We start from the raw sequence: 207,289 nt of genomic DNA on the forward strand, positions 1-207,289 counted from the left end.
AGGCAGTGCGGGCCGAGGCTGCGCACGCGCACACACACACACACACACATACACACACACACACACACACACACACACACACACAGGAGGTCAGCGCACGGCGGTGAGCCCTGGGGAAGCTCCCTCCTCACCCCGGAGCCCGGGCCCGGGGCCCGCCGGACAGATGCGGCGTCTGGCGGGCAGATGGGTGTTCTGGTTGACCTTGGTGGTGAAGTGAAGCCCCTGGGAACCCCGGGTTCGTGGAAGTGGTCTTCTGTTGGACCCCCAACATGGCCAGCCTCTGTGCTGTTTCTTCCTCTGGCTCCAAAAGAGCCAAAAAAGAAAAAAAGAAAAAAAAGAAAAGAAAAAAGGAAAAACAAAAGCAATGCTCTGGTTTGCCTATGAGAACAGAGAAGTTTTAATTCTACAAACTCACATAAAGAAGGTAGGCGCGGCCCTGGCCAGTTGGCTCAGTGGTGGAGCGTCGGCCTGGCGTGCAGAGGTCCCGGGTTCGATTTCCGGCCAGGGCACACAGGAGAGGCAGCCATCTGCTTCCCCACCCCCCCCCTCCTTCCTCTCTGTCTCTCTCTTCCCCTCCCGCAGCCGAGGCTCCACTGGGGCAAAGATGGCCCGGGTGCTGGGGATGGCTCCTCGGCCTCTGCCCCAGGCGCTGGAGTGGCTCTGGCCACGTCAGAGCGACGCCCCGGAGGGGCAGAGCATCGCCCCCTGGTGGGCAGAGTGTTGCCCCCTGGTGGGCGTGCCGGGTGGATCCCGATCGGGCACATGCGGGAGTCTGTCTGACTGTCTCTCCCCATTTCCGGCTTCGGAAACAAAAAAAAAGAAGAAGAAAAAAAAAAAAAAGAAGGTAAGCGCTCCTTTGGCCCTTGCGACCGGGCAACGCCGGAGGCAGCTTCAAGTCCGTCCCAAACCGTGGGTGACAGCTCGCTTCCATCAGCCAGTCGGCAGCGGTCACAGTCCGGGAATCACAGCACCTCAGCCGGGGCCGCCCGGGCCCTAACCCTACCGACCCTCTGTTATGTCCTCCCAGGCCCAACGCCACACTTGCTGCAACTCTGAGCCAGGCCAGCAGCTCGCTTCGCTTGGGGGACGAGAACAGGGTCCGTCCCTCACCGCTGTGGCTCTCTCCCCGGCGTCAGGAGCAATAACGTCAGCCTTTTGTCTCTGAAGTGGCACCCCCTCGCCCCAAAGCAAAGACCCTCTGGACATGCCACGTCCCTCTCTGGGTCCCCTCTTGTCCCCACCCTGGCCTCAGGACTCCACACCGCCCCCCCGCCCGTTCAGAACAGCCCTCGGGACGGACATCTCTGATGCCATCTGGAACTGGGAACTGCTTTCGGTCAGGAGGGTCGGTACAGGTTCCCAATGGGCCACATTGATAGGAACAGAAACCTTGTACCTTTACAGGTGAGGACACGGAGGCACGGGGACATTCAGTGACTCACCGTGGGTCACACACCCCCAATACATCAGACGCCAACGTTCTGAACCCGGGGTCTATGCCTTTCAGCTCCACGCTTCTTTCACAACTGCGTGAGTCGTAGGCGGATCCATCCAGTCGTTCGGCTGTCATTGTCTTCTTCCCTGTGCCGGGCACGGCCGGCGGCCCTGGAGATACTACGGGGCCCAGGAGAGATGACCACGCCGTCCCCAGAGAGCTCACATCCCTGCGGGAGCGGCTGCAGCAGTGAACGCACTGTACCTGCGGGACCCCGCCCGCCCCACAGAGGCCCCGTGGGAGCTGGCCCCAGAGAGCTCACGTCCCTGCGGGAGCGGCTGCAGGAGTGAACACACTGTACCTGCGGGACCCCGCCCGCCCCACAGAGGCCCCGTGGGAGCTGGCCCCAGAGAGCTCACATCCCTGCGGGAGCGGCTGCAGCAGTGAACACACTGTACCTGCGGGACCCCGCCCGCCCCACAGAGGCCCCGTGGGAGCTGGCCCCAGAGAGCTCACGTCCCTGCGGGAGCGGCTGCAGCAGTGAACGCACTGTACCTGCGGGACCCCGCCCGCCCCACAGAGGCTCCTCCCCAGAGGGGCCCGGGCTGGACCTCTAGGCTAGGACCCCTCTTCTAAGTACCCGTGCCCCAGGAAGTCGGCAGCAGGACTGAACCCGCTACGCCGGGGAAATCGAGGCGTGGAGAACCGCTGTGATGTGCCCGGGGTCCGAGGCCGAGCTGACTCATGAACGCAAGCTCACGGTTTCCCCTCCTCCTGCCGGAGACAAAGGCTCCAACGAGGACTCCACTCGGGGCTTCTGGGCCTGTGGCCCGTGGACTCAGGGAGGGCCAGGGTTACAGCAACAGGCTGGCCGCTCCCTGCCAGCGACCTGGTGGTCACAATGAGGGAGTGACAAGCTGTCCCCCTGGCCGCTGGCACCTTCCCTAACTCCACAAGCCTGAGCAAAGGGCCCCCTGAGGACGGGGGCGGGAGACACACCTTCTCAGCCCTGGGGGCACCTGGGAGGCCTCGGGAACTCACCCCTTTGCCCACAACGCTGCAAGCCAAGCAGGCATTGGTCTCTGTCCTGTTACCCCAAGGGTCATGCATGGGTCCCCGGAAGGCCTGACCTCTGTGTCCCTTGGTCAGCAGAGCTGATGGGAAGAGGGTCGAGTTTCCAAGGTCATTTGGGGAACAGCTGGGCACAGCTGTGTCCTGAGGACACTGCCCCAGCCCCGCCTGGAACACAGGGTCAGACGCCATTCTCAGCACGGGCCCCGCTCCAGGAGGCCAGGCCAGGGGACGGCGTGTCCTGGGGCCTGGCTGGCCCCTGTCCCGGCCTCACACAGCAGTCCCCTGCCCCCATCCGCTCCTTCGAGGGGGAGGACAGCTCCAGCCCCAAAGCAGAGGAATGCGCAAGCCTCTCTGGAGGCTGCCCCAGCCGGGTGCCTTCCGTGGGCAGGGCCGTGTGCCACCCCCTCCGAGGGCAGGGGTGCCGCCAAAGAGGGCTTGGGGCATGTGGTTACCTCACCCCCTCAGGAGCCCCCACCGAGACCCGAGGACATGGCGGAACCTGTCCCCCGAATCCTGCACGGGAGCCACTGCGGTCTGAGATATCCCCCGGCTGAGAACTGTGGCTCGGCCTCCCTCGCCTGTGCCCAGCGGGATGCTCGGGGCCAAGTGGCTGTTCACCCTCAGCTCCAAGTCCAGCTTCAAAACTTCTGGTGGCTTCGTGCCACCTGCCGGTCAACCTGCATGGCTCCCAGCAGGCTGGCCTCACCTGCTCACCAAGTCCTGTCCCCGTGAGGTTGCAGACGCCACCCCCAGCACATGCGTGATGTGTGTGTGTGTGTGTGTGTGTGCGCGTGCACGCACATGTGCGTGTTTGGGGTGTAGGGGTGTGTGTGCATCTTAGGGGTTTGGAGTATATGTGTGTGTTTGGAGGAATGGGTTTGTATGTGTTTAGGGGGTAGGGGGTGTGTGGGTATCTTTGGGGGAGGGGTGTCCTGCAGCACCCACACGTGCACCTCCCTGCCTGACAGAGTGCCCGCCAGGGCTCCGTGCACCTGACTCAGTTTCCCCTCCTGCCCCCAGCACTCCGGTCAGCTGCCACCCCATCAGCGGGGGATGGACACAGAGCTTTCTGATGCTTTTAGTAACTTTTAGTTCACTTTTCACTGCCTGAGCAACACACAGGCCACAATCTAGATTTGTTCAAAACAACCATTTAACTTTTTCAAAAAACGACCCGGTCATTCATGCGTGTTGTCAAGAAATTCAAACATGCGGACGAACAAGAAGCCCATTGACATCCCCCAAAGTCACGGGCTTGTCCTCTGCAGGCGGACGCTGGGCCCCAGGGACACCCTCACTCCACGTGTGGACTCAGTCCTCAGACAGCCCCTGAGGGGTGCTAGCAGCACCCCGCATTACAGCTGAGGGACCGGAGGTGCAGAGAGGTCAGCAGCGTGCCCAAGGCCGAGGTCAGTGACGGGGCAGGACCCGGACAGGGGCGGTGGGCTCCCCGGTGTGCACACTCACGTCCACCACTCGCTCAGCTGGACCGGGACTCTTTCACAACCTCCCTGTCCCACCTGCCGTCTCTCTCAGACACCTTCCTAGGAAAGAGGCGCTGTGTCCTTTCTCGTCTGTCACCTCCCGGACCACCGGGCCAGTCCCGGCCGAGACAGGGTGGACGGGAGCTCCGGGAGGGGGCCCCGTGCGGGAGGGCTGCGCGCCCAGCCCGTGGCCTGGCCCCAGGAACCCTTCCCGGAGGCCAGGCCGGCCGCCCCGCCCCAGCCGGCTGGCGGAGTCGAGGATTTCAGCTCCCGACGGAGCAGGGGCCAAGTCTGCTGCAGCTCAGCGTCCCAGAGGCCAGGGGCCTGTTCCAGGTCTACGCGCCGGCAGCCCAGGCCAGCCGGCTCGGGGTGGGGGGGAAGGGGAGCGTCGGGAGGCCCCGAACGGTGAGGGTGCTGCCCTCGGCTTCAGGCAGATACCGCGGAGAGTTCTAAGCACACAGGACCTCCTTCCCTCCTCCCTGGGAGCGCCGTGAGGAAACTGAAGCATGAGACACTTAGGGTAGATCAGAGGAGGCACTGAGCCCTTGAACTGTGGACCCCTGAGAGTCTCACGTATCGAACAGCCTCCTCATGTCACAAGGGTGACAGAGGGCTCTCCGACCCTCAGAGGGGCGGGGCTCCCCAGCCATCACCTGGGAGCTGCCTGGACGGGGGTGTGGGGCTGGGGGTGCCCCCCGTGAGCCGCTCATTCCAAGAGTTTCCGGGAATGTTTTCAAAGCCAGAGCATGTCTGAACTGAAGCCCACCCGCCCGGCCTTTCGGGGGCCAGACCCCCAAACGTCAAGTCCTAGACTCAGATGCCTTCAGTCTGGACTTGGACCAAGGACAGGGGACAATAGCCACAGCTGGAAGGGACAGTCTGGGGAAGGGCCCGAGGGGCCCTCAGCTTTGACTCTGCTGAGAGTCTGGTGGGAAGGGAAGAAGTCCAAGCAGCAGACAGTGCTCCCTGCCCCGGATGACTCAGGGTGCAGCTGGCGGGGCCTCCGTGAGCCCCAGCCTCACCCGCAGACGGGAGCGGAGCCCGGCAGTCACCGGCGCTGGACACATACGTGCACACGCGGGCCCCTGTGCTTCGGAGCCAAAAGACAGTGCGGGGGCCTTGGGGCCACAGCCAGGGGGCCGTCCCCGGACCAGCCACGTCCCCGCAGCCCCCTGAGGCCCCACAGCCTTGGCCCCTGAGACACACTGGGGCCCGCCCCCTCCCGGGTCAGGCAGGGCCACCAGACGTCCACCCGGGAGAGGCGGGGCACCACTGGGGCGGCTGCATTCGCGAGGCAAGCGCGTTTCTCCTGCCCAGGCCGTATGTTCGCATAGGCGGCCACTCCCAGGACCCCAGATGTCGGCGGCCGTATGACCTGGTGAGCGGAAGGGGAGAAAGGCCAGGCAGCCGTGGCGTGTGGGCCACTGGCCTGATGGACGCAGGCAAGGCCCAGGGAGGCCCGAGCCCGGTGGCTCTATGTCCTTGCCCAGACACGGGATACCCAGCCGTCCAGCCCACTCCAACCCCACCCACAGCCAGGCCTGCCCCTGCGGATAGGGACACCGTGAGCGTCCCAAACTGAGAGTTGTCCTCTCCCATCTGTCTGAAACATTCCCCACTCTGCTCCCGAGCCGTCCACACCCTCCACTGCGTCCAAGCCCCCCCCCAAACACACACACACGCACACACAGCCAGTCCCTTTAAGGATAGCAGGGACCTGGTACCCATCTTGAGGGACCAAGAAAGCAAATCCCACTCCTTATCGGCAAGAAGGAGCCAGGTTTTTTGGAAGAGCCACTTCCTCGGGCAGCAAATCTGTCCCATGACACCTCCTCACAGTCACTCAGCAGAGGACAGCCCGAGAGACCCCGGGCCTCCACTGGCCTCCGGGGCGTGCAGTTGCTGCGGGCCATGCCCCTCCGACGGGCATTCCGCCGTGTTCCAAGACAGCGCCTCGGAGGCCGGGGGCAGGCGAGGGTGGGCACCCATCCGTTCCTTCCCCTGAAACTGCAGCTGTAATTCAAAGCACACGGGGCCGCCCAGGGCGATGGGACCCGCCGAAAGCCAGGCCCAGGCCATGGCGACACAAGGACGTGAGACAGACCCCCCCACACACACTCTGGGCACACAGGTGGCCTCTGCCAATGTCACCTCACACCCAGGCCAGCCCTGACCCCGCTCCACAAGCTGACTGCCCCCCTTGAGGCCGTGCTCAGTCCCTCGCTCCACCACACACACACGGGCGGTGAAGCCCCAGCCCCGAGCTGCTCTCAGCTCAGGGGGACACAGGAGGCAGGCTGGGTCGGTCGCCCGTGCACACATCCACCCAGCCCGGGCCCGCCCAGCGGTCTTGTGGCACTGGTCTCCTCCACCAGACCCACAGCTCCCTGGGGACGGGGACGGGTCTGGTCACCGAACACCAAGTACACTTGGGAAGCACTGGCCCATCGGACAAGCCCATGAAGCTGGAACAAAGGTCGCTGGCGACCAAGCCAGACTGCCCATCAGGAAGTGGGGTCACTTTGTTAAAGTGTCTGTGGACACACACAGCCATACACACATGCGCACACACACATGCTCACCGGCAGGACACGCAGGTGCGTACCTGCAGGCATCTATGTGCACACAGGGGTGTCCAAGCACGTGTGTGGAGGGGGCTTGGCCTGCCGGGGCACCTGCCGGTGGGAAACAGTGTCGGCACGAGCTCTGCAGGACGGGGCCTCATGCGGAGATGGTGGGGTGCTGCGACCCTCCCCCGAAGGCAGCGCCCTGACACGCCCTTCCGGAGGCTGCCCTGCGGGGCACTAAGACAAGCAGACGGGAGGTCGGAAACGAACAACCCCCCACCGCAGTGGCACGGCCCTCCAGGTTCCTCCTGGCACAGGGTTAGGAGCCGCCCAGGCTCTGGGCAGCAGGGTCCTAGCACCTGCAACCGGTGGCTGAGGCTGCCGGACTGATCGCCTTCCCACCCCCGTCTGCCCACGGCCCGCAGACACTCCCGAGGGCTGTGGGAGGAGACAGAGGGTGGCTGGACCTGGGCAAGGCCCGGCAGGCCGAATGCAGGCGCCCGGTGGGAGCGAGAGCGCTCAGCCCCCTGTCCGCCGACGCGGCTGACCCTGAGGTGGCCCTCTCCCGCCCAGGACCCCAGGACGGGGCTGTGGCTCCCAGCCCAGGACCCCAGGACGGGGCTGTGGCTCCCAGCCCAGGACCCCAGGACGGGGCTGTGGCTCCCAGCACAGGGCCAAGGTGTGACTCCCAGGCCACCAGGGTGCGAGCAATCACAAGGAGACGGCCAGCCGTAGTCTGAGCGCACCCTTGGGTGTGAGGGGAGACCCTGGGGCGGCCCCGGCCTGCTCCTCCTCACCCCCCACCCCGGCCTGGCCTCGATGGAACAGGGCGAATCCTTCTCGGCGGGCAAGGTGACGGCCCACAGACAGGAGCAGAGCCTGGCACGGTCCCCACTCAGCCACCTCCCAGGAGTGGGGCGTCGGCAAGTTGCAGAACGGTCCTGCGCCTCCGTCTCCTCCTCTGTGAAAAGGAGAGAGTAGTCCCACCGTGTTCCAAGGACCGAGGGAGTGAGTCCCAGTGTCTGCACACAGACTGGTGCTCGGGAAGGACCAGTGACGACAACCACGACTGGCCCCCCCTCCCTTGGCCCCCATCTCCCCTCCCTCTCACCAGGAACCCCAAAGACCTCCCGGGGGGCCTGGCCACAGTGGGTTCCTGGGGTGCCCTCCAGTCTCCCGGTGGAACATTTTTGACATACTCTTAACCTGCAGCAAAACAAGATGAAAATTCAGTAACTGCTTTTGGCGGGGAGTCCACAGGCCAGCATAGGGGTTGGGAAAGGGGGGCAAATTTTATAACCAAGGGGAGCTTTCCCGGCCACCTGCAGCCCTGGGGTGCCTGTGTGGCCCGTCTGCATGCGGGGCCACAGTGGTCTGGCCTGACCCTGCCGCTGGCTGGCCGGGACAGAGCGATGCTGGCTCATGAGCTGCAAGTCAGGAAGTGTCCGGCCATCTGAAAAAATGTAGTCACACTTGAGCAAGACAAGCAGCTGCTGTGCTACTTAGCGGCCCACAAATAGTTGGCCGGGTCCTGGGAGAGGGTGTGGGCTGAGGCCGTGAAAGGCAGACACACCAGGCTGGCCGGGCAGCGGGGCCTCTGCTGGCCGGGGGCGCTCACCCCGCCCCAGGCCTGGCCGGTCCCAACCATGGGGGATGAACCCCAGGGTGGTCAGAGCCCGGAGTCACCGCACGTCTGGCCAGGCGCAGACCTGGGTCTCGTCCTTCCCGGCACAAAGGCCAGTGAGGGGAAGGGACTCATATCCCCTGACCGGTCACACCCTGCGTCCACAGCCTAGGCAGCCCCCTGACCGGCTCACACCCTGCGTCCACAGCCTAGGCGGCCCCTTGACTGGCTCACACCCTGCGTCCACAGCCTAGGCGGCCCCCTGACCGGCTCACACCCTGCGTCCACAGCCTAGGCAGCCCCCTGACCGGCTCACACCCTGCGTCCACAGCCTAGGCGGCCCCCTGACCGGCTCACACCCTGCGTCCACAGCCTAGGCGGCCCCCTGACCGGCTCACACCCTGCGTCCACAGCCTAGGCGGCCCCCTGACCGGCTCACACCCTGCGTCCACAGCCTAGGCGGCCCCCTGACCGGCTCACACCCTGCGTCCACAGCCTAGGCGGCCCCCTGACCGGCTCACACCCTGCGTCCACAGCCTAGGCGGCCCCCTGACCGGCTCACACCCTGCGTCCACAGCCTAGGCGGCCCCCTGACCGGCTCACACCCTGCGTCCACAGCCTAGGCGGCCCCCTGACCGGCTCACACCCTGCGTCCACAGCCTAGGCGGCCCCCTGACCGGCTCACACCCTGCATCCACAGCCTAGGCAGCGACTCGCTCCCCTTCACGCCTCAGGTCTTGGTCCACCAAACAAGGGTGAAAGGAGAGAGTTAAGGTCACAAGTGCCCATCCAGGACATCAGGCGTCCAGCTCGAGGCTCCAAGTGCATGTGCCCACACAGACCCGCTGCTCAGCTCTCCTCGTCAAACAGATAACCCCAGGTTAACTGGCTGCCCTGCAGGGGCCGCAGCAGAGGGTGGATGGGGTTAACGCCGGGCCCCGAGGTGGGGCCAATGGTCAGAGAGGGGACGGGTCAGCCTCAGCCTGGTCTTTTCCTGTCCCCTCTCTGTACCCTAAGTGAGATGTACCTGAGACACATGGGTTGGTTGAAACTCCTCAAAGGTCCCCAGAAGCATTGCATGGGGGCGTGTAGCCAGGTCTTTGGTGCGAAGGAGGAGAGAGGGGTCCCTCCGGGGCCCAGCTCCTCGCCATGAGAAGGGAGGCGTCCCCTCTGGGCCTCTGTGTGTGCCTCTCCCTGTCTGCACACAGCCCTGTGCTGGACTGCCGTCCTCGCCGTACAGATGATGTGGGTGGGGCTGGCACATGCCCATGGTATGCGCATGGTTCCCAGTGGCACTTGAGCTCAGGTGGGTGCTCTGCTCCCCGAGACCCAGAGCCACTCTCCTCTCAACAGGGAGCCAGGGCAGGCTGCCCTCCTCACTGCCCCCCATTCTTCTTGTTCTCCTCCTCCTCTTCTGGCCACCCCGCCTTCTCTGAGCCAACAGTGCCCTCTCACAAGAGGCATCCCTGCAGCCACAGGGTCCAGACTGCAGGCCCCAGGGGTCAACTGCCTGTGTTCCTGAGAGAGGGCGGTGAGGAGGGTGCCCACCCACATGCCAGCCCCTGACGGTCTCCAGGCCCCTGAGTCCCAGTGGAGAGGGTGGGTGCCCTGTGTCGGTCAGAAGTGCACGAGGCTGCAGCACACAGAAAACCAGCTCGCACAACAAGGCGTCCCGGCTCCAGGACCTCACCAAAGAGCGAGTTGCTACTGCACCCCTGCCTGCCGGCCTGAGCCCAGGTTCTCGCCTCCTGGTTGCAAGAAGGCTGCTGCACCCCAAGCAACACACTGTGTTCCAGGCAGGAAGAAGAGGGTAGGACCCAACACCTCTCTAATCAGGAAGTGTGGCTTTCCCCGGACACTCCCCGTCTACACCCCCCGGCCAGAACTGGCTCACTTGGCCACCTAGCCGCAAGGGTGGTTCAGGATCTCTGTTTTCAGTTAGGCACGTTGCCAGCCCAAACAAAACAAGGGGCCATCTCAGAGAGGGAGCAGGAAGGAACGGAGACAGCAGTGTCACCCCACCGCCAACAAACCAACGAGGGAAGGAGGCTCAGGCAGTGTGTCCCCTCTGAGCTGTCTCCCACGCCTGCCCTCGTGAACGGCAGGAAAGGCCCCCTCCCCTCCTCTGAAGGAGAAGCTTGCCTGACCCCTCTGTGGGCCACTTCAGCCTGACCTGGCAAACCCCTACCAGCCCACGACCCTGCGGGCCGGCGGGAAGGGTGCCGGTTCCCCTCCACCCCAGTCTCCTAGGGAGGCCCCACGGGTGAAACACAGAAGTACACGTGTGCCTGACCAAGCGGTGGCGCAGTGGCTGGAGCGTCGGACTGTCCAGACTGTCCTGAGAGGGGCCTGCAGGACCCAGGGGTCAACTGCTTGTGTCCCTGAGGCAGTGCGGTGAGGAGGGTGCCCACCCACGTGCCAGCCCCTGACGGTAGGGAGGCGTCACAGTGACTCCACAGGCACAGGGAGTCCACAGGGTCCTGCTGGGACGCGGAGGACCCAGGTTCGAGACCCCGAGGTCGCCAGCTTGAGCGCGGGCTCATCTGGTTTGAGCAAAGCTCACCAGCTTGGACCCAAGGTCGCTGGCTCCAGCAAGGGGTCACTCGGTCTGCTGAAGGCCCCCCCCCATCAAGGCATATATGAGAAAGCAATCAATGAACAACTAAGGAGCCGCAACAAAGAACTGATGCTTCTCGTCTCTCTCCCTTCCTGTCTATCTGTCCCTATCTGTCCTTCTCTCTGCCTCTGCCACAAAATAAATAAATAAATAAAATTAAAAAGAAGAAGTACACGTGTGTGCAACACCTATATGCATATACACGTCGATGTACACGCAGGTGTGCATGTGTACAGAGGTGCACGTACACATACACACGCACAAAGTTGCACATGCAACAGAAACATACACACACAGATGCACATACACATATATACAGACACCCGCATGTACCATGTGGCACACCCATGTGTGCATGATCATAATGTGTGTCCACATGCATGTGTGTGCACGCACACAGGCAACACACTAGCAAGCTGCCTGCTCCCGGCCTCTCCTCGCCAACCAGTCTGAGGAGCCGTCCGCCAGCCCCACGCCAGGACTCTCTGGGCTCGCCCACCCCAGGCCCCAGCCCCGTCCTGTCACCCTTTGCGACTGCAACCGACCAAGCTAAAGCACATATTTTCCTAACCTCAGGCATCTGGCTGCCCCAGTGCCCCCCGGGAGAGGCGGGAGATGAGGCAGGAAAAACCCCAAGGTGGAACCACAATGTTTATAAGACGGGTCACTGAATTACTCAGAACAATATTTTTCTTGCGGTGCAATTCCTTCCTGGACGGGCGCGCGCCGCCTGCGCTGCAGCAGGGCGGGGCCGGATGCTGGAACCGCAGCGAAGGCCACACGGCGTTTTCCCGAGGACTGGGCAGAAGCGCAAACAAGCCACTCCCCGCCCGCGCCCACCTGCGTTCCTCATTAGCTCTGGGCCAGCCTGCAGCGCGGGGGCCTCTGGGAACGTCCAAGGGGCTTCTCCCTGCCCTGCTCCTCCGCTCACCTAGGCTCCCCTGGGCGCCCCAGGCTGGAAGCACCCCTGAGCGGGGCGGGGTAGGAGCCTAGACTCGCTGGACTCAGAGGGGAGGAGCCGAAGATTCTGTTCTGTCTCTGGTCGGGCTCTGAACAAGTGTGAAGAGGAACGTGGGTCCTGGGACCCCCAGAGGCCTCCGGCCCAGCCCACCCTGGGGAAATCCATCAGTCTGTTTCCTGGGTCACAAAGGCCACCCTCCACCTCAGAGGTTGGGTCTCATGGTCTCCTTCAGACAAGATGCATGGGGGGGAAGGGCAAAAGTGCAGGTGTGGAGAGCTGGGGGTCAACAGAGCTGGGGGTGGGTCCCCGTGTGCTGCCCACAGCCTCTTCCTGTCCCACAGGGAGGGGGGGATGCCCCTGCTCCCCCGCCAGAGGCCGTGGGTGCCACGCGGGGCTGCCGGCTTCCACCCTGAGCCCTGAGCTTGGGGCTGGGCCTGCGGGAGAGGAAAGAGGGGCCCGGGGGGGGGGCAGTCTCAGAGTGACTCAGGGGAATCAGCTCCCGGGGGCTCCCTGTCCCCTCTCCCCACCGCAGGTCTGGAGCATAGGAGGGATAAGTATTTGTTCGACGAGAACCAGCAGGGTCTAGGGCTCCGGACCCAGCCTGGAGGACTCCATGTCCCTCCCACCCTCAGAAGTTTGTGTCTTCCTTTGTCACAGTCCCAGGACGGGCCACTGCGGGCAGCACGGCCCCGATGGCCTGCGCAGTGACCACCTCCCACCCCCACGCAGGCCCTCTCTCCCACCCCCTCCACCTCCTTCCTGATGATCTTTTTGGTGAGGGGATTACAGATATAGATATGGAGGGGGAAAAGATAAATAGCAAATGGTATTTCTGGGGCTTGTGCTTATTATCCACAATCTCAATTTTTTACACTTAAAAAAATAAAACAGCTTTCCCTTCCTCTGCCTGATGGAAACCCCAAGGGAAATATCACAGCAGGTGGTGTGATTCTAGCTTCAGCCACCAGGTGGCAGCCAAGACCAGTGCATGCCCCCTGAAATTGAGGGGCGCTTCCTCCAAGGGTTTCTGGGTCCCAGGAAGAGGGAGAGAGCCCCGCACATAAGGAGTGTCTGCTGCATAGGTGACCCCAATGGTCAGCCCTCTCAGCAATGGCCAAACATAGGTATTGCCATCCTCACGTGATGACTAGAGAAACCAAGGCCCAGAATGGAGAAGGGCCTTTGTCCACCATCAATCACACAGCCCAGTGCATTTCCTGGGCTGGACCTCTGACTTCCCAACACTTGAACTCAGTTCACAAATGCCCACTGGTCACCTGGCTTTACTTGCGACACCCAGCATGAGTGGATTTCAGTCTGATCTGTCTGAGCGCTTCCAGGCCGGGTGCCTCTTAGCCTCCCCCGCAGAGGCCCCGCCGGGCGTGAGTGAGGCTTCTGCAGAGACCGGAGCTTGTCTGGGCCCCTGCCCTCCAGCAGAGGGTCTTGGGGACCTCCTGAGGTCCTGCTGGGGTTGCTGTGAGTGCTGGCCACTGGGTTTAGCCGAGGATGTGGTGGGGAGGCCAGCCCCTACCTTCTGCCTGCCCCCACCCTCAGTGCCCGCTCCCACCGTGCCAGGCCCAGCCCAAGAACACCCCAACCCCCTTTCCAGGAACTCACGTTAGCCGGGCCCTTGGAGGGGCCCGTCCCACACCAGCCAGGCTGAGAGCAGCAGGAACACCAGAAGCAGGGCTGCAGCCAGGGTCACAGAGGGCACCAGGTCCGAGTCCTCAGGGCCAGGGATGGCATCATGTGGAGCATGGTGGGGGACGGCCGGAGGGACGGACAGCTGGACATCACAGGCTTTCTCCCCCAGGGGCCCTGGCCGGCCCATCTGTAGGACGGAGGAGGTGAGGGACAGGACTTGCTCTGGGAAGTGGATGGCCTCACCGTCCACCCCTCTGCCTGCCCTCCCTTGAAGGGACGCCCTCTAGACATAGCAGGAGCAAGTGGCCACGTGGGCAGCAACTCCTTGAGCCTCAGTGTTCTCTAAAACGGGACGGTGTAGGATGTAGGTCACGGTGGAGGGGTGGGGAAGAAGCTGGTCCCTGGGTCCCTGGCATCCCCTCCCTCCCACCTCCTCACCTCCTCCTTCCAGAGACCTTTACCCAGGTGCCAGGGGGGGCCGGAATGCAGCCCTTCCAGTTTCTGGGGCACGCAGAGCCACAAACTAGTCTGGAGGGACCTCTGTCACAGAGCAGGAGGAGCTACTTCAAAGCTGCCCATTGCCCTCTGCCCGTGCGGAAGCCTGAGGGGTGGGCACCAGCTGACATCAATCTTACAGCAGAGAAAAGTGCAGCTCAGAGAACAGACTGGCTCACTGCGGGACCCCCCAGAGGGGTCATGGCAGCCTCAGGCCCCTCCTCGGGCTCCCCCTTTGTCCAAGGGCAGAATTTGGACCGAGTTACCTTTTTTTTTTTTTTTGGTGGCGGAGACAGAGAGAGAGTCAGAGAGAGGAACAGACAAACAGGAAGGGAGGGAGACGAGAAACATCAATTCTTCATTGTTCATTGATTGATTTCTCATATGTGCCTTGACCGGGGGGCTACAGCAGACCAAGTAACCCCTTGCTCAAGCCAGCGACCTTGGGCTCAAGCTGGTGAGTCTTGCTCAAACCAGATGAGCCTGCACTCATGCAGGCGACCTCAGGGTTTCGAACCTGGGTCCTTGGTATCCCAGGCGGTCGCTCTATCCACTGCGCCACCGGCTGGTCAGCCTGGACCAGCTCACTCTTTCAGCTCCAATGCCCTGGAGGTAGGCCCGAGGCAGGGTGGTCCCTGCCCAGCCCCTCCCCAACACTGGCAGTCCCACAGGGTGCTTACCTTCAGGCCATGGGGGTCCCTCGTCCTGGGAGGTGGGGGGCTGGCCCAGAGCTGCCACCATCCCCCGGGACAGGCAGCCTTAGTGCATCGGCTAAAGAAGGGAGAGGCTGCAGCTGGGGGCGGGGAAGGAGGGACCCAGCCCCTTTATGGGTGTGTCCAGGGCAGACAGGGGAACCCATTCCCCCAGGCCCAGGAAGCTAAGTGTCCGCACCGGCAGACCAGCAATTTCTGCTCCTCCAAGAGAGACTTCCTGCATGAGAGGCTAAAGAAGTGAGGTGGGTTCTGAATTCAAGTTGGTAAGGGACTTCTGACATCCCCTGTGTGCCATGCAGTGCCAAGCACAGGTGGGGGGAGGGGAGGAGCAACACACCCCAGGCCTACCAGAGGCCAGGTTCCCAGCAGCCCTTCTGAGCAGACCCAGGTGATGGTGCTTGGGAGAGAAGGCACCAGCCCTCCAATGGGAGGGTTAAAAGAGGCCCCAGAACCACAGAAACGATCCTTGCTGAAGGAAATTATCCTTTAAGGACCAAGACGTTCTCTGCGTTGCTACTTTTAAGAGCACACATGTTTGCAACAGTCTTTACGCCCTGACAGAAGATCCGTGAGCAAGTCCAGGTTCATCTGCTTAAGAGCCTTCAAGAGCTGTTAAGACGGGGTTATGTACACAGTCAGAGCACCTCTTACTCTTTCAGCCGAAAACTGGAAATAACCCAACTGCCCATCAGAGGGTGGGTAGACCCTGTGGCGGCAGCACACTGCCTCCTCCACAGTGATGAGAGGGGACGGGACCCCTGGAAATGACACGGATGAATCTCATGGCCATGCCAAGTGCGAGAAGCCAGACGAAAGAGCACTCTCTCCGTGGTCCTCCTTCCCTGAAAACCTAGGAAGGACAAACCCACCCTAAGGTCAGAAAGATCAGCAGTGGTTTCCTGGAGACTGGGTGGGGGGTGATGGGTTGGGCTCAAAAGAACCTTCTATGTGAATGGAATGTTCTGTGTTTTGATGGGGGGCAGGGGTCTCGGTTATACAACTGTCTACACTCAACAACCGATATGCACTTAAAACGCACTCACATTACTAAAGATTACATTCTTTGTAAAGCTGATTTGAGGAGAACACAAGTGAACTGGGAGCAGGGGAAAGAGCCATGAACAAAAGTGTGATTTCATTTAGACCAGGTTCAAGAGCAGGAGACTCTCACCCATAAAGACAGAGTGGTGGGGCTCAGGGGGGGGTGGGTATGACTGCAGAGGGACATTCGGACTTTCTAGGGTGATCAGAAGCTTCTGGTTTGGGGAGGCTTGTTTGTTTGTTTCAGAGAAACACTGACTTGTTCCACTTATTTATGCATTCATCGACTAATTCTTGTATGTGCCCTGACAGGGATGGAACCTGCAACCTTGGCGTATCCAGACGACACTCTAACCAACTGAGCCACCCAGCCCGGGTCTGAAGCTTCTGGTTCTTGACCTGGGCAGGAATCACAGGGGTGCACACAGCAGTCTACTGGTCGAGCCGCACATTTTAAGATTTGTGACATCTTCATCTCTAAAATGTGCTCATGAGCCCTGTGCAACATGATCGGTAAGAGTCACCCTTGACTGGGTGTCCCTTAATGACAGAAAATGCTTACAATACCACGCAAAGGGATCACACAACTGTATGCACACAATGGGCAAAAAATGCAAAGCAGGCCTCTGGGGTAAAGGAGGCCTGACTCCAGCTGTGGAGGCTCTCAGGAAATAGCTCTGTTTCCTCTACTGTGTTACTCTAGCTGCATTTCAGGGGTAATAAATAGGAATTCCGAAAATTCGGAAATAACCCCAAAGTTCAACCACAAAGGATCAATTTTAAGATACATGTTGTGGCCCTTCCATTCAGCAGGGTAGGGTGAGTGGGATCCAGCCCTCTCCGAAAAGTCCAAAGAAAGAGCTGAAACTTGTCATTGTGGTGTTTTGTTTTGTTTGAGTATGGTTTTCCAGGGGAATTTTCCATTTCTGCTTTATTTTTGTGTTAAATGTCGTGTTATTACTTATTTACAAAAAAGCCCAAGTTATTGCTGCAGCCGGAAAAGACCAGACACGGGGGGGGGGGGGGGGGGGATACAAGTCTAGCCCGCTGGAGCCGCCACCCCCTCTTCCCTCTGCCTCCACCCCACAGACCCTCGCTGTCCTGCGTGTCTGTCCGCCTGATTTCATGGCGTCTCGGGATGAGAGGGAGCCCGGAGGCGGTGACTCAGGCAACCGAGTGGCAGGGAAGGCGATGGATCAGAGCACAAGGTGGAGCTCATGGTCTTCCTCCGGAGGGAGACACGAGTTCGCTGTGTGACCTTGACGAGTTGCTTCGCCTCTCGGGGCTTGAGTTTCCTGCGGCCCGTAGAAGCTGAGCCCCAGGTCGGGCGCGGTCTGTGCCCTCCGGCTGGTACCTGGCTCGGACCCCAACATGGACACTGAGGAGTCGGCAGGGGCTCTGCCTCCAGGACCCGCGCGAATATCTAGCCATTTCCCTCGGGTGCACTTCCGGCCTTCAGGGACGCACGAGGCGCGGCCGCGCCCCGGGGAAAGCCTGGCCGCCCCGCCCCAGCGCTGCGCCCTGCACCGCGTACTCGAACCCGCGCCCCGGGAAAGCCCGGCCGCCCCGCCCCAGCGCCGCGCGCCGCACCCCGCGTCACGCACCCGAGGCTGCGCCCGGGGAAAGCCTGGCCGCCCCGCCCCAGCGCTGCGCCCTGCACCCTGTACCCGAGCCCGCGCCCCGGGAAAGCCCGGCCGCCCCGCCCCGCCCCAGCGCTGCGCCCTGCACCCCGTACCCGAGCCCGCGCCCCGGGAAAGCCCGGCCGCCCCGCCGCGCCCCGCACCGGGTACCGGAGCCTGCGCAAGGGAAAGCCCGGCTGCGCTCCGCATCCCAGCATCTGCACCCTTCGCGGCCGCCCATTGGCCGGCACCGACTCTGCAGGGCCGCCCCGCAGCCAATCGTGGAAGGGGGGCGGAGCTACAGGATCGGCCGGATGCTCCAAACCGCTGTGGCCAGACGCTGCCCTGGCCCCTCGGTGGCGCAGGTGACAGCCGCGGCCGGCCATGCAGGAACCGCTCCTGGGAGCGGAGGGCCCGGATTATGACACCTTCTCTGAGAGGCCTTCTCCGTCGCCTGAGGAGAGGACGCAAGTCGGGTGAGAGTTGCTGGGCATGGGGGCTGCGGGTGGGGGCTGGGATCCGCCGTGGTCCTCCTTTGATCATCCAGGAGTGACCAGCAAAGGGCTCTCTGGACTCCGCCCCCGTCCCAGAGAGGTTAGTCCTATTTAAGGAGTTTGGTTATGTGTCACCTGCTCCCCACCTTACAGTACCGGGCCCATCCCCCAACTGGCACAGACAGAGAGACTGGGGCCCAGAGAGGGCTAAGGGCTTGCCTTAGGTCACACAGCAAGCTTGGGGTGGCAAAGCTGAGAGCAGAAACCAACCATCCTCTCCTGGAGAAAAGCCTCCTGCACCTGCATCTCAGCTACAGCCATGGGCTGTGGGGACTATACTCAGACTCTGGGGTTTTCCAAGGGAGCTGGCACTTGGAACCTAACTGGCCCTCGACCCAGCCCTCCCCAACCCTGCCCTCTGAGTGGATGACCACTGTACTCGGGACAGGCAGCAGACTGGAGAGGAGGGGCTCAAAGACCCCCTCAATCTCTCTGCCCCGCCCCACCCCCACTGCCCCCAGAGCCCTACAGAACAAGAGGGTGTTCCTGGCTACCTTCGCTGCCGTGCTGGGCAACTTCAGCTTCGGCTATGCCCTGGTCTACACGTCCCCCGTCATCCCGGCCCTGGAGCACTCCTTGGATCCAAACCTGAGTCTGACCAAAACGCAGGCATCCTGGTTCGGGGTAAGGGCCATACTCTGAACTGGGAGGGGCAGGATGGGGCAGGGGCACAGGGACACACGGAGCTCTGTCCCCGCTAGGGACCCACTAAAGCTCAGCCTCACCCTTCCCTGGAGGGCTCATACCCTCCAGGCTGGGGGTGGAGGAGGGGAGTGAGGCCAATGATCTCTGAAATAGAAGGAGGAAGTGAAAGCCGCTGGAGACATGTGGCAAGGAGCCTGCGTCCTTTGAAGTCTGCACCCGGTGGGGTTGAGGGTTCCCCAGACCCACCCCCACATCCATAACTAGGCCGTCACAGCCGAGCTGACACCTCCCGCATGACGGGGGTCCGGGATATCAGGGGCCTATGGAAGGAGGCCCTGGCCGGAGGGCAGATTGGGGGCAGGTGGAGAGGAAGAACAAGGCCTCGTGTGTCCCAGGGTTCTAGAACTACGATCTTAGTGGTGTCAAATTCCCAGTTCCAGCGTATCACCTAATAGCAATGCACACTGGGTGCTGAGCACTTATTATGTGCCAGGTGCATGCTGGGCACTTTACATGGGAGCTGGTTGACTCCAGGGCCGACCCTCTGAGGTGGCGGCTGCTGCTCTCTCAGAAGAAACTGAGGCTTGGACAGACTAAGCGGTGTGCCCAAATCACAGACTGGATCCTACTCATCATACTGTACAGGGAATCCAGGAACCCCAAATCTCAAAACCCCCGGGGGACTTCAAATCACAGAATCCTCCTGTCTGCTCTATTATAATATTAGACATTTAAACGGAACCGTGGTGGCGCGTGGCCTCACTTCCACCCCAGGGCAGGACTCCCTGTTGCGGCGTCCCTAACAAGTACTTGTCCACGTGCCGCTGCACAGCTCCGGCGGCGGGAGGCTCACTACCCTTCGGGGCCCGCAGCCCGCAGCCCGGGCCCCCAGAGCCAGCCGTCTCCAGGCTCTGACGGAGGGTGTGGGATGTGGGCTGCCCAGACATGTCTGCCTTGCCCCCTCCTCTACAGTCTGTGTTCACCTTGGGTGCTGCGGCTGGGGGCCTCAGTGCCATGGTCCTCAACGACCTCCTGGGCCGGAAGCTGAGCATCATGTTCTCGGCTGTACCCTCTGTGGCCGGCTATGCGCTCATGGCAGGTGCCCGCGGCCTCTGGATGCTGCTGCTAGGGAGGACGCTGACCGGCTTCGCTGGAGGGCTCACAGCGGCCTGCATCCCGGTAAGGCCAGGGCTGTCCACCCCGGGTCCCTCCCAGCCTCAGGAGCATGCTGACCGCTGGGAGTTCAGGGCTCCTAGCCTCCCAGGTCCATTGGTCAGTGAGGATATGTTTTCAGGGGACCCTCAGTTCACCCAATCAGGGCAGCTGATTTCAGGGCAATCTGTTCCCGTGTCCCCAGCTGCCCCCCCACTCTGGGCTCCATGCACTTCCTATTCCATCTTCTGAGGTCAGACACGTTTCTCAATTGCAGAAAATCCACATTGAGCAATGGAGGAAAGGGAAGTCCCTGCCTTGCCCCCTCCCTGCACCTATGTCTTACCCACCACACCCCACACCCAGACCGGGACTGGGGCGAGCCCAGCATGGGTGAGGGCTGCTGTCGGGAGCAGAGACCAGAGTTTGGGTGCTCTTGTGCCTCCCAGTTCCAGCCTCCTCTGCCCATTTCAGAAGTGAGTGCTTCTGCCCACTTGACAGTTAGGAAAACTGAGGCCCAAAGGAGGTGATGAGGAGAGTCGTGATCAGGACAAGAAACCCACCAGAAGCCCCCACACCCCTCTTCCCGAGGACCACCAGGGCCACCTCTGCCATCTTGGCCAGGCCCCGCCTTCCCACCAAGGCCGGGGTGTGGGGCGATGTGTCTTGCAGGTGTACGTGTCTGAGATTGCTCCCCCTGGCGTTCGTGGGGCTCTGGGGGCCACACCCCAGCTCATGGCCGTGTTCGGGTCACTGTCCCTCTACGCCCTCGGTAAGACAAGTGCTAAGCAGCTCCTGTGGGCAGGCTAGGGGGTGGCAGGGGGTGAGCAGATGGTGGAAGGGGAAGGAATGTGTCCCAAAATGAGCCCCGGGCTGGGAGGCACGACACCTGGCTTCCTGGCTGTGCATGGGCCACCACGGAGCCGTGTCCCTCCAGGCAATTTCCTGCTCCTCTCTGGTCACCAGGCCCCACTCTACCGGGGCAGGGAGGACTTCTCCTGGGCCAGGAGTCTGCAGACTGTCTTGGACTGCAGAATGCTTCCATCAGCTAGTCTTAGGTCAGAAGCCCACATAGAAAAAGGGATCACGGCCCTGGCCGGTTGGCTCAGCGGTAGAGCGTCGGCCTAGCGTGCGGAGGACCCGGGTTCGATTCCCGGCCAGGGCACATAGGAGAAGCGCCCATTTGCTTCTCCACCCCTCCGCCGCGCCTTCCTCTCTGTCTCTCTCTTCCCCTCCCGCAGCCAAGGCTCCATTGGAGCAAAGATGGCCCGGGCGCTGGGGATGGCTCTGTGGCCTCTGCCCCAGGCGCTAGAGTGGCTCTGGTCGCAACATGGCGACGCCCAGGATAGGCAGAGCATCGCCCCCTGGGGGGCAGAGCACCGCCCCTGGTGGGCGTGCCGGGTGGATCCCGGTCGGGCGCATGCGGGAGTCTGTCTGACTGTCTCTCCCTGTTTCCAGCTTTAGAAAAATGCAAAAAAAAAAAAAAAAAGAAAAAAGAAAAAGGGATCAGAGCGCAGTTGGTTGAGGTGGGGTGGGGGTTTGTTGGTGGAGGCCTGGGGTCCCGCTGGCTCAGGCTGTCACCCCTGCTGTGGCCCCTGAGACCCTCCAAGGACCTGGGCCCTGTGCCAGTGGCCAGTCAGTCCGTGTGGCGCCTCCCATAGGAGGAGGAACTGGGACTAGCCCTAGAGGGCAGGTAAGGTTGCTCAGAGGCCCGGTGGGGGTCTGTGTCCAGCCTAGGCCCCAGCTCCTCACTTCCCCCTCGTCCCCAGGCCTCCTGCTGCCGTGGCGCTGGCTGGCAGTGGCCGGGGAGGGGCCCGTGGTCGTCATGATCCTGCTGCTCACCTTCATGCCCAACTCGCCACGCTTCCTGCTCTCGCGGGGCAGGGACGCAGAGGCCCTGCGGGCACTGGCCTGGCTGCGCGGGGCCGATGCCGACATCCGCTGGGAGTTCCAGCAGATCCAGGACAACGTCCAGAGACAGGTGCGGGAGGGTGGGCGCCCCGCCCCGCGCACACACACACACACGCCTCGGGGGGCCCACAGCTGCGTCCGGCCCGGCCAGTCTCCAGGCCTTTCTGAGCGTCACCTGCTTTTCCTGGAAAGCTGGGAAACCAGTGTTCCCACCTCAGGTGCCGCAGCACCTGACCCAGAGCATGTGCCCTGAGCAGGGGGTGCCCTGGGGACCCAGCGATCCTGACGAGCTGCCGTCGGCCGCGGCCTGCCCCTGACCCGGGAGCCTGGGGCTCGGGCGGGGGGCTCCCGGCCTGTCCCCCCATCTGACTTGTTTCCTGGAGGAAGGAAGGAGTCTCTGCCCAGCTCCGTGCACTCCAGGGCAGGGTGGCATTGGCTGGAGGGGCTGGCCTTGTGTCTCCAGAGCAGCCGCGTGTCGTGGGCCGAGGCCCGGGACCCGCAGATGTGCCGCCCCATCGCCATCGCTGTGCTGATGCGCTTCCTGCAGCAGCTGACGGGCATCACGCCCATCCTCGTCTACCTGCAGCCCATCTTCAACAGCACCGCGGTCCTGCTGGTGAGCGCCTGGCCCCACACCCTGGCTCTCAGTCCCAGCGCCCCTCGGACACTGTCCCTCGCCTCGCACCTGCCCCGTGCCACGTATCGGGCTGCGGTGTGCGGGTGGAGACCGCCAGGCGCTCGGAACTGTTTCTGTGCCGTGCACCTGTTCTCAGAGTGGTGTTTGCAAGGAAAGCTGACATGGTTTCATAGAAATGCAGACCCCTGGGGGGCTGTGGACCCCAGGTTCAGAGCGTCGGCCTCCTTGCCGGAGTCGCTTCTCCTCCAAACCTCAGCTTGCTCCTCTAGGTGGAGATAATAGATGTGTGGCCTCGCTGCCCATCCCGGGTTCAGAGGGAGGTGAGGTTTGAGGATTAGTGACAGCAAGCTCCACCAGTCATGGTCACACCTAGGTTCTCAGCTCAGGGGCAGGCCTGGCAGTTGTGCCCCTACCCAAGAAGCCTTGCAGGCCAGGGCGGGTGACCAGAGAAAGTGCTTGGTACATAGTAGGCGCTCAGTGGCTCAATACTCCAAGGAGCTGTGGCCGTGGCTTGGGGCCTGAGCACCCTGCAGTGCTTTGCGGGGGGTGGAAGGGGTGGGAGGTGGGAGGAGGTAGGGCAGGAACGGCGGGCCAGGTCCCTCAGCTCCAGTGTCTTCTTCCTCCCTGCAGCCCCCCGAGGATGACGCCGCCATTGTGGGGGCCGTGAGGCTCCTGTCGGTGCTGATTGCAGCCCTCACCATGGACCTGGCCGGCCGCAAGGTTCTGCTCTTCGTCTCAGGTGAGTTCCGCCATCCCCTCCGGCAGCTGCCACGTGTTGTGCCAGTCAGGGTGGGTGCCCGGTGGCTGGGAGCTCCCGAGGGCTTGGGTCAGACCAGCCCCGGTGGCCCCTGCTTCTCCAGCACCTGCACGGGGCCTGGCACGCAACCAGCCGGGCTCCTGAGAGGAACAAGCGACTGATACACTGTGGCGTGTGTGACAGAAGCCCAGACACAGCTGGAGTGGGGGCCTGCCGCTCCATGGAAGTGACCAGTCACAGACGGATGTGATGGCAGCCTGGATGGGAACCGGGACACTGAGGGGCTCTGTGGAGGGAACTTCTGAGGAGCAGCTGGCTCAAAGGGTCCTCGCCCCTGGAGGGCCACCTGTCTGTCCACAGCTGCCATCATGTTTGCTGCCAACCTGACTTTGGGGCTGTATGTCCAATTTGGTCCCAAGCCTCTGAGCCCAAACAGCACCGTGAGCTTGGAGAGCACGCCCATGGGGGGCATGGAGCAGCCCCTGGCCACACCCACCAGCTACCTCACCCTGGTGCCCCTGCTGGCCACCATGCTCTTCATCATGGGTAGGTGTCGCAGTGACCCCACGGGCACAGGGAGTCTGGGAGGGTGGCTGGCCGGGGGGGCGGGGCTGTCATGTAAGCGAGGCGCGGGGGACATGGCTGTGTCATGGATGGTCACTGCTATCCTGGTGGTCTGGGATGGTTGGGGAGGTGTCTCTCAGCAGCTCAGGGGAGGCAGAGAGCCCCTCCCAGCCCCCACTGGGCCTGAGCTGCCCCTGCCCCCTCTGGACAGGTTACGCCATGGGCTGGGGGCCCATCACCTGGCTGCTCATGTCTGAGATCCTGCCTCTGCGGGCCAGGGGCGTGGCCTCAGGGCTCTGCGTGCTGGTCAGCTGGCTCACCGCCTTCGCCCTCACCAAGTCCTTCCTGCTGGTGGTGGTGAGTGCCAGGGCTGTGCGGAGGTCTGCTCCCCCATGTCCTCCGAGAGCAGTGCATGCCCCATACAGTGAGGTCACGCAGGCTCCATCATTACCACAAACAGGAGCTGGGGGACTGTTCTGAGAAATCAGCTGACCTCCCAGGCCAGGAAGCCACAGCCACTCAGTCACTGTCTCTGGGCCTTCTGTCTGGGTGGGCAGTCTGGGTCTCAGCAGAGTGCCCTAGAGGCCAACCCACACCTGACGTCCTACACACCACACACACAGCTCCCACGGGGCTCAGCCCACCTCTGGGTTCCAAGCCCAGCGGGCCCTGGAGCTAATGGAATCTCAGAGTCCTAGCTCCCAGGTAGGAGAATCTAATGGGACAGCTCTGGTGCTGCCTCCCCAGGCCGGGCAGGGCTGGGGCCCCCAGAACAGGTGGGACCGCTGGGAGGCCCTGTGTGCACAGCCCGAGCAGCACAGATGGGCGTGGGGCTGGAGGGAGGAGAGCAGGAGCAGGCTCCCAGGCGTGGCGGCAGGCTCCCTGCAGGAGCTCAGAAGGGCTGACAGGGAGATGGGCCCAGGGGCACGGCGAGAGGGGCGCCGACCTGGAGGCTGAGGCCAGAGGGCCAGGCTGGGGCAGGTTCTGAGTGGAGTGCTCCGGGCAGAAAGGAGACCCTAGGCCTGTGGCTGAGGACGGCTGGGGACAGACCTCCAGGGTCTCGAGGCCACCTGAGGCCCCTCCGTCACCGGCTGGCAGCAGTGGGAGCCCCAGGTCTCTGAGGAGGAAAGAGCAAGTGGAGCCCCCCCCAATGCTAGCAGGGCCCAGAAGTTCGCGAGGGGCAGGAGGACCCCGGGTCCCCGTGTGACTGCGCACCCCCTCTCCACCTCCAGAAAGCCTGCGGCCTCCAGGTGCCTTTCTTCTTCTTTGCCGCCATCTGCTTGGTGAACCTGGTGTTCACTGGCTGCTGCGTGCCCGAGACCAAGGGCCGGTCATTGGAGCAGATCGAGTCCTTCTTCCACACCGGGAGGAGGTCCTTCCTGCATTAGGTTGGGGTCCTGCACTGGGAGGGCGAAGCCACTGGCGGCCACTAACCTGCATGGCAAGCCCAGGAGGGAGCAACATACCATCAGCCAGACACAGGACGGGCCAGGGCGTGACGGGCCCCAGAGCGCGTCCTGGCACTGGACAGCCAGCAGCCCTGCCCAGCCTGGGTCCTGGTGCAGGCAGCCCGTGGTGTCGCACATTCATTGGCCAAAACCAGCTGGCAGAGGAAGCAGTGTGTGCTGCAGGAGAGCACGTGGCCCCAGGTCTGGGGACAGGGCCTTCCTGGGAAACCCCACGCGTGGAGGACGCCTCCCCTAGAGGGTGGTGGGCTCGGGCAGCGCAGCGGCTCCCAGAGCAACGGCACCATTGTCCTGTCCTCATGTGGCCACCATCGGGCATCTTGGCTGTGGGAGGGTGGAAATCCACACCTGAGGCCTTGCAGACGCCACGGGCAGTGCTCCAGACTCCCACAGGCCAGGGCACAGGACCCACAAACACTAACTTCCGCACCAGCCCGATGTCTGGGAACAGGGCTCTCGAGCGCTGCCTGAAAACTGTGTGCCCCTATTTATAAAATAAAACACTGGGCTGTGACCCTGCAGAGGAAGTTGTTCTGGTGGGGTGCCCCCCCAGAGCCAGGCTAGACCCCACATTTTCAGTCCTGGTTGCCAGGGCGTGCTGTCCCAGATGGGGACCCTGATTGCCACCCACCCTGTCCACAGTGAGGAGCACGGTGGCCCGACTGGGGTGTCAGCCCTGCCCAGCAGGCTCCTGCTCTTCCAGCCGAGGGACCTCAGGTGAGCTGCTAGAGCACAGCCTTCCCAATGAAAGGGCAGCTAACCCCAGGGCCAGCGGCCCCGCCCAGCCGGTGTGGGGTTGGGCATCGCCACCACTCACTCAAGGCAGAGCTGGCGAGCAAGCGTACAAACCACCACCAGCCTTTATTGCTCAGAAGTCAAGGTGACCACACAGTAACAAGGACCAGGAGAAGACAGAGTCCGGACACGTGAAGATGGGAGTGTGTCCTGGTGGCTCGGCCCCCTCAGCCACCTGGACAGATGTTCCTTTCAAGGCAGGACTCCCCCTGGGAGACAGGGCCCCTGCTCCGGGACTGCTGAGACTCACTGGGAATCTGGGCAAGTGACCTGCGCTCTGGCCTGACGGAGGTTTGGAGGGCCCTGCCCTCCCTGCGTCCGACTCTACGGCCTGCCCAACGTTCACCCAGTTTCCCCCCAGGGTACAGGCGCAACCTTCCCAGACACAGCCAGCCCCTCCACCCCAGCAAGGGAACCCCATTAGCAAGCTGCCTGTGACGAGCAGGAGGGCTGGCAGGAGGGGCCCGAGCCCCTTCCTGGGTAAGAATGAGCTGAGAGGGGCAGCAGGGCCCGCTCCTCCGGGGAGGTAGACAGGTCTTGTTCACGGCACACGTGGGAAAAGACACACCCACACAAACGCACGGGCGCACACACCACCGACCTGGAGAGGCCTGGAGCCCACAGCCCTTTGAAGCCAACCACTGGCCTGAGGAAGGTGGCCCCAGAGGAGCCCTGAAGGCACGTGTCCCAACACACTGGCCACACTGCAGGGCCCTGGGCTCGGCCTGCCACCCTCCCCAGACCAGGAGCTCAGAGCAGGCCCAGCCCGGGGCCGGGAATGAGAAGCAGGAGTGGGCCCCAGATGGAATCTATTCCACACCAGCCAGCCCTTCTGCCCGGTGCTGCCGGGCTCAGCCAGGCCCCGCCAGACACACCTGACAGCCCAGGGCCAGCCTGGCCAGCAGAGCAGCCAGCGGGCTGGGGCGGGAGGAGCACAGACTGGCAGCAGCCTGGGGAAGACGAGGGCACAGGTTCCGGGAGGGCCACCCTCTGGCCCCCACCACAGCCTTGCTCCTCGGTGGTCTGCCGTCGGGCCATGGGAACAGCCCTCAGCCCTCTGCCCAGCTCTCAGAAGGCCGGGGGCGGGCCAGCAGCAGTGCTCCAAGGGGGTCGAGCCCAGCCCCTCCTAGCAGGGCTCAGGCCGCTGCTGCCAGGGCAGGACCAGCCCACACCCTTAGCACCGGGGGGGGGGGACAGAGAGCCAGGGGCCCAGGGCCGCCCAGGGGAAGTGTTCTAAGGCGGTCTGCCCAAGGCTCCAGCTGTCCAGCTGCTGCCATGGCTGCCGTCCCAGGTGTTCTAAGACCAGCGGGGAGCTCTGGGGGCCCCTGCAGAGGACAGAGTGGCTGGGGGCCACGGGCAGTAGCAGACAGCCCTCAGGACGCTGCTCTGCCTGATGACAGGCAGACCGGTGGGCCCAGGTGGACCCACCTGCACGAGGCTCTGTGGCCTGGGGAGCTGAGGAGAATCACTCCGGCCGATGCCCAGGCCTCCCACCTGGAGAGGACCACCGCTGCCAGGGGAAGCTCCTCCCAGGATCTCAGCGGGTCCCTGTGGTTCTGCAGGCTGGGAAAATCTGAAATCCACCTGCGACCTGTCCCTGTGGGGCCAGGAGGGCTGCTGCCTGCTGGCTCCGCTGCAGGTCGTGTGGCTGGGTCCCCCGTAGCTGCCCTGCCCAGCTCCCTGCTGCTGGTCCAGGCGTCAGAGCCCTCGCTGCAGCACCTCTGCACCAGCTCAGAGCAGGAGACACCAGGCCGGGGACAGGGGCAGACAGGCAGGCTCCCAGCGTGGGAGCAGGCGCAGAAAAGCTGATGGGAGCCGGGCCAAGGCCCCTCTTCCAGGCTGTCCCCCAAGGTCAACATTGCAGGCCTCGTCCCTCCTGAACACGCACACATGGGACCCGAGGGGCGAGAGGGTGGGGCGGCCACCCAGACCCACTTCACAGCTCCCCCTCCAGGGTCTCTGCAAGCTTCTCCTCATCCGCCTGCTGCTTCTGCTGCTGGATCCTGGCATAGGAGATTGCGTCACCCCTGCAGAGAAAGCGAAGCCGAGTCACAGCGGGGACAGACCCCAGGCAATGGCCCTGCCGGCCACCACCTGACTCCTGGCCAGGGACCCTGCCGTGGGCCGCAGGCAGAGCCCATTGGGCCTCTGGTTTCCCCAGAGAGCCTCCTGCTAGGCTAGCAAGGACATGTCATCTCTAACAGTGGCACAGGCTGCCTGGGCTGCTGGGCTGCGAGAGGGCAGTGACTGGCAGCAATGCTGGGTCAGGATGGGGAAGGGCTCTCATGAGCTGCGGATGCTGTCCCTGCTATGGGCTGACGGGGCAAGACTGAGCCACCGGGAGATCTCGAGAATTCTGTTCACGTTCCCTACAGCTGAACACCCTTAAGATACTGACGAGTCACTGACACCCTCTGGGCCCCCATTTCCACAAACGGGTACCAGGGGCCACTCTCCACCCATCCTCCCTGACACAGGAGGCAGGGAGTCCAGATCCCCCCTGCGGGCAGGGACTGGCAGACGCACTTTTTGCCCAGAGCGGAGAGTCCGTACAGCACTCCGGTGGCAAAGGCGATGGCGTTGCCCAGCAGGGTGGTCAGCGTCAGTCTGATGACGATGGGGATGACGGCCATCCTGGGGGAGAAGCAGAAGTCAGGGGGCACGCCCACCTGCAGCCCCCGCACCGGCTCACCCTGGTCCCCTTCCCAAGCTGCCGGAACGGGAAGGGTCCCCAAAATCAGCCGGGAGAGATGCACAGTGGGATCCTAAGTCCTCTAGCACCGTGAACCTGTCTGCTGGATTCTGTGCGTTTTCTGGTGAGGGGACCCAAAGCTTCCCTCAGATTTTTTTTTTTTTTTTTTTTATTCATTTTAGAGAGGAGAGAGAGAGAGAGGGAGAGAGAGAGAGAAGAGAGAAGAGAGAGGCAGGGGGGAGGAGCTGGAAGCATCAACTCCCATATGTGCCTTGACCAGGCAAGCCCAGGGTTTCGAACCGGTGACCTCAGCATTTCCAGGTCGACGCTTTATCCACTGCGCCACCACAGGTCAGGCCAGATTTTTTTTTTTTTAATCAATCATTCTTTTTTTTTTTTTTTCTTTTTTCTTTTTTTTTTTTTACAGAGACAGAGAGAGTCAGAGTGAGGGATAGACAGGGACAGACAGACAGGAACGGAGAGATGAGAAGCATCAATCATTAGTTTTTCGTTGTGCATTGTGACACCTTAGCTGTTCACTGATTGCTTTCTCATATGTGCCTTGACCACGGGCCTTCAGCAGACCAAGTAACCCCTTGCTTGAGCCAGCAACCTTGGGTCCAAGCTGGTGAATTTTTGCTCAAACCAGATGAGCCCACACTCAAGCTGGCGACCTCGGGGTCTTGAACCTGGGTCTTCCGCATCCCAGTCTGACGCTCTATCCACTACGCCACCACCTGGTCAGGCCCATCAGATTTTTGTAAGAGTCTGTGACCCTAGTGCAGTGGTAGTCAACCTGGTCCCTACCGCCCACTAGTGGGCGTTCCAGCTTTCATGGTGGGCGGTAGCGGAGCAACCAAAGTATAAGTAAAAAGATAGATTTAACTATAGTAAGTTGTTTTATAAAGATTTATTCTGCCAAACATAGTGAAAATCCGACACAAAGTACTTGGTAAGTAATTATTATTATATGCTTTAACTTGCTGTAACTCTACTTTATAAATTTTATAAAGTAAAGTTACTTCCCTACTTTATAAATCGCCATTACTGTGGAGCTGGACCAGGCTGTAGCGCAATGGATAGAGCGTCGAACTGGGATGCGAAAGACCCAGGTTCGAGACCCTAAGGTCGCCAGCTTGAGCGCGGGCTTATCTGGTTTGAGCAAAAGCTCACCAGCTTGGACCCAAGGTCACTGGCTTGAGCAAGGGGTTACTCATTCTGCTGAAGGCCCGCAGTCAAGGCACATATGAGAAAGCAATCAATTAACAACTAAGGTGTTGCAACGAAAAACTAATAATTGATGCTTCTCATCTCTCTCCCTTCCTGTCTATCTGTCCCTATCTATCCCTCTCTCTGACTCTCTCTCTGTCTCTGTAAAAAAAAATAAAAAAATAAATCACCATTACTGTGGAACCGGTGGGCAGTTAGGAAATTTTACTAACAGAGATACAGAAGTGGGCGGTAGGTATAAAAAGGCTGACTCCCTGCCCCAGAGGGTTAAACAGCACCGAGACGACCGATCGCACCCCCTCGCTGTTTATGAAAACAAAGCTGACCAGAAAACCTCAGGTTGGCTCAGTCCTCCCAAGCTGTGTGACTGTGGGCAAGTTACTGAACTTCTCTGACGCTGTCTCTGTCCCAGGGGTGGGGATCAAAGCTCAGAGGTTTCGAGACTGAGCAAGGTGAAGTCATGCTGAGTAGTTAACATTGTGCCTGGAACAGCGCAGGCACAAATTACATGCTGGCTCCTGTTAGCACAGCAAAACTAGCCATCGCTCAAGGCGGTCCCAAAGATGACACTGTGTAAGACACAGCGAGCCTCTCATCTCTCCACAAGGGTCCCGGTGGGAGCAGCCAACTGGCTCCATCCTCTATCTCAGGGGTCGTGAACCTATGGCTCGCGAGCCAGATATGGCTCTTTTGATGGCTGCATCTGGCTCACACAATATTTAATTAAAAAAATAATAATGTGGGCCCTGGCCGGTTTGCTCAGTGGTAGAGCCTCGGCCTGGCGTGCGGGAGTCCCGGGTTCGATTCCTGGCCAGGGCACACAGGAGAGGCGCCCATCTGCTTCTCCACCCCTCCCCCTCTCCTTCCTCTCTGTCTCTCTCTTCCCCTCCTGCAGCCGAGGCTCCACTGTAGCAAAGTTGGCCCGGGCACTGAGGATGGCTCTATGGCCTCTGCTTCAGGCGCTAGAATGGCTCTGGTTGCAACAGAGAGACGCCCCAGATGGGCAGAGCATCGCCCCCTGGTGGGCATGCTGGGTGGATCCTGGTCAGGCGCATGCGGGAGTCTGTCTGACTGCCTCCCTGTTTCCAACTTCAGAAAAATACAAAAAAATAAAAATAATAATAATAATGTGAAAAATATAAAATATTCTCATGCACTACAATCCATTCATTTCCTACCGCTCATGTTCATGGTTGCAGGTGGCTGGAGCCAATCACAGCTGTCATCTGGGACAACACCAAATTTTTATTGGATAATGCATAACGTACACGGGTCATTGTATGACTTTCACAGAATTACATTTTAAAATATGTGGCGTTCATGGCTCTCTCAGCTAAAAAGGTTCCCGACCCCTATCTATCTGGTCCTAGCTACAGCGTGACGCCACCTGGTGGCAGGTGTCCACTGGGGCTTAAGTATACATATCCATGGGGCTGACCCTGGGTCCCCGGATTTCCAGACCAATGGCAGCAATGAGATTAATCAGGCCACTTCCTGGATGCTGCTCCACCTGCGCCTCCCCCACCCTGGGCATGCTCCGCGCCGGTACAGAGCTCAGACAGCAGCCGGCAGCCCTCTGGCTGCCACAAGGGGGGGGGGGGGGAGTGGGACCTGACCCACCGGACTCTACCAGGATTTCCAATCCAGCTGGACATGTGGTCACGAGGTCCTGCTGTCCAGTTGACCCTTGCACAGCATGGGTTTGAACCACACCGTCTACATGTACACGGACCTTTTCAAATAACTGTGCAGCACTGGAATGTACTTACATTTCATTATCTTACGATTTTACTGTCCCTTCTCTCTAGTCTACTTTACTGTAAGAATACAGTATATAATGCCCATAACATACAAAATATATGTTAACCATCTGTTTATGTGGACAATAAGGCTTCCTTCCAGTCCACGGTAGGCTATTAGTAGTTCAGTTTTTAGGGAGTCAGAAATGATACATGACTGCATGGTGGGTGGCGTCCCTAACCCCTACATTCTTCAAGGCCAATGTCAGTCATAAAATTCCTAAGTAATAAGAGAATAATAGAAATTCCCAAGAAAAAAGAAAGACCACAAGGGGAAAAGCTGTGAAAATAAAATCAAAGGCAATCAACAGGCTGGAAAATATTAGCAGGACACCTAACAGAAGGATTAAGATCTCTTTCATACAGAGTCACATAGGATTTACTAAGGGAAGCACTAAGACCCCAACAGGTAAAAAACTGGGTCATTTTCAGAAAAGAAAATGCCATCAATAAAAACAGGGGAAAATGTTCTACTCTTTAGCTAAGACAGAAAGGTGGACATGGTGCCAGCACTGGAGGTGGGCGGGTGGGAGAAGTCAGACCACCTCCTCTTTGCAAAACAATTTAGTCACCCATTGAAATCTTAACGATCTCACCCTTTGACCTAGCAAAGCCACACCTGGACATATGTCCTAAGGGAATCGCACCAAGCAGGATATTTTAGCATGGGTACGTCATCACAGCTGACTCAGACCAGGTTTACACACACAGAAAACAATGTATCCAGTTAAATATTTCCATGATTACAAGAAACCTTATGAAGTCTTTGTGGTAATAACGAAAATGTCTGTACCATGGGATAAATGGGGGGGGGGGATATAAATTTACTTACAATGGTTATAACTGAGTGAGAAACAGGTTTAACAAAATACCTGAAGACACAGTGAAGAGACACATCAGAACATTAACAGGGGGTGGGGCTACGGGTGACAATCTCCTTCCTATTTTCCAAATTACTTTTAATGACTACATATTACTGCTGGCAGCCATTAAAAACGCACGAAACAGAAAGAAAGAGCAGGGCAAAGGCGAGGGAGACGCGCCGTGTTCTGTGAGCCTGTGGTTTAGACTCAGAGCAGACAGCTCTACAACAGGACGTGCATCTGGGCTCTGGCCAAACTGCTGGGCCTCCAGGAGGGGAGGAAACCTTTGAAACAAGAGCCTCTTACTTACCTCTGCAGAGAACCTAGATAATATTAACTAGTGCAGCTGCCGCTGCCGCCCGGATCCACTGACAACCTCCCAGGGACCAGGAGCTGCGCAAGGAGCTGCTGTGCATGAAACACACTGGGCAGCTCATCTCCTCACTCAGACGGAGCACTACACTGGGCTCGCTGTCAGAGACGGGACACCAGAAGTGTATCTGGGAGGCGGTGTTCTCCGTCTGCCTGGGCTTCTCCCTTTATGGAAGGACGTCTGGACAGCCCACACCTTGGAAGGCTGCAGACACGTGCCACACGGACGCACAAGCATGTGCTTAACAATCCCGGCCAGTGGGCCAGAATCCAGATGCTTCTCATGTTCTCTATGCATGTGTGGCTCGTGTCTGAACCAGTACGACTGAGTGCTGGGTCCCTTCGTGTAGCGGCTACCATGATGCGCACAAAGGTATCCCAGCTGAAACCCCCACTGACCGTGACTGAGGGCATCTGCCCCCTCTCCCCCGAGCCAGTGCCACCGCCACCATCCAGGTACCCACTGAGCAGGCAGGTCTGGAAACCAGCTGGGGCGCCCTGCCCGCAGCCCCTCACCCGCAGTAGAAGACAGCCTTCTGCCAGGAGCGCAGCCGGTCCACCTTCGCTGACACCGTGTTGGCGAACTCGATGAACGGGCAACAGAAGGGCACCTCGCAGAGCAGCAGGATGAAGGCGTTAGTGCTAGAGGGCAAGTGAGAGGGCATGTGGCTGGCCAGCGGGACCTGTGCCAACTCCCCACCACTTCCTGCGCCCACCCCTCACCACTTCCTGCGCCCATCCCCCACCACTTCCTGCGCCCACCCCTCACCACTCCCTGCACCTGCCCCACCACTTCCTGCACCTGCCCCACCACTTCCTGCGCCCACGCCCCACCACTTCCTGCGCCCACTCCTCACCACTTCCTGCGCCCACCCCACCATTTCCTGCGCCCATCCCCCACTTCCTGCGCCCATCCCCCACCACTTCCTGCGCCCACCCCCACTTCCTGCGCCCATCCCCCACCACTTCCTGAGCCCATCCCCCACCACTTCCTGCGCCCATCCTTCACCACTTCCTGCGCCCACCCCTCACCACTTCCTGCGCCCATCCTCCACCACTTCCTGTGTCCACCCCTCACCACTTCCTGTGTCCAGCCCTCACCACTTCCTGCACCCACCCCACCACTTCCTGAGCCCATCCCTCCCCACTTCCTGCGCCCACCCTCACCACTTCCTGCGCCCATCCCCCACTTCCTGCGCCCAGCCCTCACCACTTCCTGCGCCCACCCTCATTTCCTGCGCCCACCCTCATTTCCTGCACCCACCCCTCACCACTTCCTGCGCCCACCCCCACTTCCTGCGCCCACCCCTCACCACTTCCTGCACCGAGCCCACCACTTCTGCACCCACCCCTCACCACTTCCTGCACCGAGCCCACCACTTCTGTGCCCACCCCTCACCACTTCCTGCACCCATCCCACCATTTCTTGCACCCACCCCACTTCCTGCGCCCACCCCTCACCACTTCCTGCACCGAGCCCACCACTTCTGTGCCCACCCCTCACCACTTCCTGCGCCCACCCTCATTTCCTGCACCCACCCCTCACCACTTCCTGCGCCCACCCCCACTTCCTGCGCCCACCCCTCACCACTTCCTGCACCGAGCCCACCACTTCTGCGCCCACCCCTCACCACTTCCTGCACCGAGCCCACCACTTCTGTGCCCACCCCTCACCACTTCCTGCACCCATCCCACCATTTCTTGCACCCACCCCACTTCCTGCGCCCACCCCCACCACTTCATGAGCCTGCCCCATGTCTCCCTAACTGAGCTGCAGGCCCCTGAGGGGAGATCTGGCTCTTCCCTTTACCCGTCCTGTCTCCGGAGGAGGAGGAAGAAGACCCCTGCATCACAGCACGGCTGTGGCCCGCAGCCAGTTGCTCCCGCTGGGTAGCTGTTACCACCAGCACCCCCAGCAGCCAGAGAGCTGTGGCACGTGGACCAGGAGCCGGGGAGGAGGTCAGTCTGTCCTCAACCAGGGGCTGAGGCTGACACAGCCGGCCCTCTGGAAGCCCACGCTTGGGGGGGGGGGGGGCTCAACAAGCCCTCTGTGCAGTCCGTGTCCAGGCAGGGGACAGCTAAGCCAGAGGACAGAGGCTGTTGGCTTCAAACTTCCTGCCCTTCCATCTCCCTCCATGCCCAGGGGAAATTTCCCAGGCTACCCTCATTTGACAGAAACACAGGCTCAGGGTGCCCCAAAAGCCCACCTGTGCCCCCTAAAGCAGGAACTCTCTGCACAACTAGCAATGCCCTCACCCGACCTCCCGCATGGGCAGGTCCCAACTTGACCCTCACCCACATTAGGACAATCCCTTCCCATCCAGGGGTCCAGTGCCTCCGCCTTCAGTCCCGCCTCCACGGTCTAGGACCAGCAGAGGTCCCAATGCTGAACCAGAGCAAGCTCCCCTCCCCCCGGGTCTAAGCAGGGGCTGAGTTCCCAGAAGGCAGGCCCACATCTCATCTATCTCTATGCCCCTCCCAGACCAACCCCCACATGGGCACAGACCTTAGTAGGTGCACAAACACCTCTCCCCCCGGTGGGTGTCAGACGCAGCCAGAGCTGCCCTGGCCAGTTCTCACCCCTCCCTTCCCTTCCTTTTCACCAGGACCCAGCGACCCTGGCAGGAGGCAGGCAAGGAGCTCCTCGAGGCTGTTCTGAAGCCTGATCCCACGCCCACTCTGGTCTGCCCTCTCGGTGGCCAGCACTGCCTGCCCACCCCCAAGCTGGTCTCCCGGCCCCAGCACCTGACTGCAGCCCCACTGGAAACCAGCCTTCCAGCTCAGTCCTCGGCTGGTGCTGACGGGCTTGGGGCTCCCAGAGGCAAGGCCCATGACAGTGGGCTTGCTGGCTGTGGAGTCTGACTCCAGACAATGGGGGAATGTTTGTGGCCTGGGCCCTACACGCAATAAAGGCCTGGGTGGGTATTCCCGGCCCCGGTTCTAATGGGGGTCCGAAAAACTCAACACGGGGGGCATGAAGGAGGTAAGGGTCTGCACGGGAGCCCGAAGTCCACATGCCCCAAAGCCCACCAGGCAGACAGGCGCAGGGCTACTCACATCATCCACACGCCAGCTGCGATGTTCAGAGGGTGGATGGTGACGCAGCTGAAGAGGCCGGAGATGGCGCAAGCTTGAAAGCAAGAGACACAAGCGGGAATCAGCAGATAGGAAGGGACAGGCTGCTGGGAGGCCGGCTGGAGAGACGGCTGTGACCTCAGGGGACCACCTCGCAACACCCGTGCTTGGTTCTTCTCCCAGCACCTACAAGTCCCCTCTCTGCCCTCTGAGACAAGGGAGACCAAACACTACTGCTCCATGTCACAGGTGCGGCACTGGACTCAGAGGTGAGGCCGAGTGCCCTGGCGCCACAGCAAGGGTGCGGCTGCTGTCAGAGCCCGGTGAGGCTGTGCGGGCACTTCACCCTCTCTGTCCCGGGGCTTGGAGGAGCCTGCCCCTGACCCACAACTGTACCAACACCCATCTCACAAGGTGGTTCTGATGAGAGAGAAAGTCCAGGGCAAGTGGCCCCATTCACAGGGCTGGCCACATACGAAGTCCTCGGACTCAGAAAACGTGGCTCGGACTGTGGTTGGGACAAGGGCTGCCCCTCTCAGAACAGGAATCAGGACCGAGGAGACCTGGGTCGCCATTCTAGCTCTTATACACCGGCCGCGCGACCGTGCTGGGCGTGTTCTCTGCACCTGAGGCCTGCTGTCTCCTACACACAGGCAAGCCCACAGTCCAGCCCACCCACCCCTGAAACAGCAGGGGGTCATGTCAGGGAGGGATGCATCCTCTTCCAGCCCTCCCAGTGGCTTCTCCAATGCCCGAAATACGGAGCTTTGCCCACCCCTCCCAACGGCTCCTTACGGGCAGGGTCCACCACTCGCCCGCCCGCTCTACCCACAGCACATAGCCCAGCTGCACCAAGAATGCCAGGGGCGCCTGACCTGTGGTGGCGCAGTGGATAAAGCGTCGACCTGGAAATGCTAAGGTCGCCGGTTCGAAACCCTGGGCTTGCCTGGTCAAGGCACATACGGGAGTTGATGCTTCCAGCTCCTCCCCCCGTCTCTGTCTCTCTCTCCCTCTCTCTCTCCTCTCTAAAATGAATAAATAAAATAAATAAAAATTTAAAAAAATAAAAATAAAAAAAAATAAAAAAAAAAAGAATGCCAGGGGCCTGCCAGGCAGGTCCGGGGAGCTGGCCCAGGCCAGACCAGTGCAGCAATGGGCCCGCTGAGGCAGCAATCAGCCACCAGCTCATTAAACTTTCATGGCTCCCGTGCAGCTGAGCCCTGCCACGGCCTGGAATTCCGCTGCTCTCCAGTGTAACCCTATGCCAACAGCAGGCAGTGGAGGAGGAGCCCAGCAAAGTGAACCCTCGTGTGCTCCCCAAGACCTCCTAAGATGACAGATGTTCCGCCTGCTAAAAAGGCAGTGCTTGTCCTGGGTAGTTCTCATACATACAGTCAGGCAGCCAGGTTCCCGGGGCCACAGACACCAAGTGCCCAGGGACAACAAGGCTCTGCCGGTCAGCGGCACCTGCCTCGCCTGATAGCAACTGACACCGCCCGCTGCTGCGGCTCCACCTGCAGCGCCGACCCTACCACACTGTGCTACCCGCAGCCAGCCATCGGGGAGGGCCAGGTTATAACCAGGGTCCCCTAGCAATCAAGGGCTGCAGAACATCCCCTCAGAGTCAGCGACACTCAAGCCACGTGAGGGAGGTGTGCTGTGCAGCCCGCTCCTCCCGAGGACGGTGAGGACCCAGCGTGATCGCCCCCAGGGCCCCCACCACGGAGGAGGGCAACCCTACCCCACAAGGGACCAGCCAGAAGCGCAACCTGGATTTCATCTCTAAAACTCCTCACGGTCTGCATTCTACACTGTGACAGACTACAGACGACCCTTGAACAACACAGCAATTAGGAGAGCCGACCCCTCGTGTACTCGAAAATCCGAGTATAACATTTGACTCCCCAAAAACTTTACACTTGTCCCTCACTGGGATGGGTTCCAGTACCCCCATGGGTATCAAAATGCACAGATGTCCAAGTCCCTTATATAATATAAAATAGTGTAGTTGGAGCTATGCACCTGTGGATTTCCAACCACGGATTAAAAATACTGTTTTCAATCTGTGACTGGTTGAATCCACAGCTGCGAACCCCAGGGATACAGGCAGCCAAATGCATGTTTACTGAAAATCACCCACGGATAAGTGGACTCGTGCTGTTCAAACCCTGTAGTTCAAGGGTCAACTGCATTTGGTGTTCACATCATTACAACCACCTCCCCCCAAACCTGCAGGTGAAACACATTTCCGGGTAATGCACAGGTTTCTCCTGCAACTTCCTTTGTAGTCCCAACAGCACCAACTCCTGGGGTGGCCAAGGTGCCCCTCTTTGAGAAGCACGGAATTGGATGGGATGCCAGGATTAACCCAGGGGTCAGCGTGGTGAGGGCCAGAGGCCAGTCAGAACCCCTTCCTTTCCCCCCCATTGACCACTGTCACACCCCACAGCACCCCCACGCGCATCCTCCAGGGAAACAGCTAATCTCTATTTATTTGAGGTCAGTCTCTAAGGCCTGACCTCAAGCCCACCAGTCTCTCCTACAAAGTCAAAAAGGTGCTAAACAGCAGAACCAGGGACTTAGGGACCTCTTGTGATTGGAGGGGGGAAGGGCCTGTCCCACCGCTGCTTCTGGCTAAGGGCCTCGCCCTGCACTCCTGAACGTCCTACCGCCACTCACCTGCGGGGAGGGGACTGTGCAGAGGAAGGAGACCAGAAACGCGTTCCTTCCCGCAGATCTGCCCTGACCCCAGCCCTCTGTGCCAGGCGGGCACTGCTCAGATTCTGTGGGACTTCTCGGGCCCGCTGCTGTGCCCGCTGCTCTCCGTATCATCCCCGGCAGGAAGGAGAGCGCAAACCATCCCAGGAGACTTACATGTGTCTTTGGAAGACCCGCCCTCCCATCTTCGTTTGGCCTTCTGTAGCAGAATGTCTTTCTATCTGTGTTTTTGAGGGCTCTGTGCTAAAACAGTCCGACTTCCCCGGCAACCTGAGGTCGGGGCTGGGGAACAGGCGGGGAGATGAAAGGGGCCCGAGGCGCAAGCCCAGCAGCAGCAGCGGGAAGGCAGTCCTCCCTTCCGGGCCGGGCCCGCTCCTGGAAACCTCGCGCCACCTGGCCCGGGACAAACAACCTTCGCCCAAGGGGAAGGCGGCTGCCGCCCTCACCCACGCTCAAGTCAACAGGTGAGGTCTGCAGGCAGAGAGAGGGGCAGTGCCCGGACCGCGCCGGCTCCAGCCTCCCAGCGGGAGCTCCGGTTCCCTCCTGGAATGCCCCAGAGCCGCCAGCTCAGCCCAGCCGGGAAACCCAGGCGCCCAGGAAGCGGGCCGGTAGCCATAGCAACCGCGCGGGCCCGCCCTCCCGCAGACCCTCGCCCAACAGTCCCCGTCCCGGCTGCCGGGGGCGCGCATGCGCAGTGGGCGGCGGGCTCGCCCCCCTCGCCCGGGCAGGGTACTCACAGATGGCCCCCAGAACCCCTGACAGGCGACAGAGCCAGCGGTACCACCACGTCATGCCCTCCTCCTGCGCCGGCGGCTCCGAGTTGACGGACGCCGCCGCTCCCCCGCTAGCGCCGCTCATCGTGTCGCTGTCCCGAGCCGCCCACCGCCCTCACAAAGGGCTCCGGAGCCGGCCTCGTCGGCCAGCGCGCTGCCTTGTGGGAGAGGCGGCCTCTCTTATTAGCATAGGGGGCGGGGCTCACAGGCCCGCGGCGAGTAGCGTCCGAAGGGCTCATGCTTATTAGCATAGGGGGCGGGAGTTCCAGGGCGGTAGTGAGATAAGCCAGTGGGGCTCGCAGTTATTAGCATAGAGGGCGGAGCTCGCAGGTCCTTGGCTAGTTGAGCCAGTGGGCACGCGTTTATTAGCATAGGGGGCTGGTTTTGGCGCTGGACTGCCAGGTAGACAAATCCGCCCAAAGGAACAATGTAGCCTACGGGGCGGACTCCGCAGAGGATGAACAGGTACTCCAGCATCGGGACTCCACGCCTCTCCTCCCTGAATACGAAGAAGACTGTTAGGAGTGGCGAGTTTGATCCAATCAGGGACGGGTCTGGAGCTTGACCGCGGCCAGGGGACGCCCGCTGTGCTGTGAAATGGGTTTTCAAGCCAGATTTAGACAGGTTATGTGAAGAAAACGCCAGTCTGTCCACACGTTCCGTTTATTGACCTCCGACGGGCTGGGGCTGCCTTTCCAAAAGTCTCCCACCCACCCACCCCACCGCGCCCCCTAACGTTTTTGCACGTGGGAGGAGCTGCTAAAGGTGATATTTAAGACTGGAGGGAATTCAAATTGGAAAGCAGGCAGGAGCTGGCCAGGCACCTAACAGATGCCCATATATATATATATATATAATGTCAGGTTCCCTCCTGTCTAAAACGCAGGGAGGCACCCCACTGTGCCCACCGGGCAGCTGAGCAACGTGCATGGAGAGGAACTAGGGCAGGCCACTGTGGTGCTCCTGAGCTCTAGATTGGAGTGTCCAGTACTGGCCCCGCAGGCGGGCACGTGTTTCCAGGAAGCGCTGGCTAAACTCCATCTCAGCCTGGCTGCCCTCTGACTCCCAGTAGAGCACTTGCTGCCCGCGGAACGTCACCGTTTTCAGACTGTGGATGTCCCGGATCTAGGAGGAAAGGGGCAGCCCCGAAGGACCCAGCCACAGATGAGAATTAATTAGCTAGCTTTCATGGAGCCTGTAATATACAAAGCATAACGCACTCAGGGTCACACTTAAGCCTCACACAAGAACCCTATCCGGAAGACACTGTTATCCTCCGGGAAACAGGCTCAGAGAACTCGTTCCACTTATAGGTGGCACAGCCAGGCTGCCAGGGCTGGGACCTGAGCCCAGGTCTGTCCGGTTCCAGAAGCCAGGCTGCCTCCTCCAGAGGAGCTGATACCTTGCAGAGGACAGTTGTCCCAGTACCCACAGAACCTCGTGGGGGAAGGAGTTGGCCCCCTCTTTTGGCAAAGTTATATCAGGCTCTAAAATTAGACTTCAGTCCTGGGTTAACCGGGCTGTCTACACTGGAAAAGGTTCTTTTCTATTTCACTCTCATAGGGAGCTCAACAAACATTTGTTGGTAAATAAATGGAGGAAGCTCTTTTCTCCTGTTCTTTTACTAATTTTGAAGACATTTTTGGTCTGCAGTAAACTCAGGGGGTCCTCTAGCCCAGAACCCCTGGTCCAGTCCTCACAGACAGCTGTCCAAAGTCATAGCAAAGGTTAGCCCATTCCTGTCGCCATCATGGCAACCTCACCGAGATGTAGCTGGCATCAGTCCCCTCAGATCCAGTGCCCATGTCAGTGACCAGGGCGTGGATGGCGATACGGGACCATGGAGCCACATCGATAAAGACGCGGCAGCCCCCCACGTGTCTCCCATCTGGACTCATCAGTGGGCTGGCAATTTCACCCCGGGGTCCAAAGAGCTGCCTGTCACATTCTGCAGGGGAGAGCAGGTAGACAGACTGGGTGTGAGCCATCTCAAGGACAGAGGAGCCCCCAAATGACCACTACTGCCAGAGGCCAGGGCAGCTCACAGCCTGGGAGCAGCGAGGGGGACAGTATGGCACTGTGGTCAAGATCAGGACTCCCAGGCAGAAGCCCCCACTGCACCCCACATCTGCCACCTCCCGCTGTGTGACCCTAGGCAAAGGCTTTAAATGCGCTGAGCTTCAGTTCCCTCCTCTTTAAAGTGAAGGTGACAGCAGCAAACATTGGGCAGGGTAATTCTGGAAAAGTTACATGTGCAAAAGTGCTTAACACTGGACCTGGCAGAAGCACAGGCTCCAACCCACTGAAGCCTCCTCTGCCGGCACCGCCTGGGCCTCCCCTGAGGCAGGTGCCTGAGTGGGGAGTCTGGGAACTGAGGATCACTCAGCACCTGGGCAGCTACACACAGTGGGGCAGGGGAGGCCGTGTCAGGTGTGTACGAAGGAGGAGCTGTCCTACTTCTCACCTGAGGCCCGGGACGGGGGACCAGAAACCCCTGGAACTGGCTGGGGAAGCCGCCTTCGGCCAGCTTGGGCTGTTGGGGAGGGAACGCCCTGAAGCAGCCTAGAGAGCTATCTGAGGACACTGAGTGTGGGACTGTGGGCAAAGCGGGGGCCCCTGGGATGCCATCCTCTGCACGAGGTGTGCGTGTGCACACGTGTGCAAGCAAGTACACACCCTGCTCTGCGGGCGATGAGACAAGAGGACTGCACACAGGAACCGGGCTGGGGGACTATGGCTTAGACAAGGATCCTAAAGGATCTCGAAGGACCAGAGTGCCAGGGCCAGGGTATGGGGCCATGGTGGCCTAAGGGATGGGGTGCGCATGTGGCTGGAATCCCCATCTGCCCATCTTGCTGAAGGGTCCCAGAGAGCAAGGGGCGCAGCACGTATCATGAGACCTCATGCTGGCAACTCATTTTAGACTGACACTAGCCACCGCGGGGTGGTGACGTTGGGGGTGTCCAGGAAGGCGTGGCTTCCACCACTTGGCGGCAGCACCCACCCAGCCCGCCCCGGGGGCGGGGCCTCCGGCGCCTCGCTGTACCTCGGTGGAAAGTTCCTGGGGCAGGCCGGCTGGAATAGCGCAGTGTCACTCCGCCACGCAACCGCGCGCTGCGCTGCCTCACCACCAGCGTGTTGGCTTTGGAACTAAAGGTCATGCCAGCCAGCTTCCTGCACGTCTTCCTCCACGTGAGCCTGCCCCAGAGCAGCAACATCTCCCCTGGGGAGGGGCACTGCAGTGAGGGTCCTGCACCCCCCAGTGGGCTCAGCAGTACAGTGTCCCTGGGGTAGACGGGCTGAGTGCGGGGCCCGACCATCCCCCTTACTGGCTAGGTGACCCTAAGCAACTGGACACGTTACTTAATCTCTCCTAGCCTCAGTTTCCCCATCACACCCAGTCCTGAGATGGCTATAATTCCAAGTTATCATAAAGCATGAGCCTACTAGACTGTCTTGCCCGGAGTGGGCATGCTGGAGTTGTGCCCACAGGCACCTGGCAGGCCCTGGCACTTGCAGCAGGTGCTCACGTGGCCCTAGACATACCGGCACTACAGTTGAGAGAGCTCTGGAGGACGTGGAGGACCACCACCTCGCCCAGGGGCCGCCCGATGGCCACGGCACAGTCAGCCTGCCCGGGGCTTCGCAAGTCAATGGCTCCTGTTGGCTCGAGGTGCTGCCGGCCACAGGGACCTGGACAGAGAGCAGGAGCACAGGTGAGCGGAGCTGCCAGGTGGGGCATTCCAGGCAGGGCAGGGCTGGGGCTTCCCATGCTGGGGAAGGAGGCTGAAGTGGAGAGAGCTGACATCCTCAGGGGCCCAGCCAGAAGCCGCCTTGGGGCGGGGGTGGGGGCTGCAAGGGTCAGATGTCCCCATTCAGGGCACAGAGCCACTTCGCGATGCTCCAGCAAGGGAAGCAGTGTGTAAAGTGGTGTGTGACTGTGGGTCACAGATTGGGATCTGACTCGGACACCTTCGTGTCACCCTCCCTAGATAATAATAAAAGCGAGCTTGCCCTTGGCCAGTGGGGCTCTCCCAAGCCCATCCCTTCAGCCCAGCCACACACATCCCAGGGACCCAAGTGCTGTGGCCACAGACAGCCCCCCGGACATCCCCACAAGGAACTCGTCCTGGGTCTCCAGGTGCAGAAGCCTCTGCCACGCCTCCTACAGCCAGCCAGCTGCCCAGACAGAGGGAGGAAGGAACATACTGGACTCCACAGGGCTTTCCGTGGGCCCCGGCAAGAGCTCCCGAGTCCGGAGAGCTGGGGAAAGGAGGTGGGCCCAGGGCCGGGGCCCTTCCGGGGAAGCAGAGGCAGTGGCTTCCTCATGGGGTGCCAGGCTGGGTGTCTCCTGCCCCGCACAGGGCCCAGCCCAGCAGCCCCGCACCGTCGTTGGCTTGGGCAAGTGCTGGCAGAAGTCAGCAGGCATGGGCCCCTGGGCCGGGGGACCCAGGCAGGTGTCACGGCGGCGCTGGGTGCCAACCCCACAGGAGACGGAGCACTGCCAGAAAGAGGGGACAGAGTTGGGCCGACCTTTCCTGAGGGCGACAAGGACAGGCGACCACAGGCCAGGCACGAGCGGATAGAATCTCTGCACAGCCCTGGAGGTGGGTACCTGTCTCCGTTCTACAGATGAGGAAACTGAGGCTCAGTGAGGTGATCCTGCCTGGGTCACACAGGGACGCGCAGCAGGGACTCAAGCCTAGGTCTCTATCTGTCACCCTCAAGGCCTCTTGGTCTCTCCAAACCCGAGAGCAGGGGTCAGGCGGCAAGGCCTCCTCCTCCTCCTGACAGTTCTGCAGCCCGCCCACCTGCCCTCCTGCCCTGCACTGCCCTCCTCCAAACCCACCTCGCCCGGGCCCAGGTGCCCCTGGTCCTTCTGACCGAGGCCGGCGGTGGTGGCCATCTGCACGGCCTCTTCTCGGCGTGAGCGAGCCCCTGAGGAGGACCCTGCCTATTTCCCGCCATCTTCCTAGTGCCTTGCAAGGTGCTGGGCCCAGATGGCTCTGGCTTGTCCGTGTGGAATTGAGTTATCTGCCCTTCACCTTCCTGTGTCTCCAGACCTCGGGGCCTCCTAAGGCCCGGCTCTCTCCATATGTCTAGGCCTCGCTGTCTTCCATCTCTAGGTGCCTGGACTGCCCCTTCCCCAACAATCCCCAGTTCTCCGTCTCCTTTCAGGGGGTCACAGTGAAACAAAGCTCCCCAGGGTCCCCGTGTTTGAGGTCCCTCAGCTGACACACCCGCAGCCCCAGCCCCAGCCCCAGCGCTCACCTGTGTCCAGGGGCTGACGCGCCACGTGTAAGTGCAGTCGGCAGCGGCACAGGGGATGCTGGCCTGTGGCCGCACCAGAGTGGCACAGGCCGCCTCGCCCACCTCCACGTCTCGGCCTTGGTCCAGCTGCACGCAGGCCACGGAGCGTGTGGCGGTGCCAACGCCACAGCTGGCTGAGCATGGGCCAATGGACGTGACTTTCCACCTGCAGGAAAAGACCCCAGAGAGAGGCTGGGCCTCTCCCCCCCGCCAGGATGGCACCACCCCACTGGGCCCCTCGATGGTCATCCAGGATGTGTTCCAGGGCTCCTGCACAGTACAGGCCTGAACCCCCTCCTGTCTAGTCCCAGCGCTTGCTGGCACGGGAACGGCTCTGCAGGGAAGACACCTCCTGTCCCTTAACCAGGCGCCCCCTTCGTCCCCCCCCTCACACCACCTCCAGTGACAACCACAGAGCGGCTTGCTGGGCCAGGCAACGTGCCTGTGAAATTCCCACGAATCCCGGATCACCTCTGAATGGGACGTGGAAAAGAAACGGGGTACAAAGCCACTGGACGCTCGCACAAGCAAGGAAGTCAACGGACACTTTGGGGGGGGACGGCAAGGGATCGTCCAGCTGCCGATTTAAGACAGCTCGGTCTGGGGATGGGACTAGGAGAGGGGAGCCGGCAGAGCGCGGGGGAAACCTCCCCTGGGCCACACAGACACAGGAACCGAGGACGTGACAACGGAGCCCCTGCGAGAAATTCAGGGAGCACCGCTGGTGACTGGTTTGGGAAAATAAAGTTTGCTCCCGGCTTTGCAACACGATACAGAGAAGCCGGGCGTTATTAAATATGCAGAAGTGAGGGAGGACTGTGGACACGGCGGTGAATGTTTGTCCTCCCCTCCCCGGGGCTCCAGCCCAGTCTCTGAGCCCCCACCCCGCTTCAGCGCTGTTCTGTCCTGTGTCGGCTTCGGCGGTGCTGGGCCCCAGCTGGGCCCACCCAGCTGGGCCCACCCCCAGGCTCCGCTGAATGCTGCCTCCTCCGTGGTGAGGCCCCCCCACCTAGGGCTCCCCCACCCACGCCCCCACGAGAACCAACAGTGCTGTCTGTGTTTTGCTGGATGGGACGGTCACCTCTAGAAATTAGTACAACCTGCCAGGTGGCCCCGTGTCCTAAAGGCTGTCTCCTGTGCCACTGACATCCTGTAACCCCTGTGGCACCTGGCCTCGTCCACCTGCACGTCTCGGCCATGGTCCAGCTGCACGCAGGCCACGGAGCCATCCTGTAACCCCCGTGGCACCTGGCCTCGTCCACCTGCACGTCTCGGCCGTGGTCCGACTGCACGCAGGCCACGGAGCCCTCCTGTAACCCCTGTGGCACCTGGCCTGGTGTCAGCTCACACTGGGAGCTCAGGCCCCCTACTGGATGCCCTAGGGCTGCTGACCTGGGTGGGCAGGGCTCCAGGCTGCAAGCCTCCTGCTGCTCTGGCTGAGGCAGCCCCTGGCACTGGGTGTCCGGCAGGATCTCCTCGTCCTTGTCCTCTCCGTGGGCCCGGGCACAATACAGGATCCTCCGCGCCACCCCTCCCCCGCAGCTCACACTGCAGGCCGCCAGCTTGTACCGCCACCTGGGGTACACCGGAGTCGGGGGGGGGCCCAGAGGATCCAGGGGTGGCCCTCATTTCCCCACACCAGGGGGGGCCTGGAGAGGCTCTCACTCTGGGGGTCACCCTGTATGTCTCCAGCGAGGGACTTAAAGTAATGGACACAGAACATGCAGAAGAACCCATTTTACAGAAGGGGACGAGGAGGGCAAAAAGCAGATGTGTCCAAAAGGTAGCCGGGGAGGGACAGGGCACCCCAGGGGTCCTGCTGAGATGTGTCTCCGATGGGAATCCTGGCTCCACCGCCCCAGGACCTGCCTCCTGCCTCCTTAGCCGCGTTGCACCAGTCCCGCCCCGGGGTCTCCTGCCGGTCTTATTTATCTATCATCCGTGCCCCGTGCCCCCGCATCTGCTCCAGGAAGACAGGATGCCTGTCTTGCTCACTGCTGTGCCCCTGGTGCCAGAACAGCGCCTGGCACAGCAGGTGCTCGGTGAAGAGCAGGCGATGACAAAGTGAACCATCAACCATGTGCACCCACGACCTCCTGGGTCCGTGCCACGCACTACACACGCAGCCCCAGGAAACCCCGGTAGGACCGCCCGCCTGCTTGGGAAGGGGCCCACCTGGCGGGGCAGGGCTCTGGGCTACAGTCCTCCAGGGGGCCGGGCCGCGGCACGGGCCAGCACTTGGAGTGAGGCAGAGGAATGGAGCGTCCGTGGTCCAACCTCACACAGCGCACAGCCAGCGGCACCTGCCCTCCTCCGCAGGTCACTGGGCACGGCGCCAAGGCCCGGGTCTCCCACCTGCAGGGAGGAAAGGCCAGTGCTCTGTAGGAGGCCGCACCCCAGGGTCAGGCACCTTCCTCCCTCAGGGACCCAGGCTGATGCCCCTGCACAGTCCTGCTCCACTCACCAAGCCGGGCACAGAGCAGCCTGGCAGACCTCCTGCCGGCTCCCTGGCTTGCCTGCCAGGCCACACAGCTCTTCCTGGACAGGTGTCCCGAGGGCAGAGTCCATGCACTCGAAACGCAGCTCCATCTGGCCTGCAGGAAAGCAGGAACCCCGTGGTCAGAAGGAGAGCTCAGCCAGGACACAGCTGCCCAGCTCTCTGAAGAGCTCTAAGCAGAGGGTTTGAGTCTTGGCTCTGCCATTTACTGGCTGTGTGACCTTGGACAAATGACCTAACCTCTCTGAGCCTCAGGGATTTTCATATACTGATGCCTAGTTTGCAGGGATATGTATAAAGATTTTTGAAGGGACTGGATAAAGAAGATGGGGCACATATACACCATGGTATACTATTTAGCCAGAAGAAATGATGACATCGGATCACTTACAGCAGAATGGTGGAATTTTGATAACATTATGCCGAGTGAAATAAGTGAATCAGAAAAAAAAAACAAGAACTGCAGGATTCCATACATTGGTGGGACATAAAAACAAGACTAAGAGACATGGACAGGAGTGGGGTGGTTACGGGGGGGGGGGGAGGGGAGGAGGGAGAGGGGGAAGGGGAGGGGTACAAAGAAAACTGGATAGAAGGTGACAGAGGACAATCTCTCTTTGGGTGATGGGTATGCAACAGAACTAAATTATAAGATAACCTGGAAATGTTTTCTTTGAATATATGTACCCTGATTTATTGATGTCACCCCATTAAAATAAATATTTATTTTTAAAAAAGAAAGAAAAAGAAAAAGAAAAGATTTTTGAAGGGGCAATACACTTCTTATCTGGCACACAGTAGGTGCTGACCAAGTGGCAGCGCCATTCTGTAGTGAGAGGTGTGGTGAGAATTACTATATGAACATCTCTCACTGCTTTTTCCACAAACATTATTAGTAGTATCCTCAAAAGAAATCTTCGGTCTTGAGTCTAAATATGCTGAAGTTTTACTGACCAAACGGTTGGGTTTTTGTTTTCCTTTTTTTTTTTTTAACGAGAGAGAAAAAATGAAAAGAAACATCAAGTCATAGTTGCATCACGTTAGTTGTTCATTGATTGCTTCTCATATGTGCCTTGACCTGGGGTCTCCAGCTGAGCCAGCGACCTTTGGGCACAAGCCAGCGACCATGGGGTCATGTCGATGATCCCACACTCAAGCTGGCAACCTTGGGGTTTTGAACCTGGGACCTCTGTGTCCCAGGTTGACACTCTATTCACTGTGCTACCACTGATCAGGCCCAGGTGGTTAGGGTTTTTAAAAAACACTGTGCATCTTAAGATCATTTTGTCTCTGGCTTGGTCACCAGGAACTCAGAGTTAACTTTGGGGCCCATCCCTCTCAGCCTTTCTAGACCTTAAGAAATATGCCCTTGGGGGCCAGCCCTCCCGAGGTTTATGACCTTCCGCTATCTTCCCGCCAATCCTTGAACACATTACACGGCTGCCTGCACTTTGCCCCAGCTCCTCGTATTAACTACGTCATTTTTTTGTGTGGTCTGGGTTTTCTGTAAGCCATCTCAAACGGTTTTTAGAACTGAGCAAAATGTAGGCACATCAGAGTGAGCCCGTGGGGGCTGGTCTTCGGGGGGGGGGTGCTCACCTCTACCACAGGAGACAGAGCACGGCCCCGCCAGGGGAGTCCACACGTGTGCGGCCTGAGCCCCCAGCCTGGCACCGCCCGAGGGGGATGCAGCCTCCTCTCCCAGAGGCCGGGGGTCCAGCTGCAGGGAGCAAGCAGCAACCGGTGGGCCTGGGCATGCCACCTCCAGACGCACCCTGCTCCCCCAGAAGGTCCCAATCTCTTCAGGAGAGAGAAGTGGTCACCAGCACCTGAGAAGGTGCCCCTCCCTGCTGCTCCTCTCCGGGGAGACTTGCTTTCCGTCCTCCACAGATGCCCTCACCACACACCCCACCTGTGCCTCTGCGTGAGCGGTCACCATGGGGCAGGGCTGAGAGCTGGGGCTCAGGGGCCGGGCCTGCGGGCACGCTTGGCCTGCAGTCCCCGCAGCCCCGAGGGGAGAGGGGGGGCCAGCCCTTTGCCTGCAAGCAACCACACCCAGCCTCGAGTCCCTGGAACATTTCTCTGCACAGCTGGGAACGGGCAGCATTCTAACAGGGTCTGGGTCCTCTCGGCCCAGCCGGCCAGCAGGAAGGGCTTCCAGGAGGCCCTGAGCTCTGTATCTGAGTTCATCCTCGGACCAGGGGTCCGGCAGATGGCAGCCCTGCGGGAGGAGAGTCTCACACCGGCCGGGAGGCCAACAGTAACCGGGGTTCCCCATCCTTTCGGCCAGATGAGGACCCAGGGGCCCCGCCACCGCCCTGCCCGCCACTCACATGGCCCCAGCCCGGAGGACATGTCACCTCCGTACAGGGCTCTATGGCAGCTGGCTTCCTGTCTGTGGAGCAGGGCCCAGCAGTCACTGGCGCCCCCGGGCCATCTGCCCCCTGCGCACAAGTCACATTCTGGGCCAGGTCCTCCCACCTGAGGGCACAGGACAGCCATCAGGCCCTGCCTCTGCCCCCAGGCTGTCAGTGCAGCCTGGGCCCTGGCATGGGGTGAACCTGCTCCCCCCACACACACCCTGTATCCAACAACCCACAGGGGGGTCGTCCCACAAAGAAACAAGCTCAGGGCATCTCCCTGAAGGGCCGGACCAACAGCCATGGGCACCACACTTGGCACCCAGGCTGCCGTGACAGGCCCGAGCCCCCTGCTTTCCAGAGGGAACCCCGCCGGGGAAGCACATGGCTCCCCACAACCCAGCAGGTGCACAGAAGCCGGCGTCAGGCACAGTCAGGTCAGCTGGGTCGGGCACAGGAAATCGGCTAGTGTGTGTACCCGCCCTGAGGGGCCGTGGCTGCTGGGACGCCGTGCGGAGAGGGGTTCTGAGGCAGACCAGCCCCCGGCGGGAAGAACGGGGATGGCTACGTTCGCGCGGACATGAGAGAGGGAAGGAGCCCCGAGCCACGTGTGGGCCACCAGCGACCTCGGGCAGCCCACTCCCCCCTGGACGGGCAGCAGACCTCGGGCCCCAGAGAGGGAGGGGACCTGCCCTGGTCACCCAGCCAGTTAGCCGCAAATCAGAAGGATAAGCCTCTGTCGGCTTGGACAGCGAAGGGGCGAGAGGCCCCAGGGAAGTGATGACAGTAATGACAAAGTGACATTTATTGCTTCCCAGAGCAGGGACTTGGGAGGTTCAGAGAGAGAAATGGCCGGTCCAGGGTTTTCTGGATAGTTAAGTAATTCTAAAGCTGGCACTCCTAACTCTGGGCCACCCAGACTGGCGGGGCCTGGCGGGAGGCCTTGGGATAAGGGGTCACTCAGAAGATGTGGGGCTCAGTGCAGGGACAGGCCTCGGCAGGGAGAATCTCCCCCCACCCCCAGTCCGTGCTCACCTGGGGGGGCAGGGCTGGGCACTGCAGGGTTCCACCACAGCTGGCTTCCGTGCCAGCGCTCGGCACCGGGCCGGGGGCAGTGTCCTCAGGCGGTGGCCCTGGGCCTCCACGCAGCGCACCAGCCGCTCCCGCAGGCCTCCCCCACAGGACGCACTGCACGGGCCGAAGTCTCCAGCTGCCCAGCTGGGGGAGACAGGGACAGAGTATCGGGCCCCCCGGGCAGGTCCCCCAGCTGGCTCAGGGAGACGGGGTGGGAGGCAGGCAGATCTGTCCAACGGAGTCGCCTCCCTGTCTGGGCTGGGCCCCCTGTCCCTGCAGGTACCTGGATGCAGCACAGGGAACACCCGGCCCAGCCCTCCAGTCCTCCAGGTGTCCCCAGCCCTGCACCCACCAGCCCTGTCCCTAATGATATGCTTCTACCAACCACACCTGCCCGGGGCCAGGGCCAGGGCCAGCCAGGTGCTTTCCACTGTCACCTCCCCGAGTCTCCACCCAGCCCCCCACCCCCAGCAGGGTGGTCATCTCCATGTTGCAGGGACCACCTGAGCTCAGAGAGAGCGTGTGCTGCCCACAGACTAGGGACATCAGGTGTGGGCGACTGTCACCTGTGTCTGCTGAGTCTCAGTGTCCTCGCCTGTAAAACAGGGGCACTGACAGAACCCGCCTCACGGGGCAGCCCCCAGGACTGAGTGGGAGCACCCACAAGAGACCGCCTGCCCAGCCCAGGGCTCCACAGTCCGGGGGAGAGCCCACAGCCACCACAGACCCCGCCGGGAGCCGCAGGCAGCACTCACTACGGGGGGCACGGCCCGGGGGTGCAGGATTCTGGCCATGGCACGGGCTGCCGGCTCCCTCCACACTGGGCAGCCTCCGCCCACTGGCTCCTGGCCTGGTCCAGACAGCTGTAGGTCACCCATCGCAGCCCTGGGAAGGAAGAGGGAGGCTAGGCCACCTCCACGCAGGGGACACCCCAGGCTTCGGGCAGGCCCCGCCCCGGGCCTCACCTGCCCCACAGCTCACCGAGCAGGACCCCCGCACGGCAGCCCACACCCAGACCTGCTGCAGCTTGGGCCGGAAGTAAGTGAACGTGATGTCTGGGCGGGTGACATTGCCGAACTCATCACCGTAGCGTCTGTACACCTGCATGACACAAACGGCGGGCCCAGGGCCTCGTCCAAGGGCTCCCTGACGGCCGCTGTCACCGCCCCCTTCCCCGGGAGCCTTCACAGTTCACTCCTCCATCCCTCTAGTCTTTTTGCTCAGGAAGCAATCGGTGATGGTAACCGCATGCCAGGGTCTGGGGACAGTGCAGCGAAGGGGACACTGCCCCAGCCTCTAGGAGCACCTGGTGGGGCGTGGGGCGGTGACAGGAATCTTAAAGTGCCTGGCAGGTGCAGGGTGGTAATCCGGAAGGGTATGGGGGGCTCTAGGCGGGCGGGTCAGGAAGGGGGTCCGGAGGCAGGGCTCCACAAGGTCTGTCTGGGGGCTCCCCTCCTCCATCCTTCCTGATTGCCCTCCTAGGCTCCAGTGTTCCCCAAGACCCCTCCTGCCCAGCTGGCCGGAGCCGTGACTCGTCTCAGACCACAGGCCCACGGCCTCCTTCCTGGGGAAGCCCTCTGACCCCTGCACAGGGCTCTCCGTCTCACCACGCCCATGGCGTGGGCTCCCCCCCTCAATGACCGCTGAGTCAGAGAGTGAGTGAGTGAGTGAACAGATGAACAAGGGAGCCCCAGGGGGAGGCCCTCCTGCTCACCTGGACCTCCACATCGTCCCGAGTGGGCCCCGGGATGCGGAGCTCCTCCAGGCGGGGCAGCCGGTCCTCGGTGAGGGTCACTTTGTACTCGACGCGGCCGTCCTCCAGGAGGGAGGGGTAGGTGGTGCTGGGAGAGATGCTGGTGTTCCCAGCCACAACATAGCGCCCTCGGATCCTCACTGCTGTGGGGGGAGCGAGGCCCATCACCGTGGGAGGTGGGCACCACCCCCTCGGACCCTCACTGCTGTGGGGGGAGCGAGGCCCATCACCGTGGGAGGTGGGCACCACCCCCTTGGACCCTCACTGCTGTGGGGGGAGCGAGGCCCATCACCGTGGGAGGTGGGCACCACCCCCTCCCACAGAGGAGGTCTGGGTTTAAGCCTTAAACTTTGAGGAATGGGCTGATGGGATGTCATTTCTAGGGCTGCATCTGTGACTGTCCTCCTCCCCAGGTCCCCATCTCCCAGAAGCAGGTCCTCCTGGTGTCCTGGCTGGGTGGTCTCTGCAGGCACCCCCCCACACACGATGCACACAGGGGGCTGACCACAGAAGGCTCCCTCACAGCAGTGACTCTGTGCCTCTACCCAGAAGCCGGTGAGCACCGCAGACCTGCTTCCCTGTCCAAGGACCCTCCCACCAGCTCTGCAGGCAGGTTCAGGGGCTCAGGGACACCAGGCAGGCACCCCCAACTCTGAACTCAAAGGTCAGGTGTGGGCGTCCCCTGGAAGCAAGGCCCCACGGGGCACTGAGCAGTAAAGAAGTTGGCCTTGCCCTGGCCAGTTGGCTCAGTGGTAGAGCGTTGGCCCGGTGTGTGTTAGTCCCGGGTTTGATTCCCGGCCAGGGCACACAGGAGAAGCTCCCATCTGCTTCTCCACCCCTCCCCCTCTCCTTCCTCTCTGTCTCTCTCTTCCCCTCCAGCAGCCAAGGCTCCACTGGAGCAAAATTGGCCCGGGCACTGAGGATGGCTCCATGGCCTCCACCTCAGGTGCTAGAATGGCTCTGGTTGCAGCAGAGCATCGCCCCAGATGGGCAGAGCATCGCCCCCTAGTGGACATGCTGGGTGGATCCCGGTCAAGCGCATGCGGGAGTCTGTCTGTCTGCCTTCCTGCTTCTCACTTCAGAAAAATACAAAAAAAAAAAAAAAAAGGAAGTTGGTCTTGCCCAGGACTCATTCATCCGCCTTTGTCCTTGGCTTCCGGGAAGGAACCTCCATCAGCCAACAGGAGTGCCTCTGTCCAAGGTGAGGTCTGGCCACACCAGAAAGACCAAACACTTGATGTGATCTAGGGGGGCTCTGGGTCACATGGCATCAGGCAAGCTGGAGACGGAGATCATCCATGCAAGCCATCGATCAAGCAGTCAATCAACCAACCGTGGCCACCTAACGAAGCCCCGAGAGAAACTGGACACTGAGCTTGGGGAGCTCCCTGGGTTGGCAGTACTCCATGTACCATGTCGCACTTCGATACCGGACACCGCGCCCTCTGGGCTCTGCCCTGGGCGTCTTCCTCCTCGGCCGGTTTTGACCCGATTCATTCCCGCTATCGGCCGTAACCCACCGTGAGTATGACCAGTTCTGAGTTCTGGGAGTCCTCCTAGCGGGCTGTCCAAGCTGACGGGGGCCCGGAGAACCCCCGGACTTGGAAGCGAGGGCATCTTGGGGACTGCGCCCTCAACCTTTGAGGTCTGGCTAACTCCGGTGGGCGTCCTCGGGCCTGCTCACCCAGGTGTGTGAAGAGAGGCCTGCGGTTGGCAACGTACACGCTGGTCAGGTTGGGAGGCAGCGTCAGGAAGGTGACGTACTCTAGGAGGAAGCAGGAGGTTGGGCGGCCCAAGGCGCCCGCATCACAGTCAGGGGAGCCAATGGCAGTGGCACAAAAAAAGGGGGGGGCTTCAAAACCGAAAGCTTACAATGTGATGGGGCTGCCTCAGGAAGCAGTGAGTCCCCTGTCACAGGGGGCAATCAAGGCCAGGCTAGAGGGCCACCTGTGAGGACGCCGCCCTGGTGAGGGGGAGGAACCCAATGTTCTCTGGGCTCAGTCTGGGGCTGCCAGAGGGAGGCGGGACCCAAATCCGCCACTAATCCTCTAAGCCCTGACTTTGCAAATGACCTTGCCTCTTTCATAAAGAGATCGGGGTCAAGGGTTTTCTGGGTACATCATCCCCCGTGATGGGATGCCTTGAGCCGGAGAGGAGGGGCCGGCCCACAACAGACTGCCCACTGCCTGCACTGTTGTCCCCATTGCAGTGACAGTGAGCAGCCGTTAGATGTACCACAGTCCCCATGTGACTCCACCACCGAAATCTGAGCCACGTGGGGAGGCTGGCAGCATGGGGGGTGGAGGCTGAGGCTCGCTGGGAGGATCCAGGACTGAGCCAGCGTGTGGACGCCCCACCCCATGCCCAGCCTGGGCAGCCGGGGCTCCTTGGGGGCTGGGGGGCCGGCCCCTACCTCTGGCCCTTCCGGCCGTGAACGAGCCGTTCTGAGGGCTGCACGTGCTGTTGTCCCCTCCACACACCCGGCACGCGTCTGGCACCTGCTGGGAGTCCATCCTGCCGTCACAGCCGAAGGTCTGTGAAATCGGGGAGTGACAGGTGGGACCGGGACACGTGCCATGGGCGGGGCTGGCCCACTGATGCCCACAGCTCGGAGGCTCTCAGATTCACATGACAGATGCTCTGGGCCCACGTTCAGAGCATCCGATGTCCACGCAAGAAGCAAGCGTAAAGGACCTGCCCACCTGCCCGAGGTCACAGCACGGCTCCTCACGCCCGGCTGAGCCCAAGGTCACCCGTGTCCCAGCGTCACCCCGTGCAGACGGTGGCAGCTTCGTGGAGCCAGTGCTCACACTCACCACCACCACACCAGGAGGCCCCTTTACATCTTGGGTCTTTGGGGACAGGCCTCAGGGCCACCGGGGATGGAAAGGCACCCTCTGCCCACACACGCCTACCCTGCAGCTGCCCGACACACACAGGCTCAGGGCCCCGTCCTCCTGAGGGCCACTTGGCACACACCGGGTCCCATCCAGGAAACTGTCCCCACGCCTCACGATGAAGCTCTCACCAATGGCCCGGCACATGTGTCTGCACAGAGCGTCCCCTGGGAAGACAGAAGGAAGGGAACCGCAGTGCAGGGGCGGCAGGGAGTAGGGAGGGCGCTGACCCTGCCGGGCACGATCCAGGTGGGCCGGGCCCCTGCTGGCACCACCCAGGTTCCGCACAGCATTCGGGCAGGGGTTCTGTTTTCCTCCTGAGGCTATAAACGCAGCCAAGACGTAATACGGGCTACTGAGGCCTTCCTGCAGCCCGAGCAGGGAGACACACTCTAGTCTCCGCTGTGCAGGCGGGAAAACCAGGACTCGGAGATCCCCAGCTGCAGGGGCCGAGCCAGGACGAGACCCCGCCCAGCTGGAGCCCCGCTGTCAGCAGCATGGGCTTGAAGGTGGGCTGGCCGGCCCCCGGCTCCCCCTTGCAGCCCCAGGCCCCACCTTGACCGTAGGGCACGGCCGGGCCCCAGCGGTAGAGGGAGATGTTGCCAGGGGAGAGGAGCAGGGGCTGCCCGTCGGTCTCCGCACACTGCTCGGACATGAACTCCAGCTGGGTCTTCTCGCAGGCCTGGCCAGAGAGGGCGGGGGACAGGCACAGAAGAGACCTGGGGTGGGGACTCGAGCAGGGGACCTGGGGTGGGGGTCCCGTGCCACAGGGAGACAGCAGAGAACTCTGCAGCGCGAGGGCTATGAAGCGGGCTCGAGCCTGGCTCCCGGGTGCACCCCAGTTCCCTGCTCTGTAAAGTGGGGGCGACAGCGTCTTTCTCTGCTGGGGCGGGCATTCCAGGAGAGTGTGTGAGGACCCAGGGCAGGGACCACCACCCAGCAGCACACAGGAAAGATGGAGAACACTGCTTTTACACCCAGTGCTGGGACAGGGCGGACGGGCACTCTCCTGGCAGAGACTAGGGCGCCCTGCCACCCTGCCCAGGAAGCAGGCCTACCTGCGTGTTGCACATCTCGGCCTGGAGGTCAGCGCCTACGCACGCGCGCCCCCCAAAGGCAGGTCTGAAAATCCCCAGGAGACACAAGGGGTGAGAGGTGACTCACAGACCCCCAGCCAGGGAAAGTGGAGCCACCACCCTCCCGCTACGTCCCCACCATACCTGGGGTTGCTGCATTGCCGCCTCCTGGTGACCACGCCTCCTCCGCAGGAGCGGGAGCAAGCACTGGAGAGACCCCATGCTGACCAGTGCCCGTGCACCACCCCCAAGGAGGTCAGCTCCGCCAGCGAGCGGCAGTGACCCTTGGAGCACCACTGCAAGAGAGTGACAGCCAATCTCCTGCACCCACGGGCACCATGTAAGGCATCCCAGCTACAGGCTACCCAAATCTCCTGCACCCACGGGCACCATGTAAGGCATCCCAGCTACAGGCTACCCAAATCTCTTGTACCCACGGGCACCCCACACCCACGGGCACCGTGTAAGGTACCCCACCCATAGGCTACCCTTCAAGGCACCCACACTTATGGGTACTGCACACTCATGGGCACCCCACACTCAGGGTACCTGACACCCACAGGGCACCCCACCCCGGAGGTCACAGCCACCGTGTATGCGAGGCAACCTGCCGCCCACGGCTCCTGACCAAGTGACCAAGGACAGCTACAGGGCCCTCTGCCCTGGCTCACTGTGTGCTCCTGCCAGGCTGCAGGTGCCCCGCACAAGCATGTGTGCACATTCACACACACGCGCGTTCACACGCACATTCCACATGTGCACACACGCTCACACACACATGCTCACATGCACATTCCACGTGCACGCACGCTCACACGCACATTCACACGTGCATGCACGCTCATACGCACATTCACACACGCTCACACGCACATTCACACACACGCGCTCACACGCACATTCACACGTGCACGCACGCTCACACGCACATTCACACACGCTCACGCGCACATTCCACACATGCACGCATGCTCACACGCACACTCACACACACACTCACACGCACATTCCACACGTGACACACGCTCACATGCACATTCACACACACGCTCACACGCACATTCCACACGTGCATGCATGCTCACACACACATTCACTCGCTCACACACACATTCACACACACTCACACGCACATTCACACACACACGCTCACACGCACATTCCACACATGCACGCATGCTCACACGCATACTCACACACACACTCACACGCACATTCCACACGTGCACGCACGCTCACACGCACATTCCACACGTGCACGCACGCTCACATGCACATTCACACACACGCTCACACGCACATTCCACACGTGCACGCACGCTCACATGCACATTCACACACACACTCACACGCACATTCCACACGTGCACGCATGCTCACACACACATTCACACGCTCACACGCACATTCACACACACTCACACGCACATTCACACACACACGCTCACATGCACATTCCGCACGTGCATGCACACTCACACGCACATTCACACGTGCACGCATGCTCACATGCACACTCACACACACTCACATGCACATTCACACACACACGCTCACACGCACATTCCGCACATGCATGCACACTCACACGCACATTCACACGTGCACGCACACTCACACGCGCCTCCACCCCCTGTTCAGACCTTGTCCAGGCCGCACTCCGTCCCGTCCAGGAGAGGGACGAGGAGGCGGCTGCAGCTGCCGTGGTCCAGGGGGTCAGTGTGGCAGGACAGCGCCCGGCACACATCCTACGAGGAGAGACAAGGGGCGGGCACTGGGCCAGCAGCGCCTGTCGGGCCGGGTCTGGCCTTCACCGCCCCTCCCAGGCTGCAGGGCACAACGACACAGCCGCACTGCTGTGTGGGCTAGGGGCCAGAGAGGATGAGCGCAGCTGACCTGTCCATCAGGAACAGGGACAGGGGCCCGAATCCCTTTAGGGGCCCATGAAAACGTTCCATGTCTTCTATCAGCAGAAGAAAAAAGAAACTCTTCGATTGAAGAAAATGTTTCAGTTTGTAATATTAATATCCCGTATTTGCCCTGGCCGGTTGGCTCAGCGGTAAAGCGTTGGCCTAGCGTGCGGAGGACCCGGGTTCGATTCCCGGCCAGGGCACACAGGAGAAGCGCCCATTTGCTTCTCCACCCCTCCTCCTCTCCTTCCTCTCTGTCTCTCTCTTCCCCTCCTGCAGCCAAGGCTCCATTGGAGCAAAGATGGCCCGGGCGCTGGGGATGGCTCTATGGCCTCTGCTTCAGGCACTAGAGTGGCTCTGGTCGCAACAGAGCAACATCCCAGATGGGCAGAGCATCGCCCCCTGGTGGGCAGAGCGTCGCCCCTGGTGGGCGTGCCAGGTGGATCCCAGTTGGGCACATGCAGGAGTCTGTCTGACTGTCTCTCCGTTTCCAGCTTCAGAAAAATGCACACACAAAAAAATAAAAATAACCTGTATTTACAATAAGACACATAAAAGTTTATGTTTTATTAAAACACTAAAGTATTCCTTAATATTTCATATGTGGGAAGGGGCCCTCTGAGGCACAAGTACCCCGGGGGGCCCATGACCACCCTGCAGCCCTAGGAGGGCGCGTGTTCCCCTCTCCCCCCACCAGCCTCTCCTTCCTAGGATTCAGTCCGAGGTCATCTCCAGAAAGCCCTCCGGCTGCCACTGGGTTGGAAGCCCTTGGTACCGGCAGGGGCTCGGGGACCCTGGCTCTACCTAATTGGTGGGGCCCAGTCGAACCAAAAATGTTGAGTCCTGACCAAAAAACAAGAATTTTGAGAGCCTACAGGCAGCCTGGGCCAGGGGTGCCCACGGTGCACAGCGGGGCCCAAGCTGGGCGGAGGGGGCTGTTGGGTGTGGACAGAGGGTCTTCCCAGGAGGCACAGTGAGATACCCAGACTCACGAGGTTCTCCCTGGTGAAGGTGCACGCAACGGCGGTGGGGCCGAAGGCCACGCGGCACTGCTCGTCCGCGCCGTAGTACAGACCGGGTTGTGCCTCGTGGGGGCGCCCCGCGGGCCGGGACTGCGGCCCGGGCGGGTCCCAAAGGCAGCGCGCCCGCCCTGCGCTGTGACAAGGCCCCGGCTCAAGTCCCCGGTGGGCACGGGGTGGGGCGGGATGGAAGGGTGGACTTGGGTAGTGGGGGGAGCTCTCAGCCCGTGCTGCCCACCCAGTGGTGTCAGAGAAGAGGGAAGGCGATGGAGGGGCCCCGAGGGGGTGGGGCCGGTGGAGGTGGGACGCAGGGAGGGGAGGGGACACAGGGAGGGGTGGGGCCGGTGGAGGTGGGACGCAGGGAGGGGAGGGGACACAGGGTGGGGTGGGGCCGGTGGAGGTGTGGCGCAGGGATGGGAGGGGCCGGTGGAGGTGGGACGCAGGGAGGGGAGGGGACACAGGGAGGGGTGGGGCCGGTGGAGGTGTGACGCAGGGATGGGAGGGGCCGGTGGAGGTGGGACGCAGGGAGGGGAGGGGACACAGGGAGGGGTGGGGCCGGTGGAGGTGTGACGCAGGAAGGGGAGGGGACGGGAGGTGGGTCAGGGACGGGAACGCTGGGCGCCAAGGGAAGAGTGGGCAGACGATGGGGTGGGATGGAAGAGCAGATGCAGGAGGCCGCGGAGGACGGAGGGATGCGGTTACCTGAGCAGGTGCAGCAGCTGCCTGCGGCTGCAGGTGGACCACGCGAGGCCCCCTGGGGCGGGCGCGGTGCGGTCGGTCCCCATCACGTGGCCGCTGGGTCCGCAAGCGCTGCCCAGCGCCCCATCGTGCTCCAGGCCCAAGCTGCGCGGAAGCGGCGGCGCTGAGCGCAGCCTCGCTGGACCGGTTCCCCGGTCCCTCCTGCCCATCGGCTCATCCCCTCGTCCCACCACCAGCTAACCCGAGGCCGCCCTGCCTCAGTTTCCCGCCCAAGCTGGGCAGGCAAAGTGGCTCTTGGCTTTTTTTTTTTTTTTTTTGGTTGATAAATATAAAAAGGCTTTAGAAATGTGCAGGGCAAACTAATCCATGGTGTTATAAGTCTGGGGAGCGTGGGGTTCCAGGTCCCTGGGGGTACCCCCTCCTCGGGGGCCTAAGATCACTTTCTTGATCTGGGGACCGGCTGGGTCAAATTCACGGGCTGTGTAGTGTGGTAAATAAAATGTCAGAGAAACCGCCCACCTCTGACCACCCTTCCACTCCCCAGTAGAGGCAGCAGTTTCCAAGACCTTCCCTCCGGACAAGAGAGGTGGAGGGATTGGGATGGGGGGTGCGCGGGCGTCAGGTGGGCAAGCAGGGGGCAGGAAAAGCGGGCCTGTGGTGGGTGGAGTGGAGGCAACGGCTCAGGGACATGGAGGAAGGGTTCCCCAGGAGCACCCAGCGTGGCTGAGGGGGTGCAGGGGGTGAGGGGAGGGGGATAAGGCAGCTAGAGAAAAGAGACTCGTTTTTTACTTTACGATTCTCTGTACTATTTCAATTTTACAGCAAGTGGGTGTTGTTTGCATAATTAAATGACTGGAGAACGCTTCACTTTAGGTAAATCACAGTGAAGTAGGAGCAGGATTTGCCCGCAAGGTGCATAATGCCCGTAGCCAGAGAAACTAGAGAACGGCCTAAACACCCACACAGGATTGGTGAAGTCAACTGGCACACAACAACAACAAAATAGTTAAAAGACCTGGGAGAAATGTTTGGTAGAAATATATTGTTGCATTAAAAAGGGTCCGCTGGCCCTGGCTAGTTGGTTCAGTGGTAGAGCATCAGCCCGGTGTGCAGGAGTCCCGGGTTCGATTCCCAGCCAGAACACACAGGAGAAGTGCCCATCTGCTTCTCCCCTCTCCTCCCCCTCTCCTTTCTCTCTGTCTCTCTCTTCCCCTCCCGCAGCCAAGGCTCCATTGGAGCAAAGTTGGCCCGGGTGCTGAGGATGGCTCCATGGCCTCCACCTCAGGCGCTAGAGTGGCTCTGGTTGCAACAGAGCGACGCCCTGAAGGGGCAGAGCATCGCCCCCTGGTGGGCATGCCCATGCCGGGTGGATCCCAGTCGGGTGCATGTGGGAATCTGTCTCTCTGCCTCTCCACTTCTCACTTCAGAAAAAAAATAATAGTAATAATTTTTTTTAAAGGGTCCATTGCCAGCCTCAACCTCCCCTCCTGGGAGCCCAGGTCAGCTCCTTGGCCTGAACCTGGGGGACAGCTTATGGGGCCGCATACCTGTGCCCAATCTCATGGGCTATGGTGACCCCCAGGTCGAAGCCCGTATCTTCAGTGATGAGGCAGCCCCACGAGGAGGAGCAGGCGCCCCCCAGCTGGGTGACCCCCCGCACCTGCCGGTCACCATCAGGCGACTCCAGGTCAAACCTCGGGAAGAGAGAAGAGACGCCCCGGGCAGCACTGAGGTGCCTGCCTGCCCGGAGCCCGGCCTCCTGGGCGGAGAGCAGGCGGGCCGGGGAGCAGCGTGGGGCGGGCCGGCCCTCGCTCAGGGGGCGCGGCTACCTGGTGATGTACAGGACCAGGTCGGCGTGCCCGGGGTCCGTGTCGTCCTGGGGGTTGACAGTCCGGCCCCACTCGCAGACCCTCTGCAGCGATGAGGTGATGTTGGCTGTGACATTTGGAGCATCCTGGGGGGATCAGTGAAAGAGGCCCGCTTACCGGACCCACACGCACCACGCAGGGTGCTGACGGCTACAGGCACCTCAGTCCTCGGGACACCTGGTTACTGTCCATGTTACAGAGAAGGAGGGGCTTGGCAGGGCCGTGTGCGAGCCCGGCTGGGGCCCGGCCCGGTTTGGCTAGCCGGAAGCCCCGTCATCACCCCGAGGCCCTGGGCAGACACGGTTTTGCAGAGACTCTGGCCTTCTGGCTCGGCACCTACCTCGGGCTTCGTCAGGATGACCACCTTCACCAGGTGCACTCGGAACTGAGCGCCCAGGGACGGGTCCCTCAGCAGCTCTGACCCCTGTGGAAGGGCAGGCGGAGAGGTGACACTCGGAACTGAGCGCCCAGGGACGGGTCCCTCAGCAGCTCCGACCCCTGTGGAAGGGCAGGCCGGAGGTGACACGTGGGCGGGGGCAGCCTGCTCCCAGCCGCTGCTGACTGCAGAGGCCACCAGGGGGAGGGCCTGGAGGGCACACTCAGCACGGTAGGGGCGGGGGCGCCCAAGTGGTAGTCCTTGAGATAGACGTGCCCTCACGCTCCCTCCCCACCTCTGCTGCAGCCCAGGGGTGGGGAACAGGGTCTGGGACTGTCAGTCATCAGCTGAGATCAATTCCCTAAGGGCTCCTCAAACCCCCTCAGCCAGAATTCTTTTACACCGTGAGTGTATACATCGAGTGGGTGTCTTTGCTAGTGTCTGACTCCATTGCACTGCGGTGGTTGAAGGTGATCGCGTGACATCGATCCCGCTGCTGTGGAAGCCTCCGGGGCAGCCCAGAACAGGTCGTCTTTGTGAACGTGTCATGTGCGGACTCTGGCTGTCTGACACTGGGTCTCAGGGAGCCCATGAGATGAAATGTGATCGCCAGGTGGTTGGGACACCTGTCTCTCCGCTACCTCTGTGTCTCTCATTACTGGCTGGTGGGAGTCCTGCCTCCTGCCCCACCTTCTCCCCTGGGAACCGAGTGGAGGGGAGGCCAGCAGAGATGGGGGTGCCTACAAGAAGGGAGCAGAGAGAGGCCGGCAGGGGGCAGCCCCCCTGGCAGTCAGACAGCTCGGCCAAGGTTCCCATAGATCGGGGGCAGAGGCCAAACTTGAGCGCCCCCCCTGGGCAAAGGGACCCAAGGAGCACGAGGCTGTGGGGTACACTAGGGAGCGGAAAGGGGTTACCGGACCTCGCCCACCTCCGCCCCAGGTGAGGGAGAGGGGGAAGGGCAGACATCTTCTCCCCACCGCAGGGCCCTGAGCCTCAACGTGACCCCAGCCTCGGATTAACACCCAAGTTCAACTTGCCGAGTCCAGCCTCCTAGACAAGCCAGCCCACACCACGGCCATGGCCCCGCCCACAGGACAGCGTGTCCAGAGGCCCCCAGGCCGGGCTGGTGGCCGTTCTCCAGGCCCCCCGAGCCCCGCTCCCGGCGGTCAGTGCGGGCGAGCAGAGCACTCACCATGTTGAGGTTGGTGAGCACGTATCTCTCCGTGTCCTCCTGGTGAGCCTGGTAGACATCGGGGCCCACGGCCACCAGCAGCTCCAGGTGCAGGACACTCCCCTCCACGGGCAAGGGGGGAGGCAGGGCTGGAGGCGAAGGTTCCAGAAAGCAGGTGAACTGTGGCTTTAGCTGCCCAGCCAGCTGACCCCGTGGCACCTCACGGTCCCCACGGCCACACCTCTGTCACCCTGTGCTCCTGGGCTTGGGGACACAGTGGTGGAGTCCTGTCTCTGCCGCGGACCACTTAGGGAGCTGGTGGGCCCGGTCCCCAGCTGTCTCATGGGGAATGTGGGCGAACAGAAGAACACCACTCCTGGGTTCCGTGACAGCTGGCTAAGTGGCCTGCTCTGCGCCCTCCCCACAGTCCCTCCTGGGGGAGAGAGAGCAGCCTGTCTGCACCCCCCCAAAATCACCCTCCTGGGGGAGAGAGCAGCCTGCTGTACCCCCATCACCCTCCTGGGGGGAGAGAGCAGCCTGCTGTACCCCCCATCACCCTCCTGGGGGAGAGAGCAGCCTGCTGTACCCCCATCACCCTCCTGGGGGGGAGAGAGCAGCCTGCTGTACCCCCATCACCCTCCTGGGGGAGAGAGCAGCCTGCTGTACCCCCATCACCCTCCTGGGGGGGAGAGAGCAGCCTGCTGTACCCGGCCCCCTCGCAGGACGGGGCCTCGCTGGGCCGTCACGGCACCGGCTGTGGACGTGCCCTGAGCGCTCTCCAGGGGCTCCTGCTCAAGTCCAGGGTCCCGGAGCTCCTCTGTGTGGGACCGCTAGGGACCCACGCCTGTTGGGGCTGCACTCACTGCCTGCCGCCTGCGGCCAGCCCCCCACTGCCCACACTCCCGTCCCGCCTCACACACAGGGCCTGGTGAGGACCCTTGTGGGGTCCCACATAGAGGAGAATGAAGGGGTCTCGAGGGACCAGCTAAGCCTGTGCTAATGAACAGCACTGCCAGTCACCACCCTGGGTGGCCTGTCCCAGCCCAGGCTGGGCCTCCCAGGGTTGGGTGTCGTCCGTCACGATATACACGGACGGCTCTGGCTAGTTGAGCGACGCGTTGGGACAAACTGCACGGACACCTGACACCAGTCCTGGGCTGGTGCTGTCCTCACCACGTCCCAGGTAAAGACACAGAGGTCGGTCGAGTGATGGGGTCCGGGGTCGTCTGTACCGAGTGACAGAGCTGCGACCTGAACCTCGGGCTCTGGCGGCAAAGCCCAGGGTCTCCCCACTCCCCCTTCCTGGGTTTGCACCTGGCGCTGCCACCTGCTCACTGGGTGGCCTTGGGAAGGCCGGGGCTTCCTGAGCCTCCGTGGGGTCTGACAGTGGGCGAAGGTCTAACGTAGCGCATCGCAGGGCAGCGGGCCATGTGGTGGTGGTTGGGGGTCATCTCTGCACCCTGGGGTCCACCAGCCACGCCCTCAGCACCATGCTCCCACTCACCCAGCCGCCAAAGCAGCAGGTGACCCGGGCCCCTGTGCCCAGGGGCAGCAGGCTCGGCTGTTGGGGACTGCAAGCCAATAGGGTCCTTGTGGTTTAGATTTCTGGGGGACAGAGGTGTGAAGGACTGGCAGTAAGCTGACAGTCTGCCTAACCCCCCACCTCACTTGCTTGCTTAAGTTGCTAAAGACTAAGTTTTTCTCCACACCTCCACGCTAGCTGTGGGGCTGGATTGTTTGTACTCGTCCTTCCCCCCTGTCCCTCGGAGAGACTGGAGGCAGTTTCCTGTTTATCCTTTGTTTTTGTGAAGTTAAGATGTTATGCAGAGTGGAGGGTTCTCTGCACTTGGGAGAACTCTTGGGTTGCCTTGGAAATGTGACTTTGTATCAGAGATCTCTTTGATTTGCGAATGACTTTACTCTGCCCTATAAATAAAGCGGTTTGGGGGTGGAGAGTTCCCTCCCTCTTGCAAGCTAAGGCCTTGCAGAGGCCTCCGGATCTCATCCTTTTTCTCTTTATTTCTTCATTCCACGCCGTTCCCACTCAGGACCTGGAATCATTAGCCACGCCTCTTTCTGCGCAGCACTCGGCCTCCCGTAAAGCTGGGGTGGGGGGGCCCTCTCAGCGGCTGGAGGGGCGTTCACCACTCGCTCGCTGGGGAAGGAGGCCGGCTCCGGCCGGCTGCAGGAGAAGGTGAAGAGCCATCCCAGAGCACAAAGGAGCAGTGTCCTCACAGACACAGCTGAGTGGGGCCACACCGAATCGGGGGCACTGCAGGAGACAGGGGCCACCTCAGTCACTCCTACTGGGCCCTCTGGTCCTCGTGCAGGCGAGGGGACCCACGCTGCTCCTTTGGGTGAGAATTAGTGGGGGCAGCGCCACCCTGGGGCACAGGAGCCTGGGTTCAAGGCCAGCTCCTTCTAGCCCCGTGGGGCAGGAGACGATGCGTCTCCGGGCCTCATCGAGGGGCGGCCAGTGCTCAGCACACTAGCCTTGTCCTGGAACACTGCTCACGAGTGAAGTCCTGAGCCCTGGCAGGCAGAGCGGGTTCAAAGGGCTTCGTGATCTCTGGAATGCAGGAGCCTAAGGCCAGCCTCAGGGCCCTTTCCACCAGTCTCCTTCACCCCAAGGGAGCCCCTGCAGAGCTGGGGGACCCCAGGCAATGGTCTGCTAGAAGGAGGGCCAAGCCTGAGGGCCAGGAGTAAGAGATACACACAAGTTCCTGGCCCCCACACCCCCAGTCAGCCCCAGGGGGTCCTGAGCGGGTGCCCCCAGCCCAGCCCTCCAGCATGCCCCTTCCCCTAGAAACATGTCTCCTCCCCCAGTGCCCATCCTTGGACTCCGCCCCCAGCACACACACACACACACACACACACACCCCTGCCTTGGTCAGTGTGCCTCTGACCCAAACCACAGAGAAGTCAGTTACACATGGGACACCCCTGATTCTCTCCACCCTGACCACTAGCCCACCCTGCCTCTGTTCCCACCTGTCTTTTCCTCAAAGTCACCAGCGGCCGCACTCAGAAAGGAGCCGGCGCCCTGGAGAAGCCCCCAGAAGCTCACATGACAGGGAAAGGCTCTGGCGGCACCCGGCCCAGCCTTTACGCAGCTTCTCACAGAAGAGATAAATATTTATATCCCCGGCCAGAGTTCCTGACCCTCAGTCAGCCCAAGGGCAGCCCTGGGGCAGCACGGACCAGCCAATTAGTGACTGTTCCCCTTGACGCTGAGCAGGACCCCGGGGCCAGCACCCAGCTCAGTCCACAACACCCAGACCAGCTTTATCAATGTTGCAGGAAGTAATGGAGTTCAGTAACAGGGCACGAGGGCAGTGGCTCTGACCTCCCCGCAGAGCCACGAAAAATGCCAGACACCCCCCCCCCACTCAATGGCGAGATACCCTGCAGGCTCTGAGATGCTCCCCTCCCCAGGAAAGCGTGTGGACACGTACTTTTTAAGGCGGCATCAGGGACAAAGTAAGAAGTCTCCTCCTCGGGCTCCAAAGCCTGAAGAAATCCCTGCAGGAGAGAAAGAAAAGTGAGGAGAGAGGAAGAGACACCAGGAAGGTGTACACGGGGCAAAAAGGTAAGATAGGGGAGGGGAGGGCCCGTGAGCCGGTCCCCAGGTGCGGGAACAGTCCTGGGAAGCCGGGACCCCCCTCAGTGAGCTGGTCCCCAGGTGCAGGGACAGTCCTGGGAAGCCGGGACCCCCCTCAGTGAGCCGGTCCCCAGGTGCGGGGACAGTCCTGGGAAGCCGGGACCCCCCTCAGTGAGCTGGTCCCCAGGTGCGGGGACAGTCCTGGGAAGCCGGGACCCCCCTGTGAGTGTGCTGCATCCTCTGAAACCCCAGGTGCAGACCCTCCGCCCAGTGCAAGCCCTGGCGGTGAAAGAACACCCCCTCTGCCCAAGGCAGCCAGCCCCCTCTCTCCCCAGGGGCCCACCTCAGCACCCTGAAAGCTCTGGTCCCCAGGGCTCCTGCGCATTCACCCACCTGCTGGACATCGGAGAGTCCCCAGCAGCCCAGGAGGAGGACCGCAGAGGTGAGGATTCCCCACACACACGTCCCCCTCATCCTCAGCGAAGCCAGCTGCCCAGAGAGATGTCCGGAAGTCTGGTCGGAGTGGAATGTGGCAGACCTCTCTGGGCGGGGCCAGCAGGCTGTGCTTACTCTTGGGAGCTTCCCCCCACCCCCACCCCCGGGGACAGAACAGGGGCCGGGACAGAACAGGGGCCGGGACAGGGGCCGGGACAGGGGCCGTGGGGTGAGTGGCCAGCAGCAGGCTCCTCCTGCTGTAGCCTGGGCCTTGGTTCAGAGCAGCAGCCAGCCCTGTGCTCTGGAATGGGGCTGGACTGAAGCTCCCTGTCCCAGGGAGGGAGCGCCAGCCTGGGAGTCGGCAGCTGTGGACACAGGCGGTGTACTGTCACTGCAGACGGCCTCTCACCAGCGTTCAGCCTCAGACAAGCCGCTCGCCTCTGCTGACACCCCTGCTGTCCATGACCACTCCTCTCCTCGGTCCCTTCCTCACCCAGGGCAGACTCCAAGCCCTGCCCCCAGCCCCTCCCACTTAGCTGTCACCTATTCTGTGCCCGCACAGGACGGGCAGAGCCACAGAGCCATAGAGCCGGGCTGGGCAGCGTCCCTTGCACCCAGCATCACAGACCACCCACCAGGCAGTCCACTTCACTGCCCGGAAGGCTCTCGGTCACACTGTCCGAAGCTCCATTTCACGGTCCCTCACACAGCCCTCAGCAGGGCGTCTCGGTGGGTTTCCCCTTCTCCTGTCTTCGGTTATTCGGGAGGACGCCCCATCCGCCCACTCTGGGCCAACCGCTCTCTTTGCTCAGGTGCCAGGTCTGCACGGCGGCCTGAGGTTCCCCCTTTCTGTGCTGCCTTCCACCGTTGTCCTCCAGAGGTGTCCCTCCTGGTGAGTGCTGTGCACGCCTCACACCGTCTCTGTGCCGGCTGCCTGGAGACCCAGACTGACACCCGGCCCTCAGCCTGGCTGCATGTAATCACCGTCTCCTAACTGGCCTCTGCTTCCTCCCTCGCCTACTCCCCCTGTTTCTCCCACTGCGAGACCGAGACCGCCCAACGCCTCCAGTCAGATTGCGTCACTCCCCAGCTTTCCAACAATCTGTGTCCCTCTGCCCGTAGGAAAAAGTGTCAAGTGTCCCAACTCCTTTCTGCAGCCTCCGGAGGCTCTGACATCCCCTCCGCTGGCATCGCCTATATATATATATAATTATTATTATTTTAGTGTAAGTACGCCCCCACCCATTGCAACTATTGCACAGCATGTGATTATTCCAAAAATGACCGCTTATAACCCAAACACCTGTTTCTCTGGGCGTCCTGCATTTTGTGCGGTAACCTCACCCCTGTCGATCTCCGCTACGACATCTCATTTTATCTTCTTCTTTGTAGGCACCGCCATCGCAAATTATCTCGCTGACTTCTTATCCGTATTTCCCTGAAGGCCCCTCGCACATACAGAGACTCAGATGGAAACTTTAGGGAAGTGGAGGCCTCATCTGTGTTGTGTGTTAAGGTATTGTCAGGGCCGAGTATGGAGTGCTAGCAATTTCTCGTTGTTCTGTAAAGTAATATATATATATATATATATATATATATATATATATATATATATATATATATATATATATATATATATATATATATATATAAAACATCCTTTAAAAGAATTATTAGTAAGTGACATCCTTTCAACGCTTTGTTTTGTTATGGGATCTGGCTGCAGTGCCTTTGCAGCCCTGTGGCTCTGGCAAGCCAGACTGTGTGACCTGGGTCTCTCCTTCCCGCTCCTGGGCCTCAGTTTCCCCACTCAGTAAGGAAGATGCCAGGTGAGGCTGAGCTGGGCATCATCCAGCGGGGCGGGAGTGGCCCGGGCTCCACTAGACCTGGCCGCCCAGCGCCCCCTTGCGGCCGCCTGCGCCCCGGCGCCCTGCCGGCCCAGCCGCGGTGTTACACCGACAGCGGCCCCCCAGTGCCCTTCCGGCGCCTGCGTTTCTCATTCCCCCCATCCCCCATCTCGGATCTCGTGAGATCTCGGGCTTACCCGAACCCAATCCGAGGTCGCCAAACCCGAACGCCGTTCTCTGGGGTGGCGACTCTTTTCCCATGCGGGCGAAAAACCCGGCCCCGCCTTGCTCCCTAACCTGTGGAACTAGAGGCGGAGGTCCCGTTTCCAGCCGATCGGGAAGGAGAGTACTTCCGGGGGTTGGAGCGCACGTGTCGAGGCGAGTGTGGGGTCGCTTCCGGATACGTTTCCCTCGGTCTGATGAGTTGGTGGCTACCCCGACCCTGAGCTCGGTTGGCAGAGCCCGGAGCCGGGGACAACGCGCCTTGAATGGGCGCAGGGGGCCGGGCCTGGGGAGGGCGGGGGCGCGCTGTGGGCCCCTGGCCTAGGCGTGGACGTCGCGCTCGGCTCAGGCCCTCGGTGATGCCGGGATGGTGAAGGCCAAGGTGCCCACCCCCCAGGCCGCCCCCGGCGACCCCGTGGCTGAGCCAGGGCTCGTCCAGAAGCTAGCACGCAAGAAGAAAAAGAAGAGAAGGTTCTGGAAGAACAGAGCGCAGGAAGTACACAAGAAACCGGGAAGCGACCCCAAGGTGGTGCTGCGCCCTCCGAGGGCACCGGCGGACTTCTCCCAGAACTGGAAGGCGCTGCAGGAGGTAAGGAGGGTAGGGGCGGGGGCTCGTTTCCCTAGCTACGTAGATGGGAAACAGGAGAAGGACTCGTGGACAAGCAGATAGCACGCACTTGGCATAGAGGGTCTGAGCGACACGCAAGGCTTTTTAAGTTAGGTAATAGTTGATGACAGCTGCCCCAAGTGCTGAGCTCTTAAAACGTCAGACAGCGCCGTACGATCTAGTCTAGTGTGTATTCTTATTGACAGTCATTCCGACCCTGTGAAGTAGTCCCCCCCCCCTTTTTATCACCTCCCCTCTACAGATGAGGAAACGGGTCTGGAAAGGTTAAATGACGCAGGATTGCGGCCCGGTCTGCAGAACCGAGAGTCTGACGCTGCGTCCCTGCTCCGAACACCGGTTGCACCCGCCGCCATTTCCGGCACCAGGGGGCAGGCCAGCATCTCTGCCAGGTGCTCAGGTGCTCTTCCGTGTGCTTCACTCGTAGATTCTCCCTCCCCACCTCCCTTGGAGTTTGTTGTTATTGTTGCTGTTCGCTAGATAAGGAAATTGAGGCAGAGAACCAAGAACTTGGCCCGAGGTCACAAAGCTGGTACGTGGCAGGCTGGGGCGCAGAGTTACACATTCGGGCATGAACGTGTGCTCTTGGCGACTGCTGACCTCCAGAGTCTGTGCTGCACTTTTCTGGAGCCTGTTCTGGAGCCTCGGAGTGAGCAAGAGGACGGAGAATAGCTTCTTGAGCCTCTTCACACGCCCCGTGGCTATCTTGGGGTGGGGGTCCTAACTTTCCCGTCTTGACAAACAGGACTGAATAAATTCTCACGGGCAGCCCCTGGGTTCTGATTTCTGGACCTGTAACTCTACCTCTTCATCTCAAGAAAGTGAAGTAAAGTTGAGCAGAAAGGATGCTTGTTGTGGGGAGAACCTTGAGTTTTCTCCCTAGAGCATTAAGGAAGGTAGATCAGCCCAAGACCTTCACAGCTGTAGCCGATCGAGTCTTGGAGGTGGTTTCCAGGCACCAGATTGTTGGCCTTACCTGGGAGGAGGTAACTCTGAAGTGAACGTGAAGACAGGTTGCACAGCATTCCCTCGGGCTTAGAGAGAAATAGCGTCTGTTTAATCATTTATCAGGTCCTTAAGATGTAGTCTGTGAGTTTGAAATTTTGTAGGAATAAAGGAAGTATGTCAAGTGTGTAGATATGATTGGTTTGTGTGTGATGACCAAATTAAAGTTCCCATGTGTTTTATTCTGGGTCCTGTTAGCTGCTGAAACAGAAATCCCAGGTCCCGGAAAAGCCTCTTGCTGTCTCTCAGATGAATTCCACAAAGCAGCCCCAAGTTGTCCGACGGCACAGAAAAGCAAAAGGAGATGAGGTGCAGACAGGAACAACAGATCAGGTGTCCACGGCGGGCCCTGCTCCAGGATCTCTGCCCAACGGGAAGGTGCCAGCACCTCCCACAAAGGCCAGCAGAGCAGGACACAGTGAGAGAGGAACCAAGAAAAGGACAAATGGTGACATTTCTCCAAAACAAGGGGACATCAAACATAAGAAGCGGAAAGCGAAGGAGGATACTGCAGCCCTGACTTTGGCCTTGCCCACCGAGTAAGTACTGGCAGTCTCTGGCCCGAGGCTCAGCCGGGGTGACTGGCACAGCCTTCTCTGCCATCGAGCCGCAGCCAGCCTCAGTCATCCTAACGGCTGGGGACAAAGTCACAGTGACGAAGCCCCGTCTCTGAAGGGGGCCGAGGCTGGGCCTCCACAGCCCCCCCACCACGTTGCCCTGCTGCAGTCTGTTTCTGTACTCGTTCTCTGTTTCCCTGAGGATGTGGGCAGCGTGAGGAGGGCCTGTTTCACGCTGCTGTGTCTGGGCCCAGAGCGGAGCTGGCTACTTAATAGCCCGCAGTAGCTGAAGCCAGGAAGACCGAGTTTGAAGCCCGTTTCTGCATCGTGATAGTCGGATGTGTGGGGCGAGTTCCTGACGAACGCCCCCTGGGCCTCCCTGTGGCCCTGTGCTGTTGGCGGGGCAGGTCTGTGAGATGGGGCATGCTGGCCTAGCGCCTGGTGGTTACTGAGCAGACCCTGGGAGGGTCACTCGCATGGGGAGGACTAGGCCTCAGTGGCCCCCTCTGAGTGGCCCAACCAGTGGCGGCGTGTTTGTGAGTCAGGGTCTCTGCCTGTCGCTGGGTCCTGAGGACAGTTGCTGAGGGGTGCAAGAAAGAACGGTACGAGTGCCTACCTGTGTCCCCGTTGCAGGGACGCCGCCTGCAAACAGAGCAGTCTCCTCAAGCCCTCCCGGCTAAGGCTGATGGTCGAGTAGGGGAGCCAGATGATGAACTCAGTTATTTCAGTGATTCAGCAAGTGTGGTCCGGGAGGAGCAAGTCCACACGGGTCAGAAAGAGATCCCTAAGGAAAGGACATGTAACCTGAACCTGAAAGACATCATTCCCTGGGCAGACACTCATATCCCTGCATGGGCGCTGGGGTCGAGTGAGGGCTGCTGGGCCCTGCTCTCGGCGGGGTTCTGTCTTTATTGGTGTCGCCCGAGAGTTCCACATGCAAGCATGTTCCTTTGTGATTCGACAGGAAACAGCGTAGTCGTTAAACCTCGGTGGAGGGTTACTTTCCGTTTTATTTGTAGTTCCTAAGTTTCGGATAATGAGCTTATTTTCTAGTTGTACAGAAGAGCGGTGAAAGAAAAGTTAGGGCATCTCCACTAACCGTGCAGTCAGCCTGTCCCCTCTGACTTTTAGACAAGACATCTGGTTCGATGATGTTGACCCAGCGGATATCGAAGCGGCCATGGGCCCCGAGGCAGCCCAGATAGCGAGGCGACAGCTGGGTCAGAGGGAGAGCCGCGTGACGCTGGAGAAGGAGGGGGCCTTCCGGGGGTACGTGGCTCTGCCCCGGGGGGCGGGCGGGGCCCTTCGCGGGGAGCTGCCCCTCTGCCCCAGCTGCACTGGGCGGGCGCCTCCTGGGGCCGTAGAGCTGGTCCGCTCTCCGTGCCGAGTCTGGGGTCCTGCGGTGCTGATTAAATGCGAGCCTTGTCCCCTTCAGCCTCACAAAAGCTCTGGCCATGGACTGTGAGATGGTGGGCGTGGGCCCCACGGGGGAGGAGAGTGTTGCCGCCCGCGTGTCCATTGTGAACCAGTTTGGGAAGTGTGTCTATGACAAGTACGTCAAGCCGACCCAGCCAGTGACTGACTACAGGACGGCGGTCAGCGGGATCCGGCCGGAGCACCTCAAGCAGGGTGGGTCACTCCCGGCTCCTGAGCTGAGAAAGGACGGCGGGGACTGGCGTCACTCCTCCTGGTCCTTCTGTGGGGCATACCCCATAGCAGGAGCCCTGGTGGTCTGGCCCCTGGGGGACTGCTCTTCGTACGGCTCTCACCCCGTGTCTTCGCCACCAAGCCGAAGCCCAGACACTGTCCCTGAATTGCTCTGTGCCACTTGGCAGCCGGGACCAGGGTGGAGGCCAGTGTGGGGGGTGGGAGGTGAGACAGTGTCTCGTGGGTCTTTGTCACGACTTTGGGAAGACATGGGAAGGTCGTGAGCAGTGAGTGAGGGCCCTGGTCTGGCCCGGGTTCTAGCAGGTTCCGTCTGGCTGTGGTTGTTGGACTCTGGGCCATGAGGGCGGACGTAGGAAGATGAGGCAGGAGCTAGCCAGGAGGTGGCTGTGAGGTGACAGCGTGTGGCCCGCTCCAGACCAGCTGAGGGCCGAGGCCGTGAGGTTTGCTGACGGGCTGGCTGTGGGAGGAATAGTGAGGTCCCGGGTGTGAGGTGGCAGACTGGGGGAGAGCCTAGAGCGAGGCTGTGGGGTTTGCCGACGGGCTGGCTGTGGGAGGAAGAGTGAGGCCCCGGGTGTGAGGTGGCAGACTGGGGGAGAGCCTAGAGCGAGGCCGTGGGGTTTGCCGACGGGCTGGCTGTGGGAGGAAGAGTGAGGCCCCGGGTGTGAGGTGGCGGACTGGGGGAGAGCCTAGAGCGAGGCCGTGGGGTTTGCCGACGGGCTGGCTGTGGGAGGAAGAGTGAGGCCCCGGGTGTGAGGTGGCGGACTGGGGGAGAGCCTAGAGCGAGGCCGTGGGGTTTGCCGACGGGCTGGCTGTGGGAGGAAGAGTGAGGCCCCGGGTGTGAGGTGGCAGACTGGGGGAGAGCCTAGAGACTAGGGTCACTGCCACTGCTGTGCTAGGGGACGGCCACAGGGTCCCTGTTCTCTGCACCTCTCGGGTTCTCTGCACCTCTCGGGTTCTCTGCACACACGACATGAGGTGGCCCCAGCCTGCCCACCCTGCTGGGTTGGGGCGGGCAGAGTCACGGGGGGGGGACGGCCCCCGAGGGTCCACTGTGAGAGCAGGTCAGCTGCCCGGGAGGCTGAGGGCCAGAGCGGCACTCCCCGCCGTCTGCGGCCAAGGACCGCTCCGTTGCTCTCTCCAGACGGAGGGACATGAAACACAGCCTGGTTTCTTAGAGTTGGTGTCAGCGGGCTGGGCCTCCGGCCTGTCTTCCTCCATGTGGGGCATAGGGCCCTGCACTGGTCAGTGGTGGGAGGGCCACATGGACCAGGGGTGGCTGACAGCACGTCCCAGGTCAGAACTGAGCCTGCCGGGCCCTGCAGTCCGACCAGGGCTGGGCCGGATTCGCTGTCACTCAGAACCACTTCGGTTTGTTTTCAGGAGAAGAATTTGAAGTCGTTCAGAAGGAGGTGACAGAGATGCTGAGGGGCCGCATCCTTGTCGGGCACGCACTGCACAATGACTTGAAGGTGCCCCAGGGGTGGGGGCAGCCCGGGTCTGAGCCCGCCGCCCGCACGCTCTGCCCCAGGGGTGGGGGCAGCCCGGGTCTGAGCCCGCCACCCGCCAGGGCCTCGTGGAGAAACGGGGGTTACAGCTACAAACCAAAAATGACAGTGACCGTTACTGTTTTTTCTCCTAGGTACTCTTTCTTGATCACCCCAAAAAGAAGATCCGGGACACACAGAAATACAAGCCCTTCAAGAGTCAAGTGAAGGTACTGGTGTGGCCCGGGCCGCGTTAGCTCTGTGCCCTGGTGCTGACTCACAGCCGAAGGACTTGTGTGGTCTTGTTTTTCCTTTAATGGAACTAAAAGGACCTTGGAAAGGAGAGGGAGAGTTCTGAATGCCCTTAAAAGTTCACATGGCCGAGGACCGGTTATTTCCACCTCTGGTCTCCGAGGAGACCAGCAGAGGGTGCTCCCCCCCATGTCCCACCCCCCACTGTGGGCTCACAGGGTGCTACTAGCTGCGGGTGCTCCCAGGGAGGGTCCTTGGGGCTGGGCCTGTGCCCCGGCTCAGGCAGCACCCACAGGGCCTCCACCCCACGCAGTGTGTGCCCTCCCCTGTCCCGCAGACTGGAAGGCCGTCCCTGAAGTTGCTGGCGGAGAGAATCCTGGGGGCCCGGGTGCAGCAGGCGGAGCACTGCTCGGTACGTGTCCTGCCCTGAGTCCCTGGGGCTGGGCCAGCCCTGACCGTGGGCTGGCAGGCGTGGAGGGCCTGGGCGACTGAGCAGCGGCTTACAAAGGGCTCAACTCTAGACGTTTATGTTGAACTAATTAGCACACTAATAAACGTAATTATTTGGAGAAAAAGTCCTCGATCTACACTGAAGGCCACTGTCAGTGCGCTGCGGCCTTCAGCCCTTGGGCCTTCTGCCTGCCATGGGCCCCAGCGTCAGCCTCAGAGCCCGCCGTCCCTGCACCAGCATTCCTAATGCTTGTTGCTGTCGCAGGCCCCTGACAGGCGCTGTTCGGGTCCTTCTGTGGCGCGGCGAGGGTGCTCCGCTGGAGGCCGCCCTGCTGGCTTCCTCCTCCGCCCTGGTGCCTGGCGCTCGGGCTCGGGGGCTGTGGGGTTGACTGTCGGGGCCGTGCGTGTCACCTGCTGGGACAGTCACAGGGTGTTCCGTGTCGCCTAGGTCCAGGACGCCCAGGCGGCGATGAGACTCTACGTCACGGTGAAGAAGGAATGGGAGCGCGCGGTCCAGGACCGGCGCCCAGCCGCCAACGCCCCGGTCACCAGCGCCCTGGCCACCAGCGGGAACGGCGCTCCACCTCTCCCTCCGCCCCGCGGCCGCGTCTCCGTCCCCAGGCACTTGTGACCAAACTACGGGACAGATTGGGTCTCTCCAGTGGTGACCACATCATGGCAGCAGGGGACGAGGGCACACACCCTGAGAACAGCCTCTTCGACTTTTCCGTCAGACCAGGTCCTGCCCTGGGGGCCGGGCCACAGACAGGGGCTGTCGTCCTGGGCGTAAGCGGCAGAGGGCCATGGGGACCCATGTGGAATCGCCTGGCCGAGCGCCAGCATCAGGACAGGAGTTAGGGCCGCGCCTGCACCCTCCTGTCACCGCTCCTGTGGCAGCGCACTTCGCTGGGGTTGACCCCACCCCAGGGCAGGGAGCACCCAGCTGTCCACTGGGTCTCGGCATTTCCTCGGGCGAGGGCCCAGACCGCTGTCTGCAGCTCGCCACAGCCTCGTCGAGTTTTCTGCAGCTGCCTCTGGACTAGGCTTCCCACGGTGGCATTCTTTTCTTTCCCCACCCCTACCCCCACCCCTCACCACCTGCCATGTTTAAACTCCACGTTGGAACCCATGGTGTGGCCCTCTCGGCTGGGGCAGCGATAACAGTTACTCTCCAAGGCGGTGCCCCTCCCGTGCTGGGACTGACATGCCAACCTCGGGTGATTCAAGCTGCAAGAGTGGGTTTCCACGGGCAACCTGGCCCCGGGCCTCTGTGGGAACAAGCGTGGGGAGCAGTGGGTCACAAAGCCCAAGGCTCTTCCCCGTCTCCTGTAAGGTACAGAAAGGTCCAGACACACTAAGGACATGATTGAACATAAATGAGGTTTTTATTTGACACGGAGCCAGTGGAGTCTGTGTGTTCCCCTGTTCAGAATGGTCTGGGGGTGCTGCTGTGTACATGCCGCCACTGCCTGGCCAGGGCTGAGGGGTGTGGAGAGGGTGGAACCCAGTACCTCAGCCCCCAGGCAGCCCTACCCCCCAGGAACTGGCCTGTGCTGTCACGAAGGCGGATGCACACACACCAAGCCCTGCAGGAAACACCCTCAGTGGGCAGCTGGGAGGCAGGGGAGCAGGTGCGGGTGGGGGGGGTGTGATATTTCCTCAGGCTGAGGCCGGTGGCCCCCCGACAGAGCAGGGTAGCTGGGCCTTATCCAGTCTCAGGAGCACCCTTTCTGCGTAAGACACCAGCTCCTGGGAGGACAGGACAAGTGGGTCACTCCGTGGACTGTCCACTGTGAAGAGGTCCCATTACCTCTTGCCTTTAGTAATGGCAGACAGGTAGAGTTAGTAAAACTACACACAGGTTGGGTCTGACCTGTGGCAGTGCAGTTGATAAAGCGTCGACCTGGAAAGCTGAAGTTGCTGGTTCAAACCCTGGGGCTTACCCAGTCAAGGCACATATGGAAGTTGATGCTTCCTGGTCCTCCCCCTTGTGTCTCCCTTCTCTCTCTCCTCCCTCCCTCCCTCTCTCTCTCTCTCTCTCTCAAATGAATAAATCTTATAAAAAACAAACTACACACAGGAGTCTTGGCCGGTTGGCTCAATGGTAGAGGGTCAGCCTGGCATGTGGAAGTCCCAGATTCAACTACTGGTCAGGGCACACAGGAGTCACTAATTCTTGCCCTCTTGCCCTCCGGCAGCCATGGCTCGAATGGTTCAAGCAAAGTTGGCCCCGGGCACTAAAAGCTCAGTTGCTGAGCTATGGTACAGTGGCCTGGACAAGGCAGAGCTTTGCTGGGTAGGGGGCTTGCCGGGTGGATCCCGGTCAGGGTGCATGCAGGAGACTGTCTCTGCCTCCCCTCCTCTCACTTAAAAGACAGGGATCCAGGTCATTCCTGCATACACCTAGTTTGGGCCCCTGGACTCGGCCACCTGGTTGGACCACAGAGGTGGGCGTGAGGCCTGGTGTGCGGAGCCCCGCCGGCACTCACCAGGCTTGAGGTGAAGCGCCCCTTGATCTCCTGGACCAGGGGCTGGATGCCGCAGGACACCAGCACGGGCAGGATGTCCTCTGTGGGCCGAGTGCGGGTCCTGAGGCTGGGGCCCTCCGCGCCCCTCCCCAGGGGCCCCGAGCCCAGCTGGCCCGGTGCATTCCAGAGGCCAAGATGTGGCTGGGTCCCCATCCCCCTTGGGCTGAGCACAACCACCCCATCCCTGGGCTCAGAAGTCACAAAGCCAGTGAGGCACCTGGCGCACAGTGGACACTTGTGTCCCGTGAATGGGACATTTCAGAAGGGCCCCTTCCCTTCTCCCAGCAGCTGGAGCCGTGAGCAGGGTGCCTCTGAGCACGGGCTTCCTGGGGGGACACGAGGAGAGGGACACGAGGAGGGGGACACGAGGCGGGGGGCTCTTACGGTAGGAAGCTAGGTGGGCCAGCAGCATGCACACATTCTCTACCACCTCCGGGTCGTCCTTGTGCTGCTCGTAGGTCTCCCTGGCCAGGGCGAGGCCCCCGCTGCCCTCCTTGGGCATCACCACCTGCAGCGCCGCCAGCTCTGGGGGGTGAGGGGAGGCGGGCCCCAGGTCATTCCCTGCGGCCGCCCGTGCCTCTGTGCCCACTGGGAAATGGGGCGACCGGGTTCTTAGAGTTGTAGAGAGTACTGTGCTTGGGGGGGGGGGGGGTGGACAGGCCTCAGCCACCGGCAGGGCGGGCCATGGCTCCCGCCAGAACAGGGGTCTCCGGCTGTAGGGGGCGCACTGGGGTGCTCCCAGAGCCCCCGCCTTTGGGGTGAGGCCTGTGTAAACAGGGACCCTGGCGGAAACTGACACTTGGCTGAGTTGAGTGTCACACAGCCAGCAGGTAGCCAAGCCACGATTCTCAGCGAGACCGGCTCTGGGGTCCTTCTCTGTGCATTCTGACAACCCCGCTCCTCGTGAGCCAAGCCACACCCTTCTCGCCCTCAGAACTTCAGTCTCCCCTTCTGTCCCACACGGACTGGCAGCTCACCTCCGCCACAGACTGCTGTTGGAGGGACCTGGGGCGGGGTGGGGCAGGCCTGGAGCTCAGGGTGTATCCATCTGAGAGGGAAGACCCTGCCAGGCTCTTTGGAGCCTCCCTCCCACAAGTGAAGAAGAAGACCCCACTCCCTTCTCCAGGCCCGGGCAACTTCAGGTGAGTTGCAGACAGGCCTGGCGTTGCAGCCCAGCCCAGCCCAGCCTGTACCCCCTGACACACACACCAGCTGGCAACCTGGCCAGCCCACGGCTGCAGGGATCTGTACAGCGTTCCTGGGCGTGAACCGGGCCCACGCCTGGCGCAGTACGCAACTAACACGGATTTGTGTTGTGGAGTGGGAACCGCGGCAGACCTGTCTCCTGGGCTGTTTGAGTAAGCTAGACCTATAGGAGAACCGGTCCTGACATCTGTGTTTATGGACAGGAAAAGAGGGTCACAACATAATGTTACCAAGGGGGAATAAAAAGTATCAAATCTGTCTATAAGCCTGGTGGCAACTTATGGCTGATGGGACTATAGATCCCTTTCCTTTCCTTTCTCTGATGTGTTGCTTCTGTGTTGGGCAGCTAGCAGACACGACTTGAGTTTTGCCCCCCTGCCCCTCCCAGTGGCAGCCAGGGCGGTCCCCAGGCTCACCAGACACCTTGGCGAGGCTGGCCAGCCCCCGGTAGGCGTTGTTCACCAGCAGGGCTCTGCCCTGGCACAGCCGGATGCTTCGCAGGAGTAGCGACACCACCCCTTCAAACAGGCGCTCCTTTATGCAGCCTGCGGAGGGGCCAGTAAGGGCTCGTCACCCCTCGGGCCTAGGGCCCGGCCCTCCCGCCTCATCACCCCTTGGGCCTAGGGCCCGGCCCTCCCTGCCCGCCCGGGGCCACGGGCGCTCACCGAGCAGGGACAGCAGCCAGAGGACCGCACAGGCAGCCTCAGCCATCTCCGCGTCCGCCGGGTAGCTGTCCAGCAGCTCTGCCACGAGGACTGGGGCTTTCTCCAGGGGGGCCTTGTCCATAATGACCGCTGGAACCCGCAGAGGGGACACCGAGCCCTTGGGTGCATGCAGGGGTGTATACATGGCCCCCAGCTCTGCCTCCCACCAACGACAACAGCAGAAGCCTCGGGGGTGGGGGGAGAGGTCAGCTGTCTGCAGAGATGGGAAGGTGGCTGGGGTAGGGGGGACCTTTCCAGCTCACCGGGGAGATAGGGAGGGGAAGTCTCTTGAGTCCCAGGGACTTGTGCACTGGGGTATGGGCAGGGCTGTCTGTTTCTGGGCTCTCCGTGGCTAGGAGCCCTCTTTCCCTTTGGGCAAAACCACCACCCAGATGCGGCTAATGGAGCCTGGAGGGGAGGTGGCACCGTGGCCTGGAGCCCTTTTCTGAATCAAAACTGAGGACAGGATGCCAGAGCCAAGGCTGACCGCCCGGGGAAACCCGGAGTGTGGGAGCTGGCGGTCCCCTGGAGAAGGCAGCACCAGTGTGGGGCCCACCCACCGGGACAACTCCTCCTCTCAGCCCTCTGCCCTCCTTCCTGTCCCTCTGCACACGGCTCTCAGAGGAGCCCTCCATTTGTCCTGAAGTGGGTAAGGGGCAGGACGAGGAGGAGGGCCCCTCTCACCATCCACCAGCAGGGCCCAGAGCAGGCTCAGGCCAGAGATGCAGACGTCCCTGTTCCTGGAGAAGGTGCCCAGGCGCTCCAGGATGTGCTCACACAGCTTAGCCCTCCACAGCTCCTTCACAGTCTGCTCTGTTGGGTGGGCCCTGGGATTAGGACCATGGAGAACCCTTCCTCCAGGAAGCCCTCCCTGAATACCACCTTAATCCTGTGCTGTCCCTAGGCCCTGCTAGGACAATCTGGGATCCAGAAACAAGGACATAGTCATCCCCTGGATCACAAGTCCCAGCATCTCCCATCCCATCCTTGGGCTGGGCTGGGCCGGCCCATGCAGCTGTCTTCCTGAGGGACCTCACCCTGCCTCCTGCGGCCACAGAGCAGGCCTGACCCTTTTGAGGCTGTGCTCTTTCCTGGCAGGGTGACCTGCCGTCCAGTTGGCCTAGCAGTTCTTATCGACAACTGTTGTCCCAATGTGCCTACTCACAGCTCCCTTCTATCCTCAGAGTGGAAGCAGTGAGGTATGCTGAATGACCCGCTCACTCACCCAGCCACCCAGCCCTGCCCCCAGCCAGCCACAGGACTTGAGGTCAGTGTCCTTGGGTTCTCTTGGACCCCAGCTGCCCAGGGGGAGAAAGAACCAGCCCCGCTGAGGCGGTGGGGAGGCGTGTACCGGTGTGTGAAGTGGGCGGCCCCTCCTGCACACCACCCCCACCGGGCCTCCCTGCCTGCCTGGACGGCGGCCCTGGGAGCCCAGGTGTCTGTGAAATGGAGGTGCGCAGAGCAGGCGGCCACGGGGGCTCACAAGTGAAATGTGTCGGCGTGAAGCCCTAGTGTGTGCCCATGCACACTGATGAAAGGAACAGAAAATGAGGACAAATGGGTGGAACAGCCCCAGCAAAGGCAGTGCAATCAAGCCAGGAGCGGGCTCAGCACTGCCCGGCCCCGGCCCCGCCTCAGCTGAGGGTGGGCGGCCGGGCAGACCCACTCTGGCTGCACATGATGCTGAAGAGGCTGTAGACCATGACCAGGAGCTGCTGGGCGTCTGGGTGGCTCCGCATGATGCTCAGCAGGGCCGAGGTGACCGCGCTGTCCCTCAGTGTCTCAGCCGCCGGGTCCTGCACCAGCGCTGCTTGGGCCAAGGGAAGAAGCCCGGGGTTAACCCTGGAACTGAAGACCAGGGGCAGGTCGATGGCGGCAGAAAGCAGAGGCCGGCCTCGTCCTCTGGATGCAGCGCAGGTCCCGCGGGCACCCGCTGTGTGTGTGTGTGTGTGTGTGTGAGAGAGAGAGAAAGAGAGAGAGAGAAAGAGAGAAAGAAAGAGAGAGAAAGAGAGAGAGAGAAAGAGAGAGAGAGAAAGAGAGAGAGAGAAAGAGAGAGAGAAAGACCCTGGGACGGGGACCCTGGGACGGGGACCCTGGGACGGGGACCCGCCCGGCCGCGCAGCTGGTCCCGTCCCTCGAAGTCACCAAGAACACAGCCCGGCGGGCGCCCACCTTGGCCCATGTGGCGCAGCAGCAGGGCGCAGGCACTCAGCTGGAGGTCAAGGGTCCTCTCGTGTTGCTTCATGACAACGAGCAGCTCCTCCACCAGCTCCGTCGGCCACGGCAGACCTGGCAGGGCAGGTGGCAGGGCAGGTGGCAGGGCAGGTGGCAGGGGCAGACTCGGCAGAGGAGCGGGGTGGGAGGGGCTGTGATGTGGACAGGACCGGGACACCAGACAGTGCTGGTGTGTGCCGGGCATCACGCGTGGACCTGGGTGGACGAGCTGGCGGTGGGGCAGCGTGACCGGTCAGCAGGCAGAGTGCGTGCCGTGGGAGCGCCCTGGGCGTCCTGTTCTCACCGCCACGGCTTTGCGAGCAGGTCTTCCCTGCAGCCACCCTCACGTACAGATGAGTACACTGGGCAGAGCACTGCTTTGGGCCAGCCTGCCTGGCTCCGGAGCCCCTGACAGGGACATCTGTGGCCGGCCTGTCCTGTGCCGGGCCGTGCTGTGCACTGGGGACTGCAGGAGGCACAGGCAGTGGAAGGTCCATCCCGGCCGCACCCCTCCCCCACGGCCGCTGGCCCCGCCAGCCTTTCCTTGCCGGAAGAGTGTGGTAGCAGCCCCTTCATGCGAGGCTGTGGTGAGAATCACCAGGACTAAGCACCAGTGCCCAGGAAGCCGAGCCACGGCCAGTCCATCCCGACCTGAGGTAGGTGTGGCTCTGGGTGGCAGGAAAGGCCACCGTGGGAAGGAGCCCAGCAGCCTCCATCGTTTCTCCAGAAAGGCAAAAATCTCCCCATGGACTCTATCCTGGCCACAGCCTAGCTCCAGAGGGGGACAGGGGGACAGATGGTCAGGGGGAAGGAGAGCCAGGGAGGAAAAGACAAATGGACAATATGAGGTCTCTGCTGCCTCGTTACAGGGCTGGGACAGGGTCTCTGTAATCTGATGCCTCAGCCATGGGACAGCCCTTTGGGGAAGGATGGACAGTGGACAGATGAACATAGATGCATAGTGAGTGGATGGATGGACAAATGGTTGATGGACAGGTGGACAGATGGATAAAGGAACAGATGGATGGTTAAGTGGATGGACGGATGAATGGACAGATGGATAGATAGGTGGACGGATAGATGGATGAATGGACAGATGGTTAATGGATAAGTGGTTGAGTGGGTAGGTAGGCAAATGAGTAAGTGAACATAATTTTCAGGCTGATGAGACAGGTTGAGTGGATAAATTTTATGAAATCATGTTTTGACAAAATTAGAAAGATTATACTCATTGATGGAGAGTGCGGGGACCCTCCTGATAGGTGGGTAGGTTGGTGCCTTTGTGGAGGGCAATGTGCAGTGTCTATGAAGACAGGAAGCTGTCACACCCTGAGCCCTAGGAATCCATCCTACAGAACAAGCACTCACACACGCCAGGGTGCTCAGCATAGTATGGGGCATAACACTGGAAATCAGCAATGACTCCAATACTGTCGGCAGGGCTGGTGGAGGAGGTGGGCGTCTTCTTCAGAGTCCATTCAAGTCAGGGGAAGGGGGGCACTAGAAACAGTTTGGATCCCAAGCCACCCCCCCACACCTGGCTCGGTTAAAGTGCCAACACAGAAGAATTGCAGCCTGCCTAATCCAAGCAGGTCATAAAGACATGGACCCAGCCTGACCAGGCAGTGGTGCAGTGAACAGAGCGAACAGAACATCAACCTAGGACACCAAGGACCCCGGTTTAAGACCCCTGAGGTCGCTGGCTTGAGTAAAGGGTCACTGGCTTGGCTGGAGCCCCCCCCCCCAATCAAGGCACATATGAGAAAGCAATCAATGAATAATTAAAATGCCATAGTAACAACATGATGCTTCTCATGTCTCTCCCTTCCTGTCTTTCCCTCTCTCTATCTCTTGCCTTGCATGCTCTCCCTCTATCTACAAAAAAGAAAAAAGAAAAAACAGACGTGGACCCTTAGGGAAATAAGAGACCAGCCTCAGAGGTGTAAGACACTGCTGCTGGGGTGAAGGGCGCCCCCCCGAGGCCCTGGGGAGGGGACATGGAGGGGTCTCTACCTAGCTCCTGGTCAGGCATTCCCAGGAGTCTGTTTATGGCCTTCAGCTGGACATCAGGCCAGTTGGAGAAGTTCTGCATGGCCTCTGCAGGGAACAGGAGAATGTGGCAGTGGAGGCCCGGCCTGTGCAGCCACCCGACCCCGGCCAGCAGTGGCCTTTCTGGGGGTCTGGGCAGCTGGGACCCGCCTGTAGGCACCCCTCACAGAGCCATGTGGCCGGGCCAGAGGCGGTGCTCCTGTCGTCGCTACTTTCCAGGACGAGCAACCTGTGCAGGGTGGAACTGGGGTACACCTCCGGTTCTGTGCGGCCAGGGCCCTGCCCCCTGCCCAGAGCTCTTTCCGATTCAGGGGGTGGGGGGGTCCAGCAGGCTTCTCTGCCTCTGATTCATAACAAACAACCCCGGACCCAGAAACTGCTGCAGTCCCTGGAAGCATGTCGCAGCCTAACCACGGCTAACTCTGAACCCTCCTCCACCCCACCTGTCTGGGCACTGTGTGGGTGCCTCGTGCTGGGTCCTGCCATGATCCCTACTTTACTCGAGGAAGCTGAGACTCAAGGCCACTCATCAGGTGGGCGATGGGCTTTGACTGGACCCAGCTGTCTGCCTCAAAAGCCTGTGAGCATGAGACTTTCCCACCTTCAAGCCCACCTGCGCCCCTTCGCCAGAAACGGGGCAGAGGTGGCAGACAGGGTGTGGGGTCCCTTGTCACAGCAGCATTGCAGGGAACCACGCAGAGGGAGGGGAGTGAGCAGCCCACCCACAGAACCCAGAGGGCTCCCTGGCAGGGCGGAGCTCCTGTGGAACTTGCAGTGACCTCTAGACCTTGGGAGTAGCTGTCTGCTGCCAGTCACTGTACTGGGAGCCCCAAGGCGCCCCGGGCTGGGGCACGCAGTAGGGACAGCACAGGCACTTGGGCACTGTGTCCTGAGCAAGCACTGGTCAGGTGACTGGCCGCACCATTGACGGGAGACCTGAGGGTGAGGGAGCCCTGTGTGCGTGCGCTCTCTCCCCCTGCAGGGATGCTCCTGCCGGTCCAGGGTTCTGGGCCTGCAGCCACCGCACAGGAAGTGCTGCTGAGGGGGAAGACCTCGCGGGGTGGGCAGTGGGGGGTGGAGCAGTGGGCCCTGGAGCCACTGCGCGGGGGGGGGGGGGGGGGGGGGGGGGGGGGGGGGGGGGGGGGGGGGGGGGGGGGGGGGGGGGGGGGGGGGGGTGTGCGCCACCGTTCCGCCAGGGGTGGGGGTGTGGGGTGGGGGTGGGGGGGTGTGGGGGGTGGGGGTGGGGTGTGGGGGTGGGGGGTGTGGGGGGGGTGGGGTGTGGGGGGGTGTGAGGGTGAGGGGGTGTGGGGGGTGAGGGGGTGAGGGGTGAGGGGGTGTGGGGGTGTAGAGGTGAGGGGGTGTGGGGGTGAGGGGTGTGGGGGTGAGGGGTGTGGGGGTGAGGGGGTGTGGGGGTGAGGGGGTGTGGGTGAGGGGTGTGGGGGTGTGGGGTGTAGGGGTGAGGGTGTGAGGGGTGTGGGGGTGTGGGGGGTGAGGGGGGTGTGGGGGTGAGGGGTTTGGGGTGTGGGGGTGTGGGTGTATAGAGGTGAGGGGGGTGAGGGGGTGAGGGGGTGAGGGGGTGTGGGGGTGAGGGGTGTGGGGGTGTAGAGGTGAGGGGGTGTGGGGGTGGGGGGTGTGGGGGTGTGGGGGGTGGGGGTGTGGGGGTGTGGGTGTGGGGGGTGTGGGGGTGAGGGGTGTGGGGTGGGGGTGTGGGGGTGTGGGTGTGGGGGTGTGGGGGTGAGGGGTGTGGGGGTGAGGGGTGTGGGGGTGAGGGGTGTGGGGGTGTAGAGGTGAGGGGGTGTGGGGGTGAGGGGGTGTGGGGGTGTGGGGGTGTGGGGGTGTGGGTGTGGGGGTGTGGGGGTGAGGGGGTGTGGGTGTGGGGGTGTGGGTGTGGGGGTGTGGGGGTGTGGGGGTGGGGGTGTGGGGGTGTGGGTGTGGGGGTGTGGGGGTGAGGGGTGTGGGGGTGTGGGGGTGTGGGGCTGCAGAGGGGGGGAGACAGGGCGGGGTCTCGGGCCAGGGAGAGCTCTGCCACAGGTCATGAAAGCCAGGGAGTCGGAGCAGATGGTGCCCCGGGCAAAGCGCACTTGCGGCGGGTGGGTGGACGGAAGGGCAGTCCGGAAGCCTACCCAGCCGCTGGCCACGCGGGAGGAGCCGTCCAGGGGCCTGGGCTGTGGGGGAGGCACTGCGCCTGGGGACCTAACACGGGGCGGCTCCGCGGTGCCCTCCCCCTGGGGGCCCTCCCACTCCGGGGCCCCACGGGCACCTAAAGTGCTGCTCACGTGGCCTTCCAACAGCATGTTGGCGATGAACGCAGGCACCGTCCCCCGCCGCGTCAGGGAGCCGCTCAGGGACCCGAAGTTGCTGCTGGCGAGGGCGATGACGTCCCTGGGGAGAGCGGGGGAGCCGCGGCCTTACCCTCGCGGCGCCATCAGGTTTGGCGGTAGAAAGGCAACTGGAACCCCGGCTGGGTTCGTTGTTACGGGTTCACTTTTTCTTCTGACTCTAAAAGAAACTAGAATCGGTGCATTTTCCTGGTCCTCAGGCCCGTGCAGCCTCCCCGATGGCGAAGGCGACCCTGCTGTCTCCTGTGCCTGGGGATGCGCGCTCGACATTGTTGGTCTGAGGATGCCAGACCTGGAAGCGGCAACGGTCCGGTCCGGTCCAGTCCGGTCCGCAGGTGAGGCGGGTGGGCGTGGCCTCACTCACCAGAAGCCGGGCAGGTAATAAGGTGGAGAAATGGCGGGAGATGAACTGGAAACTTCCACGCAGCCCCAGACTCCGAGCTCACCTGATTGTTATTCGCTCGGAGGGGCTGATCTGCAGCATCTGGGGCAGAAGAGAACGGAAGGTCTCGGCGTGGGGGACGCCCCTCTCCTCCGCAGTGCTGAGGACGCCCGTCAGGCCGTCCGGGAGGCTCCGGATGGACTTGCGCAGGAGCATGGCTTCCGTGGCCTAGGAGGAGATGGGGGCACTGCTTTCCGTGTTTCAGAACCAAATGGAACTGGGCCCGGTACCAGGGGGAGCCCAAGGGGAGCAGGGTGGGGAGACTCAACTGCCACCTTCAGGAATGCTCGGGGGCCACCTGAGCCCCCCTCCCCTCGAGTCCTCCCAGAAGAAGCAGAGGTTCAGAGAGAAGCCAATGGCATCTCGCTGGGCGGAGGGAGTGGGAGACAACCCTCCTTCCTGCACAGACAGTGTCCCTGGTGCAGGTACCTCCAGCTGGGCTGACCAATCCCCCGCACCAGCCTGTGGGCACAGACAGCCGCACGCGCCAGCCCACACAGGTCCCCTTTCCATTGCTCGCAGCTGAATGCATTCTTAAACAGGGACAGAGCGCCGCCCGAATCCCACCTTGGACCACTTAGCGCGCCTGAAGCCAGTTTTCTGGTGCTTAAGGGGCAAGGAGAACAGCTGTAGGGCTGCTGTGAGGGGCGGACAGGTGGGCGGGGTTGAACATTGCCATCACCATCAAGACCGCAGGGCCAGGTGCTGCGTGCAGGGAGGGGCTGGGGTGCTCCAGCAGCTGGGGCGGGGCTCTGAACAACGGCCCCGCCCCCGCAGAGGCACAGAGCAAGGGTGGGAGGCGGCAGGTGGGAAGAGTGCGCCCCTCTGGGAATGAGGTGAGCAGGGCTGGCTCCCTGCATTCCCCGGCTGTGGGGAGTGGGGGTTGGGGTGTGGCAGGAAGGGCCGGCCGGAAAGTGGCCCACCTCCATGAAGGAGCAGGTGACCATGTCGAGGATGATGCAGCCCAGGGACCAGATGTCGGCTTTCTGGCTGAAGGAGAAGTTGAGGGCTTCGGGGGCCATCCAGGACTTCTGAAAGGGGTCTGTGGGCAGGAGCAGGGAGTGGGGCATGAATCCCGAGCTCCCTGAGGAAGCAGCAGCTTGACGAATGAGCCCTCCATCACCCTGCTTGGGGGCGGGTAGGGGCAGGCTAGAGGTCTCCCTGGGGAAGCAGCAGCTTGACGAATGAGCCCTCCATCACCCTGCTGGGGGGGGCGGGTAGGGGCAGGCTAGAGGTCGGGGGAGAGGAAGAGGCCCCTGGCCAGCAAGAGCCTGCCCCTTGACCTCGCTGAGGCTGACGGTCTAGGCAGGTGCCACTAGGCTGGCCCGCTGTGGCTGCAGAAGTGGGACAAAGGCTAAAATCTGCACCCTCTTTAAACATCTTGCCCCTTTAAATATCAGGACCTTGAGGCAGAGTTCCAGTTGTCCCACCTGAGCTTTAAATCTGAGCCTCAGACAAGGAGCCAATTGAGCAGGGTCCTCAGTCCGGCTCTGTCAGGGCCTGATAGGCCACGAGTGGTCCCTCCCTCTCTGGACCTCCATTCCCCAGCCTAACAGCACTCCAAGGGCCCCTGCAATTTATACCTCCAATAGATCCACCACCCACCCACCTACCCACCCATTCATCTACTCACCTGTCCATCTACTCATCCATCCACCCACCTGCTCATCTGCTTACCTGTTTATCCACCTGTCTATCCACCCGCCCAGCCACCCCTCCATTTATTTATCTACCTGTCCATCCACCCACCTCCCTACCCATCCACCCATCTCGTCACCTGTCCATCCATCCATCCATCCATCCATCTATCCATCCTCTGTCCTACAAAGGACAATAGGACAGTGCCACCTGTACATGCCACTCCAGGACTCTGGAGTTATCCATGCTGGTTCTCTCCACCCAACAGCTGTTAGAGGCTAGAAGCTTACCTCTCTTTGTCCCATTGTCTTTTTATTTATTTTTAATTTTTTTTTAGTGAGAGGAGGGGAGGCAGAGACAGACTCCTGCATGCACCCTGACCAGGATCCACCCAGCATGCCCACTAGGGGGCGATGCTCTGCCCATCTGGGGCCCTTGCTCCATTGCAACCAGAGCCATTCTAGTGCCTGAGGCAGAGGCCATGGAGCAGTCCTCAGTGCCTGGGGCCAAGTCACTCCAATTTAGCCATGGCTGCAGGAGGGGAGGAGAAGAGAGAGAGAAAGAGAAGGGATAGGGGAAGGGTGGACAAGCAGATGGGTGCCTCTCTTGTGTGCCCTGACCAAGAATAGAACCCGGGACTTACACACGCTGGGCCGATGCTCTACCACTGAGCTAACTGGCCAGGGCCTTGTCCCATTGTCTTTTCAAAGGAAAGAGGGCTCATGTCCCCTTACTCCCCACCTCTACCATGTCCTGGTTACTTTAGGAATCAGTAAAGTAATCCAATCCTGGCCAGTGCCTGGCACCCAACAGCCCTCTGTCTCTACACATCAATTTCCTTACTTTCTTTAAGTGAGGGGGGGGGCAGAAAGGAAGGGAGAGAGATGAGAAGCATCAACTCCTAGTTGCAGCACCCTAATTGTTCATTAATTGCCTTTTTTTTTTTTTTGACAGAGACAGTCAGAGAAAGGGACAGATAGGGACAGACAGGAAGGGAAAGAGATGAGAAGCATCAATTCTTCGTTGTGGCATCTTAGTTTGTTGATTGCTTCTTGTTCATTGATTGCTTTCTCATATGTGCCTTGACAGAGGGGCTACAGCAGAGTGAGTGACCCCTTGCTCAACCCAGTGACCATGAGATCATGTCTATGATCCCATGCTCAAGCCAGTGAACCTGTGCTCAAGCTGGCGACCTCGCGCTTTTGAACTGGGTCCTCCACGTCCCAGTCCAATGCTCTATCCACTGCGCTACCACCTAGTCAGGCCAGATTGCTTCCTTTTTTTTTTTTTTTTTTTTTCTGAAGCTGGAAACGGGGAGAGACAGTCAGACTCCCACATGCGCCCGACCGGGATCCACCCAGCACGCCCACCAGGGGTGACGCTCTGCCCACCAGGGGGCGATGCTCTGCCCCTCCAGGGCGTCGCTGTGCCGCGACCAGAGCCACTCTAGCGCCTGGGGCAGAGGCCAAGGAGCCATCCCCAGTGCCCGGGCCATCTTTGCTCCAATGGAGCCTCGGCTGCGGGAGGGGAAGAGAGAGACAGAGAGGAAGGAGGGGGTGGGGGTGGAGAAGCAAATGGGCGCTTCTCCTATGTGCCCTGGCCAGGAATCGAACCTGGGTCCTCCGCACTCCAGGCCGACGCTCTACCGCTGAGCCAACCGGCCAGGGCCAGATTGCTTCTTATATGTGCCTTGACCAGGGGTGGGGGGTGGGGGGCTCCAGCCAAGCCAGTGACCCCTTGCTCAGGCCAGCAACCTTGGGCTTCAAGCCAGCAACCATGGGGTCATGTCTGTGATCCCACGCTCAAGTCAGCAACCCTGTGCTCAAGCTGGTGAGCCCGACTCAAGGCGGCGACCTCAGGGTCTCGAACCTGGGTTCATTAGCATCCCAGGCTGACACTCTGTCCACTGTGCCACCAACTAGTCAGGTAGTTGAGACCTTCTCCCTTCTGAGACCTTCTCCCTTCATGAGGATTAACATTTTTCTGAGTGTCTCTTGGACCCTGCATGCCTCCCCCGATGGTGGTACTCTTGCTCGGTTACAATCCAGATGGGGGGTCTCTTTGGAGCCCTACATAAGCCTAGGAGGAGTCTATGGGGACCTTCTGAGCAAGGAGAGGTTTGATGTGGCCTTGTTCCAGCACCCAGAGTGGCCACTGCCCACTGGACGCCAAGAGCAACTAGCCTTGGGTGAATGGCCCTTCCCCCACTGCTCCCTGGCCACCACTATCCCGGGTCTGGGAGGGCCCCAGCCACCTTCCTCTGCCCGGATATTCCACTTGGCTCTGTGGGTCATCAGCGCGTCGCAGCTCAGCTCCTGCAGTTTGCAGTGGTTGCAGCTGACCAGGGCGATGTTGGAGGGCTTGAGGTTCCTGAAACCAAGGGCCACACCTTTGCACCCCGCCACAGGGCCAGCCTGCACCCTGAACCTTACTCCCTGCCCCACCCAGTTCCACAGCAGCAGCAGCCCACGCCCCTCTCTCCGATAAATGCCCCCTTTGCGGCCCACTTTTCAAATATTGTCTCTTATAAACAGAAAATTGAGCCAGTTATTTTAAATTGGGATAAACAGGCCGACTGCAGGGAGCAGACCACCCAGTCCTTCGGCCGCTCCTTCCGGGTCTGAGCTGCGCCTCCTCCTGGACACAGGTCTCCACGCGCAGTGGCCAATGACCTTACACTGAGTCGCCGGCACTTCCTTCGCACGCACGGTCCAGTTTTCCTCTCCCCGTTGACATAGGATACTGGTCAACCAGGAGCTACCACCCCAGCCCCTCACAGCGTGAGGTGGTACTGCTGGAGGGTCCCAGCCGCGCCCCCTGGCCAGAGGCCACGGCAGCTTAATCTCCAGGCCTGGGAGTGCTGTTATCTTTCTTTCCCTGTACTTTAGAACCAACCTGCCCGAGTTGCTCACACTTCGCTACGCTGCATGCTGAGGGTGAATCACTGAAGGGGGGGGGGCATTCTCATTGTGCCTGGGAGAGAGGTGCTCTGGCCAGGTGCCTGCCCTCGTCCTGGGACAGGGACTGCGGCCGCACCTCTCTCCCTGGACCCTGTGCACAGGCACTGATGTCTGAGGAGACATGTGCCTTTCTCCTGAGGCAGCCTGGCCCCTTGTCACCTGTGGATGATGTCCAAGCGATGCAGGTAGTCCAGAGCATCCAGCACCTGGCCCAGCACGTTCCGCATCCACTGGGGAGAGAGTGAGAGAGGCCAGTGTAGGGCCGGTGGCCAAGGCCAGGCAGGTCCACGTTGGCTTCGGGCAGACGGCAGAGGAACTGCGGAGCCAGTTTATTGGAGGCTCACACGTAGCTTTCTGCCACGTGCTCACGCACTAACCGTGCAAAGTGCTTGCAGCCGGGAGACCAGCCAGCAAAGCCCAACACAGCTGTGTCCCCACAGCCAGGATCAGCGGGGCCGCAAGCTCCCACGGCGGGGCGCCTGCAGCCTCTGTAGAGGGCAGCGCCTCAGAACAGCCGCAGGACCATGGCTCCTTTCCCCTGCATCTGGACATGGGGCTGATGCCAGCCAAGACCTCAGAGCCACAGCAAGGGGTCTCCACCTCGGGCCCCTCCGACAGTAAGACCATGTCAGCCAGGGCCACTCCCTCGTCTCTAGGCCCCGCAGTCCTGTCTCTGCGCCGGGATCCCGGGTGCTCTGGGCTCCAGCCCCGTACCCCACCCCCGTGGCTCATGGGCCTTGTGGGCAGCAGAGCGGGAGAAGTCTCCAGTGCCCACGTGGGGCTCCCCTCTCTATGTAGTTAGAATGAGTAGAGCCGTGACAGAGAACGTCCTGAAAGCATTTTGTGTCAGAAACAAGATCCAGCTAGTTTCCAGGGCGGTGACTTTCAAACTGTGTTCCTAGGAACCCTGGGTTCCACCCTAGGGTGTCAGAGAGGCGGAGTGGGCAGAACTCCGGGCTTTCCCCCACTCTACCTTCCACTAATCCCCAGGCCCCCTGATTGGAGTGGATCGGTTCGACCCACTGGGTTTTGGAGAACATTTTGTGTTTGAAAGGGTTCCACCACTCAGAGGCCCATGAGGGGGGCAGGGCAAGGGGCTGCATGCCCCCCAGAGCCCCCAGCAAGGAGAGAGGGTGGAGGCCCACCCGTCAGAGGAGAGCCCGTGTCGGAAGGATGGTAGTGTGAGAGCAGAGCCAGCCAGCCCACCTAGCTCAGGAGACAGTACGGCCTGGGGCAGGAAAGGCTCCGCCCACAGGGCGGGACTGAAACATTGATAAACCAACTGCGTAGCAGTGAAGAACGCCTGCCCATCAAGACAAAGTCAAGAAAGAGAACGGGCCAGTGGCAGTTGGGGAGAAGCACAGGACAGGGTTTAAGTGGAGGAAGGGCCTGCACAGACACAAAGGGAGACTTCCAGATGGCCGGAAAGTGCTCACTGCGGTTACACAGGATCACTAAAACTAAAGTGTCATTTTTCACTTAAGAAAAAAAAGAAAGACTGACGCGCAGAAGTGCTGGCCCAAACGTGCTCCCACCTGTGGTGACAGCGAATCCGGCAGCGGTAGGGAGGTGGGGATCACACTGGCTTGGAAAACTTCAATGTCTGTTCAAACTACACACACCAGCCCTGCGACTCAATGACTCCACACTTCGGTGTTTATCCAGGAAAAATGAGCATTTAGGTCATTTTTCAAAAACACACCCAGCAAGGTGCATGGCCACCTTCTCCACCATAGCCCCAAACTGGAAACCGCCCAAACGCTCACAGGCGGCTCACAGTGCCGGGCTAGCTGAAGGCTCGGGTGTGGCCCGGGTGTGGCCCTTCAACGCAGAGGAGCCAGCCGGGGTGTGTGTGTGTGTGGGGGGGGGTGTCTCAAAGGCACCAGGATGAATGTTAAGAAACCTCCCAACTACAGGGATTTCGGGGCCGGGCAGAAGTCCGACCATGGGCCTGACGGACCGGGACCTTCTGGAGTTCCAGGGGTGTTCTGCGTCCTGGTCTGGGGGTTGTGAGCATACAGCTGTGTAAAGGCACCGACCTGTGCATTCAGATCTGTGCACACGGCAGAGTGCGAACACCTCCATATATGAACGTGAGGAAAAGGACGACCAGACCCCAGCAGCCCTGCCCCCCCTGCTGCTCTGCACCCCCCCCACCCCACTGTGGGGCCTGTGAAGTCCAGGTGGTCCCCAGGCCTGGTGTCCTAGACAGTCTGTCTTACCTCTGAGTCGATGACAGCCCTCTCCTCCCGCTTCTTCTCAATGACCTTCTGGAAGCTTTCTTTGCTGTAGTCCATCACCAGGCAGAGGAACAAAGTAGAGATCTGCTGGGAGCGTGAGGCCCCTTAGGTGCCCCTGTTCTGGCCCCGGAAGCCCAGGCCGGGTGCTTCTGCACTGGGCCACCATCTCGGAGCACTGCCCGCGGGGGTGGCGGTGGGGGTGGGGTCAAGTTTCTGGTGGGCAGCTCCCACTCACTCCGTGTCCAGCCCCCGCCCCCCCCGCTCCGCGACTGGAGGGGTGATAATGGTGCAGGGCGTCCACACTCAGGTGTTTGTTCTTGCAGCTGCTGAGTGGCCCGGGCTGCAGGTGCCTTCTCCGACCCACCTGGCCATTCCACATGATGAACATCTCCCGGTAGACGGAGACATGGGCATGCTGAAGCTCCAGCAGCGGCATCAGCTGTAGGCACGAGCACCGAGTGGGGAGACAGTCAGGGATGCCAGTTTCCCATGAGGGCTTCCTTGTCCCACACCCCACAAAAATGCAAGCTTCCTGCTCTGCGCAGAGCGGGGCAGAAGGACGGTGTGCAGCCGATAGGGGCCTGGTGTGAGTCCTGGCTCCAACATGTGTATGCAGGCTGTGCTGTGTGATGGAGGAGCAGCTACTTGGCCTCTCTGAGTCTCCTAGCCTTGCCTGAAAGGGGTGTCATGAGGACAGAGTGACCTGATACAGGCAAAGTGCCTGGCGTAGAGGAAAGAGGGCACAGGCAAGGGTGGCTGGAGAAGGTGGTCAAGCCAAAAGGAAGGGGTCATTCAGGTACCCACACCCACCTTGCCTCTGGGTCCCATCTCCCCATCTCTAGCTGGAAGTGCTTGGAGAAGGACCACCACCAAGCAGCAGAAATGGCTATGGTAGCCATGGGGAACCAGAAGACCCTGACTGTGTGGAAGTGCGGGGAGTCAGGCGTGGGGCGTGAGAGCAGGTTGCCTGGGGGGACATGGAAGGGAACGGAAGGTGGGAAGCTGTGAGGGTGTGGGGCTACAGGTGGGAAGAATGTGTCCCGGGTCTATCTTTCCCTCTGTCAGAATGTGGCCCGGGCCCAGCCCTGTGCATTGGCCACACCGTGGACCGAATAGCAAATGTTTGGGGGAAGGGTTGAAAGCTGGCAATTTCCAGACTGGAGACAAAAAAAAAAAGTATTAGATAGGAAGGTAGACATTTAACTTCACATGAAATTCAAGAAAAGAGACAACTTCTCAGAGCCTTTGTGGGGCCACTGAAGTGTCTGCAGCGGTCATTGCTACTGTTATAAATTAGGGTGCTGCTCTCAGTCCTGACTGGTCGGTCCCAGGAATGTGAAACGGTCATTGCTACTGTTATAAATTAGGGTGCTGCTCTCAGTCCTGACTGGTCCATTCCAGGAATGTGAAATGGTCATTGCTACTGTTATAAATTAGGGTGCTGCTCTCAGTCCTGACTGGTTGGTTCCAGGAATGTGAAATAGTTTGCATTTTCTTTGTTACACAATTCTGTGTTTTCCAGATTTTCTACTGTAACCAGTATTTTTATAATTGAAAAAAAGTCTTTTAGGCCTGACCTGTGGTGGCCCAGTGGGTCAAGCTTCGACCTGGAACACTGAGGTTGCCGGTTCAAAACCCTGGGCTTACCCGGTCAAGGCACATATGGGAGTTGATGCTTCCTGCTCCTCCCCCCTTCTCTATCTCTCTCTCTCAGTGTGTGTGTGTCTCCTCTAAGATGAATAAATAAATAAAAAAATTTTTTTTAAATCTTTTTTTTTTCTTTATTCATTTTTAGAGAGGAGAGAGCGAGGGAGAGAGAGACAGAGAGAGAGAAGCGGGGAGGAGCTGGAAGCATCAACTCCCATATGTGCCTTGACCAGGCAAGCCCAGGGTTTCAAACCGGCGACCTCAGCATTTCCAGGTCGAGGCGTTATCCACTGCGCCACCACAGGTCAGGCAATAAATAAAAATTTTAAAAAGTTTTTTAAAATCTTTTAAAAGGTGGTTATAGATTAGCTGAGGGACCTGGTTGACTTGACCTTCTCTGAGAATGCATACCCCAAGTTGTCTGCACCTAGAGTTAGAAATGAGTGCTTGGGCACAGACTTCCTCCACAACCCACGGCTTCTGGCCTCACAGCAGGCAAGAACTAACTTTGACCCTCCCTGCCTCTACTGGGGCTTCCGCCCAGTCACTCTACGGGATGGCACAGAACATTCTCTGTGTGTTCTGCATCATGTCTTCTAGGGAGTTAACCACCCAGAGAGTTACCTCATCCAGGGCCTTGTTGGCATGATGATTGTCTCTGCATGCTACCTGTAGGGGTACAAGAGCATTAAAGCTCAGTAAATGTGTAATAGGCTACCACCACCACCACCATCATCTCCACCATCACCACCACCACCATCATCTCCACCATCACCACCACCACCATCACTATCATCACCACCACCATCACCATCATCACCATCACCACTACCACCACCACCATCACTATCACCACCACCAGCACCATCACTATCATCACCATCATCACCACCACCACCATCACCATCATCACCATTATCCCCATCACTACCACCACCACTACCACCATCATCACCATCACCGACCACCACCACTATCACCACCATCACCATCACCACCACCATCATCACCACCATCATCTCCACCATCACCACCACCACCATCATCACTATCATCACCACCACCATCACCATCATCACCATCACCACCATCACTATCACCACCACCAGCACCATCACTATCATCACCATCATCACCACCACCACCATCACCATCATCACCATCACCATAACCACCATTATCCCCATCACTACCACCACCACTACCACCATCATCACCATCACCACCACCATCATCGCTATCACCACCACCACCACCACCACCATCACCATCATCACCACCATCACCACCACCATCATCACCACCACCACCACCACCATCAACGCAATCACTACCATCACCACCATCATCACCACCATCATCACCACCATCACCACCACCATCATCACCATCATTAATTCACTAGGGGTGGTAGGCACCTACCATTCATGTACCACCACATGGCACCAAATGGGGATAGGAGATGTTTCTAAGGCAAGGATCTAAAAATACTTAGAGCAATGAGGACATATTTATTTGCTCCTACTGCAAGGGTAAATGTAGGATAACATAATAAAAATTCTAAGCAACCATTAGAGGATCCATTTTCAAACCATCCTGAAATATATATATATTTTTAATGTGTTACCTGACCTGGCGGTAACACAGTGAATAGAGTGTCAGCTTAGGATGCTGAGGACCCAGGTTCGGAACCCTGAGGTCGCCAGCTTGAGCATGGGGTCGTCTACTTGAGCAATGGGATCATAGACATGACTCCATGGTCACTGGCTTGAAGCCCTGAAACCCAAGGTCACTGGCTTGAGCAAGGGGTCACTGGCTCAGCTGGAGCCCTCCGGTGAAGGCACATATGAAAAAGCCATCAATGAACAACTAAGGTACCACAACTATGAGTTGATGCTTCTCATCTCTCTCCATTCCCCCTCTGATAAAAATGAAACAAAACAAAAAAACAAAAACCTTCTTGACTGCCCCAAAGGAAGGCAGCCCATCCTGCCCACTGGCCCATGAGACCAGGGATGAAGCAGGAGGTGGGTGAGGACTCCAAGTCCGGCCGCCTTGGGCAGAGACCACTGAGCTGGCCACAGACAGGACCGGCAGAGCAGAAGGGCTCTCCACTTGCACGGGCAGCCTTTATCCAGGACCACCAAGGGTGCCAGCTCTCTCCCAGACCCTTGATTCATCTGGACCACCGGACTTGGACACACAGACGGCTGTCCCCCTCAGGTCTACACCCCACCCCATCATGCGAGCCTGGTGAGAAGGTAGAAGAAGGGCTTGGGATGCTGCCCTCAGCCCTATGTGACCTGGGTCAAGTCCCTGCCCCCTGCCTGGCTCCCCTTTGGTAACAGTTGTGGCCCCAGTGACATGGCTTAAAATCAAACCGTCTGGGGACCTGTGTGATGCTGGCTAGTCTGCAGTCTTCCTGAGCCTCCCTCTCCTTGGCCGTGAAGTGCGGTCAAGGCTCCCGCTTCGCATGGTCGGTGGGAGAGTAAGTAAGATGACACCTCACTGAATGAGTGACAGTACAGCTGTGGTTGTTGTTGGAGTAAAAACGAGCATCTCTTCTCCCTCCGGGGGAGAGGGGCCTCGCTGTCACGCCAGGAAGCTTTCTCCAACATGGGGATGATGAGTGTATGTCTTGGGGAGCCACCCCTGTGGGTGCCAGGGGGGCGGCCTCCTACCTGCTTTATCACGAGCTTTACTTTGGTCTTTATGTCCTCCACTACCAGGCTCACCCCCAAGGCCCCGGGATTCAGCTGGTCCAAAACCTACCAGCCAAAAGGAAAGAGGCCTTCAAGAAAGGCACACAGCCTTTCACATCCACAGCCTCCTCTGCTCCTCCCCGCTCCCCTTCGGGCAGGGCGGGCATCCCTGCCCCTATTGTGCAGAAAGAGGAAATGGCCCAGGAGGCCAAGGAGCCCTTTGAAGGTGGAACTCAAACCCATCTTCTGGGGGCTGATTCTGGAGCTCTTTCCACCACTCCTTGCCCCTTCTCCAACTGGCAGTGAGGACCAGTGGGCATCCAAGAGCTGGCACAGGGATCGTTCACTCTCTCTAGTCCCCAATAATCCCAAATTCCAGCTTCCACCTCTGAACTGGGCATCCGAACCAAAAAGTTACTGGTCCATAATCATCATCACAGCCACGCGTGTGCCTGGCACTGCACCACGCACTTAACATGCCGTCACCACTATCGCTGTGTCCACGTTCACAGGGTAGGACACTGAGGCACAGGGAGCTAGGTCCTTGCCCAAGGCTACAGCCATGGTTTTCAACCTCTTTACACGTGGGGACCAGTGAAAAGAGGAGAATTATTTTGGGGAACGCTAAGGTAGAAATCACCCAGAGCATAAGCAAATTCGACTCAGAGCCGCGGGTCTGTAATCTTCATACAACATTGGGATGGTTAACTTTTTCGTGGACTGGCACAAAATTCCTGGTGGACCGGTGGTGGAATAACACCGGGCTATAGCACTACTAACTGAGGTGACCTAGATTAGTCTGGAACTGGCCTAGATTAGTCTGGAACTTGGGGTCTGACCCCAGGGCCTGTGCGTTGAGCCCAGCCTGCAGAGAGGTGGTGGCCATGCCATTCTGTAATCCAGCCCCTGTAAGAGGCCTGAATCCTGCTCAGAGCACAGGAGGGACGCTGTCCTGAGCAGTTAGGCTGCTGTAAGGATGCACACGCCCTCTCAGCGGCAAATTAAGCGGTAAAACGCACCTGTGTCTCAGACCAAGCCTATCTTTTTCCCCCTGAAAAAGTAACTTTGCTATTTCAATTCTCTGTGCCCCAGAAATTCACCTGCTTCACCACTGACTGACTTACCTGTAGTCCTCACACACAAAGAAAAATCTAAATTATTTTCAGATTAATGATTTTTTGTTGTTGTTGTTTTGTTTCCTTTTTTTTGTATTTTTTCTGAAGTGAGAAGTGGGGAGGCAGACAGACAGACTCCATGAGCCCAACCAGGATCCACCAGGCACGCCCACCAGGGGGCGATGCTCTGCCCATCTGGGGTGTTGCTCCGCTGCAACCAGAGCCATTCTAGTGCCTGAGGGGAAGGCCATGGAGCCATCCTCAGAATCCGGGCCAACTTTGCTCCAGTGGAGCCTTGGCTGCAGGAGGGGAAGAGAGAGACAGAGAGAAAGGAGAGGGGGAAGGGTGGAGAAGCAGATGGGTGCCTCTCCTGTATGCCCTGGCTGGGAATCAAACCCAGGACTTCCACACGCCAGGCCCACACTCTACCGCTAAGCCAACCGGCCAGGGCCTATTTTCAGATTAATGATGTTTTTACAAAGACTGAACCTAACATTTCATAAAGTTAACGTATTAGGTATAGAAGTAATTAATTAAACATCCATTCATTTTTATTCTGTGGCTTGCCTTTTGTGAATTCAGGTCCCACATATTTTCACAAGCCCTGGAAAAGGCATGAGTTCCCCTACTAGGACCTCCTGACAGGGTGTTTTAGGAGTTTGGGGGCTCCTGTTGATGAATTTTGGACATAGGGTATCCTGTCTCCATGGGTCTGGACCCATAGGTGGGAAGGATGGAGTTGTCTTTTACTCCAAACATTCAGAAAGAGGAGGCTAGAGATGACTTAGTTTCACTCATCATTTTAGAGGGGGAGGAGGCCCAGAGAGGCAAAGGGCACCCAGGAGGTCACCTGTGGAGGTACCCTATGAGCTAGAGGCAGACACTGGCCACTAAACAGGTCCCTTGCCTCCCTGGGGTGGGGCCTCGTTTGCAACTCCTACGGGGACTGCGACCGTTAAACTAGCAGGGGTGTGGGGGGGGTGTCAGGGGTGCCAGGTCCAGGGCTTGCATCAGACCGTCGGCCCCTTGTCCCAGCCTCCCCACCAGGGGACAACTCGGCACCTGGTACTTTTCCATAATGACTCCTGTCCTCCCTCTCCCTCTGTTGGGCGCTAGGGGCGCGCCCCTACCCGACGCCTGCCGTCGGACCCTCGACCGAGCATGCTCAGTCGGGACCGCCTCTTGTGAGCACCCCATCCCCCACCCTGAGAACGACCCTCAGCCCCGGGTGTGTCTGCCTGCCCACGTGACCCTCCCTGCCCAAACGGTATCCGCTGGGGCATCGGTGCACTTCTCTGGTGGGCAGGCCGTCAAGGCCTGGCCGCTTTAAATCTCGTGCTGGGTGGAGCCTTGAGCACCGTGGGCGGAGCCCGAGCGCGGTAGGCGGGTCCGGGAGAGGCCGCCGGGGGGCCTGTCGATGCACAATGGGGCGGGGCCTCAGAGCGCGGTGGGCGGAGCCTCGGGCGCGGCGGGTGGTGGGGCTGCGGGAGGTGCGAGGCCCCTTTAAGGCGCGGCCGGGGCGGGCCCTCCGGCGCGGCCCCTTTAAGGCTTGGCCTACGTGGCAGCCTCTGGATCCGCCGACGAGGAGCGAGGCCGGCCGCCGGGCACTTCCTGTGGAGGCCGCAGCGGGCGCGGGCGCCGAGGGGCCGAACGCCGAGCGAGCGAGTGAGCGAGCCGAGCCTCCCGCCGCCGCCGCCGCCGCCGCCATGGGCCAGAACGACCTGATGGGCACGGCCGAGGACTTCGCCGACCAGGTGCGGCCCGCGGGCGCGACCGGCCTCCCCTCCGCGCGGCCCCCTCCCCCGGGTCCCGCCGCGTCCTCCGCCCCGCGCCTCGCGCTCCGCGGGGCCGCCGCCAGGCCCGCGCCGTGCCCGGCCCGCCCCGGCCGGGGCGCCCCCTCCCCCAGCCCCGGCCGCCCCCCGGGGCGCCCCCAGTCCTCGCCGCGGCCCGCGCCGGCCCCCGCCCCCACCAGCCTGTCCCGGGCGGGCCTGCAGAGTGCGGGGTGTGAGCGCGCCGCCTCCCCGCCCCCCGAGAAGGCGGCCGCGGCCCGGGGCCTGGGGAGCGCCGGCCCCCCCAGCCCCCACCCCGGCCGCCCGGGGGTCCCCGCTCGCTCCTCGACCCCGGCGCGCGGGAGGCGGGGTGGCCGCTCGGGTGCCGAGCCGGGCTCGGTCGGACTGCAGGTCCGGGGTCCTCCTGGAGGAAAGGGGGCGCCCTGGCGTGCACCCCCAACGACATCAGGAAGCGCAGCGCTTTTTTCTTTCCTCTTTCCCAGATGGGTGGACGCCGTGGGGTCCCTTTGACCCCGCTGTTCCCTCCCTGGACTCTGCCCTGGGGCCGCGTTGAATGAGTCTCCCTATCTGTACACAGAGCTGGGAGGAGGGGCAGCCTCTCGTCTTCGCAGGTGTACAGGTGGCACCCGGAGAACAGGGGAGCCCTGGGGACAGGCAGGTGGAGTAGTGTACCGGTCAAGGTGCTGACCCTCCCACCCGCGGGATGGACAGACTCTCATCCTGGGGGGGGGCAGAGGACAGAGCTCCCCCCCCCCTCGTTTGATTCGCCTGGGGACTATTTCATCGTGCGTGTCCTTTTACTTCTACGACTATCCCGTTATGTTTACAGATGGACAGCCCTGATCCCTGCGGGCCGGTCCTGTCTGGCCTGGGTCCATTCCTTTCTGTTCCCTTGATGGGAGGGTGTTGGCTTTGCCCGAGATCAAAGCAGCCAGGTTACTTTTTATTTTTTATTTTTTAACTTTGATGGGACTGGTATCGAGTCATCATCCTCTGTGGCTGGGCTTCTTGGAAGGCTTGTGTGTGACTTTTTTTTTTAATGAGTGTTTTCTGATCAGTTATCAGTGAACAAGATTTTCCACTGGTCCCTCCCCCCTCCCCGGGTGGCCTCATAATTGGGTTCTCAGTGCACCACTTTTCTGTGACCCAATATTTTAAAATAAAACCAGTTTTTTTGGAGGGGGAGGATGGGCATCCATCAACCTGGAGAAATAGTTTTTCCTAAGGTCACGATTGTGTGTTTACGGACTCTACTTAAAAATTGTATCTGTCGCACAAAGAGTTCAGAGCAAAAGCTCTCAAGAACTGCGAAGGCCCCTTTTAGTCAGTTTTTACTGACATAATTGTAGTGACCCGGTTTTATTTCCAAGTAGCAGCAGCTCCCTAAGAAGATGGCTTCTTTTAGTGGAGGCAACCGTGAGAGTTATGAACATTGGCTCTTGGGCCTGGAAATCCCTGGTTTTGTAAGTGAATTTCATCACCAAATCTAGATAAAATGTCCCTAGTCAGGCTGCTGCCAACTATCAGATGATACACTCTGCTACTGAAGAAGAGAGTTCTGACCATTCACACAGTCCTTCCTTCTCCTTCCCTGCCTTTTGCTTGTTGTAAATGGAAGAAGCAGAACCCAGCCCAGAAAGGCCTGGAGGGGCACACGGGGCCGGCTGCCGGGTTGCTGTGGGAGGAAGGCCGGGCCTGCTCAGGCTAGTGGGCCGTGGGTTGTGGGCCGGCCAATGTGCCGGCCTCAGGCTGTTGCCACACACAGCTGCTTCTAAGGCCCAGGGTTCCCTTTCCGGCACACATGCAGGGGAGAGGTGTGCTGCCTAGAAACCAAAGTGGACAGGGCTGTGTCCGCCCCGCAGGGCGGGCTCCTGCTGTCGGTGTGTCGGCACCAGGCCCACTGTGCCTGCTGTCGGTGTGGCGGCACCAGGCCCACTGTGGTGATGGCAGAGGATGTCAGCAGACTCCTCCGTGTGGGCGGCATGCAGGGCAGAGGTCCTGGGGCTCTTCTGCCACAGGCAGGCTGGGCGCAGGAGGATGTGGCAGATAATAGGGGCACAACCAAAGTCACGGCTTCGTGTGGACAGATCTGGCCAAGCTGGGTGGCACTTGCGTTTTTAACATTTATCCAAGTAATAGTAAAACAAGGCTGTCCATAACAAAGGTGCGAGAGGCCAAGCTTTAAGATGAAAGGGATCTAATTTGAAGGAATGGGGAGATATTGAAGTCGGTGGTCAGATAATGTGACATACCAGTTTTTTTGTTTTTTTTTTTCATTTTTCTGAAGCTGGAAACAGGGAGAGACAGTCTGACAGACTCCCGCATGCACCCGACCGGGATCCACCCGGCACGCCCACCAGGGGCGATGCTCTGCCCACCAGGGGGCGATGCTCTGCCCATCCTGGGCGTCGCCATGTTGCGACCAGAGCCACTCCAGCGCCTGAGGCAGAGGCCACAGAGCCATCCCCAGCGCCCGGGCCATCTTTGCTCCAATGGAGCCTCCGCTGCGGGAGGGGAAGAGAGAGACAGAGAGGAAAGCGCGGCGGAGGGGTAGAGAAGCAAATGGGCGCTTCTCCTGTGTGCCCTGGCCGGGAGACATACCAGTTTTTTCCTAACCTTGTCTTCAGAAAACAAAAACAAAAAGGAAGTGACAGGATTTGACCAGAAAGTCAGGCCTGCTGAGAGTGGACCCTAAAAGGCCCGTGCATCCTCTGGTAGTCATGACAGCAGTGCTGAGCCTGTAACTGCAGCAGCATGGGACCAGGTCCTCCGTACGAACCATGAACCACCGGAGTCACCCTGTGGACGTGTGAGATTGGCTACAGTGTCTCCATCTCCTGAAGTGCAGAGGGAGGTTTGCCATGGTCTTGCACGGCTGCAGCTTGAGTCCATGTCTTGGCACCCCAAGGCTGGGCGCCTTGCTGCTCGGCAGTTCTGTGACCTTTCCCTCAGGTCTGCAGAGGTGAGAGCACGGGGTAAGCGGTCTGCTTAGTTTCTGCTGGCAGGCTCCTCTCGAGCTGTGACTCTGGCATCAGGCCCCTTGTCCTGGGCAGCCAGGGACAGTGTCTTCCTGCTCCTAGGGGCCAGGTGCTGGAGAAAGTGCTGAGAATGCCCTCTGGGAGCTGGGCACTTGGTGGCCATCTGAGACCAGACCGGAAGGGCTGAGACTAACGAACTCAGCAGTCCAGACTGACGCCTTGCTCTGCACTGGTCCTCGCTGCCAGGGTGCAGAACCTAAGGCAGATCTCGTGGACACCCATAAACAGGAGCATTAGCCCTTAATAGGTTCTGCCTGACGGCTCATCACCAGGGTGACACTGCGCTGCATGGGGCCTCATCTCCGGTGTGGCCTTGGTGTTTTACCTGGATTTGCCATGACAGAGCCAGTCCTGGGAGCCGTCGCCCCCTGGTGTTCCCCTGGCCTCTGGTCAAGGGTGGGGCAGTGAGGATGGCCTTATAGGACACTGACTGGGGCACAGTCGCAGGTGTTTGGGCTCTGCGTTGACAGTGTGTGGGTGGCCATGGGGTGTGGTGACTGGTGAGCTCTGAGCACTCCCCTCTTGCTCCTCTGCTGTCCGCCCCCCACTTCCCGCTGTCCTGCCTGCGCCATCAGGAGCGGGGAGAGGACAGGGGAGCTGACTTCCCTGCTCACCTGTCTTAGGAGATTAGGAGAAGCCTCCGCAGCTCTTCTGGGGAGTGGGGTGGGACATGGGGAGACTGCGGTTAGTGAGTCTTCCCCAGAAGGTGGGGTGCAGCCATGTGCTCTTCTGTGTGGCTGCTCTCCTACAGTCAGGTAGGTTCTTTGTCACACGTGGTTTATTGGTAGAGAGCCAGGCCATCTCTCTAGCTTAGGACCAGTTGACACCTTCCTGGTCCTCCAAGTGCAGCATGAAGCCACAGAGCAGCACTCAGGGAAGCTGGCTGGGGCGTCCTGGGGTCACGGCGGATGTGCACATGTGAGTCACCAAACTCCTGCCCCGCCTAACTCAGCCACGGAAAGTCACCTGGCCCCAGGTTCCGATTTTCAGGGATGTGCAGGCGTGTGGTGGCCGGCCTTGAGGGGCAGCCCCGTGCTCATCAGTAAGGAGGGCTGGGCCGCCTGTCCCTCCTCCTCAGAGTTCTCACCGGGAACTGCGGCCCGCTTTCCTTGGTTCCCTCCAGTCCTGCTCACAAACCGAAAGGGGTTTTTCTGCCTTGTGTGGGAGCTGCAAGTGGCTGTGTGACAAGATCGCTGTATTCCCAGAGTTACAACTCAGGCTGAGTATAATTATGTTTCTTAAATCCCCTTCAGTCCTCTAAAATAACCCCTTGAAAATAAATCTCAGCTCCCCATTATTTCTGAAGTCACCCTGCTGTCACTGCTTGTGACCACGCTGGACTTGTGAAGGTCTGAGATTCCTGTGAAAGGCCCGGCCCCCGAGTGTGAGTGACCGGCCCTCTGCAGACTCCCCGTTGTGGGTCAGCCTCCAGCAGTCCTGTTTCCTGTTGTGATTCCCTCTCCTGACTCCCTCCCAGGAGCGGCCCCTGGCCCTCAGGCCTGTGTGCCTGCATGTACTGGACGCAGGCCTGGTGTGAGCACCCACCAGGTGATGGCTGTCACCTGGGCTCTTGTCTGCTCTCCTGAGGGAACAATGGCTTTGTGATGCTGTCTAGAGTGGCATGGGATGAGTTTAGTGGCCAAGTCTGCACCATGGTGACCAAAACACATGCAGGAAATAATATCAAGATTGGGTCTGGTCTTGTTATTAGACAGTTTTTCCCTGTGTGTCCAGTCCAAACAGGCGCTCAGTGGAGAGGTGCTGGTTTCAAAGGCTCTGAATTGGCCAGACTTAGCAAGCACAGTCAGCCTCAACCTAGAGCACGCTCACATTGGAAATCAGCTACATGCTTAGTCCAGAGCACAAATACCTGGCTTGTTGCAGTTTTTCCAGAGTAGAGATGTCTGTCTCCTCAGCATGTCTGCTCAGCAAGGGAGGAGTCAATTACCTGTCTGAAGAGAAGGTTCTCTCCATTGCTCTTTAATCCTCTTGACCCAGACACTCAAATTAACTGTACAGACTCATTGCAGACTTCTAAACCCTGCCTCTGCCTGGCGGCCGGCTGAGCCGCCAGCATCAGACAGGCGCTCTCAGACCAAGCCGGGCGCTGGGCTCGTGTGCACCCCCTGGTGAGCGCCCACTGCGCGGGCTGGGTAGGGAGCGGCCCTCAGCTCCAGTGGGAGGCAGGTCAGAACACCTCCGATGGTCCCTGCTGCCTTTTGGGGTTACCCTCACCCTGCTCCGGGAGTCCCACCCTGTCTCCAGTCTCTCTGAGTCTAGCCCCACCATGCTTCTCCATAGGCGCCGACATCCAGGTGAGGGCAGGCCAGGCCAGGCCAAATGAGGCCTGTCAGGGTTCTCTGTGGGGCCCTGGCACAAGGCCCTTGCATTAGGACTGAGGAGGTGCTGTTTATCTCCTCGGGGACAAGGGGTGATTGCACCGTTGCTGGGCATTTCGAAAGCATTTGGACCGTGAGGCAGAAATGGGAGGGGTGTGGCATCAACCCCCCTCCCCCCCCCACGGGTTTACACGAAATGTACACATACCCTGTGTTTCTTCTCTACACAGGCCCATAGGAGTCCTCCATCACATGGGAGTACTAGGGACCCTTCTTAAACAAGGGCCTTTCTCTTTCTTTTTTCTCCTGCTTATTGAAGGTGGAACAAACCTTAGTAACCACTGGCCCAGCTGTCCTCACTCTGTAGAAGGGTAGCAGACACTCCTTTCCCCAGCCTCGCCCAGTAACTCAGTTTGTCCACAGTCACACAGGGCACCGGCTGTATCAGAGCGAGGTGGACACAGGTTCCCTTACCTGCTTGGCTGTCTCTTACTGTGACTTCTGCCACCGCTTCAGTGGGGTGAAGGGCTGAGCAAATGTGTGCAGTCAACAGCTTAGGGCTCAGCCTCTGGAGTTGAAGAGAATGGACACCTGGCTTGTGGTCACCTCTGTCCAGTGAGCCAGGCTTCTCTGTGCCCCTGAGCCACAGCTGATGAACTGAATGACCAGAGCCTCATTAATGGCAGGGGACAGCTTGAGCAACTTTTCAAAATGCCAGCAGTTAAGACACGCTCTTATGTGCCCCTTTCTCTATTCTCGCAGCAGGGTTAGTCAGCCCTCACAAGGGCTGTGACGTGACTGTGACTGTCCCTTTGAGGGTCAGGCTCATGCGTGCCCTTTAGACTCCCGCTTGCTGACACCGCACTGGTGTGGGTGGGTCCCCGATCTTTCTCCCGAGTTCCGGCTGTGTTATCACGTACCCTAGGATTTCTGTCCCTCTGTATCTCAGCTTCACAGCTGGGGAGAGAAAGTGCACATGGTACACCTGAGGACACTTGTACCTTGGTTTCTACTTGTCTTTGTCTCCTGGTCATGTCATAAATGGCATGGCTTGCACGGAGCAGGAGGAAATTATCAACATATAAATCAGGGGTTAGGAACCTATGTGTGGCTCTTTTGATGGCTGTATCTGGCTCGCAGACAAATCTTTAATAAAAAAAATAACGTTAAAAATATAAAACATTCTCATGTATTACAATCCATTCATTTCCTACCGCTCATGTTCATGGTTGTGGGTGGCTGGAGCCAATCACAGCTGCCCTCCGGGACAACACCAAATTTTTATTGGATAATGCATAATGTACACGGGTCGTTGTATGGCTCTTACGGAATTACATTTTAAAATATGTGGCGTTCATGGCTCTCTCAGCCAAAAAGTTTCCCGAACCCTGGTATAAATCTTTGACATTAGCTAGTAATTTTACACACTTGAATTTCAGTGCTGAAATTGAAACAGCTGTCCATCCCGTTTGTTAGCATGTTTTTAATTTGCTTTGGCCCAGTCAGGCTTTTTAAAAAAACCCTGAGCTTTCTAACTATTACCCGTGCCAAGTTCAGGTGTTGACTCACAACTGTGTGTGCACTCAGTTGCCCAAGCCTGATCTTGAGGCTCTTCCGGAGGGGAACTCTGTTAAGGGCTGGAAACTGCCTGGCCTCTCCTCTCCCTGCTTCAGAGGCGCTGGGCCATTGCGAACACGTGAGCTCACTGTAGGCTGACAGCGAGGCCTTCTGGGCCGGGGACCCTGGCTGTACCCTAAGTGGACTGCTGTCTTGAGCGTGCTCAGCTTTCTTCCATCTGCAGGGGCCCTGAGCATCATGGGGCTGCTGGGCCAGGCCTGGGCTCAGCGTGACCAGCAGGCCGGGCCAGGCCTTGGCCCAGCTCTGCGTGAGCCCCTCTCCCCTCCGGTTCTAATTCGCTGGTCCCTTGCCCGAGAACAGAGGCTCCGTCGTGTGGCAATTCTTGTTTTTTGTTTGTTTGTTTTTTTTGTTTTTTTTTTACAGAAGCAGAGATAGACAGGGACAGACAGACAGGAACGGAGAGAGATGAGAAGCATCAATCATCAGTTTCTCGTTGCGTGTTGCGACTTCTTAGTTGTTCATTGATTGCTTTCTCATATGTGCCTTGACCGTGGGCCTTCAGCAGACCGAGTAACCCCTTGCTGGAGCCAGCGACCTTGGGTCCAAGCTGGTGAGCTTTTTGCTCAAGCCAGATGAGCCCGCGCTCAAGCTGGCGACCTCGGGGTCTCGAACCTGGGTCCTTCCGCATCCCAGTCTGACGCTCTATCCACTGCGCCACCACCTGGTCAGGCGCAATTCTTGTTTGACAGCTGTAGTTGCCACTGCACACGCCTGCTGAGATAGAGGAAGTCAGAGAGGAGTGTGGCTGCACCGTGCGTCTGTGCCCAGCAGCCCGGACAGGGCTGTCTGTCTCTGGCCCGCAGGTTGCTGCACACCCACACCCACACCCACCGGGCACGCTGGGAGGAGGTGCTGAGAGTCCCACGCACAGTGTCCAGGAAGTGCCAGGCTGGGTGGGGGCTGGGCCTGCCTCGGCCCCTCACCGAGGTGTCTGTGACCCGACAGTTCCTCCGCGTCACGAAGCAGTACCTCCCGCACGTGGCGCGCCTCTGCCTGATCAGCACATTCCTGGAGGACGGCGTGCGCATGTGGTTCCAGTGGGGTGAGCAGCGGGACTACATCGACAGCACCTGGGGCTGCGGCTACCTGGTGGCCTCCTCCTTCGTGCTCCTCAACCTGCTGGGACAGCTGAGTAAGTGGCGGCCGAGCTCTCACTGACACCGGGGGGTCGGCCTGGGCTGATTGCTGGGGCTTTTGCTAAAGATACAGGACACCATCTCTGGGTTGAAGTTCCCGGAGCAGGAGACGTGAGTGAGCTGGGTGGGAATCCAGGTGAGCAGTGAGAATCCAGGTGTCTGGAGATAGATCGAGGTGAGAGGGGAGGGAGAGACTGGGCTGGAATGCAGCTCACCTTGGCCTCAGGCCTTCCTTCTGCTCCTGAACTGGCTTCTGGTGGCAGCCTCTGCCCTGTACACATGGGACAGGAGAGGGACTTGGACTGTGGGCCCGTCCTGTGGTGCCACAGAGAGCCGTCGAGGGCTGTCGACTCAGAAGCTGGCCCGGTCTCTGCAAGTCAGCAGTCTAGATGACAAGGGGGTGGGGGTTCAGTCTGTCCCTTATCCTCCCACAAGTTGATCTTTGGGGTAGGTCCTTGGGCTGACACTGCACTGAGGGTCAGGTGAGGCAGCTAGGACTGTGGCAGTGTCTCCTCACCCAGGGCTCACCCAGAGCCCCTGCCTTACCTTTGCCTTTTTCCTTTCCAGCTGGCTGCATACTGGTGTTGAGCAGGAACTTTGTGCAGTACGCCTGCTTTGGACTCTTCGGAATCATAGCATTACAGGTAAACGGGGCGTGAGGTCGGGGTCTCACCCAGTAACCATAGCGCTGCAGGTAAACGGTTGTGAGGTCGGGGTCTCACCCAGTAACCATAGCGCTGCAGGTAAACGGCGTGAAGTCGGGGTCTCACCGGGTAACCATAGCGCTGTAGGTAAATGGGGCGTGAGGTCGGGGTCTCACCCGGTAACCATAGCGCTGCAGGTAAACGGGGCGTGAGGTCGGGGTCTCACCCGGTAACCATAGCGCTGCAGGTAAACGGGGGCGTGAGGTCGGGGTCTCACCCGGTAACCATAGCGCTGCAGGTAAACGGGGCGTGAGGTCGGGGTCTCACCCGGTAACCATAGCGCTGCAGGTAAACGGGGCGTGAGGTCGGGGTCTCACCCAGTAACCATAGCGCTGTAGGTAAATGGGGCGTGAGGTCGGGGTCTCACCCGGTAACCATAGCGCTGCAGGTAAACGGGGCGTGAGGTCGGGGTCTCACCCGGTAACCATAGCGCTGTAGGTAAATGGGGCGTGAGGTCGGGGTCTCACCGGGTAACCATAGCGCTGCAGGTAAACGGTTGTGAGGTCGGGGTCTCACCCAGTAACCATAGCGCTGCAGGTAAACGGCGTGAGGTCGGGGTCTCACCCGGTAACCATAGCGCTGCAGGTAAACGGGGGCGTGAGGTCGGGGTCTCACCCGGTAACCATAGCGCTGCAGGTAAACGGCGTGAGGTCGGGGTCTCACCCGGTAACCATAGCGCTGCAGGTAAACGGCGTGAGGTCGGGGTCTCACCTGGTAACCATAGCGCTGCAGGTAAACGGGGCGTGAGGTCGGGGTCTCACCTGGTAACCATAGCGCTGCAGGTAAACGGCGTGAGGTCGGGGTCTCACCCGGTAACCATAGCGCTGCAGGTAAACGGGGGCGTGAGGTCGGGGTCTCACCCGGTAACCATAGCGCTGTAGGTAAATGGGGCGTGAGGTCAGGGTCTCACCCGGTAACCATAGCGCTGCAGGTAAACGGGGCGTGAGGTCGGGGTCTCACCCGGTAACCATAGCGCTGCAGGTAAACGGGGCGTGAGGTCAGGGTCTCACCCGGTAACCATAGCGCTGTAGGTAAATGGGGCGTGAGGTCGGGGTCTCACCCGGTAACCATAGCGCTGTAGGTAAACGGGGCGTGAGGTCAGGGTCTCACCCGGTAACCATAGCGCTGCAGGTAAATGGCGTGAGGTCGGGGTCTCACCGGGTAACCATAGCGCTGCAGGTAAACGGTTGTGAGGTCGGGGTCTCACCCAGTAACCATAGCGCTGCAGGTAAACGGGGCGTGAGGTCAGGGTCTCACCCAGTAACCATAGCGCTGCAGGTAAACGGCGTGAGGTCGGGGTCTCACCTGGTAACCATAGCGCTGCAGGTAAACGGGGCGTGAGGTCGGGGTCTCACCTGGTAACCATAGCGCTGTAGGTAAATGGGGCATGAGGTCGGGGTCTCACCCGGTAACCATAGCGCTGCAGGTAAACGGGGTGTGAGGTCGGGGTCTCACCCGGTAACCATAGCGCTGCAGGTAAATGGGGCGTGAGGTCAGGGTCTCACCCGGTAACCATAGCGCTGCAGGTAAATGGGGCGTGAGGTCAGGGTCTCACCCGGTAACCATAGCGCTGCAGGTAAACGGGGCGTGAGGTCAGGGTCTCACCCGGTAACCATAGCGCTGTAGGTAAACGGGGCGTGAGGTCAGGGTCTCACCCGGTAACCATAGCGCTGCAGGTAAATGGCGTGAGGTCGGGGTCTCACCGGGTAACCATAGCGCTGCAGGTAAACGGTTGTGAGGTCGGGGTCTCACCCAGTAACCATAGCGCTGCAGGTAAACGGGGCGTGAGGTCAGGGTCTCACCCGGTAACCATAGCGCTGCAGGTAAACGGGGCGTGAGGTCGGGGTCTCACCCGGTAACCATAGCGCTGCAGGTAAACAGCACGAAGATAGACCTCTGTATATTTCTCTCTGGGACTCCTTTCTTCTCTGAGAAGTGACTTGATTTTCCTCCAGGCAAACTCAGGAGAAGCAGTCAGCCACGGAAGGCTGGAGAGGCTGGTGCCCTGAGTAGGTGCCAGGCCCTGGGTCTCTACCTTTAGCCACTTTACTGAGTTTCCTTTGACAAGGGTATCAATCACAAGGTGGGCCGCAGTCAGGATACTAGTCCTGTTCCCATTTTATTCCCTGAAGAAGAAGACCCAGCTATCTAGATGCGGCCTCTCACACAGCCTTCCCGCCGGGAGCAGTGGCCTTGGCACGCCATGTTCTCCGGGACACCTCGGGCACAGCTCTGCTTACATAGACCCAGGCCCCCCAGCGCGCTCTGGGACATGCTGAGCCCGCTCTTGACCTTGGAGCTGTGCTGGGAGCCCTCAAATGGTTTTTGTGTATCATATTCAAAAAATTGCCTGATAACTATCAATTCTGTAGAAAAGAAGGTTGTTTGAAAGTGCTGACACTTGTGTTTCTCTGTCCTCTGTGCCCCTCAGACGATTGCCTACAGCATCTTATGGGACTTGAAGTTTTTGATGAGGTACGTGTTCCGGTTGGAGAGGTCACTTTCCTTCCCTCGCACACCTAAACTCGGTGCTGTAACTATCCGTCAACATCTTGGAGTCAAACTGTTCTTAGACCCTGTGGTGGATGTTGGCGAAGCCTTCTCCACCCTCACCCCGGGCCCTAGAACACAAGTGAGACTGAAGTCACCTCTCCTGCTGCTGGATTCCACAGGGGAGGGAGTGAGGGTCCCAGTGGAAATACTTGCTCACAGGGACCCAGCTGGTCAAGAGTACAGCTCTAAGGCCAGGACTAGGTTTCAAGTGTGCTCAGGTGACCCGGGCCTGTCTGGTGGCATGGACACATCTGTGTCTTCGGTCACGTAAGGGTGTCCAGAGACAGAACTTGAGTCTGGGGTCCTGTGGACGTGCACCCTCTGGGCCTGCTTCATGTGCAGAAGGGGGCAATGAGGCCCCCCCCTGGTGCTGGCCCAAGGTCCCCCACCCAGTCTGGCGGCCCTGTGGAGCCTGAGCTTCAGCGATGAGCCTGGTGTTTTTATCCCTCAGGAACCTGGCCCTGGGAGGGGGCTTGTTGCTGCTCCTGGCGGAGTCCCGCTCTGAGGGGAAGAGCATGTTCGCGGGCGTCCCCACCATGCGCGAGAGCTCCCCTAAGCAGTACATGCAGCTTGGGGGCAGGGTCCTGCTGGTCCTGATGTTCATGACCCTCCTCCACTTTGATGCCAGCTTCTTCTCGGTAAGTTCTCCAGCTGGTTTGCCCAGCTTTGCGGTGCTGTGTACAGAGCCTAGCCACTGGAAGGAGCTGGTTTGAAGGAGGCAGACCTTTTGGTCCTATTGAAAAGAAACAAAGGCCCTGGCCGGTTGGCTCAGTGGTAGAGCGTCGGCCTGGCGTGCAGGAGTCCCGGGTTCGATTTCCGACCAGGGCACACAGGAGAAGTGCCCATCTGCTTCTCCACCCCTCCCCCTCTCCTTTCTCTCTGTCTCTCTCTTCCCCTCCCACAGCCAAGGCTCCATTGGAGCACTAAGGATGGCTCTGTGGCCTCTGCCTCAGGCGCTAGAATGGCTCTGGATGCAACAGAGCAACCGCCCCAGAGGGGCAGAGCATCGCCCCCTGGTGGGCATGCCGGGTGGATCCCAGTCGGGCGCATGCGGGAGTCTGTCTGACTGCCTCCCCGTTTCCAGCTTTGGAAAAATGGAAAAAAAAGAAAAAAGAAACAAAAAACTGTCAAATTCTTGTGTACCAAGAAGCTGCTTCTGAACAAATGAAGTCCAGAACCTCTGGCCTTGCTGGGGTCCTGGTGCCGGTTCCTCCCTCACCTTCCTCTCATCCTCTTCGTGCAGGCGCAGGGGCTGCAGAGTTGAGGAAAGTTCTGCCCTGGTCCCCAGGAGAATACAGAGCAAGTCTTTGTAGCTAAGTGTGCGCCCTGCTGGGCAGGGGCCCCCGGGCGAGGGACAGGGGGGACTGGTGCTCAGTAGCACCAGGGAATGTAGTTAGGGCAGCCCGGAGGTCCGGCAGGCTCAAACTTGAGCGGTCTTGGGAAATCCCAACCTGCCACGCTTCAAAGCACTTAATTTCCTGCCCCACGACACCTGTTCTCACCCCCACCTGTGACAGTCCCCAGCTGTTGATGGCCGCCTGGGCACATGCCGCCTTTCTCCCTGCTCCATGCATTTAGACTCTCTTGCCTTCCCACCTGCGCAGATCCTTCAGAACATCGTGGGCACAGCTCTGATGATCCTAGTGGCCATCGGCTTTAAAACCAAGCTGGCCGCCTTGACTCTTGTCGTTTGGCTGTTCGCCATCAACGTGTATTTCAACGCCTTCTGGACCATTCCCGTCTACAAGCCCATGCACGACTTCCTCAAGTACGACTTCTTCCAGACCATGTCAGTGATCGGAGGCTTGCTCCTGGTGGTGGCTCTGGGCCCCGGAGGCGTCTCCATGGACGAGAAGAAGAAAGAATGGTAACAGACCCCTTCTCTGCCTGGCTAAGACCCGCGGCCGTCGAGGACTGGTTCGGGGTGGAGTCGACAGAACTGCCAGCATTTCCGTGTCCTCGTCCTTCCCCTCCCTTGGTAAAGGCACAGATGTTTGAGAACTTTCTATGCAGACACCTGAAAATTCTGGCTAAATCTGCTCTGGGCCCACAACCTGCTGTCTGACCACTCAGAGCTGGCTGGACAGCATGTCCCTCCCCACGGCGAGGTCTCGGCTTCTTGGCATGAGGAGCTGGGTGGCTGTGGCCTGTCCCATTTTTGTTTCTCCTTTGGGGTGGTAGGGGCCTTTCAGCTGTACTGTGAGCAGATACATCTGTGTATCATTCAAAGCAGTCTCCCTCTTTATTTTTTTAAAGTTTACGTTTTTAGCTAAAACTACTAAATGATATTGGATGGTCCAGCCAAACATGAAACACTGTCAAATTCCCCGGTTTAAAATTGCGCCAGTGACTTTTTCTGCCTTGTGTTGTAATACTTTATAGGGACAGTGAAAATTCTTAGAGAAACCCAAACCCCAAAGAATGAGGCAGTATTAGGCCACTGTTCATGGTAAAGTCACTGATGAATGAGAACACCGGCCCGGACTGGTGCCGTTTATATGGGGTTATACCCAGGGAGCTCAGGTGGTTCAAGGTGGGGATGGAGATACCAGATGTCCTTGGGGAAGCCGCCTGCCTGCAGGGACCACAGGCCCATCTGCACATCTGTAGGGTGACCCAGAAGTTGCCATGTGATCTGCTGGGGAGGAGCAGCAGCCTCGGTGGGGCAGGTCAGTGACATGCCAGCCTGCAGACCAGTTACCTCACACTCAGCTGAACCTGGGCAGGCAGCCGCGGCCTGGTCCTTTGGCTTAAGGGCTTCTCCCAGGCTGTGCAGCCACAGCCTGTTTTAGGGAGGCTGTGGCTTGCCCATTGTCTACTTGCCATGCTGAATGCAGCCCAAATTACTTTTTACGATTTGTGATGCCTTACCGATTGGATCTGACTCCTGTGTTTAGTTTTCTAACACTGCCTTACACTGCATTTCTCTTCCTGGGGTGAGCGCCCCTTGCCGTTCACTCATCCACATCACAGCGAAGGTCACCAGGGGAGCTGGAACGTCTCAGTACCTCCCGTTGTTGTTCCTCCAGATCCTTTCGGGGCAGACCAACTCGACCAGGCTGACCAGACTCCGGACGAGGGCCCGGAGGCCATCAGAACATGGCTTCAGGGCTTGGCTTTCTCTGGTCATTGGCTAGGTGTGCAAGGCTGAGCTAGGTGTGCTAGGGCCAGTCCTGAGCCAGGCTCCACGCTTACCTTCCAGACCAGAGTGAGGGTAAGGTGGAGCCCCTCACCCCATGTCCCCGGTAAGCTTTGCAGGGAGTGGGGAGGCTGCCTTTTGTCCACTAGGTCTCAGAATTGTCCCTGGCTCTGCAGCCTACACCCCATCAGTGCCCCAGCCACGGCGGGGCCATACCAAGTGTTTTAGACAAAGCCATGGCTGAAGGACAAGGCGCTTCTGTTCCCAGTCGCTCAGATGCTCACTACACGGAGGGTGTTTCTTAGGGGCTCAACCTCGCCGGTGGTCTCAGTCCTCCCCACCCCACCCCCACCCCGTTCACATAGCATGACAGCTCCATGAATGGCACCTCAGCCACGACACGTCTCTGGCACTGCTTCCGGCTCAAGTGGGGCCTCCCCAGCCCTGTGCTTGGGGACCCTTGTTTGTGGAGACAGATTAAGCCCAGGAGGCCAGGTGGTGTGTCCCTGCTCACTGTCCTGCCGAAGGAGGTGGCTCCCGCCTCCGAAGTGGCTGCCTGGGCGGGGGGCAGGTGCCTTTACGGGGAGGAGCGAAAAGTCATCTACCGACTGGTTTTGGCAAAACAATTTCTGAAACATTTTTTGCTTTTTGTGAGAAATAGGTAATCTCATTTTATGCTGTATTTTATATCTTAGTTGTGTTTGAAAACGTTTTTGATTTTTGGAAACATCAGAATAAATCATGGCATTGTTGTATGCAGTGTGACCCTCGGGTGCTGTCCAGGTGGGCGGGGCCCCCGAGAAGCCACATTCGCACAGGCTTTTCCCTTCGGGTTCCCCCCGTGTCCTGGGTGTGGGCGGGGCACAGGACCCTGACGCCTGTGGGAGCAGCCGGTGAGGAGCGGGTCCCCCATGAGGAGAGAGCCCTGGGCCACCCCAGTAGCTCGCAGGACACGTGGTGGCCGAAGGAATGTGGGGTGAAATACCCCAAGGAATCGGAAAGCTAAGGTATTTTCTCCACCAACCCTTTTATTAACCCAACTGCTTAGAGGAGCTGAAACGCCTGGGTTTGCGGTGCTGGCTTCTGAGCTGCTGCTTGGACGAATTCAACTGCATCTGTGGCGGGAACAGACCCGGTCAGGTAGGAGGTGAAGGGGCAGGGCCAGGCCCCCCCCCAGCCCAGACTGGTTCTGGCTGGAAACCTGGGGCGGCTCCTCACCCAGCGCTGCCCTGGGAGCCCCTGGCCTCGCGAAGAGCTCCTCAAGGGCTGCACTGGGAGCGCCCACGCACTGCAACGGAGACCTTGAGCCCCTGGACTCGTGGGAGAGCTCCTCAAGGGCAGCCCTGGGAGCGCCCACGCACTGCAACGGAGACCTTGACCTCTTCCGGCCGGATCTACCACCAGGAACACAAGTCCTGCCCTGGGAGCCCCTGGACTCGCGGAAGAGCTCAAGGGCTGCACTGGGAACGCCCACGCACTGCAATGGAGACCTTGACCTCTTCCGGCCGGATCTACCACCAGGAACACAGTTCCTGCCCCGTCTAAGGGGAGGGCTGGTACCGGATCCCTCCTTCCGGTTCCTGCGGTCAGGCAGCGTTTCCCGGGCAGCTGTGCCTCCGGCCAGGGGCCCTGAACCTGTTCTGAGCAGGAGCAAACAAGAAAGCAGCCCCGCGCACCAGGCAGCCTTGGCTCCTCGCGTACACACGTGTTCGCGTGGGGTGCTTATCTGCGAAAAGGGTTCTTTTTTCGTTTTTCTAAAGAAATGGAAAACTATGGCTAAGGAAGCTGCTTGCCATGTTAACAGACCTGGAGGTACCACTCACCTTCCTGCGCTTGAGGGCCAGCTCCTGGTCCACTTCCAACTGCTCTCTGTCCCTAGGGCCCTTTTCTCCGAGATGCCTTGGCTTCTCATCCTCATCTGTCAAAAAGCTGGCAGTGTTGTCTCTGTGCTCAGTCCCTCCCAGGTCTTTCTGGGAGAACAGCTCGGCTGGAAGGAACAGGGATAGCTGGTTGAGGTTACGACACCAGGGGCCTCAGGGGTCAAGCAGAGGGAGAAACAGGCTAGAGCCCACCCGCTGCTGGAAATGGACAGGACAACCATGACCCAGACCCGCAGGTCAGGAGGGGGAGGGAACGCGGTCCCACTTACGTGGGTACAGGTCCACCATGCTGTCGTCACTCCCGCTCGGGGCCGTGCCGTCCTCATCGCTGGACTCGGGTTCCCAGAAGGCTGCTCTCGGTGGCCTGTCGCTGTCCATCTGATCCTCCCTCCTCCTCCTCTTGTGTAGGAGGCAGGCGGGCACGTACTCCACACCCTGCTTCTGACACTCTTCATCTGGGGACAGACCAGCACACTGCCTGTTTTGTGCGTCTCCGGTCCTTCGGGCCCCCGCATCCCACCTGCCAGGTGCATGTCAGCAGTGGCCGGGGAATGCCACCAGTTCAGTTTCTCCCCTGGACAGGAGGGTCCAGCAGGGATGTGGCCGAGGGGCCAGAAGATGGTACAGGTCTGCTGGACTGCGAGCCCAGCCTGAGCCCGCTGGACTCCTGGAAGCAGCGGCTGGGAAGGTGCAGGGCTGCGTGGGGCTCAGTGCACCTGACCTGGAAGCTGTGCCAGCCCCCCACCAGCAGACTGAAGCCCCCCTAGGCACGGTGGCTAGGAGACTGTCCTGACAGTGGAGCTCAGTGGAAACTGGTTCCTCCATTGCAGACCTCTGGCCAGGGGCACAGAGGCAGGAATGCTTCTTCCACGGAAGGCCCTCACTGGAGTCACAGTGCCCCCTCCTGCACTGAGGACTCGGGAGGCTGTCCCTCAGCACCAGGCTCTGCAGTCCAGTGCAGCTCCCTCAGGGCAGGCATTGGGGAGGGGCCTAGCTCTCACTGTCCTCCCCCCTGCAACTCCTGCCGTCATTCATGGGGTGGACAAGCCCTGCTGGGGGGTACTGCCCACTTCTAACCACCTCTAGGATTCTATCCCCTTCTTCATCTCTGCCACCCACTCCACATTCCCATGGTGGTTCTGTCATGACCAGAACCTGCATGTCGTGTCTTGTCTGCACCCTTTGCCAGGTGCCCTCACCACCATGCTGTGTGTCCTTGTCCTGCCTCAGCCCCACGGTTCAGCATCCCTTACTCTCTCCCCACCGGGAACCAGTCCCGCCCCCAGCTCCGTGCAGCCCACCCTGCTCATGATGAGAGGGTCGAGCCCCAGACCCTGCCCCTGCACAGGCTCGCAGGGCCCCAACAGCAGTGTGGAAAGCCAGCCTCCTCCACTGTTGCCCTCAGGTGACGCCTGGGCATCATTCTGCGCTGGGAAGCTGCAAAGCCTTTGGCTTCCAGTCGTCAGACCCACCTGACTGCCCCTCCCTGGTCCTCCCTGCCCCGCTCCAGCCTGGCTCTGTCCCCACTAGGCCACTCAGCTGCCTTGGTCTCATCTCAAGGTCACTCTACTGTCTTGTCTCCCCTTTGATAACATTTACTAAGAGTCCACCATCTCCTCTTTGGATGTCGTCTCCCCCCTGACTCCGGGCCCTCCTCACCTTCCCGGGGCTCCTGGGCACACAGGCCCCAGCCTCTGTCCTCACCTGGCTCCGCAGACACGAACGGCATCTCTGTCAATGATGCGCACTGATGAGAGCTGGTCCACAGCCACCCTCCCTGACACACTTCCCATTGTATTTTTTTTGTGTGTGTGACAGAGACAGAGAGAGGGACAGACAGGCAGGCAGGCAGGGAGAGAGATGAGAAGCATCAATTCTTCATTACTGCTCCTTAGCCTCCTTAGTTGTTCATTGATTGCTTTCTCATGTGTGCCTTGACCGCGGGCCTTCAGCAGACCGAGTAACCCCTTGCTCGAGCCAGCGACCTTGGGCTGAAGCTGGAGAGCCTTGCTCAAACCACATGAGCCTGTGCTCAAAGCTGGCGACCTCGGGATTTCGAATATGGGTCCTCCACTTCCCAGTCCGATGCTCGATCCACTGCTGCACCGCCTGGTCAGGCCACACCTCCTATTTAAAGTCTCACAGTTCCTTTCTTATCTCCCCCTAACGCCTAGCATTCAGACTCCACTCTCCTAACTTTACAATGCCTGTCACTCGCCAGTTCTCAAGCCAGGAACCCGGGAACTGGTCAGTTCCTTCCTGTTCCTTCCTCAGCTAGCAGTTTACCCACCAAATGGTTCGTACCTGGGGACCCAGCCACCATCTTCACCTGGATGACTGCACAGTCACCCACTTGTCCCCTCTTCCACTCCTACCCACCCTCCTCCTCTCCTCCTCTGAGGAACAAGTAACGAGAAACGGTGATGCTGAAACACACTGGCCTGTGCTTTAACCCTTTCGTTGCATACCGGCTGCGCATGCTCCTGACCGCAGCTGACCACGCCCTCCAAGACCCTCGCAGGGGTCGTCAAACTTTTTATAAAAACCGCCCACTTTTGCAGTGCTGGTCAACCTAGTCCCTGCCGCCCACTAGTGGGCATTCCAGCTTTCATGGTGGACCAATCGCAGCACCCTTTGGTTGCTCTGCTGCCACCCACTATGAAAGCTGAAATGCCCACTAGTAGGCGGCAGGGACTAGGTTGACCAGCACTGCAAAAGTGGGCGGTTTTTATAAAAAGTTTGATGACCCCTGTAAGGTGCAGGGTGGCACAATGAAGGCATGTCGGTCAGAAACTCCCAGAGCCCAAAGTGCTTCTGCCTTGGACTTGGCCTGGACCCTGTCCTCTCCCACCCTACATGTCCCCCGGCCTTGGCCTAAAGCCTTTCCCAGGCCCCCTGGGGGAGCAGACAGGCCCTGCTGGCTCCCCAGCACAGTCCCTTCACAGCACTCATCGCAACCTGCAGGCCCTCCAATAACACTGTTTCATTTTAATGTTGATCCGATGGTGCAGAAATTCTGGACCAGTTAATATGCTGGTAAGACTGACTTCGTTAAAAGTCATTTCATTTCAAGTTGCGGATCCTACCAAGACGTTAAGGGATGACACACTGCATTGGGCAGCCTGCTTGGATTGCCCGAGTGACCGAGATGTCACTGCTGCCCTCTAGGGGTGCTCATCATGGGGAACGGCAGGCATGCACCCAAGTATCTGTGTCTCAGGCAGGCTGTGTCCCCGTTTCACTTACATTTATGCAGAGCTTTCTGGTAGCGCCGGCCCCGAGTATGCCTCAGCACGTGCTCTGGGGACTTGTTGATGTGCCGCAGGGTGAGTTTGCAGAACAGTTGGTGCCTAAGGGCCAGGGAGACCTCGGTTTGCCGGGACAGAATCACCCTCGGAGCAAACAAGCCCAACTCACAGCTCCAGGACTCCCACGGGCATCCCAGGTCTCCTCATTTCTGGGCAGCTGAGCACCCAGCCGGAAGGGGGCGGGGATTCGGAGCCTGCCGCCTAGCAGCGGCCAGCGCCCGACAGGAATTGTCCGAGCCCCTTAGCAGTCCCAGGCCGCTCCCGCCCCCGCCCACGTACGGGTTCTTGGTGCTGGGCACGATGTGCGGCTCGAACGACGCGTAGTCGAACTCCGGGTCGGCTCGGACCAGCCGCCGGTACTTCTTGCCGCTGGTGTAGACCTGGAGCTCAGGCAGGCGGCAGGGCAGCTCGTGACCCGTCAGGGCACACCTCACCTACCAGCGGGAAGGTGGGGCGGTCAGAGGGGGTCTCAGGGGTAGTGGTGGGGGGTCCGGAGGCTGTCAGGGAGGCAGGGCGGTCAGAGGGGGTCTCGGGGGTAGTGGTGGGGGATCCCGGAGGCCATCAGGGAGGCAGGGCGGTCAGAGGGGGTCTCGGGGGTAGTGGTGGGGGATCCGGAGGCTGTCAGGGAGGCAGGGCGGTCAGAGGGGGTCTCGGGGGTAGTGGTGGGGGATCCCGGAGGCCATCAGGGAGGCAGGGCGGTCAGAGGGGGCCTCGGGGGGCAGTGGGGGAGAATCCGGAGGCTGTCAGGGAGGCAGGGTGGTCAGAGGGGGTCTCGGGGGTAGTGGTGGGGGATCCGGAGGCTGTCAGGGAGGCAGAGCGGTCAGAGGGGGTCTCGGGGGGCAGTGGGGGGGAGTCCGGAGGCCATCAGGGAGGCAGGGTGGTCAGAGGGGGTCTCGGGGGGCAGTGGGGGGGTCCGGAGGCCATCAGGGAGGCAGGACGGTCAGAGGGGGTCTCGGGGGGTATTGGGGGTTCCGGAGGCCATCAGGGAGGCAGGACGGTCAGAGGCGGTCTCGGGGGCAGTGGGGGGGGGGGATCCCGGAGGCCGTCAGGGAGGCGAGGCGGTCAGAGAGGGTCTCGGGGGCAGTGGGGGGTCCCGGAGGCAGTCAGGGGCCCCGGCCCCACGCACCTTGCAGGTGCCGGGCTCCAGCCGTAGGCTCGGGTGCTCGCGCAGGAAGGTCTGCACCTCGGCCGGCAGCTCGCTCATGGCTGCGCAGCTCGCGGAGCAGAAAGCCCGGCGCGCTTAAACCACGTGGGGCGGGGCTTCGCGCTGCCCCGGAAGCAAACGCCGCGGGACCCCCGGAGGCACCCGCGGGGCGATGGCGGCGGCGCGGTGGCTGGGACAGGTGCTGCGCGCGGCGGGCGCGCGGCCGGTGAGCGGGGCGGGGCGCGGGGCGGCTGAGCGGGCGGGGGACGGGCCTGCACCCCGCGGCGGACGAGCTCAGCCAGCCCCTCGCGTCTCTGCAGGCCTCAGCCCGCGCGGTCTGGAGGAGCGTCCTTGCGGTCCCCCCGCGCGCAGGTGAGGACTCGTCCAGGTGTAACTTAGTTACCTGGGAAAAGCCGCCCTGCCTTCCACGGTGTAGAGGCCCGTGGGCGCGGAGATGAGCTCTGATCCCTTTTATTAGACTCCCTGCCTCTTAATGGAGCCTTGGGTGCAGGGCACTCCCGTATTACGCGGCCGGAGACGTTGAGTAACTAGCCGACGTCTCATCCGCCTAACGAGGGGCCAGCCTGGTTATTGCAGGAACCAAAGGAGGACAAAAACGCACAATTTGATGAAGGAAGTAGGATGTAGTAAAGCCGGCAGAGTACGCGGGACTTGTAGCTCCAAAACACGGGCTCCCCGAAGTTGACTTTCTTACAGGTTATATACCTTTACAGTATCTAAGCAATGGGCATGTGATTTCTTTAAGGTTTCCCAGGACTCAAGGAGAGAGGAGGGAGGGTTTCAGAGGGGTAAACAAGGGGGAAGCGGTTTCCAGATCACTGGCCATAGTTACACACAGATCTTGCTATTCTTGTTTTGTGTTGTAACTATGGGATATAGATAATTTATCACTGGCTGAATCCGTTACCCCAGCTGGCTCCTTTCCCTTGTATTTTCGTTTCTTCCTTCTAAGCCAAGAAGGGGCCTGCCCTTCCTTCCACATGGTGTCTGGGATCCTAAAGGGAAGCAGTCTCATCAGCCATTCGCATGTTTCCAGTGGACAGCAGTGCTGTGCACACACGAAGGGTACTTTGTAGGCCTGCCTGCCCGCCCAGGAAGCCCATGATGCTTCCTGTGATGAGACTCACTTCTGAGAGTTTACATGCACATTCTGTGTACATTGTTCCATCTCTGAATTTATGAGCAATGCAAAAGTAGAGCTGGCCCTGGCCGGTTTGCTCAGTGGGTAGAGCGTTCGCCCGAGTATGGATGTCCTGGGTTCGATTCCCAGTCAGGGCACCCCCTTCTCTCCCTTTCTCTTTCCCTGAGCTCCAGGGGCCCTTTCGCCTCTGTAACGTGTTTCCTGAGCATAGGCTCACTTCTACTATCTTTGTAACTGTCTAAATAAACTTTCTTTTATAATTTGGAGGGGGTTAGAAAAGCAAAGCTGTTAAGAGAGCTCTGTAAAGCACTATCCTGAGTTCATATCATGTTTCCCTCAAACCATTGTAGCCAAGACTTGTGCATCTTAGTGCAGTGGAATACATCTCTGCATACTCCTGCATAAAAGGGGTTAGGAGCGGTCATGGTTGGTGGCAGAGCCAAGGCTAAGCCCTGGGCCTCATTCAGTAAACATCCCCTGAGTGCCATGTGGCTGGGCACTGCTTTAGGAGCTGGGCTGGACACAGGTGCTGCTAGCTGGCTCCTGACCACAGGCTGCGGGCTGATCCCTTTGCCACCTGCTCTCAGGCAATATTGGTGGAGTCTTCAGGGGCTTCCGACTCCATGCCAGTGTTGTAAAACTTCCTAGGGCTGATCTGGAAGCCAAGCAGGGGTGGCAGTTCTGCAGCAGAAGCACCTGCCACCAAAGTGGAAGATGACTCCTTTCTCCAGTGGTTCCTGCTTCTCATTCCTGTGACTGCCTTTGGCCTGGGGACATGGCAGGTAAAGTCTGGCCTCCAGCTCTCGTGCCTCTGAGCCCTTGGCCCCTGCTGCCATCTGCTTGGGCTTACACTGTTTCCATAGGTCCAGCGTCGGAAGTGGAAGCTGAAGCTGATCGCAGAGCTGGAGTCTCGAGTGATGGCCGAGCCCATCCCTCTGCCAGCAGAGTGAGTGTGGTGCTGCTGGCCTGGGGCCAGGCTCACTGGAGGGCAGCAGTGGGGGCCTACGGGCTTTTCCTTGTAGTCCTCTGGGGCTGCTTGCTGACACAGTTGCCCTTGGGAAGCTGCCTGAAGTCCATAGAAAAATCTGGGCTCACCCTGGTTTCAGGTCCGGTGTACCTGAAGGCCCCCACATGCTGCTGATGGCACCCTAAAGCAGTAATTCTTAGCTGATGGCTAAGGGCAGGCCTCGTCATGTCCTGACTTGAGCAGTATTTTGAAGTGCCCTGAATGATGCTACTCCCCTCATTTCAAAGCCCTGTCCTAGAGGGACAGCTGTATGCAACAAAGCTTTCTACAGTGTGTCCGTAAAGTCATGGTGCACTTTTGACCGGTCACAGGAAAGCAACAAAAGATGATAGAAATGTGAAATCTGCACCAAATAAAAGGAAAACTCTCCCAGTTTCTGAAGGATGATGTGGCAGCATGTGCACATGCGCAGATGATGACGTAACACCGTGTATACAGCGGAGCAGCCCACGGCCATGCCAGTCGAGATGTAGATGGTACAAAGGAAAGTTCAGTGTGTTCTGTGGCTCGCTAAATTCGAATCTGTGACCAAAGTGCAACGTGAATATCGGCGCGTTTATAACGAAGCGCCACCACATAGGAATAACATTACTTGGTAGGATAAGCAATTGAAGGAAACCAGCAGTTTGGTGGAGAAACTCGTTCTGGTAGGCCATCAATCAGTGACGAGTCTGTAGAGGCTATACGGCAGGGGTCCCCAAACTTTTTACAAAGGGGGCCAGTTCACTGTCCCTCAGACCGTTAGAGGGCTGGACTATAAAAAAAAACTATGAACAAATGCCTATGCACACTGCACATATCTTATTTTAAAGAAAAAAACAAACAAAACAGGAACAAATACAATATTTAAAATAAAGAACAAGTAAATTTAAATCAACAAACTGACCAGTATTTCAATGGGAACTATGCTCCTCTCACTGACCACCAAGGAAAGAGGTGCCCCTTCCGGAAGTGCGGCGGGGGCCGGATAAATGGCCTCAGGGGGCCGCATGTAGCCCACGGGGCCGTAGTTTGGGGAGGGACCCCCTGCTATACGGCATAGCTACCTAAGGAGCTCTAAAAAATTTTTGCATGAGCCCACATCAAACTGCACTGAATAGGTATGAAACTGGGAGAGTTTTCCTTTTATTTGGTGCACATTTCACATTTCTATCGTCTTTTGTTGCTTTCCTGTGACCGGTCAAAAGTGCACCATGACTTTATGGACACACTGTATTTGGGCACAAAAGGGTGCTTGCAGATGGGGTCTTAGCCCACACAGATGACCGAGTCCATGCAGGAGTCCACATTGTTAGCTTCTCTTCAAAGTGCGGACTGTTTGGCAGCACTGATCCATTCCCACTTGACATCAGAGGGACCAGCATCCCCCTCAGTGGGCACTCCCTGCGCCCTAGCTGTCCCCCCACTGTGCCCAAGCATTGCCTACAGTACCTCTCGCACCACGGGCTTTCTAGTTTGCAGCCCAAAAGGGGTCATCTTCCTCCCAAACCGTGCATGGCCTCAGGTCCCTGTCCCTCTCCTATGTAGCCCAATGGAGCTGAGAAACCTGGAGTACAGGCCAGTGCAGGTCAGGGGGCACTTTGACCACTCCAAGGAGCTGTATATGATGCCACGGACCATGGTGGACCCGGCCCGCGAGGCCCGGGAGGCTGGCCAGCTCTCCTCCTCAGTCCGCAGCGGCGCCTACGTCGTCACGCCTTTCCACTGCACTGACCTGGGGTGAGTAGACATGCAGGGAGCGAACGGGCCTGGCAGCTGTGGTCAGGGCAGTCCACTTCCATCTTTCCTTCTCAACCCCAACCCCAGGGAGACCCTGGGAACCAATCATACCTGACAGGTTCAGCTGAATAGTTTGAAATTTTTGACATTAAGCCAATTCACTTATTTCATTTTGTAAACCAAGACATTTCTGATTACTACACAACTCCTGTATGTTGAGGTCTGAAAGGGCAGGAGAGGAACTGTCCAGTGGCCAGCTCCTGGATGGCATGGCAAGAAGGGGCAGGCTTCCCGAGAACTACCTGGGCCACCTGACGGGACGGGAGAGCACTCCGGGGAAGGGTGTGCTGGGAGGGACTACACAGAGCAGCTTCCCAAATGTTCAAGTACAGGGGAAACCCTGGGTCTCCTGTCAAGCTCGGCTTCCCAGTCTCTTAGGTCTGGGATGAGCCGCGCAGGTCTATATCAGGCTGCCCTTGTGGCTTCCCTGGCTAGGAGGGGAGACTGGGGGCAGGTGCACAGGCAGCTCCAGGAACTGCTCAAGGGAGGAAGGGTTGTTTGAACGCAGACCCTGGTGGAAGAGACGGCACAGGAGGTGGCTGTTAAGGTTGGTTACCCTTCCAGGGATTGGTGGCTCTTACCAATCAAGACAGCCTTTCAGGCATGGAGGCACTCCTCCAACTGGTCTCCATCGAGTCGTTTAAACCCTTTCCTGAGACCCAAATTGTTCCTTAAGATGCTAGAGCAGCCTGACCAGGCGGTGGCACAGTGGATAGAGTGTCGGACTGGGACTCAGAGGACCCAGGTTCGAGACCCCGAAGTCGCCAGCTTGAACACAGGCTCATCTGGCTTGAGCAAAAAGCTCACCAGCTTGGACCCAAGGTCCCTGGCTTGAACAAAGGGTTACTCGGTCTGCTGAAGGCGCGCGGTCAAGGCACATATGAGAAAGCAATCAATGAACAACTAAGGTGTCACAACAAAAAACTGATGATTGATGCTTCTCATCTCTCTCCGTTCCTGTCTATCCCTATCTATCCCTCTCACTGACTCTGTCTCTGTAAAAAAAAAAAAAAGCTAGAGCAGACATTAGGAAGATCTTGATTCAAAACCCCTTCCCCACCTGAAACCATACTTTCATTACTCTAGAATCACCATCCTGGTAAACAGAGGGTTTGTCCCCAGGAAGAAAGTGAACCCCAACACCCGGCAAAAAGGCCAGGTAAGAGTGGGAGCTCATCCCTCAGTTGAGCGGGAATCAGGATTCTCCACGTTGTGCCCTTAGGACCTCACATGTCCTTTTAGATCGAAGGAGAAGTGAACCTGGTTGGGACGGTGAGGCTGACAGAAACCAGGAAGCCTTTTGTTCCAGAGAACAATCCAGAAAGGAACCACTGGCATTACCGGGATCTGGAGGCCATGGCCCAGTTCGCAGGCACAGAGCCCATTTTCATCGATGCAGACTTCAGTATGTTGTGACCACCTCGATGAAGGGCCCTTAGTCAACTCTGGTTTGCATTCTAGTGTTGGGAGAAGGGGTGACATTGGGGAGCCGGTCAGTTACAGGTCCTATTGACCGTACTTGGAATTGCACGGCTGTGGGAAAAGGGCTAGCTAGAAAAGCTCCAGGGAAACAGCTGGCCAAGTGGCCAGAGAGCCAGGCACCAGGAAGTGGTGACAGATTAGAACCGAGCCTACCGTCTCCGCAGAGAGCACAGTCCCCGGAGGACCCATCGGAGGGCAGACCCGAGTCACCCTGAGAAACGAGCACCTGCAGTACATCCTCACCTGGTGAGTCCCCACCCGAGACCAGATCTCTTGCCCCCTCCCCTTCAGAACCAGTTCTATGGACACAGTCTTTTAACTGCAGGTATGGGCTCTGTGCAGCCACATCATACCTGTGGATTAAGAAATTCCTACGTCGGACTCCTGGCACATGACAAGATTAACTGGTGTAGCCCTGTCCTGGCAAGTCACTGAGTAAACATCTTGAGAATTTGGTTTTGTGCTGGCCTGTGTACTATATTGGTATAAACCAGGGGTCCCCAAACTGCGGCCCCTACCGCACTTCTGGAAGGAGCACTTCTTTCATGGGTGGTCAGTGAGAGCAGCATAGTTCCCATTGAAATACTGGTCAGTCGCCTGACCTATGGTGGCACAGTGGATAAAGTGTCGACCTGGAATGCTGAGGTTGCCGGTTCAAAACCCTGGGCCTGCCCGGTCAAGGCATATATGGAAGTTGATGCTTCCTGCTCCTCCCCCTCCCCTTCTTTCTCTCTCTTTAAAATGAATAAAAATTAAAAAAAAAAAAGAAAGAAATAATGGTCAGTTTGTTGATTTAAACTTACTTGTTCTTTATTTTAAATATTGCATTTGTTCCCGTTTTGTTTTTTACTTTAAAATAAGATATGTGCAGTGTGCATAGGGATTTGTTCATAGTTTTTTTATAGTCCGGCCCCTCTTAATGGTCTGAGGGACAGTGAACTGGCCCCCTGTGTAAAAAGTTTGGGGACCCCTAGTATAAACAAAGTAACAGCTACACACATGCCTTTCTACCTCAGTGAGCTAGTTAACTGGTTGAACCAGGCTTGGTTCAGATAATTCAAATATATGACTGACCAGCAGTTAAAGAGCTTTTTTAAAACTGACAAACACACAAAGCAACTTACACAGTCGTTCTGTCCTGTGGGCGATAAACAAGGGCCCTGGTTTGAAAATGTACCTGCCACCATCCCAAAATTCTTACTAACAATAAGGTCCAAGACACTGGCCAAAGGATTTTTATTACTTTTATGTACAGAAAACTCAACAGTGCACTTAGCCCAGCTTAGTGGCCAGTTCTTTAGCCTTGGCCTTTTCCAGCTTGGCGATGCGAGCCACCGACTTTGGACCCAGGACATTGCCTCCCCAGTGACGGCGAATCTGCAAAGATAAGAGCAGAAATTGGCCTGGCGTCCCCCAAGAACGCTACTCTACTAGTCGTCATTCTAGGCTGATCGCAGGATACAACTGCTAAGAGCAGTTCAGTCCTTGGACTAAAGGCTTGATTCACCCAAGACGGTATTTTGCATAAAGCTGCCCCTTACCTCGTCGTATCTGTCGTTGTAATTGGTCCGGATAGCTTCCACCAGCTTGGCCAGGGCACCTTTGTCTTCCCTAGTAAGATGGAGAAATGTGGGTGACCGACTCCCCACGACCCTTCCAGAGAACAAGACTGACTTCTTTTATGCCTCAAACACAAGCCTTTTGCCTCAGATACAACATGACCACATTGTTTATTCAGTTGAAGAAATTCATGACCATCACTGGCAAAGGTTCAGATAAATATGTTCCCTAATTTAGGTTAAAACATCTGATCTTCGAGGTAAAACCCAGAGATTGAGCTGAGGGGTAGGGGCAGACTGTCCCTCCTGATCCTTGGGGGGTGGGGCCACAACACACACTTACGAGTTGACCTGTGTGAAGGCGACGGTAGTGCAGGTCTTCCTGTGCACGAGGCGCCCCAGCCTGGCCTTGCCCTTGATGATGCAGTAGGGGACGCCCATCTTCCGGCACAGGGCAGGCAGGAAGACCACCAACTGGAAGGCAGACAGCATTACCTGAGAGTGTCTTCTCCCAGAAGCAATGACTTAAAAGTTGGCAGGGTAGCCATTGCTCAGGGTTAAAAAGCTCATGTACTTGTACTTCAAGGTTTAATTCAGTGAGAAATTCACATCATTGCAAAAGCCACAAGACAATCGGTACTGCCCTCAGTAAAAAGCCGTCACCCCACTTGGCCTCTGACATCAGACTCGGAATGAAGCTCTAGCTCCCAGGTACGGAAAGAGACCCAGTCCAAGTTCTGCTGCCAGCGCGTAAAGACGAGGCTGACGTACCTCGATGGGATCCACATCGTGCGCAATCACAACCAGCTGGGCCTTCTTGTTCTCCACCAGGGTGGTGACGGTGTTCACCCCTAGAACGCACAGCCAGTCCGCATGAGCACAGTGGGGGTGGATCTCAATTTCACCCTTCAGTGACTCCCGGCGACGCAATCCGTGCCCAACTGCCGTCAGCCCGCCCTGCCGCTCACCCTCCTTCCGGAGGAACCCGCTCACCTGCTCGGAGGACAGGTGGCCTCTTGGTGGGGACATCCCCTTTGCCGGCAGCTTTCTTCTCAGCCCGGGCCAACAGCCTCTGCTTCTTCTCCTGCTTGGTCTCCGGTCTGTACTTGTGGGCCAGCTTAAGCAGCTGAGTAGCTGGGAAAGGAACCATCAGTTTAGGCTTATAGTTTAATCTAGCCTCCATCACTCAACCTGAGCAAGTGTTGGCTTGCTGTCCTGAGTGTGAGTTGCACTTCAAGAATTCTCAGGACGTGTACGTGACCTCTTCAGTTACGCCACCTTCAGATTCCGTCCACTCGACGAGGAATCCTAGTTTTCAATACACCCGTCACCCCTCGAGAGGCCTCAGATCTAACGCCACCATTCAAGCCAACAGGGTACCCGTGTCCTTGGCCGGGAAACCCCTCCCCAATGCCGGCCCTATGCCACAGAACCTACCGGTTTGGCGGTCCAAGGCCTGGGTGAACTGGTTGATGGCCGGAGGCACCTTCAGGCGCTTGTAGAGAATGGCCCTCTGCCGCTGCAGCCGGATGTAGCGGGGCCACTTGACAAAGCGGGTGAGGTCCCTTTTGGGCTGGATGTCCTGTCCTGCAAAGCGAGGGGCCACACTGAGCAAGGCTCTAACGACCCATCAAGTTCCCGTTTGGGGCCACTCAGAGGGTGCAGGTGCATCAGCGATCTTGGTGGTCCGAGTGTCATCACATCTTGCAGCAAGTAAATATTCTCACATCATCTGCACACAAACGCCCAGGGACACGGAAGACCAGCGACAAAGGCAACCCACAGTCTCTACAGCAGCACTGTGGTCAGTGACCCGGGGACAGCAAGCCCATGGCCAGTGTCGGAGCCAGCACCATGCTGACGCTCCCGCCCCAGACTGTGGATGCGGCACTGCTCCCCTCCCACCTTACAGCTACAAAGTGGCAAACGGGAGCATGCCAATCCTGGCAGCCGCCACTCCGAACCCATTAACAGACACACCTGTCAATAAACTACCGTCTTCCGTTGGCACCCGAGCCATTTCCGTGCCCCTTTCTTACCAATGCCGAAATTCTTTGGCCTTTTCTCGAACAGGGGATTTACCACCTTCTTGGCCTCCTGCTTTTTCACGACAGCAGGGGCCGGGGCCACCTTCTTCCCCTTAGCCTTCTTTCCTTTCGGCTGGGCAGGAAGAACACCCGGTTAGAATAAAAACCTCGTACTCCACCAGCTCCTTTGCAGAAGCGTGGGGCTCGGGCCTGCTCCCTGAAAACAAGGGGGAGGGCAGGCTCTGGCCGGGAAACACCCCGCTCGCGCATCAGCGATCTCGGTGGTTAAGGACGTCCTCACCATCGCTCGGATAGCAAATATTCTTTCACATCATCTGCACGAGCAGTGACAGCCACGCAGCCACGTTACTCCGTGGCGTGGCCCTAAGGCCGAGGCCGGAGCTTTGAGATGTGGTCGGACATCGCGGGGCGCTGCACCCCCAAACGGGAAGTGGCCCCCGGAGGAGTCGGGACCCAGAAACGGCAAGAGTGGACTCAGCACCCCTAGCGGAAGGCCCCTCTCCGGGCTGGGTCCAGGCCACATCAGCCCCGAGCCCCGCACTGCGGCGCAGCTCTTGCCGAATCCTCCTCCCCATCCCCCGCCCTGCCATCGGGGAGCTTACTGCGGCCCAGTGCCTCTGGCAAGGCCCCGCGGGGCTCTCCTCGCGCCGGGCGGTGGAGGGACCCCCGCGCGGCACAACCTCGAGGAGGATGGTAGCGGATAGAGCCAAGGCCCGGCGCCAACACAACAAATCACAGAGATACTCACCATCTTGGCGGCGGGAGGAGAGAGAAAGGGAAGAGAATTGTGGGAAATATGTATGCAACCTCGGAGATCGCGAGAACTTAACCCTTGCGCGGGATTTCGGATTTAAAGCGACAGGGCTCCTTTCGCTGGGTCTCCGCTCTCGGAGGGCGGTGCCTAGAGCGGGAGGCGGGTCGGTGAGATCGGAAGGGGCGCAGAGTAGGCAGCGGGACTCCGCTCCGGGTGCGGAGAGACGCCAGGGACCCGGGACATTCCCGCGGCGCGCTTGCTTGTCCCCTGCCCCATCCTCGGTCAGGTGTCCCCGGGCCCGGGGTCTGCGGACAAGGTGTGCGTATTGGTGTGGCGGGGCGCATTCGCCGTGTGATGTGTCCGAGAATGGCTCCAAGACCGCGAGTTCGGTCGTTTAGCCGAGCGCTGGGGCTCGGGGAGGCAGGATGGTTCCGGCGAGATTCCGGAGCGAGGAGGCGGTCGGATTCCGGTGCGAGGAGGCGGTCGGTGCTCCGGGAGCCCAGCCGTGAGCAGGGCGGTCGGGGTAGAGTCGGAAGAACCCCTTGGGTCAAGATGAGGGACAGGGATGGAGGCGGGAAAGCGGCTGGCAGGGGAGCAGGTGGGAAGCTCCTGCAGGAGATCGCGAGACGCGCGTGGGCCCGGCCTCGGAGAAGTCTGGGCTGGACCCGGGCAAGGTGTTGCGGGCGTGCCAGGGGTCCTAGGATAAGCCCGCCCGGGAAGAGGGAGAGCCCGCAGTGCACCGTTGTGCAAATAAGTGATTGGACGACTTTGTTTGGCAGAGAGGACGCGCGCGCGCGCACACACACACACACACACACACACTCACGGAGCTGCATTCGTTCTCTGGAGACTTGGAGTGTGGGCGGCTTGGTTAGCTTTACTCACATCAGACTCTGGGTACCAGGTGCTGACTAGTGGCCCCAGGCCTCTGCTCCCTTGCACTGACCGAGGTCCGCCATGGCCCAGCAGAGGGCCCTGCCGCAGAGCAAGGAGACGCTGTTGCAGTCTTACAATAAGCGGCTCAAGGACGACATCAAGTCCATCATGGACAACTTCACCGAGATCATCAAGACCGCCAAGGTGGGTGTGGCTGGCCTGTTTCCTGCACCTTCTAGATAGAGAGTGTGGACAGTGGGAGACGAGGGATTGGCCTGCTCTGGGCAAGAGTGTAACAACACTTTTCTGAGCCAGGTGGTAGGGATACCACAGCAGTGAACCCACGTGCTAGTCCCTTGTCCTTGTCGTGAGAATATTAGGGAGGGCAGCAGGGAATGGAGGATAACAAACAGGTCAGCAGAAAATCCAGCTAATGACAGGTCCTGGCGCAGCAGCTGTAGGAGGCTTGAGCGAAGTGCCAGGTTGGACATCCAGCACCGCTCTCTGGCAGTCGGTTTGGACAGGAACTTGACTTCTCCTTACTTTGGTTTCCTCAAATCATATGGCTCTTGTGATGATTGGTGAGTTACTCTGTGTAAAGCGGTTACCCCCTCCCCCAGGCCTGACGGGGACCCAGACACTATAGCGATTGCAAGTGAGAGCGGTCAGGAATAGAAGCCCGGGAAGGCCTCTCCAGGTGGGGCCGGCCGTCAGCGTTGGGCTCAGTGGGGCTGGATCTTTGCATGGCTGTTGCAGGCTTGGAAGACTTGTTTGTTTGACTGCTAGTAGTGATGATGAATTCTAGCATGTGCTTAGTGTTCGCTACATGTCAGGCTGCGAGAGGTATTGTGCCCTGGCCCATGTCATCTGCACAGGACTCTTTGAAGAAAGCATCATTGTCCTCTTCATTTTCAGAGGAGGAAACAGGTTCAGAAACTTTAGTAACTTGCCCAAGAGCATTCTGCTAATAACTGGCAGAGCCAGGATCGGAACCCAGGAGGTCTGGCTCCTAACCACTTGACAGCCTGGTGCCAGTCCTACACTGGCAAGCCCCCTGGGAAAGCCCTGTTCAGGTGGATGGATTGGGGCAGTTAATACCTTGGCACATAGACAAGGCAAGCCAGGCAGGACTTTTGGCTCTTGCAGTTATTGTCTGAGACACATTGAGCAGGCTCGCTGGCCTCAGGTTTGCCCACCTATAAACCAGAGATGGCTGTCCAGGCATCTGTGAATATTTAATATGATCATAATGGCCAAGGGCTTAACAAGGTGTCTGGCACCCAGGAAGTGCTCAGTAAATGGTCACATTAAAAAAATCTTTGGTACCTGACCTGTGGTGGCACAGTGGATAAAGCATCAACCTGGAATGCTGAGGTCATAAGTTCAAAACCCCAGACTTGCCTGGTCAAGGCACATACAAGAAGTAACAACAGTAACAACCATGAGTTGATGCCCCCTCCCACTTTCAAGTAAATAAACAACAAAATATATCACTGGTTCAGTCAGTTAGAGTGTCATCCTGAAACACCAAGGTTGCAACAGGTTCAATTCCTGGTCATGGCACATCTGGAAAGCAACCAATGAATGCATAACTAAGTGAAACAACAAATTAATACTCCTGTCTCTAAAACCAATAATTTATATATATATATATATATATATATATATATATATGGATTTTTTTGTGACAGAGAGAGAGGGACATATAGGGACAGACAGGATGGGAGAGAGATGAGAAACCTTAATTCTTCATTGAGTCGCCTTAGTTCATTGATTGCTTTCTCATATGTGCCTTGACTGGGGGGGCTACAGCAGACTGAGTAACCCCTTGGTCAAGCCAATGACCATGGGATCATGTCTATAATCCCATACTCAAGCCAAAGACCCCGCTGGTGAGCCCATGCTCAAGCCGGCAACTTCGGGGTTTTGAACCTGAGTCCTCCACATCCCAGTCCAGTGCTCTGTCCAGTGTGCCACCACCTGGTCATGAAATAATTTTTCTAAAATTGTCATTTTACTCATCCAGTTTACTGAGGGTCCACGCTGTTGACACTAATCTGTACTGCTCTACCCCCAAAAAAGACGTGATCAGGATCTCCCTGCACAGCAGCGAGTGTATATAGGCATCCAGCTCTTCAGACAAAGGTGCCTGTCCCCTCAGAACAGGAGAGGAAAGGCGAACGTGGCCCGAGGTCCGGGTAGCAGGGACCGCTGTGGAGAGCAGTACCGGCAGGGTGCGGGAGTGTGGGTGTGTGAGTTGGACAGAGGACATGTCAGATGTTGGACTGATGAGAACAGAGACCTGTGCCTGATCTCAGCCCGAAGGCTGAGAAGCGGTGGGTGTGTACAGTTGGTTGATCCCCACGGGTCGGCACCTGCTGATTCTAGATTTTCTTATTTGTCCTCCAGATTGAGGATGAGACGCAGGTGTCCAGGGCCACTCAGGGTGAGCAGGACAATTACGAGATGCATGTGCGAGCCGCCAACATCGTAAGTTATCAGATGGAAGGCCCGGTCCGGGCTCTAGCCCCTCGGGGTCCCCACTGTGGTCTCCTGGGGGAGGGGCAAACCTCTTCTTAGGAGATGGCCCCTCCAGAGGAGGGCCATCTATGGCAGCACGTGAGGGGCTGTCAGAGAGCCGGCCACGCCCATCCTGTAGCGTTCTGTTTAGCGCTTGGAAGGAGGTCAACCCTTCCTGGTTGACGTGAGTTCCCTGAGATTTGTTACGAGCGCAAAAGAAATTTCTAAAGGAAACGGGGTGTGCATTTCGGTCCCTTCTGATGTCACAGAACAAGCACATTAATTATTTCCGCAGTTTTGTGCCCGCAGATGAAAGTGCATAGGAAAGGGTCCCAAAGGGGTCCGTCCAGCTGGCGGTCGAGCTGCCGAGGAGGGGCAGGCCAGGCGGTTCTGCGGAATAGTCGTTTTATCTGTGGGTTTGGGGATTTGGAGAAGCAGAGTATGTGCTCGTGTGACTTGTGTGGTTGGAGATCGGTACCACCAGGGCAGAGCTGGGAGCCCTGTGAGTGTGGGGACAGCTGCTCTGCCCCCCAGGCTGCCTTGGAAGTGTTTCATGTACTCGAGGGGGTTCTGGGGACCCTGCCCTCCCATAACTTATCTCCTGACACTCCCACCTCTCCCAGTGACCCTGTGAACGTCAGGGTTGCAGCCCCACCTTGCAGGAGAGGAGACTGAGGCCCTTGCTCGGCCAGCATCAGGCCCATGGAGGCAGGGCGCCGATCACTCCCTCACCGGCCTGCTTGGGTTCCCGTCGCCGCAGGTCCGAGCCGGCGAGTCCCTGATGAAGCTGGTGTCTGACCTCAAGCAGTTCCTCATCCTGAATGACTTCCCGTCGGTGAACGAGGCCATTGACCAGCGCAACCAGCAGCTCCGGGCACTGCAGGAGGAGTGCGACCGCAAGCTCATCACCTTGAGGGACGAGATCTCCATCGATCTCTATGAGCTGGAGGAGGAGTATTACTCGTCCAGGTACAGATAGGGCTGGACCCCGGACCTGCAGACATGGGCCCGGCCAGCAGCTGCAGCCCACCCTGGCCCGGCAGCCCCGAAGGGCCTGTTTTTTCTAAACTCTGCCTGGTCTTGGCTCCAGAGCCCTGTGCCCGGTCTCAGAGCAGAGCTCCTGGTCAGAGCATTTGATCGACAGACACTTGACGCCACCCACCGGGCCCTGGGCACTGGGGTGAAAAATCTCAGAACTTCGAGGGTGGGGAGGGCCAGAGCCAGTGAACCTGCCCAGGGGGCCGGCTGCCTCTTTTTGAACCTGTCTGCTCCTATTATAGTTTCTTAATCAATATTTAAACATCCCAGCCAGGGCTGGGCTGGCTCCTCTTGACCACCTAGGCTATGTCCAGCATACCAGTGCTTGCCCGGGGAGGCAATTCCAGGGGGCATCACTAAACCCCCACAGTGTGGGGCAGGGTGAGGGTCCCCGGAAGGATGAGGAACATTCCCAAGTAGAGGATGACCTTGGGAGCCAAGCCCAGGGTGCCTGGACCACCCAGTTCCACCAGCTCTGCCTTGTTCCTGGAGACAGAGCCTCCCTCCGTGCCAGGCCCATGCTGGGCCCCAGGGATACAGCAATGGGCGTGACCCGTTACCCCAGCCCTCACGGGCCACCTCGAATCCTGAAATCCAAGGCCTCTGCGGTTGAAGGACCCTTATAAGCCTTAGTCTACGTGTAACCTAGAGAGGGGAAACTGACTGGGAGGCCTTACAGCTCTCTTCCCATTAGCTCGGAAAATCAAGACTCAGTGACCCCTGTGCTCTCGCCGAGACAAAGCTGTCCTTCCGGTGGCAGATCTTAAATGCTTCTTTCTGCCCCTTGGAAGCCATGTTGGAGGCCACAGGTGTTCATGGTCTGGGCCTCGGTTTCCCTGTCTTGGATTCAGAGCCACTCTCATGGTCCTGCCCATCTTGGCCTCTGTGAGAAGGGACATTATGTCACTGCCCAGCTAAAGTGGCTGTAGAATTTTCCAGAGCATTCTGGGGCCACCTCTGGTCTTTGGTACACATCAGCTCAGCAGACGTGTGGTGACTGTCTCCCTCAGAGAAGGGTCCTGAGTGGGCCCTTGAGTGTGTAGGGTCAGACCCTGCTGGGGACATTGCTCACGGCCCCACTGGTTTTGCAGAATCCCTTCACAAGCCCACGTTGGTGCCCCCGCCCCCGGTCATCCACAGGGCCAGGAGTCTGGCCTGGCAGCTACAGGACGGCGGTTCCGCCCTGCCGCTTGAGGCCGAGGGCAGAGGGGAGGGGACCTGCCCAACGCACTCGGCAGGGCTTCCAGCTCCTGCCCCGTCAGTCTCTGATTCGCCCCCATGGGTTCTGGGCTGACCTGGTGGCCCCATCACGGGGGCCTCAGGAGGCCAAGTCCCCCCATGTCTGTGACGCCTGTATATGGCCAGGGTTCGGCTGAGTCGGGGCCCACAGACGCCGTAGCCTCCCTCTTACCCCCAGCATGTGCCCCACCCGAGCTCCCCGCACTCAGCCCCCCTACACCCCCGCGGCCCCCGGTGCCCCGCACGCCTGCCCTCACGCCTGCTTGCCGGCTTTCCACTCATGATTTGCTCTGTCTCCCTCTCACCCTCTGCTGTCCTTGGGACCCCGCTCTGCGACCAGGATGAGGCCACACTGAGGGCGGGAGGGAGCCACAGGCAGGGCAGGACAGGATGCGGAGAGCACTGGTGAGACCAGTGCGGGCTCAGTCTGTCCCCCGCCATGGCTGTCGTGAGCCCTTCCCCTGTCCTCCAGCAGCCGTGTTAGACAGCGAGGACTGTTCAAGGGGCCCGTTTGCGATTGCCTATCTGGTACTGTGGGGCAGGACGGACCACCAGAGCCTCTGTTCCTGTCACCCCATTTGGGCTCAGTCCCAGCCGAGGACAGACCCAGAAGTAAGACAGATCTCTGCCTTCAGCATTCTTGGAAAGTGTAGGAGCCATGAAGAGACCATAGTGAGCTCTGGAGACGCACTGCAGGTGAAGCAAGAGGCCGCTCCCAGCAAGAGGAGGGTGACTGGAGGCGGGGCAGGGGTGGCAGCAGGGCCTAGGACAGCCATGTGACAGACAGGGCGGCCACCTGGTAGCTGAGCGGAGGGACCTGCTGAGCTCACAGAGACCTATGTCGGCCGGTCCTGGACAGCTCCTCCCTTTGGGATGTTGAAGGGCCAGCGCAGAGGGGTCCCCACGGGCCTCCTGCTTGGCCAGCGGAGGCAGCTGCAGAGGGGAGAGGCTGGCCCGGGGTGCTGTCTGTTTCTTAACTCTGCTCTGTCTCGCTTTCCCTCCCCTGGCTCCCATCTCTGCCTGCTCCCGTCTTTCCCTGGGTTTTTGGTGGTGGCAAAGCTCCAGTCTTTGCGAAGCTAATGATCTGCCTCTGTGCGAAGCTTACTGGAGGCTGGACCTCGACACAGACCCTGCTGATGGCCTCTCGGCCCCTCGGCTGGCATCCCCGGAGCCCAGCGCTGGCCCCCTGCAGGCTGCTGCCCCTGCCCACTCCCACACTAGTGGCCCTGGCCCCACAGAGCATGCCTGAGCCTCTCCGGGCTCCCTCCCCTGGCCCCTAGGATCTTAGGGACAAAATCGGGTGCTCCCGTCCTGCTGCCATAGCCTTGTTCCTTTCCGTCTCGGCTCCCACTTGGGAAATCGCTCTGGCCTCCTTGGGAACCTCATCGGCCCAGGGACAGCCCACTCAGGAGTGTAGAGGGAATGTAGCTTCCCCCAACCATTTCTAGGGCGGCCACTCTTCCTCACGTCACCTCTGTTCACTACCTTCCTGGCAGCCCGGTGGAAGGACGTTTCCAGATCAGCCGGCCTGTTGAGGACCTAACAGCAGGGCAGAGAGATGTCAGGAGACCTGACTTGAGCCTGCTGTTTAAATTGTGGGCAGGGGGCTCTGGGTGGACAGTACTTGCCAAGTCCAGACCAGGCCTCCTGCGCAAAGCCACCATACCACCTTGCCCTCAGGGTCCCTGTCCCTGCAGGGCTGGGTGTCAGGGAGCTGTCGTTCACACAGAAGCCCGGTGGGCAGGGGTCCTTCTTACTTCTGCTGCCGGCACATTCTGGTCATTATTTTTGTAAGAGACTGTCACATAAAACAAGCACTGCCCTTTTGCTTTGCTCTTTCTTGTTTGTACATGATCATTCTGGGAATCACCTTGACCTCCAGTGGCTGTTGGAGTAAGAGCTCATGGACTCCGCCTGGACAGCCTTGGGCTCCAGGTCAGCCTTCTCCCTTTGGGAGCTCTGGGCAAGCAGGGGTCCGTCGGTTTGGGGTCATGGCTACATAGTCCCATTGCCTAGAACTAACTGCCTGGGATCTTGATCCTTAATATTTGGTGAATGAAGGAGAAACTCCTGCCATGTTGCACGGTGCTTGGTACTCACTGCACCCAAGTCTGTTGCTACCAGCACCTCAGGGAGGAGTGGCCACAGGTGTGGAAGAGATTGAAGTGCTCAAGGAACTGGGAAGCAGAGTGGCAGAAATCAGTACCGTACTTAACCCGGACAGAACACTAGACCCAGTGCCACTGTGCCAGGGTCACCTGAGGAAATGGGGTCACAGCGGAAGAGCCGGGGCTTCAACCCTGTGCCCTGTCACTGGCATGCTTTCTCATGATGGAGCCCATCATCCTGGTGTATGGGAAGAGGTGACAGCCCACGATCCAGCCTCGGGGACAGGGAGGTCATAAGCTGACCCATCTCAGGTCGCAGAGAACCCCCACTACCACGCAGAAGCACAGACAGGTGGCAGCCGAGCCCTGGCTCCTGCCCCGGTTTCTGGGTGGTCGGGGGAAGTTCCTGCCACAATTAAAATGCTGCAGGAAGCCTGACCTGTGGTGGCGCAGTGGATCAAGTGTCGACCTGGAACACTGAGGTCACCGGTTCAAAACCCTGGGCTTGCCTGGTCAAGGCACATATGGGAGTTGACGCTTCCTGCTCCTCCCCCCTCCTATCTCTCTCTCTCTCTCTTCTCTAACATGAATAAATAAATAAATAAATAAAAATAAAATGCTGCAGGAAGAGCTCACTGCCCATCCTATCGATGAGGAAACTTACTCAAAGGGGAAGTAACTTGTACTCAACAACCAAGAAAAAGATTACAACCGGCAGTAGTACACGTCGGGGAAAGGCTGGAAGGAGTGGGCCCAACTTAGCAGTGGGGTTTGGATCACCTTCAGCTTCTAAACAGAAGGTAGGTCCTGTATGGTCCATTTTTTTTTAAATTATTTTTTTTATTCATTTTAGAGGAGAGAGAGAGAGAGAAGGGGGGAGGAGCTGGAAGCATCAACTCCCATATGTGCCTTGACCAGGCAAGCCCAGGGTTTCGAATCGGCGACCTCAGCATTCCAGGTCGATGCTTTATCCACTGCGCCACCACAGGTCAGGCCTGTATGGTCCATTTTACCCTCCTGGCTAGTGCCACCATTCCCAGTGGAAAACAAAAGCATTTCTCCCTCTTAAAGCAAATCAGCTCTCCTGCATCTGGTCCTCTGCAGCCCACACCCCTGGCAGAAGAACTTTGTGCAGAAACGGGCTGTTTGCTTCCAGTCCTCAAGAGCCTGGGTCAGGCAGGTTACGTTTCCCCAACCCTGGCCAAGCTACACGTATTAAAGTCCCCAGTGGCCTCCATGTTGCTAAACTCTGGTCCATCCTCAGACCTTACCACCTATTTACCCCAAGCTTTTTGCTCTGAGAATGTCCAACCCCCTGGAAATGTGGAAACGCTTCTGCATTCAGTGTGTGCCTTCAGCGCACTTGTTCCCATGTATGAAAACCATCTTAATGTCAGCTGCAGACCTGACACTCACCCCTACTTATGACTTCTCGGCTTGTCCTCCAAGAGCCACATTCTCAATGGCCCAATGCCAGCATCATGCCCCAGATGGCCAGTGATTCCATATCATTTGGCATAACATACTCTCACGTTCCCAATTGTTCCACAAAGGTCTCTTTTTAGATCTACTTTTATTTTGTATTACATGCATTTCTCATAGTCTTTTAAAATCCAGAGCAAGACCAGGGTGGTGGTTGGAATGGGTCGAGTTGAATTCTGGATGTACTTTGAAGGGCGAGCCAACAGGATTTGCTCAAGGGTTGGATGAGGGGAATAGGAGTCAGGGTGACTTCCAGGTCTACCTCATGTGCTGTAGAAGCACTGGGATGGGGAAGGCAGGCAGTGGGGACAGACGGAACCGGAGGAGGTCAGATCCCCACTTTGTCCACGCAGGTGGAGATGTATGTTACATATCCAAATACAGGTGTGGAGTTCAGGGGAGTCAGCACAGCCAAGCTATGAGCCCCAGGAGGTATCACTGATGGGGGAATTGACAGAAGTAGGTTAGAAACTCAGAGAGGAGAAGCCAGTTGGGGAGGAGGAAAGTCTCCTGTCTGGGATGCACAAACAAATGGGCTGTTTGCTTCCTGTCCATGTGAAGAGAAGGTTTGGGGGAGGAGAAAGGATCAGCTGGTCAGACCCTCCAGATACCTCGCACAGGAAAGGTGACAAAATCAGGAAAACCTATAGTCAAGATCTGCAGTCAGAACTCAACAACTTTTTCCTCTCCCTGGCCTGTGACAACTCAGGTGGCATCTACCACCCCCGTCCAGTGAAGACCTCCCTGGAGATGGAGACAGCGGACAGATAACCCGAGACTTGGTGTAGGCTGGGAGTCCCACTGAAAGAGAACCCTCCCTCTCTTTTGAGTTGTGTCGAGGCCTGTCATTCCTACGAGCGAAGGAACATAGGTGTGCTGGTCCCCAGCCTCAGGTTGGTGGGCACTCCCCTCCATCCCCTTGGTGAGTTCTTATAAAGGAGGAGCCTTGTTTTAAATCTTTGTGATCCTATGGTCCAGAGCAGAAGTCACCGCCGGAACCTCCCCTGAAGGTCCCTTCCCGCCTTCCCCCAAAATCCTCTCCCCTGTCCCATCCCTTTCTCTTTTAACACTCCCCACTACCGCCACACCATACACTCATCTTATCGCCTGTCGCCCCTAAACATAAACTTCGATGAGGGCACAGTTTCGCACTTTCTTCACCTCCCGTACCCCCGGGGCTCGGGGCCCGCCCGGCACCTGCTAGGCGCCCAGTCCTTTCTGAACCAACGAGGTCCCGCCAGCTCCCTTCTATGGGGTCCGAGCCCCCAAAGCGGCGAGCCAGTCAATTGCTGCCGCCCTACTTATTGAGCGCCTACTGTGTGCGGGACACTGTGCTGAGGACGCAGAGGCCGGGGTAAGAGGTCACTAACATCGTCCATGACCCCTTGTGCGGCTACAGGTTGGGGAGCCTCGAAGCCCCCTTCACCAGCCCGGCTCCGCCCGCGGCCCACAATCCTTTGCGCTCCGCCCCGCAGGCCTTTTCCGGCGGAGCCAGGCGTGGCTAATCGAGCACCGCGCCCAGGCGGCTCGGCGCTCGGCTGGCGATGCCTGCGCACATGGTGTGATTCCGGCGAGCGCGGTCCCGCGGCCGCCACCCGGGCTTGTTTTGGGTCGCGCGGGCGGGGGGACAGTGAGTGAGACGGAGGGGAGGCCAGGACAGGCCTCGGACACGGCGTCCCGAGTCTCCTCCCCCTGAGCAGGACTCCCGAGTGAGCCCGGTCCAGACTTCCAGCCATGGTTTCTCTGCTCGCCAAGGACGTCTACCTGCAGAACCTGGCCAGGAAAATCTGCGCCCAGCCCAGCCCGGAGCCGCAGAAGCGCAAGTCGGGTAAAGCGCAGCCGCGGGCCGGGACTGGGACTGCTTCGGAAAGGGTCTGCCTCCATTCGTCCCCGCGGCGAGGTCGGTGCCTACCCCGCACCGCCAAGCCTTCCGGTGGACTAGACACAAGGATGCGTGAAACGAACATGTAAACCACTAACGGGAAACATAAGCGATGTTTAAAGCTACCGGTGTCTCTCTGCTTGTCAGGGGCAGCAGCCTGGGGCGGGGGAAGGGGTGTCCAAGGGTTTCAGCGCCATCTGCCCAGCGGGCGGGGAGCACCGCCGGGGTTTGGAGGAGGTGACCCTCTGGAATGGGGTATGTGAGGAGAAGAGGAAGAGGATGGCTTCTGTAGTGGGGGTTTACATGGCCGGGGTGACAAGGCTACCTGTCCTCAGGAACAAGGTACACAGCAGGTGAAACAGATAGAAACCGACCCGGTGGGAGCTGGGACTTGTTAAGCACAGTAGCCTGGGCTTGGAAGAGGGGACAGCAACAGGGCCTGGCATAGAGCCAGCAGAGGAAAAACTTTTTTTATATATACAAGGAAAATATAATCGTTTTAGAAGATTAGAAAAGGTGAGTTTTCTCGTTGATCAGTGGTAACTTAGGTCTGTGTATTTCTAGTTCTCTTTTTTTCTACCTTGCTTATTAAAACAACTTGGTTCCTATGCTGTGTACTCATTTTCCCAATGAAAATGTAACATTTTCTCCAGCTCTTAAAATAAAAGCATGTGTCATTATTTCTGACGGCTACATTGTGGTGGGCTGTGTAGCGGTGCCATAATTTGTCCCTGGAGATGGAGATGTAGGTTTACTTATAATAATTTGCCACTCAATGAATATCCTTGAGGTCAGATCTTTGTGCATACCCAGGATGAATTCTCAGCACAGACTGCTGGGTCTGGTGTTGGGAAGTTTATCAGGGTTTTGGTATGTGTGGCCAGTCTACTTTCTCTAGGAAGTTTGTGCTTCTGACCTTTGCAGATAAGGGTAACTGGATTGTTCATCCTGATTTGCTTTTGGCTTACTCTTCTGGGATCAAAGCCTTTGCAAGACCTGCCTGTTGATTGGGTTACAGAGATTGGGATTGCATCCCTGTCTCATTTTGTATTTCAGCGGGCAAACCTCAACGCCCAGAAGCTGCTGGACCCCCAAAAAAGAAAAGGAAAAGAGGACAGAAGAAACCCCGGGAGCGGGAAGAGAAGAAGGCTGTGGCGCCCAAGGCCCAGGCCCTGGAGAAGAAGTCTCGGGCAGCTTCCCAGGTCGGGAAGCCAGTGAAAGCCAAGGAGGAAAAGATCTCTGGCTCCTCAGGGGCCCCTGCAGGTGAGGAGCTTCAGGAAGGACGTTCGTCAGGGCCAGCTGGGATACATGTAAACTGGTCCTCATTAGTCATAAGAAAAGACATGGTTAGGTACACGAATGGAATAATGGGAGATTTCTCAAAGAGCGCGCTTTCAGAGGACCGGTCACAGGGACTCTGTGGGTGGATGGGATCCCAGGGAGTACACAGTGGTTCCAGGCCAGATAGTGAGGCGGAGTAGAATTTTTTGGAACTGCCATGCAGGTCCGCCAGAGGCCCTGGGGGAGGGGGGGGGCAGTGCATGGAGACTCAGGTTTGAAGCTGGGCCCTGGAGGGGATGGAGAGGTCAGAGAGGGGGTTCTCCATTCTGTCCTCTAATTCGTTCCTTGCAGATGGCCCGTCCAAAGAGCCTGACTCCTCCTTTGCCCTGGATGTTCTGCGGCAGCGGCTACATGAGAAGATACAGGAGGCCCGGGGCCAGGTCGGTGGGAGAACTCGGTGCCAGGAGCGGCGTCTTGGCGGCAGTGGTTTCCCCTCTCTGTCTCGAGAGGAGGTGCCCTCGTGCCCTCACGGGGTCAGCTCCCAGCTCTGCCTGCCGCTGTGGGCCTGACCAGCATTTCAGTAATAGTGGCCTCAGCCACTGGTGCTGCCCCTGCAGCAGGCCCTGCCAGGGCCTCAGTGGCTCTCCTCTACAAGAGCTCATCAGTGCAGGGAGGCTCAGTACCCAGGTCACCCTGGAAAGCCACTTTTGTTGAACACCACACTGGTGACACTTCTGCCAATCTACATGTCATGACAGCCCTATGAGGTAGGAGCCTGGGATGAGTGGACCTGTCAACGGTGACAGCCACGGTGACAGCCACAGCAAATGCTGAGACCTAAACCAGCCTCGGCTCTTCTGCTGAGTGGGCATTGTCTACCCTCTGACCCAGCCACCACTGCCCTTTCACTGGGGACCTCCCCCAGGCCTCTTGCTATATGGGGACAGTTCCCCAGCTTCTTTCCACACTGTCCTGGACAAGGCGGGGGCTGGTTCCTGAGAGGTGGTCCAGGCTCCAGGCCCCACCTTCCTGCAGCACAGGCCTGGGGCAGTCTGCCCTGCGCCCTGTGTTGGCACTGGGGTGGTAAAGGCTGTCCAGGAAGCAGGGCTTGGGTTTGTCACCACAGACTAGTGCGGGGATCTGCACAGGCATCGAACTCTGACCCAACACCAAGTTCGGAACGGTGCGTGGCCAAGCCACCTGCCCCACAAGTCTGTAAAGTGGTGGACAGTACCTCCGGTGTTGGATCACTGGGAAGATTTAGTGAAAACATGTTTGTCAAGTGCCCCAGCACATGGTCGCTGCCTGGGAATTGGAAGCCCTGGTTCTGACTTGGGCGTCCCCTTGTCCCTTTTGGGGGTCCATTGCATATTGGGTGACAGGTCAGCTCAGAGTGGAACACTGAACTCAGTGGGCCCCTGTACTGCACAGGGACTTCCCGTGCCTCCCTGTACCAGGGGGGGCCGGAGGTTGGGAGAGCCTTACAGGTGAATACGGCTCTCCCCCTGCAGGGCAGTGCCATGGAGCTGTCCCCGGCCACTGTGGAGAAGAGACGGCGGCGGAAGCAGGAGCGAGACAGGAAGAAGAGGAAGCGGAAGGAGCTGAGAGCAAAGGAGAAGGCGGCCAAGGCAGCCAAGACAGCGGAGGCTGCGGAGCCATCCCCAGTGGTGCCTAGCAAGGAGGTGCAGGGACAGCCGGGGCTGCTGTTCAACAAGGTGAGGGCGGTGGCGCAGTGGAGGCGTGGGCACCCCGGGACGCGCTGTCCCTGCACGATGGGGGCCGTGGCAGTGCCAGTCCCCGGCGCGCACCAGGCTGTGGGATGGCTGCGCGCGGCCCGCTGCCCGCGTTCCCTGCGTTACCCCGGCCGCGCCTCGTCCCGCAGGTGGAGGTGAGCGAGGAGCCGCCGGCCACCAAGGCCCAGCGACGGAAGGAGAAGCGGCAGCAGGTGAAAGGGAACCTGACGCCGCTGACCGGGAAGAACTACCAGCAGCTGCTGGAGCGGCTGCGGGCGCGGCAGGACCGGCTGGAGGAGCTGCGCGAGTGCGACGCGGGCAGGGCGCGGGAGCTGGAGACCAAGATGCAGTGGACCAATGTGCTGTACAAGGCCGAGGGCCTGAAGATCCGCGACAACGAGCAGCTGCTGCAGGCTGCGCTGAAGCGCAAGGAGAAGCGGCGGGCCCAGCGGCAGCGCCAGTGGGAGAAGCGCACGGCCCACGTGGTGGAGAAGATGCAGCGGCGGCAGGACCAGCGGCGCCAGAACCTGCGCAGGAAAAAGGCGGCCAAGGCCGAGCGGCGCCTGGAGAAGGCCCGCAAGAAGGGCCGGGTCCTGCCCCAGGACCTGCAGCGGGCGGGCCTGGCCTGAGGGTCGGGGCCAGGCCTGGGCGAGGCCCCAGCCTGTACAGACTGTCACACTCAGGGCTTAGGTCACCTGTGCAAAAGAGGACGTTATGGAAAAGAGGAACCCAGATCCCAAACTGGGGGGGGGGGGAGGGTGAACCAGCTCCAGGCTCCAGCCTTCTCTTGTGCGGCCAGAAAGCCCCGCTTCCCGAGTGTGCAAGGCGAGGGAGGGGGGAACAGTATGGAGGGTGTGGGGACTGGGGGGGGGTCACTCTCTGCTCCTTGCTCTCCCCTGTTCACAGGGTCAGGAAGGGAATAGCCCGTGTCAGTCCAGAACTCACTTGCAGGGGACAAAAATCCAGGTCCCGCAGCCTGAGCCAAAGGTGCGGCTGATGGCTCGGGTCACTGGGAGAAGGAGGTGACCTCAGGCGTACTGGGATTGAATTATTCTAAGTTTATTTGTAAGAAGGGTAAAAATTAGAATTTAAGTTAAATATGTACATTAAGAATTCTAAGAGAACTCCTAAGAGATAGAAACTGTATAGTAAACTAAGGGAAACGGGGGCAGGGGGAGGCTGAACGGGGTGGGATGACCTCAGTCCAGAAGGCAGGAGAGAGAAAGACCGAGACGTTAAGTGAGGGGCGAGATTCCGAGTCCGGTGGGGGAGTTCAGCCCAGCCTACAGCAGTCCAGTGAATGCAAGTTGGAAAAACTCCACTGGATTGTATAGTAATGTGGACTGTATTTCAATAAAGCTGTTAAAATGTGTTTGATTAAACCCCAGTTGTAAAGCAGGTTGTAACGCGAAGGAAGCCGGTGTGGCTGTATTGCCGGACAGCTGGAAATGGAAGATGAAGAATGCCGCCCCGCCGTGAAAAGGGGTTTCGTTCACAGAACAGTCTTAACGCCTGCACCAATCACAGCTGTCACTCTTGCATAAAGAACTGCAGAGAAAGCAATTCACATATAAAAGAGGTGTTTGACATCTCTCAAAAACTGATACACCAGGCCTGACCAGGTGGTGGCACAGTGGATAGAGCGTCAGACTGGGATGTGGAGGACCCAGGTTTGAGACCCCGAGGTCCCCAGCTTGAGCCCAAGGTCACTGGCTCAAGCAAGGGGTCACTGGGTCTGTTGTAACCCCCCCACCCCCAGTAAAGGCACATGTGAGAAAGCAATCTGAACAACTAAGGAGCTACAACAAAGAATTGATGTTTCTCATCTCTCTCCCTTCCTGTCTGTCTGTCCCTATCTGTCCCTCTCTCTGACCCTCTGTCTCTGCCACCAAAACCTCCCACAAAAACTGGTACACCAGGCCTGATCAGGTGGTGGCACAGTGGATAGAGTGTCAGACTGGGATGTGGAGGACCCAGGTTTGAGACCCCCAGGTCCCCAGCTTGAGCGCGGGCTCATCTAGTTTAAGCAAAGCTCACCAGCTTGAGCCCAAGGTCACTGGCTCTAGCAAGGGGTCACTGGGTCTGTTGTAACCCCACCCCCACCCCCAGTAAAGGCACATATGAGAAAGCAATCGATGAACAACTAAGGAGCTGCAACAAAGAATTGATGTTTCTCATCTCTCTCCCTTCCTGTCTGTCCCTCTCTCTGACCCTCTGTCTCTGCCACCAAAACCCCCCACAAAAACTGGTACACTAGACCGACAAATCAGGTGGCTCTGGAAGATCTGGTGGTAGCCTTTACCAGCCTGATCTAGTCACGCAGCAGTGCGTCTGGAAACCACACACGTCTGGCCCAAAAACAGTGATGGACACCCACCCGTCACCTGCCAATCTGCAAAGCAAGCCTCACGTTTGAAGATCAGCATCATACCAAGTATGTGATCTGACCATGACACAATTTAGTTTAAAAATGTTGGCAAGTGCCCAGGCCAGTTGGGTCAGCGGTAGAGCATCAGCCCGGTGTGTGGAAGTCCCGGGTTCAATTTCCAGCCAGGGCACACAGGAGAAGGGCCCATCTGCTTCTCTACCCTTACCCCTCTCCCTTTCTCTTCCCACAGCCAAGGCTCCATGAGAGCAAAGTTGGCCCGGGCGCTGAGGACGACTCCATGGCCTCCACCTAAGGCACTAGAATGGCTCCGGCCTCAACGGAGTGATGCCCCTGATGGGCAGAGCATCGCCCCCTGGTGGGCATGCCGGGTGGATCCCGGTCGGGCGCATGCGGGAGTCTAACTGCCTCCCTGTTTCTAACTTAGGAAAAATACAAAAAAATTAGTAATAAAAGAAATGTTGAGAAGTTTAAATCACCTGAGTCAATAGTTCATAGTAGATGGTAAAGGAATATTTAGGACTGAAAGAGAATGAGAATGCTGTGCATTAAGGTTTGTAGGACGCAGCTAAAGTAGTGCAAGAAGCACATAGCCTTGTAGCCTCTGAGGTGTGTGTGGATTGATACATATGTTTCAAAGGGGGTTGTTGTGCAATATGATTTCCTATCATCTTGATCGACCTGCTTCCCCATCCCAGGATTCTATGGTCCCACCTCTCTGTACCCAGTAATTTCTCTCAAATGACTTCCCATCTGTCACAGGAGAGTTGGGCAGGTAGAACGCCTGTGAAAATGTCAGGCGAGCATCTCATCAGGCACTCCCCAGAGGTCTCCAAGGCCAGGAAGCTCACCACTCCAGCTTGAGGGCTGCTCTGTCCCTGGCGTCATTTGGCTGATGTGCAGGGAGAGCAGACAGTGCATTTTGGTGGCAGGTGGCATCAGAACACCCCATTTCCAGAAGCAGCAGAAGACAAGAGGAGACAGGGAAGAAGAGATGAGATAACATGGAGAAATCTTCACCTGGTGACACATGGGAGACAGCCTAACTCCAACTTGAACACTGAAAATGCTCCATGGTGGCCCTGGCTAGTTAACTCAGTGGTACAGCATCGGGCAAGTGTGTGCATGCTCTGGGTCCAATTCCCAGTCAGTCAGTGCACACTGGAGAAGGAACCATCTACTTCTTCACCCCTCCCCTGCCTCCTCCTCTCTCTCTCTCTCTCTCTTCCCCTCCCACAGCCATGGCTCAATTGCTTCCAGTGACTTGGCCCCCAATACTGACTGAGGATGGCTCTGTGGAGCCTCCAGCCTCGGGCTCTAAAAATAGCTTGGTTGCCAAGCAACAGCCCAAGAAGGGCAGAGCTTTGCCCTGTAGGAGGCTTGCCAGGTGGATCCTGCTCCAACACAAGACATGTTTCTGACGTCATGCCCTTTGAAGTGTTCTTCCACAACTTTGCATTTGTTTAGGTGTGTGTGTCAGGCCTTCTAGACACATTCTGCAATTGTCTCACCTTTTTTTCGTTGTTGTCCACATTCGTTGTCCAAATTATGAAGACAATAAAAGGACCCGTGGTTTTCAGAGGTTGAGTGGGGAGGGAGGAATGAAGAGGCAGAGCACAGAGGACTTTTAGAGCAGTCAGACAATACTGTGTGACCCTACAGGGGTGTATACATGTCATTATGCATTTGTCACAACCCGCAGGACATACACCACCAAGAGTAAACCTAATGTGAACTTATAAACGCTGGGTTGCCGGGGTCCAGCCCCGGGGGGGATTCAGGGGTCCCACAGGAGGAGATGGCGTTGGCGAAATTGAGTGAGAGAGCCGAATTCTTTTTTTTCTTTTTATTTTCTGGTTAGCATTTACTGCCAGGCATTTCTATCAAATGCTGGTCTAGCTTTCTTTTTATACACGCATACCGAGTTACAATTACATGGTGTTAATTATTACTTTTGTTTTACTATGTTTTCATGTTTTTTGATAACAGTTAATTTACATTTATGAGTCACAAATCAGGTAGCAAATTATTCAAAATACAAAATAACTTGAATAGCGATAACAACATTAGTAAAAGCTTTTAGAGTATTAGTTCTAAAAGTTAACTAACTTTACTACTGTTGTGAGTTAAGGGGCAGAGAGAGATTTAGCAGACGACTAACAATGGACCACCGCTTGCTCAGGTAAATGGCCTTGGGTTTATGCAGTGTCTTACTTTTTTTCATAAGATTTTAAAAGGCTTGCCTTTAAAGAAATTAACATAACATTAAGAATAGCTTTCATTCAAAGATATGCAGAGTGTACTTGCAAGATAGCCTAGCAGCAAAACAAGACATTTCATGGATTTTTCTATATTTTTAAATTTTATGAGAACATTTTATTGAGTAAGCCTAGCAATTGCCTTTAGTCAAAAGACAATTCTCTTAGTAAAACATTCTTATCTTGCTGACTACGTTCTCATCCTAGGCCACACAATGGGCCATTTTACTATACCTTATTTAAGATACTATTGTCTAATCAAATATTACTTATTTATTATATTTAAACACTAGTTAAGTTCTGACTCTATTCTTCTTAGAATATACCACTATTTGCAGATTAAAGAAGAAAGGAATGTTTCTCTACTTATCACATGAAAAGGCTAGGGAAGAAAAATGTTAAGTGAAGGCCGAAGGGTGCTCTGTGCACAGCCACTGCCTTCTAACCATTCACAAGTCACAATCTCTACTTTTTAACATGATTAAGAAGGAATTTTTCTACAATCTTAACCCTTTACGAGGGATATTATAGCCAGTCTTTTATGTCTATGAGCCCAGTTTAAGGGGCTTACAGGCTTTTCTGTGGAACTTACACCCTCTGTCTCATTTTCAAAGAAATTACTACGAATCTACAGGGAAAGCACGGTACTATTATCCCTGTGCCACAAATAATAGCACACACCCAGAAAAAGGGGGGATATAAGGCCAGATTAATTCAAAAAGTCAAAGGGGGGAGTATCGTTGTGTCTATTCTTTGTGGTGACTTTGTCACCCCGCAGCCATTGGTCTTCTCTGCTGTGACTTTGTCAATCAGCAGTTTTTGATTTTCTTCTGCTGTGATCTTGTCAGCCAGCAGTTGTGGGTCTTCTTCTGCTGTGACCTTGTCAGCCAGCAGTTGTGGGTCTTCTCCTGCTGTGACCTTGTCAGCCAGCAGTTGTGGATCAGCTCCCGACATCTCCCCCTTTTTTATTATTTAAATAAAGCCTATGTATTTTCACCGTTGTTTCCCTGAGATTGTTGTTTAAGAGTCGGAACATGACTGGAAGGACAAGAAGAGTGATAATTATTACAGCTATTATTATGCCTATATTAGTAGCTAAAGAGGTCAGGCCATGTATAGAAAACATATTTTTAATGTTTTTAACAAATTGATTAGCTACTTCTGAGGCAGAGACTAGAGAGTCTGAATGTTTTAAGTTTTGTATTTGCTGATGTAATTTTTTTAAATTTAAACTAATATTACTATTATTTCACACATCTAATAAATGATTTTGTATATTATTCCATGCTATGATAGACTGATTGTATTCTAAAGGAGTCACACATATTCACCTGAATTCTGCATGGCATTTAAGAGTCATTCTAGCCTTTATAGCTAACAGCTTATTATTTATGTGAATAAAAGCCTTCTTTAAAGCATTTATTTTCATTTCTAACTTTCTATTTAGAATCTCCTGTATTGCTAATGCAAAAGATATATTATGAGATAAATTATTTATATGATTTGCAGTGTGAACTGATTGAACTAAAGCAGTGGTGGAAGCAGCTACAGATTCTATAATAGCAATAAGAACAGTAATTTCCAAAATTAATTCAGCAACAAATCGCTTTTCTCGATGGCGAGCAAGCGCTTTAGAAGCAGTCTGTAGTGCATGCAACCCTGGGTCATCATACCAAGGCTGAGACAGACTAACAGATAACATCACATAAGGTGGCTGCTGCAAAATAAACATGACTTGAGCTTTGGTGTCATAAGATAGACAGTTTGTTAAAACACAGTGAGAGCAGGAAATGCTAAACATAGAATTATAAGTACTAACGGAAAGATTACTGTTCTTTGTAGCAATTAAGAGTACATAAGGAGCCTGTACACAAGTCTGAATAAAAATATTCTGAACAGGATAAGGGTAAGGTTTAATCAAATATGCTGGTGCAGCAGCTGTAATTAGCTGCCAAAGCTTTGTTTGATACCTGGTGGTTGATTTATACTGATAAGTTAACTGTGCAGGTATTCATCCAGTAGACTGCCAACGTGTGATGATTTTATTTAAAGGATTATATTTATCTGACCAATTGTAAACGTCTTTCATTTTTTGCACTAATTTTTTATAATTATATTCAAAATAAGGACTAGACCAATTTTGTATAGTGAAATTAACAGCATATGCAGTATAATTCATATAATTATAATATGCACATTTTTGCCATGGGGGAAAACCAAATCTATTTTCCACAGACCATCAGTAAGGCTTTAGAGTTGCCTCTTTTGGAGGATAAAGTTTATATGGGTGAAATTCCTTAGGAGGCAAAGTAACAGGATTATACTCATGGGTGTCAGGGCCTCCAGGCATTAAAATTGTGAGAGATTATAAGTCTCTTGTAATGTGTCCAGGTTTATTACTTTTAGGAGAGTCAGTTAAAATAGTCTTAAATGTAGTAAGAAAACATTCAGAAATTTTGCGAGTATTACTGAATGTAAAACATATAGGTATTTTATTCGTTTTTTCATGAAATGAAAAATTTGAATTAGTTTTATGCATAATAAAAGAACTACATGATTCTTCCAAAAACTTAGTATGATTATTAAACACAGGTATATCATTTTCTTCCCAAGTAACAGGTTTAACTAATGGTGGATTTGGAATATAAGCCTAATAAGATTTGTTTTGTCCAATAGCTTCAACATTAAGTACCTGAATTGAAAGTATAGCTAGCATAACAACAAACATATTAACAGGGTTACGATGTATGTTTTGTCGATGACAAATTAAATCAGCCCTCACAGTCAATGCCTTCAACTGGTTCCAGGTTGGTGGGTTGACAGTTCGAGTAGAGCGAGCCTTCCGTTGGCCACGATAGGGAGGTTGTCTAGCTTTCTGTAATGATAGTCGCTGCATTACTCGAGTAACAGGATTATATAGAGAGTTTCTTGATGGCCTTTGCTGGAAAGTCACTGGTGATGCGGGTGGCACAGGAGTCTCCTTCTGGCTGGGAGGGAGTAGCAGATTTCTAGAAGTCTTAGTGGGATAAATTATTGATTGTCTTTTTAGAAATTGCAGCAATGGGCGAGCAGGAAGATGAAATAAAACCTGCCCTGTAAAATTACTAAAAGCAATTTGAATTTAGATTCACAAATTTTTGACAAAGCGTGGGACTGTTTTTTATTTCCTGGGGCAATACCTTTCACTGATATTTCTCATAAGGTTGTTTAAAATTTTCTGATGGCAGACTAAATGCAAACCTTCGACAATTCTGTGTAGCTAATGGTATAGTAAAAAAGCAGTCTTGTAAATCTATAACAATTACACTGTAGCCATGAGGCACCGCAACTGGTGAGGGGTTTAAGGGTTTTTATTCATTTATATAAATTATTTTTATATATTTGGAGCTATTTAGAAAAAGACAAAATAGCGTTATTAGCTGGATTAAACAAAAGAGGGTAAAAGTTTGCAGAAGAAACAGGTTCAGCATTTCCTGTAGGATTCCAGCATTTCTCAACTGTTGAATAATTCTGTATATTAGCATTTAAAAGAAATTTTTTAAAGTAAGAAGCATGATAAAGATGATTTGCAGGAGTTCCAGTATACGAGTTTTCTATATTCATAAAAATATTTCTACTTCATTAATTAACAGGCAATTTAAAGAATACATTAAAGCTGGAAAATTCTAGTGTGACTTTTATTATTTTTCTATAGTAAAAAAATTTACACCTTTGTTAGGCAAATCTACTCTGCAGCAAGTAGCCTGAAGCTTGAAGCAGTTTAGTCAAAATTAACAAGTCTTTAGGATTTATGTTTTATACTATTTAAATTTAAATGAGCGAGCTTTACTTGTTTTAATTAAAATTATAAATTTGTAGGAATGGTATTTTTATATTAGAGCTGGCATATTTAATTTTTGCATGCAAGAATTTAAAAAATCACATTTAGACAACATTAAACAAAGACCAAACACAAACAAGAATCAGACAAAGTAGACAAATCAGACAAATTAGAGAGAAACCCGGGATTTTAGAGATTAGAATATGGCCTGCTTGATTTTTACACAGGGCAGTTTTGATTGGAACATTAAGGATAGAAACCAAACAGAACTCTCTCTTGAAAAGTTTCAAGAACGGCCGTTTATGAGATTCTGTTTAGCCATATCCAAACAGGTGTTTCCTTTGCCCTCTTTTCAGGCATAGAACAGGAAAGAAATAAAATGAGTTGAGAGAAAGAGGAGAACAGAACAAACCGTAATTTTTCCAAACTCTTAAGTCCTTCTATTTACTAAAGAAAATCAGATAATAACACAATTTTAAAACTCATTTCAGTCTCTAATTATTCTTAAATTCTAATAGCTGCTACAACCGGCAGCCGAAATCCCTCCATTTTAACCCCCACAAGGGGCTTGCTTCTCATATTTTGCATGGAGCCATGGGGGAGGCCCAAGTGAGGTCTGAGACAGACCAGAGTTGACAAATGGATTCAGGCTGGCCCCAATTGTTATTGGGGCCTGAGGCTGGCCCCCTTGCCAGTTTTCCTGATTACTATTTTGCAGATTTGGATTATGTGGGGGCTGCCATTCTATTTCTAACTTTGGTCCTAATGGCTGTCCGTTTTTGTGAAATTTAGAACGGCACAGTTTTGCCCAATGATATTCTTTCTGACAGCGTGGACACAAAGTCTTAGGCAATGGGACATTATTATTAGCATTATTAATTATGGGAGCTGTCTCTTGCACTCCTGGGCCTGCTTGCCCACTCTTGTTAGGGCATTGTCGGCTAAAGTGGCCCGTTTGGTTACAAGTAAAGCAAGTAAGACTTCCCTCAGAGGAAGCCTCATTAACAGAAGGCATTTTTTCTTGATACATAGTTTTAATAAATTGAGGATACATTTCTTCTTTCAAAGTTGCAGCAATAGTTACTTCTTGAACAAAAGCAGGACTTACATCCTGACAGGCTTTGATGAAATTCCCTAACGTTTCTTCTCTCCTCACTGACCCGCAACAAGGCCTGGCAAGTGGAATCAGCATCTTCATAAGCCAACTGTTTAATTATAATATCTCCTGCCGCCTCATCCGAAACAACTACTCTCACTGCTTGAATCAACCCAGCAACAAACTCCCCACAAGGTTCATCACCTCTCTGTTTTACTTCCACCACAGTAACATTTCCACCAGAGGAAGCCTGCAACTTTCTCCAAGCTGATATAGTACAACCATTCACTTGTATCAAAGCCGGTTTAGAAAGTTTTAACTGTTCACTAACATCAGCAAACTCTCCCTCTCCCGCAATCATTCCTCCAATCACAGGATCATGAGTCCTCCGATTCCCAACTGCCTGCTGTTTAGCTTGCTCCTCACATTCAGTTCTCCAAAGGAGACAATTTCCTCCAGACAAACAAGCCCTAGCCACCTGTTTTCAATTATAAGGAGTCATTCAATTATGAGAAACTGTTTCCACCAAAGACATAGTATAAGGAGAGGTGGGTCCACATTGACTGCAAGCCATTTCCAACTCTTTCAATAATTTATAAGGAAGCGGCTCCCATGTAGGATTCTCCTCATTATCAAATTCACCAGCCACAGCCACAGGAAAACATAATGCCAAATCAGTTTCCCCTTGGTCGCAAGAAGCTTGAATTGCCTTCTGCAACCCTGTTAATTCTGATGATTTTTTCTTTTCATTAACATCTGGTGATTGTACTGGTAGAGGCAAAGACATTTTAATAGCCTTATTTTTATTCTTTTTGTCAGTCTTGGAGGGATATAATATGGGCAAGACTGTTTTTGACTTCCAATTCTCATTATCCCTATTATTTTTAGTTGCCTCATCTTCTAATTCAGCCTCATCTGTTGGAGATAAATGATTTTCACTATCATCCTGATGTTTACTTAATTTTAAAGAGGCCGTAGCATGATTTGTACTATCTTGAGACTGCCTTTTACTTCTAATTAATGGAGTCTCTTCTTTTGGAGAAGCAGTTGCCTTAGAAAGTTTATGCATCTCATGTTCTGGATTTAAGGCATCTTTAATCAAGCTCCATAAAGCAAATGCATCAACTGGGACCCTTTCAGGTCCATGTAGCTCATAATAAAGTTTTAAATCTTCTCCAACTTTAACCCATTTCTCGAAACCAAGCGTTCCCTTATCTGGAAACCATGGAGAACATTTTTGGTTTTTTTTGTTTTTTTTTTTTGCATTTTTCTGAAGCTGGAAACAGGGAGAGACAGTCAGACAGACTCCCGCATGCGCCCGACCGGGATCCACCCGGCACGCCCACCAGGGGCGATGCTCTGCCCACCAGGGGGCGATGCTCTGCCCATCCTGGGCGTCGCCATGCTGCGACCAGAGCCACTCTAGCGCCTGAGGCAGAGGCCACAGAGCCATGCCCAGCGCCCGGGCCATCTTTGCTCCAATGGAGCCTTGGCTGCGGGAGGGGAAGAGAGAGACAGAGAGGAAAGCGCAGCGGAGGGGTGGAGAAGCAAATGGGCGCTTCTCCTATGTGCCCTGGCCAGGAATCGAACCCGGGTCCTCCGCACGCTAGGCCGACGCTCTACCGCTGTGGAGAACATTTTTGTATGAATTTCATAAAACAAGCTACTTGTTTAGAGGAGACCTTAACTCCTTTTTGGGAAAGTGTATACTTAATGACTTTCATAAAGAGTCTTCTTTCTTTAGACTCAGTATGGCCCATGACTTCTCAAAATCTTAAGTTCTGAAATTCTCCACCTATCTCACCCTGTCTTTCTTACAGGGGGGTCTGCAGCACCCTGAGTGGAGTCCTAGCCGTCCCGAGACAACGAGGGGGGATTACCTGTAAGTCCCTGTTCGGGCGCCAAATGCCGGGGTCCAGCCCCGGGGGGGATTCAGGGGTCCCACAGGAGGAGACGGCGTTGGCGAAATCGAGTGAGAGAGCCGAATTCTTTTCTTTCTCTTTATTCTCTGGTTAGCATTTACTGCCAGACATCTCTACCAAATGCTAGTATAGCTCCCTTTTTATACACGCACACCGAGTTACAATTACATGGTGTTAATTATTACTTTTGTTTCACTATGTTTTCATGTTTCCTGATAACAGTTAATTTACATCTATGAGTCACAAATCAGGTAGCAAATCATTCAAAATACAAAATAACTTGAATAGCGATAACAACATCAGTAAAAGCTTTTAGAGTATTAGTTCTAAAAGTTAACTAACTTTACTACTGTTGTGAGTTAAGGGGCAGAGAGAGATTTAGCAGACGACTAACAATGGACCACCGCTTGCTCAGGTAAATGGCCTTGGGTTTATGCAGTGTCTTACTTTTTCTCACAAGATTCTAAAAGGCTTGCCTCTAAAGAAATTAACATAACATTAAGAATAGCTTTCATTCAAAGATATGCAGAGTGTACTTGCAAGATAGCCTAGCAGCAACACAAGACATTTCATGGATTTCCCTATATTTTTAAATCTCATGAGAACATCTCATTGAGAAAGCCTAGCAATTGCCTTTAGTCAAAAGACAATTCTCTTAGTAAAACATTCTTATCTTGCTGACTACGTTCTCATCCTAGGCCACACAATGGGCCATTCTACTATACCTTATCTAAGATACTATTGTCTAATTAAATATTACTTATTTATTATATTTAAACACTAGTTAAGTTCTGACTCTATTCTTCTCAGAATATACCACTATTTGCAGATTAAAGAAGAAAGGAATATTTCTCTACTTATCACATGAAAAGGCTAGGGAAGAAAAATGTTAAGTGAAGGCCGAAGGGTGCTCTGTGCACAGCCACTGCCTCCTAACCATTCACAAGTCACAATCTCTACTTTTTAACATGATTAAGAAGGAATTCTTCTACAATCTTAACCCTTTACGAGGGATATCATAGCCAGCCTCTTATGTCTATGAGCCCAGTTCAAGGGGCTTACAGGCTTTTCTGTGGAACTTACACCCTCTGTCTCATTTCCAAAGAAATCACTATGAATCTACAGGGAAAGCACGGTACTATTATCCCTGTGCCACAAATAATAGCACACACCCAGAAAAAGGGGGGATATAAGGCCAGATTAATTCAAAAAGTCAAAGGGGGGAGTATCGTTGTGCCTATCCTTTGTGGTGACTTTGTCACCCCGCAGCCATTGGTCTTTTCTGCTGTGACTTTGTCAATCAGCAGTTTTTGATCTTCTTCTGCTGTGACCTTGTCAGCCAGCAGTTGTGGGTCTTCTTCTGCTGTGACCTTGTCAGCCAGCAGTTGTGGGTCTTCTCCTGCTATGACCTTGTCAGCCAGCAGTTGTGGATCGGCTCCCGACACTGGGTGACAATGATGTACCGATGCAGAGTCATTGTAACAAGCATACCTTATTGTGCAGGGTGTCATAGTGGGGGTGGTTGTACGTTACGGGGACAAGCAATTTTATGGAAACTCTACATTCCCCTCTATTTTGCTGTGAACCTATATCTGCTCTGAAAAAGGTTAAGTTTATTAGTTAAGAAAACAGACTGATCTCTTGACCAGGCAGTGGTGCAGCGGAGAGAGCGTCGGACTGGGACGTGGAGGACCCAGTTTCAAAACCCCAAGGTCACCGGCTTGAGCATGGGCGCATCGGGCTCGAGCGCGGGCGCATCGGGCTTGAGCGCGGGCTCACCGACTTGAGCTAAAGGTCGCTGGCTTGAGTGTGGGATCATAGACATGACCCCATGGTCACTGGCTTGAGCTCAAAGGTCACTGGCTTGTGGCCCAAGGTCGCTGGCTTGAGCAAGGGGTCACTCGCTCTGCTGTAGCTCCCTGGTCAAGGCACATATGAGAAAGCAATCAATGAACAACTAAGGAGCTGCAACGAAGAATTGATGCTTCCTCTCCCTTCCTGCCTGTCTGTCCCTATCTGTCCGTCTCTCTGACTCTCTCTCTCTCTGTCTCTGTCAAAAAAAGCCCCAAACAAACAAAAAAAATAGACTGATCATTGGATCTGAAAGCCTTTGTCTGGAAGCGCCTCATGTTCCTTCTGCTCACCTTTCACTGGCCAAGGGAGGTCACATGGCTGCGCCTCACTTCTCACGGGCACAGAAATGCAATCCTACCATGTCCTCTATTCGCCTTCCACAAAGCATTAAAAGCCAAATAGGAAAATAAAAACAAACAAACAAAAAATCAGAAAACAAACTCTATCTTCTACATAAGTAGGAAGTATTTGACACTGTAAACCAGGGTAGTCAACCTTTTTATACCTACCGCCCACTTCTGTATCTCTGTTAGTAGTAAAATTTTCTAACCGCCCACCGGTTCCACAGTCATGGTGATTTATAAAGTAGGGAAGTAACTTTACTTTATAAAATTTATAAAGCAGAGTTACAGCAAGTTAAAGCATATAATAATAATTACTTACCAAGTACTTTATGTCGGATTTTCATTGTTTGGCAGAATAAATCTTTATAAAACAACTTACTATAGTTAAATCTATCTTTTTATTTATACTTTGGTTGCTCCACTACCACATACCATGAAAGCTGCCCACTAGTGGGCAGTAGGGACCAGGTTGACTATCACTGCTGTAAACCGTAGGCTAGGCAGACAGGGTACAAAGTCAGTCGCGACTGAGTAGAGGAGCATAGAGAGGGAGGAGGGGTGTCCTTGGTTACAGAGCTCTAGAAGGAAGGCTAGGTCCCTGTAAGGCCAGTGGCCGCCGCCCCCCGCCATCATGACCATGCAGGTTCCCATTGGATTTGGGCAGACAGTAAAGGAACCGTGGAGCCAGAAAATGGTGGGCCATTCCTCTTATTAAAGTCTCGAAACGGCGAGCAAACAGGCAGGGAAGACCACTTCCCTCTCCCTCGGGTCCTGAAGCCCCGACCCCCTCTGGACTGACCGGACTCACAGACCCCCACTAGCCTCAGCAGCCCCCAGCCAAACAGGCCAGTCAAAAGCTGCTCAGCACTCTTCCCCTCTCTCTCTCTCTCTCTCTCTCTCTCTCTCTCTCTCTCTCTCTCAGCAGACAACGGCCCCTCCCAAGCAGGAAGGCAATCTGCAATTTGTAATCTGCCGCCCTGAGGTCAAGCATCCATCCGCAGACTAGACACACGTGGCACTGCCCCTCGCCGATGAGCAAACCTAAACACACTTGTTTATCCAACAGCCCCCTTCCCTGAGAAGCAAACACAAAACCCTGATATGGCAGAGAGAAGATGGTGGCCGACCCTGATCCCGCAGCCAGAGCCAGCGTGGAAGTTTGATGCCGAGAAGCAGAGAGGGTGGCGCTGGGTGAAGGTTCACCCGACGACAGCTGTGTCTGTTTGTGTTGGGGGCTGGGGTGGGGAGACATGGCATCAGGAACCTTTTTTTAAAATTATTTTTTTAATATTTATTTATTTAGTTAGTTATTTTTTCCTGAAGTTGGAAACGGGGAGGCAGTCAGACAGACTCCCGCATGCGCCCGACCGGGATCCACCTGGCATGCCCACCAGGGGGCGATGCTCTGCCCATCTGGGGTGTTGCTCCGTTGCAACCGGAGCCATTCTAGCACCTGAGGCAGAGGCCACAGAGTCATCCCCAGCGCCCGGGCCAACTTTGCTCCAATGGAGCCTCGGCTACGGCTACGGGAGGGGAAGAGAGAGACAGAGAGGAAGGAGAGGGGGAGGGGTGGAGAAGCAGATGGGCGCCTCTCCTGTGTGCCCTGGTCAGGAATCAAACCTGGGACTCCTGCACGCCAGGCCGACGCTCCACCACTGAGCCAACTGGCCAGGGCCTATTTATTTATTTTTTACAAAATTTATTGGGGTAGAGGTTCAGCTGTGCAACTCAATGAAACATCACCTGCGCCCTGCATTGTGTGGCCACTGCCACAAGCAAAGTCTCTCTCTCTCTTTTTTTTTTTTCATATGTGCCTTGACCGAGGGCCTTCAGCAGACCGAGTAACTGCTTGAGCCAGTGACCTTGGGTCCAAGCTGGTGAGCTTTACTCAAACCAGATGAGCCCACGCTCAAGCTGGCGACCTTGGGGTCTCGAACCTGGGTCCTCTGCATCCCAGTCCGACGCTCTATCCATTGCACCACTGCCTGGTCAGGCCATCAGGCACCTTTTCACGGCTCACTTATCTCTCTGGCTCGGGTGTAACAATGAAAGGGACGTACACAGAGCCCTGAGTCATAAGGAAAACCCTTTGTTGCCCTGCAATGTGACCTTTTCCCTCCCACAAGAACACGGTACAAACATCCACGCCAGGGAATACCTTATTCATTTTCTCAGGAGGCGTTAGGGCTCTTGAAAAACCATCCTGGGGTCTCTTCCAGGCACAGGGGTAGGACTGCATTTCCGTGCCCGCTGGAAGTAAGGCGCAGCCATGTGACCTCCCTTGGCCAGTGAAAGGTGAGCAGAAGTAACATGGGGTGCTTCCAGTCAAAAGCTTTCAGATCCACTGATCACTCTGTCTTCTCTAATGAATAAACTTGCCTTTTTTAGAGTACTTATAGGTTCACAGCAAAATGGAGGGGAAAGTTCAGAGTTCCCGTAAAACCGCTCGTCCCACTATCGACACCCTGAGGAATGAAAAAGTCTCATTCATTCCAAAACGGAAATGAGCGGAGGATCCACATCATGGTTACACAAGAGGAAAGGATGTGAGACAAGAGGAAAAGGAGTAACCTATGCCTCCCCCCAAAATATTTTGCCATGGAACAGATGAAATTTTTCCCATTTCTTCACTCATTTACAACAGAAAAGATTAGACCACCTTTATTAAAAAAACCCAAAACCTCAAAAGCAGAGACATATGAGCTGATGGAGGGGAGATTGTCAGCGGTAGGATGGAAACATATACAGGGGACGAGCTCAGAGAAAGAGGGGAAGAAAAAAGAAATCACCACAGGGAGTGAACAAGATTAGAAAGAGTGACCTGACCTGTGCTGGTGCAGTGGATAAAGCATTGACCTGGACTGCTGAGGTCACCGATTCGAAACCCTGGGCTTGCCTGGTCAAGGCACATATGGGAGTTGATGCTTCCTGTTCCTCCCCCCCTTCTCTCTCTCTCTCTCTCTTTCTCTCTCTCCTCTAAAATGAATAAATAAGTAAAAATAATTTTAAAAAACTTCAAATTCAAGAAAATAAACTTAATTTTTAAAAAAAAAATTAGAAAGAGTGTAAGAAGGACTAGGCTAGCCCTTTATTTATTTGTTTGTTTGTTTTTATTAAGTGAGAGGCAGGGAGGGAGGCAGAGACAGACTGCTGCATGCACCTGGACCAGGATCCACCTGGCAAGCCCACTAGGGGGCAATGCTCTGCTCGTCTGGACTGCTGCTCCATTGCTCAGCAGCCGAGCTATTTTTAGCACCTGAGGTGAGACATCCTCAGCACCCAGAGGCCAACTTTACTCCAACCAAATTTCAGCCATGGCTGCAGGAGGAGAAGAGAGAGTGGGGGAGAGGGGAGAAGCAGATGGTCACTTCTCCTGTGTGCCCTGACTGGGAATTGAACCTGGGTCTTCCACATGCCAAGCTGATGCTCTACCTCTGAACCAACCAGCCAGGGCCAGGCTAGTCCTAAAATCGCATTAAGGGACACAGAAAACAACACATGATAAAATCGGGAAACAAAGTGGAACAAAGCATTTATGAAGTTAAATGAGACAGGGTAGCTATACAAGAGAGGCACAAGACATCACATGCACAAGAGAAGTCCCCAAGGAAGGGAACTGAAATATAGGAATAGGAAAAATGTTTTAAAATGGAATCCGAGAAACCTTTGTAGGAATTAAGTACATGACTCCCCAGATTGAACATCCACACAGTCCCATGGAAAAAAAATGTTTCACACTGAGATCTTTCCTAATAAGGTTTTCTGGCCTTCAAGGTAAGAAAAGCATCCTTAAGCAACCATCCAAAAATTTCAATTTATATATACTGTCATGCTTTTTGACAATAATCTCCAACCTAAGAAGCTACTGGGGCCAGTTGGCTCAGTGGTAGAGCGTCTGTAAGGTTGGTGGGCAATGGGGAAAGGTCACGTGAGGAACCAGGCCCGGGAACTTTGGCTAGAACTGCTCACACCCATGCTCACCAAAAGAAACTTCCCGGGAATCCTTGGAAAAGAGAGACTGTCTGCCAGCCAGTAAGATTTCACCACGTCATATCAACCCCATGCGGTTTCATTCATGCGACTTCTCTGGCCCCTGTCCCCCGGGACCAGAGAACATCGTCCGTTTGACTTCTCTGGCCCCTGGCCCCCGGACTAGAGAACCTCGCTGAGAAGTGCTGTACTAAATAAAGCTTTTGCTGTTCCACACTTGGTGGCTATGCCCTTCCTTCTTCCTCGGTGGGGAAAAATACCTTACATTTGGTGGCTTTGAGGGGAGTCGTGAAAAACATCTGTTAGGCCTGACCAGGCAGTGGCGCAGTGGATAGGGCGTCGGACTGGGATGCGGAGGACCCAGGTTCAAGACCCCGAGGTCACCAGCTTGAGCGCGGGCTCAACTGGTTTGAGCAAAAGCTCACCAGCTTGGACCTAAGGTCGCTGGCTCGAGCAAAGGGTTACTCGGTCTGCTGTAGGCCCGAGGTCAAGGCACATATGAGAAAGCAATCAATGAACAACTAAGGTCTTGCAACGAAAAACTGATGATTGATGCTCTCGTCTCTCTCCATTCCTGTCTGTCTATCCCTCTCTCTGACTCTCTCTCTGTCCCTGAAAAAAAAACAAAAAAACCCCACATCTGGGTCAGACCTGTGGTGGTGCAGTGGATAAAGCATCAACCTGGAAATGCTGAGGTTGCTGGTTCGAAACCCTGGGCTTGCCTGGTCAAGGCACATATGGGAGATGATGCTTCCTGCTCTTCCCCCCTTCTCTCTCTCTCTCTCTCCTCTGTATAATGAATAAATAAAATCTTTAAAAAACAAACAAACAAACAAAAAAACCCACATCTGTTAGGTGGTGGGCAATGGGGGAAGGTCACATGAGGAACCAGACCCGGGAACTTGGCTGGGAACCGCCCACACCCATGCGCGCCAAAGGAAACTTCCCAGGAATCCTTGGAAAAGAGCCACCCTCTGCGAGCCAGTGAAATTTCGCCACATCATATTAGCTCAACCACCCTAAACGACCCTTTAAATTTCTCCCATGCAGACTCCTCCATGCGACTTCTCTGGCCTCTGTCCCTGGGACCAGAGAACATCGTCAGGGAAGTGCTGTAATAAATAAAGCTTTTATTATTCCACACTTCATGGCTATGCCCTTCCTTCTTCCTCAGCGGGGGAAAAATACCTTACAGTGTCGGCCCAGCGTGTGGAAGTCCCAGTTCAATTCCTAGTCAGGGCACACAGGAGAAGTAACCATCATCTTCTCCCCCCTACTCCCCCTTCTCTCTCTTTTCTTTATTTTAGTACATTGGCCATGGGCACTGATGATGGCTCAGTGAACCCTCGGCCTCAGGTGCTAAAAATAGCTTGGTTGGGAGCACATCCCCAGATGGGAGTTTCCGGTGGATCTCAGTCAAGGTGCATGCAGGAGTCCATCTCCCCTCCTTTCACTTAAATTTAAAAGGAAAAGATAAAAAAGAAGAAGTTATTGGGCAACACCTCCAACCAAGTGTCTAAGGTGTGACCCAATACGGTCTATGGAGCCAAATTCTCATTCAAGCATAAAGACAAGAGACGCCCCATTGTGAACATACAAAAAGTCAGCAATATTGTCTCCATGAACACTTCCTGAAGAAAGTCCTAGAGAACCAGCCTGAGCAGCCACGCTTCGAGTGGACAAAGATGACAGAAGGAGAGGTTTCGGGTGACAGGACCCAACTGAACTACGAAAGCGAGTACTAGCCCCGGGCGAAGATCATAGTCCCAGGATACAGAGAAGAAATGGTATCATTCTCACCAAGGTTAACAAGAAAGGGAAGGGGAGAGAAAAACAGAGGATTTCTACATCTTTACAGATACGAATAAATGGTCTCATTTAAAGATGAAAATTCAAGCGGTGGAGGCAGCAGTCTGTTTACAGTAAATAGACACATAATGAAGGTGATTCGGTTAGGTAGGTGGAAAGGGCAAAGAAGGAGGAAGTGCGGAGGACGAAATTAATTGATCTCACCATCACTTGTAATAGGGGGTTAATATGTGCACTGTTTAAGTACATAGAAAACGGGAGGCATTACAGGAAATTAGGACCAGAAGAATTTTCCACGGGAGACGTGCTCTCCCGGGATTGTGCCTGTGCCTTTTCCTTCCCCCTCTTCTTCCCCCACAGGCGTGCATCTCCTAAGCTCTAAGGGACCCCAGGAGATTTGCAACCAGCGGTAGCTCTGTAGCTCGTCCCAGGGCTGACTCCCTGACCCTGTCTCCAAGGCCCCCTTTTCTCAGACTTCCCAGGGAGCGGCCAGCAGCCCCGCCCCAGGTGTAACATTTCTAAAGAACCAGAGCAGCCCCGCCTGGGCTCTCCTGTTGCTCTTTTGTCCTGATCCCTTCCTTGTTTCATTGTCCCCAGCTGTCACAAACATACTGTTAAAATCACCTGGACTCGTGCTGTGGAACTTTTCCTGCAGGAAGTCAAGAGCCCACACATACCGCCCACCCTGGGCAGACTCGCTGGGGGTCAGGTCCCCTTTCCGGTGACACTGGCCATTAGAACCTCAACAGATGAACTTGAGGGGACAACAAAAATAAAAAGTAAATAAGTAAGTAAACAAATAAATGGACAAATGAAAATTTTTTCCGCTGGGTTAAAACCCACATCTTTCAAATGATTGGAAAAACAAACAAATCCCAAAACAACCTTGCCTAAGTGAAGGTTCCTTCACAAATGTAAAAGAAACACAACTATATTGAGCTGAGAGGAACCATATCATTGTAGCTGTCACTGACATTTTCTTCAGTTTCTTTATTCAAGCACCCCAAGCTGGAGGCGCAGGTGAGGGGGGAGTGAGTGGGGTGTGGAACAGCCTAAACTGGAAAGGTAAGCAGAGAGGAAATCCCCCAGGGCTGGGTCCGGAGGGAGGGGCTGCTGATGAGGCAGCTCTGGGCACTGGGGGGTCAGTAAAATACCGCCTAGCGATGGTCAAAACATCTGGTCTTAGGCACTGAGCTGGAAATCTGGGTTTTTTCGTGGAACTGATCTGGTTGGCTGCCTCTGCCAGAACTGGGCAAACTAGAAACCTTGCTGAGGCCCCTCCCACCTGGCAGGGACAGGTGGAGCTGTGCCCGGAGCAGTGGCTCCGAGCCGAGGGCTGACTGTGCCCGGCTGCTGCCCGGCTAACCTCCAGGGCCAGCCCAGGCCTCTGCTTCCAGGAACCTGGTCTGCGGGGCCTCAGAGGAGCCATGGACCCCACAGGTGAGGCGGGCCGTACAGGGGCTCCAGGAACGGGGCTGAGGGGGCCTCCACGTGCACCTGACTCTCCAGCTGGGGCTTCCAGGTGCACCGGAGCAGAAGTCCGGGGCTGGCTCGGTGAGGAGAGTGGGCAGAGAGGGTCTGGGGAGCTGCCCTTGTGTGCGTGTGCACGTGTGGTCTCGGACAGGGATGATGATGGTGCCCAGCGCAGTAAGAGACAGAATGTGGCCAGGGTGGTGGTCTTGGCAGAGGGCAGACCCCTGGGGGAAATGTCCTGGTTCCATGCCAAGCTGCCTGCCCAGCCAGCCCTCCTGCCCAGGTCAACTTTCAGGTGGGAGCCCCTTCCCCTGCCCCCTCTCCCAGGCTCTTTTCTCTACGTGTCTGGGCCCCAGAGGTCAAAGTCAGTGGGTCAGCACTGGAATTCCTCCTGTTGTGAGCGAGCAGGTCCAGGCTCTCTGAGGCGCTCAGACACTGGCCAGGGCTGGGTGGGGGGCAGTGGGGTACCTGCCTTGTGTGTGTGCGTGTGGGGGAGGGAATGCAGAAGGGGGAATTGAGAGAGGGAGTGGGGAAGGGAAGGGGCAGAGCATCCCTAGGCCCCTTTCTGCCGTGCCCTCACCTGGTCCGGACAGTAGGGTCCTCTGCAAGGTCCTGGCACTCAGTGTGGCCTCAGTGAGCCTTCCAGCAGGGCAGTCCCAGTCACGTGCCCAGCTTAATGGGTATGAAAACAAGTCCTATGGGTCTGGACTTGCCGGCACCACCCACAGCTGGGCTCAAACCCCAGTCCCCGGAGTCTCTTGCTTCCTTTTTTTTTATTTTTTTTATTTTTTATTACAGAGACAGAGGGAGAGTCAGAGAGAGGGATAGACAGGGACAGACAGACAGGAACGGAGAGAGATGAGAAGCATCAATCATTAGTTCTTCATTGCGCATTGCGACACCTTAATTGTTCATTGATTGCCTTCTTTTGTGTGTGTGTGTGTGTGTTTTTCTGAAGCTGGAAACGGGGAGAGACAGTCAGACAGACTCCCGCATGCGCCCAACTGGGATCCACCCGGCACGCCCACCAGGGGCGATGCTCTGCCCCTCCGGGGCGTCGCTCTGCCGCAACCAGAGCCACTCTAGCGCCTGGGGCAGAGGCCAAGGAGCCAAGGAGCCATCCCCAGTGCCCGGGCCATCTTTGCTCCAATGGAGCCTTGGCTGCGGGAGGGGAAGAGAGAGACAGAGAGGAAGGAGGGGGGGTGGAGAAGCAAATGGGCGCCTCTCCTATGTGCCCTGGCTGGGAATCGAACCCGGGTCCCCCACACGCCAGGCCGACGCTCTACCGCTGAGCCAACCGGCCAGGGCCTGATTGCCATCTTATACGTGCCTTGACCGCGAGCCTTCAGCAGACCGAGTAACCCCTTGCTCAAGCCAGCGACCTCCGCGTCTCGAACCTGGGTCCTTCCGCATCCCAGTCCGACGTTCTATCCACTGCGCCACCACCCGGTCAGGCTCTTGCTTCCTTGACCTGTAGAAAAGACATGGGCTTCCCAGGGGTCTGGGTTTCCCGCAGCCCAGGGAGGGCCTGGCAGAACCTTGATTCCTCTCTCTGCTCTTTCCTGGCTCCCCGGGAGGGGATGGGGACAGTGGTGGGGACTCTGCCAGAGCCTGGGAGGAGGGGTGCCGGGGTCCTTCAGGGAGTAGGAACCCTGTGCTGGAAGGAGTGCACTTCCTCCCGGAAGAGAACCCCTGGGCGGGTGCTGGACACCCCTTTTTATGGAGCTCAGTGGTTGAGTACTTAAGACTGCGCCTGGGGCCTGGGGCGGGGCGCCCTGACTGCATCCTGTCTCCGGCAGGCTGACAGGGCTGCGCTGGGTGTTTCCTGTTCCCTTTCTGGCTTGTTTCCTGAAGGTTGTGTTCTGAGAGTCGGCCCTTCCAAAGTAGAGAAGCCCATGCGTGGGAGGCAGGTAGCGGGCAGGGCCACCAGCTCCGAGAGCCAGGTGGAGGCTCAAGAACATGCGAGCAGAGTCCAGGCACTCCTGTGAGGACTCAGCACCCCGCCTGTGCTTCTTGGTTACCTGGAAGGTGGTGGCCATGGCTCCAAAGATGGTCATGATTTGGTGGATTCTGCCAGCATCGTATGTTCGTCCTGATGCCACATGTCCCCAAGGAAGCAAGGCTGGAAGCCACAGAGTTGGCCATCCAGTCTCCAGGGTACACTGTTTAGTGACGTCTCTGACCTCTGGGAAGGTGACTGGTTCATCCCAGTTTGCTTAGGCCTGTCCAGATTTTAGCATTTCAGTCCTCTGTCCTGGGGACTCTGTTGGTTCCATGCACAGAGGCAGGATATCGCTCTGGACCTGGGTTTGGGCTCTAACTTTGCATGAATTCTACATGACTTTGGGCCAAACTGTTCTTCTGTAGAAAGTCACTATTGGCCTGGGCTCTCCTTGCAACGTCCTTTGTCCCCTTCCCTGCCTGTCCCAAGCATTAAGCAGGTGTTTCCAGGGAAGAAGTTCAGGGCTGCACTGGAAATGCCCTATGTCCTTTGGAACTTTGATATTAAAAAAAAACAAAGGGCCCTGGCCGGTTGGCTCAGCGCTAGAGCGTTGGCCTGGCGTGCGGGGGACCCGGGTTCAATTCCCGGCCAGGGCACACAGGAGAGGCACCCATCTGCTTCTCCACTCCTTCCTCTCTGTCTCTCTCTTCCCCTCCCGCAGCCGAGGCTCCATTGGAGCAAAGATGGCCCGCGCGCTAAGGATGGCTCCTTGGCCTCTGCCCCAGGCGCTAGAGTGGCTCTGGTCGCGGCAGAGCGATGCCCCGGAGGGGCAGAGCATCGCCCCTGGTGGGTGTGCCGGGTGGATCCCCGTCAGGCGCATGCGGGAGTCTGTCTGACTGTCTCTCCTCGTTTCCAGCTTCAGAAAAATACAAAAAAAAAAAAACCCTTAAAAAAAAAGAGAGTAATTTTAAATTGCTTCCTTGATTAGTGGCTAGTATTCTCTCTCTCTCTCTCTCTCTCTCTCTCTCTAAGATTTTATTTATACTGCCTGACCAGGTGGTGGCGCAGTGGATAGAGCATCAGCCTGGGACTCTGAGGACCCAGGGTTGAAACCCCAAGGTCACTGGATTGAGAGCACACCCACCAGCTTGAGCACAGGGTCGCCGGCTTAAGCATGGGATCATAGACATGACCCTATGGTTGTTGGCTTGAGCCCAAGGTCGCTGGCTTGAGCAAAGGGGTCACTGGCTCAGCTGGAGCTCCCAGGTCAAGTCACATATGAGAAGCAATCAATGAACAACTAAAGCGCTGTGACTATGAGTTGATACTTCTCATCTCTCTCCCTTCCTGTCTGTCTCACTAAAAAAAAGAAAAAAAAAAAGATTTTATTGATTTGAGAGAGACAGGCAGGAGAAAGAGAGGTGGGGGGGGGCAGAAAGCATCAACTTGTAGTTGCTTCTCCTATGTACCCTGACGGCGGGCAAGCTTGGGGTTTTGAACCTGCGACCTCAGCATTCAGGTCAGTGCTTCATCCATTGCACTACCCCACTCTGTTCTTCTGACCTAATCTGTCAACAACAGCGAGGGACACATTTGTGTGCATTTCCCCCCTGTGCAAGGCAGCCTTTACACACCTGCCAAGAGAGTCCAGGATTAGACATCTCCCCCTTCCCCACCCCCACCCCAGCCTGAAAACCCTCTCCGTCTCTGTGTGCATCCTCACCATCAAACAGCACGGAGCCCTTTCAACTCTCCTGCCGGGGTGCTGTCCAGACCAGCCAGCAGCCAGGCCTTCCAGCTTCCCGACTCTCTGGGAGGTGGCCCCAGATTCCTCTCACACCAGGTGGTTTCCTTCTGCTGTCATTTCCAACGGCCTCTGCCCTAGATCCTGCCCACCTGCTGCGCCTCCTGCCTCCCTCTCCCTCTAGTTCCTGTGTCTGGCCTGCCAGCTGCAGGCTCCGCCCTCTGCGCGCCCTCCCATCCTGGGTTCCCTTCCATGCTTCCACGTCCAGAGCCTGCTGGCCTACACGCTTTGCGCCCTCGAGCTCGAGCTCGGGGGAGCTCCTTGTACATCCCGAGCCCAAACGGTGAGCTGATTGGACCCTCGGGCTCACCTGGGCCAGCCACTCTATTTTAGAGCAGAAGAGGAATGGAGTGGAGGGAGGGAGGAGCTCAGAAAGCCCCCTGGAAAAGGCCGGAACCCTGACCAGCCCTGAACCAGGGGCAGCTGTGCTGTGCAAGGCCTGGGCTGAGGGTCCCTCCATAGCCGGATGTTGAGCTTTTGCAGTGTCTAGGCACCGTGTAGAGAGGGGGTCAAGAGAGGTGTCAGAACACACACTCTCACCCCCCTGTGGCCCCTGGCAGGGTGGGTCCCACACAGGATCCTGGAGGAAACTTACAAGCTGAGAAGCACACAGTTGGGCTTAGCTGAGTTGGCAGGAGGTAGTCCGATTCTCAGCACCCTGCAGGGTGGGTCAGGGGAAGGCAGCTGTGGATCCCAGCCGCCCTGCCAGGCTCCCCAAGGGCAGAAAGTGGCCTTGTTGGTCCCTATCCCATTTGTCTCCTCTCGAAGAGGCAAGGGCTGCTTTCAGGGAAGTTCCATTCTTTTATTATTATTATTATTATTATTATTATTATTATTATCATTATCATTATTATTATAAAATATACCTACAGAAAATTGACCATCTTAACTATTTTTTTTCAAGTGAAAGGAGGGGAGATAGGCTCCCACATGTGCCCTGACCAGGATCTGCCCGGCAAGCCCCGTCTGAGGATGATGCTCCAATCAATGGAGCTATTCTCAGCACCTGGGGCTGACCTGATGATCAAACCAATGGAGCCACTGGCTGTGAGAGGGGAAAAGAGAGAGAGAGAAGGGCGGGGGTGGAGAAGCAGATGGTCGCTTCTCCTGTGTGCTGACTAGGGATCGAACCTGGGACTTCTGCATGCCGGGCCCGATGCTCTACCACTGAGCAAACTGGCCAAGGCCATCATAACCATTTTTTTTTTTTGTATTTTTCTGAAGTTGGAAACGGGGAAGCAGTCAGACAGACTCCTGCATGCGCCCGACTGGGATCCACCCGGCATGCCCACCAGGGGGCGATGCTCTGTCCATCTGGGGCATCGCTCTGTTGCCACCAGAGCCATTCTAGCGCCTGAGGCAGAGGCCACAGAGCCATCCTCAGTGCCCGGGCCAACTTTGCTCCAATGGAGCCTTGGCTGCAGGAGGGGAAGAGAGAGACAGAGAGGAAGGAGAGGGGGAGGGGTGGAGAAGCAGATGGGCACTTCTCCTGTGTGCCCTGGCCAGGAATCGAACCTGGGACTCCTACACGCCAGGCTGACGCTCTACCACTGAGCCAACCGGCCAGGGCCATCATAACTACTTTTAGGTGTCCAGCTCAGTGGCATTAAGTACATTCACACTGCCGTGTACCCATCCCCCACCCTCCATCTCCAGAACTTTTTTCCCCCCCAAACTAAAACTCTGCCCTGTTAAACACTCCCCCTGCGCACCCCCAGCCCCGGGCAACCACCTTCCTGTAGTCGTGAGCCACATGTAAGGAACGACCTGAGAACGAGAGTGGGCCCGCGACAGGTTAAAATGGAGCTTAAAAAAAAAAGGAGCCTGGCCCTGGTCGGTTGGCTCAGCGGTAGAGCGTCAGCTTGGCGTGCGGGAGACCCGGGTTCGATCCCCGGCCAGGGCACACAGGAGAGGCGCCCATCTGCTTCTCCACCCCTCCCCCTCTCCTTCCTCTCTGTCTCTCTCTTCTCCTCCTGCAGCCAAGGCTCCATTGGAGCAAAGATGGCCCGGGCGCTAGGGATGGCTCCTTGGCCTCTGCCCCGGGCGCTAGAGTGGCTCTGGTTGAGGCAGGGTGACGCCCTGGAGGGGCAGAGCATCGCCCCCTGGTGGGCAGAGCTTCGCCCCTGGTGGGCGTGCCGGGTGGATCCCGGTCGGGCACATGCGGGAGTCTGTCTCTCCCCGTTTCCAGCTTCAGAAAAAAAAAAAAAAAAGGAGCCTATCACCTAGTGTTGTCATAGCCATTGTGACGTCATAGTGCAACATGTGACTCACGTGTGTGTGTGGTGATGCTGGTGCAAACAGAGCTGGGCCCAGTCCTATAAAAGTGTAGCAGAAGCAGTCACGTTCGGTACCTAATATGTTACTGGTTTATGCACATACTGTACTATACTTTCAAATAACATTTTTATTTATTTATTTTAGTGAGGGAAGAGAGAGAGAGAAAATGGGGAGGGGGGCAGGAACCATCAACTTCCATATGTGCCTTGACCGGTCAAGCCCAGGGTTTCGAACTGGCAACTTCAGAGTTCCAGGCTGATGCTTTTTCCACTGCGCCACCACAGGCCAGGCTGGGTATATCTTTTACGACCCTTGTACTCGGAACCTAGTTGTATCTTTGTTTCTAAAGAATGTCTACTGTTCCACAGCTGGTCTAAGCCTTTCTTTAAATCTAGTCTGACAATTTCTGGCTTTGATCGAGTGTTTATTCCTGTTCAGGGTTATTATTGCTGTGGTTGGTTTCCATCTGCCAGTTAGCTGTTTGTTCTCCGTGTTTTGTGACCTTTTTTTGCTTTTCTGTTTCTCCTTTACTGTTTTTTCCCCTTTGATTTAGAGAGAGGGGAAGGGAGAGAGACAGGCAGAGATTGGTTTGTTGCTCTACGTACTTATGCACTCATTGGTCGATCCTTGTGAGTGCTGTGACCAGGGATTGAACCTGCAGCCTTGGTGTGCGAGGATGATGCTCTAACTAACTGAGCTACTTGGCCAAGGCTACTATCTTCTTTTATCTTATATATTTCCTAGTGCACCCTTTCAATGTCTTTGCTATTTTTTTTTTTGTTTTTTTTTTGTTGTTGTTTGTTTGTTTTTGTATTTTTCTGAAGCTGGAAACGGGGAGAGTCAGACTCCCACATGTGCCCGACCGGGATCCACCCGGCACGCCCACCAGGGGCCACGCTCTGCCCACCAGGGGGCGATGCTCTGCCCCTCCAGGGCGTCGCTCTGCCGCAACCAGAGCCACTCTAGCGCCTGGGGCAGAGGCCAAGGAGCCATCCCCAGCGCCCGGGCCATCTTTGCTCCAATGGAGCCTCGGCTGCGGGAGGGGAAGAGAGAGACAGAGAGGAAGGAGGGGGTGGGGGTGGAGAAGCAAATGGGCGCTTCTCCTATGTGCCCTGGCCGGGAATCGAACCCGGGTCCCCCGCACGCCAGGCCGACGCTCTACCGCTGAGCCAACCGGCCAGGGCCTTCTTTGCTATTTTTGAAGATATCTTTTTATGTTATTTTCTTAATGGTTGCTCTGGAGGTTACTTTATGCGTTTTAATGTAACCCAATTTACTTCAGTCAGTACGAGCTTAATTGCAGTAGAATACAGAAACTTCGCTCCAATAGAGCTGTTTCTTTCCTCCTTGTTTACAGTTTGCAGTATTGTTGTCGTGTATGTTATGAACTCAGAAATTCTGTCTTATAATTATTACTTTATACAATTTTTTTTTTTTTTTTTTTTTTTTTTTTTTTTTTTTTTTTTTTTTAGTGAGAGAGTCAGAGACAGAGAGAGAGACAGACAGACAGGAAGGGAGAGAGATGAGAAGCATCAATTCTTCGTTGCAGCCCCTTGGTTGTTCATTGATTGCTTTTTCATAGGTGCCCTGACCAGGGGGCACAATTTTATTTCTTCAAAGAAATAAGAATGAACTCTTTTCCTCTTTTTTTACAGAGATAGAGAGAGAGTCAGAGAGAGGGATAGATAGGGACAGACAGACAGGAACGGAGAGAGATGAGAAGCATCAATCATCAGTTTTTCGTGTGACACCTTAGTTGTTCATTGATTGCTTTCTCATATGTGCCTTGACCGTGGGTCTACAGCAGACCGAGTGACCCCTTGCTCAAGCCAGTGACCTTGGGTTCAAGCTGGTGAGCTTTGCTCAAACCAGATGAGCCGCGCTCAAGCTGGTGGCCTTGGGGGTCTCGAACCTGGGCCCTCTGCATCCCACTTCGACGCTCTATCCACTGCGCCATCGCCTGGTCAGGCAAGAATGAACTCTTGATACATGTGACCAAACGAAGAATCTTAAGAACGTTATACTTCATGAATAGCGCCAGATGGAAGAGTGTATGATCTGATTGCATTTCTAACAAATGCCTGAAAAGGAAACTCTTTAGTGATGGGGAGATTAGCCGTTGTCTGGGGCAGGGGCGTGTAGTACTGGAATGCAGAGGGGCAGGAGGGAGCTTGTTATCTTGCTTGGTGCTGGTTTCACACTTGTATACATTGTTAAATACTCATCAAACTGTGCAGGCAAAATGGATATGTTTTCTTAGGTATAAATTATATCTCCATGAACTTGATTTTTTTTTTTTTGTATTTTTCTGAAGTTAGTAGTGGGGAAGCAGTCAGACAGACTCCCACATGCGTCCGACTGGGATCCACCTGGCATGCCCACTAGGGCGCGATGCTCTGCCCATCTGGGCATTACTCTGTTGTGGCCGGAGCCATTCTGGGGCCTGAGGTGGAGGCCATGGAGCCATCTTCAGCACCCAGGCCAACTTTGTTCCAATGGAGCCTAGGCTGCAGGTGGGGAAGAAAGAGATAGAGAGAAAGGAGAGGGGGAGGGGTGGAAAAGCAGATGGGCGCTTCTCCTATATGCCCTGGCTGGGAATTGAACCCGGGACTTCTACACACCGGGCCGATGCTCTACCGCTGAGCCAACTGTCCAGGACCTTGATTTTTAAAGTTTTAGAAAGTAAAATAATTCCTTCAAAACTGAAAGGTGCCTGATCAGGCAGTGGCACAGTGGATAGAGCGTCAGACTGGGATGTGGAGGACCCAGGTTCGAGACCCTGAGGTTGCCAGCTTAAGCGCGGGCTCATCTGGTTTGAGCAAAAGCTCACCACCTTGAGCCCAGGGTCGCTGGCTCGAGCAAGGGGTTACTCGGTCTGCTGTAGCTCCCCGGTCAAGGCACATATGAGAAATCAATGAACAACTAAGGAGCTGCAACGAAGAATTGATGTTTCTCGTCTCTCTCCCTTCCTGTCTGACCCTGTTTCTGACTCTGTCTCTGCCACAATAAAAAAAGAAAAACAAAACTGAAAGGTAAATTATTTCCAACCTAGATTTCTCTACAGACAAACTATCTAGGAACTACAAAAAAAAAATAAATGTTTTTTTTCATTTAAGATACACAAAAGCTCAAATTCTACCAGCCAGGTTCTTTGGTTTCAGGAAGGTAGTGGCAATACATTGTCCCAGGGACATGGGATTTGGAAACATGGTTGCAAATGCAGAGGAGCAGTGTGAGCCCAACAGGACGCAGGTGGCCTGGAGGGAGGGGAGAGGGGAGTGACTGGGTTTCCCTGCTGCTTTCCAGGAAAATCCAAGTGCTGCTCACTTCGTCCTCTGACCTTCCTCCTGGCCATGTGCATCCTGGTCATCTTCAGGTAAGAAGTGCGCGTGACTGGGTCTGCCCGGCATGGGGAGAAGCAGCAGCAGGGGTGAACAAGATCCTGGGGCGCCCTGAGCTGACTTCCCACCCCCTGGAATCACAGCGGTAAAGACAGGACGGCTGACGGCTGCCCCACGGCTCTACCTCTGGCCCCCCACCCCGCCTCACACCCCCTCTTATAGAAGCCTCACCTTGTGAGTGAGCTGTCTTCCCCCTACATCACAGGAGGGGAGTTGGGGTCCAGGCAGGACCCCTCCCTCAGCTGTGCTGCTGGGAGCGGGGCAGGTCAGCTGGGAGCCACACTGTCAGCCGCTGTCCAGATAGAGATGGTCCTGGTACAAGGGAGTGAAGCCACGTGGTCAGGGGGAATGAGGATGGGGACCCTGCAGGAATCTGTCTCTGGGGGCAGCCTCCGGAGAGAAGGGGGCCGTGCACAGGGACCCACGCCAGCTGTAGCAGGGGCTCAGGTGGGAGCAGTGGCTGCAATGCCCACCCATCCTTGGGACTGGTCACCTGAGCTTTGGGGAGAATTGCCCTGGCCCTGCCCAAGCCCTGGAAGCTGCTCAGGGGGTTCTGGGCTCTCAACCTGGGCTCTGTCTCCTGCTTTTCACGGAGATGGTGGACAGTACACCCAAGGACCAGGCTCCTCAACAATGGCCCTGGGGGGCTCTTCCACAGCGCTGGAGCCCTGAACCCCAGAATTCCAGTGCTGGCGGCCAGACCAGGAGAAGGGTGAGTGAGTGAAAGGCAGAGGCACACGCCCCTGATGGCCTCAGGCACTGGCTTTGTCCTCCATGCCCCCCACCCCCCCCTAGCCTGGGGTGACACATCGGTGGGTCGCGGCCACCTCCGTCCCCTCTCCCCACTCTCACAGCAGCTCAGCCAAGTCCCTGGCCTTGAAGGGCCATGTGAGCAGGACTGACTCCACACGTCTGGCTTTCTCTTCCATCTCCCTTCTGACCTCCTGCCTCTGGGGTCACCTGTGTGTCCTATGAATGACCTCCTGCTTGCCTGCCCACTTCTACGAACACGTGTCTCACACTGTGGCCCTGACCTCTGTGGCTGACCGCGAGGTCCGTCGTTCTGACAAGCACGCTGTCCTGACCCTGCCCTTTGCACCCACTGTGCCCTCAGCCGGGACCTGTTCTTCCGCTCTTGGCATCGGGGCCACTTCCTCCTCCGGTCAGCCAGGTTGGGAGGCTCCAAGATCAGTGTCCCCAAGAGAGACAAAGCTGTATCGCCTCTGATGACCTGGCTTCAGCTGTCCCACCGCATCACTCTTTGCGTTTCACTTGTTAGAAGTGGGGGCCACAGCCAGTCATGTGCAGGGTCAGGGGTCAGGGGTCAGGCCTGCCTCATGATGGGGGGAGTCCCCCGTGTGCTCAGGCTCCGCCCCGCAGATCCGGTGACTGTGGGGCCCTACGGCTCAGCCGGCACCGACTCAGTGCCTGACCTCCCGAGTCACAGACGAGCAGGGACTCGGGCCAGTGCCAGGATGGCCTGTGTCAGGTGGAGTCCATGTCCACACTCCAGCCACCCTGTCCCTCCCCGGAACGCCCCACACTGATGCCTGAACTTGGGCCCTGAGTTCTCCTGGTGAAACCCTCTGCTCTCATTCTTCAGCGAGGCTGCTCAAAAACCAACCAAACGTGCTGTAAGGACCTCATATCAGAGTGTCTGTCCTTTTGTCACTGGCTTTTTCCATCAGCAGAATGAACACAAGGGTCACCCATGCTGTGGCATTTGTCAGAATTCCCTTCTTATTTTAGGGCAACACCCTACGTTTAAATGCCATCCAAGAATGTAAACTGCAGTCATTTTGTGTGTGTGTGTGTGTGTGTGTGTGTGTGTGTGTGTGTGACAGAGACAGAGAGAGGGACAGATAGGGACAGTCAGACAGGAAAGGAGAGAGATGAGAAGCATCAACTCGTTTTAGCTCCTTGTTCATTGATTGCTTTCTCATATGTGCCTTGACCGGGGGGCTACAGCAGAGCGAGTGTCCCCTTGTTCAAGCCAGCGACCTTGGGCTCAAGCTGGTGAGCCTTGTTCAAACCAGATGAGCCCGCGCTTAAGCTGGTGACCTTGGGGTTTTGAACCTGCGTCCTCCCTGTCCCAGTCCAACGCTCTATCCACTGCGCCACCGCCTGGTCAGGCAAACTGTAGTCATTTTGACAATGACCACAGCCCCGTCTCATGTTCTGGGTTCCACAGTTCTTCAGTTGGGAGTAGCCGCACACACATGGCACAGACCGTTGTCACTGACGGTAGCTGCTGTTGGAGCTGGTCTGTGACCGCCGGGTCAGGCGGGTGCTCCTGTCACCCAGCCAGCGACACAGCAGAGCCACCTCAGCCCAGGTGGGCTGTCTGCGTGTCTGAAGTCCTTTCCTTTGGGCCAGTTTCTTCCTTGAGCGACCTACCCAACCAGCTGTCACTTCCCGGCTGTCCCCACCCACAGAGAACTGAGACAGGACCCCTGAGGTCCCACCACTTCAAGTCAGAGGGAGCCAGGCGGTCTTTAGCCCCATGGCCCATTTCACAGACAGGGGAGCTGAGACTTGGAGGTTCAGCCCTCCCCGGGGTGTCGGCCAGCAAGCACCTGGGGCAGCCATGGGGGCGTGCGGGGGGCGAGGGCACGCGCGGGGGGGCGGACTATGGGTTCCTTGTCCTGGGAGAAGGCAGAGACCTCTGTCCTCTCAGCAGCTACCCCCGCCTCCTGCTGGGGACTTCCACGTGGTCTTCCCACAAGCTCACAGCACGCTGTGTCTTGTTTTTCAGGATGGTTTATCCCCAGCCCAAGGTGCTAACACCCTCGTGAGTAAAGTACTGAACCTGACTGTCACACTCTTACTGTCCTAAAGACACTGCAGGGCAGGCCCCCTGAAATCTCTCCTGGAGCTGCCCCCACCCCATTTCTTCCTCACTGGTCTGTCTGCGAGCCGAACAGAGAGCCCCACAGAGATTCTCTGTCCTCTTCCCCCCGTGGCCTCGTTTCCTGTCTCCTGCCCTTTGTTCACCCAAGCAAGTGTAGAGGGTGAGAGGCCTTCCTCGCAGGGGGAGGGGCCCCTCTGCTGGCAAAGGCCAGCTCCCAACTGGCGTCTTCAGGGTGCTTGTGGGGCAAGTTGAGGTGATCGGCACAAGCTCGCATATGGACTGGACCTGGAAGGATTCCCACAGATGCCTAGTCCTTCTGGAAGGATGGTCAGCCCAGGGCACTGAGGGGAAGGGGCTGAGTGGGGGTCCACAGTGGGGTGCAGTGAGCACAGGGCCTGTGTGTTCCCCCTCCTGCCAGCTCATACATTGTCCTGTGGCTCTCTCTCTTGGTGCAGGAGGGAAGATGTCCTTGTCCTGACCCCTTGGCTGGCCCCCATCATCTGGGAGGGGACCTTTAACATTGACATCCTGAATGAACAGTTCCGGCTCCAGAATGTCACCGTGGGTCTAACCGTGTTTGCCATCAAAAAGTGAGTAGGTGACATGCCAGAGGGCGGAGACCGGAGGTGGGAGTGACAAGTCCATCAGGGTCCATCTTTGTGTCGGGGGCAGAGAGGGGTGTGGTCCCGCCCTGCCCTCCCGAGAGGCAGGTGCGACAGCCCAGGGCACACTCACTGCAGTGGCCGGGCCTGACTTTTGGGATGGGCTCCCGATGTCGGGCTGTATCTCAACATCGGGAGTGTGTGTGCGCGCGTGTGCGCGTGTGTGCGAGCTTGTCCCCTACTTAACAGTAGTGTTCACCTCCCCGCTGAGGTTTACTAACCCGCTGGGTGCGGGGCAGGCACAGGGGAAGCTGCTCTGTGCTGCCCGAGAAACCCAGCGTCTCTGACAGCTCAGCACGTTTGCCTGATGATGAGGGAGCTGCTGTCCCATGATGGGGGTGCCGGTCGCCCTTGGGGACCTCAGGGAAGAAAGCACTTGGAGAAGACTTCCCAGGGTGGGGGAGACCTATGAACTGGACCTAGAAGCTGATACCCGTGGACTCTTAAGTTGAGACCTAAGCCAGCCCCCTCCTGATTCCTGGGGTCCACTCCCCCCCCCCCGCCCCGGCACTGGGCCTGATATGTGACGCCAGGGTGGAGAGTTCAGCATGACCCTCCTGGGACTACCAGTTTACTGAGGACCTTGTCAGCAAGACACCCTGTAGCCTTCCAGGGAGAACCCTAGGGGGTACAGACAGCCATGGGGGGGGCCAGGGGCAGCCCACTTAAAAGGAAGCGGCAGGTGGCGGCCCGCTGGTTTCCAGCAGTCTGCCAGGGCAGGAAAGCAGGGCTGTGCCAGCAGGTGCTCAGCTCAGGCCAGGGCGGCCTGGGGGTGTGCCAGGGAACAGGGCACCCGCGGAGGGATGGACCTGCAGGGGTCCCGGGGGAGGGCGCAGCCCAGGAATGTGACCCAGCTCCGGTTCTGATGACCGAGGGGCTGCCCCTATTTCCAGAGTCTGAGTCGCAGGCTCTCCTTCGCAGGATGGGGTGCGGCGGCCCCCATCTCCGGGAGCAGAGGGATGGGGAGGCCAGTCCGCAGACGCCCTCAGGCCAGGCATCCGCGGTTCCAAGGTGTGGTCCCCTCCACCCGGCTCTACAGTGACCCTCCTGCCTCCCGGTCTCCTGTCCCGATAGGTACGTGGTCTTCCTGAAGCTGTTCCTGGAGACGGCGGAGGAGCACTTCATGGTGGGACACAACGTCAACTACTACATCTTCACCGACCAGCCGGCCGACGTGCCGCAGGTGCCCGTGCGTCCAGGCCGCCGCGTGGAGGTCCTGCAGGTCCCGGGCGCCGCGCGCTGGCAGGACGTGTCCATGCGCCGCATGGAGATGATCAGCAGCTTCTGTGCGCAGCGCTTCCTGCGCGAGGTGGACTTCCTGGTGTGCGCGGACTCGGACATGCGCTTCAGCAACCACGTGGGCGTGGAGATCCTGTCCCCGCTCTTCGGCACCCTCCACCCCGGCTTCTACAGGTCCGCCCGCGAGGCCTTCACCTACGAGCGCCGGCCGCAGTCGCAGGCGTACATCCCCTGGGACCAGGGTGACTTCTACTACATGGGGGCCTTCTTCGGGGGGTCGGTGCCCGAGGTTCAGCGGCTCACCGAGGCGTGCCACCAGGCCATACTGGCCGACCAGGCCCACAGCATCGAGGCCGTTTGGCACGACGAGAGCCACCTGAACAGGTACCTGCTGGGCCGCAAGCCCACCAAGGTGCTGTCCCCGGAGTATATGTGGGATGAGCAGCTGCTGGGCCGGCCGCCCGTCATGAAGAAGCTGAGGTTCCTGGCGGTGCCCAAGAACCACCAGAAAATCCGCAACCGCTGAGGGAGGGTGCGTGTGAGGGCGCAGGAGGTCCGGGCTGCTGCCAGGATTGGAACCGTCAGAGCCTCTGGGGCACGGCTGCACTTCGCTCTCCTGTCCTGTGGAGGGAAATGGTTGAGGCCTGGCACCGTCCCCACCCCCAAATGAAGGCCTTCCAGCCCCACCGCCCCTGTCCCCACCGCACACACAGGCATGCAGGAGACAGGCCCCAGTCCCTGGAGTGGCCCGGCCATCAGCCCCCTGGTGCGACTCAAGCCCTTCAGCTCTGATGAGGCAGGTGGTCCCGGCCCCTGCTGACAAAGACAGAATCCCAGATGAAGGAAGCCCACGTCCAGGATAGGGCGGAAGGGCCTGCACCACAGTCCCGGGAACCAGGGCACAGCCTGCTCCTGCTTTAGGCCAGATCTTTTCTCTTCTGGAGTCTCTCTCAAAGTGGAAATATCTCTTCAGCGTGCAGTCAGGAGGGAAGGTCAGGCCGGATCCGGACCCTCTTGTGACATGCCCACTGCCCGTCTGGCCCAAGGCCCTGCCCACTGGGAGCAGGGCAGCCCCCTTCCCGTCACCTCAGCGCACTCGTACTTCACTCAGGAGCTGCCCGTTCTGGACTGAAAGCGGGTATCTCTGGGTGATGACAGGACTGTGTAATTGTCAAGAAAAGGTGTCTTGGCCCTGGCCCGTTGGCTCAGTGGTGGAGCGTCGACCTGGCGTGCAGAAGTCCCGGGTTCGATTCCCAGCCAGGGCACACAGGAGAGGCGCCCATCTGCTTCTCCACCCCTCCCCCTCTCCTTCCTCTCTGTCTCTCTCTTCCCCTCCTGCAGCCAAGGCTCCATTGGAGCAAAGATGGCCCGGGCGCTGGGGATGGCTCCTTGGCCTCTGCCCCAGGTGCTAGAGTTGCTCTGGTTGCGGCAGAGCATCGCCCCCTGGTGGGCAGAGTGTCACCCCCTGGTGGGCGTGCCGGGTGGATCCCGGTCGGGCGCATGCGGGAGTCTGTCTGACTGTCTCTCCCCGTTTCCAGCATCAGAGAAATACAAAAAAAAAAAAAAAGAAAGAAAAGGTGTCTTCTGTGCCCCTCACTGAGGTCTGCTCTTTGTGTGAAATGCTGCATTTCTTGGCCCTGTTTGTCCCCTCTCCCATGCAAAGGCAGGGAAGTCACACATTACCACCTTTATTTCTTCTGTGCTTGGTATGTTTTCAGCATTACTGGGTGCTTTGCAGCCATAAAAGGCTCCAATTTGCCCTGGTTGGGTGGCTCAGTGGTGGAGTGTCAAGCTGGTGTGCGGAAGTCCAGGGTTCGATTCCCGGCCAGGGCACACAGGAGACGCACCCATCTGCTTCTCCAACCCTCCTCTCACTTCTCTCTCCCTTCCTCTCTCTCTCTTCTCCTCCTCTCCTGCAGCCAAGGCTCTATTAGAGCAAGTTGGCCCCAGGCACTGAGGATGGCTCCATGGCCTCCACTTCAGGCGCTATTTAAAAAAAAAAAAAAGCTCCAGTTGCAGTGTAGCAAGGACCCCAGCTGGGCAGAGCATTGCCCCCTAGTGGGCTTGCCAAGTGAGTCCTGGTCAGGGCGTATGCAGGAGTCTGCTTCCCCTCCTCTTGCTGAAAAATGAAAGAAAAAATAAAAGGCTCTGATTTTATGCAGCCATGAGCACCATCCAACTCTAGAGCATTCTCATGTTCCCCAAGTGAGACTCCACCCACTGCCACGAAGCTCCCGCCTCCCGCACCCACCCTTGTCCTTCCTGTCTGTATGAGTCGGACACCTCTCGGCCCCTCCGCCAGTGGAGCCCTCCAGTGTCTGTCCTGCACGAATTGGCTTCTTTTTTTTTTTTTTTTTGTATTTTTCTGAAGCTGGAAACGGAGAGAGACAGTCAGACAGACTCCCGCATGTACCCGACCGGGATCCACCTGGCACGCCCACCAAGGGTGACGCTCTGCCCACCAGGGGGCGATGCTCTGCCCCTCCGGGGCGTCGCTCCATCGCGATCAGAGCCACTCTAGCGCCTGAGGCAGAGGCCAAGGAGCCATCCCCAGCGCCCGGGCCATCTTTGCTCCAATGGAGCCTCGGCTGAGGGAGGAGAAGAGAGAGACAGAGAGGAAGGAGAGGGGGAGGGGTGGAGAAGCAGATGGGCACTTCTCCTGTGTGCCCTGGCCGGGAATCAAACCCGGGACTTCTGCACGCCAGGCTGACGCTCTACCACTGAGCCAACCGGCCAGGGCACAAATTGGCTTCTTCACGTAGCACGGGATCCCAGTCTGGAGCCTGACCCAGTTCTTGTTCCAAGGAGGTCGCTCTGTCTCTCTCCTGTGCCTCCTGTCTCACCTGTGCCATCCTCTTCCTCATTTGCTCCGCTTTCTCCTCACCTGCCACCTGCCTAGGCCGAAGGGTCCCAGGGCACAGTCCTGGCTTCTGCTCTGTCACCTTCTTGTTCACACCCAGGCTCTTGATTTTGAAGACCAAACACTCCTCTGGTCCCACCTGTGCACCCCGGTTGCAGTCCCTGAGTCCTGGAGGTGACGCTCATTCCCGCCGGGTAGAGGTCTGTGCAGGCACGGGGCTGGCCTGAAATGGGCACAGCAGCTGCTGGGGCCCAAGGGTAAGAAGGTGGTGGCCAGCTGAGCCTATGGGGAGGGGGCCAGGTTGGACACACAGGGAGGACCCTAGGGGTTGGCGTGGGGCCAGGAGCAGACTCCAGAGACACGGATCCTCTCTGTGTCTCCTCACAATTTTGTTGTCTGTAGTTATCTGAATAGCATTTTTGTTATACGGGAGATCCCAGATGGGTTAACAGTCAGATGTAAAAAATAAAGAAGCCCTTTTAGTAAATCTGTGCATAATCTTGGGGTCGCTGTGCTAAGTGTGACCTCAGAGCCAGAGCCGCTCAGGAAACTGCCCCCAAAACAAAACAAGGGAAATGCAGGAAGCTGGGCAGAGGGACCACAAACGGGGAAGCTTTTCTCACGACCCAAGGAGGAGGGAGGTGTGACGTCCCTGTGGTGCCGGAAACTCCCAAAGGTCAAAGGTCGGTGTTTTCTGAGGGACGAAGGCAAACGTGCCCTTCCAAGGAGAGGCAGTGCACACGCCGGTGCATGCCAGAGATGCCCCACCGCCCGGATGGGGACACCTGTCCTGAAAACATGGCAGAGAGAGCACGGTCAGCATGGGACTGGCAGGCTTCTGGCCTGGTGGCCAGCAGCCCTGGGGACCAGGGGAGGGAGCAGAGGCCCCAGCAGGTCCCCTGGAGAGAAGGGGAAAAGCCCCTCTGGGACACAGTGCACAGGAGACCATCAGAGTCCCACAGGGGCGTACCTTCCCCGGGCAGTACCCCTCCTGGGAGGTCACCCCGCAGGCATTCTTGCACAATTTCTCAAAGGTATATTTTTTCGAGACTACCCATCAGAGCGATGATATTTCCGGAAATTAGAAAAAGCTCTAATGTCCACGGAAAGGGGTTGGATCCATCCATCCTGGTCACATGGACGAGGGGAGATGAGCTGCTGCTGAAGTGGGTGTGGGGGTCTCTGTGTGCTCCCAGACAGACCTCAGGGGTCCTCTCAGGTGAGACACGTGTGGACCGACCTTCCGCATCTAGGGTCCCACCTGTTAGACCACACACATGTGATTTCAACAGGCGATGTGCATGCATGTACACGAGTCTGAGTGACAAAGACAATGAGAGGCGGAGCCGGAGAGAGGTACCCACAAACCACTCCTGGGTGGGGGGCTTGCAAATCTCATCCTCTCCTCGAAGCGATGTCTACCTTTTTTATAACACATGTATGACTTTTGTGGTTCTAAGACTATTAAAGTTATATCCATTGATCTACTTATCACTCAACTATGGAGTAAAGCACATCATTTACGTTTTTGGGGTTTTTTTGTGGCAGAGACAGAGAGAGTCAGAGAGAGAGAGACAGATAGGGACAGACGGACAGGAAGGGAGGGAGATGAGAAACATCAATTCTTCGTTGAGGTTCCTTAGTTGTTCATTGATTGATTTCTCATATGTGCCTTGACCGAGGGTCTATAGCAGAACGAGTAACCCCTTGCTCAAGCCAGCGACCTTGTGTCCAAGCTGGTGAGCTTTGCTTAAACCAGATGAGCCTGCGCTCAAGCTGGTGACCTCAGGGTCTCGAACCTGGGTCCTCCTCATCCCAGTCCGACGCTCTATCCACTGCGCCACTGCCTGGTCAGGCTCATTTAGGTTTTGTGTGTGTGTGTGTTTTTAAAGGCTTTATCGCAAGGACAATAAATATTTGTTATAGTACAATAATGAATTCTAAAGGAATTCAGAATCAAGTAAAGAACAAAGTCCTGGCCTGACCTGTGGTGGCGCAGTGGATAAAGCGTCGACCTGGAAATGCTGAGGTTGCCGGTTCGAAACCCTGGGCTTGCCTGGTCAAGGCACATATGGGAGTTGATGCTTCTAGCTCCTCCCCCTTCTCTCTCTCTGTCTCTCTCTCCTCTCTGTCTCTCTCCTCTCTAAAAATGAATAAATAAATAATAATAATAATAATAATAAAAAAGGAACAAAGTCCTTCCGAGGAGAAGAGCCGTGACGGGGGTGCTCACTGTTCCCGCCCTTTCCCTGGGTGTGCACATGTGTGTAGCTGTGTTCTGCACCCATGCGTGCATGTGTGTGTGTACACTTGTGGGTGTCGGGTGGGGAGGATTCCTGGGCGTGGGCTTTTATGGAACCTCATTTCTCTGGGGTGGACATTGCCAGTCAGTCCTCTTCCTCCTTGGTATGTTCGGGGACCCTGAATCAGAATTTCCAAGGACTTGGCCAGTGGCTCTGTGGGTAGAGCGTTGGCCCAGCGTATGGACATCCCGGTTCAGTTCCCAGTCAGGGCACACAGGAGAAGCGCCCGTCTGTTTCTCCTCCTCCCCCTCTCCCCTCTCCCTCTCCCCTTTCTCTCCTTCTTCCTTTCCTGCAGCCAGTGGCTCGATTGGTTGAGCACAGCTCCGGATGCTGAGGATGGTTCAGTTGGTTCGAGCGTGTCAGCCTCAGGGGCTAACATAGCTTGGTACTTGAGCACTGGCTCAAGATGGGGTTGCCGGGTGGATCCCAGTCAAGGTGCATGTGGGAGTCTGACTCACTACCCTTCTCTCATCTAAAAATTAAAAATTTCGCCAGACCAGGCGGTGGCACAGTGGATAGAGCATCGGACTGGGACACGGAAGACCCAGCTTCGAGACCCCGAGGTCGCCAGCTTGAGCACGGGCTCATCTGGTTTGAGCAAAAAGCTCACCAGCTTGGACTCAAGGTCACTGGCTTGAGCAAGGGGTTACTCGGTCTGCTGAAGGCCCACAGACAAGGCACATATGAGAAAGCAATCAATGAACAATTAAGGTGCCACAACGAAGAATTGATGCTTCTCATCTCTCTCCCTTCCTGTCTGTCTGTCCCTATCTATCCCTCTCTCTGACTCTTTGTCTCTGTAAAAAATAAAAATTAAAAAAAAAATTAAATTTCCAAAGCCTTTCCTGTGGAACGGGCGCTATTCCAATTGTCCACTCCCATCCTTGTGATGAAGGGAACCTCTGTGTCCATAAACCTCTATTTAGGACAGGTCTCTAGAAGTAGAGATTCTCGGTCTAATGTCAACAGGATTTTAAGGTCTCTGGTGCAGTTTCCTACACCCGAGGTCACCTGGTTCACTCTGAACCTCGTTTGGTAAAGCAGGGCCACAGGACCCCGGAGCTGAGGACTCGGGAGGGACGGGGTGGGAGGGGGCTGAGAGTGGAGGAGGAGAAGGTATCTGAAATGACTCAGCAGCTATAGGCTCCCATCCACCTGCCTCTGCCCAGTCCCATTTCCCCACCCACCCTGAGCCTGTACCTGCCCCACCCCCGCCCTGCTCCATAACTCAGCTGGGCTCAGCAGCCCCGCCCGGCCCGCCATCCAGGACACAGGAAGGAAGGTGCAGGCCCACACATTCTGGCCTGCTCCCTCTGCCTCCAAGGTGGAGCCCTTCCCTCTGGGTCAGGAGAGCGGGCCGAGGGCGGCTCAGCCAGTCACAGGGACCACCGTGAACACGCTCCATGCAGGTGAAGTTCTCAGGTGTAACCGTAGGATCCACATGAGCTTATGTGAGCAGAAGGGACCTTCCAAGGGGCCTCACGGAAGGAGCCAGAAGGTAAGAGCATCAGGCTCAGGGCTTTGAGGCAGGCGGCAGCACCCAAACCACACCTCAGGGTCCTCCAGCAGTGCCCCTGCCTGGCCCTGTGACAGTCCCCTGCCCACATGCCCAGCTTCTGTGTATGGAGAGGGGGATGTTCTGCTCAGTGGGGAGGAGAGAGAAAGTCCTTATCTCCCTAAAGGACACAGAGAGAGACAGAGGAACAGATAAGGACAGACAGGCAGGAAGGAAGAGAGATGAGAAGCATCAATTCTTTGTTGCGGCTCCTTAGTCTTCCTAGTTGTTCATTGATTGCTTTCTCACATGTGCCTTGACTGGGGGGGGGGGAGCTACAGCAGAGCGAGTGACCCCTTGCTCAAACCGGCAACCTCAGGGCTTCGAACCTGGATCTTCTGCATCCCAGTCCGATACTCTATCCATTGCGCCACCACCTGGTCAGGCAAACAATCATTAATTTTATTTATTTATAAACAGATTCAAATCTAACTGAATGTCCTCTTATCTGGTAGAGTGACATCCTCCTTGAGTAATTCATCTGCAACTAGCAAAGCGCTCCGTCTTCCCTGCATTCAGTGCTCAGGCTGAGCGAGGACGCAGAGAAGGGGCCCATCGCCCAGCCACACCAGGGCAGGAGACCAGTGAGTCCAAGGTCAAGGTTCTGGAAGAACTCAAGTGCTGATGAGAACTGTCTTACCGGCTTGCAGGTGGCTGTTTTGTACTCACGTGGTCTTTCCTCTGAATGAAGAGAGAGAGATACTAACAAAACTGTAGTTACATTTACCAAATTTAAACAGAGAGATGGAGAGAGAGAGAGACTAGGAACATGAATGCAAACGACTGAAATCAGAAGTGGAAGAGGAAACACCACTACCAATCTTGCAGAAATTAAAAGAATCTGCCTGACCTGTGGTGGCGCATTGGCTAAAAGCATTGATCTGGAACGCTGAGGTGCCCAGTTTGAAACCCTGGGCTTGCCTGGTTAAGACACATACGGGAAGCCACTATGAATTGATGTTTCCTGCTCTCCCCACCCCCTCTCTCCTCTCCCTAAAATGAATAAATAAAATCTTATTTTTTTATTTTTTTTACAGAGACAGAGCGAGAGTCAGAAAAAGGGATAGATAGGGATAGACAGGAACAGAGAGATGAGAAGCATCAATCATCAGTTTTTCGTTGTGGCAATTTAGTTGTTCATTGATTGCTTTCTCATATGTGCCTTGACTGTGGGCCTTCAGCAGACCGAGTAACCAACCCCTTGCTCAAGCCAGCAACTTTGGGTCCAAGCTGGTGAGCTTTGCTCAAACCAGATGAGCCTGTCAGCTCAAGCTAATGACCTCGGGGTCTTGAACCTGGGTCCTCCGCATCCCAGTCTGACGCTCTATCCACTGTGCCACCGCCTGGTCAGGCAATAAAATCTTTTAAAAAAAAGAAATTAAAAGGATTTTAAGGAAATACAGTGGTACCTTGAGATACGAGTTTAATTTGTTCTGTAACCGAGCTCATAAGTCAGTCAACTCGTATATCAAACAAATTTCTCCATTTAAAATAACTGAAATAGATTTAATCCATTCTAGCCCTGTGAAACATCCCCAAACCATCCTAAATTATGAAAAAAGACATGTTTTTAATTAAGAAACACACATGTATACTTTATCAATGCATAACAAAATATATGAAATAGAAGAAAGGGTTATTTAGTGCTGTATTCTTACCTTGGAGACAGACGAGTGCAGCTAACGCAGGTGAATGGCGGAGGAAGAAGGAGGGAGGAAGGGATGCAGGCACTGTAGACACGTAAACTAAAACTGCATTTTCTTTAAACAAAACTAAAACTGCACTTTCTTTACTTAAAATGAAACCACAAAAACTTAACTGTAAAAAATGTACTTTAACTTTAAACTTAACCTAAGCTTATCGTTACGTATTTTTCATTTAATCATCATCTGTTTTTGCCTTTTTGGCTGCACTTTCGGCACTTTCACTTGCAGGACTTTTGAATAAAAATCTATCCAAAGAGATTTACTTTTGTCTGCCTTTTAAAATGTTATGGAAATGTGACAAGCAAGTGTCATTAAGAAGTGCTGAAGCGCGACCAGTTAAAAATTTTCCTTGTGTTTCTTTTCAATGGAACTTGAAAGCTTCTCCCACATTGCCAGCCTGTCTTTCATTTCACTTGTAGAAATCACTTCCTCCGACGCTACCTCCTCCTCACTACTAATCTCTTGCAGAAGCTCAGTATGTTGCATCAACTGTAGCTCCTTCAACTTCTCAGTTGAGAGTTCCTCCTCCTGTTCCTTAACGAGCTCATTTATGTCGCCCTCATCTACCTCCAGACTCATCGACTTTCTGAGGGACACAATCTCCTCCAATGCTTCTACCTCGGTCTCAGTCTCTGGTTCGAATCCCTCGAAGTCCCTGTCTGCAACAACATCCGGCCATAACTTTTTCCATGCCGAGTTCAAGGTTCTTCTTGTAACCTCTTGCCATGCCAAGTCAATAATGCGTAAACATATCACAATGTTGTAGCAATCTTTCCAAAACTCTCGAAGGGTTAGATTTGTATTCTCAGTCACCTCAAAGCGGCAGAACAGTGCTTTGTGTAAAGCTTTTTAAAGTTGGAAATGACCTGCTGACCCATAGGTTGCAAGATTAAAGTCATGTTGGGTGGGAAGTAGAGGACTTTCACGAATTTGAACTCATTGAGAATGTCATTTTCAAGACTAGGTGGGTGGGCTGGAGCATTTTCAAGGATTAGTAATGCTTTCATCGGTAGTTTATTTTCTTGAAAATATTTCTTCACTGCAGGACCAAAGACGAAATTTACTCATTCAATAAAAAACTGCCGCCTAACCCATGCCCTAGCATTGGTGCACCACATGACCTGCAGTTTTTCTTTAAGAATCTTGTGAGTCTTAAAGGCTTGAGGATTTTCAGAATGATACACTAGCAGTGGCTTTATTTTACAGTCACCGCTACTATTTGCACACAATGCAAGGGTCAGATGGTCCTTCATTGGTATATGGCCTGGCAATTTCTTCTCCTCTGCGGTGATGAAAGTCTTCCGGGGCATTTTCTTCCAAAACAATCCTGTTTCGTCACAGCTGAACACTTGTTGAGGGTTGTAGCCTTCCTTTGCGATAAGCGCAGTAAAACATGCGTTGTACTCCTCAGCTGCCTTAACGTCAGCACTCGCAGCTTCACTATGCCTCACCACCGAGTGGATGCCAGATCTCTTCCTGAAATTTTCAAACCAGCCATGACTTGCCTTAAACGTTGCCTCTTTTGAGGTTGATGGTTCTTTCTTCTTCAAGTCCCCGTAAATAATACGTGCCTTTTTGCATATTACAGTCTCCATCACTGTATCTCCTGCCAGCTCTTTCTCTTTCACCCACACCAGCACAAGCTTCTCCATTTCTTCATGGATATTTGTCCTTAATTGGGACAGAATTGTAGTTCCTTTCACTGGATTTGTGCTTTTGATGGCATCCTTTTGTTTAAGGATGGTACAAATTGTAGATGTATTGTGGTCATACAGCCTAGCCAGTTCAATCACTTGTACACCACCCTCATGTTTTTCTTTTATTTCTTGCTTTAGTTCTATAGACATCATTCTCTTCTTCTCACCACTGTCCTTTTTTTTTTTTTTTGTATTTTTCTGAAGTTGGAAACAGGGAGGCAATCAGACAGACTCCTGCATGTGCCCGACCGGGATCCACCCAGCATGCCCACCAGGGGGCGATGCTCTGCCCATCTGGGGCGTCACTCTGTTGCAACCAGAGCCATTCTAGCGCCTGAGGCAGAGGCCACAGAGCCATCCTCAGCGCCTGGGCCAACTTTGCTCCAATGGAGCCTTGGCTGCAGGAGGGGAAGAGACAGAGAGGAAGGAGAGGGAGAGGGGTGGAGAAGCAGATGGTTGCCTCTCCTGTGTGTCCTGGCCGGGAATCGAACCCGGGACTCCTGTACGCCAGGCCGACACTCTACCACTGAGCCAACCAGTCAGGGCCCTCACCAAGGTCCTTTGCACTCACTTTCTTTGGCCCCATGATAGCACACAAAAAAAGTTAGTAAAAAAATGCAAAAATGATGCAAGAACGAGTACAGCGCACAAGATTCGACTTGATTCTGCAGGTAACGTGAGAAAGAATGAGATGCTGGTGTTGTGCTACCAATCCTGGACCCGTGCACCAATGCTCCAACTAGCAGCAGCTTCCTGCATTACGATTTGTATCTTAGAAATTTGTTCGGATCTTGAACAAAAATACGGACCGAGTAGCAGCTTGTATCTTAAAAAAGTCTGTTGGGGCCCTGGCCGGTTGGCTCAGAGGTAGAGCGTCGGCCTGGCGTGCAGGAGTCCTGGGTTTGATTCCCGGCCAGGGCACACAGGAGAAGCGCCCATCTGCTTCTCCACCCCTCCCCCTCTCCTTCCTCTCTGTCTCTCTCTTCCCCTCCCGCAGCCGAGGCTCCATTGGAGCAAAGATGGCCCGGGTGCTGAGGATGGCTCTGTGGGCCCTGCCTCAGGTGCTACAATGGCTCTGGATGCAACAGAGCAATGCCCCGGATGGGCAGAGCATCGCCCCTGGTGGGCATGCCGGGTGGATCCCGGTCGGGCGCATGCGGGAGTCTGACTGCCTCCCCATTTCCAGCTTCGGAAAAAATGAAAAAAAAAAAAAAAGTCTGTTGGTCTGCTCGTATCTCAAGGTACCACTGTTCTATTAACTGCCAACAATTTATTTATTTATTAAAACATTTTACAGCTCCAATTAGAGTTGACATTCAGTATTATATTAGTTTCCGGTGTACAGCATAGTGGTCAGATGCTTATATAAGGTATGCAGTGATCCCCTCGTAAGCCCTGCACCCCCCGGCACCATCTGTAGTTACTATTCTACACTCGTGACTGTTCTGTAAGTGCCAATTTGTGCTTCTTAAATCCTTTCACCTTTCCCACCCAGCCCCCGCAACCACCCTCCCAGCAGCCAGGTCACCCCACACCGAGCTTACCACCTGCCAACTTCGTCATCTGTCTTGTTCACTGTCATCTCCAAGGCTCTGTTCCCTTCCTGCCTCTCTCTCAGACTGTCCCCCTTCCTCAAACCCCTGTCCTCCCTCTGTCTTGTAACACACTCAGCGATTTCCCCGGACCGTCCCCTGTGCTGGGTCCCCTCCCTCGGTGCACTCGTGCCCTAGATTTTTACACGCAGGGCTGGCATGTCCCCATTCATGTCTCTAGGGCACCTCTCACCTGGCTCACTGTGGCAGGTGTCCTTCTTTCCCATACTCCTGTTACTTATCAAGTGTTTTAAAATATTGGCTGAGTGAATAAACTGATGGGTGAATGTGAGGAACCTCAGAATGGGGACTTGTTTGCCAGGTTTCTCTAAAGACCTGAACCTCTGAATCTTCTAGTTTATATTTAGTCACCTCACGGGCCAGGCGTCGCTGGAACCAGGAGTAGGGGCCAGCGGCAGAGTGCCTGGTCCTCTGAGGGTCCCAGAGCAGCTAAAGCACTGGTCCCTGTAGCCTGAGGCTGACTAAGACAGCATAATAACACCCTGGCTCAAGGGAGGCTCGGGAAGGGAGAGGTGCTTCTTACCTTGACTGGGGCGACCTTTCCACAGGTGTCTCTGTGGGCTGGAGCTTACCCAACTGTGTACTTTATGTGGGGCTTATTGCAGAAAATTGTTAACATAATTCGAGGAGAGCAACAAAATAACACACAAGCCCAAGAAGGAGGAGGGGAGGAACCCAGACGCGGACAGAGGCAGGTCTGTGTAGTTGGACAGACCTAGATTCCAGACTCCACTGTCCCTTCCTACCCGTGGGATTCAGGACAATGTCCTAAATCTTGTTAAACTAGTTTTCCCTGGGTCTATCGTCACCCAGAGTTTTCCGAAGGACCAGCCACACGGAGCAGAGTCCCCACTTTTGTTCACAGTCAACATTAACAATTGTGCCCACCATGGAGGGCAAGGGCCTGACCTGGCACCACCCCCTCCCGGTTCTTTCCCACGAATTGTCCCACTCAAACTCCTAGCCTCCAGGGCAGCCAGCCCACCCGGCCCTGCTCCCCACAAAACCGAGGCGAGGCCTCTGCTTTATTTTATGTCTTCCTAAACTCAGCTCAAAAGTCTGTCCCCAAATGTGTACACACAAACTCCTCTAAATGAAGGGACTGCTCAGTCCTGTGGCCACATCAGTCCTGGTTCAATGTCCCAGCCCTGCAGCTGCACCCCCTGCCCACAGGAGGCCTGTTCTTCAGGGACACAGCTCCCCCTGCTCACCAACCATGTCAGCTGCCCCGCCTTCCCCAGTGCACCTCTGCTTGTCCATCCTGGAGCTCTTCTTCCAGGCGAAAGCAGGTGCACAGGTGACCGGTGACCAAGGCAAAGGGGCAGGACTGGCTGGCGCTAGGAGAGGCCCCAAGAGGGGCGGGGGGCAGCCTGCCAGGCGGTCAGCCTCCCGGTTCCCGCTTCCGGGAAAGGCTGGTGCGGGTAAGGGAGAGCGAAGGAAGTTCCTGGAGATGGGCGCGCGTTCTCAGGGACCCAACCAGGACCGAGGACCCCAAAACGAGCCCGCCGCCTCCCCCAGACAGGGCGACCGCGCCCGCCTGCCTGCTGGGTCCCGAGCACCCACCGAGCGTCTCAGGCGGCTGCGCACCTCCGCCCGCGGCCGCTCCGCTCCGGCTCCCGGGGCAGCGCTGGAGATCCCCCGGCATTGGGCGCCCACCTGACTCAGCAATCCGGGGCGCGGCGTTTCCCCGCCACTGCTCTTCCCGCCCGGGCGCCGCGGGGCCGTGGGGCGCCACTCGCCGGCCTGCGTCCGCAGCCTCGCAGCCGTACCCCGAGTCCCACCATGGCCTCCTCGCGTCCCCTTGCGTTGCCTGTGCGCCAGCCCTCGGAGACTTCTCCGAGAGGCCTCCGCGGGCGGGCTGAGGACGACCCCGCGGCCCCCAAGGCGGCCACGCGCGGCCCGCTCCCCTCGACGCCGTACCCCGCGAGGTGACAGCGGGGAACAGGGCCGATGCTGGGGTGGAAATCTCAGGGTCCCCAGCGACCTCGCCCAGGCGGCGGGGTGGGGCCTCCTCCATAGGCACCAAAGAGGCCGCGCGCGCCTCCCGGCCGTGTACCCGGAGCGGGTCCTCCACGCCCCGCCCCCTCCCCGCGCGCAGGCACCCCACCACACGCACCAGCCCAGAGAAGTCACTTGTCCCCGGGTCCCCGAAGACCCGCCCCCGATGCCCAGCCCCCTGGCGTCCCGGGCTCAGTGTCCTCCAGTGCCCCTTGCCGAGCCGCTCGGGCTCGGCTCCAACGCGCTACGGAGCTTCTCTCCCCAAGGGGATCCGACCCGGCCAGCCGAAGCCTCCGCGATCCGGCGCGAGGTGGAGTCCTTGTTCCGACTCCCGGCGCTGGGGCCCCACTGCTGTCCCCAGACTCTGTTGAGCGCTCCCGTCCCTCAGGGCTGTGCCCGGCCTGCAAGACCCCTGGCCAAGGAATCCGAAAGACGGCGGACCGCCCAGGCAGAGAACAGCGTCCCCACCCGCCACATCACCGGGAGGGAGGGAGGTCGCGGGATGGAAGGGACACCCTGAGGGTGGGCGCGGGATAACGAGAGCCCACTGCTCTCCAGCGCGTGCGCACCAGGCGCCTTTGCAGCAGCTTTTTTATACTCTTCGGGGCACATCTAGGGAGAGCTAGAGCGACCCTCCCCCTTCTCCAGGTGAGGAAACTGAGGCAGGGCAGGGAAAGCAGTCTTGGAGATGGAGTCAGGTGCCTTGCTCAAACCTTGAATTCATATTATTTATCCGTTGGCTCTCTTCACTTTTTTTTTAATTAATTAATTTTTTACAGAGACTGAGAGTGAGTCAGAGAGAGGAATAGACAGGACAGACAGACAGGAACGGAGAGAGATGAGAAGCATCAATCATTAGTTTTTCATTGCGCATTCCAACACCTTAGTTGTTCATTGATTGCTCTCTCACATGTGCCTTGACCGCGGGCCTTCAGCAGACAGAGTAACCCCTTGCTCGAGCCAGCGACCTTGGGTTCAAGCTGGTGGGCTTTTCCTCAAACCAGATGAGCCCGCGCTCAAGCTGGCGACCTTGGGGTCACGAACCCAGGTCCTCTGCATCCCAATCCGACGCTCCATCCACTGCGCCACCGCCTGGTCAGGCTCTTCACTTTGTTTTCCACCGGAATCTCACTTCCCCTCTGCACCCGCTCTAGGGGAGCCCGGTGTCCACTGGGGGTCCAGGCTCTCCTCCTCCTTGCTGCTCCTCTTTCTCTCCCTGCCTCCTTCCACCTCTCCCACTCCTGGGAGAGGACCAAGTGTCCCTTCCTTCCGGAAAGAAACCACCCAGGGTGGCTTGTCTCTCTTTGCCACCTGGCTAGGGTGAGGGTGGGGGTCTGTTATCCTGAGGAAGAGAGAATTGGGGAGCAAAGGGTTTGATCCTCTTAGCAGCCCCCCAACTCTGCAGGGAGCACTGTTACTGGCCTCCTGGGGAACCAGATGGACAGCTGGGTCGGCCTCAGGTGGAGGATATTCACTATTCTCAGGCCGTTCTGGCCCCAGGGTCTTTACTGACCCAATCACACATAGCCTGTTATAGCATTCTGGTATGCCAGTCAAAGTCATAAGTGCTTTTCCTGTAGAAACCTATTCATCTTCACCTGCACCCTATCTTTAAAAAGTAACCAAAGCACAGAGAGGGGAAGGGACTGGCACAAAGAACACGGCAGAGTAGGGACTTGAACTGGAGAGACCTGGTCCAGGGCTGTCCTCTTAATCACCCCACCGTGGTTAACTCCTCTTAACCATTCACCCCTCGAAGGAGCCCCAAACCCAATTCTTGTCCAATCTCATGGTTCCTAGAAAAGCTGCTGCTCTAAGTCTTCCCTGCTCTCCCTCAGCTCCCCGTTCTGCATCCCAACACGCTGGGTGGGGCCTCGGGGCAGCTTCTGTGTGGGTGCACTGAGTACTGGGAAGGGTTGGAGATTTGATGCCACCTGCAAACCTAGCCTGTCGCCATGTCGTAAATGCTGACAAAAGACAGGGTTCAGGGTCAGAGACAAAGGACTCATTACACACTGCATGGCAGCACAAGCCCGAGCTTCCTGTACCCATGGGGTCCCTCTGCCCTGGAACTCCTGGAACCTGGCTTAAGCCTCTGGTCTGACCCATCTCCTGAGAGAGCACACTGGCCTCGGGTTAAGATCTTATCTGTCAGCCCGTGTCAAGCTGACAGCATTCACAACAGTGCCTACCCGGAGCAGCTCCCCAGTAAATGACCGCGGGAAGGACAGTGTGTGGGTGGGCACCAGCAGCGCAGAATCGCCTCCACCTGCCTCTCCCTTCCACGTGCTGGGGGCCCCAGGCGTGCTCTGAGGGTCTGGGTGCCCCCACCCTGGGACAGAGCAGAGCTGCCACCGATCCAGCCTCTTTCTTCTCTTCCCCTTGTCAACTCCCCAGTTTGCAGTCCTCTTACCATCTGGAGTTGGGCGGTGTGTGTGTGTGTGTGTGTGTGTGCGCGCGCACACGCATATGCGCACGCGCATGTCTGTGCCCGTGTGGATGCTCAAAGGGTCCCAGGATTTTAGGGGTTGTCATTCCCAAAGCAAACCCCATGGGACAATTAAAAGGCCAGAACCCTCCTGTTCCTCTGGTCTCCATCCGCTTCATGGGCCTGGGGCCAGTCCCTGCCTCTCCTGGACTCAGTTTCCCAATTGTGCCATGAGGTGTTGGACAAGAAACTACCTATAGCTCAGCGTGGACGCAGCCCTGCTTCTACTACTTGGGTGCGTGTGGCGGGGACGCCCTCAAAGGTGCAGGAGCCTCCTTCCCACAAGCAGATGCGCGTTGACCCCGCGTGGGCGCAGTGCGGCCTTGTGTCGGTAGCCAGGCGCGCACACGGGACATGCGCAGATGGACAGCGCGTGCACGTGACCCCGCCTACCGCTCGAACTCGCTACACCAACGGCTTCCCACGTAGCTGGTCCTGGTCATCTTTCTTCCTCCGCTCAGTTGTCTGTGATTCCCACGTCCCCCTGAGCCCTGAGACCACCTGCACCCTAGCCAGGCTGGCCCCAAGGTGAGCATGGAGACCTGGAGAGAGGAGAGTCACGGAATATACGCCGCCTTGCTGTCCTGGTCCCCAGACTCCATCCCAGAGCCTAGCTTGGTTCATGGCTGGGTCGGGGGACGGAAGGTAGCAGTGGCCATTGCGTCTGAGCAAGGAGAAGGTCGGGATGCTCTTCCCCCTTTTTTCCTACCCCCCTTCTTTTAGAATTCCTGGCAGGACCCCAGCCACGCGGAGCAGCCTGCCCCTGCTGCGACCCTGGCTGGAGTGAGGGCTGGAGGAGCCCGTGGAGGAGGGAGTCCCACCACCGGATGAGCGAGTGTTGGGGGTAGTTACTGTTATTCGGGAGCCGCCCCCCCCAGCGCTCAGTGCTTTCACCCCACTTTACAGATGAGCAGGGGCCCCAGCACTCAGGGTCACTTGGCGCTGAGTGACCAAATCCAGCCATGAAACGGGGACTCAGAATCATTGCTCTATGCCATCCCAGAGCCCTGTGCTGACCATCAGAGGCCTGTCCTGTGCTGGGGCTCCCTGGCCAGACAACCAGGAACTGAGCATTTGGATGGCTTCATCTCTCTGCTTTAGTCCTCAGCACACCCTCCCAAGTTGGGGTCACTGACTCCATCTTTAGTGGAGGAAACTGAAGTTCTGAGAGTCACCATATGAGCTTGCCTGTCACAAGGTTGTGATGTGGGCCTCTTGTGGGTTTGAACCCAGGTCAGTTGCATCCCGGAGGCTGTGCTTGCCCAGAAGCCTGAGGAGGTGGCCTCTGAGCCCAGCCTTGGAGGTGAGACCATGGTGGATGGGGGACTTGGGGGCCGGGCACTACAGACAGAGGGCTCTGAGCAGGGCAAGGCCTTTTCCCTGGAGAGAGGCATCTGGACCAGATCCCACAGGGCTTTGAATGTGGGCTAGGAGCTGGGGTTCACTGCAGTGGGGAGACGTGAACAGACTGTCTAATCAAAGCCTCAGCCAGTCAGGTCAGCCCCCACTGGAGCATGGATTCCCAAGGACCAACCAGGACACGGAGGCTGCCTCAATTTCCTCCTGTGAACAGTGGGAGTTGTGGCGGTCATCTGCCTTCCCCAGGGCTGGGCATGCCGCCTGCAGGGCCCCAGAGATGGCATCTTGTCAAAGAAGCTGTTAGGAAAGCACCCAGAGGTCTGAGTGAGGGACCAGGGACAGCCGGCTCGCCCGGCTCAGCAGGATGCGCTTGAACGCGTCCCTGTCTTCATGGCCAGGTTGACGAACGACGCAGCGTCACCCCCGTGCTGGATGGAGAGCCACAGCGAGGAGCGGTGGGCGCAGACCCCGAGACACAGCGCTGTGTGCGCCTGAGGCTGCCGTGGACGTGCTGGAGGCTGACCAGGAGGAGGTGCTGCTGGAGGCCGAACTGATGTTGGGGTCATCAGGGACCATGGGGAGGTCAGTGTCCACAGCTGTGGGGACAGCACAGTCTGCAGAAGCCCTGGACCCTGCAGGGTGCCCCAGGCCAGCCTCCAACTCCAGGGGATCTAAAAACAGGGGCTTCCTGGTCCCTTTGGGCATGGACTAGAGCTGGCAAGGGCTGTCAGAAGGGATGGAGCGGTCACCTTGTTTTCCTGGCCATCCGGGACTCGAAGACGAAGCCCATGTTGATCTCCCCCACATTGCAGCTAGAGAGGCGGCTGAGGACACGCTGAGCTCAGTCCCCACCTGAGCTGGTCACAGAACATGCAGTGGGAGCTACTGCTGGCCCTGGGCTCCATGTTGGGGGCCGGGTGGCTGGATGAAGGGCCAGCTTTACCTAAGTCATATCTACTGGGTTGGCTGATCTTGGGTGCCCATTGTGCCTAGGTGACAGTGACCCATGTCTGGGAAGGTGTGAGAGAAGTACACAGAGGACAGTGCCCACAGCTTTGCAGGACTTCCTGCCCACAGGCAGTGCTCCTTGGAAAAATTCAGCAAGTCCTCTTGTTCCTAGAGCACAGATAACACCTGTGGCTTTGAGTGGTCTGTGAGAGGCCAGGTCAGCCTGTTGATGGCGGGCCTCATGGCCGGCAGCAGGAGAGGTCCAGGTGAAACTGGAGTCTGGGTGACCTGGGTCGCCTGTTATGGCGGAAAGTGCCTGGTGGCCTGGTCCCACTGCAGCCTGTCATGGCTTACCTACCCAACAACACAGATGGGGGTGGTGGAGAGGAAGAGGCTCTGTGTCTGGCTGGGGGCTGGGCTGGTTAGCAGATGCCCTTGATCAGTGTGACCTCAGGTCAGCAGAACAAAGAAATGGTGAGGACTAGAGCAGGGGTCGGCAGGGCAGAGCAGTGCTCCAGGAAGTCAGTGAAACCAACAGTTCTTTCTTTTAAAGATACACAAAATTGACAAAAACTGAGCAGCTTGGCACTGTTGAACAGTTGGTTAATGTAGATGAAATGGAGAAATGCCGAGAAACTCACAAACTGCCACAACTGATTTGAGAAGAAGTGGAGTCTGAGTAGACCTGTAACAAGTAAGCAGACCGAAGCAGGGTACGAACCTCACACAGAAAAGCCCAGACCCCGATGCCTTCACGGGTGATCTGTCCCCAACACCGAAAGAGGTGACGCCAGTCTCTCCCAAAGCGCCAGAGGCAGGAGCACCTCTTAACTCATTCTGTGGTGCCAGTGTTACCCCGATTCCTGAGACCTTACGAGAAAGGACATGGACAGGCCCAAACCCATTATGACCACAAACACAAAATCCTCAAAGGAAACACACAGTCGTCTCAACTGACATAGAGTAAGGTTTAAAACATCCAAACCTTTTCACACTACGGGCCTTCGGGGACATAAGAACGAGAGAATCTATTCAGTATGACAAAGGGCATTTGTGGAAAGCTTACATCTCTATCATACTCCAGGGGGGAGAGACGGGAGTTTTCTCCCTACGATCAGGAATAAGTTGAGGACACCTTCTTTGACCACTTGCAGGAGCAAGCAGAGGAGGCATAGATCACCTTTTTTTTTTTTTTTTGAGGCATAAATCAATAAGATAGAATTGAGAGTCAAGGAATAAACCCGTACAGCTGACTTTGAACTTGGATATCAAGGTCATTCAATGAAGCAAAAATGATCTGTCAACAACAGATGGTTCTGGAAAACTGAATGTCCAGGTGCAAAGGAGTAAAATTGGAGCTTTGCCTAACACCATATGGAGAAGTGAGCTCCAGGGGGACCAGGGACCGGAATTTAAGGGCTAAAACTAAAGGAGTCTAGAGTAAAAACATAGGGGTAAAGTGCATGTCCTTGCATTCAGCAGTGGTACATATAATGGGACACCAGTCATACAAGTGACAAAAGAAGAAACAGCTAGGTTGGACTTCATCAAAATAAACGTTTGTGAGTGAAAGGCAGTGTCAAAAGAATATAAAGTGAGCCCGAAGAATGCCAGAAAATCTTGAGGAAATCATAAATCTGAGAAGGATCTTGTCTCCATAAATAGGTAAAGAACTAGAACACAAGAAACAAACACAAACTGCCCAAGGAAAAGCAACAGACATTTCTCCAGAGAAGAAACACACAAGGCCCATTAAGCACACAGAAAGATGATTGATGTCAATTAGAAATGCAAGCCAGCCTGGCCAGGCAGTGGCGCAGTGGATAGAGGGTTGGACTGGGACACTGAGGACCCAAGTTTGAGACCCCGAGGTCGCCAGCTTGAGCGTGAGCTCATCTGGTTTGAGCAAGGCTCACCAGCTTGACCCAAGGTCACTGGTTCAAGCAAGGGGTCACTCGCTCTGCTGTAGCCCCTGTCAAGGCACATATGAGAAAGCAATCACTGAGAAACTAAGGAGCTGCAACAAAGAATTGATGCTTCTCATCTCTCTTCCTTCCTGTCTGTTCCTCTCTCTGTCACAAAAAAAAGAAAGAAAAACAAGCCACAACTGCAATGACATAGCATTTCCACACCCACTATACAGTAACTTTAACTGATAAACGGAAAGACATAAATGTTGGTGAAGATTTGGAGAAATTGGAATCCTCCCACATTGCTGGGGGAAACATAAAAAACGGGGCAGCCACTGTGGCAAAGGGTTTGGCAAGTCCTCAGAAAGTTAAGCACAGTATTATCATTCGATCCAGCAATGACGAGGTTGTCAGCTCCTCGTGGACAACCCAAAGAACATTGGAACATGTGTATTTGCTTCATTCACCCCCCAGAATATTGAAACATAAGTATTCATCGCACCACTATTGCCAATAGCCTAACGATGGAAACCACCCAGGTGTCCATCAAGAGTTGAATGAATAAGCAAGCATGGCGTGTTCACACAGTGGAATATATTCCGCCATTAGAGGAATGAGGTGTCTGCATGAGAAGGCGGTGGAGCCTGGAAAACATTCTACTGAGTGTAAGAAATGAGACACTGAAGGCCACTTATTGTGTGATTCCACACATACAAAAAATTCATACTAGGTAAATAATGAGTAGAAGCTGAGCCAGTGTAGTGGCTGCCAGGAAGTAAGGGGAGTGGGGGGACCGGAAGCGACTGCTTCGTGGGTACGTGGATACGGGGTTTCTGTCTGGGGCGATGGAGATGTTCTGGGGCTAGAGTGGCCATGGTGCACAGCAGTCCATGTAGTGATGCCACTGAACTGTACAATTTAAGATGTTTAAAAGGGATTTTTATTTTATGTGAAACTGGCAACATAAAAATACAGGTGATCCTAAAGTTTGTAAAAGGCAAAAAAAAAAAGAAAAAAAAAAAGGGAAAGGATGCTGTCACAGTGGGGATGCTGACATTCTGGGGCTGACGCTCCTGTGTCCCACGAGAAGGCCCCGGCGGTGGGGTTGGAGCTTCCTCTAGCTGTGGACCCGGTGTGTCTGGAACAGGCTCTGGTTCTGGTGCCGGAGGCTGCTGGTGCCGGTGCTGGTGCTGGTTCTGGTGCTGGGTGAGGTCCGCAGCAGGGGTGCCGGGCCGCGGTGGGTCGGGAGGTGGCGCTGGTCCTGAGCCTGGCGCTGTTTCCACTCAGACTCGCACTGGCTCTATCTCTGGAATTGGTGTCGGAGCAGGTTCCAGCTCTAGTGCTGGTGACAGAGCTGACATTGGAGTTGGGGACAGGTCGGCTTCCGCCTCTGGAATTGCTGGCAGAGGTAGTGCTGGAGCCACGTCAGGGTCTGACTTGGAGCTGCGCTCGGCTCCGGAGTCCGCGCAGGGGATCGGTGCGGGGGGTGGGGCTGGTTCTGGACCTGCTCTGGTTCGAACTGGTCCTCGAGCTCAGTCCGAGGCCGGAACTGACCCTGGGGCTTTTCACAGGACTCGGTACAAGAACTTTCTCTGTCTCTGGAGTCTGTGTTCAGAGGGGACCGGGGGTTTTCTACTCCTGGTTTTGGTGCTGGCGCTGTTTCTATCCTGGAGGTGACGCCAGAGCTGGAGTCGGGGCTGTCGCGGGCTCTTCCTCTGAGCTCGGTGCTGCCTCGAACTCTGCCATTGCTTCTGGAGCTGGTTTAGTCCCAGAGACGGTCTCACCGCCAAGGGAGGGGCATGCTGCCCGGAGGACCCCACCGGGCTTGTTGTCCAGACAGTCATTCAGTAGCGGTCTGAGTGAGGGCCACAGTGCTGGTGCTGGTTCTGCAGTCGGCTCTGGTTCCGAGACCGGCTCTAACTCTGAAGTTGTGGCCAGAATTGGTGCAGGGACCACCACAGGACAAGGTGCTCCACGCGGAGCTGGCCTGTGCCCAGTCTGCCGTGGCCCGGAGCTGGCACGCGTCCAGGACAGTCGGTGCAGGAGCTGGGGTTTGGTGGCTCTGGCTTTGTGGGTTGAGGTGACTCGAGCTCCATCTCGTCCTGCGAGGTGGCAGCTCTCCCGGGACCGGGGCAAAAGCTAACGCGGGTCGTGCAGCCGCCCAGCTGCGCCGCTGCTGCCCTGCCCTGCCGAGGGGTCGCTGCAGCCGGCCCACGGGAGGGCTGCAAGCCCGGGGGCCGGAGAGGGCTCCGCCGCTGCCTGCGCGGCTGGATCTAGCTCTTGAAATTTTACTGGACCTGGTGCTGGAGCCCGGTCAGCCCCGGACCTTGAGGTGGTGCCGAAGCAGACGTGGAAGGAAAGAGCCCCGATCTGGCTGCCTTTCCAAGTGCCTCTCCGGGGAACCGCACCCCGCATCCTCGGACCCCAGTCCCCGCCGGCACTGCTTTCCGTGTCCCTCCGCCCAGTGTCCCACCAGCACTGCTTTCCGTGTCCCTCCGCCCAGTCCCCCGCCGGCACTGCTTTCCGTGTCTCTCCGCCTAGCTCCCGGGCCGCTCCAGTCCTGGCAGTGGGGGGCCCAGAATTGGCGGGGAGCTGGTGGTGGACAGCCTTAGCCCCAGGCCGGGCCGACGGGCCAGACCTGCTCCAACCCCCGGGGCTGTCTCAGTCTGCAGCTGGCGCTCTGCTCCAGCTCGAGGTTCGTCCCCAGCTGGTGCTGGTTCTCCTGCTGCGGGTAGCTGGCTCCAGCCATGTGGCTGCCACCAGAGCTCGCTCCAGCGGCACAGCTTGGGCAAGGGCAAGGTCAGGGTCTTGTGCTGGAGAGGCTACAGCCTGTCTGTGGTCACCGCTTATGGCTGTGGGTGCGATGCCGGGGTGCTGGTCCACTGTCCGGCTGAGCGCTCCCAGGGCAGGGGTGGGGCCTGCGGCTCCTCAAACCATTAACACAGCACCGAGCAGATGAGCGTGCTGAATGGGGGAGTGAATGAATGAATGAATGAACGAACGAACGAATGAATCAACCAACCAACCAACCAACCCAAGACTTCTTTTTGTAAATAAATTTTGTTCAGATCTTTTTTATTTATTGATTTGAAAGAGAGAGAGAGTCAGGGACATCGATCTGTTTCTCTCTGTGCCCTGCCAGGGATTGAGCCAGCAACCTTTGAGCTTTGAGACAAAGTTCTAACCAACTGAGCTGTCTGGCCAGGGCTCACCCAAGACTTCTTCATGGCTCAGGTCAAAAGTAATATCTACCTCATTGGGCTGTGGGGAGGATTACATTGATTCAATACAATTGAAGCAGCTACTATGTACCTGGCGCTGGTCTGGGAATGCGGCAGTGGACACGCACAGTGCCCGCTCGCATGGGGCTGACCCAGGCAGGGGTTCAGTGAGGAATGCGGGCCACAGGCATGGCCCCAGCTCAGCTGGGAGCTGCTGCCTGGAACAGCAGGCTAGCATCCCTGTCCTCGGCTCAGGGCCAGCCCGGGTGGGGCCTGGGGACGTGGGATCCTTGGTCTGAGTGCCCACGCCACCATGGCATCCCCATGTGGTCATTCTCTCACTGTCCCCAGTTTTGCCGTCCATAAAATGGGCGTATGAGGACACCTGTCCTCAGGTTCCTGCGGGAATGGGTCCTGCTCCTCTGAGATACACAAGGCAGAACACCCCGCTGTCTGTCCTGGAGGCCAGGGTTTGAGTTCACCAAGGGAACTGGACAGTCTTCTTCCAGGGGGCTGGGTGGGGTCTCTCTACTGCTCAGTGGCCGAGCTGGGCTCCAACCCTTAGTGACCCCAAAGTCCTGGGCATCCTATCTACTTCTAGAGGTGCTTGAAGTAGTCAGCACAGAGTCTGAGGGACTGTTCGTTGAGGGCCAACCGTGGGGACCAGGGAGCGATCTTTCTGCATCAGGACTTGGGTGCTTCCTGCCCTGCTCCCCTTCCTGTTTGCCCACCACCTGTGCCATGGTGTGGACGGGCACCCTTCTCGCACCCACCTCCTGCTGGAGGAGCTGTGCTGTGTCCAACCTTTGCTTGTGTGAAGAAGGGGCGAGGGGTAACGTGCACGTGTCCAGTGCAGAGAGGTGTCTGGGGCATGCCGCCCCCACACAGGGGACACTGTATTAGAGGGTCACTGCGTTTGCAGTGTCATAGGGATGGCCACATTGCTGCTGTGAGGCCACTTGTTTTCCTGTCAACCATGAATAAAAGGTCCTGTTTACACACAGCCTGAGGGTATAATTCCAAATATTTGTATTTGACAATCTTATATTATGACTAGGACTGAGAATACTTTTATGTGTTTAAGGCTATGTTTATACTTTTGTGTGTGTGTGTGTAAATGTTACGAATTTCTTTATGGTTCGGGCTTGCGAGGCAAAAGATACACCAGATTCAAGTTAATGGGCTGAAACTCTTGGGCGGATCCAGCCCCGAGAAACTGCGCCACTGCGTGTTTACTGAGTTGCAAAGCCACAGCTCCGCAGATAAAACTAGAAAGTTACACAAGCCTTTTTCCCATCCGTTTCATCCCCAGGCCTACATGTCTATTGTTTCTTTCATGATCAAGGACACAAGAGGAGTCAGAGTCCCAGAGCTTATCAATCACCAAGGACAGCTTGTTCTTGGGGCATTCCTCCAAGAATCCTGCATTCAGGGAACCCAGGCCAGTGTCTCCCCATGGCTAACACACTCCAAGATCTCCTGTCTCCAAGTAACCCTTGCTCTGCAGTTAACTGCCGTTTATATTAGTGCAGGGTCATCTCCTACATGTAAACATTCTAATAATCTCAAAATAATATCTCTGATACAAAAATAAAGGTGCTCAGTTTCCCATAGTACCCTTTAAAACAGCAGCAGTTCAGTCTCAAAAATTGCTTTTCAGAGAAGTGTGGGCAGGCAGTGTTTGTGTCTGTGTGTGCTGTGTCACGTGTCCATATGAGTGTGTGCACGTGCATATGTGTTTATGTGTCTTCTGTGCAGATGTACCCATGTGTTTGTTTTTCTCGTGTGTAGTTTGTGTATGTATGTGTAGGCACGTGTATGTTTTATGTGTGCTATATGGACGTGTCTGTGTACACGTGTGCGTGCATATATGCGTGGATCTGTGTGTGCACATTGTGCTGTGTGCATGTGATCGAGTGTGTGTGGGTGCCTGGGCATGCTGAGGTGAGGCTCCTGGACACCCTGCTGCTCTTCAGCTCTTACTCCAGAGGGTGGGTGACTCCACCCCCACCAGATCCCAGACCTTCTAGGAACCCTTGTGTCCTGGCCACACTGGCCCTCTGCTGAGGTGCGCCCACCAAATGGACAGGACAAAGTTCCGGGCTCCCTCCTGGGCAAGGTCCTCAGAAGGACACACAGACGCAAAGCTGGTGAAGAGGAACAGAAAACCCACGGAAGGCGCGCGATCTCATCTGACCCAAAGACTCACAAGGGACTCAAGTCCACGATGAAGCACATTCGGTGCATCACGTTTCACGACAGCAAGAAGGTGGGCACAAACGAAATGTCCATCAGCTGAAGCACGGGTGACCCACAGCAGCCTATCCACGTGGAATACCATCCAGCCACGGAGAGGGTGACCCTACACGCGCTACCCCGCGGTGAACCTCGGGGACATCCTGTAGACGGCTTTGCGCTGGAGCCTGGACCTGGAGGAGCTGCTCCCCGAAGGTGAGCAGAAGCATTAGCCTGCGCACCTAACACGGCAGGGAGCCTGTGATGTCCACACGGGGTGTCTGTTGCTCAAAGCCTTTTCCAGACCCCGCCCTCCCCGGGCTTAGAGGAGGCCACGCCCCATGGGCGGGGCATGCAGGAGACACTGCCCACTCTCCACTAGGGATTGCGGGCCTCTGAGATTTGGGAGGTT

General features: G+C 57.2%; 12 protein-coding genes and 4 non-coding genes across 31 annotated transcripts; 7 read left to right on the plus strand and 9 right to left on the minus strand.

Moving 5' to 3' along the window:
- The first annotated feature begins 17,625 nt into the window (after nucleotides 1-17,625).
- On the plus strand, nucleotides 17,626-25,479 carry SLC2A6 (solute carrier family 2 member 6). Of its 2 annotated transcripts, none has more exons than XM_066255816.1 (10): nucleotides 17,626-17,750; nucleotides 18,290-18,452; nucleotides 19,446-19,652; nucleotides 20,298-20,397; nucleotides 21,395-21,606; nucleotides 22,000-22,152; nucleotides 22,804-22,912; nucleotides 23,291-23,476; nucleotides 23,706-23,851; nucleotides 24,727-25,479. In XM_066255816.1, exons 1-10 carry the CDS (start codon nucleotides 17,659-17,661, stop codon nucleotides 24,880-24,882), a joined length of 1,524 nt encoding a protein of 507 aa, XP_066111913.1. In that variant the 5' UTR covers nucleotides 17,626-17,658; the 3' UTR covers nucleotides 24,883-25,479. The 2 variants fall into 2 exon arrangements, with proteins under 2 accessions (XP_066111913.1, XP_066111915.1); XM_066255818.1 differs by having other exon boundaries at nucleotides 22,084-22,152.
- A 2,073-nt stretch (nucleotides 25,480-27,552) lies between these two features.
- On the minus strand, nucleotides 27,553-39,425 carry CACFD1 (calcium channel flower domain containing 1). Its single transcript, XM_066255854.1, has 5 exons — nucleotides 39,242-39,425; nucleotides 35,769-35,841; nucleotides 33,228-33,353; nucleotides 28,282-28,389; nucleotides 27,553-27,782 (listed from the first exon to the last, which is right to left on the minus strand). Exons 1-5 carry the CDS (start codon nucleotides 39,360-39,362, stop codon nucleotides 27,692-27,694), a joined length of 519 nt encoding a protein of 172 aa, XP_066111951.1. The 5' UTR covers nucleotides 39,363-39,425; the 3' UTR covers nucleotides 27,553-27,691.
- A 606-nt stretch (nucleotides 39,426-40,031) lies between these two features.
- On the minus strand, nucleotides 40,032-68,778 carry ADAMTS13 (ADAM metallopeptidase with thrombospondin type 1 motif 13). 3 transcript variants are annotated; one of them, XM_066255799.1, is made up of 31 exons: nucleotides 68,668-68,778; nucleotides 67,282-67,377; nucleotides 66,743-66,809; nucleotides 63,309-63,436; nucleotides 62,081-62,164; nucleotides 61,702-61,826; nucleotides 61,420-61,566; nucleotides 59,876-60,016; nucleotides 59,147-59,309; nucleotides 57,888-57,992; nucleotides 56,389-56,540; nucleotides 56,227-56,290; nucleotides 55,724-55,850; nucleotides 55,187-55,335; nucleotides 54,685-54,805; nucleotides 53,956-54,036; nucleotides 52,233-52,414; nucleotides 51,484-51,619; nucleotides 51,274-51,403; nucleotides 50,480-50,662; nucleotides 49,418-49,565; nucleotides 48,684-48,804; nucleotides 47,052-47,181; nucleotides 46,763-46,942; nucleotides 45,980-46,162; nucleotides 44,549-44,753; nucleotides 43,487-43,778; nucleotides 42,824-42,970; nucleotides 42,324-42,500; nucleotides 41,041-41,225; nucleotides 40,032-40,402 (listed from the first exon to the last, which is right to left on the minus strand). In XM_066255799.1, exons 2-31 carry the CDS (start codon nucleotides 67,360-67,362, stop codon nucleotides 40,217-40,219), a joined length of 4,320 nt encoding a protein of 1,439 aa, XP_066111896.1. In that variant the 5' UTR covers nucleotides 67,363-67,377; nucleotides 68,668-68,778; the 3' UTR covers nucleotides 40,032-40,216. The 3 variants fall into 3 exon arrangements, with proteins under 3 accessions (XP_066111896.1, XP_066111897.1, XP_066111898.1); XM_066255800.1 differs by lacking the exon at nucleotides 68,668-68,778 and having other exon boundaries at nucleotides 52,233-52,411; nucleotides 67,282-67,412; XM_066255801.1 differs by lacking the exons at nucleotides 45,980-46,162; nucleotides 68,668-68,778 and having other exon boundaries at nucleotides 67,282-67,412.
- A 609-nt stretch (nucleotides 68,779-69,387) lies between these two features.
- On the plus strand, nucleotides 69,388-76,826 carry REXO4 (REX4 homolog, 3'-5' exonuclease). Of its 4 annotated transcripts, XM_066255820.1 has the most exons (9): nucleotides 69,846-69,981; nucleotides 70,262-70,417; nucleotides 71,221-71,561; nucleotides 72,711-72,848; nucleotides 73,015-73,208; nucleotides 74,628-74,716; nucleotides 74,887-74,961; nucleotides 75,321-75,395; nucleotides 75,882-76,826. In XM_066255820.1, the coding sequence occupies exons 2-9, from the start codon at nucleotides 70,289-70,291 to the stop codon at nucleotides 76,062-76,064; spliced, it is 1,224 nt and encodes a 407-aa protein (XP_066111917.1). In that variant the 5' UTR covers nucleotides 69,846-69,981; nucleotides 70,262-70,288; the 3' UTR covers nucleotides 76,065-76,826. The 4 variants fall into 4 exon arrangements, with proteins under 4 accessions (XP_066111916.1, XP_066111917.1, XP_066111919.1 ...); XM_066255819.1 differs by lacking the exon at nucleotides 70,262-70,417 and having other exon boundaries at nucleotides 69,388-69,981; XM_066255822.1 differs by lacking the exon at nucleotides 69,846-69,981 and having other exon boundaries at nucleotides 70,286-70,409.
- STKLD1 (serine/threonine kinase like domain containing 1) lies at nucleotides 76,516-100,294 on the minus strand. Its single transcript, XM_066255815.1, has 19 exons — nucleotides 100,280-100,294; nucleotides 98,082-98,168; nucleotides 96,025-96,069; nucleotides 94,118-94,192; nucleotides 93,736-93,837; nucleotides 91,673-91,743; nucleotides 90,808-90,923; nucleotides 87,839-87,957; nucleotides 86,920-87,083; nucleotides 86,395-86,516; nucleotides 84,099-84,182; nucleotides 82,044-82,160; nucleotides 81,538-81,678; nucleotides 80,556-80,684; nucleotides 79,833-79,961; nucleotides 79,584-79,712; nucleotides 78,346-78,486; nucleotides 77,923-78,002; nucleotides 76,516-77,182 (listed from the first exon to the last, which is right to left on the minus strand). Exons 1-19 carry the CDS (start codon nucleotides 100,292-100,294, stop codon nucleotides 77,093-77,095), a joined length of 1,956 nt encoding a protein of 651 aa, XP_066111912.1. The 3' UTR covers nucleotides 76,516-77,092.
- Nucleotides 100,295-100,774: 480 nt separating this feature from the next.
- Nucleotides 100,775-116,309, plus strand: SURF4 (surfeit 4). The gene is made up of 6 exons (XM_066255850.1): nucleotides 100,775-100,971; nucleotides 108,968-109,154; nucleotides 109,726-109,802; nucleotides 112,294-112,337; nucleotides 112,867-113,053; nucleotides 114,020-116,309. Exons 1-6 carry the CDS (start codon nucleotides 100,924-100,926, stop codon nucleotides 114,284-114,286), a joined length of 810 nt encoding a protein of 269 aa, XP_066111947.1. The 5' UTR covers nucleotides 100,775-100,923; the 3' UTR covers nucleotides 114,287-116,309.
- SURF2 (surfeit 2) lies at nucleotides 109,173-121,998 on the minus strand. Of its 4 annotated transcripts, XM_066255824.1 has the most exons (8): nucleotides 121,869-121,998; nucleotides 121,022-121,176; nucleotides 120,681-120,784; nucleotides 117,704-117,889; nucleotides 117,378-117,541; nucleotides 117,045-117,189; nucleotides 116,773-116,927; nucleotides 116,563-116,669 (listed from the first exon to the last, which is right to left on the minus strand). In XM_066255824.1, exons 1-8 carry the CDS (start codon nucleotides 121,944-121,946, stop codon nucleotides 116,586-116,588), a joined length of 1,071 nt encoding a protein of 356 aa, XP_066111921.1. In that variant the 5' UTR covers nucleotides 121,947-121,998; the 3' UTR covers nucleotides 116,563-116,585. The 4 variants fall into 4 exon arrangements, with proteins under 4 accessions (XP_066111922.1, XP_066111921.1, XP_066111920.1 ...); XM_066255823.1 differs by having other exon boundaries at nucleotides 116,773-117,189; XM_066255825.1 differs by lacking the exons at nucleotides 116,563-116,669; nucleotides 116,773-116,927; nucleotides 117,045-117,189 and adding an exon at nucleotides 109,173-109,317.
- Nucleotides 121,999-122,021: 23 nt separating this feature from the next.
- On the plus strand, nucleotides 122,022-127,792 carry SURF1 (SURF1 cytochrome c oxidase assembly factor). Its single transcript, XM_066255849.1, has 9 exons — nucleotides 122,022-122,112; nucleotides 122,207-122,258; nucleotides 123,697-123,830; nucleotides 123,912-123,994; nucleotides 125,603-125,794; nucleotides 126,941-127,013; nucleotides 127,097-127,259; nucleotides 127,501-127,582; nucleotides 127,662-127,792. Exons 1-9 carry the CDS (start codon nucleotides 122,059-122,061, stop codon nucleotides 127,729-127,731), a joined length of 903 nt encoding a protein of 300 aa, XP_066111946.1. The 5' UTR covers nucleotides 122,022-122,058; the 3' UTR covers nucleotides 127,732-127,792.
- Nucleotides 127,793-128,548: 756 nt separating this feature from the next.
- RPL7A (ribosomal protein L7a) lies at nucleotides 128,549-131,710 on the minus strand. The gene is made up of 8 exons (XM_066255858.1): nucleotides 131,692-131,710; nucleotides 130,935-131,055; nucleotides 130,333-130,482; nucleotides 129,889-130,029; nucleotides 129,667-129,746; nucleotides 129,239-129,369; nucleotides 128,878-128,947; nucleotides 128,549-128,713 (listed from the first exon to the last, which is right to left on the minus strand). The coding sequence occupies exons 1-8, from the start codon at nucleotides 131,692-131,694 to the stop codon at nucleotides 128,609-128,611; spliced, it is 801 nt and encodes a 266-aa protein (XP_066111955.1). The 5' UTR covers nucleotides 131,695-131,710; the 3' UTR covers nucleotides 128,549-128,608.
- Nucleotides 129,037-129,103, minus strand: LOC136327399 (small nucleolar RNA SNORD36). The gene has a single exon (XR_010729621.1). It is a non-coding gene; the product is annotated as a small nucleolar RNA SNORD36 (small nucleolar RNA).
- LOC136327397 (small nucleolar RNA SNORD36) lies at nucleotides 129,442-129,514 on the minus strand. The gene has a single exon (XR_010729619.1). It is a non-coding gene; the product is annotated as a small nucleolar RNA SNORD36 (small nucleolar RNA).
- Nucleotides 130,562-130,632, minus strand: LOC136327409 (small nucleolar RNA SNORD24). Its single transcript, XR_010729631.1, has one exon. It is a non-coding gene; the product is annotated as a small nucleolar RNA SNORD24 (small nucleolar RNA).
- Nucleotides 131,188-131,262, minus strand: LOC136327408 (small nucleolar RNA SNORD24). The gene has a single exon (XR_010729630.1). It is a non-coding gene; the product is annotated as a small nucleolar RNA SNORD24 (small nucleolar RNA).
- Nucleotides 131,711-131,777: 67 nt separating the features above from the next.
- MED22 (mediator complex subunit 22) lies at nucleotides 131,778-141,993 on the plus strand. Of its 2 annotated transcripts, none has more exons than XM_066255853.1 (5): nucleotides 131,778-132,013; nucleotides 132,602-132,777; nucleotides 134,983-135,063; nucleotides 135,854-136,062; nucleotides 141,670-141,993. In XM_066255853.1, exons 2-5 carry the CDS (start codon nucleotides 132,655-132,657, stop codon nucleotides 141,746-141,748), a joined length of 492 nt encoding a protein of 163 aa, XP_066111950.1. In that variant the 5' UTR covers nucleotides 131,778-132,013; nucleotides 132,602-132,654; the 3' UTR covers nucleotides 141,749-141,993. The 2 variants fall into 2 exon arrangements, with proteins under 2 accessions (XP_066111950.1, XP_066111949.1); XM_066255852.1 differs by lacking the exon at nucleotides 141,670-141,993 and adding an exon at nucleotides 138,430-140,048.
- A 509-nt stretch (nucleotides 141,994-142,502) lies between these two features.
- On the plus strand, nucleotides 142,503-147,238 carry SURF6 (surfeit 6). The gene is made up of 5 exons (XM_066255834.1): nucleotides 142,503-142,788; nucleotides 143,899-144,105; nucleotides 144,475-144,563; nucleotides 145,635-145,838; nucleotides 146,006-147,238. The coding sequence occupies exons 1-5, from the start codon at nucleotides 142,695-142,697 to the stop codon at nucleotides 146,483-146,485; spliced, it is 1,074 nt and encodes a 357-aa protein (XP_066111931.1). The 5' UTR covers nucleotides 142,503-142,694; the 3' UTR covers nucleotides 146,486-147,238.
- Nucleotides 147,239-166,565: 19,327 nt separating this feature from the next.
- ABO (ABO, alpha 1-3-N-acetylgalactosaminyltransferase and alpha 1-3-galactosyltransferase) lies at nucleotides 166,566-183,343 on the plus strand. 6 transcript variants are annotated; one of them, XM_066255829.1, is made up of 6 exons: nucleotides 166,566-166,775; nucleotides 176,138-176,207; nucleotides 176,828-176,944; nucleotides 178,988-179,023; nucleotides 179,539-179,673; nucleotides 180,820-183,343. In XM_066255829.1, exons 1-6 carry the CDS (start codon nucleotides 166,763-166,765, stop codon nucleotides 181,508-181,510), a joined length of 1,062 nt encoding a protein of 353 aa, XP_066111926.1. In that variant the 5' UTR covers nucleotides 166,566-166,762; the 3' UTR covers nucleotides 181,511-183,343. The 6 variants fall into 6 exon arrangements, with proteins under 6 accessions (XP_066111926.1, XP_066111929.1, XP_066111930.1 ...); XM_066255832.1 differs by having other exon boundaries at nucleotides 166,567-166,775; nucleotides 176,891-176,944; XM_066255827.1 differs by lacking the exon at nucleotides 166,566-166,775 and adding an exon at nucleotides 170,736-170,837.
- The last annotated feature ends 23,946 nt before the right edge of the window (nucleotides 183,344-207,289 follow it).

This window comes from Saccopteryx bilineata, chromosome 2, assembly GCF_036850765.1.
Source record: "Saccopteryx bilineata isolate mSacBil1 chromosome 2, mSacBil1_pri_phased_curated, whole genome shotgun sequence".
NCBI classification, from domain to species: Eukaryota; Metazoa; Chordata; class Mammalia; order Chiroptera; family Emballonuridae; genus Saccopteryx; species Saccopteryx bilineata.

What these genes read in the sequence shown, in the direction of transcription:
- SLC2A6 (XM_066255816.1), top strand. Translation starts at nt 17,659, where the DNA reads ATGCAGGAACCGCTCCTGGGAGCGGAGGGCCCGGATTATGACACCTTC. An exon ending in CGCAGGCATCCTGGTTCGGG is followed by an intron (nt 18,453 to 19,445) that starts GTAAGGGCCATA and finishes CCTCCTCTACAG; the next exon opens with TCTGTGTTCACCTTGGGTGC. An exon ending in CACCATGCTCTTCATCATGG is followed by an intron (nt 23,477 to 23,705) that starts GTAGGTGTCGCA and finishes CCCTCTGGACAG; the next exon opens with GTTACGCCATGGGCTGGGGG.
- CACFD1 (XM_066255854.1), bottom strand. Translation starts at nt 39,362, where the DNA reads ATGAGCGGCGCTAGCGGGGGAGCGGCGGCGTCCGTCAACTCGGAGCCG. An exon ending in AAGGCTGTCTTCTACTGCGG is followed by an intron (nt 28,390 to 33,227) that starts GTGAGGGGCTGC and finishes CTTCTCCCCCAG; the next exon opens with GATGGCCGTCATCCCCATCG. An exon ending in CTCTCCGCTCTGGGCAAAAA is followed by an intron (nt 27,783 to 28,281) that starts GTGCGTCTGCCA and finishes CTTTCTCTGCAG; the next exon opens with GGGTGACGCAATCTCCTATG.
- SURF4 (XM_066255850.1), top strand. Translation starts at nt 100,924, where the DNA reads ATGGGCCAGAACGACCTGATGGGCACGGCCGAGGACTTCGCCGACCAG. An exon ending in CCGAGGACTTCGCCGACCAG is followed by an intron (nt 100,972 to 108,967) that starts GTGCGGCCCGCG and finishes GTGACCCGACAG; the next exon opens with TTCCTCCGCGTCACGAAGCA. An exon ending in TCGGAATCATAGCATTACAG is followed by an intron (nt 109,803 to 112,293) that starts GTAAACGGGGCG and finishes TGTGCCCCTCAG; the next exon opens with ACGATTGCCTACAGCATCTT.
- MED22 (XM_066255852.1), top strand. Translation starts at nt 132,655, where the DNA reads ATGGCCCAGCAGAGGGCCCTGCCGCAGAGCAAGGAGACGCTGTTGCAG. An exon ending in ATGTGCGAGCCGCCAACATC is followed by an intron (nt 135,064 to 135,853) that starts GTAAGTTATCAG and finishes CCGTCGCCGCAG; the next exon opens with GTCCGAGCCGGCGAGTCCCT. An exon ending in GAGGAGTATTACTCGTCCAG is followed by an intron (nt 136,063 to 138,429) that starts GTACAGATAGGG and finishes GTGGTGGCAAAG; the next exon opens with CTCCAGTCTTTGCGAAGCTA.
- ADAMTS13 (XM_066255799.1), bottom strand. Translation starts at nt 67,362, where the DNA reads ATGAGGGGGACGTGTGTGTGGGGAATCCTCACCTCTGCGGTCCTCCTC. An exon ending in CTGGTCCTGTACATCACCAG is followed by an intron (nt 61,567 to 61,701) that starts GTAGCCGCGCCC and finishes TCTCTTCCCGAG; the next exon opens with GTTTGACCTGGAGTCGCCTG. An exon ending in CACGGCCGGAAGGGCCAGAG is followed by an intron (nt 54,037 to 54,684) that starts GTAGGGGCCGGC and finishes GCTTCCTCCTAG; the next exon opens with AGTACGTCACCTTCCTGACG.
- SURF6 (XM_066255834.1), top strand. Translation starts at nt 142,695, where the DNA reads ATGGTTTCTCTGCTCGCCAAGGACGTCTACCTGCAGAACCTGGCCAGG. An exon ending in TACAGGAGGCCCGGGGCCAG is followed by an intron (nt 144,564 to 145,634) that starts GTCGGTGGGAGA and finishes CTCCCCCTGCAG; the next exon opens with GGCAGTGCCATGGAGCTGTC. An exon ending in CGGGGCTGCTGTTCAACAAG is followed by an intron (nt 145,839 to 146,005) that starts GTGAGGGCGGTG and finishes CTCGTCCCGCAG; the next exon opens with GTGGAGGTGAGCGAGGAGCC.
- REXO4 (XM_066255819.1), top strand. Translation starts at nt 69,760, where the DNA reads ATGGTGAAGGCCAAGGTGCCCACCCCCCAGGCCGCCCCCGGCGACCCC. An exon ending in AAGGAGGGGGCCTTCCGGGG is followed by an intron (nt 72,849 to 73,014) that starts GTACGTGGCTCT and finishes TGTCCCCTTCAG; the next exon opens with CCTCACAAAAGCTCTGGCCA. An exon ending in AGCAGGCGGAGCACTGCTCG is followed by an intron (nt 75,396 to 75,881) that starts GTACGTGTCCTG and finishes CGTGTCGCCTAG; the next exon opens with GTCCAGGACGCCCAGGCGGC.
- STKLD1 (XM_066255815.1), bottom strand. An exon ending in TCATCATGTGGAATGGCCAG is followed by an intron (nt 93,838 to 94,117) that starts GTGGGTCGGAGA and finishes CGCTCCCAGCAG; the next exon opens with ATCTCTACTTTGTTCCTCTG. An exon ending in GCTGCGCCACATGGGCCAAG is followed by an intron (nt 81,679 to 82,043) that starts GTGGGCGCCCGC and finishes TGGCCCAAGCAG; the next exon opens with CGCTGGTGCAGGACCCGGCG.
- ABO (XM_066255827.1), top strand. Translation starts at nt 170,747, where the DNA reads ATGCTTCCACGTCCAGAGCCTGCTGGCCTACACGCTTTGCGCCCTCGA. An exon ending in TGCATCCTGGTCATCTTCAG is followed by an intron (nt 176,208 to 176,827) that starts GTAAGAAGTGCG and finishes CTTTTCACGGAG; the next exon opens with ATGGTGGACAGTACACCCAA. An exon ending in CCCAAGGTGCTAACACCCTC is followed by an intron (nt 179,024 to 179,538) that starts GTGAGTAAAGTA and finishes CTCTTGGTGCAG; the next exon opens with GAGGGAAGATGTCCTTGTCC.
- SURF2 (XM_066255823.1), bottom strand. Translation starts at nt 121,946, where the DNA reads ATGAGCGAGCTGCCGGCCGAGGTGCAGACCTTCCTGCGCGAGCACCCG. An exon ending in GTGCCCAGCACCAAGAACCC is followed by an intron (nt 120,785 to 121,021) that starts GTACGTGGGCGG and finishes CCTGGCCCTTAG; the next exon opens with GCACCAACTGTTCTGCAAAC. An exon ending in CCAGAAAGCTCTGCATAAAT is followed by an intron (nt 117,890 to 120,680) that starts GTAAGTGAAACG and finishes GTCTGTCCCCAG; the next exon opens with ATGAAGAGTGTCAGAAGCAG.
- SURF1 (XM_066255849.1), top strand. Translation starts at nt 122,059, where the DNA reads ATGGCGGCGGCGCGGTGGCTGGGACAGGTGCTGCGCGCGGCGGGCGCG. An exon ending in GCGCGGCGGGCGCGCGGCCG is followed by an intron (nt 122,113 to 122,206) that starts GTGAGCGGGGCG and finishes GCGTCTCTGCAG; the next exon opens with GCCTCAGCCCGCGCGGTCTG. An exon ending in TTTCATCGATGCAGACTTCA is followed by an intron (nt 127,260 to 127,500) that starts GTATGTTGTGAC and finishes CCGTCTCCGCAG; the next exon opens with AGAGCACAGTCCCCGGAGGA.
- RPL7A (XM_066255858.1), bottom strand. An exon ending in ACGATGTGGATCCCATCGAG is followed by an intron (nt 129,370 to 129,666) that starts GTACGTCAGCCT and finishes TCTGCCTTCCAG; the next exon opens with TTGGTGGTCTTCCTGCCTGC. An exon ending in ACAACGACAGATACGACGAG is followed by an intron (nt 128,714 to 128,877) that starts GTAAGGGGCAGC and finishes TTATCTTTGCAG; the next exon opens with ATTCGCCGTCACTGGGGAGG.